Source organism: Gopherus flavomarginatus, chromosome 1 (genome assembly GCF_025201925.1).
Source record: "Gopherus flavomarginatus isolate rGopFla2 chromosome 1, rGopFla2.mat.asm, whole genome shotgun sequence".
NCBI classification, from domain to species: domain Eukaryota; kingdom Metazoa; phylum Chordata; order Testudines; family Testudinidae; genus Gopherus; species Gopherus flavomarginatus.
The window spans coordinates 211,035,403-211,295,857 of record NC_066617.1 but is presented as its reverse complement, the minus strand read 5'-3'; the positions used below and the strand labels follow the sequence as shown (position 1 = coordinate 211,295,857).

At 42.5% G+C, this 260,455-nt stretch overlaps 5 protein-coding genes across 16 annotated transcripts in view; 1 reads left to right on the top strand and 4 right to left on the bottom strand.

Annotated features, from left to right (window-relative positions):
* The first annotated feature begins 6,303 nt into the window (after positions 1-6,303).
* Positions 6,304-42,229, top strand: LOC127043040 (CD276 antigen homolog). 3 transcript variants are annotated; one of them, XR_007772115.1, is made up of 7 exons: positions 6,304-6,385; positions 26,408-26,549; positions 32,897-32,982; positions 33,381-33,433; positions 35,507-35,805; positions 36,678-36,719; positions 40,812-42,229. XR_007772115.1 is itself a non-coding variant. In XM_050936734.1 (7 exons), the coding sequence occupies exons 3-7, from the start codon at positions 32,975-32,977 to the stop codon at positions 40,913-40,915; spliced, it is 432 nt and encodes a 143-aa protein (XP_050792691.1). In that variant the 5' UTR covers positions 6,304-6,385; positions 26,408-26,549; positions 32,897-32,974; the 3' UTR covers positions 40,916-42,229. The 3 variants fall into 3 exon arrangements, 2 of the variants coding, with proteins under 2 accessions (XP_050792691.1, XP_050792690.1); XM_050936734.1 differs by having other exon boundaries at positions 35,507-35,731; XM_050936733.1 differs by having other exon boundaries at positions 35,507-35,851.
* A 7,792-nt stretch (positions 42,230-50,021) lies between these two features.
* Positions 50,022-61,978, bottom strand: GATD3 (glutamine amidotransferase class 1 domain containing 3). Its single transcript, XM_050936728.1, has 6 exons — positions 61,871-61,978; positions 59,871-59,923; positions 58,637-58,750; positions 58,135-58,254; positions 55,158-55,250; positions 50,022-53,610 (listed from the first exon to the last, which is right to left on the bottom strand). The coding sequence occupies exons 1-6, from the start codon at positions 61,961-61,963 to the stop codon at positions 53,427-53,429; spliced, it is 657 nt and encodes a 218-aa protein (XP_050792685.1). The 5' UTR covers positions 61,964-61,978; the 3' UTR covers positions 50,022-53,426.
* Positions 61,979-66,378: 4,400 nt separating this feature from the next.
* Positions 66,379-99,703, bottom strand: PWP2 (PWP2 small subunit processome component). Its single transcript, XM_050936513.1, has 21 exons — positions 99,584-99,703; positions 97,346-97,458; positions 91,742-91,836; positions 91,292-91,391; positions 90,383-90,526; positions 89,639-89,774; positions 88,958-89,184; positions 87,635-87,778; positions 85,878-85,948; positions 84,620-84,756; positions 83,097-83,245; positions 81,796-81,943; positions 80,120-80,270; positions 78,204-78,384; positions 76,581-76,728; positions 75,410-75,518; positions 74,516-74,581; positions 73,723-73,941; positions 69,966-70,116; positions 67,164-67,238; positions 66,379-67,002 (listed from the first exon to the last, which is right to left on the bottom strand). Exons 1-21 carry the CDS (start codon positions 99,599-99,601, stop codon positions 66,852-66,854), a joined length of 2,733 nt encoding a protein of 910 aa, XP_050792470.1. The 5' UTR covers positions 99,602-99,703; the 3' UTR covers positions 66,379-66,851.
* Positions 99,704-101,542: 1,839 nt separating this feature from the next.
* Positions 101,543-195,578, bottom strand: TRAPPC10 (trafficking protein particle complex subunit 10). Its single transcript, XM_050936469.1, has 23 exons — positions 195,422-195,578; positions 169,552-169,633; positions 168,714-168,849; positions 165,073-165,269; positions 162,669-162,864; positions 160,616-160,727; positions 159,136-159,383; positions 157,452-157,598; positions 155,331-155,445; positions 153,646-153,722; positions 149,884-149,975; positions 148,314-148,454; positions 147,050-147,162; positions 139,987-140,501; positions 134,761-134,902; positions 133,507-133,665; positions 131,401-131,630; positions 130,093-130,193; positions 129,488-129,614; positions 126,549-126,719; positions 119,632-119,809; positions 110,601-110,795; positions 101,543-104,924 (listed from the first exon to the last, which is right to left on the bottom strand). Exons 1-23 carry the CDS (start codon positions 195,513-195,515, stop codon positions 104,686-104,688), a joined length of 3,807 nt encoding a protein of 1,268 aa, XP_050792426.1. The 5' UTR covers positions 195,516-195,578; the 3' UTR covers positions 101,543-104,685.
* A 57,598-nt stretch (positions 195,579-253,176) lies between these two features.
* The window catches only part of AGPAT3 (1-acylglycerol-3-phosphate O-acyltransferase 3), a 154,645-nt gene continuing 147,366 nt past the window's right edge, over positions 253,177-260,455 (bottom strand). For all 10 annotated transcript variants that reach the window (XM_050936675.1, XM_050936672.1, XM_050936674.1 and 7 more), the window contains 3 exons: positions 258,665-258,740; positions 256,205-256,403; positions 253,177-255,513 (listed from right to left, as the gene is read on the bottom strand). In XM_050936675.1, the coding sequence (XP_050792632.1) occupies positions 255,425-255,513; positions 256,205-256,403; positions 258,665-258,740 (364 nt within the window). In that variant the 3' untranslated portion in view covers positions 253,177-255,424. The remainder of the gene's footprint in view (positions 255,514-256,204; positions 256,404-258,664; positions 258,741-260,455) is intronic.

The window sequence follows — 260,455 nt, the reverse complement described above, 5'->3', positions numbered from 1 at the left end:
GAAACAGACACTGAAGACACAAACAGGAAGAGAGGCACAATGATCTATTCAAGAGAAAAGAGAAGGAATAAATAAAAGCAAAGCCAGGAATGGTGAAAAGCTCTAACACAAGCAAGGGAAAAACAGCATTAGTAATACTTTAAAAAAAAAAAAGCATTGGCCATAAAGTTGCTTGCGTACTGTACTAAATTATAAAATATTGACAAATGATATGTAGCTGCTCCACTCCTTTCAATTGCAACAGTGTAGCTCGCAGAGGCCATGGCAGCACAGCCAGGTACAATTTCATTAAGCCCTGGCCTAGGATTTATCATCAGTCTATAGTGAAGCCTGTACACCAGCAGGGGGGTACGTGGCTGGGAACCACACACTATGTCTTTATAAAAGCAAGACTTTCCTCCCCTCCCTTCTCTGAGCATCCCTGGCAGCACTGCAATCTATACAGTCAGGACCATGTTTTCAAAAGTGGTCTCTGATTTTGCATATCCAATTTAAGACATTTGAGGTCCTCATTTATGGGTTACTGGGCACTTACAGGTCCCATCAACTTCCCAGTGCTCAGTATCTCTGAACACCAGGCCTCTAGGTGTCAAAAGCTGGGCAACTGAAAGCTGAAACGTCCCAAATTAGGTCCCTTTTGAAAGTTCGGGCCTTATGGAGCTAGAATGATCCCTGCTTGTTTTGCCAATTTCTTTCCCATGTATTAGCTGAAATACTGCTCGAGTTTTTGCTGCTATTTTCCCTTACATCTTTAGGTCATTAGACCTTAGCCATGTGGATGGGGGCTCCCTGCCAATCAACTCCCATTGCCAATTTTTAGCAGTAATTTTCTATTGAGGAAAATGTTGCTGTTGCCCATTGCCTCCCTGTTTGTGTTGTGTGAAGAAGCTTGCCCTGACTGCCTATGCATTGACCTGCATAACAATGGACTTTGTTAGTATACAGGTGTTTGTTGCTTACCATCTTCTTGTTGTTTTACATGCTCTGAACCTTTCCCCCTCCTTATTCTTCTTCTAGCTCAATGGAAAGTGCAAGATGTGCCATCACGGAACTGGAAGTGAAAGGGATGAATTGCAATTGGTCATAGTCCCAATATGCTAGAGCTACCTAAGGCTGTGATGAAAGCTGGGTTCTGATGCAGACAAGTTGGCAGCTATATTAAGGAGAGTAGCGCATATAGTGGTCAACATGCTGAGATAAATAACCTTTCTATCCTTATCCAGACTGAGGCGTAACTAGCTTTACCAAAAGCAAATCACTTCAGAGAAGTTAAATATGGCAAACCAAGTGGTAGACCTATAGATCTGGTAAGGCCATTCCTTCACGCAGCCTTATGAAGTAGGATTGTTTCTTTCCCCATATAAAGAACTTGATTGTTTGATTCACTTATCTATAAGTCTCAAAAGGGAGGGGGAGAAAGAGGTGCAATTATAATAATTCCTTTTAGCAATTTTCACCCTACTCAGCAGTCACAAAGGTACAGTCATATTTCTAGATCTTTATTGGTCATAGTGTGTAATCGAAATTCTAATGAGTCCAGCTGGAAAGCTCTGCCTACACATTTGATAGAGTGAGTTTCCCAACGTATATGAAAAGGAACACACTGATTCTGAGGTCACTCTGGTCTTTGGACTATATCGTTTAAGGACTGGGTCTTCTACAATCCCATCACCCCCATTAACTCCAAAGGAAGTGTGAGCTGGGAAGGGGGGGGGTCAGAATTCACCCCAGTGCAGAAGGTCCTCACAGATCTAAGCACCACTTCAACCTCACTTACATCCTCAGAATTTAATGAGCTTAAGCTTGTGCTGGGGAAGAATTCCCCCTCTGGCTGGGGAAGAATTTCACCTAGATTGCAGGATCTGGCCTCGCATGTGATTCACTTTGGTGCAGGATCCTGCTGGAATGTCAAAGGGACCCATTATGTCTAGCACAGAACAAATTTTGATGGATTAGAGAGGAGGAGGAGGAGAATACCAGCTGCAGCTAAAGTGCTCTTAAATTCTGTCTGCCTGATAGAAGAGATGTGTCCTTGGTCAGATATGTCTCGGCATCATTGGCGGGATTCCATGAATAGGGCACAGAGGGGAGGAGAAAGGGCACAATCTTGATGTGTTCTTCTTTCTAGTTAGAAAGTCAGACATACAACTATCGGGTATCACTGCTGAAAGCGGGGAATCATACTGGATTTCTATCCACCCTAAGAGTATATCTTTACACTGGAGCCGGCAGCTGGTAAATTCCAGCTCAAGGAGACATACCTATGCTAGCTCTGATAGCACTAGTGCACTAAAAATAGAAGCTTAGTCACAGTGACATGAGGGGCTGCACCAAATTCAACCCCATACGTATGTGCAGATATGTCTCCTCGAGCTAGAATTTATACCTTTCAGCTCCAGTGTAGACAAACTCTTTGAAGCAATATTCAGTCACATCCATTTTTTAAAAATACATTATTATACTAATAGGACAACTTGATTACCTAGATCATCGTCCCACCCTCCCCTGGCCAAACAGAGGCTTGTGTTATCTTTAGAAAATAGTACGCTTCCATTATTTGGAGTAGCTTTGTATGGGTCTCCAAGTGTTTTTTAATTTCTGGAATCAAGGCACTTAAGAAACATCTGGAGAGATTATAATTTATATTCTTATGACTTCAGTGTAAACTGGGAAAGAGGCCAATATGAACTTGTAAAGCACATTAAAAACATAGAAGAAGTCATAAGCAGAAGGATTTAAAAGATGTAAACAATTTTGGGGGACCAAGCCAAGCCTTTGGAGTTCTAACTAAAGAAAGCAGCAAAATTATAGCAGAGCCCCCTTTCTGAGCAGCCTTGCATGGCTTCTCCAAGAAAGAGTAATCAGTCCGCATGGCCATTTGCAGGATGATGGAGGCAAGCAGCTGAATGTCAGGACTCAGTTTCCTAAATACCTTCTACAATGATGTAAATATCATTTGGCAGGAAGCCAAGCGGAAGGGAGATGGGGGAGATTTTGAGGCAGAAGTCTACAGTGAAGCTCAGAGACAGAGAAAATTGTAGGGATAATTCTGTTTTATTTAGTCAAATAAGCTTTCTTGTGCAGATTTAGAAAAAATCTACTCTGATTCTTGACCCTTGTCATATGCCATTCCCCTCCAAAAGAAGGATCTCCATCCCCACAGGTTACATTGATATACAGATGAGCTGGCACTGGCCAGGCAAACTGACTATCAAAGAGGATAGAACACTAGTAGGAGACTAGGTGCCTGATGGGAAGAGAAGCATAGTTGCAGTCCTATGCTGCCGCTGTGATGGACACTAAATTTCTTTCCCTGTACTACAAGATCTACACCAAGGGTAGGCAACCTATGGCACATGTGCCGAAGGCGGCACACGAGCTGATTTTCAGTGGCACTCACACTGCCTGGGTCCTGGCCACCGGTCCAGGGGGCTCTGCATTTTAATTTAATTTTAAATGAAGCTTCTTAAACATTTTAAAAACCTTATTTACTTTACATGCAACAATAGTTTAGTTATAATTATAAACTTATAGAAAGAGACTTAAAGACGTTAAAATGTATTACTGGCACGCAAAACCTTAAATTAGAGTGAGTAAATGAAGACTTGGCACAGCACTTCTGAAAGGTTGCCGACCCCTGATCTACACAAATCTAGATTTGTGAAGCTGTTCAGAGTGGTGAGCAACCTGCTGAGTATGGGCTGCTTGCTCAGAAACCAAGGTGACAGTTTCTCACTGAACAGTCATTGAACAGGATGAGCTGCTTCAGGGGTTCCCAGCCTAAGTGTCACAAACAGATGTCAAGGAGTCACAACAGCACTGCCCTTTCCATATTAATAAGTGTGAGATGGCAGGGGGAGGGGCATTCTCTTGGCTAGATCTCAGGTAGAGGGGAGGGGAGCCCCAGCGGGGACCCAGTGTGGAAAAGGGGCTCATGATTGAAGCTGGTCAGAAAAAAAGCCATTATTCTCCACATGGAAAATTTCTACCTTTTGTAAAAACATGTGCATACACGCACACTCCCCTACCTACCCTGAAGTGGTCAGCCAAAAGCCAACTTTTTTTTTTCCCAACAAAAAGTCAATATTTTTCACTGACCTTCCCCTGCCCTATTTTCCAAGATGCTCTAATCCTGAACTCTGAAATGGTATTGGTTAGTGTGAGCCTGCATTTGCAATACTCATCTGTCAGCCCAAGAATTTGCTCATGGATAAGCTGGATATGAAGGAAGTGTTTCACAGTTTTATGGAGAAGTTGAAATGAATGAAAATTGATTGTCTTTAGTGCTGCTTGTTGTCTACAAGAGCCATGCTTTTTTTAATCGTGTTTTTATTGCATAAATGTGCTGAGGCTTACGCTATTTCTAAACAAATGATATACAAATACATAGAATAATAAATAGTGGATAAATTCACAGCTATAGTTTGTTGTGCAAGAAGAGGGGGGAATCAAAGAGAGCAAAGTTAATTTAGGTGAGCTGGGAACAGGTAGCCAGGAAATGAGAGTCTGGAGAAGATTATGGGCAGGGATTGGGACACAGCATCAACCAGGGTCATTCCATATATAGAGTGAGTGAAGGGCAAATTCTGATCTAATAGATTGAGACACTGAGTGTCCCAGTGTCAAGTAGATGTCAAGAATGCCTGCTACCACTTATGTAAGTGTGCTGGAGGGTATTGGTGGCTCACAGGAAGCATGCCATTGATCTGTGGGCAATCACAGATCTCACTGAAGCTGATAGGCATGCTAGTCACCTTTAAATCAGACTAAATGGAAGGAGCAATTAAAGTCCTTTTTAGTATAAGATAGCTGGAGACAATGGAAGCCACCCAAGGCACTGAGCCACATGGGAAGGCCTAAGAAAGCACAAACTCAGGGATAAAAAAAGGTTTTTCCCTGGGAATTACTGGGGCATTGATTGGTAGAGCTGCATGTGTTAGAAGCAGAAAGGAACCAGAAAGCAAGCACACAATATGAGAGAGAGGGAGAGTGTGTGTGTGTGTGAATGTGGCTTTGAGAGGAAGCCAAGAGAGCTTCTTTTGGGCAGAGTACTGGCCAGAAAGGCAGGCTTGGAAATTATGACAAGGAAATGGCCTCTTATATGTTTTTAAAGAAACAAGACATCACATGAGCTTTGTAAATAAATAGAACTGCCCCATAGAAATACCTTCAGCATCAATTTCTCCTTCAAACAGATACCACAGACAAGGTCCTGTATATTAGTTCAAGTAAAGTTATTCTTTCAGAAATGTTAAAAGTAGTTCATAAATGTTGTCATGCAGTGTTTTCATGGGGAAAAGTGCTTCCTCTTAGTCAGATGGTACATTTAACAAAATGAGGTCTGATTTTATTGTAAGAGAGCATGAGTACAACAGAATCTCAGAGTTATGAACACCAGAGCTACAAACTGACCGGTCAATCACACACCTCATTTGGAACCAGAAGTACACAATCAGGCAGTAGCAGAGAGCAAAAATAAAAGGCAAACACAGTGCAGAGTACTGTGTTAAACAAAATACTAAAATATAAAGGGAATGCTAAAAAAATAAAAATTAAAAAAAACCCAAAGATTTGACCAGGCAAAGAAACTGTTTCTGTGCTTGTTTCATTTAAATTAAGGTGGTTAAAAGCAGCATTTTCCTCTGCATAGTAAAGTTGCAAAGCTGTATGAAGTCAATGTTCAGTTGTAAACCGTTGAAAGAACAGCTATAACATTTTGTTCAGAGTTACAAACAACTTCCATTCCCGAGGTATTCGTAACTCTGAGGTTCTACTGTATTCTAATTCTGAAAAGGACTATAATACCTGAACATTACATGGCAATTGGCAGCTTAAGAAAAAGTCATTGGAACACATTATTAAATACCCCCAGTAATAGTTTGTCCCAGTCTTACCCATTCACTTTATTCCACTTTCTCACTCCAACTCCCATATTTAAAAGATAATATATGCTAAAAGATCAAGAAAGGCCAGTGCAATAACTAGCCTTTGCAGTTTATAGCTAACCCATGTTTTAAAAATCCCCTAAATACGTTCACGTAAATCACGGTAAGATTTTGGATCAATACATAATGCTCTGTGACATTTACAGCATAATGTGTGGCCAAACAGGGAGGTGAGAAAGATGGAAGATCAAATGTTGCTGAGCATTTATTATTAGATGGTACTTCACAATCACCACTAACTTCAGCAGAGCAAGCTGTAGTTAGTGTGGTTATTCCTTTCATTCCACTGGTAGTCAAGACCCACTATGCTACACATGTGAGTCAGTCCCTCAAACATCCTGCCTTGTATCAGCACTTCCTCATTTAATGCAGGGAGTTGGTTCCAGTACTGCATTCGATTTCCAGCCCTCTTAAGCAAAGTATCAAGAAAATCAAGACACGTAAGTTGGTTCTTTTCAATATTGGGGCGGGGAGGGAAAACTATCGGTGCTGCATCTGAGACATGAGCTTATATTGATCTTTTTACACCGGCTTCAGGTGCAGTGTGTGTCTAGAAAACAGGGAGTGAGAAGTGAAAGTTTCTGCTGTACGTGGGAATGTGCTGGGGGAGATTAAAAAGCAACATGTCAATCTCCAATTTCTCATAAATGCCATTTGCTTCAATTTTGATTTGGGATTGGGAGGGGAGAGTGTGAAAAGTGACTGCTTAAAAACTAATTGTAGAAGAGAAAAACAAATCAAGCCACTAAAAGCATGCCGGCGAGAACAAAGGGAGCTCTCACCTGAAGCTAAATGTTATCTACACTATTTGCTCAATTAAGGAAACGGCAGGCACTTTGTACTGGCTTTCCTTGGTCACTGTATTGAATGAAATTTTGGCATCAACTTTGCTGCAAATATGAAGCTTAGATTTAGCTTGCAGAAAGTGACTACTGAACTCAAACATAAATACCGTACTCACACTCAACACTTGATGCTGAAAGTTATTTACCCAGTCTGGGAAGAGAAACTATAACAAACCAACCTAGTAGTCACATCACTAAACACACTTTAAAGTTTCAGCTGCAGAGTGTTCCTAATTATCTGTTTGTGACCAAGTCACAGAGCAAGAGTCAACTGTTGAAATTATTCAGCAAATATTGAAAAACACATCAATTCAAGAGAATCTCAAGCTGCTGACAGACAACTGACTTACTGAGTTAGTATTTATTATTGCAATAGCATTTAAGGACCCCAGTGAGAGGTTAGGGACCCCTTATACTAAGCAAGGAACAAGGATGGCCTGTGCCTAAAATAGCTCAGGTGCAGTTGCATAAACTGTGTAAGTCACAGAGATCAAAGTAGTCACAGGTGTTTGTCATCTTAGCTAGTGGGAGTGATTTGTACTCATCAGGACAAAGGTAGGCCTTAGGAGGTATGTAAGATGATAAGTTGTTGGCATTGTGAATTTTCATGGGAGTTTGTACAGTAACTCCTCGCTTAATGCTGTAGTTATGTTCCTGAAAAATGCAACTTTAAGTGAAACGATGTTAAATGAATCCAATTCTCCCATAAGATTTAATGTAAATGCGGGGGGTTAGGTTCCAATGAAATTTGTGAGGGGCAGACAAAAGACATTATATACTGTACAGTACTGTTGTTAGGAAGTGCCTCTGGCTTATCCTACACAGGCATAGCCCGCTGCAGTCAAGGACGCTAGGAAGCACCTTCGCAGCAGCAGCGGCAGCTTCCTCAGAGAACAGGCACCGACTTTGCCGGGGATGCTCCAGGCCCACTTCTTCTCACCCCCACTCCACCTCCTCTCCAGAGCACGCTGCATCCCCTCTTCTTCTCCTCCCCACCCCACAAAGTCCTAAGTGCTGCCAAACAGCTGTGTGGCGGTGGGGGGAGCACTGGGAGGGAGGAGGAGGAGGCAGAGAAGAGGAACTTGTGCAATGCTCCCTTTTAAAGTCACTGCTCTTCCATAGAATCTTACAAGCAGTGGACAGAGCAGGCAGCCAGATTACATTATAAGGGAGCATTGCACAACTTTAAATGAGTATGTCCCCTAACTGAGTAGCGATATAACTTTGAAACAACATTAAATGGGAGGATGTTAAGTGAGGAGTTACTGTATTCAGTATGGCATTTGCTACAAATTACTCACTTAGTGCTACTCACAGAGGTAGTATATACCAATTATAGGTAATGGAGAAACCTGAAGCAAACATATAAGTGAACTGGCACGACATTAAGAGAGCAGAATGTTTTTAAAGGTGGGGAGGGATAGCTCAGTGGTTTGAGCATTGGCCTGCTAAACCCAGGGTTGTGAATTCAATCCTTGAAGGGGCCATTTAGGGAATTGGGGTAAAAATCTGTCTGCGGATTGGTCCTGCTTTGAGCAGGGGGTTGGACTAGATGACCTTCTGAGATCCCTTCCAACCCTAATCTTCTATGTTTCTAAAATGTAAATATAAATAGTTACCAATCATGTCCAAAACTGTAAACAATGAACTGTCTGATTTGAGCTGAACTGCCCCCACTATTCCTCAGAGGTGAGCTTAAACCATGATCATAATCAGACCAAAGCTAGAGGAAGCTTTTCCACCAAAAAGTTAATTATCCAAAAGCTGAGAGGTTCCTAAGTCCCATTTTCAAATGTGATTGAGGCTCCCAAGTCTCACTGAAAGTCTATAGGACTTCGGCTTCTAAGTCACTTATGAGCTTCTGAAAAATTGACTTGAGATAATTTAAATGATGGAGGACTTGAATTCTTCGATCATTTAAACAAAGTTGTCAATTCTGAAAGTACAGTGAAACCACATTTAGGTCTGGTCTACACTGGGGGTGGAGGGGAATCGATCTAAGTTATGCAACTTCACCTACATGAATACCGTAGCTGAAGTTGATGTATTTAAATCTACTTACTATGGTATCTTCACTGCAGTAAGTAGATGGCTGATGCTCCCTCATCGACTCCACCTGCGCCTCTCGCCCTGGTACTCAATCCAGCCGGTAATATAGAAAATATACATCACAATCAGTCTGAAACCCAAAGGTCTGCTGCAATTTGCAATCTGCCTCTTAGCCCCAGTCTACACTACAAATTTATGTTGGTATAACTATGTCGCTCTGGGGTACCGTAAAATCCACACCTCTCAGCGACAGAGTTAGACTGACTGAATTCCCTGGGTAGACAGTGCTATGTTGCTGGGAGGACTTCTCCCACTGACACACCTACTGCCTCTTGGGAAGGCAGAGTACCTACATCGATGGGAGAAGCTCTCCCGTTGGCATAGGTAGTGTCTTCACTATGTGCTACAGATGATGCAGCTGCACCACTGCAGCGCAGTAAGTATAGATAAGCTTTTACTAATACAGTGTATGCAACACAAAAATGCAGGGACAGTTACAGCTGATCCTCCTCAGGAAACCAAAGAATATTTTCAAAAAGTAACCTCACTGCATAACATTCTGCTCTGGTTCCCCTTCCCTCTTTCATTGCAAAAATCATACACAATGTAAGTCTGCCCTAATAACCTGCACAAACTCTCACCAGAGGTAACATTGCTTCTGTGCTTGTTTTTTTCCTCCTAAATATTTTCTTTCCTCTTTTGCTCCACCACCATCTGCCCCCTCCCTATTTGATTCCCAGCCCCATATCTGCTTTAGCAGGGCCGGTGCAAGGAAGTTTCGTGCCCTAGGCGAAACTTCCACCTTGCGCCCCTCTCCCAGCCATGTGGCAGCTCCCCATCCCCCCCTCTGTCCCGAGGCACCCCTCCATAGGAGTTCTCCCCTGCAGGGAGCCAAGCAGCACCTCCCCACCCCAGCTCTTCTCTGCTCCACATCCTCCCCGAGCACGCCGCTCCCACTCTAATTCTCCTCCCCTCCCAGGCTTGCAGTGCCAAACAGCTGATTGGTGCTGCAAGCCTGGGAGGAAGGAGAAGTGGAGCAGCGACCTTGCGCTCAGGGAGGAACCACTGTAAAAATAAATTGGAGGGCACCACTTTTTGGCACCCCCAAATCTTGGCACCCTAGGCAACCGCCTAGTTCGCCTTAATGGTAGCACAGGCCCTGTGCTTTAGTCACTAAGGGCTTGGCTACACTTGCAAGTTAGAGCGCATTAAATCAGCCCTGGGTGCCCTTATCCCTGAGGTGTCCACATTGGCAAGGCACTTAGGGTATGGCTACATCTGGAATTTCAAAGCGCTGCCCCGGCAGCGCTGCGGGAGCGCTGCCGCGGCAGCGCTTTGAAGTGTGAGTGTAGTCAGAGCAGCAGCGCTGGGAGAGAGGTCTCCCAGCGCTGCATGTAAACCACATCCCTTACGGGTGTAGCGTGCAGCGCTGGGAGCCGCGCTCCCAGCGCTGCTGCCCTGATTACACTGACGCTTTACAGCGCTGTATCTTGCAGCGCCCAGGGGGGTGTTTTTTCACACCCCAGTTGCAGCGCTGTAAAGTGTGAGTGTAGCCAAGGCCTTAGAGCTCCTGGACTCTGCAGCTGGAGTGCTCCTGGTAATTCACCTCCATGAGAAGCATAAAGCCTGCTGCATACCAGGTTACCCATACTCATAATCCCCTGAAGTCAAGTGGCCACTCTTGGCATTGTTTTGAACTCAACTGCAGGCATGCGGATATCCCCTTTCAAAGCTCTGTTTCAGCCAGCTAGTATGCTTATCTGCCCCGGGACAAAGCAACCATTACTGTGGAATGCTGCTGCTGATAGTGTGTGTGTGTGAGAGAGAGAGGCGGGGTGCGGGGGGGGGTGTCTGCTGCTGTCTGCATTTACAAGACAGCATGCTGACACACCCTCTGCCCCGCAAAACACACTGTCTCTCTCTCCACATACACACAACACACTCCCTGTCACACTCCAAACCCCCCCCATTTGAAAAGCACGTTGCAGCCACGTGCACACTGGGATAGCTACCACAATGCACTGCTCTTTGTGGTGTTGCAAGAGCTGCAAATATAGCCATGCCAGCGCACTTGCAACTGACAGCGTAAACACACGGCAGCGTTTTCCCTACTGCGATTTCCAAAGGCTGGTTTAACTCCCAGCACTCTACATCTGCAAGTATAGCCAAGCCCTAAGGATCAGAATCTAATACCCTGACTCATGCTAAGTATTAACTTATTGCACGTGTAGTCAGTTAGGTCTATGGGTCTATTTTTGCTTCTCAGGGTGAGTATGGGTATCAGAATCTGGGCCTCAGGGTTTCCATTTTAACACCACCCTGATCCCCTTCCCTTTAGCTGGAGAGAGGCTTTAGAACGAACCCTCCCCCATTTGTTTGTCAGTCTTTTAGATGGTACAAAAGATGGTAATAACTGTCCTCTTGGGAAAAACAGAAAAGGTTAGCCTGAGGCCAGTCCATCTAACTATCACTGTTCCTGTCCGATTCCATTGTTGCAAAATATGCAGTCTTAGGACTGGTCTACACTACGGGGGAAAATCGATCTCAGATACACAACTTCAGCTACGTTATGTAGCTGAAGTCGAAGTATCTAAGATAGAATTACTCACAGTCCTCATGGCGCAGGATCGATGTCCGCTGCTCCCCATGTCAACTCCGCAACTCTGTTCGGGTTGGTGGAGTTCCGGAATCGATATAAGTGCATTCGGGGATCGATATATCGCGTCTGAGACGCGATATATCGATCCACGAGCAATCGATTGCTACCCGCCGATATGGCGGGTAGTGAAGACGTAGCCTTAGGCAGCTAAGCTAGACTCGTATTAGAGAGCTATATTAGAAAGAGATATGGTGGGAAAGGATAGATGCAGGAAAGGATCACATGTCAAATGATGTTCAGTATTTAACTGAAGCTGGCGGTGGTGGTAATGTCATTAGGTCCCTCTCTCTAGCCTGGTCTGGTCAGGACATCTCTCAGGATCAGGGTCACAGAAGACAGTTGAGGTGGCAACCATGATAGTGAAGCTCACTCTAGTAGCCTATTTTTCATCCCAAAAATCTCTTTAATGACATAAAAAAGGAGCAATAGTGGAAAGTCCATCCCAACATCATTTTGTCCACCAATCAGACCAATTTCTGACACACCACTTTTGGTTCACTGATAGGGCCCTACCAAATTCATGGTCCATTTTAGTCAATTTCACGCTCATAGGATTTTAAAAATCACAAGTGTCATGATTTCAGCTATTTAAATGAGAAATTTCACCCTGTTGTAATGTAGGGGTCCTGACCCAAAAAGGAGTCATGTGTGTGTGTATATGCGCGCGTGCGTGTGTGTGGGGGGGTGTCACAAGGTTATTGTAGTAGGGTGGTTGTGGTACTACTACCCTTACTTCTGAACTAGTGGCAGCGCTGCCTTCAGAGCTGGGCAGCTGGAGAATAGCAGCTGCTGGCCAGGAGCCCAACTCTGAAGACAGAGCCACCACCACCAGCAGTGCAGAAGTAGGGATGGCACAGTATGGCATGGCATGGCATGGCATACTATATTGCCACCCTTACTTCTGCGCTGCTGGCTGCAGAGCTGGGCCCTCAGTCAGTAGCCGCCACTCTCCAGCCTTTCAGCTCTGAAGGCAGCACAGAAGTAAGGTTAGCGAGACAGTGACACCTCCACCACAAAAAAACAACAAAAAAAACAAACAAACAAACCTTGCAACCACCCCTGCAACTCCCTTTTGGGACAGGAAATTTGAGAAATGCTAGTCTCCCCCCTGAAATCTGTATAGTATAGAGCAAAAGCACATAAGACCAGATTTCATGGGGGAAGACCAGATTTCACAGTTCATGATATGTTTTTCATGGCTATGAATTTGGTAGGGCCCTATTCGTTGATTTCCACTCCCCTTGTTTACCAGTCATAATTTTAACAGTCCTTGAAGCATATCAATAGGCCTTTTTGTTTTAGCTAATTCAATCCATCTCCCTTTCGCAACTTTCCCATCAACATTTATTATGATAAGATATCACAATCTATGAACTGACACTCACTTTTTACACTTGAGCTCACAAGTAGAGTACTTTTGTAGACCCCGTTATCACAACACGCCTCTGCTCATTTTAAGAAAAAATGAATAGCTCACATAAAGAAGAGGGTTTCTGTGGAAAAGTCATTTACAAACCGCTTTGAGAATTTGTTGTGGCAGGATAAAGCAAGCCCAAAGGTCAGAGCCGGCAAACCAACCAAGGCATTTTGTCCATACCGCCGACATGAAACTAAAACACTGGGATCACTAACACTATATGATTATTTCTACTAATCCTAACAGAAGAAAATCCAGAACAAGAGGTAACATTTACATTCATTACAGAAGAGATTTTTTCATCCTCTCAGGAATTATCCACTGGGGTCCAAATTCAGCAAAACATTTAAGACCATCTCTATTCATCAAAGCTTTTAAACCCTTGTTTAATGTTAAACACATGCTTGAGTCACACTAACTTCAATGGGACAACATATGCTTAAAGCTAAGTGCAAGTTAAAGCGCTTTGCTGAACGGGCATGGACTGCTGCACCAGGGCTTGAATGAGGCCTCCATATTATAAAACAAAATAAAAGTAAAACAAAGGCGTGTTTTAATAAACACATCTATCAGAAAACTACTGCTAGCAAATTGCAGTTGCTTGAAAGCGGTGGATTTATATTCTCTTTAGTTCAGCCATTTGGCTACCATTTGTTTCATGTTACCCTGTGGTTAGTTTAAAATCTTTGTGGGTTTTGTGGTGATGACGGCTATGTAAGGGAAAGGAGGCTCTGTTATTCTGTCTTCTGCATCCTGCTCCTTTAAACAGGGCCTTTCTGACTCATGGAGGGCAGCTGCCGTTTTCTGTGTTTCATTTCAGATGTGGAATATTAGAGAGAGAGTCAGTGTTCTCTCGCTCACTCGCATACGCATGGAGGGCCAGACCCTCAGCCTATATAAATCAGTGTAGTTCTCTCCATTGGAAGAGGTCAGTGAAGTGTAACCAATGGACACCAGATGAGGACCTGACTTGGATACATTTGATCTTTCTTTGTCTTAATCTGAAATAGAAGTAATCTAGATTTGGAAAAAAAAGTTATTTGTTCCAATTATTTCTGCTTCATGACTTTGTGGTAACTCACAGCAGGAATAAAGCCAGTTTAACCTGCTACCCAGGAATTCCCACTGTGGAGGGGCAGTCCCTGACTGGTATAAAACCACTGTATCAGCTCCACCCCTCATTTTGTAGCCTGAGATAAAGGAAGCATGTTGGGGAGTGGCTAGCAGAACTACTACATCAGCTCCACACCTTACTCACATGTGTAGTCTGGGATATAGGAAGCATGCTGGGGAGTGGCTGGCTGAAAAAGGGGGCATGCCTGGAGTGTCGAGCCACACCAACTATTCTTGGCTTTTAGCAGCCAGGTGTAGGTTAGAGCATCCTGGGGGCTGCTCTAGTTTATACCAGTGATCAGTCCAATCCCTGGCTGGCTCCAGAATCTAGGAGGCCCCAGAGATGATACAGAAACATTTGCTCCCACCCCAAGCTATAGCTCAGAACTGTGGTCCGTATCTTTCAACTCAGGTTCCCACTTCAGCGCTGTCTTTAACGGCTCATTTTGTCTCATCCTTCATCTGCCTCCATCATTCTCCCTTGAACAGGTTTTATTTTATTTTATTTTTTATTTAAACACAGCTTGGAAGAGGTGAAAGAAAGATCAGTATGCAGTAGCATTAGGTCTGATCTTCTAAGTTTCATGCAAGACCCAAGGCCCCTTGTGAAGTTGCCTTATATCCCAGTATAACAACGTAATAGGAAAGGATCTAAGGACCTCAGCAGCAGCAACCATGCATGATACTGAGGAGAGGAATCCCAGTTTGAACTGTATATGTGAGAGCAACACAAGAGTTTTGCTTGTGGAGGAGACTTACACAATGAGGAGGGTAGCTGGTTATGTTAAGAGTCTGTACCAGTCAACTGTTTCCTTCAGATTCTATAGCTGTATTTTTCTGACTGTTTTCTATAAATCTTGTTATATTGCACTTCATATAGGTGACCTGTCAACCAGTACCCAGGACACTGCAGGAATCACAGCACAAGTAATTAGCGATCTGCAATGGGTGTGGGCAAAGTGTCTTCTGCATTATTGGGGAAACCTGCTAATTATGTTAAACCTCTGAATTTTGTTATCTTGGGGTGGAAACTGTTTTATTGTGATCCTCAGATCTATATATATTTCCCTGTGATGTCAGTTATGAAATACTTTAAAGGAGGTGGTTTTCACCTGGGTTATTACTACTCATGGTCACTTGGAATATCTATTGAAATCTTTGTTAGAAAGATGCTAAGTGCTCTAACAACTAGACAGACCACTCACTTTACCCAGAGGTGATGCAGCCTGCACCAAAATGAAAGGTGGCAGCCAGTTAATTCTCATGTAGACTTGTGCTCTGTCAAGGATGGAAAGTGAAGAATCTTATCGACTTAATATGAGTACCTTGAGATCCTTGGATTGGCAACATTTCATCAGAATAAAGTGCTTTTCAAACTTCCACCTCTGTCAAATACGTAGGCATATCCTCATTGTAGAGGTGGGGAAACCGAGGGACAGAAAAATTAAGTGACCTATTCATGACCACAAAGAAGATTTCCCCCATCTCTTCCGATTCCCCAAGTGAAACTACAAAGCAAGTTTTAAGTAGGCAGAATCTACTTACCCTATAAAATTTTGGTCAAGATCCTGGGGCTAGGCATTCTAGCTCTTGTGAAACACAACAGTGCTTTTAACTACTGGAGCAAGTCATAAACCAAAGAAACAATTTCCCAAAAATTGTCATGAAGTTTTTTCAGTCACAATTTTTCATTAAAGTTTCTAATTTTGGTAATTTTCAGTCAGCTCTATTAGGCCTTGATTCAGCCAAACTCTTGGCTTAGCCTTAATTACCACAATAGTCAAGACTTCGGATTTTCACCCTATCCAAAAGAGCTTAGTTTCAGCAGCAGCCTACTAGCATCCGGCTGTAGTTTTGAATCAGAGACAAATACGACTCCCAATGCCATCACCACCCTGGGTTCATGTAGGGGGAGATGGGGGGGGGGTTGTTTCACCACCTCATCTCTGCCCCCAACCCATGCCCTGTGGAGACCTCTCCAATTACCAACAAGACTTCACTGAGGAGATCTGCCAACTTTCTGGCCTGGGATGACATGGTCACATTGATCAGTCACCCCTTCTGGTTACAGTGATGCTTTTGTCCTGCCAGAAGCCCTCTATCCCTAAAAGCATAGGGCAAGACAAAAACAACTGCTTTCCTGGTACACTGCTGCTGCAGGCACGACTGGACATCACACCTTTTAGTGCTGTAAGAAGTTACACACAATATTTCAGCAGAGGATGCAGAAGTACTTCCAGATGTTGCAATAAACTAAACACCTGTCAATCCACCTCTCAAAGCATCCACAGGATCTAACCTGAGAGATACTGAGCACCCTCTGCAAGGTTCTTGCCACCTTCTACTCCCAGTGCTCAGCATCTTGCAGAAGGCAATCAGCACTTCACAGGATTTGGCCCTCTGTTCCCAACTGAAAGCAAGAGAGAGAGCAAGAAAGGAAGTTAGTCTTTACAGAAAACATTACAATGGACATAAAAGGTCAGCAGCAGCAGCAGCAGCAGGTACTCACTTATCAGCACTTCCTTCTACTAGTATTTTATGCATCTTGCAGTGGCTCTTAGCCAGCAGCTGCCCTTCAGTGGGAGTTCCATGAATGGCTCAAGGCACTCAGACATCATGGTGATGAGGGATGAGACAAGATTTTTAATTTTTTTTTAAATGACTAGTGAATTTAGATTTACAACTGAGACATCTGAAAAGGGGCCCTATTTGGTGCTCATCATTTTCTGGTCATCATGCCTCTTTCAGGTGTCTCAGGCTGGGCATCCAAAAGTCACTAGTTATTGGTTAAAATCTTAGCCCTAGTGTACATTGGCCTGTACAAGGGCCATATTTTCAAAGTCATCCTGTAAATCTGTGCACTCAGAACTGCATGCTCCCTTTTGTTGGACTCCTGGATGTGTTTGGCTGCTGCAGCCCCTAGGAAAATGCATGAGGCAGCCAGGATATCTACAAGATTGACTAAAGCACTGCAACAAGGATGTGATTGATAGCTCAGCTCCTCAGGCATAATGGAATTTCCCAGAATAAGGGTAAAATTCGTCTGTGCAGGAGATAGAATTTTCTTGGTGTCTGCCCCTTGACTGTGAAAGAAACGCCCTCAGGAACATAGGACCATCATACACCTCACCTCCTTCCACTACAAGTGCAAGGCACATTTCTTTGAGCTTGCCTTCCCCAAACACACACAGAGCAACAAGTGTACATAAACACATTATAAAAAAATTCCAAAATCAAACACCCTCACAGCTCACACTTCCCCCTTTAGGGAGAGCAGAAGAAAATAAACACCTCATGACAAATGTTAGTCACGTTGCTTAATGCAGTACTGGAAGTTGCTCAGATCTCTGGTGATGAGCACAATATAAGAACCTGTACAGAACAGAACACCAGAGGGGGGGCTGATGAAGCAAGTTTTCTCTTATGCTTTAGGCTATCCGAACGTTACAGTATGAGTTCAACCTTTTTTTTGTATTTCCAGGCCATTTGATGGGCCATGTGTTACCTTGCAGAGTTTGAGAACTCGGATGTGCAAGCCTCAGAATATAAAGTATTTCAGTACTACCCTGTAGTTTGCACAGTGTATTAGTTTAATCTTGCAAAGCAATTTGGGATACTTTCAGATGACAAATGCTATGTAAGTGTACATGCTAAAATCAAGCTGGATAACGGATAGTTGCAAATGGTCAGTTGGTATTGAGTCCATGAAAATTATCCCTGTTTGCTTGTTTTGTCACTCTTCTACTATAGTAGCATCTAACTTAATGACTTCACTCCATTGTGAACTAACAGGCAAATAAACTAAGAGATGGTATAGTGTAGATGCTCTGCTCTAATCGAGGAATCCACCATAATACTCTGGCTCTCAGACTCCCAAATGGTGGCTCGTGGAAAGATGGGCAGCTATGTAATGTGAGGGCCTCAGCTCCTTGTGCATGGTTTCAACCAAGATCCCTAAAAGCACCAAGCTGGAGTTGAAACTAGAGCATTTCTGCATTTAAAAAATAAAGAAAGAAAAAAGAAAAAAAAAAAAAGTCAGCCTACCCCTCCACCCTATCCTCACTGACTCAGGTGCTGCTACTGTCACCAGCGCCTCTTGACCTGCCACTACAGAGGGACACACTGGACCAGGCATCCAAGAAAGAAGCTGCTGCGAGAGCTGCCACCACTGAGCCAAGAGGTACTTCAGAGGGAGCCAGTCAAGGGGAGGAAGGAGTTGGGGAGATACAATCAGAATGGGGACCCCACATAAGGGCTGCTCAGAGTGGGAGGAATGGTGCTGGGGTTACCACCACAGTTAGTGTCCCATTGACTTCAATGGAACTCTGCTCATTCTTAAAGTTATAACTCTTACATAAGCACTTGCAGGTTTGAGGCCTTCATAACCAGTTCCTCACCTTGCAGCCCTATAAATCCCTGTAAAACTATGGAAGTTTTCCCTTTAGACCAATTCAGCTCTTTGAAGTTACCGTTCACCTAGTGCAGGGAGAAAGAGAGAGAGAAATCAAACCAGAACCCCAGCACAAGGCCACAAAGCTAGCACCAATTAATGATCTTTTCATGCAAGATTAGGGCCAGAGACCAAATACCTCCTCTTCAAAGTGATGCTACACACGGTGTCAGTTGCCAATCTTCTCTGGAATTATTGTTTAATTCTGGGATATTTCACTTGCCTAACCCTTAGAGTTTGTGCTGGTTGGAAATACAATGCAAAACTGGTATGAAAAGGAAAATTAAACTCGATTTAGATCTACTTTCAGGGGGGTTTCCTAGAACATATACGTAGGCCAAATTGACATTTCTGTGGTTTTTTTGTGGTTTCACTTATATTATACTATGAAACTGTATCAGGCACTTTTGTGCTTCTCCTATTTCTCTGTGACAGTCACTGCTCTTTTTCACATTAGATATGGTGGTTTTAAAATTCAATTTAATTTCTTTGCAATGCTATTTTTAATAATGAGGATAGATTTGTTGAATTCTAGTGAATATGAAACTGTCATCTCAATGTGGTCCAGGCATCCCCTGAATACTTCTACTAATGCAAGTTGAGCCTAGTAGTAGAATAGTGTGTGAGCTTCTCTCAGATAGAGGCTACTAACAGTGCTAAATACTGTAATGATTCTTTGAGATTAATCCTCGGTGAAATAGATTTGGTAAAGCCATTCTTGAAGTCCCTACTCCATACCACCTCTTAGTTTATTTGCCTGTTAGTTCACAATGGAGTGCAGTCATTAAGTTAGATGCTACTATAGTAGAAGAGTGACAAAACAAGCAAACAGGGATAATTTTCATGGACTCAATACCACCTGACCATTTGCAACCATCCGTTATCCAGCGTGATTTTAGCATGTACACTTACATAGCATTTGTCATCTGAAAGTATCCCAAATTGCTTTACAAGACTAAACTAATACACTGTGCAAACTACAGGGTAGTACTGAAATGCAGGTTACGAATGACATACGGGTACTTACTATGAAACTTCCATATAAAGGGCAGACAGGGTTTTGCCCAAAGAACTTCATAAAAACTGGTTACAGCAATTGCACCTGGACAGTTGTTTCTATGGGTTTTTATGGGTCTTTTGCCTGGATAGACACTTTCAGAGAAGCTAACTCTGGAGGACATTGGTTATGGTTGAATCTCTTAGACAGGGTGGATTTAAAAAAAAAAGTGACTTTTAACATAAAAATCAAATTTTAAAATTTTAAATTAGATTTTTTTATTTAAATATATTTAAAATTAAATTTGAAATTGACAACCTATGTTAAGGTCTAAACTTTATTATAATCTATTAAGATCATTACATTAGAAAAATAATTTGAAACATTACATGTTTGCTGCCAAAGTTTTAAACAAAGGCCATGGCTACACTGGCTCTTTACAGCGCTGCAACTTTCGCGCTCAGGGGTGTGAAAAAAACACCTCACTGAGCGCTGCAAGACACAGCGCTGTAAAGCTTCAGTGTAAACAGTACCGCAGCGCTGGGAGCACGGCTCCCAGCGCTGCAAGCTACACCAGTAGAGGATGTGGAGTACGTGCAGCAATGGGAGAGCTCTCTCCCAGTGCTGGCGCTGCGACCACACTCACACTTCAAAGCGCTGCCGCGGCAGCGCTTTGAAGTGCAAGTGTAGCCATACCCAAAGTCAAACCACTAAACTGGTGTAAGTCACTTGCTAAGCTCCTGGAACCAGAGTTGGTTAAAGTGCTAAATCAGCTTTTAACAGTAGTGCCCTCTTCTGCAGATAGAGAGAGATTATTTCCTTCATTTCAGTTCAGTGATTAGTTAATTCAAAGTTTAAAACTAAATTGGGAGTTGAAAAAGCAGGAGAGTTTGCTTTTGACTTCCAATCTCTGACTAAAAGGAATATATGTACAAAATGGGAAATGATTGCCTGGGAAGGAGCACTGCAGAGAGGGATCTGAGGGTCACAGCGGATCACAAGCTAAATATGAGTCAACAGTGTAACACTGTTGCAAAAAAAGCAAACATCTGTCTGGGATGCATTAGCAGGAGTGTTGTAAGCAAGACATGAGAAGTCATTCTTCCTCTCTACCCTTCATTAATTAGGCCTCAACTAGAGTATTGTGTCCAGTTCTGGGTGCCACATTTCAGGAAAGATGTGGACAAATTGGAGACAGTCCAGAGAAGAGCGACACAAATATTTAAAGGTCTAGAAAATATGACCTATAAGGGAAGATTGAAAAAATTAGGTTTGTTTAGTCTGGAAAAGAGAAGACTGAGAGGGGACATGATAACAGGTTTCAAGTACATAAAAAGGATGCTACAAGGAGGAGGGTGAAAAATTGTTCTCCTTAACCTCTGAGGATAGGACAAGAAGCAACGGCAGTTTAGATTGGACATTAGAAAAAACTTCCTAACTGTCAGGGTGGTTAAGCACTGAAATAAATTGCCTAGGGAGGTCGTGGAATCTCCATCATTGGAGATTCTTAAGAGCAGGTTGGACAAACACCTCTCAGGGATGGTCTAGATCAGTGGTTCTCAAAGCCGGTCCACTGCTTGTTCAGGGAAAGCCCCTGGCAGGCCAGGCTGGTTTGTTTACTTGCCGCTTCCCCAGGTTTGGCCGATCATGGCACACACTGGCTGCGGTTCACAGCTCCAGGCCAATGGGGGCTGCGGGAAGCGGCACGGGCCGAGGGATGTACTGGCTGCCCTTCCACTGGTGCTGCCCACCTGTAGGCAAAGCAATGGGTCAGAAAGGAAGTGGTTTTCTTGCTAGAGGGCTGAATATAGCAGGGTCTTACTAGAGTTTCTCCAAGTTGAATTGCATGTGTATAATTTGGCTATTATTCCTTTTCTGTGTCCAGGGTAACAGAACTTTGTGTACATTCTGTGACTAAAACTAGGCTAGGAGAGGACATGGGGAATTTGTGTGACTAATTGCTCCTCAAAAAGGAAGCTAGCCCACTGCAAAGCCCCCAAATTGGCTACCCACTTGGCAAAAGGAGCAACAATAATTTGTCACTGCTTTGTTTTTGTGGAAGGAAGCCCAGGACTGGAACTCGATTGCAGTTCAAGGGAGTGAAAATCTCCAGAGGAGCATGGCACACTTCCTCCCAGCCATTATCCATTCAGTTTCATATCAAAAAAGAGCTAACAAAATATTCCATTGCCTAGACTTTGGTCAGCTTGAAAGCAGTCTGTCATGAGTTTGATAAACAAAGTTTCCCTTCCACTTCCTGGGAAATTCCCAGAGAATTTCCCTTTGACCATTAAAAAAAAAAAAAAAAAAAAAAAAGTAAGATATGGATTTCAGAGTACAAGGGTGGGTTTTTTTTTTCCTCTTTTTGTGCCTCCACTGGTGACATTAGTTGAGGGGATTTTGTAGTCCAGCAGCTAATTTTAGCATAAAGCCTGACTGAAAACTTACATTTGAATGAATAAATTAAACGAACAGTATTTATTAATTAACAGAAAATCTAAAGAGCAAGTCTCCAATCATGGCACCTCAAGAAATCTGCAAACTAGTTACAGTAATTAGAAACTGACAATTTGACATTTTTAAAAAGCTGAAGTTGAGTAGAAATGCTTAAAATTGGGATTAATTGGTTATACAGGTATTGTGTCTAGAGGCAGCTGTTGCACTTGCTTGGGGGTTGATTCTGCTCTGTCACACTCACGTAACTCTGGAGTAATTAAATTGACTTCAGTGCAGCTACTCCAGACTTACACTGCTGTGACTGTAGAGATTTATTCCTAAGTGAATAAAAGGTTTAAAAGGAATACGATATGGGCACAAAATTTGACTACTCTACTTGATTTCTCGACAAGGTTTTGCAGTATCAGTGTAATTAATTCCCTTGGCAGGATGTGGTTACTTCACCAGAACGCCCCTACCCTCATCCACCAAAAATAGTTTATTTTTCTTCAGTTAATTTCTCTATGCAACACACACTAATATTAGTGTCAATATAGCTCAACTTTACAATAGCAAATGATTGCGCACACGAGCTAAAAATACAGGAGTGAGGAAAAAATAGTCTAATTCATAAAGTTTTAAGAAGCTGTCATCAAATGTGAGCAAAAGAGAATTTAAAAAAAAAATAAAGACACCTCAGCTGTGTGCTTGTCACCTTCAGATGTACAAAGTACAGCTCTTATTATGTAAGCACTTAAGCTGGTGTGTAACTGGACTCATGCGAGTAGTTCTAGTCACTTCAATGGAGATATACAGGTCAGTAAAGTATAAGATATGTGCTGAAATGTTTATAGAATCTGGGTCTTCAATAATGTAGTGGTACAGCACTTAACTAAACCCAAGAACAAAACACTCATGAGCTCTGAGATCCAGCTCTAAAACTGACAGCTGGCCTCTTGTTATAGGGAGCTGAGCCAACATATAAGCTTTTTGGAGACCCAACTCTTACTCTCATGCACCTCCTCCACCTTACATGTGCGACTGAATTAAATTATTGCACACAGGAGTAGCCAACCTAGGTGACTGAAATATCACTAGGACAAACGATAGTTACTGGAAAAAACTGAGTGTCCCAGGAGACAGTCAAGATTACAGCTAAGCATGTGAAAACAGACATGGATAGAGCTAAGAACCTCCAGTTCAGGCATCCTGAATCAGTTTTCATCTGTGCCAGCCTGAAGAGCCAGCTACTGTTAGTCATGTTACTTGTCACTCATTTTAGACAATTAAAAATAGGTCGAAACCAAGAGAGGCTTTTTTGAAATGCCTTTGGACGACCACTCTGTCTATGTCTTTAACACAGAAATGCTAGTGGTCAGGTACTTGCAAATGAAAAAGATATCAAATAGATTTGAAGCTGAGCTGGTAACTCCCTCCCTACTCCCATATGGCCTACTGTGGTTACCCATTCCTTACAGCAGGAAACTCATGACAGGGAAAAGAAATGCTGCATGCACACACACTTTAAAAGGGGAAGGCCACGCTTCTCAAATATGCCTAATTATAGGCATCCAAAAAGATGCCTGATTTTCAGAGGTGTTCGGCTCTCAGTTCCCATTGACATTGATCAGAATTGTGAGAGCCTAGCACCTCTTAGAAATCAACCCAATTATTAACTTTAGTCACCCATATTTGAAAATCTTGGCCGACGGGTCAAATCTCTAAGGCCTTGATCCCACAAATATACATGTTTGTGCTTACAAATATAAAATTAAGTATTCCTATTGAACTCCATGGGGCTCCTAACATCCATTAAGTTAAGTACATGGATAAGTCTATATTATGTAACTGATATTTTTTCAAAGAAATTCCATACTGATTTAGACAGAGGTGTCTTCCTAAAACAAAAACAACCTATCCAGAACATGAGATAGCCCTTAATTCCACACTAAAGCCCCCTACACTGGTTACTGCATCTTGCTGCTAACTCCTAGAGACTGACCAGCAGCTCTCTGCATTGTTTTAGAGAACTTGTTATAACCCAGTAAATAAATTTTAAGCTGCAGCTGCTTTTGAAACCAGTCAGTCACACCGATACCAGTAATCAGCATTTATCCCTGCTCACACTAATACAACTCGCAGTCTAGTCCTTGGAGATTTCTGGTTCAGTTTTTTGAGCCATAAGCTTTTGAGATTAAAAAAAATCAAAATCCTTTCAATGATCTTCCCTGCTACTCATTTCATTCTTCCAGCACACAAAGGAGTTTGAAAATGACAGGGCAGGGGTGGCAGAAACTTTCAGGGGAAGAAAAGGGAATCAGAAGAAAAACAAAGTTCCTTTCTGGCTGTCAGAGAGAGACCACAATGAGGAACAAAATCTTTTTCAGACTTCCTTTAAAGTTTCACAAAAGGGCAAGAGACCATCACATGTCACTAGCCTCTGGAAATAAGTCTAGTCCTACAAGCACTAAGCAATGTATGGATAGAACATGCTTTTTGGGATTCTGTTTGTAGGATGGGTTTTCAGGACTCTCCATGGGATATTGAGGACTCTGGGCTTTCAGAAATCCAGAATAATGGACATCAGGAGAAATACACCAGTCATGTTTAATGACACACTAACTTGTCACACAAAGGCAGTCATCAAGTCACAAGCAGTTTCGCCCTGCAGGTCTGAAGAGAAGGTGGCCCCTGCTTGTCTTCTTTCTGCAACAGATTGGAGAAGCAGGGAATTATTTACTGAAGTGTCACTGCTACCTCTGGTGCACATGTGCTATGAATAGATCCCATTTTTAAAATATGGGATGTAAACATTCTGTAGAATGGAGGGCTTGTGAGAGGCATGGGATTGATTGTCCTGGACTGGAGACTGAAGTCCAGAAGAGGTTCACCACAGGTAGCCGCAGTGCAAGCTTCTTCATGTACTCTCATACCAGCATGCCTCAAACCTTTCCTAGATGGACCTTCACAGGAGAAGAAAGTAGTTCAGTCTCCATTCCCATTCATGCATTTCTCTCTGACCTGAGATCAGCCACACTGGTGGCACTTGAAGTGGATTTCATGGCCCACTGAAAACTGGACTCAGACCAATCATATCATAAAGACTACTAACCAGCCATAAGATTGTAACAGTTTTTGGTCACTACAGACCAGGGCTGGCTTCTAACCATTTGCGTAGCAGTGAGAAGTAACATCCTTTTCAGTTCCCTGAGCCATCTAGACCCTCTCCATTTTTCATACCTGGCCAGAAACAATATGTTACATCTATTAATATGATGAAACCTTATTCAGAAATCAAAGAGCAAGGCCAGGAGAGTCCCTGTGAATTTGCTTCCTCCTCTCCTTTGTCAGACTGTGTTACTTTGAGGGCAAATTGCAAGGTTCATCTATTTTACCTAGCTTTTTAGGAGCTGTGTGTGGAGAGGTGGAATATAGGTTGTGGGGAAGGGGAAAATGTATACTGATTGGGAAGGCCTTTTTTTTTGTTGAGGGCGGCAAATGTGAGTTCTGCACAATCCTATCAGAGTCACTCATGTGTGTAGAACAAAGCAGCTAAGGGCTTTGGAACTTCTGCTAACTTGCAGCTAGAATTTGTGATTTCACCTCATTCCCGTATCCTTTTAAAGGGATCCCTTTGTCAGTCTCAAACAGCAGACTGATGTCTGAAATATTCTCCCTTACAGTGACCTTTCAGAGCTAGATTGCAGTCTGTGCAAAGAGGATTTAAAGCTGCCCTAAATGGGCAAGTGGGGATTCCTACAGCATGGAGAAACCTCAGCAAGCATAGGGCCAACACCATCAACTCCCTTCCTTCCCAGTATAGGGGCACACTAAGGGTGTGCTGAGGAAAGGAGCGAGCATGCAAAGCGTATGCTATATTCTGGGGATATTCAGCTGGCATGACAACCCTCTACAAGGCTATCATAAACCACAGCAATTCTGAACAGCCCCAAGATTGTTGTAGATTATGTCAAAGGCCAAACAGCCTCCAGGATTGAGGGGAGGGCAGAAAGGTGGCATATATCACCTTCACTCCTCCATCCCACAGATGGCTTGAGCTCTGCTACAGTGTATGTGAAGACTGAACCCACAGTCTGTGGCTGGCTTTTCACTTTGGGTGACCTAGTCATGTTTGACAGCATGTGGCATGAGAAATAGCCGTGCTTCACTTTCGAAGCATCAAAGAAAATACAGCAACTAATCCTACAAGGCTCTCATTTGCTGAGAAGCTGAACTATGTAATAGATAAAATGAATAAGCAGTAGCTGCCAAAGCCCTGTCCAAAGCCTGGAAATTCCCAGAAATTTACCTTCAGATTAGAGTTAACTTCATATGCTCCTGTAACTTGAAAAAACAAAAACCGACAAAGTGATTTAAGATCAGGAAGAGTTATATCTTTATAGATTTTGGCCAGTGTCTTTGTTGACTTGAGAGACACATCTGGGAAAAATCTCATTGAATGAGCTGCAGTGAATGACCTTTCATTCTATTTACAGGTTTCCCATGCTTAAGAGCAGGCTGGGGATAGTGCCAAGTTTCAGTATGGACTGCTGAATTATCAGAGCTATCTCAAAGAAGCCAGATCTGGAGTTCTATTTGCACATTCACCTGTGAGTGCCCTGAAAGCCAGATACTAAGGTAAGAAGATTGTGTTGGTTGAGACAGGTGTAACCCACCTTCTGGGTGTGGTGTTCTGCCCCATCTAGTGGCACTGAGACCACTTAGAGAGACAGATTAATGAGCCTACACTGCAGCCTTAGCTAACAGTCAGTTGGCCTTTAGCTCATGCAGTAGAGACTCATGCACTAAGCTCCAGAGATTGCAAGTTCAATACCACCTACCAAGGACCCAGGTCTGTCGGCATTACAGAGGCAAAGGGTGTTTGCCATGAAAAAACAATAATTTTTGCAGCTTCTTTTAATGGGATAGTAGAAGTCTGGCATGTCTCTCCTAACGTTAGTGTCATGGTTTACAGGAGTAGGTCACTAAGCAAAAGAGTTTTTTTAAGTTCGAGCAACAAGGACCAGACAACTCTACTTTCTCTTAAAAGCCAAATAACTCAAGAAAATCCTGAAGGGACTAATTAATAACCCACAAATAATTGCACTAAATGATGCCTGGCAATTCCCTTTTTGGTTCTCTTAGTCCAACTACCAGGGTTTCTGGTTAATCCTTTTGAAAGTGTCAGTGTCTTATAGAGTAAAAGTTTGTTCAGTTTCACCACCACACTGCGTTGAAGAATCTCACTGTAAACCAGCATTGCTCACATTGCTCGGCCGTGTGGTAGACTTGGGGAGCCAAGAGGAAGAGTTGGCAAAGATATCAGCCCTCTTCAGGGGGGGTGTGCCCACTGTACATTACTTGAGTTCAGTTTAGAGGTTCTATTAGATCCACAGCTGACTGTAGATCAGGACTTTGTAACCAGGGAGACAAAACACAAAGATGGCTCATGATAGGGCCACCCTTCCCAGGTCCACCCCACCCCAGCACCCTACCAGTATGCAACAAGCCCCACCAACCAAACCCACTCAGTACCCCCAAGCCAACTCTCATTTCTCACCCAGACTCTAACCCTACCTCCAGCCTTCTGCAGCCAAAGCATTTCAGTGTACTGCTGCAAAAAGCCACAGCTAGATTTTGGGTTCTGGGTGAAAACCCACTGTTTTAGATGATAAGGTCTCAAAGTATGACCAAAACTGATACATCACACTAGGAGCACACTATACTAGCTCTGCGTGATCTGCTGACCCACCATCCAATGGCTGCCTATTGATTTCTGGGTCAAACATGGCCTGGAACATATCTACCTAAAGAATTATTTTTCTTCCTGTTTTTCTGGTTAGAACTGTCAGAGTAAGTTCTCAGGTGGAGTTCCCCTGGGTTAGCTGAAGGGAAGGTTGCTGACAGGCTGTTCTTATATCTACATCAGATTAGGAAAATAGATTGTATGCTTTAAAAGATATTATTTTCCTATGGTCAACATGGGGTATGAAGAGCCCACAGCTTTGGAATTTAACTCCCCCTCCCCGACACACACACACACACACACACACACTGTGAAATAATCTGAATTTATGGATCTCCAGGCCAGGAGACAAGGCTCACATGTTTTTTCAGGCATTTGGGAAAGCTGTGGGTATTTGTTCGCATGTTTAATTGTCAAGTTGTCTGATTCAGTTTTATTGCAGGGTTGGGCTAATTTCATTAGCATCTAGAACTGCAATTTTTATATGGTGCAATATTTTAATTGCTGTGAAAGTTGCCTAGGGCTGCTAGAAAGTACTTTTCCATATTTTAAATCAAATAAACAGTTTTCCTTCCACAGTTTAAGGTGGTAACAAGACCTGACTGGCCTTTATAACTGATTTGGGAATTACTCTTCACTGAACATCTCACCACATTTTGGTTGTTTTTCAAATACAGGTTAAAAAAAACAAACCACTTTATAAGACTGAAATGAAGGAAGTGTTGCTCCATCTTGCACTGTTAAAAAACATCAAGAAGAAGGGGGGAGTAAGGGGCTTAATACCATAAGCTAGTTAGTGTCATGTGAAGTGGTATTTTAGAATCCCTAGATGTGATAGAGTAACTGGAAATCATTCATTGTAAATCCTGCTTTATTACATGTATCCATAGCGCCTGGGAACCCGGGTCATGGACCAGGGCCACATTGTGCTGGGCACTATACAAAGAGAGCAAAAAGCCAGTCCCTGCCCCTAGAGGTTTACACTCTAAGAAGTTCCCTATCGGAAATGCTCTCTTAGGCCTGATCTAAACAAGATCACATTGCTTTAACTAACGGTATTATTTTAAATCAAATTAGTGAAGAAGTTGCAAACCCCTGTGTGGACATTTACGTTGGTTTAAGAATGTTTAAACTGTTTTAACTAAATCGGCTTTAAAAAAAATCAATCCTACAGTTAAACCAGTGAAACTTTCTCATATAGACAAGGCGATCAAGACCTTGCTTGTCTTTTACCCAAAGTTTGAGTTTCAGAAGAAACTAACAGGAGCACAGTGAAATTAGGCTAGATATTCAAGTGATGGATGATTTACACATGCTTAAGATAGAGGTGGCTTGCATTACCAGGTTCCTTGTTTTCTAGCTTTTTATATTCGTATCTATGAGAAAGAAGTCCTATGAGGCTTTTAAGTGGAAACAAATCAACTAGAGCTGCAACAACTTAGAAGAATGAGCAGGCTTGGTTTAAGTAAAAGCCTCCCCATGTATTGGGTTCTTTAGTTGCACTTATGTTACTCAAGGAAATGACATTTGAAAGGCCACTAAGGGTCTGTTCCAAAACCCACTGAAGTCAGTGGGGAGTTTTCCATTGCAACTGGATCACTAATGGGAGAGGAGGCAGCCACAAAGACAACCTCATTATTAACATGTGGTGCATACTACTAAGAAGACTGAGTCTTTGAGACAAGCCGTGTGCCAAGTACATAGCTAAAACAACAGGAGAGAGGCAGGGAAGGAATTAATTCAGAAAACTCTCAGCCACACCCACAAGCCACTTACCCTCCTCATAAGGCAACAAAGAGAAAACACACCAACATCTTGAGAAGAAGAGTGACGAAACTGCCCCACCCTCTAGATGTTTTCTGAGATCTTCAGCATGAAGGAAGGGCCCTCAGATGAGTAATCAGGCCATCATCACCCAGCTTTAACCCTTAATATACTGGTTCCTCTTGAGATGTTCTGCAGCAAAGAATGGTCAGTCCCCTGCCATTCAGGATGGTCTGCAGGAGATTCTATACTAGGAAGTGGGTACAATCTAGGATGAGAATAGAAGCAGCTGAGTCAAGACTCCTGGATGGAGCAAGTTCAACCCTACGGCTTCCAGGCTGAAAATCGTTTCTTCCCCTGCTGCTGACTACTCCTGCCTTAGTCAGCTCACTCTGAGAAGCAACAGGAGGCTCTGGCTAGGAGCAAAGCGGAATTAGCACAAGACCAGGGCACCTCAATGCTTAAACTGTCTGCCAGCTGAAGAAAGGTGAGGAGAGACTAACAATCCCCTCTTTCAGCCTTTGACATACAACCCTGGTCCTCAACCGGGGTATGCATACCCCAGGGGTACATCAACTCATCTAGATCAGTGTTTCTCAAGCTGGGGGTTGTGACCCCGGGAGGGTCACAGGACAGGTCACAAGTGCAAGGCTGGCATTAGGGGTTGCAAGCAGAGTAATTTCCTGAGGCCCCATGCAGCTAAGCTACATACTTCAGCCCCACCAGCTCAGGCTCTGACTTCAGACAAGGCTCACAAGTGAAAAACAGGCACAAGTACTGCACTGAAATACAAGTACAATATTTATATTCCAATTGATGTATTTTATAATGATATGGTAAAAATAAGAAAGTAAGCAGTTTGTCAGTACTAGTGTACAGTGCCACTTCTGTATTTTTTAGGTCTGATTTTGTAAGCAAGTAGTTTTTAAATGAGGTAAATAAGACAAATCAGCCTCCTGAAAGGGGTACATTAGTCTGGAAAGGTTGAGAGCCACTGGTATGGAGGACAGGGGAAGAAGGAAGGGTAACGTTAAAGAAATGAACTGTAGGTGTGGGTGGGACAGAGGAGAAGAGAGATAAGTAAAATAAGTCTACCCCTACAGCTCACCATCAAGATGTAAGTATGAGACCACTAATCTCAACTCCCTCCCCGCTAGTTCTTGAGAGGTTTACTTTAAGGCTGTGTCTAAACTGGTGGGGGAGACAATTCACCAGGCATCAGAGGGTAGATAGTAAAAACTCCTGAGTCCTATCATATCACTGACATGGTGGTAAAAGTTTCAGAGCCCTGTCTACACTACCACTTCCATCCTTGCTACCACCAGTGGAGTTGCATTGGTGAAGAACCATGTGTCTCATTTTTGCCACCACAGATATTCATAAGGGCTTATGGAGGAAGAAAGAGTATTGTTTCCTTTGTTGGGGTTGTGATAATGTTAAGCAAAAGGAACATGTCTAATCTAACCCCTTCCACAAAGGCCCAGTAATAAAAGCCTCCTTTAAACCCTACTCTGGTTCAAGCCTTATTTGTCTGATTGGAACCGGATGGTTTCTGTGGCTGTGCAGCTAGCTTACTGCTTGGGAAGACCTGTGGAGCAGTTTTAAGAGTACATGAAATGTACAGCAGCAGCAAATACTCACAGGTGTCACCTTGATCTCTGACCCTAGGTGGGCATCTGCAAGTGGTTCCACTCACCACTGTAGCATCTCTTAGCATTAGGTCATGGTATTGCAGGGATCCATATGGCTAGCACCTCATAGTGACCACTTCTTAGGCCACACAGTGGCCTCTCCCTCTATGTCTTCAGGGGCCTAGCCCTTCAGCCAGGTCACATTTAAGTTCAGTCCTCTTCCCATGTAAGGAGAGGCCAACTAACAAACTTGAACAAACAGCAAAACAAATGACCCTCAGGCCATGCTGAAGTTCCCTGCTCTGCACTGCTGCTCCCAGGCACTGCAGCATTCCACCTTTGCTCTTTTGGCTGAGCTCTGCATCCCAGGGCTTTTCCCCAGAGGCCCTTCCTAGCAGCTTTCTGCATTATCTTCCCTCCATAGGCACTGATAGCTTCTGCCAAGGATCTCCCAGCTTCACACAGCTTTCACCTCAGGGTCACCCCCAGGAGCTTCACCTGCTCTCTGCGGTTCTCACCAGCCTAACTTCACCAGGCCCTATTTCCTCCCCCTGGAGTGCTCCTATCTGCTGAGTTGTCATCTCCTGAATGAGCTCTCCTCTCTCTGTAGTGCACTCTGGTTCTTTCACAGCTGAGGGCATGAATGTTAATTAAGCCACCCACTGCAGAATCAGCTAGGGACTAACTGCTAGCTCACAAGGAAGGCTGAGCCTGACTACTCTTAAAAGGCCAGCAAGCCGGTGATAGTGTCTATAATACTAGCCTCACTCGGGAACTAAAAGATCCAAATAGGGTTGCCAGGTGTCCAGTTTTCAATCGGAATGCCCTGTCAAAAAGGGACCCTGGCAGCTCCAGTCAGCACCGCTGACAGGGCTGTTAGAAGTCTGGTCGACGGCACAGCAGGGCTAAGGCAGGCTCCCTGCCTGCCCTGGCTCTGTGCAGCTCCCCAGAAGCGGCTGCCAGGTCCTTCCCCTAGGCGTAGGAATGATCAGGAAAATTCCACATGCTTCCCGGAGTACGAGCTCTGCAGCTCCATTTGCCGGGAACCCCGGCCAGTGGGTGCTGTGAGGGAGGTGCCTGCAGGTGGGGAGCTGCCTGGCCACCTCTGCACCTAGGAACCAGGCTGGACATGCCGGATGCTTCAGGGAGCCAGAGGGAGCCTGCCTTAGCTCCCTGCGCCACCACCCGAGGTAAACCTCGCCCAGCAAGAGCCCACACCCCAAGCCCCCTCCTGCACATCAACCACCTGCCCCAGGTCGGAACCCCCTTCCACACCCAAACTCCCTCCCAGAGCCCACACCCCCTCCTGCACTCCAACCACCTGCCCCAGCCCTGAGCCTCCTCCAACACCTGAAACCCCTCATCTCCAATCCCACCCCAGAGCCCGCAACCCCAACTGGAGCCCTCACCTCCTCCTGCACCCAACCCAATGCCCCAGTGCAGTGAAAGTGAGTGAGGGTGCAGGGGAATGAGTGATGAAGGGAGGGGAGCTGGAGTGAGTGGGGGGCAGGGCCTCAGAAGGGGCCGGGCAGTGGTGGGGCCTCAGAAGGGGTAGGGCAAGAATGCTCGGTTTTGTACAATTAGAAAGTTGGAAACCCTAGATCCAAGGCTGGTCCTGAAGGGAGTTTGTGGAATTTCATCCACTCCACACCCTGCTGAAAATGAAATCCTTCATTTTACATATGTTTAATATTGTGTACTAACGAACAGCTAGACTAGATTGAACCACAGCAATAGTGAGTGGATGGAATAGGAAACATATTCCTTTCATCCTCCTTTGGATAAACATCCTCCTGGACAACAGAAATCATTCCCCATTTCCTCTGTCTTTGTTCTCTGTACAGGGAGAACCACCCCAGCTAATGGAGTGCATGGTGGTATTAATGGAGTGAAAGATTCACAGTGATTGGGACACTGCAAAAATGAACAGGTAAACTTTACTGCAGTGCAGCTCATCAGGTGGTGCACGGACTGCTACAGGAGCAGAGAATAATGTCAAGACCAGACTATGTCTATGTACACATTGGCTAACTTCCTTCGATGAATTTACGCCAGATGGGCCTGAATAGGAACACCAGATCCAAAATCACCTTAGATCTGAAGCCAAAAGTCACGGCTGACACCCATCACTAAAAGATGAATCCAACTGAGAGTCTAACCTGGGTATCAATTTGAATCTGGATAAAAACATTATGGCATGGGATGATTTATGGGTCATAACAAAAATGTAATGTTTGCTATGTGAACTAAGCAACAATCCTAGAGTATCAAAGCCAAGATTGTTCCCATATAATAATTCTACTTTTCTCTGTTGTTCTTACTCTCTAGGGAATGTGTCTTCTGGATACTCTCCTACTCACTGCTGTGCTTTTTCCCTGGTGGTAAGTATACTACAGTCAGTGGAGAGACTTGTATGTGTTCATCAAACTGCAGATTAGTGTAACAATCTAATAACCAAAAGATGGAGACTTATAATGTATTCTTTATAATCATTCAGTCTACAGCTGTTTGCTTATTGAAATTGTTCTCCTTCATTGCACATGCCCTGCCATGTTAGTCTGGGTTGGGTGCTGAGGAGTGCTTGGTTCTTGGCATTAAGCTGTTCAGAAAGCCGGCATTACACATGCAAGGGGTATGACACCAAAGAGGTTACCCTAGGAAAACTATATATTATGATCAAGGTAAAATAATGACTCCTGGGAGTTTTCTGTTAAAGACCTTGAGTCCCAAATCTTTGCCCACTTCCGGTCAGACCTTCTAGAAGTTTGCTCCATTACTTTCAAAGGCTCTGTAACAGAAGAGCAGGATAGGACTACAGCTTATGGCTAAATCTTTGGCTCCATTGCTAAAAGCACCTTTCTCATATGTAGTGGAATTTACATATATGACTCTCCATGTAGCAAGAAGAAAATAAGATTCCTGCCATCCAAATGGGTATTAGTTCAATGGAAGAATGTGTTGTCAAACTTGTTAACCTTTAAGACACTTCCATGATTAATGAAATCTTTGGCTCACCTTTCTTTTTAAAATGGGGAAGTACACATTCAAGCCTTCTGAATGTGCCACTGGGACAGCTCTGCCAAATATCCTCTTTGGTATTTAAGATTAACACGTGTTGGTAGGGAAGTGAGGTTATTAAGCCACAGCATCACAGTTTTCAGCTTAATCTTTATAAGTGCCCAGATCGATAAGGGAAGAACTTCATTATTGCACTATTTCTAATAGAGGAGTGGATTTCTGCTTAGTCCTTTGCTGCAGGCATATTTGTTTAACAGTACCAAGGGTTAGTTATAGACATATACCATCTCAGAACCTATTGAACCAGAAAGGGATAGTCATTTGCTTCACTGTTCTGGAACCTTCTCCCCAGGTGCTTACTATAACATCTCTGCCTGTCTCCGACTAGATTTTTTCCAAAATGTTGATATAACCCATATTTTGAGCCTAAATTCCCTGACAGTCTCTCTTTGAAAGCATTGAGGTTTGTTTGTTAAGTCTTATTTCTAAAACTTCATTACTTTTTATAAGCTACATTGTAGTGTGTTTTCCACTATATTATGAAGTAGCTAAACAAATTAGTAGTAAGTTTGTCAAAATAAATAAAGTACATTTTGGGACAAGTTCTTTGATTATTTTTGAAATGTTTGTTTGCTTATTCACTAATTTGCAAAATTTGTTAATACAGCATGGGTCTCCTAGTTGTTAGAGAGTTAGCAAGGTTCTGCTCAAAGAGGAAATGATATGGGAAATATAGTTAGTCACAAGCATGTACAGTGAAACACAAACATCTTCTTTCATTTAAGAATATTCTTCACAGGATTCCAGCTAGTAACAAATTACTCCAGTTTACAATGCCGAAAGACATTTATGACAAGTTCTATATAAGTCGTAAACACAAAATGTACCCAGAGATAAACTTTTGCTGTGATTTAGGCACTAGTTTGGGACTTGGGATAGCTAGGTCCAACTTACTGTTTTGCCATATATTTCCTATCTGACCTTGAGAAGTGAGCTGGGCCCAGATCCACAACGGTATGTAGGCTCCTAAACTTCCATTGATTTAAATGGAAGTTAAGAGCCTAAATGTCTTTGTGGATCTGGGCCTTAGTCTCTTGATGCCTGACTTTCCAACTAGGAAATGGGTATAACGTTTTCCTAACTCACAGGGGTGTTGTGAGGATAAATGCATTAAAGATTGAAGCTTTCAGATACTGTTGGTAATGTGGACCATATAAGTGCCATAGATTAACAGATTTACAGGAGATCCACCAATGCTGGCGGCTATTAATAGCTGCTGTCTTCAAGATGTGTATAGGCGTTGGTACATTTGTCTCTCCATTACAGTTATTGACAAATTCTGAGCGGTGCTGACCAATGGGAGTTGCAGGTGCTCAGTACAATTCATTAACAATATAAATTTATCTTTTCACACTCAGCATTTTTTTATTTTACAGCTGTTCCCCACACAACTTTGTGCCACGCAGTCAGCGGAGACACCGTTATTTTGCCCTGTGCCATTAAGACTTCTGAAAAGCTGAACATTTCCAATTATTATATATACTGGCAGATACATACGTCAGTGGTAGTGCATTTGTTTTACAATGGGAAGGACTTGTTGACAGAGCAGTCCAGAAGATACCACAACAGAACCAGGCTCTTTTTGGATCAGCTGGAGCATGGTAACTTTTCTCTAATGCTCTCTGGAGTTGAGCCTGCTGATGAAGATGTGTATACCTGCATCTTTAGAAACAAAGTGAGCAAAACTATGGACACACGTGAAGTTAAACTCAACGTCTCATGTAAGACCTTTAGAAGTTGATTTCAAGGGGAAGGAGTTCAGGTGGGGGATCCTCCACTGAGCCTGGTGGAGACTCACTCACATTGCTAACACTAGGCACAATAAATTTAAAAAATGGTAAAGTTCCACTGATTTTCACCTCTCCACTTCCTCATTTAAGGAGAATAAGGAGATGAGTGAAGGGGAGGAATGAGAATCTTTAGGAAGCCTCAAGACTCAAATATCAGCAGAAGATCCAAGACCTGAGAAGTCAAACCCCTCTGATATTCCCCTCTTTAAATGAAACACATCTTAGGGCGAGTGCCTCACACATTTTTAAGCATTTGGTCATTTATGTTTACATATTCTGCTGGGTGCATCCTTTCCCTATACCTACACTAACAGAAAGCATGGGAGACTCCAGTCCATTACCCCATACATCAATAGCTTAACCCATACGAGTTCATTCCAAAGCCCAAGGAAGTCAAAGGAAAGACTTCCAGTAATTTTAATAGGCTCTGGAGCAGGCTCTATAATCTGTCAGAGCAAAGACACACAATTAACTACCTTTGCACCTGTGACTTGTCCTTGAGTGCTGGGATGCAAAGAGAAAATCTGTTGTACAAAGAGCTGAATGAGGTCCGACTTACCCTGTAACTCATTGGATGCAGAGACTAGGATATGCAATAAAAGTCTCTTTTTTCCCCCCTCCTATGTGATACCATAACAAATGACTGAATAATGGTGACTGCTTAGTCTGCACAAGATTTTTAACTATCCAATAGTACATTTTTTTCCTTTTTAAATATAAATGAATAATTTTTTATTTTGTTTTTTCTTTTTTCCAGCTCCAGATAATCAATTGATGGAAATAAATGTTTCCCCTACTGGTAAGCGAACAATCCTGAATGTGCCTTGAATTAGGCTAGATCATTAGCAGGGCTAGTTTGTTTTATTCTCTAATTGGTATGACTCAGTATAAGCACTGGGAAACTCTCACTGGCAACTCTCCTTACTGGTCCCTGCAAACTATAGAAGAAACGAGTATGTACACTCAGTGCCAGAAAGGACTCCCACTTAAATCCTTGATAGGACTGTTTTAGAGGTAGATTTGTTCTTATCTCACAGTTAAGAGCTACAATGCCAGCACTCTCTGGCCCTTAGCAGTGGTTAATGTTTTACGAATATTGGCACCCTGCAAAAAAAATCAATCAAGTAAGGCTAAGATTTTGTCATGGTTATTTTATTAAAAGTCAGGGACAGGTCATGGACAATAAACAAAAAATCACGGAAGCCTGTGACCTGTCCCTGACTTTTACTAAAAAGAACTTACAAAATGGGGAGTAAGGGAGTCCAGCACCCGCTGTTGTTGCAGCTCCTGGGTCCATCCCCCCAGTGGCTGGGAGCTACGGGGGTCCCCCACCACCTGTGGGGCTGGGAGATCAGGCCAGCAGCTGGGAGCTGTGGGAGGGGGCTGCCGCCTGCAGCAGCTGAGAGTTGCAGGGTCCCCCATGCCCAGGGTGGCTGGGAACTGCAGGGAGCCCTGCCACAGCTCGGAGCTCCAGGCCTGGGAGTGGCAGGGGATCCCACCACCTGTGGGAGCTGAGAGCTTTGTGGCCCCTGCTGGTTGACAGCTCCAGCCTTGCAGCCCTAAGGCCGAAGCAGAAAATGTCACGGAGCTCTCTGGAAGTCACAGATTCCATGACATAATCGTAGCATTAGCCATGATGCTTTTAGGATTAACAAGAGTTTCTTCTGTAAGTTCTCTTGGTATAGATGAATAGTCAGATCAAAAGATCTGAGAAGGCACTTAGATAACACAGTAATAGGTGACCTAGAAATACATAAGGTAGATGGATTTGCATAAATCCTTACAAAGAAGATTCAAATGGTTCCTTCCCCAGTGCAGTTCTGCAAGTAAAATGCAGCTGTTGAATTGTAAACATATTCACATCATATAATTAACCCCACCAAGGTCACTTATAGAGACTTCTGGGCTCAGTGAATTATGAGCAATGAATGTGAGCTATGCAGAGAAATTGTTGTTACAAGAGGATAACCCTTTGACCCCTTTGCGTCTCTCTCTCTCTCTCCCTCCAAGGACCACTTCCTAAAACCTCAAAGCTAAGGAAGGGTCTCAGGCTCTGGAGTTAGGGAGAGGTTGTGGGGTAAATAATATAGTATAATAAATTATTTGGATTCAGATGTGTGACTATTACCTAAATGTCATGCCAATCTGATTATTTGCCTCTCATTGGTTAATTCTCTATTTCCAGTCCTGATGATAGCCTAAATTAGCTTTCCAGAGCTCTAATTTGCATTATCAAAGCCCTTACACTTTGCGTATGCTGTAAAACATTCTTAATGACTCATTTTACATACTTTAGATCAAAGACTCGGTTGATTCCAGAATAATTAACCCTGAACAAATTAACTCCCCCACAACATGACGTTTCTGTAGGGTTTGAAAAAGAGGCAGCATTAAATGCTCTCAAATAACCACAAGGAAAGAAAAATATTTTGTGAATTTAAGTTATGGAGTTTGCAGTAGATGTTTTTTCTTTTTAGCAGTAGATGTTCTCAGCATTATACATTAGTTGTAGGAAAGAGCTTTAGAATTACAGGAAATCTCCCCCACCTACTTTAAAAAGTTCCAACTGGCGCAAAATGCAGCAGCCTGCCTCCTCAGCAACTCCAGCCCGACACACAGGCCTTTCAAAGAACACTGGATTAGGTTCAAAACAGTAGTTTTCATCTTTAAGGCCATTCATGAAAATGGACTAAGTCACTCCCCAAAAAGACCTAAGACAGACAAGACTTCTCTTGCCAGTTACATTCCAAAGGAATGATCAAATGATCCGGCATCAACCCTGTGAAAACTGGGGGGCAGAGTTTTCATGTCAACAGCAAGGCCTTGTCTACGCTACAGATTTTATCAATGCAAGTTATGCCAACATACAGCCCCACTTCAATTAAAACTGCAGTTGCATGTCCACACTAGATCCTTGGGTCGACAGAGTGCATCCATTCTAGCAGTTCTTGCATCAACGCAGAGAGCAGTGTACTGTGGGTAGCTATCCCACTGTTCAATTGGCCGCAGGGTGCTTTGGGCAGGGTTTGCAATGTCTTATGGGGCAGGTACAGCATCACATGAGGCAGGTTTCTCAATCGTACCATTCAGTGTAGACACTGTGTTCTCCCTGGATGCTTTGTCACTCTAACTTTCCCACAAAAAGCTTTATGACTCTTGTCTAGGTGGTTTTATTTTGTTGACAAAATAGGAGAGCTTTGCCACCAAAAGTAGCAATGCAGTGGGTACATCACTGTTTTGTCAACAAAAGCTGCTTTTTGCTGACAAAACTGTGTAGAATAAGTAGACAATGCCTAAGATTACAGAAAATAGGAGAGGGGAGGGAAGAGTTTGCGTTCACCCTCAGTCACCTACATTTGAAGTAATAATATATTACTCAAGTTTCTGACAACTTTTTAAAATTAAAATGGTTTTTCAACTGAACAAATTTTGATTAAAAAAATTCAAATGTAAAAATTGTGTAGGTTTTCATAAAATACTCACCTTTCGGTTGCAACAAACCTGAAATTTCAAAGAAAAAATAGACAAATGAAAAATATTTGCTTTTGTAAAAAATCTTTCGTGGGGAAACTATTTCTTCAATGACTCTGATAGTTATATCTCCAGCAACCAACCAAGGAAGAGGGAGGAACAGTCATTTTGTTGGACATTATCTTCTATTAGTTCTCTTTTTGGAATACACTCAGATAAGAGCTGAGAGAGCGAGCACAAGCTCAGTTAAATGTCTACCTTTTGGTTTAGCTATTAAACCATTTCAGCAGTTATTTTCTGTTTTGTATATAGACAAATACTTTTTTCACTTTTTCTTTTTTTAAAACTCAGAGATTCTCTTTATCCTAGGGGTGGTTGTACTAGCATATTGGGGCTCAAAGGGAGAACTCTTCAGGACCAACAGCAGTAAACCTCAAGCTGGTCCCGGGACAGAAAACCCTTATATCTTCTTCTACCTCAAAGATTTATTGAGGACCACCAGAGGTTAAACAGTTGTTTACGTGATAGAACACAATTCTCCTTCTGTGGAAGAGGATGAGAGAAAGAACAAACCACATGGGGACAGCTGTTAGTCATGTTGCTTAATACACTGCTGCAAAGCAGCCAGCTATTACAGTGATTAGGGCAGTAGAACCTACACCAAGAACTATAAAATAGAACCTGGTCTTCACAGAGGAGGACTCCGGCCCAAATAGTGGTTGGGGAAATGTCTCCACAGGCTGAACTGTTTAATAATTACTGAAGTTTAAGGAGTGTAAATAGAAGATCCTGGCCTGGGACCCTAGGAGGTCTCTGGTGTATATTCTTTTGTTATTGTGGTTTTGCCAAGGGTCTAAACAATATAATCACCATAGCAGTAGAGAGTATCTCATTATTTGTTGTTTGGTGTCCAGTGTGTGTCTTGTGAAGGGAAATACTTCAAATCTGTTACAATCTCCTACATTATCTCTTTACTGGGGTTAACTCAGAAACCTGCAAGAAATGTTTCAAATAATTCAAAATGCAGAAGATAAGAGTGTAAGTGATTTAAAAAGAAATCCTATAATACACTGATATCCAACATAGTTGTACAGCTCAATGGAAAGTTGAAGTTCATTCACTGCCACGGTTCAACAAAGGTGTTATTAACATTTGTTTACGTTTTAGGGGAGAAGCTACCCTTCATTTTCAAAAAAGACTTGCTCTGTCTAGAATGACCAAAGCCATAACTAGTAGACTGCCAGAAGCTGGGTAGGAATAGGAAAGTGTAGTTGACTTCAGTTCATTTCTGAGGTGATACAGAAATATGAGATGCAGAAAACGGAAGGGAAAAGATAGGAAATAGCTGTAATGGGCAACATTGGGAAGATGATGTAGGTAGGTGATTGCTAATTGTTTACAGATTTTTCTCCTCTTTCAGGGCAAAATCAGCATTTACCAAATTGTCCTGGGGATGCAAACGCTCTGGATATTCTTGTACTCTGGTCCCACTTCCTGATGGTATTGGTGGTTTGGATCTTGTAACTGTGAAATCAGGGCTTTTGTCTGCAAACTTGTCCTGACAAGTGACTCTTGCAGCACACCACCCATCTGTAAGGGTTGCACAACTACTGTTCCAGAAGCCACAAACAACAAGGCATCACCATGTGAAAACTGGCCTTATATTAAGCACCTATAACCATAGTTTGGTGCTCAAACAAGCAATGTTATTTTTCATAGGCACTGGCCATCTGCAGGTCCAAGTGACTTCAGTCACAGGTAATGAGCCTGATTTTTCATCCATCTGCAAGAGCCTAGCTTTAGGCTTCCATGTTTGAAAATTCTAGCCCTAAAATTTTTGTGTGCATTTTTTGACGACAATTTTGAATCCAACTGAGGTTCACAGTGTTATTATAATTGTCCTTCATGTGATCTTTCACATAAGATTGCATGAGCTTTACAAAAAGGGGAAGTAAAAGAAGGAGAAAGCGTAGTCGTCTTATACGTCAGAGAAAAACTGGAAGTTGTAGGGGTGGCTGCCTTTGCGAAAATCAAGGGTGAAAACATTGTGACAGGAAACTTGAGGCTGTGAACTATGGCTGTGCCTCCTTTTACTCTGATGCACCAACTACATCATCAGTACAAAGAAATCTTTTCATCAGCCAAAGGAGAAGTTGTTGGCAGAGAATGTTAAAAAAAAAGCGAACAATTCCAGAGGAAGAGTGCTGCATACTACAGATAAGCCAAAGACTTTGTTAGTTTTTCTTATACCCTTCTCCAAAGAAAGTTAGATGCAGCCAACTGAAAGGTACAGAACTGCTGTGAAGTAGGGGGAAGTGGCTTATAAGTGGCAGCACATTTTAAGTATACACAAGTATTTTTTGCTACAGCTGAAGTCACTCCACTCTCCTTCATAAATAAGGTTTCAGAGTAGCAGCTGTGTTAGTCTGTATCCACAAAAAGAGCAGGAGTACTTGTGGCATCTTAGAGACTAACAAATTTATCTGAGCATAAGCTTTTGTGGGCTACAGCCCACTTCGTCGGATGCATAGAATGGAACTTATAGTAAGGTAATATATATATATATACACACATACAGAACATGAAAAGGTGGGAGTTGCCCAACCCACTCTAAGAGGTTAATTAATTAAGATGAGCAATTATCAGCAGGAGAAAAAAAAACTTTTGTAGTGATAATCAAGATGGCCCATTTCAGATAGGTTGACAAGGTGTGAGGATACTTAACATGGGGAAATAGATTTAATGTGTGTAATGGCTCAGCCATTCCCAGTCTCTATTCAAGCCTAAATTGATGGTATCTAGTTTGCATATTAATTCAAGTTCAGCAGTTTCTTGGTGGAGTTTCAGTTGGCTGCATCTAACTTTCTTTGGAGAAGGGTATAAGAAAAACTAACAAAGTCTTTGGCTTATCTGTAGTATGCAGCACTCTTCCTCTGGAATTGCACATCCACCAATGTAATATACGCCATCATATGCCAGCAATGCCCCTCTGCTATGTACATCGGCCAAACTGGACAGTCTCTACGGAAAAGGATAAATGGACACAAATCAGACATTAGGAATGGCAATATACAAAAACCTGTAGGAGAGCACTTCAACCTCCCTGGCCACACTATAGCAGACCTTAAGGTGGCCATCCTGCAGCAAAAAAACTTCAGGACCAGACTTCAAAGAGAAACTGCTGAGCTTCAGTTCATCTGCAAATTTGACACCATCAGCTCAGGATTGAACAAAGACTGTGAATGGCTTGCCAATTACAGAACCAGTTTCTCCTCTCTCGGTTTTCACACCTCAACTGCTAGAACAGGGCCTCATCCTCCCTGATTGAACTGACCTTGTTATCTCTAGCTTGCTTGCTAGCACACATATATATATACCTGCCCCTGGATATTTCCATTACATGCATCTGAGGAAGTGGGTATTCACCCACGAAAGCTCATGCTCCAAAACGTCTGTTAGTCTATAAGGTGCCACAGGATTCTTTGCTGCTTTTGGTGGAGTTTGTTTCTGAAGCTTTTCTGTTGCAAGATTGCCACCTTTAAGTCTGTTACTGAGTGACCAGAGAGGCCTAAGAATTCTCCTACTGGTTTTTAAATGTTATGATTCCTGGTGTCAGATTTGTGTCCATTTATTCTTTTGCATAGAGACTGTCCGGTTTGGCCAATGTACACGTATGTAATGTTCTCTGTATGTGTATATATATCTCCTTACTATGTGTTCCATTCTATGCATATGATGAAGTGGACTGTAGCCCACAAAAGCTTATGCTCAAATAAATTTGTTAGTCTCTAAGGTGCCACAAGTACTCCTGTTCTTCATAAACAGGCACCCAACTGGTTGTATTTGCTGGGAAGGAAATGGAATAAAATAGGAAGCCTGGAGCTCAATCCTGCATCCACTGAAAGGAATGAAGCCACTGACTTCAGTAGGTGAAAGGTCAGACCTCTGCTGTAGGGAAAAGCAGATGAAACTCCAGGCATTCTGAGTCACTCCTAAGGTTGGGTTGAGCCAGTATTTATACCGGACTGATTGAAAAGCAGATAGCTATAGCTGATATATGTATTTATTTAACAACAAAAAGTATTCGTTATCTAAGTGTATGTATTTTGATTGCCTGCTTCTATTCCAGTCTTATGTTACTTGACATCTAAGATTGTAAACTCTTCAAAACAAAGCCTTGCACACTGTAGGAAAGGCTGAAATACAAAAACTATCACTCAATCACATGCCATACCAACACTTCTCTGCTGACTCCATCACCTTCTGCAGAAGTTAAGCTTTTTGAAAAGTTTCTGGCTGTGAACAAAAACTTCAAAAAATGGAACTAACACAGGAATATCTTCACAAGTCTGGTTAGCTACACTAGCCATCGCTCTGAGAGGAGAGCAGCCTTCTTTCATCATAACGGAGTGTTAATTCTTAAATCCCATGACAATTAAAAGGCCAATTTTTTTAAAAAGCAGTCTTTATATGCAAAAAAATATACATTTCCAAGTGCAAGTAGCGTAATTTTACATATACGTGAGTTATTTAAGCAAGCAAATGAGCAGGCCAAAATAGATGTTTACTTATAAAAACTCGCATGCAATCACAGTAGCTTCACAAGCAAAAGCAGGCATAAATTGCAAGAGCATTTTGGATGCTTAAATGGACCCTTTTCTTTATTCAGCTTTCCCCAAAATGTCAACACTGTTAATTGTGTATCTAATGGTAATATGCCATTAACAGACAGCTGTTTTGTTGGAGAAGTTAGGGAATATATATAGGTAGAAACTGAGTAGAGCACCATCCCTCATCATCTTGTCCCATGGTGAGCTACTTGTACTCTCAGAACATGTGTAATGACAGAGAACAGGCCATTCTGTGCCTCAAGCCTTCGGCAAGAAGAGAGAGAGTGCTTTCAAAACTCTAAAATGGACTGAAACAATTTATCCATTTAAAATCTCAATATCTTAATTTTGCTTACCTGAAGTTCACCAGTGGCACGTACCCTCATCTGATACTGAGAGACCATGCTCAGATAAATTAACCTGTCAGATTAAGTAAATCTGTGAATTTCTCTTATAAATAGTTGCATGGAGGCAGAAGTGCAGTTTTTATGCTTCCTGCTTATTAATTTTAGTTGTAGTAGGATACAAGTAAACAGAGCAGCAGTTTTATCGGAACAAATTGTTCATTTTTTCTACTTGTATATTATTAAAGTTTAAAGACTTCCCTCTTGTAATTATCCGATTACATGCTTTCAAAGAGTTCATATAGTCTTATCTTGATATGTGAAGAGTGACACTTGCCACCAGCACCAAAGAGATGTCATTATACAGCAATGTGTGGGAATTTCACCAGTATCAGAGATCCAGATCATAGACAGTGTTCCCCCTTTTTCAGTACCATGCAAACCAAGCAAGTGGACAACTACTAAAAATGGACAAACAAGATTTTTAAAACAAATTCAAGAAGCAATGTGCAGCAGGGCATATTCTTTAAATCTACCCTCATTCCATTTGCTTTTGTTTGTGGGGTGTCCTAAGGCTATCTCCATTTCTTCCTACTTCACACCTCCTCCACTCAGAGGTTCTTTTAACAGACCACACCCTTCTAGAAAAAGAGGACTACATGTAACTTCCTTAGTTCTTCAGAGAATTGACATAGACCTACAAAAGACAAGACCTTTTTCTCTGTTGCTACAAGTCTGGGAAGAGGGAAAGGGAGAGAGGTGAGGAATCAAATGAAAGACGCCTGTCCAACCTCATTAAAAACTAGAACAGTGATACTCAGACTGACACTCGAGAGCCGCAAGTGGTTCTTGAATGCATCTCCTGCCACTCTTTACAGCGCATGATATTTAAACAATGTGTGATTTAATTATTAACCAAGCTAAGTTATTAACCAATCAGGATGATTTCAGTATGTTATTAATCAATTGTAGTTGATAAAATACTTGGTCAGTCAAAAATTAAATATTTCCCATCATACTGTTTAAATATGAATATATAGTACTATAGTAAATGAAACAATGCATTCACACTACTGTGGCTCTTTTGGGTAATGTGGATTGCTAATTGGCTCCTGAACCACTGAGGGTCTGTGTATCACTGCCCTACAACTAGGCTGCAAATGCATTCTTTAAGAAGGAATTGGGCTTAATTTGTTGTTTTTTTTTAACTAAGCAACGTTTATTATTTTATCTTGTTGTTTCAGTGCCCCAAATGTCAATATACAAATAAAAGCATTACAAGGGAAAGCAACAGCTAGACTACAGCAGCTTTTCAGTTGAAGGAAACCTGTCCTGCAGGACTGTTCAGAAGGTGCCCCCTGCTGGCAGCTAACATGTTTGAAGATTGTTTTTATACTTCATAAAAACTAGCAGGAAAGCAATGAGACAAAGCTTCCAGCCTTATCCATAATTTCGTTCTCAGAAATAAGCACAGTTTCCAGCTGTTGGGAGTGAGACAGGCCAAAGCTTCAAACTGCAGAGAAATTGGTATCACAAGCTCAGACCACAGTGGATTTTTTTAAACGAGAGAACATAATACATGTTCCCATGGAACACTTTGCAACCCAGACCTTGCATGTACCGGCGTAACAGTGAATAATGTAGCACATTCTCCCCCAGCCCACTCTCCCAAAAAGTGTAACAGAAGCGTGTGGCAAGAGGATCAGTTAACCATATTCCATATCCACCAAACATATTTAGATATGTGAGCTGCTGGAAAAGCAATGCTAACACTGGACTAAACTGTTCAGTGATATAAATCAGCTCTCAAAACATTTTGGCTGCAGACTAAAAACAACCTTGTCTGCGGACAAATTATTTTGTGTGCAAATGTGTGCCTGCCGGGAGAGGAGGGGAAAGAAGGAGGAAGACTGAACATATGAACACACCTCTGAGTTCTGATAATAGTCACATGCTCAATTGTACCTACCATGCACCTTTGACCACCTCAGCTGCACTGTTGTTGTCCCCTCCCCCCCCAACAGAAATACGAAGCTTCTAGGCATCGTCAAACAGCCACCATTTCGCAGAGAGACGGAGAAAAAACCAATGCTGCCAGAGAGGTGTTTCCTTCTTCCTATTAATCCCCCACCCACAACACATGGACTTTCCCTCCAAAATTACACTTAGGTAAAAGCCAGGTTGGGTAATATTAAAGTCCTGCAATAGCAGCAGGTTTAAAACCTCACCTCACAACAAGAACCAGAAAGGATTTTGTACTGTACTCATCACTATGTGATCTGAGTGCCTCACAGATAAATGAAAGACTAAGGGTACGTCTACACTACGGGATTATTCCGATTTTACATAAACCGGTTTTGTAAAACAGATTGTATAAAGTTGAGTGCACGCGGCCACACTAAGCATATTAATTTGGCGGTGTGCGTCCATGGTCCGAGGCTAGCGTCGATTTCCGGAGCGTTGCATTGTGGGTAGCTATTCTGTAGCTATCCCATAGTTCCCGCAGTCTCCCCCACCCCTTGGAATTCTGGGTTGAGATCCCAGTGCCTGATGGGGCAAAAATCATTGTCGCGGGTGGTTCTGGGTAAATGTCATCACTCATTCCTTCCTCCGGGAAAACAACGACAGACAATCATTTCGCACCCTTTTTCCCTGGATTGCCCTGGCATACGCGATAGTACGGCAACCATGGAGCCCGTTCAGCTTTTTTTTTCACGGTCACCGTATGTGTACTGGATGCCGCTAACAAAGGTGTTACTGCAGCGCTACATAGCAGCATTCATTTGCTTTTGCATGATAGCAGAGACGGTTATCAGTCGTTCTGTACCATCTGCTGCCATTGTAAATTGGCAGTAAGATGACGGTTATCTGTCGTTCTGTACTGTTTGCTGCTATCATGGGTGCCCCTGGCTGAGGTCGGCCGGGGGCGCAAAGGCAAAACTGGGAATGATTCCAAGTCAATCCCTCCTTTATGGTTTCTAAAAATAGAGTCAGTCCTGCCTAGAATATGGGGCCAGTGTATTAGAGAACCAGTGTATCAGAGAGCACAGCTGCTCTGTGTCAAATCCCGCAGAAATGATGAGCTACATGCCATTCACGGGGGGGTGCCCCTGCAACAACCTCACCCGTTGCTTCCCTCCTCCCCCAACCTTCCTGGGCTACCGTGGCAGTGTCCCCTCATTTGTGTCATGAAGTTATAAAGAATGCAGGAATAAGAAACAGTAACTTGTTAAGTGAGATAAAATGAGGGGGAGGCAGCCTCCCGGTGCTATGACAGTCCAAGTAGGACATTAAGCGGTGCGGAGGAGAGGAGCCCAGCATCCCGCTGCTATGATAGTACAGGTTGTACAGAATCTTTTCTTTACACAGGAAAGGGAGCGGGCTGATAGAGCTCAGCCCCCAGTTGCTATGATGAGGACGATTACCAGCCGTTCTGTCCCATCTACTGGGAATGACCAGGAATCATTCCTATTTTTACCCAGGCGCCCCCGGCCAGCCTCACCTGAGGCCAGCCAGGAGCACTCATGGGCTGATGGTGACAACGGATAGCAGTCATATTGTACCGTCTGCCACCAGGAACGGGAGAGGAGTGGATACTGCTCTTCACTGCTGCAGCATCGCGTCTACCAGCAGCATTCAGTAGACATAAGGTGACATTGACAAAAGTCGAGAAACGATTTCTTTCCCTTTTCTTTCATGTGGTGGGGGGAGGGAGTAAATTGACGAGCTATACTCTGAACCACGCTGGACAATGTGCTTGAACCTACAGGCACAGGGAGCTCAGCCAAGAATGCAAATAGTTGTCGGAGACTGCTGTGGACTGTGGGATAGCTGGAGTCCTCAGTACCTCCTCCCTCCCTCCATGAGCGTCCATTTGATTCTTTGGCTTTCCATTACACTTGTCACGCAGCACTGTGTAGCCTGGAGATTTTTTTCAAACGCTTTGGCATTTCGTCTTCTGTAACGGAGCTCTGATAGAACAGATTTGTCTCCCCATACAGCGATCAGATCCAGTATTCCTGTATGGTCCATGCTGGAGCTCTTTTTGGATTTGGGACTGCATCGCCACCCGTGCTGATCAGAGCTCCACGCTGGGCAAACAGGAAATGTAATTCAAAAGTTCGCGGGGCTTTTCCTGTCTACCTGGCCACTGCATCCGAGTTCAGATTGCTGTCCAGAGCAGTCACAGTGGTGCACTGTGGGATACTGCCCGGAGGCCAATACCGTCAATTTGTGGCCACACTAGCCCTAATCCGATATGGTAATACCGATTTTAGCAGTACTCCTCTCGTTGGGGAGGAGTACAGAAACCGATATAAAGGGCCTTGTAGTGTGGACGGGTGTGGCATTAAATCGGTTTAACGCTGCTAAAATCGGTTTAAATGCGTAGTGTAGACCAGGCCTCATTCTTTTGTGTTTGGTTCTTTCTCCCTTACCTCTCCTTGGTGCTGAAGAGATGTTTTAAAATGCATGGCTTGCTGAGGGCAGGCACAGTGCCAAGTCTTGTCTATGTGAAAGCAGTGAAGCTCACGTTCCTCCTGATTTCCCCATTGAATGCACTTCCACAACTGTGTGCCAGTCCTGAAAAAAGCTGTCCCCAGCACTCGTGACTCCCTCTTTTTGTGGGTGGCTTCCTTATTCATAAGGGGCACAGCTGTCTTAAAAGGTCTTCTTGACTGACGGCTGGGTTCCCAAGTAAGAGTCCCAAGCTCATGAAAACTTGGGAAATTAAGACCGTGACCTTGATCCATTATTAAATGGGCTGCAGTACAGAAACCAGAACTCCAGGGTGATGTGTTCTCTTCCATCGCTGCTGCTTACTACATGCACTGTTGGAGTCTATGCTAGTTGGAGTCTTGTATGTTTATTCCCACGCACAGGGCATTGCAGCAATTCAACCTGGAGGTCACAAAGACATAGATAACCATGACCAGGATTGTAAATGTCCAAAGAGGGCACGGTTGAAAGAAAGTACTTCTGGAAGTCACTCTTATTTGGGTAGCTACATTCAGTGAATTAACCAGCATTGAAGAGCTGTGCATTGTCTTGATCTGTGGCCTAATTCTGCAATGACTGGTGGTGATACAGGACTAGCTATTTCTTCAAAATGTCTCCCTTTCTCAAAAAGATCACCTCTGTCTAGCCCAGAGAAAGAGAAGCTTTATTCCAGCAGAAAGGGAAGATTCCTGAATCTGCACTACAGCTACCTCTAATGGAGCTGCACTCACTGGGAATTGCAGGTATGAAAAATCTTAACATGCAACAGATTTATTGGGGTAAGATGAGAATCTAAAGAGAAACTTCCCCCTAGACCCTGGGAGGTGTAGTGCCTAGAAGAGGTACACACACAGCCCTGTAGAAGATAGAACAGCTATCACAGAGTGTAGGAGTTCTCACTAATCCTAGGAGTTCACTACCATCGACAGGCAAAGTACTGTACATTTTGCAGTGCTGTTTATATACTACTCTTTTTTAATTCCTGCACATTTAAGAATGGTGCTTACAAAATTCCTTTTATACAGCCCCTTCTTCTAGAGCTTTCCCACTGACTCAACTTTTAAAGAAAGTTAGAACATTTCATACCCTCAATAAGGTTCAAACCCTGCCTTCTCCCCACTAAGATAACCCTATATCTGAAAAAGAGAAGCTGATTCATAAATAAATTTATAAGAGAAACATATGGAAGCAGCCTTTATTTGTAGTCAGCTACATGAAAACAATGTCTTACACTTCTATTCTTGCTCCTTTGATAGCTTACAATTTCTGCACACACAAACCCAGCATTGTAACAAATCACGAGCAACATGAAGTTTACTAACCTCCACCCAAACACACTTAATATAATTTGTATACAGTTCTTGTTTTTAGCTTCCTGAGAACCTCTACAAGAGAGGATACCATTGAAGCTCACAGTTTTAACTATTAAGGTGATCAACGGAAATAGTGAATATGCTTGTGGTGCAATTACAAAACCTCAGCTCACGCTGGACTTGTACCAAACAAAAATGTTTTGTATTTTTAAAAAAATGCTCTAATAGAGAAAAAATCTCTTCCATAAGAGTATTTTTCTTTTTTACAGGAGCATTGATTAAACAAGGTTAAGAACACAGTTTTTCAAACAGAACCATCTTTTTTTACAAAGGAAAAGCATCTTCTTAAATACCCACCGCTTTCCAGTCAAGGGCATAGATAGTATTTATACCACAATGCGCTATCACACAATTGGACCACATCAGAATCTAAATGAAGCTCATTAGTTTAAATTTACAAGAACCACCTTTAACTGAAACACTCACTATAATATATTCATTCCCTGGAACATCTCATACATGACATTTTTGTTAACTTTATGTACAGTGTTTTACTGTAGTACTAAAACCACACACACAAAAATTCTGTAGCCACATCAAAACTAGTTTGGTTTTCTTAACAGGGACAGCAGGCCCGAAGTCTGGATAAGAAAAGCACCAATAAGCAGAACAATGTATATTGATATCATTACATCACAGAGTAAACAAATTAGCAGACTATGTGCTGGCAAAAACATCCTCAAAATCCATGTTTTAACCTTTTAAGATCATCGTCCTAATAGGAGCAAAAGAATTGAGACTCTTGAAAAACAACTGTGTACATGTCTTAAAATTCCTGTTGATTAAAAAACACAGGGCAAATGTATTTGGAACATGGTACTTCTATGTGAAAAGCTGGTGCCCATGGAGCACAAAAGTTCTGTTATGTTGACATTTTTCTGTGAATAGAGAGAAAGACAGACAACTTGGAGCTCAAAGAGAATACAAGAAACAGAATGCTATGCTGGCCTATAAAGAAAAAAGTTAATGAGGCAGGAAGAGAAATAAAAATAAGCAAATAAACAAAAATTAGGAAAGAGATGGAAATGCTGAAGATTGTTGGACTCTATGAATCACTAAAGGCTCCTTTAAATGCACATATTCTATGATTAAAAGAGATATGCGGGAAAATGGAAAAGAAAATAGCTGGACAACATTTAAGTGATTTATACCTTATTCTTCTTACATTTGATTGTATTTTTATGGAAGGAGCGCTGTTAGTCTGGAAAGGGGAAGGTGGTAATAGCACTGGAGTCAGTCTGCTGCCCATTGCTAGGCAAGTAACTACGTTCACGTGGAAGATATCTTTAAAATGTAGAAGGCACTGTCGCTGATACTTTTTCTTTGTGTCAAGCCCTCTTTTAGATATAAAAGGCCTATTGCGCAGTTAAATTAGGAGAGAGTCTTCAAAATGCTAGGGCATTTATAGTAAGGTGTGTCCTGCTGTTGACACACAGATTTATTCGTATTTGGAAAAGTACACCTTTTAAAACAGAAAAAAAAAACATGAAAAGAATATGGAAAGGAGGGCTGTGCAACACAATGTTTTAATTAATGTTGAGTTAACCATGAGGCATAGAAATGACTGTTTCCATTAGGCTACATCAAAGCTGATGCTGACTTTTACCTCATGGACATAAGAAATGACTGCATTCGCAGCAAACTACTGCTGCCTTGCTTGAAACACACGGGTAAGTGTGTCTCTATGGTTCAGTCCTCTTAAATTTCTCTGTCTCCAAATCCCAGCACTCTCTCAATGCCAAAAGTTCAGACTGACACACACAGAGAAACAAATACAATAGCTGTTTAAATGGAAGGCAGCTAGACTAGCCAGGGACACATTTTAACATAGCTTTCCTCAGAAAGAACAGCAGTCACTTCACTCCCCACCTCTGAATGGCAGTCAATCCTATAGCAGCTGTATCTACTCCTTGCAATAGCAATTTAAACTAGTGCATTTCAACCACACCATGCAGCCTCTGAAAACAGAACTGTGAAATCTACAAAGCAATCCAGCCCTATGCTCAGTTTCACTGCACCGAGTGCTGCTCCAAATAGTCTGACTCCACAGTATTCACGTCATTCAGTTTTTATGTGCGTCCCAGTATTTTTCGAAGGAATGGAGGTTTTTTTCTGTTGGAATAGTATGCTGGCTGGTCTCAGAAAATTCTCATACAACCCTCACCAATTGTCCAAGTCCAAAGAATTATTAAGGTTACAGGATGCATTACCTTTACTCAAAGAGCCAGTCAGCAGGCCCTTTTGTGAGGATGTGCTTGGAAATCAATGCATTTATATAGCAAACATTTTTGCAATATCTGAACAGAGCTGGGAATCAGACTGTCAGCTTTATGTCTGGGTTTATAAAAGTGCTAAAGGGGCAAGCAGGGGAAATACGTTTCCACTGATGCATGATATTTCTGGTATTATACTCTTAACTTCCTAAAACTTACTACTATTATTACAGATAGTCACTTCATTTGCCTGTTAATTTCAGTACACCCTTTACCATGGCCCCAATACCATCGAAGATGTGATGTAATTCCGTTTCACACATAAACGCTGGGGTAGTAACCATCTTGTTGTTCACGTCTACATGAGCTTCGTGGAAGAGAGTTAAGGAAACCACAGCCAACCTAGTATTAGAAGATGCTGTCTGTAGAATGAACCACCACCACCTACATCTTCAAAAAATATCTTCCCCAACCCCCAAGGAATGTAAAAGTGGTCATCGTTGTAGCCTCGGAATGGAGATGTTCTACTTATTTTGTCAGAAATACCAGTATTGCATCAATGGGGAAAAGAGCACTAAAGATTACATGAAAAGATAGGAAACTCCTTGCTTAGACGTTAATGCTTCAGGGTAAAGAGGTCTTGGTCACTGCTTTAGACTTTTGGAAAAAGGAAGAAATGAATTTCAAACAAAACTGACTAGTTATGAGGTCCTTTCCCATGGATAGATTGTACTTGTAGGCCATTATGTATAGCACTTCTGACTTAACTGCGGTACTGGCTGTGCCAGAGGAATTTTCAGGCAACAACTGAGCACCATGTGTAAGGATTCAGTCACACTATTAACCTGATAAATCAATGGGAATAATGTTGCCTAGTCCACATGTATCATACTACAGTACAGTGCTAACAGACTATCAACAGTTAAGCATCGACTCAGTATATTTTTGCAACTGTGCTGATTTATACATTAAGAATAGCAGTGTCCCTCAACACGTGGTCACTGATTATTAATTGGAAAGGATATAGTTACTTCTTTTACATAGTGTTTTCCTCCCAGTGCTTTAATGGCTCCTGCAGTTCCGGCATAAGGCCATTTCCCACCTTCCTCTTCTTCATGTCCCACAGTAACTTCAGCACCAGAGAGTACTTTTGCAGCCAACACTGGTGAAATGCAGCACAGGCTACAAGAAAAATAGAAAACGTTGCTCCAATGAGATTACTAATTAAAAGGATTAATTATAATTATGAAGATTCAAATGCATATGTATTTAAAGATCATAATGTAAAACATGAAAAGGTAATTTCTTTCAAACTGTAAGGAGGCGCCCTGGCTCCCCGCTGCGCCTGAGAAGAACGAGCCAGAGCAGGTGCCTCAGTGGGCAGAGGCAGCACTCCCTGTCCCCGCCCCCCGGAAGTCAAGGGGCGGGACAGGAAGTATAAAAGCCCGGCCCCAGCGCTCAGTTGGGAGCAGGCTGCCGGAGAGGACAGACGCTGGTGCCCGGGCTCCCGCCGGGCCCAGCCTGCCCCACGCCCACCACCCAGAGGAGCGCTGGCCTGACCTGCCCCGCGCCCACTACCCAGAGGAACGCTGGCCGGACCTGCCCTGCTCCCACTATCCAGAGGAGCGCTGGCCAGAACCTGCCCCGCGCCCACTACCCAGAGGAGCACTGGCTGGACTTGCCTCAGACCCGGTACCCGGAGGAACGTTGGTCTGACCTGCCGTGTGCCCGAAACCCCGAGGAGTGGCCTGAGCTTCCCCACGACCGGTACCCGGAGGAGCCCATGGTCTGGGACCCCCCAGACGACACCGGCAAGGACCAGGTACCCAGAGAGGGGGAGGTTGAAAGTGGCCCGGGGGTAGCCGACCCTGGTCTGGCTCCTGAAGAGCCCGAACCCATGTCAGTGTGTTGCGGCCAGGATCCCCACTGACTGTAGCGGGTCTTGACCGCTGCTAGGGCCCCGGGCTGGAACGCAGTGGAGTGGGAGGGCCTGCGTTCCCCTGCCACCCGTAACCGACTCCCCCTCTTCCCGCCTATTGCCACTGCTCTGTCCTGATCCAGAGGGCCAGAGCTAACTAGACTTGTGTTTGGTGCCCCGCCCGGACCAAGGGCTGGGCCCCTTTGGCTTTGCCACTGCTCTGCCCTGATCCAAAGGGCCAGGGCTAACTAGAACTTTTACTGCCCCGCCCTGCCAAGGGCCTGGGCTGATACTGTGTTTGCTCAGCCCCTGCTAGAGGCCTGGGCTTGAACTGCTACTGCCCCGCCCTGCCCAAGGGCTGGGGCTTATTTACTTTGAGAGGCCCGACCCCAGCTAGAGGGCCGGGGCTCTACCTTGTTTGCAGACCCTGTACCCCCCTCAACACCTGTGGAGGGGCTAAGCCTACCCGGACTGCGGCGTGCTAGGAGGCGCCCTGGCTCCCCGCCATGCCTGAGAGGGACGAGCCCCGACACGACCGGCTTACACAAACATTATCAGGCTTTTCCTGGCAAGGAAGGTAAACATTTTCTTAGCTGGACTTCTCTTTCTTGAAAGAAGAATTTTTTTTTTTTAAATTAACCAGTAATAAATGCAAGGCTGAATACATTTTTTCTAGCTCAAAAACTAACATCCTCCAACTTATCTAGAATTTGCTTTATCTCTGCTTTCATATAAATTATCAAACTACACAACAGTACTTTTAATTGCTCCTCTAAATGTACCATACCCAATGCACCTAGAATGTACATACCCAATGGGTTTTCCAGCTTTGTGGAACTCCTTCAGGACACGTTCAACCTCTCCATTCACTTTGCAATCCTTCCCATCCACAGCAAAGGTGGAACTGCCACAACAAGAGGCTTTCATTAACACCTCAGTATAATGCTATGACTTTATATGTACACACTCAGAGCAGCTCTCAATGGACGTCAAAAATGGAAAGTGGACATGAACTCTTCACTGCATCAAGTAACAAATTATAAACCACAAATCTTAATTTTAACTAAGTACTAAGTGTTACCAAATCAGCCTTCTAACATTTTGCAGAAACAGTACAGCAAAGCTAACAGATTTTCAGATCATTACCAGAACAGAACAATAATTTCTTATGACAACATATCAAGGAACATCCTAGAAGAAGCCATTTCATAGAATCACAGAACCACAGGGTTAGAACGGACCACAAGGGTCATCTAGTCTACCCCTCTGCCAAGATGCAGGATTTGTTGCGGCTAAACCATCCAGGACAGATGGTTAAAAAAAATACACTCAAATTTCTCAAAAGAATCAGAGGACAAGACGATTAATTGGTCACAAGACACATGGGGGTTTCACTAGGCTAATCCATGAACTTTTTGAAGGGAAATTATTTAGTGATTAGTTTAATATTATCCCAATACTTTCTATAGACTCAGGCAGAAAGAGAAAGATACTGGAGATGATCTAAAATTAAAAGTTTTATAATCTTCACGTCCCTCCATCATGCCCCAAAAACCACCACCACAGAGAAAGGAAAGTTGTTTTTTTTTGTTGTTTTTTTTTTTTTTTTTAATGTGGTGTTTAAGCACTAGAACTGCTGCCTAGTTTGGGTGGGAAATTTTTCAGTGTGGAATTTGCAGATTACAAAATGCCATTCTAACAATAAGAATAATCACGTAGGGAAACCCCCACCCACCCATCCATGTGCAGCACTGAAAATGTTATTCTATGGGAATCCCCAAACAATTTGAAAGAAGTCTTCCTTAGCTCCAATGGCTCTCAACCTTTTCCAACTACTGTACCTCTTTCAGGAGTCCAAATTTGTCTTGTGTACCCTCAAGTTTCTCCTCACTTAAAAACTACTTGCTTACAAAATCAGTCATAAAAATACAAAAATGTCACAACACACTACTACTTTATGAAAAATTGCTTACTTTCTCCTTTTTAACATATAATTATAACTGGGGCTGTCAAGTGATTAAAAAATTAATTGGGATTAATCGCACTGTTAACAATAGAATACTATTTTAATATTTTTGGACGTTTTCTACATTTTCAAATATATTGATTTCAATTACAACACAGAGTACAAAGTGTACAGTGCTCACTTTATATGAGTATTTTTAATTACAAATATTTGCACTGTACAAATAAAATATTAACAATTCAACTAATACCTGTACTGTAGTTCAAGCTCTTTATCATGAAAGTTGAACTTACAAATGTAGAATTATGTACAAAAGCCCTTGCATTCAAAAATAAAACAATGTAAAATTTTAGACCCTGCAAGTCCACTCAGTCCTACTTCCTGTTCAGCCAATCATTCAGACAAACAAGTTTGTTTAAATTTGCAGGAGATAATGCTGCCGGCTTCTTGTTTACGTCACCTGCAAGTGAGGACAGGCGTTCACATGGCACTGTTGTAGCTGCCGTCACAAGATATTTACATGCCAGATGTGCTAAAGATTCATAAATCCCTTCGTGCTTCAATCACCATTCCAGAGGATGTGTGTCCATGCTGATGATGATTTCTGCTCGATAACAATCCAAAGCAGTGCGGACCGATGCATGTTCATTTTCATTATCTGAGTCAGATGCCATCAGCAGAAGATTCATTTTCTTCTTTGGTGGTTTGGGTTCTGTAGTTTCCGCATCGGAGTGTTTCTCTTTTAAGACTTCTGAAAGCATGTTCCACACCTCGTCCCTCTCAGATCTTGGAAGGTACTTCAGATTCTTAAACCTTGGGTCAAGTGCTATAGTTATCTTTAGAAATCTCACATTGGTATCTTCTTTATGTTCTGTAAAATCTGCATTGAAAGTGTTCTTAACGTGAACAACATGTGCTGAGTCATCATCTGAGACTGCTATAACATGAAATATATGGCAGAATGTGGGTAAAACAGAGCAGGGGACATAATTTTCTCCCAAGGAGTTCAGTTACAAATGTAATTAATGCATTATTTTTTTAACAAGCTTCATTAGCATGGAAGAATGTCCTCTGGAAAGGTGGCCAAAGCATGAAGGAGTATAAGAATGTTTAGCATATCTGTCACATAAATACCTTGCAATGGCAGCTACAAAAGTGCCATGCAAATGCCTGTTCTCACTTTCTGGTGACATTGTAAATAAGGAGAGGGCAGAATTATCTCCTGTAAATATAAAGAAACTTATTTGTCTTAGCATCTGGCTGAACAAGTAGAAGGACTGAGTGGACTTGTAGGCTCTGAAGTTTTACAATGATGACACAGAATACAATATATATGAAAATGTAGATAAACATCCAAAATATTTAATACATTTCAATTGGTATTCTATTTAACAGTGTGATTAAAACCGCGATTAATCGCGATTAATTTTTTTTAACTGAGATTAATTTTTTTGAGTTAATCGCGTGAGTTATCTGCAATTAATCGACAGCACTAATTATAACATAAATCAACTGGAATATAAACATTGTACTTTCATTTCAGTGTACAGTATATAGTGCAGTATAAATAAGTCATTGTCTGTATGAAATTTTAGTTTGTACCAACTTCGCTAGTGCTTTTTATGTAGCCTGCCGTAAAACTAGGCAAATTTCTAGATTAGTTGATGTGCCCCTGGAAGACCTCTGCATGCCCCTGGTTGAGAAGCACTGAGGTAGACTATGTAAACTAACATATTTTGTAAAAAGACCACTGTTTCCTACTATTACTGTCTGAATTATGCATAAAGGATTTCTGTATCACTTTACTTAGCTTGGCACTCACAGGTTTTTAGCAGCTCCGAATCCACCAGGGAATATCACAGCATCATAGTCCTTTGTACTAAGTTTAGCCAGGTCTGTGATTTTACCACGAGCAATCCTTGATGATTCCACTAAAACATTTCTTGAAGAACAACAAATAAAGCAATAAGAGTAATGAAGCCAGTGCATGCACAAGTGTGGTGAAACTATGTAAGAGAAGGGTGTTATTTTTGAAGAGCCGAAAATAATGACCCTGAATAACTAGAGCTACAGCTGCTTCTGAAATAGAACTGGAATATACAGTACCCATGAGCAAGAAGTGGGATAAGGTTTTAGGTAGCAGCCAAAAGACAAAGAATCTAAGTTTTTCTCACATACAAAATATTAGTTGGCATAATGTTAAACACTTCGGGAAAATTGCTACTAGTAAATATTTAGCATAGGGCATAACTTCTGCAGCACATCCCTGTGGCACAAGCTCAAGAAGCAGGAGTCATCTTCTGCAAATTAACTGTAGCTCTTACCTTGATTCAGCCTCAGCTGGTTGCCCTTTGCTGTGGTCAATAACGTGCATCTGAGGAATATCTGGGGCATACATCTGAACTTCAGCTCCCCCACGACTCAGGTGAACCAAAATGCTATAAAATAGGTACAAATATGATGAAAGCCTTAGAAGAGAGGGAGTCTTAAGGAGCCAATTAGAGCAGGTTTTTATCTGGCTCTGAGTCCTACCAGAAATAGATTACGTTTTGGAAAACAGCACTGACAAAGTAGCATACAAAATGACCGCAAAGTGTCAGTTTTTAGAGAATGTATAGGATAGTGGTTCCCAAACTGTGGGGTGCACCCCCCTAAGGGGGTGCAGAGGAACATTCAGGGGGGTGCATGCAGCAGGGCCTGGGCCAATGCCCACGGGGAGTGGGAGGGAGCACCATCTAGCCCAGCTCCTCTACCATTCCCAGTTCTGCCCCCAGCTCTGCCTTCAGCACACGTGTTCCTCTGCTGAGCCAACTGTGCAGTAATGGGAGGGGGGTGCAGTGGGGAGGAGAGAGGTACAGACAGATTCCATTACTGGTAAGGGGAGGAGCAAGACAGGAAAAGCTTCGGCAGCACTCTATAGGGCATTTATTATAGCCTGTCAAGGGGGGAAGTGAAGTGGAAAACTAGATGAGCTGCAGATGGTACTTAAACCCCTTTGATTGCTGCGTTATTTACTCTTGTTAGAGAAACCAGTACAGTCTTCCTTCAGAACTGTAAGAAGAGTCCAAAAGTCTCACGAAAATACATTAAGATCAATGTCTCATTATCTGGTGTACAGTGTGATAGGTCAAATTCAGTCTGAACATTAACAATCCTGGCACTAGAACTTGGCCCAGAAAGGTGATTAGGAAATAAGTGAAGTCTGTGGTCATGCTTCCTGAGCTGGAAATGCTAGAGCAGCAGCTTGCTCTTGGGAGAGGATTGTCTACCAATAGCTCATTGCTCTGGCTTAGTATGTGGTGGTGATGGAGTCTGCCCACTTCTCATCGGGAAGCATGCAATATGAGAACTTAAGGAGAACCATAAAGCTGAGACAAAGTGGTAGATTTTCATGGTGTATGGAAAGAACGAACTCTGGAAGAAAACCACACACCATCAAGGCTCTTCCAGGGGAGTACCGACAGCCCTGGGAAACTGGAAATTAATTAATTAGAATAAAATGCTCTAATCATGTGAAGAATACATTTCTGGACTCTGCAATAAGGCAAAGCTGCTTACGCTGAGGCCTCATGGATTTCCGTACCATCATACACACCACATCCAGACAAGACCTGCAAAGAGAAAATCAGCACAATATTTCAGACAAAATATGTATTTTAGGGGTCTTGCACAAGCATTTGGGGATAAAGCAATTGCAGCTGCAACCTTATCAAACAAAACAGATAGTGGCCTCAGTACTGATGGGTTACACGAGAACTGGGATGTCCTATTTATAGTAGCTTGTTCTGATTCAGGCAAATGGCTCAGCATTTACTACTGAGTTGAAAAGCAAAAAGTATTTTGCATTTTTCTCAGACTTGAAAAACTGACACATAGTTTTAAAATGTGATGGTAGTCACAAAAGTGGCTAAAAATAATATTATGAGCTCTCATGCTCCTAAGATATGTAAGGAGGGTGATCTTACATATAATGGACTATATTCAGACTGATGCATACGTAAACTTTTCATTAAAACAGAAGGGAGTTAGAAGGCGCACCTCAAAAGTCAGAATTTATGACACTCTATTTTACCTGTTACATGACTCTTATTCTTAGGATCCATATCAGAGATTAATGGCTAAGTCATTTTTTAAAATCTAAGTACACTAAATAGCTCAACTGAATTTCCCTTATTAGCCATGGGATAGTGCTTTCAGATAACCCCAAACTGTTAGCCAAGTGTGTCCTCCCATGTCTGAATCTATCCTGGCTATTACTGAAGAACAATGGAACTGAAGGAGATTAGAGAAAATAATGTTCCCCAATTTCTGCAGTTTGCTTACTTTGTGCATTTGACACACTGGGTATATAGTCAGTTTTCCCTGTTTGTGTGGGTCTTTTAGACAGCAACAAAAAAAGAGAGAGAGATAGATTTTAAAAATAGGGAAATTGTGACTGTAAAGACACAAAAAATTCCAAGAGCCTTTGCAGTTCCTGAAACTATTTTAAATTCATGCTTTAAACAGTGACTAGGTTTCCAATTGGCAGTGTCCCTTTAAGAACTCAACTTTCTTAACCCAAGCGCTCCCCTCATTTTTAATCAGCTTAGTGGGTGCTTTATCAGTTATCCACTGCATGCATATTTTATATATATTTAAAACTTCTTGTTATTTAAGATGCTCTGTACAATTTACTTCTTTAGATTTTATTTTTACAACCTGTCCAGTTTCCTCTTTCCCAGTTTCTCTTGTAATTTTAATGCCCTCTGGTTCCCTTGTATGCGGTTCTGTATTTCCCCACACCAGCACACTGCTTTTGGTTGCTTGCTTAGCATTTAAGGTATTATTGGAATGCATTTTGCCCATAACCTTCCCAATTGTACCTTAAATACTTACCACTGTTGATTTTCCCATTTGGGACTGAATTCCAGCCTATTTTAATTCCCAGTTCCTTCGTACTCTGCTTTTCTGATTATTATTTCTGCTACAGACATCATTTCAACCCTGTTAATATTTAGGTAGCTAGCTCCTAGATGTTCTCCAATTTTAACCTTATTTATCATGGATTCCTTGCAACTATTAAGTACCAAATAGCTTTTGACATTATTCACTTCATTAGTCTTTACCACCTCCACTAATTTATCTTTCCTTAGGCCCTATGCAAATTAGACTGCAGAAGTGAACCCAATGTACAGTTTGGTCTGAAATGTGTGTACAAAAAGTCAAACTATGTCATAGACCAGATTAAATAAAATAAAGTTAAACATCAAATAATCTCTGCTAATCTCAAAGATTCCAGCTGGGTCACCAGCTGCAGAGCAAGATCAAAGGACGCAACTAAGCCCGCCACAGCCCAGGCCAGGCAGAGGACACAGGTACGGAAGCAGGCAGTGAGAGACTTTCATCTTGGGGCTGTAACCCGCCCAGGGCGCGCGGGGAGGGGGTCTGCGCAGCTCCCTGGAGCTCCCCACGTGGAAAACGCCTCCCCCAGCATGGGCTGCGCTCCCCAGCTCGCCCCCCGCCCGCAGCCCAGGGCTGTTTGCAACCGGCGCTGACCCCCCGGGCCGGCCCTTACTCACCACGGCCACCCGGGCCCCGCGCAGGCGGCGGGCGGAGCCGTGCAGGGAGGCGAGCCCGCTCGGGGCCGCCCGCAGCAGACGCGCCGCCAGCATGGCCGGGCTCCGGGGAGGCGCGGGCTGGCCTCGCGGCAGGGGCTCGGGCGCCTGACCAGTGCAGCAGCGAGCCCCAGGCCGGGCCTTGCAGCCCCACAGCGCCGGCTAGAGGCGGGAGGTCCCTGCCCGCTGCTGCGGTACCAGCTGCCGGGCTTCGGCCTTTGCCTGCTCCGTGGTGGGCGCCGCGCAGCGCCCTGGGCCAGCCGGGGCCCCCCACAGCCCCTCCTCCCTCGCCCGCCACCGTCCTCTCCTCAGCCGGCCCCGCGCTTGGTGTCCCAGCCGGCAGCCTTCCTACCAACTCCAGTACTGCCAGCTCACCCCGGGCGGGGAGCAGCACGTGCCACAGGCACTGAGTTTGCAGGATCAGACCCCAGAGACCATTCACTGTGCAGACCTGCCTTTGCAAAAAATGCTGTTATTAATTTAATGAGTTTTAATAATTATTCACACTGAAACTTGGTGCTAACCACTAGTCCCTAAAAAGTGCCCACAACCAAGGCAGTTTCATGGGTTTTACTATTAAGCTCAAGTTGGTGTTGCCAGGTTTCATAGTTGCTGTTTTCCTTGAAGCTCCGGCTCCTGAAATCGTGTACTTACAGAACCTCAGCTTTTTGTTTGGTTTTTTAAAACAGGTTTCTTGCCCTCTTGGTTGCAGAGAAAAGCTTGAAAACATTAGCTGAATGTTCCCACATTGTTCAAAGATTAGAAGACAAATAAAACCCCTAAGATAGCTTCTTTTTTAAATCTCACAATTTTTGTACACTCAGGGTTTGGTAAAATTGTTAGTTCATTATTACAGGTAAAATAAACCCAGGTATTGCAAGCTGGGTGGTAGGGTAAATGTGGTACATGATGTGCAGCAAGAGGCAAAGATCACACAGACCAGAGATGTTGGGCCAAATATGTTCAACAGCCTCCTCCTCTCAGCCCCTCATGCAGAGGCTCAGGACCTCTTGTATGAAACATTCTTTTTCACCTCTGAAACCACGAGAATGTCTGTACATTTTTGGGAAAGTCCCTTAAAAATATTTTGTTTCTTATGCAAAGAGAGGAAACTCCACTGAGATGCTGCCAAAACCTCTGCAGCTCTTTTTCTCAATTCCTGCTCCTTGAAGTCCAACCTACTGGCTTAAAAATACTACTTTTCCATAACACTTCTCATCAGGAGTTTCAAAGCACTTTAAATACCAGATCAGGAGAGGAAAATGGGAAGAAAAAACAAACTTGCACCAGTTTAAAGCTATTTTAGACACGTAAATTAGTTTAAACGTTTTATTTCAGTTTAAGCATAAATGGGTTTAGCTTAAATCTGTTTTTTACAGGATTAAGATAAAATATACACTCAAAATTAAAGAAGAACATCTACAAAGAAATGTGCATGGATCTAATTAAATGGGCTTAAAAACACACCTTTAAATTGGTGCAAGTGTGTGTAGATAAGGTCTGACCCTGCAAAATGTAGTCAAGTGGGCTGGGCTGGGCTGGTTTGTTTACCTGCTACATCTGCAGGTTCGGCGGATTGTGGCTCCCATTGGCCGTGGTTTACCGCTCCAGGTCAATGGGGGCTGCGGGAAGTGGCAGCCTGCATCCCCCGCCTGCGCTGCTTCCCACAGCCCCCATTGGCCTGGAGTAGCGAACCGCAGCCAGTGGGAGCCGTGATCGGCCAAACCTGTGGACACAGCAGGTAAACAAACCGGCCTGGCCTGCTAGGGCTTTCCCTGAACAAGCGGCGGCCCTAGTTTGAGAGCCACTGCTTTATAGTTGACTGCCCACATTCAAAATTACATAAACTGGGCTAAACCAGAAGAAATATTAGGCCTAATATTGGGCTTACCAGACTCATTCTGTTCAGGTTTCAGTATCACTCATCACCATGTTATATGAGCACGTCACAAAATGTTACTGGACAACTTGTGTGAGACAAAAGTTTATTTTGATAGCTCTGTCTTAGCTCAACTGAGGAATAAGGGAGTAGATGGCTACACCACCTTCTATGCAGGGAGTGGCTGGTGCAGGAGCTGGCTTTACGCCTGATGAAAGTTCTCCTGGCACTTCCACAGAGAAATCTGGTTTCATTGTGCTGTCTGCACTGTATAGTTGCACAAAAATACTGCATTTATAAATGTAAATGTTTCTGAGGTGGGTAATACAAAAGCATAGCTCTTCCTCCAGATGTAATCCTTTGTATTATCTTTATGGGCCAGACTTTCAAAACTAGCTTCCAAGAACTGCAGGCACACAAATTTAGGTGCAAGATCAAGGCTAGCTTAGTAACAATGTGGCTAATATTATATACAATTGTGGCTTATATTACATACACACATTTATTAGATACTATTGAGATAACTGAGGTGGCCTTCCAGTGCTAAGATCCATTTCTAGTAGGTGCTGTGCAAACCATAGTAAGACAGTTCCTGTCTTGAAGAGCGCACCATCTAGAGACAAGACACACACAAGAAACTGTAAGCAATGGGGCAGCAATTATGGGGTAATGTCAGCCTATGTAAACATATGCTGATACTGCTACCATGTAGAACAGGAGTGACCAACTTGAGCCTGAGAAAGAGCCAGAATTTACCTATGCACATTGCCAAAGAGCCACAGTAATACATCAGCAGCCCCCCATCCAATTCCACCCATCTCTGCTCCCAGTGGCTTCCACCCACCAGCAGCCCTGCTGACCAGCGCCTCCCTCTCCCTCCCCACACCTTCTGATCAGCTGTTTTGTGGCATGCAGGAGGATCAGGGGAGGGGGCAGAGCAAGGGCACAGTAGGTTCAGGGGAGGGGGCAGGAAGGGGTGGAGTGGGGGTAGGGCCTGTGGCAGAGCCAGGGGTTGAGTAATGAGCACCCCCCAGCACATTCGAAAGCTGGCGCCTGTAGCTCCAGCCCTGGAGTCAGCACCTATACAAGAAGCCACATATTAACTTCTGAAGAGCTGCATGTGGCTCCAGCCCCACAGGTTGGCCACCCCGATGTAGAACTTTATTCTCAATCATGTAAGATTTCATGATTTTAACAATCCCTATCCACCTATAATCCTTTTAGCTCTCTTAACATTTACTCTTTCCTCGTTTATTTGATTTCTCCCTTCTAAGCAGCCTTTTCTCAACACCAGGTAGGGTGACCAGATGTCCCGATTTTATAGGGACAGTCCCAATTTTTGGGTCTGTTTCTTATATAGGTTCCTATTACCCCCCACCTTCTGTCTCGATTTTTCACATTTGCTGTCTGGTCACCCTAACACCAGGGGAGAGGCCAGTAAAACCAGTGTTTGCACTTGAGAAAATAAGAGTTTTTTTAAAAAAAGGAGAAACAATTCAGCGTGCCATCACTGATGTGTGTCCCCAGCTTTTTCACTCTTTTAATACCTTTTATCTTTTTTTGACATCTTGCAACGCAGGCAAGACATGAAGACTACAAAAAAACAGCAACGGTAAAAGATTTTTTGATGATAAATAATGATAAGCAATCAGGTAGGAAGAATGTAAAATACTACCCACCATGGCCAGTGAAGTGAATAGAAATTATGTGTGTCCTGGATAATAGTGGAAGGAAGCAGTCATTCGCAAGAATAAGCATGGAAAAACAGTTTTACACTGGTATATTTATTTACTTCGATCACCAGAGTATACAATAATATTTATTTTATACAGCTGAGTCATGCAAACTGATTTTTTCTATATCTAAACATTTTTATGCACATTTTCTCTGTAACAGTTTTCAGTAACCTTTTTGCCAAGTGCTGAGAGAAAGAGAGAGAGAGAGGAAAGCAAACTCACCAAAACTCAATTCAATAGAAGATCACTTGTGATTGATCCTCATCCATAATCTGTGAGATATTCTTCACCAATAGAGATCTTTTAATATATTGCATAGGAGACGTGCATGTTTTTTCCATATCCAGAATCTCAAAACAGTAATTAACTGGTGCTCATTCTGACTTACATTTAAAGCAACCGAGAGACCCAAACCTGCACTGACATCCTAATGAACCCTGGTTGTATTGTTAAAAAAACCAGAAGAGCTGTCATGTTAAAACGAAAAAAAGAAAAGGGAAACAAACATTCAGATATTTACTGTTCTTCTGATTACATAGTGGTATAAGTTGCATTCAACAGGCTGGAAATTTCTGGACATAAATCTTTACTGCAATACCCTTGACCATTAACCAATTAAATTCCTTGCAGACGCTGTACTGCACAATCGTTGCTCAGATATTTGTTCACACTATGGTATGACATTTATCTCAAATATTTTTCCTTTTGGGGGGGGAATATTCAGCTTAAAATTTGGATAATTTTAGAATTTATAAAATTATTATTTTATTAAATGCAACTAGGATAACATTTCAAAATGAGTTGAGGTCAATATGCAACCACCCTCCAAATATTTAATGAAAAATGACACACACAAATGACTAAAAAAGAGTTTAATCCAGGGCACAGAAATATTGTGACAGCACAGACTTCAGAGAGTGACTTGCAATGCCTAAAATGCCTGTATATGTATATACATTTTATCAAAAATAAACGCACCAAACAATTTTACTTGTGCTTTTATCTTTATTGACAGATGAACACAAGTATCCTCTTGTCTGAGTTCAGATACAAATCTAGCTGATCAGGTTCGTCCTCGCTCCCTCAGTTACGGGAAGAGGGAGGCCGTAAGCCATGTTTTAGGGACTGTATGGACTACACTTTAGCTATCCTAAATCAAACCAGCTTCTGTATCTTTGCAGATTACTCCAAGCCTATATCACAACATATACAAAATAAGCCAGTATGAGGGCCACTTAATCTCAGGGAATACCACTGGCGCAAGTGATTGCTTCTGTAGGTCCCCAAAAAACAAAAAGAAATAGGAAAATTAAGGGAAAAATCAGTTGTCCTATGAAAGTGTGCTTGCCTCTTCCATAAGATAATCGCTGTTAGAATCCTCCAACTCCTCTTCACTCACTGATGTTTCTGCGGGACGTTTCATGCCCCGTTGTTGGGAAATGGCCAAAGCATATTTAATATTATAGCGATTCCATTCACAGCTGTAAAAACAAGTCACCAGAAGAAAAAAATATTAAATGGTAGGTTCTGCTTCATCTAAGTACATCACACAAATTTTCCCTCCTAACATTCAATAGCCTTAAGCTTTTGTACAAGACTATGGTTTAAGTTTTAAAAAGATTTAAAGGACAGCAATACGTACAGTTTAGAAACATCTTCAAAGTGACGTTGGATGCTCTTCTGAAGGAACTGAATCATGGGCAGCAGCTTCCCTGACCTTTAAAGGAGAAAGCAAGCAATTAACTGTGTAGCCTGTATTTACACATGGATTTCTAGAATCCCTTTTCAACATTATTCTTCAAAATTAAAAAAAGCCTGTTATATATTGTTAGCTCATTTTTACATATCTACGTTCTAAATCTAAAATATCACTGAATAAAAGCAAGTAAACTTGTAACTTTGTGCTGTGTCCACCAATAAACCGGTGTACAATTTTAGCTCAGTACAGGCAAGTCTTATCTTAGGCGGGGGTTCCGTTCCGTGGTTATCGCATAAAGCGAAAACCGCATCTAGTCAAAATTATATCCCCAAGCACTTTAAACCCTGCCCACAGCTCCAGCGGCCGGGCCGGGGGGGGGGGGGATTTAAAGGGCTCTACCGGGCTCCCTGCTGCCCTTTAAATGCTGGCCCCCACCCCGCTGCTGGAGCTGCAGGCGAGATTTAAAGGGCTCCGCTGGGCTTCCTGCCGCGGCGGGGAGCCCGCTGGAGCCCTTTAAATGCCCCCCTCCCCCGCCCGGAGCTGCGGGCAGGATTTAAAGGGCTCTGCCTGGTTTCCCGCCGCAATGGGGAGCCCGGCAGAGCCCTTTAAATCCTGCCCGCAGCTTTGGCAGCTGGGCTGGGACTGGCACTTAAAGGGCCCGGAGCTCCACGGTGGCTGGAGCCTCAGGCCCTGTAGTTCGCCACAGGGGCTACCAGCCACCTCTGCAGCTGGGAGCCCGCTGCGTGATTTAAAGGCCCTGGAACTCCCAGCCACAGCTAGTACCCCAGGACCTTTAAATCTTGAAGCCACGCCCCCCCCCCGCCTGAGGCCATGCCCCCCGACTCTGGCCGTACGCGTAAAGTTGAAATCGCGCATGTTAAATGCACGTAAGTTCCGAGAGACCTGTACAACATGTGTGTGCAATTTATCACTCGTGTTGCTTCGGCTGAACTAGTCAAATGCTTCTCCCTCCCCAACACCAATGTAAAAGTCAGCCCCAGAAACCATTCCATTTTGAGGTCAAATGACAACTTTTCCAAGTTAATTCTCTTTGCTATCATGATGATGACGCTGACTCAAGGTATAAATTCCAGAAAAGCAAGGCAGGAATTTGGATTTTACAAACTATTCACTGCTACTTTGTAACAAAACAAAAGAAAGAATCATTGCCATTTTGGATTCATTAAATGATGGCACGATGCGTGAATAACTACTCATTCTTCACCCCACAGCAGCAAGGAAAGGAATACAAAATTGTTTCTTCCTCAGGTCTATGGTGACTCCCAAACAGTAGTTAGGAAGAGCTGTCAGATTTTTAATTTGCTCAGTAGCCTCATTCCAATTGCCCAAACACTCTAAAAGAAAGTTGGGCTGAATGTAACACTCAAATCTTGTCTAATTGCCTGAAAGGAACTAGGCAGGAATGCAGAATACAGAAATTTATTACACTGCTTCCAAAAAACTAGGGCTGTCAAGTGATTAAAAATATTAATCTCTATTAAGCGCAAGATTAAAAAATATTAACTCCATTAGTTGCAGATTTAATTGCACAATTAAACAACAATAGACCACCATTTATTTAAATATTTTTGTAGGTTTTCTATATTTTCAAATATAGGCTATGGCAAGGGGTTGGGACCCCTCAGGGCAGGGGTAGACAACCTATGGCACGCGTGCTGAAGGCGGTAACTGAGCTGGTTTTCAGCCGCACTCACACTGCCCAGGTCCTGGCCACCGGTCCAGGGGGCTCCGCAATTTAAATTAATTTTAAATGAAGCTTCCTAAAAATTTTAAAAACCTTATTTACTTTACATACAACAATAGTTTAGTTATATATTATAGACTTATAGAAAGAGACCTTCTAAGAATGTTAACATGTATTACTGGCACGCGGAACCTTAATTAGAGTGAAAAATGAAGACTCGGCACACCACTTCTGAAAGGTTGCCGACCCCTGCCTCAGGGTTCTGAGGTTATTACATGGGGGCGGGGGTCGTGAGCTGTCAGTCTACACCCCAAACCCCGCTTTGCCTCCAGCATTTCTAATGGTGTTAAATATATAAAAAAGTGTTTTTAATTTATAAGGGTGGGGGGTCACACTCAGAGACTTGCCATGTGAAAGGGGTCACCAGTACAAAAGTTTGAGAACCACTGGGCTAGGGGCTTTGGGCTTCAGCCCCTCTCGGGATGCAGGGTTTCAGTTCAGCTCAGGGCTTCAGGCCTTCCCCGCCCCCCGATGCCTCCCTCCTCACCCAGAGGTATGCAATTAATGTGTTAATTTTGTTTTCAGTTAATCATAGGCGTTAACTGTGATTGACAGACTAAAAAAAACATAAGCAAAGTCTACAATGTCAGCATGCTTAGGTATGAAGCACTGCCCAACTGGATGTCAATTGCATCAAATGTAAATAATTGTTTAAGAACAGTGTTCCTACAAGTCTTCTTACAGCTCTTTATAGCTTTATGCATTTATTACCTAAAGCTAGAAGTTCAAATGAAGTTCTACCTACAATCTAGGAGAGCCTCTTCTGCAACTTTACTGCAGGAATCATGTTATGTCTCCCAAATACTCACATTTCAACCTATACTGGTCAATGGAAGTCATAATAATGAAGTATTTGGCTGTATGTTTCGATACAGAATCTGAAAGATAGTTGCTGGAAGCCTCTTAACTGTCTCACAAATATTTTAAACTTTAGCTTAAAATGTCCAGTTTTCTGTGTTTTGATTTTCAAGTCCACTCACCTTGTTTTTAACTTCTGTCCATGTAGCATCAGTAACCGCTGAGCCCAAGTAAGATAGAATTCCAAGTGATGAGATGTCTCAAAGGCAGAAGCTATAAACTCGAGCACCTTCTCCACATACAGCTCTGGGAGCGATGAGCAGACAACTTCAACTGTTTAAAAAACAAAAAAAACCCAACCCATCAAGCTTTCAACTGGAACAATGGGGTGGGAGGAAAGGGAAGGAAAATTGAGGAGATGCCCTTTCAGAGACTATCCCAGTTCTATTATTCCGCATCACCTGACAGGAGGTAACCTGCCAGTATTGTGAACATCACTTGCCAGCCCTTCAGAATATAAGTTACTCCTCTCTGAATTTTCCAACCTCCACAGCACTTAAAACCAAAATCTTCCTATCTGTCCCTAAAACAGGGTCTGCCATAATGTTTATTTTCTATTAAAACTTCCACTACCTTCACCTTTTCGCCATCATCCTTCACTCCACCCTTTCCCTCTCTCTGCACATCCAGGCTCTGGCAAAATCTTGCTGCTTCTCACTTTATAGGAACTGCCACAGCAGATCAGACCAGTGCTCCATCTCATTCAGTGTTTCTGTTCCCAACACTGGCCAGTATAGGATGCTTCAGAGGAAGGCATTAAAATAACCTGCCCACAAAAGAAGTTTCTTCCTAACCTCTGTTTGTTAGTAGATGACAATGCCCTGAAGCATGAGAATTTACAACTAAGGCTATGCTTCTTAGACCTATGGAGGTCTTGGCTTCCATGATTTTAAGAGATGCCAGAGTTCTTCGGCTTCAGGCCCGGGCAGCAAGGCTCAGGCTTTGTTACTGGATTACTGTGTGTCCATTTCCGTGATTCATTGTTTATTTCCGGCGTCCTGCCCATGGCTTTAATAAAAAGACCCATGCCAAAATCGTAGCCTTATTTATAACCCTTCCAAATAAAGGTCCAATCCAATGTAACTCTGAATTTTCTCATCATCCTTGTAAATGGATAATCCCCTTTTTGAATCCCCACAAGCCCTTGAACTCTCTGATACGTCACTGCAATGAGTTCCATGGCTTAAGTATAACGATTCTAAAATCCTCCCATTCCTCTCAGTCCCTATTGCAGGGGTGACCAACTTGTGGTTCTGGAGCCAAAAGCAGCTCCTCAGAAGTTAATATGCAGCTCCTTAGATAGGCACCGACTCCAGGGCTGGAGCTACAGGCACCAACTTTCTAATGTGCGGGGGGAGGGGGGGCTCACTGCTCAACACCTGGGTCTACCACAAGCCTTGCCCCCACTCCACCCCTTCCCACCCCCTCTCCTGAGCTTGCCATACCCTCGCTCCTCCCCTTCTCCCCTCCAGAGCCTCCTGCATACCACGAAACAGCTGGTCAGGAGCTACGGGAAGGGAGTGGGAGGTGCAGCTTGGTGGGGCTGCCGGTGGGCGGGAGGCGCTGGGAGCGGGGCTGTTGACGTATTTCTTTGGGTCTTTGGCAACATACATTGGTAAATTCTGGCTCCTTCTCAGGCTCAGGTTGGCCACCATTGCCCTACTGCTAAAACCTGGGTTCATGGCATGGCTCTCCCCAACCTACATTGGATTCTCTCCAGCCTTCCTGACTCTCCCCTCAACCCAACATAATACAGCTCAAATAGCCTTCCTCTTCTAGCACCACCACATTCCTCCCCTACTACACCTCTACCCCGATATAACGCGACCCAATATAAGGCGGGTTCAATACAAGGCGGTAAAGCTCTGACATGCTGCCCTGAGCAGCGTGTTAAGGGTGCCGGGCCAGGCCGGGGTGTTCGATAAGGGGCAGAGGGTCCCAGGGGCAATCAGGCCCCCCCTCCCTCCAGGGTCTGGGGGGCAGGAGCAGTGGGAGGGCACTTTTGGGGACCCCACAGTCCCAGAGTGGCCCGAGGGATTAGCAAGGGGCTGGGAGCAGCCCGCTCTGTTTCCCTCGCCCCAGCCGTGTTGCTTGGGGGAGGGGGCTTGGGGTAAGGGATCCCCCCGCACTCACCAGCAGCGGCGGAAGCGGAGCAGCCAGGCCACAGCCTGCTCCACTCCGCCAGCTCCCAGCCGCAGTGCTCCGCTTCCCACTGCAGGTGAGTACAGGAAGCGTCCTTTCCCCAACCTCTCCGCGCTCACCTGCAGCGGCAAGCAGAGCGACACGGCCCTAGCCCACTAGGCTTTCCTTGCCCCGGCCCCAGCCAGGTCGCTGGGGGGCAGCTGGGGAAAGGTCCTGCACTTACCTGCCCAGTAGGAAGTGGAGCGCCACAGCTGGGAACTGGCGGAGTGGAGCTGGCTGGGGCTGAGCTGCTCCGCTTTCTGCCAACGGTGAGTGTGGGGAGGTTGGGGAAAGGCCGTCCTCCGCACTCAGAGGCGGTGGGGAGTGGAGCAACGCGGCCGCAGCCAGCTCCACTCCGCCAGCTCCCAGCTGTGGCGCTCCACTTCCCGCTGGGCAGGTGAGAGCAGGACCTTTCCCCAGCCGCCCCACAGCGATACACCTGGGGCCAGAGCAAGGAAAGCGGAGTGGGCTGGGGCCGCGTCGCTCCGCTTCCTGCTGCTGCCGGAGAGTGCCTGTCAGGGGGAAGGGGGGATGGATAGGGGTCAGAGCAGTCAGGGGACAGGGGGGTTGAGTAGGGGGTGTGGTCCTGGGGGTGATTAGGGATGGGGGTCTCTGGAGGGGGCAGTCAGGGAACAAGGAACCAAGAAGGGCCGAAACAAGTTTGATATAACATGGTCTCACTTATAACGCAGTGAGGTTTTTTGTCTCCCGAGGACTGCGTTATATCGGAGTAGAGGTGTACCTGCTTCCTGAATTCCTTTCCTATCCCATGTATCTTTCTGTCTGAAATCCCGACTCCTCATCCTCAGTCCTAAGGCTTTGCCTCCTGCCTTCATTTCTGATCACTACCCATCCCAACCCCACACCCTGCTCACTCTTGTCGCTTCCTCCCCTTCTTGCCTTTATGACTTTTTCTATGCTGCTCCCCACACCCGGAACAGTATCACTTTCCTGGTGTGCCAAGCATCCACTATCCTACACCAACACAAAAAACCTGCATCTTCCGACCACTGACTTCTGCACTCTATATTCTTCCTTCCTTGCCACATAAAAATATCAGCGCATAAGATTTATTTGCTTTATGACATCTTTATTTGAACACGCTCAGTCTCCTGTTCCTATGTTTGTGAAGTTCTTTGGTTCAGGAAAATTATGTCCCCAAATAAGTGATTAATTTAGCAGCATGTATGCACTGTAATGTAGAATAGTAAAATATGCCTTTTTTATTATATACAATAAGAACAATGACTTCTAGAGCCATTTCTATTCAAACATCTGAAAGGACTCTGTGATTCAGGAATTAAGCCAGACATAAGAGCCCTGTGAGGTGAACATTATCCCCATTTTACAGATATAAACCTGAGGAACAGAGAGGAGGTTAAGTGACTTGTGCAAAGTCAAAAAGAAGAGTGGCAGAGAGGAAACAGAAATTAGATTTCTTGACTTTCAGTCTTACTTTCAGCTGCAAGACTCTCTCCCCCTTCCTCTTTAGACATATCAGTACTGAGGTAGAAAGGACTAGTGTCCTGAATTAACACAACATTCCATAAACATGCAGTAGGTTTGCTGTAATATAAAATGTTTGGTAATAAAAGGAAGTTTTAGGGCTACACTCTGCCCTCAGACTTCAGCTCAAAGTGGGGTTACACATCTGGATCTCAAATTAGCTTAATTAAACTTTAGGGAAGCCCTGCTTACCTTCATTACACGGTACAGTCTCTATGACCTCTTGAATTAATTTCTTCTCATTCAGTCGGAAGGCCATGACGATGGCCATGGTGTACTCCTTCTGATTCAGCACTTTGTGCACACTGCTAGGTGTGATGTCAATGTCCAATTCAAATGGATCAAAGATTAGTCCGGAGTCTAGTGAGTAGATGAGAAGGCCTTCTGTGGTGGTTGCTGCCCAGCTTCGTCCTAAAAGAGAAGTGGCAGTTGATATTTAAACACAACAAACTTGTTTTTTTCTGGGGAGCAGTGATGAACAATGAAGACTGTTTCCCATGCTTGCTTAAAGTGATTTGGGAAGAGGTGGTCTCTCAATACTATAGATGGTTTTATTGATCAAACACTGTCTGTGAAAGGTGCCAGCTTGACAGCACTATGAACTTAAATCTTCTGGTTATCCAGGACATAGGAACAACGCAGGCAACAATATGCCCAATACACAACACTGTAACATGTTCTGGAGGGATCACCGCTATGGACAAGAAATCAGCGCCTCTGCAGAGAATGCCAATAAGTGACAATATTAGCAACAGTGGTTTCTGCAAGTGTTTTCTGTGACTGGATGAGGCCACCAACTCATTTCACATAGCCTCTGGAGAGCCACCAGAGACATGACAATGTCTTTATATCACCCTAAACCTGGGGTGAATCTGAACTAATAACTCAGAAATTAGAGACTCACACCTATCAGTTCAGTGAGGGAGGCAGTGGGGGGCAGGAGACTCAACATGACTGATAAACTACATTTACTGTTAACACCCACCAGTAGGAGAGAAACGGAGGCATGTCACTCTTATCTCTGGTTTAAAGTGCCGAGCGCTCATGTCACCTGAAATAAGAAATGAGAAGCAAGTCTTCAACACATCCAACTAAATATTCACACTGTGGATACGAACTCTTACCCTGGAGTTACTGTTGCCGAATCAGCAGAAACACATCTGACAAAGGAATGCTGAACCATTGTGTGACAGGTTCAGAACTGCTGGTATGGCAAGCATGATAGATATTGGTAAGGTAACAGATACCAACAGATCACTTAAAAAAATCCTGAGGTATCATATTTCCTTTCGGCTCATTGGTTACTTTGCTATTTTCCTTATCATCCTGTTATTCTGATCTCAAACACGAGCAATACCAACGTGCCATGTACTACTTTGGACACAATGTTCATCACACACTCAAATGTAATCAGTCATCTTCTATTACATTAGCCTCCAGAGGCCTCAACTGAAAACGGGGCCCCGTTGTGCTAGACGCTCCACACACAGAGACAGTCGCTGCCTCGAAGAGCTTCCAGTCATAAGACGGAAAGCGTAGGAGAAACAGGGAAGAAAATGACTTGCCCGAAGTCTTAAAGCAGGTCACTGGCAGAGCCAGGCACTGAACTCCAGTCTGCGTGCCAGCCTGATACTCCACTCATTAGGTCACAGTGCATGTGTTTCCTATTACCTCTGTGAGAAAGTATTCAACAACAGGTCACCGATTATTACATCTGCACAATGTTTTCAAACTAGCTTTAACAATTTTGGCAGCGTGGTGGACATGTCTAATAGCATCCCTTGTCCATCCCACACTGACCCAGAGTTGTTTTTTTTATCCCATGGAGCCAAGGGCAAAAAGCAGTGTTACTAACATTGGGATTAAGAACTGAACTTACCTCTCTTTACACCTGGAAGAGCAATGGCAACACCATCCTCATCCCCAGCCCCATCATCAATCAGCGCCATGCTGCCAAATTCAGTCATTTTCCTACGATCCAAGTATTCCTGAAAAATATTCATATTCCATTTGCTACAATACTTCTCCTCTCCAACATAACACGTTTCCCTGTATCTCAAGAATACATGTATAGCAGAGGTCCCCAAACTGTGAGGCGTTCCCCCCTAGGGAGGGCGCAGAGGAATGTTCAGGGGACACAGGTAGGCCTTGGCTCGGGCGAGAGGAGGAACATAGGTAAGGAGGGGAAGCGCGATGTAAAAAGTTTGGAGACCTCTGATATATAGAGAGAGTTCTGAACAGGATTAACTGAGTAATTCACAAACATTTAATGGGCTAGCCCAGTCACCTAATGGTTATTGCTTTGTACTTTCATCCAAGAGTCTTCTCCAACTCCTGGAAGAAACTGAAGCTTGCAGTACTGTGGAGTCAATGCTCAGCCATTGGTGAGGGAGGGAGTGCCCCTCAGTTTACCTTACAACAACCTCTGCTTGATTTAGGAGTGTTCATTAATGAGTTTCAAAGAAAGCCCAGGTCAGCCCTCCTCAGAGAGTGGCCATGACAATTCAAGATAAGGAGAATGACAAGTGGAGATCTAAGAGCTCCTAGCAAGAAGGGAAGAGTGATGGAAGATATTGCAATACTGTAGTTACTTTTAAATTAACTAAAAACGTTTGCATTTGACAATACTGTCAGATTACGTTCATAATTCTAACTTTTGTGCCCTCCTCCCCCATCCATTCTTTGGCACAAATATGTTGTTCACAAAGAAAATTATTCAGTACAAGATTGTCATTAATTTTAAAATCTCACACTCTTGAAATGCAATGTAATTGCAAATTGACTTTACTGTCATTCATTTTCAAGAAAAGTGCACTTTCAAGACCAAGCACTTTGGCTGCTTTTGGGTTTCTTCTAGTCCAGTAGTTATGCAATTTTATTCTCTCTTTTGGTGTTTTCACCTGTGACTGTCTCCTACCCAGTACAAACAAAAAGAACTCCCACTTAAGTAATAAAATATTCCTAATGCAAACTTCATTTATCAGACACTATACCCAAAACAAACATAGTCTTAAAAAAAATAAACAAAACCAACTGAGATAGTCACTTACCTCCATGGCATCTAAGGAAAGATTACATGAGATCTCAAATTTCTTCATAAGAATCTGTTCCTTCACATGATAAATACAGACGAACTTTGATAATCCTCCTGCCAGAATAGACTGGCCATCAGCTGAATAACAAAGAGTAGTGAAAGATCTGAAAAAATATACAATGCATAATTTCACCCCTACTTCTGAGCTTTGAGCAAACATCCAACATCAATACAATGGAAAGACAATGAACCAAAATTGCTATTGTATAAAAGAAAACCTTTCCTAGTTTAATCTTCCACAGTCATTAATTTAATATGTTTAATGTAAAGAATTGTTTTGCCATGACTGAATACTTCTCAAATTCTTTATTGTGAATTATCACAATGCAGATTTCAACAGATTTGTTGGTGTACTTCCCTACCTCACAGGATGTTGTGAGGATTATTTAACGTTTGTACTACTCCACTTGCAATACAGCCATGTCACGTCGACAGCAAAACAATTCTTCCGGGCTTTTCCATCAACCACACTTTTCTTTCCTCTCAGTCATGCAATTCTGCAATCCCTCTGGGCTTGAACGTCCCTTAGAGGGAAGACAAACCAGCCTCTAACACCCCATCAGTACCATATACTCCTGCAATTAGGCTTACGGAATGGATGTGCATCAACATAAGTGAGCAGTAAGCCATGTATGAGACAAATATTCACTACAAAAGATTTACTTTCTTCCTCAAGGTCTTCATACCTGTCTTATCAGCAATTAAAATGATTCACAAGAGCCAGAAAAAAAATTACTATTAAATGATGAGCTCTATTTCAAAGACAGCAGCTGACTGGTGTTCACAACTGAAAGTTATATATTTTTCAAAGAGTTATTGCCTCATTTTTTGGGGGTGAAGGGATGAGAGGAAAGAGTTCTTATCACAGGCATTCAAATAATAGGCGTGCTCATTGTCTGTGAGATTTTGTTTTAAAGTTGATTGTTATTAATGCATTGAAAAAAATGTACACTGCCCGAATAATAAACCGCCAGGATATCTCAGATTACATCTTCTGAAATGAATCACCTACATACCAGCTAGTCACAAAACTATAACTGTGTATGCCTTTTACTGTCACTTCTAAATGATGCACAGCATGACAAGAAAGATTTAATATGATATAAATGAATCAAGTTTAGGAGAAAGAACACATGCTCAGGATTTAATGTATGAGTGACTCTGACCTATGATGAAGGTACCAGGAAAAAAAAAGGTCTAGAATGAATGGACAGCACACTGAGTCAGAAGATATTCAAGTTATTAAAACTGAATCACAGAATCAAGATATTCAGATGTCAGTGAAACTCTGAACCCCTCACATAAAGGTAAGAAGCAAACGTATTAAGCAGTGTCAATTTCTTGTCATTGCTATAGGGGGGAGCACTGGCCTGCTAAACCCAGAGTTGTGAGTTCAATCCTTAAGGAGGCCATTTAGGGAGATGGGGGGGGGGGGGGGGGGGGAGGAAGACTGTCAGGGACAGTACTTGGTCCTACTAGTGAGGGCAGGGGACTGGACTCAGTGACCTTTCAAGGTCCCTTCCAGTTCTATGAGATAGGCACATCTCCATATATTATTATTATATAATATTTTACATACTTTGCCTTAGCTGATTGTTTGGCTGTTATTTTGTCCAGCTCTTTTCTTCCCATCTGAAGGTCGTGTCTTCCTTCAATTGATCCAGTCTGCACTGCATTTTCATGATTCCAGAAAGTTATCTGTCCATCCAGGGCAGCAACTGCAAGTTCATTGCCATCAGGGCGGAAAGCAACAACAAGAACTGCAGAGAATTTGGTTGATGAATAAAAATGTACTTCCAACTTAACACATTTTTTCTGGACTCTACTAAGCAAGATTTAAAATAAGAGAGTGCACATTCACATTTTTACAACAAAACACAATGCTAAGCTGACTAAAAACCCAGGTAGCTAGCATCAAAGGTTTTTTGAGCTATTGACTGTTTCCAAATAATATGAAACAGCAGCAATGAAAACTACAGGCTGACACTGGCAAATAAAATGCTTACTCCTGAGGGAATTCTGCACCAACACTTTTTTTTTTAAAAATCTGCTCACAATATTTTAAAATGCTGAAAATTTTATTTGTCAATAAATAAATGTGGAGGCTCCAGCGTGGCAGTGGGGAGCGCAGGCCACTGGCTGCACAAAGGTGGGAGATCACCTTGCAGTCTCTCCCCTCCCAGGACACAGACTCCACGGTGAGGCTGCACCTGACCCTGACAGAGAGCAAGGGCCAGGCCTGCCCCAGAGATCTGCATCTGGTGGGGGAGGGGTTGGGCTGCAGGGTAATCGTCCACCTTTGCGTAGCCAGTGGCCTGTGCTCCCCACGGCCACACTGGAATCTTCACATTTATTTATTGACAAATAAATTTTAAAACGTTGTGAGCTGAATTTTTAATTTTTTGGTGCAGAATTTCCTCAGGAGTAGCAGGTGAAGCAACTCACCAGGGCGAGCAACTCCGCACCAGGCATGGGCAGGCAGGCTCAATCCAGCAGGATCCAAGTGTGGACGGGCTTGGTGTAGGGGGAAATCTGGGTGTGGGGGATCCAGATGCATAGGGACTCCTTGGGGGGTTCTGGGTACAGGGACAATAGGACTCTGCAGGAAGTTCCAGGTGAAATTAGCTGGGCCTCAGCAGGGGTGTCCAGTTGCTAGGGAAAAGGGACTTTCAGTACAGCTGACTGGGGCTTGTCAGCATGGGGGTTCGAGTGCATGGGGAAGTCTGGGTGCAGGGTGGTGGGGCTCGACTGGGGGCGGTCTGGATGCAGAGGTCAGGCTTGGCAGAGGGGTCTGGCTATGGGGGTACAGATGCACGTGGGTTGGCTGGACGTGGGAGTAGCTCCCCATAGTGACCCCTCCCCACACAGCTGAGGAGCAATGGGGGCATGAAGCGGGGGGCAGGGTGTGCAGAACCGGAGGTTTCTTGGGGTGTCTGACCCAGCCGCTCTGTGCAAGGGAACTGTGCCTCTCCTCCACCCTAGGCAGGACTAGGAGCTGAGCCTAGCTTAGGGTAGAAGCCATCAGCCGGGTGCCAGGGCTCAGCAGGGTGCTCTGGGTGCAGGGGACGAGGATCAGTTCGGCAGGGTCTGGGCCTGGAGGCATCCGGATGCAGGGGGATTGGATGGATGGGGGGTGGACTGACCTGGCACTCACCGAGGTGTCTCCAGCCCCCACCCCCTGCAGTGATTTACCTCTCTGCTGGCTGCTCCAGGTGCCCAAAACAACGCACTGGCTGCTGGGGAGGAGTGCGTGGCTGATCTTGCATCTTCCCTTTGCTTCCCCATCAGAAAGTCATTTTTCTGCAGGGAAGCAAAGAAATCTGCACGGGACACAAATTCTGCATGCGTGCAGTGGCACAGAATTTCCCCAGGAATAAATGTTGACCGACTGACCTCACCAACTACAGATATTCTCAATATATTTTTGATGGAATAACACAGACCACACATAACTGCCTCTATGTGACACATTAGATAGAATGAAATGAAATTTACCATCTGAGTTCAGTGTTAGTGTCTCCTTGGTTCTCCAGCTATCAAACATATCCCAGAGTCTGACCGTTTTATCCCAAGAGGCACTAGCTAAGATACTCTTCATTGGGTTAAAACACAGACTACTGATGGGACCTTCATGGCCTGATAAGACCTAATGGAGTAAGAAAAATATAATATGGAATAATTAAGTGAAACTGAGTTCAGCATATAATCATGTGGCAAAAACCGTGATTATGTACACAGGCTATGGACACACTTACTACATATGTTTAGGAGCATATTATTTTTTCAATACAAGAGATGTTATGCAGATACATTCCTGTGTACAGAGATGGGAAAAGACTTCCTTTCGATCTTAAAAGAACAGGAAATAGAAACTAAGTAACTTTGGTGAAAGATGATCAACTTAGAATTCAGGAATATAATGGATTTTTTTAAAATGTATAACTAACTAGCCAGAGGAATTGATAAGTAGATCATTTCTCCAGAGATTAAGGCTGGCCTACTGCGGAAACCATTTCACAATTTGCTGTTTTCTGAATCAAAGTCCCTGTTGCAATTCTGATTAAACAGTAAGCAATAAAAATATAAAAAAATACTCTACAAGCACATCTGTGGTTTCACATTTACGTACATTCCAATAAGGAAAGAAAATTCATGTAATTTTCTTTTTTCAAACCCCCAACTGCAGAAACAGGTATTTGAAAAAAGGCAATACTGGAATACAGGACTTCCACACATTTCTCCCTGCTATTCATCTGCTATCCTTACTGACTGCCTGCGCTCAGTAAGCTACTCCATGGTCAGTCAACTGGGGTTTTTCACCTAGTTTGCTTTCACATTAGTGCGGATGTCTAAGGCGTGGCCATACCCCTGTCCAGTATGCAAGTGGAAGCCATGGAGGTGGTGAACATGCCACTTCACAGTCATGTCTTTCCTTAAGTAACAAGCCTCTGAGAAGAATCCAGAATTTTTAAGCCATAGTGGGAAATTTAACCCCAAACTTCTTCATTAAAACCATAAACTCTTCAATTCTATTGCTCCCAGTCTGCCATGAGCAGAGTATGGTCCAGCTCCGCACTGTAGCAAGAACGTCCTCAGGCTGTATTCTAGTCTTGAGATTCTTCCTACAACTTCTAGGTCATAATGAAGTGGACAACACAGGCTCAGTTCCTGTCCCAAGAGGTGATGGTGGGCATGGAGAGGAGCGGGTTTCTCAACTGCTAGTGATGTGTTCAGTCTAACCCTCTGCAAGGGTTAGACTGAACACATCACTAGCAGTTGAGAAACCCGCTCCTCTCCATGCCCACCATCTCCTCCACAACACATAACCCTCAGACAGGGTTAACTAACCTAAAAGACACTTAACATAACCAGTGTTTTTTATTTTAATAGTGTCTTTTAGGTTAGTTAACCCTGTCTGAGGGTTATGTGTTGTGGAGGAGATGGTGGGCATGGAGAGGAGCGGGTTTCTCAACTGCTAGTGATGTGTTCAGTCTAACCCTCTGCAAGGGTTAGACTGAACACATCACTAGCAGTTGAGAAACCCGCTCCTCTCCATGCCCACCATCTCCTCCACAACACATAACCCTCAGACAGGGTTAACTAACCTAAAAGACACTTAACATAACCAGTGTTTTTTATTTTAATAGTGAACGTTCTAGAACAATCCTTACATCTAACAGTCTGCCACTCTGCATTGACCAGACAAATATGTCAAACGAGTCTTGGGAACCAGCTGAAATAATCTCACCACTGGAGTCCACTGCTAAGCAAGAGAACTGGGCTGGTCGTGGAGAAGTGAAGGTGCGGAAATTGCGATATCTGTTATAAACAATATGTAAACATGATTTAAAAATGTATATATTTGTATATGTCTAAACAATTAAAAAGTATTAAGCATATGTTACAAATATTAAAGTATTTCACATTTTAATATTTTATATATATTTAAAAATAATATTTTAAACAAAGAAGTGTAAGAATTTAAATATGGAGTACACTTTGCAAAGCTACTACATACAGAAATTAAAATAGACATCCAAAAAAAGACATTTTTGCTCAGCCAGTGGAATTACGTATGACTTGCTCAATATGAATGAGTTCAAGACTGACTCAGGGACTCCTGTCCAGCAGAAGCTGGACAATTTGTGAAGATGCTATTTTTTGATCTCCAAAAAATATTAATGTTCATCTTTGAAGATACTTATTCTTCTTTTAAATATACTTATGTCTATTATGTGAATGATGGAGTAGCTCGCATGTGCCCCTATACACATCCTCTGCTGAACGATCGGCAACAGCTATGCCCATATGTTTTATTAGTTTCCTTTACTGAGTGAGCTAGTGGAGATGCTCCTTTAGACTCATGCCTTTATCAGTTAACTGACTTTTGAAGCCAGAGTCACGGCTTCTCTAACTGAACTGTCAGCCTCTAGGTAACAATTGTGGTGACCAAATCACTGCACCTAGATCCAGTCTCGGACAGAGTCTCTTATGCACAGAAGGCAGCTTTGAGGCACAAGGATAGAGGAACAACAGCCCATAATTGTGTAGTGTTGACATAACCTATGGAAATAATTGTTTTCTTTGTATCCAAAGATGCTTGACAATGCAAAAAAATACAGACGAATCAAGCTTTAAAAAACACCAGAAATGATCCATTCCAGATGCAGAATGAGGATCTAAAACAATTCAATATTTCTTCTCTCCATCAACAACCAGGCAAGCGGGCTAGTCAATTCAGACTTCCTACCCTACTGCTTCACAATACCTGTTTTCAGTTATTAGCCAAAATCTGATAAACTCACTTTAAACCTATAAAACAGCACTAAGATTTGAAGAGTGAGAAGGTTTTGACTGCTGGGGACTGTGGTTGGCAGTATATTGTATTTAGAGACTAGGAATGAAAACACAAGATCCTGATAAAACTTCAGACAAAAACTGGGTGATGCACTGAGGCTTAAAGAGGATTTACCTGTGAAGATCAAAGGCTCGGACTGTTCCATCCAGGGAAGCACTAAGAATGACATAACCGGTGGAGGTAAAAGTTACAGCAGAGATGCTGCTGGTATGCTCTGTAAAAGTGACAAAGCAGAAGCTGCTACTGGTGTTCCAAACTTTCACCTGCAAAAGAAGTAAGAAAAGCCCTCTAAGAACTCTTGTATCATAAACTCAAATCCCAACACTCCAGCACAGCTTATTTCTTATAATTGAAAGCACAATTCTGCGTGCCTTACTCACTCAGACAGCACTCCTAATTCAGCCAGTGGGAGTTCAGTTTTGGAGTGTGGAATGCAGGATCAGGCCTTTTATTTGTAAAATCTCAGTGAAACACATGCAAGCTGGTTGAGAACTTTCCATTGGAATGATTTTTGGACACAGAATTCACTTTACACAAAAACTATTTTTTCCAGATTTCAATTTTGCAGGAAAATTTCAATTCTGTTGCAAAATTGTTCACAGCTCCATGGCTTCCCTGTTCTCCAACAGGGTGAGAGTTACCCTGGAGCTGGGGCTCCTAGGCCAGGGAAGCCCAGGCTGCAGGCAGCATAAGAAACTTCTTGAAAAGATCAAATCATATTGTCATTTTGACTTTTTCTAAACAAAATTTCACAACTCCCATTCTGTGGGAAATTTGATTTTTCGTTATGTTTCAGAATTAATTTTCTCATTTTTCAAGTTTCGCAATTTCCCATAGAACATGAATTCCCATTTCCAGTCAGCTCTAAATTTGATTGGCAGCAGTGGGGCTATTTTTCTTTCAAATTTCAGAGTGAGAGAAAATGTATCTATTTCAATATATAAATTGTCAAGTCTCCAGACCATAATTAGAAAAGACGAATGGCCCACTTCAAAATCCAAAGCCTGGCGCTCTCTCTAATCTACAGCTTCAATACAAATCTCAACTAAGAGACACTTCCATTTTTCTTTTAAACAGCAACTATCTGCAATGGTACGTTTGAGAAAATTTTGTTTAGGAATCACCTCTTTTTATAAAACTTATTTTTGATTTATTCTGAGACTGGTAAACCCCGACTGTTAGAATGGCTTGGTGGGTGTTTCAGAATTTTGGATAACTGAGAGTCATCTATACTGGTACACCATTAATCCACCATCTATGCTTGCGTGTTAATGTGGATAGGCATTAGGGACATTACTGTCAAGTCCACAATTTGGCCAGCCTTTTTCTTTATGCTACATTGTATCTGCAACTGTTTCAAATCAAATTCTTAACTGCTAGAAACTATAAGTAATGCAAACAGCAGAGCCCACAAGAACATCTCTACAATAACAAACCAGAATGTAGAGGCAGTGGGAAAGTAAATTGCTTCCTAGCTTCCAAAACACACTTACAGGCATTGCAGCCAAAAGCAAGATTTTTAAAATGATGAAAACATGATTTGTCAGTTACAGTAACAGTACTCTATAGTGTATTCAGACTTGTACCGCTCACTACACTTTAGCGAGCCAAGAGTTTTAAATAACTGACTGACTTACTTTCCCATCATCCCCTCCAGTAACTAAGTATTGCCCATCTGGAGAATATGCCAATGAGACCATACTGTTGAAATGGCCCTGCTGCTTCAGCACATAAGACTCACTTTGCCATTCCCACACCAGCAGCTGACCCAGACCTGTAAACATAATGGAGGAAAGGATACATATGTAATTCCGATTCAGTGACATATACAGGCTACATACAATACTTGCATACAACATCCTTCCCATTTATAAAAAAATCATGTGCATACAGATAACCTGTGTTATGTATACATCCACCATAACAGAATGCAAGGGGTCTGATTATTTCAAGGTCAAGGCGACAGACTTTGTGCAAACATCAGCAGTTGTTACTTGACTTAGCATTCTTATTGCTATGCTAAGCCAATACTACTGCTGCTGTCATTGGCAAAAGACATATGTGTCTTGATGAGCAGCCAAAAAAAGATGGAGGAAAACCATTAAAAAAAATCACTAGAAAGAGAAAAAAATAAAATAAAAATAAAATACACACAAGCTTGAAATTGGTCTTTTATGTGAAATTTTCTTTTAATCTTGCCTTTTTTAAATGAATCCAAACTATATCTCAACATTAATGAAACACAGGAGATCTAATGTCTACCAAAAGCAGCCAATCTAATGTTCCTATTGGTCTGGCCAAGGGGTTACTGCATGGAATATCAAATAGCTTTCACTCAATCCCATGGGCTCGAGAAGGGTTCTAAAAGAGATACATCTGTTTAGAGAGAGGAAGGGTTCAGCTTGCATGGCGGTTGGTTATGGACTAGTCTTGCAGCTCAGAGTTCGAGGAGATTAGCTGGTGCATCCATCCAGCCATAACTTATAGCAAAGGAAGACATTTATATTGGTGAAGAGAGATGCATGCAGGAAAAAAGGTAACCCAGAACGAAGGTAAACTATAATCTATGTTCAGGCTCGTGCCACAGTGTACTCCCTTCAGAAGGAGGATGGTCTTATCAGTCAGGAACTGGACTGGGAATCAAGAGATTTAGGTTCTATTCCAAGATTTACCACAGACTTCATGACTTCGGGCAAACCACTTAATCTACATACTTCAGTTTTCTCATCTGTGAAATATTATTTCAACTATATCAGAGAGATTTTATAAGGACAAAATCATGGGCCTATAAATAACAAATAAAACTTAAAAATGTGGGGGTCAGGCAGGACAAAGAACTCACACCTGCAGAACTGCAACATATTGCCTTAGAAAGGTACCCCTTGAACTACAAACCTGAACATCCAAAAGCAATCCAGTCACCAGTGGAGTTGATAGAAATAGTCGCAATCCTCTGGTCTGAAATACTAAGTGAAAAATGTCAAGAAATACATAAGTTGAGGATATAGAATAAAGGAACAATGTAATTTGAGAAACAGGGTTTTGATTTCCTCTATTCAAACAAATTCTTTGATTTTCACATTCCTACAAAATCAGAAATAATGAACAGATTATATCCTCTAATAAACGTAAAGAAAACCAGCAAAAATACACTGCCTAGACAGAACTGGTATAAGTTAGGCCAGCCCAGGGTTTTGGATCAAGGAAATATGGAGCCACTTTCACAGCAATGCAAAAAGCGCAATGAGAGTTTCATATTTAATTCTATGTTAAACTGAAAATGCTTCATGTATTTTGATCACGAGAGCCAACGTCCCCATTAGCACAAGAGGACAAATTCCACTGTAGTCACTGGAGTTGGGTCCGGTTATACTAGTGGCAAATTTGATCCTAAGCGTCAAGGAAGCAGTAGCTAAAAGTGTTCTCTGACCCCACTCAATATACAGGACACAGCCAACTATGTCCCAGTACATGCCCATTACTGTGGTAATTGAGTGGTATCAGAGAGCCATAGGTATCGTAGTCCTAGTAATACAAATCCAGGGACTGGGCTAGCAGGAACATACAGCATTTCTTCTTCCTTCCGAATATTTGTGCACATTACTCTCACTAGTCAACTCTTTCTCATTTAATGTCTGCACAACATTCTGAAGATGCAAAATGCTGTACAAGTGTTAAGCATTATTTCAAGCCTAGGAGTATAAATGTATTTTAATACAAAATGACCTGTAATTGAATCAATACACTCTCCCTAACCCCATCCAATTTTATTTTTTTAAACGAGTGTGGATTTGAAGTAATTTGTACAGAAATTTTGTATGTGGTTTTTAAAAGGTGTTAAATATATTTCACCACAGACAAAACACACTGCCACAGTGCTTAAGTGCTGATCAGTTCTACAAATTTCCACAATTTCAATTCAAGAAACTTCAATTAATCAAAGGATAGATAGTCCCGAGCTAGCTGTGGGAAGCTGTAATTTCTTCAGATACTTTTCAGACTTCTTATGGGATAGAAGGAAGTAAAATATAGTCCACGGTAAAGAGTATAAATATGTATTTTAAAAAAAGGACCTATGAACTCGAGCAAGGAGCTACTTAGCAGGACAAGATTAAAATCTGCCATATTCTAGAAAGATCTACTTTATTGTAAATGGAAATTGTGCATTCATTCTTTACGCATTCCCTGTTTAACACACCACCGTACATAGCAACCATCAAAATATAATAATAATATTCATCCAGTATAGCTCTTTTTTTTTGGTCTTGAAAGCACTTTACAAATGCTATTTATTAATACCCTTGTGGGGTAAGTATTTAAGTAGTATTCTCATTTTATACAAACAGAAATTGACACAGCACTTCAGTGACTTGCTCAAAGCCATAAAAAAGGTCTGCAAGGCTGGGATTAGAACTCAGGAGTTCCTGGTTCAAATCATGCCCCTCTTTAATAAAGCAATGAAGTGGAATTAAATGGTTTTATTTAATCTGTCAGAGATTAATGCTCCTATTCAAATCACTGTGGCTTCAGAATTCCAACTCATGACTGAAAAGCCAATACCTAGTGAACTGTTCAAGACTTTCACGCCATGACATTCATCCTTCAGTATTAGACACAATGACCCACTCTAGGGCTTGTACAATTAAACTAACCTTAAGGAATGGATGAGGTTGAACTCTGGAAGCTCATGTAGGTGAAAAATTCCAGAAGCAAAACCAGTGACTAGAAGGTGCGTTTTCCTGTGATAAGCTGCAGATGTCAGGTTATTAAAATCTCCTTCTTTGTTGAAAAAGTACCTATATGCCAAAGAAAATACACCAAAAAAGCAATGTGAAGATGAGTGACAGGTATGCTTTTGCAATGACCATTCAACATAAGGCAAGTATTTTGGAGGTGGTACCACAACAAACAAACTAAAACCCAGCAGTTCTCCAAGCTGCTTATGATTTACATTTTGCCTTATTCCTCTAGCTGAACCACTCCTCCTACCATGGACACTACTTTACAGCTGTTATACTAACATCATTTAACAGAAGTTGCATACGACTATACACAATGAAAGACACTTAAGGTTAACCTCAAAGGAAATAAACTGTGAATTTTCCTTTGGTCACATAACGCCAACATCTGTGGTTTCCATAAATTAAGTGGTTAGCCCTGTATTCTTTAAGGTGATTCTAAATGAGTAATTGAAGCACTGGAATTATAAATAGTGTACTCTTTATACTGAGGTTTATATTTTTGTAGCTTTAGCTATTATGGTATTGTATTTGATGGCATTCTCAGGGTCAAATAAATGTATGTTTGAATGTTATCTAAAAACTGCATATTCCATTTAAAGTTTCTTTATACTCTAGGACTATGTACTCCAGATTGTGTTTCACACTACAAAATAAGTCTCATTTGAAAATGTGGCACTCCTTCAGAAAGGTAACCCAAACTGCTGATGTCATCTTAAAGATACCTATTTTCTACAGAGACTAATGTCACTGAGCCAAAATTCAGTATTTTGACATCAAACCATCTTTCCTCACAGAAATATAGCTCCATAGTAGCAAAAACTAAACATCAGTGTCGCTGCAAGATGGCATACACCGGACCTCATTACATTTCCTATGTGTTTAACTTTAAACTATTAATTTTGAAGGTAATCTTTTGTGCTATCCTAAAACGAGAACACAAACATCATAAAACATCGATTTAATCCTTGGCAGATGAAGGAAAATCTTCTATTTACTCACCAATTGCATAAATCACTATTCACATGCTCAGGGTATGACAGACCTGGGTTTTATTGAAGGCAATTATAATAGGGTTTAATGACTGAAAGCTGTGTGGGAATGTCCACTAGTTTCAAGTAAAACAGAGTATATTAATGTAAAGTGAACAGAGCCCAGCTATGTCTGTTATATGAATCCCAGCTATGTCTGTTACATCTATCTATACGTTCCTGTTATCGTTGGAAGATCACCTACTTTGCAGCACGTGAATATTTCACTTTATCTCTCCTTTCTTTTTCATTTGTAGTTGCTTTTCCATGAATCTCCTCACCCTTGGGCTCTTCAATAAACTCTTCACCCAGGTTTTCTACTGATTCATTCTTATCTTCTCCTGTGTCTTTGGGAGGCCTGGGCTTCAGACCATCCAAGTCTGTATCACACTGCCATACACACAGGGCGCCATCCTGGCTAATTGTGTACAGCTGGAGTATAAACACACATACATCTATTATGAATATCAGACAGCCCTAGGGTTCCATAATCTGCCAAATTAAACAGCATATCAACCCACCAAAAAAAATGGATTAGGGAGTGGTAATATTTACTCGATAATTAAGATTGTAACCAGCTTCCACTATAAAGAATTATTTTAGTGACTCTATAAATTTGGCTTAGAAAATTCATTTATCATGAAAATGATAAGATTTACTCTGAAGACAGAGAAAAATGTTTCAGAAAAGTCTAAAGACAATTTGGCAAATCGTCTTTGAATTACAGGACATTAAATAACAACAGGTATTTTCCATTGGTGATTTCGATGAACGCTTCATTGGAATACCAGTGCAATAGAAATTCAGTATGGTTATCTACAGATGGAAAAATGCTGGGCAAATTTTAATATGAACATTCAAATAAGCAGCGTGCTTGTTTACATACATCAAGACTATTCTCTTCAAAAAAGCAGGCTACGATTGCATCTTTATGCCCTCCCAGAGAGTAATAGATCAGGTTAACCCATCGCTCAGCTCCGAACACCCATGTTGACATGTCCTTGCTACCGACTGCAAAACACCTACAAAAGAAAATAAAGGGAAAGTCAAATCAGAGCATGGGTTCACAAACTTTTCCACTGTGTGGACCTCATTTTAACAGAGAGGTACAGACATTCAACATGTGAGTCATACTGGACAGATGTTCACACAACTGGTAGTCTCAGCAGGGATGCCAAGGACTGAACAGGCAGAGGGAGCCAACTACACTCACTCCATAAGAGTCATTCCCTCCATGGGGAGATGGACACACATTTTAAGGAATGGTTGTATCCTATTGCTGCCCCAGATGCGCTATATTCTATGGATACACACACAGGCAGCTTTAAAAAAAAAGAAACATTAATTGTGCATAAATTTAAGAACATAGACTGAGAAATCAAAGGGAGCTTTCAAAGCCAACGGAAGACTTGAGAATTTGGAGACTGGACTACAGCATACATACACAAATGAAATTTTTATTGGAGCAAAATTTCAGGATCCAACAGATACACTATCCTTAATAGTAATAATGAACACCAAATGAACCATAACGTGGGATTTGCAAGAGCATCTTGCAATAAAGAGCAATAAAGTGGGATTTGCAAGGGAGCAAGGAGCACAAGTCCCATTGTCTTTTGTAACTACTTACTTGGAATCATCAGTCCAGTCAATGCATGTTGTTTCATCGTATGGACCATAGTAAGTTTTGTCCAGAACAAAGGCATTAAATTCTCGTTTCTTCCCAGGGGCATGGTACATAAGAGCAACATTGTCCTTTGTGATCACAAATTTCCTATCACCCAGAAAATGGAGAGCAAAATTATACACAAAACTGCAGGAGCAACCAGTCCTCCCATGCCAGAAACAAGAGTAATACAACAAAACAAAGTCCTGGCATGTAAAATACATCACCTGCGTATACAGTACCCTCCACTCCAGCAAATGTGTGTATATGTATAAATACACTTTGTGTGTTACTCACAGAAAGAAAAAAGTTTTCATTAAAATCAATTAAGATTTCTCAAGGAAAACAAACTCTTAAAAGTAAGGAAATGTCCATAGTCAAGATATCCTTTTTCAACAAACCTTAACCCCCACCTTTTGACCACTTTCATGGACATATTTATGGAGGGGCAGAGTAAGTCCCATATACCTCCAACATCACTCAAGATCCGACAATGCAAAACCTTGACTTCAATCTCCGCAGCATCAACATGTGCATCTCTTAGACACTTGTGCACCAATGAACTTGAGTTTTCCAATGGGGAAGTACATTATGAAGTCAGAGTAAAGTTTCTAAAATAGTCCCCTACCACAGGGAACGAATATCCTGGAAAAGGGGAAGGGTGGGAAGCTTGACTACCTCCCTCCTTCCCTCCTCCTCCACCCCATCGCCACACTCCAGTCTACAGAAATTGATCCTGTTCAAATATTCATTGATTACTTCCCCAACCCCTTCCAACTTCATGGATTAAGAAACTGTATTCCTTGACTGGCCTGTTTTTAATCAATTCATAACTTACTCTTAAAAGTTGTTATTTTTTAAGTTCCTGTTTACCTGCCATCTGGGGAAAAGCAGACACAGTGCACTGGCTTCTGAAAATGGAACTGATGTATCACAGATTTACCAATCAAACTGACAAGCAAGGCAGCTCCCTCTGTAAGGAAGGAAAAGGATCACTGAAACAGTTTGACACTCTGAAGAAACTACAGGTACATAGATTTTTTTTTTTAAGCCACACATCTTTTTGGGGGCAAGGGGTGGGGCTTTTCAATGTAACACCATTTTAAAATATTAACATAGTAAATCTGAACAAAATTAAAGAAGCCACATTCTGATTCAACAACAACTTTGAAAATTCTGAGGAAGAAATACATGTTTTCAGAATTTAGGTTTAGTCAAATGTGGCTAGTTATGGGTAAATATTATCATATTTAATAAAATGGATTGTGTTCTGCAAACTGCAGTTCTCTGACACACCTTTAGGAACAAAAAAACCCCAAATACCTTCATCAACTAATATGGCAAGACTTCCATCTGGAGAGAGTCCCACACATGTGATATTGTGCCGTGTTGCCAATGGTAATGTTTCTGACTTATTGCTGGAGGAAAAGAAAACCAATAAAACAACATTAACCACAGTGGTGTAAAAGTGGTCTAATGACTTTGTAAGGTATTGATGATGCTTTTCATTTTCACAAGACTAGGGCTTGATTTCTAGTGCAGGGTCAGCATAGACTGGGAGTGGTGTGGAAATAGGGTGCATAAACTCTGAGATTACTTCATGATGCTCAACCTCTGCCCTGTAGATGAATAAGAGGTGGTGCTAAATGGAACACTGCCTAGTACTCGGCAGCATGATGGCCACAATGCAGACCTTTAAAGATAGGAAGGTTAAAAGTAGATCAGGGACACCAAGACTCCCACTTCCTACAGAATAAAACAAACAAAAAAAACCAACAGAACTGCACGGGGTACCATACCATATCAAATGCATACTGATACTATTGATCTTTACTCTTTCTTTTAAAATACTTTCATTTGTACAACTACTCTTCTCATTGATCCATGCATATGAATAGAGCCCTGCAAATATCCGCATCTGCGGACCATGTTTGCAAACTGCAGATGGATGTGGATCCAAATTTTAAAATAGAGCCCTGCAAATCTGCAGATATCCGCTTTATATCCACAGATCATGTTTGTGGATTGGAGGCAGATACAAATTTTGTATCCCTGTGTAGAGCTTTACACATGAAATATGTATTCTCTGATATCTCCTGTCAACCTACTATATAGGCTTCACTTTTTTTTTTTTTTAAATTGAAACTACTGTAAGAGTGTGGTGGTGGTTGAGAATACTAGTCATTTTTTATTCCAGACACCTCTGTATCAGGCAGATTGTTTCCTTCCCTCTCACCTAGATACTCTTCTCAAATGAAAAGTACTATACACACTTATTTTGGATGCCTGCAGTGTCTGTACACTAAGCAAAATCTTTTGCCTCCTTGTCAGTGATTAACTTGCCACACACTAATTCTGTTCTATTCAGTTTTCATACTATCATCTATTGAGCTCTTTATACAGCCCTCATCTTGGGCCTCCCAACCTTTAATGGATTTTAAAACACCACAAGGAAATAGGGAAAACTCCTATTTTAAAGAGGCACAGGTTGATTTAGTGAAGCGGTCAGCAATCTTTCAGAAGTGCTGTGCCGAGTCTTCATTTATTCACTCTGATTTAAGGTTTTGCCTGCCAGTAATACATTTTAATGTTTTTAGAAGGTGTCTCTCTATAAGTCTATAAACTATTGCTGTATGTAAAGTAAACACGTTTTTTAAAATGTTTAAGCAGCTTCATTTAAAATTAAATTAAAATGCAGATCTTACCAGTTTAGTGCAGTGGTTCTGGGATGCAATGGGCTTAAACTGGTAAACTGGATGCACCCCCCAGGGCAGGACCAGTGCAAGGATATTTTGTACCCTAGGCAAAACTTCCACCTTGCACCCCTCCACTCCCCCCCCCGCCCCACACATCAGTTCATTGAGGGGCAAATCCCAACAAGCCTTTATAGACCCCAAGGGCCAACTGTGCCATGGGGCTGCTCCCTAGACCAGGTTCCCCCCTCCCCACCCCATGAACTCCCCTGGAGGGTGCACAGCTCCCCTGCAAGCCCTCCCAACCACACCCCACCGGACCCCGCTCCGAGTCCACTCACTGGCTTTGCCGGGATCGGGCCGCTGCAGCAGGTCAGCAGGGAGCAGCCGCCTTCCGGAGGCAATTGAGAGCCAGAGCGTCCCGCTTGCGGCAGCAGCGAGCCCCAGCCATGGAGGGGGGCAGCAGTCCTGCAAAGGTGGCGGTGGCACTAGCGGGAAGCAGCCGTGCCCCCCCCCCCCAGGCTGTGGCCTGGTGCCCCCCAGGGGGCTCCTGAAGACTGCAGTGGATTTATGCAGGCGCCAGTCCCCATGCACCCCCTCCCCATCTTCCCCCTCGCCTAGGGTTACTATATTTCAATAATCAAAAAGAGAGGAGAGCCCTGCTCTAACCCTGCTCCCATCCACTCCCTCCCATTTCCCACCCCGATTGCCCCTGTCAGAGCCCCCAACACCGCCTGCTCCTTGTTCCCTGACTACCCCTTCCTGGGACTCCTACCCCTAATTTCCACCAGAACACCACCCCCTACCTATGCTTCCCTGCTCCTTGTCCCCTGACTGCCCCCTCTTGAGACCCCCCCACCCTAACTGCCCCCCTGTCCCCTGACTGCCCCAAACCTTATCCACATCCTTGCCCCCAGACAGACCCCTGGGACTCCCACACCCCATCCAACCACTCCCCGCCCCCTGACAGGAACCCCAGAACTCCCGACCCCTCCAATCCTCCCTCTGCTCCCTGACTGCCTCCCGGGGCTCCCCTTACCATGCTCATGCCGGTCAGATGCTGACTCCACATGGAGTGTGGAGGCAGCGGGAGGGGCAGCGGCAGCTCACACATCTGGGAGCCGCAGAACCGAGTGCAGTGAGGGGGGAGCCAGGGGGCGCGCCTGCCCGGGCTGTGGCCCGGTGACCGCCCCCCCTGCGGCTCCTGCAGCGGATTCATAGATTCATAGACTCTAGGACTGGAAGGGACCTCGAGAGGTCATCGAGTCCAGTCCCCTGCCCTCATGGCAGGACCAAATACTGTCTAGACCATCCCTGATAGACATTTATCTAATCTACTCTTAAATATCTCCAGAGATGGAGATTCCACAACCTCCCTAGGCAATTTATTCCAGTGTTTAACTACCCTGACAGTTAGGAACTTTTTCCTAATGGCCAACCTAAATCTCCCTTGCTGCAGTTTAAGCCCATTGCTTCTTATTCTATCATTAGAGGCTAAGGTGAACAAGTTTTCTCCCTCCTCCTAATGACACCCTTTCAGATACCTGAAAACTGCTATCATGTCCCCTCTCAGTCTTCTCTTTTCCAAACTAAACAAACCCAATTCTTTCAGCCTTCCTTCATAGGTCATGTTCTCAAGACCTTTAATCATTCTTGTTGCTCTTCTCTGGACCCTCTCCAATTTCTCCACATCTTTCTTGAAATGCGGTGCCCAGAACTGGACACAATACTCCAGTTGAGGCCTAACCAGCGCAGAGTAGAGCGGAAGAATGACTTCTCGTGTCTTGTTTACAACACACCTGATCATGCAGCCCAGAATCACGTTTGCTTTTTTTGCAACAGTATCACACCGTTGACTCATATTTAGCTTGTGGTCCACTATGACCCCTAGATCTCTTTCTGCCATACTCCTTCCTAGACAGTCTCTTCCCATTCTGTATGTGTGAAACTGATTGTTCCTTCCTAAGTGGAGCACTTTGCATTTGTCTTTATTGAACTTCATCTGGTTTACCTCAGACCATTTCTCCAATTTGTCCAGATCATTTTGAATTTTGACCCTGTCCTCCAAAGCAGCTGCAATCCCTCCCAGTTTGGTATCGTCCGCAAACTTAATAAGCGTACTTTCTATGCCAACATCTAAGTCGTTGATGAAGATATTGAACAGAGCCGGTCCCAAAACAGACCCCTGCAGAACCCCACTTGTTATACCCTTCCAGCAGGATTGGGACCCATTAATAACTACTCTCTGAGTACGGTTATCCAGCCAGTTATGCACCCACCTTACAGTAGCCCCATCTAAATTGTATTTGCCTAGTTTATCGATAAGGATATCATGCGAGACCGTATCAAATGCCTTACTAAAGTCTAGGTATACCACATCCACCGCTTCTCCCTTATCCACAAGACTCGTTATCGTATCAAAGAAAGCTACCAGATTGGTTTGACACGATTTGTTCTTTACAAATCCATGCTGGCTATTCCCTATCACCTTACCACCTTCCAAGTGTTTGCAGATGATTTCTTTAATTACTTGCTCCATTATCTTCCCTGGCACAGAAGTTAAACTAACTGGTCTGTAGTTTCCTGGGTTGTTTTTATTTCCCTTTTTATAGATGGGCACTATATTTGCCCTTTTCCAGTCTTCTGGAATCTCTCCCGTCTCCCATGACTTTCCAAAGATAATAGCTAGAGGCTCAGATACCTCCTCTATTACCTCCTTGAGTATTCTAGGATGCATTTCATCAGGCCCTGATGACTTGCAGCACCTAACTTTTCTAAGTGATTTTTAACTTGCTCTTATTTTATTTTATCTTCTAAACCTACCCCCTTCCCATAAGCATTCACTATGTTAGACATTCCTTCAGACTTCTCAGTGAAGACAAAGAAGTGACTAAGCATCTCTGCCATTTCCAAGTTTCCTGTTACTGATTCTCCCTCCTCACTGAGCAGTGGGCCTACCCTGTCCTTGGTCTTTCTCTTGCTTCTAATGTATTGATAAAAAGTCTTCTTGTTTCCCTTTATTCCCATAGCTAGTTTGAGCTCATTTTGTGCCTCTGCTTTTCTAATCTTGCTCCTGCTTTCCTGTGTTGTTTGCCTATATTCATCCTTTGTAATCTGACCTAGTTTCCATTTTTTATATGACTGCTTTTTATTTTGTAGGTCATGCAAGATCTCATGGTTAAGCCAAGGTGGTCTTTGGCCACATTTTCTATCTTTCCTACCCATTGGAATAGCTTGCTTTCGGGCCCTTAATAGTGTCCCTTTGAAAAACTGCCAACTCTCCTCAGTTGTTTTTCCCCTGTCTTGATTCCCATGGGACCCTACCCATCAGCTCTCTGAGCTTACCAAAATCCGCCTTCCTGAAATCCATTGTCTCTATTTTGCTGTACAGCGATACCCGTGTGCTTCCCGGCTTCCCCCTCACTGTGCTCAGGCTCTGCGGCTCCCGGGAGTGTGAGCCACCGCCACCCCTCCCGCAGCTGGCTCAGGGCCCCGCACCCCGGCGGCTCACACTCCTGGGAGCTGCAGAACCCGAGCGCAGTGAGGGGGGATCCAAGGGAGTGCACCTGCTGCTAGTCTGGAGTCCCAGCCGCCAGCCCCGCTCAGCCTCCTGCCGGCTGAGTGAATGGAACGCCAGGCCGGCAGGATTCTGAGCGGGGCCGGCGGCCGGAATCCCAGCTGGCAGCTGTGTGCCACGCAAAATCGGCTTGCATACCACCTTTGGCACGCGTACTGTAGGTTGCTGACCCCTAGTCTATAACATATAACTGAACTATTGTTGTATGTAAAGTAAAAAAGGTTTTTAGAATGTTTTAAAAGAAGCTTCATTTAAAATTAAATTAAAATGCAGAGCTCCCCAGACCAGTGGCCAGGACCCCGGCAGCGAGAGTGCCACTGAAAATCAGCTCGCCCCATACGCGTGCCATAGGTTGCCTATCCCTGACTTAGTGACTTGCTCAAAGAAGGTCAGTGATTGAGCCAATAATGGAACCTAGGTCCCTCAAATCTTTGTACAGTACCCTACCCTGACCACTAGACTAGAACAGTTTTCCTACCATTTATCCCATAACCATCACTATAGTTGTATCCAAAGACTTCACTACCCAGCATCTCCAGTCCCAGTTAAGTGCTAGCCTTTCAGGAGCTAAAATGAAGATATGTAGTTTATACATAGCCCAACTGCACTATCGCACCAGCTGGCAGGAGAGGCACCATGCAAGCCCAGGTCACTTACTTTTTCAGGTCAAAGACAGTAACTCTGTTCCCGATGGGGCTGATGACGGAGTTACCATCTGGGGTGAAATGCAGGTTCCCACGCCGATAAACTGTGCCCAACAAGTTAGAGAACTTGGGAAAGAAAGGAGAGGGTGCTCTTACTGGGGCCTTAACAGAAAGGAGCATCCCAGGAAAGGGCTGCTGAAGGGTCAGGGTGGGGTGGTGACAATCCCCAAGGGGGGAGCTCAATGTGCTGGAGGGGCAAGCAGGGATTCAGAGAGGTAAAGAGGGAACGGTTATTAAGTGCTCAGAGCAGGGAGTGTGGGAAGCCTTGGGGCAGTCCAGGGGACACAGGGTAGAATGTGTGTGTGTGGGGCGGCACAGTGTAGAGAGATCCATGCAACAAGGGATGCGTTGTTTCCAGGAACTCCATGAGCGTGGTGTGGGGGGACTCTGTAGGGAACACAGGGTAGGTGGTGTGTCGGGGGCAATATGGGGAGAATTCACGGGGGGATACCATGGATTCAGGGTGTCTGAGGGGGCAGTCTTGTGGCTCTACAAGGAGCACAGGGTGGGATGTGTATGGGGGCCAGTGAATGGAGGATCCCAGGGACTCAGGATGTGTGTGTGTATGGGGGGGGGGTCTTTGGGTCTCTGCAGGGGGGGCAGTGAATGAGGGATCCCAGGGACTCACAATGTGTGTGTGTGTGGGGTCCTTGGGTCTCTGCAGGGGGTACAGCGTGAGATGAGTGGGGGGAAGTGAATAGGGGATCCCAGGGACTCAGGGTGTGTGTACGTATGTGGGGGGTCCTTGGGGCTCTGCAGGGGGCACAGGGTGAGATGTGTAGGGGGAAGCGAACGGGGGATCCCAGGGACTCAGGGTGTGTATGTGGGGTCCTTGGGGCTCTGCAGGGGGTACAGAGTGAGATGCGGGGGGGGGCACAGGGTGGGATGCGTGGAGGGGGGAGCAGGGCAGGGGATCCATAGGGAGTTCCCAGGGACTCAGGGCAGGATGTGAGGGGAGGACTCTGGGGCAGGGTCTCGGGGGGTGCTGCAGGGGGCACAGGGCGGGATGTGTAAGGGGGCAGTGAATGGGGGAATCCCAGGGACTCAGGGTGTGTGTGTGTGTGTGCGGGGGTGTCCTTGGGGCTCTGCAGGGGGCACAGGGTGAGATGTGTAGGGGGAAGTGAATGGGGAATCCCAGGGACTCAGGGTGTGTGTATGGGGGTCCTTGGGGCTCTACAGGGGGCACAGAGTGAGATGCGGGGGGGGGCACAGGGTGAGATGCATGGAGGGGGGAGCAGGGCAGGGGATCCATAGGGAGTTCCCAGGGACTCAGGGCAGGATGTGAAGGGAGGACTCTGGGGCAGGGTCCCGGGGGGTGCTGCAGGGGGCACAGGGCGGGATGTGTAAGGGGGCAGTGAATGGGGGGATCCCAGAGACTCAGGGTGTGTGTGTGGGGACGCTGGGGCTTAGCAGGAGGCACAGGGCGGGATGTGGGGGGTTCCCAGGGACTCAGGGTGTGTGTGTGTGGGGGGGGGTCCTTGGGGCTCTGCAGGGGGCACAGGGCGGGATGTGTAGGGGGCAGTGAATGGGGGGATCCCAGGGACTCAGGGTGTGCGTGTGGAGACCCTGGGGCTTAGCAGGAGGCACAGGGCGGGATGCGGGGGGGGGGGTTCCCAGGGACTCAGGGTGTGTGTGTGGGGGGGTCCTTGGGGCTCTGCAGGGGGCACAGAGCGGGATGTGTAGGGGGAAGCGAACGGGGGATCCCAGGAACTCAGGGTGTGTGTGTGTGTGGGGGGTCCTTGGGGCTCTGCAGGGGGCACAGGGCGGGATGTGTAGGGGGAAGCGAACGGGGGATCCCAGGAACTCAGGGTGTGTGTGTGTGTGTGTGTGTGTGTGTGTGTGTGTGGACCCTGGCGCTTAGCAGGAGGCACAGGGCGGGATGCGGGGGGGCGGGTCCCAGGGACTCAGGGTGTGTGTGTGTGTGGGGGGGTCCTTGGGGCTCAGCAGGGGGCACAGGGCGGGATGCGGGGGGGGGGGTTCCCAGGGACTCAGGGTGTGTGTGTGTGGGGGGGTCCTTGGGGCTCAGCAGGGGGCACAGGGCGGGATGCGGGGGGGGGGGTTCCCAGGGACTCAGGACAGGGCCCGGGGGGCGCTGCAGGGGCGGCTCAGGGGCAGGGTGCGGGGCACAGAGCAGAACGCCCAGGGCGGCGGGGCTCGGGCTGTGCCGGTGGTACGCGCGCCACTCCCTTACCCTGTAAGCGAACTTCATCGCCGCGGCGGGGCTCGCACTGGCGCCTGCTGGGCCGCGTCTCCCTGCACATGGAAACCGCGTGCGGCCCCCTCGCGTCCTCGCGCCGCGGGCTCCCTCACTTCCGGGTCACTCAAGGAGGCGGCCGGCCGCACAAGCGCCCCCTGGCGTCCGGGAGGGAAAAGGCACCACAGCTCCGGGGAGCAGCCCGACGCATGCGCTTCGCTGGTCTCTGCTCCCCTCAGGATTCAGCCTCCTAGGGACGGGGAGGCGCCTGCGCGTTTCTTGTTAAGGCGCGAACCCGGGGCGGGGCTTGCGCTTGCATGTGAACAGAGTGTTGCTCCGCAGGGACCCGGCGCTGCTCTGCACCCTTAGCATTATTTAGACGACCCCGAGGGGGACAGGGGAGGGCTCGGGGCTGGGGAAGGGCACACAACCTACTTTAAAAAAGGAATAAAGAGGATCTGGGCAACTTTAGACTAGGCAGTTTAACTCTGATAGCTGGAAAAATACTGCAACAAATCATCAGTTTAACACCTAGAAGTTAACAGGGCTATGAGTAGCAGCCAACTCTAATAGATCAAGAACATTTTACATCATGTCAACGCATCCTAATTTCTTTTAGCACGGTTACTGGGCTAGAAGATTTCTACGTGCAGTTATGCTCCATCAGTGGCACAGATTAGTCTTCAGTGGGGGACACGTCAATTCCCCTCTCTGTTCCCATGAGAGGGGTTTGCTCAACAAGCCGCAAGGCCAAATCTATACTAGGAAAATAGGTCAACTTTAAAAGTATGTTAACACATTTACCATATCTAGACTAGGAAATGACAAAACTAAGGCAGTGCTACCACCAGAGTTCAAACTATGCAACATAAAAGACAATGTATGTCAAAGCACCAAGGAAAAGAGTAAGAATTTCTCTGACAATCTACTCACTATATTCATGCTAAGGAAACCCAGTGTGGGGATTATCCCTTGACATGAATGGCCTTGGCATGGAGATGATCTTGTTCTCCAAAGCCCATCTGCCCAAATCAATGACAGAACACCAGCACCTTAGTAGAAATGAAGTCCACCTCAGCCAACACACTGGCTCTCAGTACTCTCGCATCCCAGCTGAGCTTCTCAGAACCTTGTGGCACTAATGGCAAGAGACTGCATTCTCCTCCCTCACCCCCCGGTTTAAAGTGATTTGAAGTAAAAAATTAGCACGTTCAAAATTATGGTAGAGACTTTCACCATACTAAAGGTGAGATCCCTTTCTGTTGACTGACCATAGGTCCATCTCTGTTTTGCCTGGAGGTATTATCTCACCATTTGAAAAAACTGCTGGCTCAGGAGATTTAAAAGTATTCCTAACACAGGGTTAAAGCAATATGGAGATTACCTGTTCCCTTCTACATCACTGTGCTCTCTCCTCTGAGTGTGTACTTTATCTGCCTCTCCCACAGAGGACAGGTTAGCTGGCCACTGGCTAGTTACGGAGTGAGGCTGTATCTTTTAGTCTTCTCCCTTTCCTTAGGTGATGGTGAAGGTCCCATGGGGCAGATGGCATCAGACCTGTTCTCCAGTGACTACACATTGCAGTAAAAGGGGCTCTAACTGAGCACCAAAGACTAGCAATTCAGTACTAGCAGTGGAGTTACCTGCAACAGTGAGGAGCAGCAGCCCAAATTCCAGACTTGGGTTGCCTCCTTGCAAAAGCAGTAATTGACTGGAGCCTCATCATGTATGGAGAAGCCTATTCTCCGGTGCTGTGTTTCTGTAACAGTTTTGCTTCAAATACCTCCCATTTAAATTTAACTAAGACCTCCTTAAAGGAAAAATATTAATCTACTTCAACCCAATCAGAGGAAAGAAAGTATACATTTTGAATAGAAATAGTAGTAAATTGATTTATATTTACTTTGCTATTTAAAGTGCAAAAAAAGTGTGAGAAATCACAATAGAGAATCTGGATTTCCTTTTAAAACATGTATATTTTTAGAATTATAATGCTTACATTTTCATTAAACAATCTTAATACAATTTGTGTTTAGTCTAACAATATATATATTACAGAACAATGTGAAAAATGATTTAATAGTAAACCAAGAAAATGGAATTAATCATAATACCCGCAGTGTCAAAGTCACTAACTTGTCACCTTTTCCAGTCAAAGAATCCCAGCAGCTATCCATACTAAATGATGCTTTGGGTTTTATCTGGATTAAAATCATCTAAGTATAAATTCCACAAAGAAAGGGCATTCCTTCACAGAAAGAAGATAGAATAAAGATAAGGCTTTGTACTAGCACATCTAATTATATTTTGGTCTTGGTTTAAGTAATATATTTAGATTAATACAAGATGTTTACTCATTCTCCAATTTCTTTTCCATTCCTTTTCAAAGAGGATGGTTTTATTTCTTTATTTACTTTCACATAACCTGAGTTTAAAAATAAAAGAAAAAATGAGGAATAGTTTATCAGGAGATCCTTTCCTCATAATTTCTGTTTTATATGTTTATTTTTATTGACAAAAATTCAGTATGGGATATTTTCCTGTGTACAGTGCCTTGACAATGGGACTTTATACAACTGCAGGTAGAAAGTCACAATCTCACGTTAAGTGCAACAATTTCCATATTAGCAGGAGAAAACAACAAGGAGAGTTATAATCTTTCCAGTCACACACAAAACTGTGACATTCACAAAAATTACACCTCTTTTTTTTTTTAATCCGACAGTATTTACAGTGTTTGACAGATAAGTATATATAGCTAAATTATTTATCTTCAGTTACACACACTTTAACTCTGCTTCACAATTATTCTACATCTGCAAATTTTCCTTAATAGAAAACCAATCTACTTCATCCATCCTATATGCAGAAGTCTTGCCTCTAAGTGGTAATAATTAGACTAAGCCTTTGTGGTAGTTTTTGTGATGAAAGTTGATTGTTTAGATGTCACATTTATACTGAAACATTTTCCTGTTTTAAAACTAGGGCAGAGAAAATACAAACCACTTAAATGCAAATAAAGTTTTTTTTTTATCTGGGAACTGAATTAGAAACCAAGTCGTTTACATTATCTGAATGCATTTTTGAACTCCAACAGTCACTCTTGCTTCAGTAAAGATCAGTGCAGGATGGCAACTCAGAACTTAGGTGATTTTGTAGTGTAGGGGAGATCCCGGTGTATACAGACTGTATAACTTATTGTCCCTCAGTGAGGAGCAAAAATTAGCACAGCTGACTGTTCATTCAGGTTGTTTTTGTCGGTCCCTCTTCCATGTGTTCTTGATTCTTAAATATGCACTAGACTGTAGCTACTCAGAAAACTATGAAAAGTTCATGATGCTACAGAAAGGAAAAATCAGCAGAGCAACTACCACTTCAAGGTTGTAGTTCAGGTAGCAAACTGAATGAGTTATTAATTTTAAATTCAGTACACTGTAGATCAAATTTTTGGCAGATTTATGGAAAACCTTTAGTTACTTACCTTTTCCTAGCTAAAAAACAAACAAAAAAAAAAACTGATAATTGCATCATTCAAGTCTGAGTGAATTTCAAAGCATAAGAAAAGGAGTCATGAACAAGTAAAAACCCTGAATACTGCAAGATAAAAAAAATCAGACTGAAGATAGTTTAAATATTTGGATTTTTCTGTGTTCCTTGTTCCGCTACAGGTTCTTAATACTTCTAAGTACTGAAACAACTGTGGAGGATTCTTATTCCTTGAAGATTCGCATTTTACAGGCTTTTCATTAAGAGGCCACATATCTGCTGGAATCATGTATCAGTTCACACTGATTTTTTTTCCCTCCCAAAGACTTTACCAGTGAATTTCAGTGAAATACATATATACAAAAATACAGAGCTTTTGAGAACTGGAAAAGGTTTAAAACACTACACTTATTTACAAGCTGTGACTTTCACACCAATAAAAACACACATTTATTTTCTCCTTGATTTTTGGTGCAACTTATACACAGATATATCAGTCAGTTTGGATTCTTTTTTTAAATAATCAATCATATATACAATAAAATTTACAACTGAAAAATAATCAGTTGGTATGGTATGACTGCTGTTTGCTGGACCAGAAGAGGTTCAATTATAGGACCTTAATCCTTCCCCTTAATGAGAATGGAAAGAGTAAAGTAATTTTTAAGTGACATTTACTTTTGGAAAACTAGGATTAAGGTGCAAAAATATATATATAGCTCCAGAGTCCATAACAGTAAACATTAATTAGGGCCAGGGAGTCAGAAGGAACAGACTTTGGTTTTTAAAAAATGAGCTAGTATTTAATAAAAAAGTTACCTATCTGATCTGATGCTACTTGCTTCTCGTTACTTAAATCTCTCTGGGGAAAAATGATGATCCCATGAACATTTATTCCTAACTTAACCACTTACATGCCATGCTATTGTTCATATCAAGGGCCATGCCTTTTAAAAGGTCTGACTTAAATGAATGTCTTGGTATGATTCAAAAGGGCTTATATGGGTAAATAATTCATATGTCCCAAGGCACAGAAGAGGTTAAGCAAGTCTTCAGGAAAAATATATATATATTTTTTAACCTCTTCTAGATGCTGTGGGATTCAGAATCACTCACCCTGTTCTTTAGAAATCTGGAAAGCTACCCTGGTCCAGGAAACCGGACAGTCGTGTGACTAGAAAGGCACACATTTGAGTCATTAACAGCCACATTGCAAGGCTTACTGTAGGTCAATCTGAAACATTTGTGTGAACAGAAATCTGACTATTTTAAAAGAAAACAGCAGATCTGGAGTGTGCTCCAGTAACACAAACAGACCAACTGCAGCAAGTATCTTGACTTTACCAGCAGGATGTGACTGAAGGGAAAAACAGAAAATCATTTTACACAAAACATACTAAAGTAGCAATATAAACTAGTTAACACAACCTTCACTGTACATTTAAATTGATAAAATTGACTGATGCTTCCATGGCCAGTCAGTGTTGAGTTGCCATAGGTCTGGTTTAAATCAGAATGTTACAATGGAGAATAATCAGGTTATGATCTATTAAAGTGCATTCATATCAAGTCTCTAATGGTTTTTGTTTTTCGTGTTTATTTATATTTAGTTATCATGTGATATTGACTTCCAGAACATGGTCATCCTTGCTGGGAATGACAAGGATTTGCATGCTCGTGCTCGAGTTGAAGACCTGACCAGGTGAAAAGGATTGTAGACGGGGCATTGGCAGACCTTTATGTTCCCCGCTGGCTGCCGAATGTAAACTGCCTCTACTCTTTATGCTACTGTTGTCAGCCTGATCATCCATATTCTTGTCCACAGATAGATTATCATTTTCAATCCAACTGTCTGTTAAAAAAAACACACACAATCATTCTATGAAATTAATTAATAAAATAGCTTTAAATTAAAATGTTGTAGTTTAACTGCACTGCAGCACTGGAGTTACTACTCACTGGTGAGGACAAAATAAAGACTTCACCATCCTAGCAACGATCATGATCATTTGTCACTCTCTCTGGCCATACAGGCTATATACATTTTATTTTAAGTTTTCCACTATTGCCATCATGGGTGCAGCTTCACTATTGTGAAAAAAATGGTGGAAGTGCTAGATTACAGAAGGCTTTAGAAGGCTCTGGTATTTTAACTAGAAAGTTCTAGTTCTATACCTGCTCAGAGCTGGTCTATGTGCCAGGGACTGCCAGTAACTTGTACACTCTAATACTTTGCCCACTGGGAGAATTTTTGTAAAAAGGCTAAATTAGATAAGACAGTGTGAATGTGTTTTCCATGTGCCTGTAGCCTGCTTGCAAGCCAACACAAAGATTTCAACATTCAAGTACTATTGTAGAATCATAGGACTAGAAGGGACTTTGATAAGTCATCTAGTCCAGTCCCCCGCACTCATGGCAGGACTAAGTATTATCTAGACAGATAATACCCTGACAGGTGTTGGTCTAACCTGCTTTTAAAAACTCCAATGATTGAGATCAAGCAACCTCGCTGGGCAATTTACTCCAGTGCGCCCTGACAGTTCAGAAGTTTTCCCTCATGTCCAACCTAAACCGCCCTTGCTGCAATTTAAGCCCATTGCTTCTTGTCATATCCTCAGAGGTTAAGGGGAACAATTTTTCACCTTCCTCCTTGTAACAACCTTTTATGAACTTGAAAACTATCATCATGTCCCCTCTCAGTCTTCTCTTCTCCAGACTAAACAAACCTAATTTTCTCAATCTTCCCTAATAGTTCATGTTTTCTAGACCTTTAATCATTTTTGTTGCTCTCCTCTGGACTTTCTCTAATCTGTCCACATTTTTCCTGAAATGTGGTGCCCAGAACTGGACACAATACTCCAGTTGAGACCTAATCAGCATGGAGTAGAGCAGAAGAATTACTTCTCATGTTTTGCTTACAACACTCCTGCTAATATATCCCAGAACGATGTTTGCTTGTTTTGCAATACACCTCTACCCCGATATAACGCGACCTGATATACAGCGTGTTCGCATACAAGGCGGTAAAGCTCTAACACGCTGCTCTGAGCAGCATGTTAAGGGTGCTGGGCCAGGCTGGGGCCAAGGGGTTTGATAAGGGGCAGACGGTCTTGGGGCTGGTCAGGGGCTCCCCACCCCCCAGGGTCTGGGGGGCAGGAGCTGTGGGAGGGCACTTTTGGGAGCCCCGCAGTCCCAGGGTGGCCCAGCGGATTAGCAGGGGGCCGGGAGCAGCCTGCTCTGCTTCCCTTGCCCCGGCCCCAGCCATGTCGCTTGAGGGAGTGGGCTTGGGGGAAGGAATCCCCCCCTGCACTCACCAGCAGCGGCGGAAGCAGAGCAGCCCAGCCCCAGCCTGCTCCACTCCACCAGCTCCCAGCCGTAGCGCTCCGCTTCCCGCCGCAGGTGAGTACGGGGGGCGTCTCTTCCTCAACCTCTCCGCACTTACTTGCATTGGGAAGCGGAGTGCTGCAGCTGGGAGGTGGCAGAGTGGAACGGGCTGGGGTCGCCTTGCTCCGCTTCCCACGCAGGGGAGTGCGGACAGTGGCCTTTCTCCAACCTCCTCGCACTCACCAGCGCCGGGAAGCGAAGCAGCCCAGCCCCAGCCTGCACCACTCTGCCAGCTCCCAGCCATGGTGCTCCACTTCCTGCCGCAGGTGAGTGCAGGACCTTTCCCCAGCCACCCCCCAGCGACATGGCTGGGGCTGGGCCCAGGAAAGTGGAGTGGGCTGGGGCCATGTTGCTCCGCTTCCCGACGCAGGTGAGTGTGTGTGTGTGGGGGGGCATCCTTTCCCCAACCTTCCCGCACTCACCAGCAGCGGGAAGTGGAGCAGGCAGGGGCTGGGCTGTTCCACTTCCTGCCACTGCCGGTGAGTGCCTGTCAGGGGGCAGGGGGTGTGGATAGGGGTCAGAGCAGTCAGGGAACAAGAAACGGGAGTGGGGGAGGCAAATCAAGTTTGATATAAACATGGTCTGACCTATAACGAGGTGAGATTTTTTGTCTCCAGAGGACCGCGTTATATCAGAGTAGAGGTGTAGTGTTACACTGTTGACTCATTTAGCCTGTGATCCACTATGACCCATAGATCCCTTTCTGCAGTACTACATCCTAGGGAGTCATTTACCATTTTGTATGTGTGCAACTGATTGTTCCTTCCTAAGTGGAGTACTTTGCATTTGTCCTTAGTGAATTTCATCCTATTTACTTCAGACTAGGACTGTTGATTATTCACAGTTAACTCACGATTAACTAAAAAAATGCATCGTGATTTAAAAATTAATCACAGTTTTAATCACACTGTTAAACAGAATACCAATTGAAATGTATTAAATATTTTGGATGTTTTTCTACATTATCAATTATATTGATTTCAATTACAACAGAATACAAAGTGTACTGTGCTCACTTATTTGTATTACAAATGTTTGCATTGTAAAAACAATAGTATTTTTCAGTTCACCTCATACAAGTACTGAAGTGCAACCTCTTTGTTGTGAAAGTGCGATTTACAAATGTAGATTTTTTTTGTTATATAACTGCACTCAAAAACAAAACTATGTAAAACTTTAGAGCCTATAATAACTTTTGAGACTACAAGTCCACTCAGTACTACTTCTTGTTCAGCCAATCACTAAGACAAACAAGTTTGTTCACATTTACCGGAGATAATGCTGCCTGCTTCTTATTTACAATATCAACTGAAAGTAAACACAGGTATTTGCATGGCACTTTTGTAGCTGCCACTGCAAGATAGTTACATGCCAGATATGCTAAACATTTGTATGCCCCTTCGGCCACCATTTCATGGGACATGCTTTCCTCCTGATGATGCTCATTAAAAAAAAAAAAAAGTGTTAATTAAATTTGTGACTGAACTCCTGCTGTGTGGTTTTGCCCGCATTCTGCCATATATTTCATGTTATAGCAGTGTCGGACAATGACCCGGCACATGTTGTTCATTTTAATAACACTTCCATAGAAGATCTGACAAAATGCAAAGAAGGTACCAATGTGAGATTTCTAAAGATAGCTACAGCACTCGACCCAAGGTTTAAGGATCGGAAGTGCCTTCCAAAATCTGAGAGTGATGAGGTGTGGAGCATGCTTTCAGAAGTCTTAAAAGAGCAGCACTCCCATGCGGAAGCTACAGAACCTGAACTACCAAAAAGGAAAATCAACATTCTGCTGGTGGCATCTGACTCAGATGATGAAAATGAACATGCATTGGTCCACACTGCTTTGGATTGTTATCAAGCATAACTTGTCATCAGCATGGATGCATGTACTCTGGAATGGTGGCTGAAGTATGAAGGGACACATGAATCTTTAGCGCATCTAGAACGTAAATATCTTGCGAAACCGGCTAGAAAAGTGCCATGAGAACACCTGTTCTCACTTTCAGGTGACGTAAACAACAAGCGGGCAGCATTCTCTCTGGTAAAATGTAAACAAACTTGTTTGTCCGAGTGATTGGCTGAACAAGAAGTAGGACTGAGTGGACTTGCAGACTCTAAAATTTTATATTGTTTTATTTTTGAATGCAGGGTTTTTTGTACATAATTCTATATTTGAAAGTTACACTTTCATGACAAAGAGATAAGTACTTGTATTAGGTGAACTGAAAAATACTATTTCTTTTGTTTTTAACAGTGCAAATATTTGTAATAAAAAACAAAGTGAGCACTGTACACCTTGTATTCTGTGTTGTAATTGAAATCATACTTGAAAAACCAGAAAACATCCAAAAATCTTTAAATGGTATTCTATTATTGTTTAAAAGCAGAATTAATTGTGATTATTTTCTTTCAATAGCTTGACAGCCCAACTTCTGGAGAAATGATGTGATCATTTTGAATTTAATCCTATCCTGCAAAGCACTTGTAACCCCTCCTAGCTTGGTACTGTCCACAAACTTTATAAGCGTACACTCTATTCCATTATCTAAATCACTGATGAAGATATTGAACAGAATCAGACCCAGAATTGATCCTTACTAACACCTTAGTAAAGACAAGATATGCCATGTCTACTGCTTCCCCTCCTTTCCACAAGGCTTGTTACCCTGTCAAAAAAAAGCTATTAGATTGGTTTGACACATTTTGTTCCTAACAAATCCATGCTGTTACTTATCACCTTATCTTCTAGGTATTTGCAAATTGATTGCTTAAAGTTCTTTTTTCCATTATTTTCCTGGGGATTGAAGTTAAGATGACTCGTCTGTAATTCCCAGGTTGTCGTTATTACCCCTTTTATAGATGGGCACTGTATTTGCCCTTTTCCAGTCCTCTGAAATCTCTCCGGTCTTCCATGACTTTTCAAAGATGATTGCTAATGGCTCAGATACCTCCTCAGTCAGCTCCTTGAGTATTCTAGAATGTATTTCATCAGGTCCTGGTGTCCTGAAGACATTTAACTAATCTAAATGATTCTTAAACTTATTCTTTCCCTATTTTAGGCTCTGATCATTTCAGTGGCATTCACTATGTTAGACATAAGAACAGCCATACTGGGTCAGACCAAATGTCCATTTAGCCCTGTGTCCGAAAGCAGCCAATATCAGGTGCTTCAGAGGGAATGAACAGAACAGGTAATCATCAAGAGATCCATCACATTGCCCATTCCCAGCTTCTGGGAAACAGAGGTTAGGGATGTCCAATCACTAACCAACCTTTTTGGTGAAAACCGAAACAAAAAAAAAAAGTCATTCAGCACTTCTGCCATTTCCACATTTTCTGTTATTCCCCCACCCTGCATTGAATAACAGGCCTAGCCTGTCTTTGGTCTTCCTCTTGCTTCTAATGTTTTTGAGGAATGTTTTCTTGTTATCCTTTATGTCTCTAGCTGGTTTAATCTCATTTTGTGCATTTTGGCCTTTCTAATTTTATCCATACATACTTGCGTTATTTGTTTATATTCATCCTTTGTAATTTGATCTAGTTTCCACTTTTTGTAGGACTCTTTCTTGAATTTCAGATTAAAGATCTCCTGGTTAAGCCAGTGATTTCTACCCATCTTTCCTACACAGTGGGATAGTTTGCTCTTGTGCCCTTAATAATGTGCCTGAGAAACTGCCAACTTTCTTGAACTGTTTTTCTCCTTAGACTTGCTTTCCATGGGATCTTACCTACTAACTCTGAGTTTGTTAATTTTTAACTCCATGATAGTTAACGCCTAAAATGTTGAACAATCTTAATAATATTTTAATTTTATGCAACCTTATTATTATTAATAATTAAAAAAGTGGTCTTTTCTGGTTAGTGTTCCTGTTACAGACTAAAGCTAGACTCAGAATTTCAAATTTAAAATTGAGAGATTTCATTCTCATGAAAGCAGTGCCCTGTTTTGAAAATTACAAACAGCTGTCAATGAAAAGTAACAAAAAACAAACAATGAATCTGGAACAGAATTACAACAAGAAGAATGGATTTAATTACTCTGAGCTTTGTTTTTCTTTAAAAACAGGAAAGCCAAAGACAGAGTGCCATTTCTATAAATCAGGTTTTCTGTGTGGTCACATATTTAAGACAACCTTACCAGCATCAAGTTGCATGGAGTGAGCAGAATGATGAGGGAGGTATTTAAATAGTTTGACATCAGGAAAGGGGAGATATCCAGCAAAAAGTGGCATCACTTCCATGTGCACTTTGTGAGTTGCTTGAGCTGCTACAGGCATAGATATTACCCCTGAGCTTTTTCCACAGACTGCCCAGTTACTACTGTTGTCAACAACTGAAAAAGAGTAGAGAAAATGCAATGAAATGAAAACATTTCTGAAAATAAAACAGCTATGCTTTTTTAAACATTTAAAGTACACTTCTACCTTGATATAATGCTGTCCTTGGGAGTCAAAAAAATCTTACTATGTTATAGGTGAAACCATGTTATATTGAATTTGCTTTGAGCCACTGGAGTGTGCAGTCCCACCCCACTGGAGCACTGTTTTACTGCATTATATTGGGTGGCGTTATATTGAGCTGGTGGTGTATTTTTTGTTTTGCAGCAGTGCCAAGAGACCCCATGGCCGTATTGTGCCAGTGACCATACTGAGTAAGATGGTCCTGTCCAAACAGCTTGCAATTTAAATAGACCAGACAGACACAGGGTAGGGGAAAGGGATATCTTATAAAAGCAGAGTGATTATTCACCAGAGTCATATTAGTTCTATGATTTTTGCTTTTGTTTCAGGTTCCTTTCCCCCGCCAAATTCCTCCCTAAACAGGGAGGAGATTTTGCTTGGTTTACTTAATTTTTATTTACATTAAATGTATTATAGGTATGGATAAGATTTTGTCATGGTGAAATCAGGCAAAATTCATGAAACAGTCATGGCAATTTTGTCATGGCAAAAATGAACAGAACCATGGTATGGTCATAACAAAAATGTGTAATATTTAATAATAAAGTATTACAGTGTAACATTTACATGAGACAAGCAACACTGATGAAATAGCTTTCACTTGCTTGACAAAAGTAAACTATTTTGAGATTATATATGTATATTGTGAAATCATTTTTCAAACAAAAATAACAAAAAACTATACAACAAAAATAACTGATTCTTTTTGAAGACCCTATTTCACACTGTTGCAATGTGAATATAAAAAATAACCATGTCTATGTATAACTTGTTATGCAGCGTCTATTGTCCTCAAGCACATTTTTACAAGATGAGACGGCATCTTGGGGATCTATGCTGTTGACTGGTATTGCTAAGCATCACAGGAAATCTAGCCATCGTGCTTCTCCAGGACTGGAAAACATCCTCATTCCTCAATTCTTGAACTGCTCCACAGTAAGCCCAGTATTCTATCTGTGCTGGAATGCTCTCATCAAACAAAGGTATATTTTCAAATATTGTGGTCTCACAAATTTCAACATGTTTTGTTTGATTTGGCTCAGATACATGGCATGTACTGAAGAAAGTGGCAGCAGACTGTCAAAAGTTGGAGGTTGAGTCAGTGTCCAATTATGACCTTTTGAGCCTTCCAAGAGTGCTGATTTTGCTGTCGGTTGTTAGCAGCTCTCTGCCCACATCACAAGATCACACAGGTCATTTGTGACTTGATGAGCATGAACTGTGGGCTCTTCACAGCTGTAAGGCAAAGATCCACAATCTCTAACACTTCAACTACTGCTACAACCATTCTCCTCAGTAAAAAATGAAACTTAATCCTCAGTGTGTTCCATGTGATAAACAGCTGCATTGAACCAGCTGTTCCATCTGTTTATTACCGAGGTTGGTGGGATGGAAAGACTTTTCCCCATTTCCATTAGACATATGGAACCAGGCTTTTCTGGCAGGGCAAGCAGAGAAACCATATTTTATAGCCACAACTAAATAATTTACTTTCAAAAGTACCTTCCTCCATAGATCACCCACAAAGTTAAGCAAACGTGCCATAAACACAAGGTGTATAGCATTTAAAAACAAAGGCTTCAAACCTGAAACCCAACCTTTCCCCATATATGTGGCATTATCAGTTACAAACACAGTGATGCGATCAAATGGTATTGCAAAATTTTCAGTTTCCCATATTGCATTGCTGACTTTTAAAACTGACTGCTTCCAAAACTTCACACCAAGAAAAATATATCCTGCATCTGAAGTGCCTGCATTTTCACTGCTTGTTGGGATGGGGACAGCAAGAATGTTAAATACATACCTGTCTTTAGCATCAGTAGTTTTATCTGCTCAATGACAATTCTTTTACAGGTGTGCAACTTTTTCTTTAATTTTTCAATGTGACAAACATTTTGGGTAGGTAAAACTTTCTAAATTAATCTGCACTTGGCATAACACCTACTTTGCTCTCTAAAAAAAGACGATTACTCACCTTTGTAACTGTTGTTCTTCGAGATGTGTTGCTCATATCCATTCCAGTTAGGTGTGTGCGCCGCGCGTGCACGTTCGTCGGAAAACTTTTACCTTAGCAACTCAGTGGGCCGGCAGGTCGCCCCCTAGAGTGGCGCCGTCATGGTGCTCGATATATACTCCTGCCGGCCCACCCGCTCCTCAGTTCCTTCTTGCCGGCTACTCCGACAGTGGGGAAGGAGGGCGGGTGTGGAATGGATATGAGCAACACATCTCGAAGAACAACAGTTACAAAGGTGAGTAACCGTCTTTTCTTCTTCGAGTGATTGCTCATATCCATTCCAGTTAGGTGAATCCCAAGTCTTACGTAGGCGGTGGGGTCGGAGTGAAATGTGGCAGAATGAAAACTGCTGAGCCAGAGGCTACAGCATCTCTTGACTGTTGAACCAGGGCATACTGCGAAGCAAAGGTATGGACCAAGGACCAATGGAGCTGCGCGACAGATCTCGTGGGTAGGAACACGAGCCAGCAAGGCGGCAGATGAAGCCTGAGCCCTGGTAGAATGCACGGTGATGTGGCTTGGGGAAATATGAGCCAAATCATAAGTGCGGATGTACGCCGTCACCCAAGATGAGATCCTCTGAGAGGAAAACAAGCAAGCCTTCCCTTTGGTCTGCTACCGTGACAGAGCTGGGGCACCGTACGAAATGGTTCTGTCAGCGCAATATAAATGCGAGCACTCTACAGATGTCCAGGGAGTGCAATTGTTGCGCCCATTGCGTTGAGCTGTGGGTAACATGAAAGGCCGAAACCACCTTAGGGAGGAAAGCCGGGTGCGGTCATAACTGCACCTTGTCTTTGTGAAACCTAGTGTACGGCGGAACCACCGTAAGAGCTCTGAGCTCGGAGACTCGTCTGGCTGATGTAACAGCTACGAGGAAAGTTGTCGTCCAAGACAGGTATAGCAGAGGGCCGGTCGCGAACGGCTCGAATGGAGGAGACATAAGTCTGGCTAAAACTAGGTTGAGGTCCCAGGTTGGGGCTGGGCGGCGCACCCAAGGGTGCAAGCGCTCCAAGCCCTTGAGGGACCTCGAACCCATAGAGTGTGAGAACACGGAACGTCCACCTTAGCCTGGCTGGAAAGTAGAGATGGCTGCCGAGTGTACCCTCAGCGATGATACCGCCAGGCCCTGCCGCTGAAGGCCAGAGGCAGGCCAAATAGAGGGGATCGAGACCTCGGTAGGAGCAAGATCGAGCGTATTGCACCTGTAGAAGAAACGCTTCCACTCGGCCCAGTACGTTGACCAGGTGGAAGGCTTCCTGTCACCCCGGTTCAGTTACGCAGCAGCCACACCGTGAGGCGAAGAGGCTGCAGGTCCGGGTGACGAAGCCTGTCGTGGCCCTGAGTGATGAGGTCTGGGTGGGGTGGCAGGGTAATTGGGTCGGTTATTGACAGGCCGAGCAACGTGGTATATCAGTGCTGCCTGGACCACGCTGGAGTGATCATGATGATGCGCGCGCTGCCCCTGCGGAGTTTGAGTAGGACCTAATGAACCAGTGGGAACAGTGGGAAGGCATAAAGGAGTTGGCCTTTCCACTGCATCAGGAATGCGTCCAAGATCGATCCCGAGGAGAGACCTTGGAAGGAGCAGAACATCTGGCATTTTCTGCTCTCGCAGTGAGCGAACAGGTCTATGTGAGGAAAAATCTCCACTTCTGGAAAGCAGAACGCCTCACATGGGGCAGAGTGACCACTCGTAAGACAGGAAAGACCTGCTGAGTCAAAGCGCCAAGGCGTTCCGAACGCCTGGGAGAAAGGACGTCACCAGCTCCATCGAGTGGGCCATGCAAAAGTCCCAGAAATGGATGGCCTCCTGACAAAAGGGGGGAGGACCATGTCCCTCCCTGGTTATTTATGACGCACATGGCCGTTGTGTTGGCTGTAAACACCGAGATACCACGGCCTCGCAGCTGCCGCTGGAACCCCTGGCACGCCAGGCGGACTACTCTCATTTTTGGGGCACTGATGTGGAATGCCAGCTCCCGAGAAGACCAAAGGCCTTAAGCTCGGAGGTGACCATGAGCACTCGAGCAGAGAGATGACGTGTCCGTCGTCAGAGGCAGTGAAGGCTGGGGCGGATGGAACCGCATCCCTGCCCGCACCAGGGAGGAAGTTAGCCACCACTCTAGGGAGCCTAAGGTGCTCGAGGGAACGGTGACTACCATGACCATTGGCTCCCTGTCCGGGTGGTACGCCGAGGTGAGCCGGACTTGGAGAGGACAGAGGCGGAGCTTGGCGTGTTTGGTTACAAACTTGCGGGCAGCCATGGACCCAGGAGACTGAGACAAGTGCGAGCCGAGGTCGTTGGGAAAGTCTGCGGACCTCGGATGATTGTTGCCATCGCCTAAAACCGCAGTTGTGATAAGCAGGCTCCGGCTAGGTTGGAGACCAGGATAGCCCCTAGGAAGTCCAACCTCTGCGTGGGAACCAGAGTGGATTGCTCTAGAGTAGTCATCAGGCCTAGACCTGTGAATAAGACCGTGACGATGCCCACGTGCTGAGTGGTTTGTGTCTCGGAGTCTCCTTGGATAAGCGGATCGTCCAGATACGGAAAAACGCATATCCGACATCACCGAAGGTAGGCGGCGACTATGGCCGTAAACCAGAAGTACTGACGGTTGGCTAGAAAGCGAGGTATCTCCTGTGCGGAGGGAAGATGGCGTTGCGAAAGTACGCGTCCTTCATATCGAGGGCGGCATAGTAGCCCCCAGGAGGCAAGGATGGAATAATCGTTCCCAGGGATACCATGCGGAACTTCAACCTTATCCTAAACTGGTTGAGTCCGCGCAGGACTAGGAAGGTCTGAGACCTCCGTTCGAGTGGGGGACTAGGGCATAACAGGAGTAGACCCCCTTGCCCCTTTTGTCAGTCGGCGTCTGCACCTCTTGTACGAGGAATTGCTCGTGAGAGGGGTCCCTGAAGGGGGACAGGGCTGGAACAAATTAGAGGTGGTACCTATGCTCCACCGTGCGCAGGACCCAGCGATCTGAAATTAACTGGGGCCACGCCAGGAGAAAGCGGGATTGGGATCCCGGCCTGTGACTGGTACACCGCCCTCAGGCGCACCTTGGAAGGTTCGTCTTTGGTCCCAGTGGTAATTGCGAGGGACCTTGACCTTGGCTCTTTAGGGGTCCTGACGTTCGTCTGTGACCACCTTGGCCTCGCCGTTTGCCAAAGTCCTGTCTCTGGCTAAGCACAGAGTATGGCGGCTGGGGACAGAAAGGCCTGCGTTTGGTCGCTGGCATATGCATGCTGAGAGAGCGCATTAGGACCCTATTGTCCATAGGCTTCGCAGCCTGGGGCTGTCTTTGCCGCGAAGAGGCCTTTACCAACAAAGGGTAAATCCTGAATGGCATACTGCAGCTCCGGCCGGAGGTTTGAAACCTGAAGCCATGAGATGCACCTCATGGCGACACCAAAGGCCAGAGTCCTGGCTGCTGAGTCTTCTGCGTCCAACGAGGCCTGGAGGGACGCTCTGGGTACCTTTCTCCCCCGTCCTCCAAGACGGCAGCGAACTCTTGGCGGGAGTTTTGAGGGAGAAACTCCATAAACTAAACTACCTTCACTCAGGTGCTATAATTATAGCAGCTAAGCAAGGCTTGTTGCTTTGCTACCCAGAGCTGCAGGGCCTCTGCAGAGTACACCTGGCGGTCAAGTAGGTTCATTCGCCAAGCCTCCTTTGGTTTCGGGGCTGGGGCCCGCTGGCCATGCCAATACCTCTCCTTAACCGACTGAAAGACTAGTGAGCAGAGAGGAGAGCGGACAGACGAGTAGTTGTACCCCTTAGAGGGCCCCATACCGGGTCCTCTACCTCTGGGACCTCCTCCACCTCAGGTTGTCGGGGGGCGTATCAGAATCGTGGTCCTGAGCATAAGATCTGCGCATGTGGGATGACACGGATGCGTGTCTGGATGGCCATGGAGGTACTAAAAAAGGCATGGGCAGAGTCTCTGACTATCGGACCTTGCCCAACTCGGCACCGGGGACCGGCACCGGGAGGCGTACCGGTACCTGGAACGAGATCCAGACCTGCAACCAGAACGGTGCCGGGAGGTCGACCGAGATCTCGAGGCTCGGGGAGAGGCTACGGGAGTCACGGTACCTGTCGCGGTGCCGGGAGTCGGAACGGTGCCGATAGTAGCGGGTCGGCGAACGGGATACCGACCGGTGCGGCGAGAGCGACCAGTACCGATGAGGAAAACAGCACCGGGACTGCAAGTGGTGTCGGGTGTGCCGATGGGACCTGGAGCGTCTGCGGGACCGTGATCATGAACGGTGCCGCTCTGCTGTGCTGGCAGAGGACGGTCATATGAAGAGACTGTATTACCCGCACCGGCGGTGCCGGGGTCAGGCAGCATCGACTCTGTCATGGCAATGAGATCCCTCGCCGTTGGTAATGTCTCCGGCGTGGAGGGAACAGCAGGCTCAACCACAGTGCATACTGGGGAGCTGTCAGGCACCGGATTCGACGGCCCTCATGGGACTGGGATCGACGGTACCGAGGTCGTCAGAGCTTCGGCAGGTGTCAGTGCTGGGCGATCCGACTTAGACGAGCTCTCTGGCTGCGGTGCAGTCGGCACGGAAGCAACAGGAGCAGTAAGCTCAACCACGGCGCGTGCCGGGGAGCCGTCAGGCACCGGATTCGACGGCCCTTGTGGGACCGGGATCGACGGTGCCGACGTCGTCGGTGCCTCAGCAGGTGTCGGTGCCGGGCAATCCGACTTAGACGAGCTCTCTGGCTGCGATGCAGGTGGCATGGAAGCAGCAGGAGCAGGGGGCTCAACCACGGCGCGTGCCGGGGAGCCGTCAGGCACCAGCAGGAATTGTAGGCTCTCTCGACCTCGGAGGAAGGGAGCGGTGCCGAGTCGACTTCGGTGCCGGCAATGGTCGGTGCCGAAAGGCCTTGGCAGTACCGGCGGGGTCCGGTGCCGAGGAGGCGCTTCTGCCAGCCGCTTGATCATCGCTCGGTGCCAAAGGTGGAGGGGTAAGTGAAAGTCCCGCTCCTTTTTGTTCTCGGCTTAAAAGCCTTGCAAATGGGGCACTTAGCTGTCAAGTGTGATTCCCTGAGGCACTTCAAACAGGAGTCGTGTGGATCTCCCTTCGGCATCGGCTTCTGGCAGGCCGAGCCCATTTTAAAACCTGGTGAGCTGTGCATGGGCTCCGGCACCGGGTGCAGGGAAGGGGCTACTTCCTGAACCCCGCTAACTATTACTAAACTAACTATGTTAGCAAAGAAAAAACGTATAACTATACAAATATATATATAAAAGGATTATAACTGCATAACTATATACGAGAACTACGAGTAGCTAGGGAAGTGGAGGTCAGCTAAGCCGCGCTCCACTGTTCCAACGACCGACACGGGCGGTAAGAAGGAACTGAGGAGCGGGTGGGCCAGCAGGAGTATATATCGAGCACCATGACGGCGCCACTCTAGGGGGCGACCTGCCGGCCCACTGAGTTGCTAGGGTAAAAGTTTTCCGATGAATGTGCACGCGCGGCGCACACACCTAACTGGAATGGATATGAGCAATCACTCGAAGAAGAACTATCAGTTTTTGATTGTCAAGTGCATGCAGAGGGATATTTGCAGCAAATAAGTCTTCTGTTAATTTGAACATTTAATTTCTCCCATAAAGACACTTCTCACTCTTGGTATTCAAGAGTAGTGTAACAGTTTTCTGCTTTTTAAAAATTTCTATCTTCATCCATTTTTAGTGCCTTATTTGTGCTGACAAGCTGTACTTTCACAATGCTTATCACAGCTACTCTCTCAAAATCAACAGGTACATCGCATGATGTACAAAACATCTTTCCTCCATTTTCATGGAAGGCTCTAGGGTTCTGCTTTGCTCAGTACTTACTCTTACTTCAAATAAAGTGGCAAAATTAAGAGAGCAGCAGCAAACAAAAAAATGAACAAAGTGCTGTAACCCCTTCCTTTAGGAGGTGAGAGACTTGTGTCAAATTCAATGTTACTCAGAGCCATGGTTAGACTCCCTGGGCCAAGCAGAAACTAAGGAGTGGCCCTGCAGAGAAGGCAGATGTGGCAGAGCCATCTCTACGCTGGAAGGCCTCGAGACTCATTGACCTACATGCTGGATAGAGAGCTGCAGGCCCCCCTGTGGTGGCTGAGAGCTGTGCCCAGCCCCCCTCAGCAGCTGAGAGCTGCAGGTCCCACTCCCAGCAGTGCCTGAGAACTGTGGGGAGGAGAGGGCTGCACTACCCCAGGGCTGAAGCTGAAAAGGATAATGTCCCAGAAGTCTCTAAAAGTCACAGAATCTGTGATCTCAGTGACAAAAATCTTCATTACAGGTCAGGGAAGGAAGGAAAAGCAGAAGTGCATGGAGACAGATGGAGTGAGACTGAAGTGAGGAGATCGCACTAGGGAGCTTTAAATATCTGTTCCCTAGGTTGTTGCCTACTGAAGGCTCAAGCAAATATCTGCCCATATTGAAACAATTTTTGAAAAAAATTCTAACCTTTTGAAAAATTATGTTCTAACCTGTTTTTATGTTAGTCTTTATTTTAAGATAGACAAATGACAATTTAATATCCAACCTTGTTTACAAGACTGCATTATGATCATTAGAAAGTTTGGCAGATATTAGTATCAAGACAGAAGCAAAACCAATAATGAGAATTGCATTAATTTCTCAAAAATTACAGGAGAAAAAAGTCATTATCCCTACCTTCATACATAAGTTTTGTTGTGCAGTACCCATTTGATTCTGTTAATGCTTCATCTTTATCCACATCTAAGAGGTCAGAGAGTCGGGTGATTGACACCTCCAAAGAGCAGAGTGACCCTGTTTTACAATACTCCATCCCCAGTGGTGGAAAAATCTGAGTTTTCACATTATACAATGTCTGGCAAGAGGAAAAAACAACGATCTGTAAGTACTGAATCAATTATACAACTTTTATTATATATATATATATATTTTCAAACTGACCACATACTATATAAGTTACAAGCTCATATTTAACTTCCATGCCATATTACAACCCATATTACAAGACTGAGGGGTTGTTTTCACATATAACCCTACAGCAGCTGCTGTAGTGCTTTCATGAATACATTACTACGGGAACAGGAGAGCTTCTGTTGTAGATGTGGTTAATCCACCTCCCCAGGAGGTGGTAGTTATGTCTGTATGAGAAGCTCTCCTGTTGACATAGCACTGTCTACCTGGGAATGGGAGGGTCTGGGGGAAGGAGGGGTTGATTGGTATAAACTGTCACTCAGGGGTGTTCAGCTTCAGGATTTTTCACACCCCTGAGCAACGTAGTTATACCGATATGGGCCCGTACTGTAAACCTGGCCTCAATTACAAGTAGTGATCATTTGTTATGCTACTAATTTTAGACACAATTTATGAAGAAAAAAGGAATTTCACCATTCTTGCTGTTAAGATCTTCTAATAGTCTAAACATATTCAAAGAGGCAAATAAGTTAACTACTACAAAACTAATTGTGCCAAAAAGTTTAATGGAAATATACTGTTATGGTCACTACTAATTTTTAGGGAACAAAATGTAACAGAAGAGGGCTGGCCTGATCCAAGAGACCAGTCAAGCACAGTTACATCTGAAAGTGGGTAGGCAACACACACTCCCCTAAAGTTTTGCTTAAAGCCAGTTTACAGAAGCAGGTAAAGATCTAACGTAACATTCAGACAGAGTCAGCAATGCCTACTTCACTGGTTAAAACTCAAGAAAGGTTCAAATGGAGGACTTTGTGTCAACTTTGCTCACTGGGCAAGGAGAGGCCAACACATGGACTGCTGCCAATACTATTTAATTTTGAGTTACAGCCAGTCAAGCTTTCTAATTGATGAAGAAGGCAATGAATTTGTACTGTGAAGAGAAAGACGAAGCATTTAAGATAAAGGCCAACAGAAACCCAAACAATTCCCTCAGAAGAGCTCACAAACTAAGTCACAAGAACAGGGTGAGATTTTTCCAACATCTTCCTTTAAACAGCAAGCCAAAAATAATTTTTAACAATGGCATTTTGATTGATGAAGGCCTCATCAAGCTAGCAGGAAGAAAGCAGCTCAGTACCGTCTTCTCAGTCTAATACCCTTGGTGACATGAAGCCACTGCGCAAGGCAGGAGGGAAGGAGAAACAAAAAAGTCAAATTCTTCAGAAAGGATGTTACTGATAGCTAAATGATCTCATTTTTCATCTTTGTGGCTCATCATCTCTAGTCTTCTTGAGCTGTGAAATGGATGCTGACATCATTTGTGTGTCTTTTAAAAAGAAGTAACAGGAAAAAAAATGGTTCCTTACCTGTTCTGTAACTGTTGTCCTTTGAGATACGTTGCAGACATCCTTCCATTTCAGGTGTGTGCAGAAATTCTTTCCCCCACAGTGCTACCCATTGGGGCAGCACACAACCCACTGCATGCCTGTGCTGACAGCCAATGGTATAAAGGGCAGAGCCACTCTGACCATCCCTCAAGTTCCTTCACACCAGAATCCAGAATGTTTAGACTCCAGTGTAGAGGGGAAGAAGGGTGAGTCGTGGAATGGAAATATGCAACACATCTCAAACAGTTACAGAACAAGTTAGTAATAGTTTTTTCTTCAAGTGATTGCATGTGTCCATTCCTTTTCAGGAGACAGAAGCAGTTCAGAATGGAGAAGGGTTTCGGAGTCTAACTGAACAAGGATTGCAGCATAAAACTTTCCCAACTCTATCATGATTTCTTGAGGCTTGGGAGACAGCATAAAGCTCAGTTAAAGTATGTACCAATGACCAGGTTGAATCCCTGCAAGTGTCACTGATGGGCATCTGACAAAGGAATGCAACTAAGCTAATGCTGCTTGTGCTCTTGGAGCTGAAACTCTCCCAGGTGGAGAAACCTTGGTAATGTCATAGCAGGATGCAAGATGAGATCCAGAAGATATTCTCTTCATAGAGAAAGGTTGCCCCTTCATTGTATCAGCAAAGGAAATGAACAGCTGAGGGGACATTACTGCTTTAGTCCTACCCAGGTAACAGGCGAACACGCTGTGGCAGTCCAAAGCATGGAGCTTTTTCTTCATCCTTATGAGACTGAGGCTTCAGAAAAAAAGCGGATAGGAGATGTAAAAAAAATGAACGAGCAGCCCTAGGTTCAAAAGGTGGACCCATTAATGCTGACAAAACTACATTTAAATCTTATGGGGGCATGGGGTCTCATAGGTAGAAAGTGTCTGTCCAAATTTTTTTTTTTTTTTAAATCAAAGTTATTGAGTTAAAAAACACAGATTTAATCCTCTATAGGAGGATGGAATGCCACCAAGAGAACTCTCAGGGAGCTGATGGAAGAGCCATTTTTCCTTTAGGTAAAGTAAGTAAGTATTTCAGAATAAGCTGAGAAGAGGACTTCGTAGGAGTATCACCCTGCTGCTGGGACCACAGAGAGAAAAATCTCCGTTTCATCATGTAAGTGTATCTGGAAGATGGCTTTCTGCTGTTTTTTAAAAAAAAAAAAAAAAAAAAAAAAAAAAAATTGGAGATATACCAATCTCCTAGAACTGGAAGGGACCTTGAAAGGTTGAGTCCAGCCCCCTGCCTTCACTAGCAGGACCAAGTACTGATTTTTGCCCCACATCCCTAAGTGGCCCCCTCAAGGATTGAACTCACAACCCTGAGTTTAGCAGGCCAATGCTCAAACCACTGAGCTATCCCTCCCCCTCTCTCTGTTTAGAGAGAACCTCTAGGGAACATGCAGTTTCCTCAAGTGTTAGCTACTGGCATTCAACCGGTCATATGAAGACTGAAGATTGGGAAGAAGCATCTGGCTGTGGTCCTGTAAAATATTCATGTCTTGAGGGAGAGTAATGGGATCCCAGCTGCAAAGACTCAGTAGGTTGAGAAACAATGCTGTCAAGGCCAGGCTGAAGCTATCAGGAATTGAGTAGTCTGATCTTGTCTGAGCTTGAATACCGCCTTTGGAATCAGAGGAATAGGGAAGACGTAAACAGCAGCATGTCCTTCCACAACAAAAAGAAAGCAGAGGGCTCCATCTACACAACGAGCTAGGGGTGAGAGTCCCCTGCTCAGGTACACATAGCAATGCTGGCTGTCATCAAGCTACCAGTTAAACAGCGATGTAGCCATGGTAGCACAGGTCGTGGCAATGGAGACAAGACTTAGCTGCATTTTCACTGCTATTTATAGTCAAACTAGCTCAATGAGTGCTAGCATGCCTGTGTACACAAACAGGGGAATCACACCCCTACTTTGTACTGTAGACATAGCTTGAGATAGAGCCTGGGCTGTGACGTGCTCTAGAACGTAACAGGTAAAACTTCCTCTTCAGTTACATAGTGAACAAATCTTTCTGACTTTTCCCCAAGCTTGAAAAATGGATTTTGCAGTGTGTGTTCTGAGAGATCATTTGTAATTCCTGGTTCTGAACACCTTGGAAGTGTGAGGCACTGAGTATGATAACATTTTTGATGCAAAGATCCCAGATAGCTACAGCTCTTGGCAAAGGCAATCTGACTTGGCACCTGTTGCCTAGTCAAGTAAAACATAGCAGCAGCATTTTCCATGAGCTTGCACAGTGCATCCTTTGATTTGTAGAAGGAAAACACACCAGGTGAATTGCCTGCATTTCTCACACGTTCATGTGTTGAGAGAATTCCTGATCTGACCAAATGCCCTGAGTCTGAAAGTTCCCCAAAGGAGGGATAAGGCATCCATGACCATAGCCCTGGAGAGTGGAGTCAGGGGAAAAGAGATACCTTTGCATACATTGGCAGGGTCCATCCATTTGTATCCGAGTCAATATGTCCAGCAAGGGATGAGACTGGTATACAGACTTCAAAACACCCCCACGTTTCTGAGCTAAGTATGGCATGCTGAGTCACGTACCTGCCTGCTGCCACATGCCCTACAAGTCCCATCAATTCTTTACTGTTGTACAAGGATGGATCTTGAGGTCCTTGCACAGGTCCAGTATTGCCTGAACTCTGGCTTGGTGACTTGGAGTCAAGACTTGCTCCTATAAACTTGATCCTCTACACTAGGGGACTACGGCCCACAGGCCTGATCTGGCCCCTCAGGGCTTTGGATCTGGTACGCAGGATTGCCACCCCTGTGGCACCGTGGGCCCCACTCCGCTCCATGAAGTGGCTGGTACCACGTCCCTGCAGCGACTGGAGGAGGGAAGGCAGAGGGCTCCATGCACTGTTCTTGCCTGTGGGAACTCTCCTGAAGCTCCTGTTGGCCAGGAACAGGGAACCGCAGCCAATGGGAGCTTTGGGGGAGGTACCCACAGCCAAGGGCAGCGCACTCAGCCCTCTCACTCCCTTCTCCCAGGGGCCACAGGAACACGGTGCCGGCCGCTTCCTGGAGCGGCACAGGGCCGGGGACAGGGCAGGCAGGCAGGCAGCCTGCCCTGGCCCTGGCATGCGCCACTGCCATCCCAGAGCCGCTCCAGGTAAGCAGCACTGGGCCGGAGCTCTCTCCCTCACTCTGCACCCCTCCCACACCGTGCACCCCCTTCTGCACCCCAATCCCCCTTCCCTGAGCCCCCTCGTACACCCTGCACCCCCTCTGCCCCAACCCCTTGCCCTGAGCCCCTTTCTGCACACCGCATCCCCTCCCACACCCCACACTCCTTCCCACAATCCAACGCCTGCCCCAGCCCTACATTCATGGCCCTGCATGCAATTTCCCCACTCAGATGTGGCCATCGGGCCAAAAAGTTTGCCCATCTCTGTTCTACTCAGAGAACAACACTGACTTGCCTTTGTTGATCAACAGGCCTAAGCAATTAAAGGACTGGATCTTCTTGATGCTAACCTCTACCTGTTTGCCTGGATCTTTCCTGAACCAACCAAGCCTCTAGGTATGGAAACACTTGGCCACCTGCCCTCCTGAAATGTGTCACCACAACTTCCCTATATGTCATGAAGACTTGAGAGGGTGAAGACAGACCAAAGGGGACGACAGAATTGATAATGAACTTTTACCACCACAAACCCCTAAAAACCTCGTGGCTTTGGTGAATGGCCACATGAAAGTAAGTGTCCTTTAAGGGCTTGTCTACACAAAGGATGAATTTGCGGTAAGCTGGGATGTGGGCATTAGCCTGCTGCAGACTAATTATGTGGATTCTGCTGACATGCAAACATTAGTATAAACAAGCCCTAAATCATGGGAAACCCATCAATCGTTGGGATCTAGGTACGGGATAAAACAGGCTAGTAACCATGCAAAACTTTCATTATTATGTATTTGTTTAGGTTCTGCAAAACTAGATTAGGTCTGTGGCCTCCCTTGGATTTTGGGATAACAAAGTATTGGGAATAGAATCTCTTCCCCTGATGTTGAGGAAAGTGGTACTTCTAGGGCCGCTGGCTGTAAAACTTATTACATTTTTTGAATGAGAACAGTCTTGTGCGATCCCTGTGTGGTCCCTGAAGAGAGATGAGGGAGGAGGACCAGGAGGACAGAGAGAAACTGCAGACATATCCCAGTTCTATGGTGCTTAGCAACCAGTTATCAGTTACCAGCTAGCAAACAAGCAGCTAGGAAGTCAGATAGTCTGCTGTGAAAGGGAGGACAGGCGATATTAGACACTGACAAGGTGGTACTTTGCCTTGACTTTAGAGTCAAATAAGACTGTTTAGATATCTCAGGTTGTCTCAACGAAGTTAAAGCAAAAGGAGATCATCTTTTTCTTTGGAACTTATGGCGTGTTCATTTGCTCAGGCTGCCTTGTTGGATAGAAAAAAAGGTCTGTGCTAAGTCAAACAGCTTCCTCTTAGGATCTGGGATAAAAGTCATCAGAAACTTAAGGGTACAGCCCTAATGTCTTTTAGGGAACACAGCATTTTATACATCTTTCCAGAAAACAATTTACAACCCTCAAAAGGAAGATCCTCAGTCGTCTACTGGACTTCTGTTGATATCCCAGATGACTGCAGCTAGGAAAAGTGATGCACTGTCATTGTGAATGCCATCTATCTTGTCACAGAATCTGCACCAGCCAAGGCCACCTGAAGTGAGGTTCTCGCTACCAGATTCAGTAATCATTGCCTGATCCTGACTAGGCAAAGTGAAAATAAGTCTGTAAACAAAAATTTAGCCATACCGCCCCATACCAGTCAGATTTATTACAGCCAAAGCAGTGCTTAAATCCCAAGGACTTTTGCTTTGCCTCAGGACCAGGGCATGCCTAAGTCCTAAACAGCAATAAAAAAGCAAGAAAACAAGTACCATTAACTAACTATACAAACTATTTACAAAAAGTTTAGAAAAGTTTTTTGCGAGAAAAGGAAAAGTTGCATGATGAGACTCATACTGGCTAACGACTATGGGTAATGAAAAGGAACTGAGGGAATGGTAGGAGCATCTCTGCCCTTTATGCCATCAGCTAGTAGTATGTGGAGGTTTACCCACACTGGCACCTACCAGTGTGGGTAAAATTCTCCAGCTTTAGTGCACTGGGCACACACACCCCTGAAGTGGAATGGACATGTGCAATCACACAAAGAAATTATAGTTAACAGAGACCTATCCCTGGACTTCCCATCACCCAAACAGATACTTCCTTCCCCCTTTAAGTCTAAGATACACTATATGTAGATAAAAATACTTACAAAATAATTTTCCACTTGGAATTCATAAGTATACGGCTTCAAGGAGGATGACAGCTCTTCAGAGGTATCTGGACAAAAACTAACCGAAAACTGGCACTGCAGAGATGGAGGAAGTTCTTTTGTCCACTTCAATTCCCATACAAAGAATACTGACTGCTTACTGTATATGTGCTGAAAGAAAATTATTCATTCATAGTATGAACTCATGTCTTAATATCAGGAGCTTTCTATACTGCTAGTTTAATGAAGGGGAAATCTTACCATAGTCTTGTTCTATACACAACCTCCAGAACTTTTATTATATTATATTATTTATACATGCATCAAACCATGAAACTATAACCATTTAACAGTTCTCAATCTAAAATCCCCAGACATGTACTGGCTCAGATTGTTACAATGAAGAGGGAAAAGTTTCACTGCCAGAATCAGTATTTCAGGCTTGATATATTTACTCTTCAGAAAAAAAAAAAGTTTAAAAAGTTTGCTGCTCAGGAAAATACACAAAACGTGACTGTCTTAAAACCAGGCTCAAAGCAAACTGATGCCTATTACAGAGGACTGTTTTGTCATTGCATCTCAACCCTAGTTTTCAGCTCCTGAGCTACTCTACTTTTTGGCCATTCTTGATCACAGAATGGCAAAAGCCACCAAACTATGTGGTAGCTTTTTCACAAGAACAAGAACAGATTAGGAGACCAACGAGAAGGTTGTTCATCCTGTGCAGTAACTGTGGTTCTTCGAGAACTGGGGTTCTTTAGGTGCTTCACAGTAGGTGCGGCAGCACCCCATGCGCCTGGGATCGGAGATCTTCATTAGCAGTGCCCATTGGACTGCACACGTGCACCTCCCTGTCTCACACCATGAGCAGCATGTATATGTAGTGCTGTGCTATTCAGTCGCCACTCAGTTCCTTCTCTACCGCAGAACTTATCTTTCAGCTCTAAAGCAGAGGGGAGGGTGGGTAGTAGAGCACCCAAAGTGACACTTATCTCGAAGAACTTCAGTTACTGCACAGGGCGATTAACCATCTCGTCTTCTTCAAGTGATGTCCCTATGGATGTCTCCACTGTAGGGATTATAAAGTAGTGCCCCTAGGTGGAAGGCTGGGGCTTTGGAGTGGCATTTAGTGCAGATGATAGGACAGCGTGTCTTACTACAGTCTCAGATGCTGAGTCATGAATAATAGAGGACGCCCATGTGGCCGCTTTGCAAATGTCAGCAATTGAGACACTGTTGAGAAAGGTAACTGAGGTGGAGAGAAGGAGGGTGGAATGTGCTTGACTTCCAGGAGGAAGTCAATAATTGTAGAGTTAGTAGGACAGGTGTATACACTGCAAGATCGAGTTGGAAAAGTGTTGCTTAGACATGTCCATGCCTTTCCATCTTTTGGCCATAGATAGGAATAAGTGTGGCGACTGTCTGTAAGGTTTAGTTCTGTCCAGGTCAAAGGCTAATGCTTATCTGACATCCAAGGGTGTGCAATGCCGCATCCTGCTGGTTGCTGTGTTTAACATATCGGTGCTGAGGAAGAGGTTCACCCTCTTGAGCAACCAGCAGAGTTCTTGCTTGGTGCCAACGGTTTGCTCAAAGCTGAAGGTGTAGTTGGTACCAAGAGCTTGGCTGGTGCCAAAATGGACATCACCAATGCAGATGGTTTAATTGATGTTGTGGTGCCCAAAGTTGATCTGGTCGGGGCAGTTGGCACCATTTTTGATGTTCTCATATTGCAGTCTCCAGTGCCGAGACAGTGCCCAACATCTGAAGGTCTGCCCATTTAGGGTCTTTAGATCTCTGTTTAGCTGTGGTACTGGAGGTACTCTGATGGCCCTAAAGCTATGTCTCATCCCCAAAGATGTCAAGGCTACTGACCTAGCAGGGGATGGAGGCGGCGGTGTCTCAAAGGGTGATAGAGGAGCCCGTTTCTTCCCATCAGCATAAGAAATGGAAGATTTTCTCTTAGGACATGGAGAATGAGGGTCGGTGAACGATCTAGCGGAGCATGAGACCCGCGCGGGGGAAGAGTCCAGGCCAGGGTCTGATGCTGGACGTAATAACCTCACCGTGAGAAGTTGCAGCCAAACATCCCCGTCTTTTCTGGCCCTGGCAGTCAGGTTATGGCAATGGATATACTTATGCGGGACATATCCCTCTCCCAGGCAGCGGCAGCACTGTGGATAACCATGGTTACTGGAAAGTTGTCCCACAGGAAACTCATCTTTTAAACCAGAGAGATCCAGGCATAAGGGTGAGGGAGAACGCTTCCCAGTTGAGAAGAACAGGGAGCAGGAAAACTATGTCCTAAGCTATGAACTAACAGGGAGGATAAAAGGAAGGAATTTATCTTTTTAAGGGAGAGGACAAGAAAGGGAAGAACTAACAGGCAAGGCACTAATTTAATAGTTCAAAGGACAGGCAGGCGCCTCTGCAGATTCCATCCCAGACCAAAGGTGGCAAAGAAAGAACTCAGGGGTGGTTGGACCGCAAAGTGCTATATATACACATGCTGCTCATGGCATGAGATGGGGAGGTGTGCGTGTGCAGTTCAAGAGGCACTGCTAATGAAGATCTCCGATCCCAGGTGCCTGGGGTGTTGCTGCACCTACAGTGGAGCACCCATAGAGGCATCATTCAAAGAAAAAACTAATAATTTGTGATCCAGGTTAAGTCTATTGCAGTGTGACCTAGATCCCAAAATACCCGTGAGTGGAAGGTCATCCTGATCTGCTTTTCAGAGATTGCAAAGATCTGAATATTTGCATTTGGGTGTGTCAGTCATGTTATATTATCTCTTACGAAAGCCATTCACTCAGATAATAAGCATTTCAGCAATAAAAGTGTCAATTTTTTCAATTTTAAGATAAGTGTACCAAGGCACAAGTGCACTCATCTTATTCCGCATACCTAAAAGGTAATGAACCACCAAGGAGAATCTTTACCTGTTGAGATTCTGGCTTCAGAGGTACCAGCTGTAGATCTATGCAGTTACCAAAATTTTTTAGGTTATTGTCTGACAACTGGAAACAGAGTTTTGACAAATTCTGTACACAAACCTGTACATATTTCCTGAAAATTAAGCATATTGAACATACAATAATATACATTGTATATAATAACGTTTCATCCTCGCTACAGAGTTTCTCTAATTGTGACACTCAGGCAAGAACATTAAAATGACAGGCATATTATTTCTTTTCCTCTGCTTAATTACTAATCAGAGAGTCTGCAGAAGTAGGTCTATGGTACAATTATTTTTGATATGTAGTTTTGCTTTTACTGAGTTACTAATATGGAGACCAAAAGACGGAGGAAATGAGCCTATGACTATGTGATTAAAATATACCACCAATGTATTTGTTACTCTGCTGGGGGAATGTGAAAAGGAGAATGGGCGAATCCAAGAATGAGCATTTCATAAGTGGCAAAACTCACCACCCACTCACAAAAAATAAAAGCTTATGTTGAAAGATTACATACAGAACATCAACTTCTACAAACATTTTCTAATACGAAAGAGACTATAAATATTTAAAGACTACATTACCGTTTGCCAGCTGTTAGCAAGGAATGCTTGGCATTAAAAGGTACACTGAACGTTAATGCAATAATGGTGGAGTAAATTGACCATGGACAATCAATGGTTACCTGGAGAAAAGAAATAGAATTCTTATTCATGGTATACATTTACATAATGGCTTTATTTTCCAATTCCAAATACTCAAACATTTCCCAGAAAATTTCTCTTGACCAGTCAAACCTAATGCACCCAAAAGGGAGGGGGGGAAATTGATTTTAATCAAACAAACAACTAAGCTTGGTAAGGTGGAAAGAGGATTGTGTGTGCGCGCGCGCTTACAGCTTGGTGTCTCCCTGACCTCAATCCCTTAGCTGACTTATCCATGGGATCTGCCTCTTCAGAGTACTTTCTTCAAAGGCTGACAAATATCGAGCGAGAACAATGCTGTCATTTTGGCATCTTACTGCAATAACCACATAGTAATTTATTTTGAGACTGACAAAATCTAGGGGAACAAACCTATTAACTTCATAACATAACGTAAGGGATGATGGATCTGCATTCTGAACTTCAGCACAGAGCTTCAAAAAAAAAAAAAGTTCCTCCTGAACTGAATGCAGATTATCCCTTAATGTGTAGACACACTAAGTGAAATAACTTTTCATATATGCATATATGTTCACACTCTTTATGAACCCCACCACCACTAGTTTCCAAAACCAACCAATCTGCAGTTTCTTTTAACAATAGTTACACATGTAAGTAGTAAGAGTTCCAGTACATTGTGCAGACAATTTCAGTTATAAATACAGGGCAATAAAATCAGTAACATGGGACCTCTCAAATTAAGTCCCACCTGTATAAGGAAGTAGTGTTACTGGTTTAATCGGAACATTCTTTCCTCTTAATACTGAAGCAGTCTACCAGAATGGTGCAGGGATATTATACAGATAGAAATTACATCTTTCTGATGGATCAGAAGAGAGGCTTTGATCACTGGAGTCATTAAAGATCCCATGGTACTTAAAACTAAAGTAGGGATGATAACTATGTCCTGTTGGCCAAATTACAACCTGGGTTGTTGGCACAGAATCTCAAACCTCAGAGAAGGCTACTATTTGGTGAAGGGAGACTCATCCACCTATAAAGCAAAAAAGTGTATTTTTGTACTACTTTAAATATTCTGTACATGTACATTTACATCTATTTCATACATTCTGAAGTGCTTTCATATCCTTTAAGCTAAAAGGTGTTCTGTGCAAGTAGGTTATTCTCACCCATATTTTGGTCAATTTAAGCACTTGTGGTCAAAACTAACTTTTTTTGTCGTCTTACTTTTTGGTCAACTGTAGCCATGCAGTTGTCCATTTTCTGCTTCTCTTTGCTTTTCCTGTGCAGTTCTTTATTTACCAGATTTTCACTTTCCACTGAAGCTGTTGGGGTTGATGGCAAATAGATAACTTCTAGGTCAAATTCAATCACGTGATATGCAGGAGCCACTGGCAGGGTGATGCTTGTGATCTTTTCAGAAGACTGGATCAGTAATGATGATTCAGAGACTTTTTCTACAATTGTGTAGAATATGAAGTAATTTTAGAAATATTCCTCCCTTCCACAACCTCCATTTTTCATCTCTAGTTATCAGGTCATGAGATCATTTACTGAAAGACTAGAAATGCCTTCTTCCATCAAGAAGGAGCCCTAGAGGCTTGGTACCTATAATGTCTATAACCCACACCTCCCTGTCAGCGAGGACTGCAGCCATAGGACTCATTGCAGAACTCCAAGAACTCCACACTGGCTTCTTTGATGAAGTCTCTGGCTACAAATAAATTATGAAGCTTAGCCTGGCAGAGCCCGCCTACTGTAGAGACAGTCTTCACTGACAGAATTAGCTTTTCTGTCCATGTACGAACACCGTTTAGCTACATCAATAGAAACATTCTTCCATCAAGATGGCTGTGTCTATACCTGGCATTTGTCAGCATAGCCATGTTGGTCAGGCATGTGGGTTTTTTCATATCCCTGACCAATGCAGCTAAGCCAACGTAACTTTCAATGTAGATCAAAGTCAAAGACCCTACATCATGAATAACCTTATCCTTCATTATTTCCACTAGTGTTTCCCTAATTCTTCTTGAAGGGCTACTAGCTACCTTTCTTGGTAGTCCATTCCAATATTCAAGAAAATTCTTGACAGAGCAATTTAATGACTAATCTGAATCTTATCAATGTTCCTTCAGTCCTCAGCTGCCCCATTACCTACTCCTTTTGACTCCTCATATCCTATTACTTCATTGCTTTCATCTTACACAAGCTGCATTACTGATAACACAGGACTATGTACTGATAATGAGGATTTAACCAGCATTAGTGACATATCTTAAAAAATTCCATACAGGATGCCTACATTTATCCTATTTTTAATCTCTCTTTATCCAGCTATTGAGTCTTTGCTTCTTGCTTTTACATACAACCTGAAGGAGAGGGGTGAGATGCACTAGCAGAGCTTTGGAAGAAGCTGGGATATGACCTGCTTAAATGAAACATTGGCTAGAGAAAGGCACAAAATTCTTCAATTTCCTGAGCTTTATAAAAACATCCTAGCTGCTTAATAATTATTACATAATTTTGCTATGATACAAAGCCTCTGTACAGGTAATGTCTCACAATGGCAACACAAAATAGTCTAATTCACTCAAATCTTCTAATAATCCTCATCTATTCCTTCCTCCCTACACTGATCTATGTCCATAAAAAGCAGTATTGCCAGGACTAATCTAGTTGACTGAAAGTTCATACTTCTTTGCCTCAAGAATTAGACTAAATGCAATGAGAACTTGACCATGGATACATGTGTGCAGGAGGCTTAAGTAGTCAACTCTCTCTCTTTTATACAAAATACGCAAATTCAAAGCTAGACAGGGTGGTACAGAGAACCCTGTAACTGGATTTCATTCCAGGTCCTATAAGGTGTTCCCATGATCTCCTTCCCTGCAACAGGTGAAAGTGTTGCTAAGGTTTCCTCTGTTGTGTGGTGCCACTTGCAAATATACTAAGTTGATTTAGAAGTTGCTTATGAGGCAAATTAAATTTCCTAGTGAAGGGCCCACAGACAGTAAATTAATCTTATCCAGAATATATCTATTCTCTGTTATTGAGATAAGACTTATACTTGAAATAGCTAAGACTAACTGGTCACATGTACACAGTTTCCAAAACAGTTGTAGAAAAAAAGCCAGAACTTCCCGAAGCTTTTATGCTCTGAAATGTTGAGTTGCCAGTTTCTAATTGATGGTTACTGACAACAACAACGGTGTCAAATGCTCTAACATCTTATAGACCACTTTGCTGCTACGCAATAATATTTACATCATGCTTATAGGATTTCTGCATTTTCACAGACTGGTAGGAGATAATTGATTTGGCTATGCTGCTTACCCTTGGTATTGGAATAGATCAATGCTTTGCTCTCTGGATGGTACAGGAAAGGCATGTCATTGGCATTACTGAGCTGCAGAGTATCTCCATTCTTCATGGTATAATGGCCAGTAGTCACTGTGAACTTCACCCTCTGAGGGATACCAGCCAAAAGGCTGTCTGAAGAAAAAGAAAGCAAACAGTGCCAGTGTATTCCAGCACTCTAGTTATTAAATGGTTAAAATTAGCTGCTAATGTTTGCTAGGAGTTTACAAATAAACATTCACAGCTCATTTTTTAAGTACATCTTAACATCAACTGGAAAATTTTACTTTTTGGTGCTCAATTATGGAGTGGTTTTCTAAGAAATTGTCCAAGAAATAAGGAGAGTTTCAGCCACTTAATTCTGGGCAATTTTCACTGTTTCCCTTCACCTGAAGTCAAAGCATTCTCAACCAATAAGGTGCAGCCGTGGAACAAGCTTCCAGAGGCAGGCAGACTAATTAAAAGTCTGAGCACCTTTATAATTCTTTGAGACAGCTTTCCCAGGTTAAACCAGAATGATACGGAATACAGGAAGGTGTAGGAAGAAGGGGGAAAATGTGTGTTATAGAGATACAGCCTAAGCAGAGCCTCTTCTACTAAGGAAGGGGGGAAAGTAGAAGACTTCATGAAGCCTAGGGGACCTCACTGGTAAAATCTAATTTACCAGAAACGTTCTTAAACATGGTGACTGATTCCACTGAATTCAATCTAATAACTTTCTATAGAAAGAGAATAGCTAAAGACTCCTATTGATTTTAAAGGGAGTTAGATCAGAGCCTGTTTGGTAGGTGAGAGTGCAAGGTAAAGGGATTTCGCTGAACTACCAAAGCCAATATAGTGTCACAGAACGACTAGTAAGAAATTCACAATGGTGCCATCAAATCACTATCTATTCTTCCCATCAACATGTCCAGTGATGCAAGATCAAACCCCACTTGATCCTTCAAAAGGATACAGCCATATATATGCACTCCAGCTAAGCCAGATTCTGAAATTCGCAACCAAATACTAGTTGTCATGTCACTTGACAAGTGGGACTGATAGTGTTCAGACTCACTAAAGCCTAAAGACTCTCATATGTTCTCAACAGAAGTAGTTTTAAAAGGAAGCTGCAAAAGACAACAGAGCAAAGTAACTTGTTTTAGATGAAATGAGAAGTAAGAAACATGTCATGCAGTGAGAAAGTAACATGGACAATCAACACATTCTTAGTGTTACAAGTTCACCTACCAGTCAATGGCTCCACTTTTAGTTGGGGCTCCTGAGAGTACACATCATACTGCACAACTGGATAAATGTGAGGAAGGACAAAGTGCACTTTACCCACTAACGTATACAGCTGCCTGAGAGTATATGTCCCAGGTTCTTTGGCCTTTGAAAAACAAAAAATGAAACTGAAGAGTGGATTTTCAACCTAGAAATTATTTTTTACATTTCTCAAGAAAAACCTTTTGTTTTCTCCACTGAACTTCTGACAAATGAAGGACAAATACACGTCTCAGCTCATTTCTAACTGGTATGCTTTTATCTGTACAACTAGGTGAATAAAAATAACTAAGAGGGGAAAAAAGAAATTCATGAAATTGCTCAAGTGCTCCAAATGCAATTTTCATAACTGTCTAGCAAAAATGTTTACTCCAAAGGACCCCACCTAATAAGCAGCGGGGGGGCCGGGGGGAAGAGACGGGACGACAGGAATGTTGTCCATTTGATTCAAGAACAAAGTGCTGTCAATTCAAATACTGTTACCCAAAGTACCAAGCATAGCAACCCACTCTATTTATATTTCATACATACATATATTTGAAGTGACGGCTACATACATTAAAATATAATGAATATGTGATCATCTATGATATTATGGACTTCACCAGGTAGTCACAAGCAGCAGAGTGCTTATTTGGCTAGCATTCATAAAACCCTACACTGTGCAAGGCACATTCTTCAATCAGTATAAGACTATGATGTTTTCACACTTTCTTCCACATTGTGTGGACACCTATTAATGAATATATTTTAATCTCAAACTCTCCACCAACATAAGAAGGCTAGTTATGATAGGATAGCACCATTATAAAAAATAAAATGGTACACTTGTAGGTGTGCTTCCAGAAGATGCATCAGTTCTATCCCTGGTGAAGGATAATGTGTTAGTCACTGCTCATAAACAAGATTTGAGGTTTGGAAGTGGTTCCCCCACCCCGTTTTGTCACTTACTGCACAGCACTGAAAGTACTACAAATCTTTATTAATGTCATAGGCTGCTCTCACAGCAGAATTAGAATTTTTTGGGCGCTGGAAATCAACTTTAGTTTTAATCAAACTAGCAGTTATAGTCAACTGAACAAAAAACTGAAATGATACAGCTATTTATCTTGTTAAAAGCACTGAGGACATAAGAACACTCAAACAGCATCATGCTAACAAGGAAAACGCTGGCCACTCAGATCTACAGTATTTTGAATTTTTCACCTAGGTAGAGCAGGTTTTCTAAAAAATCCTCCTAATTTTCTTGAGCATAATGTATAGATTTGTGTTGTGTGTGCCATATCACATCTGATGTGGAATTAACCCATAATACACAAACCTTACGCAGCCTGAAGCATTTAGTTTCTGTCTGACAGCGAATACTCAAATTCAAAATGTTTCAGTTGTAAGGTAGTGGTACTGCACCTGTCCCCAAATTATAACCCTAAAGCCTCACCATCGGAGTGTTTTCTCACCACTTTTTCCATCTTGTAAATAGACAAAAGTATTAGTGCACATTATGCGCTGATGTCATGGGAGATTTCATGTAAGGTACACTTAAGCAATTTTTAGGAGTCATAAGAGAGGGGAATACAGATCCAAAGAACCCAGAAAATATTTTCTGACCTGCTATAAAAAACTTTAGAATGAATACATTTAAAGGAGGTCAGTTTGGAATATTGCTGAGAGAGAGACTGCTTCACATTTAGTATGAAGCAAGTTTATGCTCGATCTAAAAACCTACAAACAAAGCAAAGTGCACGTAAGTCCCATATGGCGGGGCAGGGGGGGGTTCTTTTCCGTTTATTGTTCCCTCAGTGAAATTGTTAAGATGGCCTACACTTAAAATTTTGATCGGCATAGCTATGTTGCTTCCCAACTGACACAACTGGGCTGACCTAAGCCTGAGTGTAGATGCAGCTCAGTAGATAGAAGAATGCTTCCATCAACCTAGCTACCACAGCTCAGAGAGATGGATTACTTACAAGGATGGAAGGCTCCATAGGAAGTGCCTACACTATGGTACTACAGCAGTACAGCTATGCTTAGTGTAGACATGGCCGTCATCCTACACAAGTAGGAGAGGTTTCTATAATCCCTTTTTTTAATCCCATGTCCTGTTAAATAATGTAACAAATGTGAAGCCATCATCCTACAGTAGTGCACTCAATTTTTTTTAAACAAACACATCAACGCCAATTAATATATTTTTAAGGAAAATATCACCAAGTGATATCTAAGTTACTTGATACTGTCAAAGTTCTAGAAATTAGAACTCTGTTCTTAGCAGAAAAGGATAAGTGCTCGATGCAACACTCAGCATGAAGGAATCTAACAGCACAATTTCCTCTTGTTCCTTCATTACAGGAAGAGATTTGAGAAAAGGAGAATTAGGAAGTAAATTCTCTCTCCTTCAATATTGGCCACCAGAAATGTACATAGTATGAGATATAAAAAATAGTTCAAGTAGTGAATTGTATCTTCATTTATATTCCATCTTTCTGCTTCCAGAGTTTAGCAGAGTGCTTCCTCACTCATGAAGCCAAAAACACTGTACACACCAATCCCCTACAGCCTTCTCCCAGTCAGGTTCTTCAGACTTCGATCCAATTTTATATGAAACTACATCTGCAGCCACATGGCCCTCTGAAATCTCCAAATCGCATTGCACTGCCTCTATTACTAGATATGGGTTGTCTGAGTGGTATGCAACAGCCATTGACTCACAGGAAGTATTAAAAACCTACAAATTAGATCAGTAGGTAATGCACAGATCCCATGGTTGCCAGCTCTCAGTTCAAGCACCTGCTGCACCAATGTGAACTTACATCTCCAGCAGATAAGTGCTACTCATACAGGCTCACAGTGCCAGCCTGCCCCTGTCTGAGCACATCTCTCTCTAGTGCTTGCTGTCTTAATGCTGCAGACTGAAAAACGAAAGCACAGACTGCTCTTAGCCTGTAGGCTAAATAGAAAAAGTTACATGTTGAGATGGTGACAGACAATGAAAGAATGGGATGGAAAAGTGAAAAATTAATTTGAATCTCAGGAGAAGTGGAATAATACATACAGGTCATTATGAGAACACTGCAAAAAATTCAATGACCAGCACTGTTAAATCTCCAATTTTTAAAATAATCTATAGTTCTGCTTTTGTTCAGTTCTGTATGAGGTTGCAAGGTTAAGTACTAAAACATTAGGAAATGCCAGAATTAATTCAATGCATTATGAGGCAGTGTATAATCACATATACTGTTTTATTCACAGGACCATTGCCTCATTCAGTATACAGGACAGGCAGAGCTCAGGAAATGAGGCAAAAATTCAATATTTGTTTTTATATTCAATGCATTGCTTTATTTACTGCACACCATCCAGACACTGTATTGAATACAGAATTATTCATTTCCTTGTGGTTTATCTACAGTGTGCTCATCACTGTAGTATCAAAGTTTAAAGAACACCCCTCTCTGGAGGTCTGAAGCCTTTCTTTTTTTTATATATATATATATATAAACATACAGACAGGGAACTGAAGCATAAGACAATTAAGGCAAATAATTTTTGCAAGAGGCTGCATTCCGAAATACCTGTTTTTCAGAATATTTTAAATGCTATGTAGACATAACAAATTATTCCTCATAATACCCCGTCAGGCTGGTCAATAACTATTATCCTCATTTACAGGTGGGGACACTAAAAATGTCAAAGTGATTTGCCTAAAGCCACACAGCAAATCAGTGGAAGAGGCAGGATTAGAACTCAGGATCTCCTAACTCCCAACTCCATTCACTCATTCCTTCAGTCCATACTGCCTTACTGCTAGAGGTACGAAGTATCACAGCTCTCAGGTTATGTCTACATTGCAATTAAAAAATGGTGGCTATCCCATGCTGACTCAGGCTCAGGCTAAGGCGCTGTTTAATTGCAGTGTACTTGCAAATAACAGCCCTGCAAGCCCGAGTCAGCTGGCACGGGCCAGCTGGCGTTTTTTAATGGCAGTGTATATACCCTCAGTGATTTCAGTTGCAACTGAATACTTAGCACTTCTGAAAATCAGGCCCCAGAGATCTCAGGGTGGGCACCCAGAAAATAAGGCACACACAAGTAGTGACCCTCTTTTAAGAATTTTGGTTTAAAGTGACTTGCCCAGCATCCTATATAAAAAAAAAAAATCTGTGGCAGAGGCAGGAATACAACCAGTTTTCCTGGCAGCATTCAATTGGCTTAACTACAGCCATCCCTTGGGTAGGGCAAATTAGGGCAACTACTCTGGGCCCTGCGAGCCGGTGTGATTGGCCAGTGTGGTCAGTCCAGGAAGAGACGAATCAGTCACTTCTGCCCTGGGCCCCGCACCTCCCTAGGGACAGCCCTGGGCTTAACTGTATATACATTTCTCTCTTCGCTCTCTCCTTCAATCACTACACACCTGCTATCTTCTGCAATGAAAGAGACTTGAGGTCCTTTGGGGAAATGAGTATTGGTAACATAGCTAAAGACTGTCATACTCACAGGGAAGAATTAAAATTACACAAGCAACCTTAATTCTGACATTTCCTAAGAGCAAGTGGTTGACTTTGCAATCTTAACATTTTTTGTTTTGTATGCAATGATTACTATAGCTGCTATCACACCACACTCTGGAAGTGAGCAACCACCAACATGATTATGCATTCCTACAGCTAAATCTGGCTGATACTGACTCTGGAAAAAAAGATTATCTGTAATAGAACACAGTAAGAAAAACACCTTCCCACCTGGAACCTTTTATGCATTACTCTGAGCAAGTCTGACTATGAAACAAGAGAATCTTACCTTTTCTAGAACATGGACAATGAACATTGCAGTTTGGGACAGATGCAATACTCATCTAACAATTAGAATTCAGATAACTGTTTTATTTTTATGAAAGTGATAACTGGATAAATAAAAATGACTTAAAATGAGTTTGGTGGGATCATTCTAGTCTCCCATTTCTGCATATCAGAGAACCAACCACACACTTTAGCAGAGTTAGCAGCCTCTCTTCACAATAGGCCAAGGTCTGCAATAACAGGGGCGAGCCAGGAAGAGGTTAAACTGCACTGGCAAAGCTGTGGCAAGGGAGCAGCACTGGATACCACTTTCCAGCACTACGCCCTTCTCTAGTCAGTGCTTTTAGAACTTCTCTTTCATGAGTGCTATGCTCATTCAATTGTAAAAACATACCTGAGTTCTGAATGTTACTGTATTGACCCCTGGTTCCAGAATAAAGTTGCTACATTTTAACATGTGAGCCCCATCCTCTAGAGTCACCCCTGAGAGCATTTCCAGAGAAGAGCTGCTCTCCTGCCTTCGCAGTAGCATGTGCACATTTTTGCAGATTATTCCTGTCGTGTTCAAAGAGTTATCTGAAGGGCTCCTTTCGTACATTTCATATAACTCCAGCGCTGGCAAGTTATTTCTTGACAAAGGGAAGCCTGCAACTTCATTTGAGAAGCTGATAATACCGTTGGAAGTTTTGTGTTTAGTGAGCCATTCAGCTGTTTTCCGGTAATTATTTTTCTCAATGCTGAAGTGGACATTGATGGCAATCTGATCCACTTTGACTGGGATGGGCATTTGGCTCAGCAAAGTCAGCTCAATAGACAACGTTCCACCCACATGGATAACAGCATTTGGAGGGTCAAAATGTAGAGTTTTCAGCTGTGCAAAGGAATGTATAGACAGTACAACCTTTTGACCTGGAAGTACAGACAAGAACAAGGTATATTATTCCACTCTGCTTTTGGTAATGCAAGATTAGCCTTTACAGCAATCCATTGTTTTTGAAAAGTTTAGAAATTTTAAAAACTATGTTCCTCCCCAGTCCCAAAGTGAAAAAACAATACCATCATCTTCTTAAGCTACACAGAATAAAAAAATTAAATTCTTGATGTCTAAAATCAAATATATTTTAAAGTTACAACTTTACTTCTGCCTCAAATACAATTGTTGTAGTGAGAAAATCTGACAAAAGAACTGTTTGCGTCAATAGTTTTTAAGCTATATAGTACACCTACACTGCAAAACAAACCCCAAAACAAAAAAAATTTCACACCCATGGCAATGAGTACGAGTCTCAACTGATTCGGGATTGCTATACAGGACTAAAAATAGCAGTATAGACATTCCCACTTGGGCTGGAGCCCAGGCTCTGGAACCCAGTGAGTAGAGTGGATCTCAGAGTGCCTTTTTTTTTTTTTTTGGGGGGGGGAGGGGGGAAAGAGAGACAGTGTAGATGTACCCATAGCAAGATCTGTTATTCATTCAACCTGTTCAGAATCACTTACTAGTGTAGCAAAAAAGTTTTACAATCTAAGCAGCATAGTATCATAAGATTAATGCTGAGCTATTATTCTTTAACTGTTCAGGTATACAGGAGCATAATTTAACATGACAGAACAAATATTCCAGAGGACATACCACCGGAGCAAATGTAAACTCATGATAGTTGTGATCACAGTGGTGCCTGGAGCCAGTATCTGCACCAGGTCAGGTTCCCCTCACTCTTACATAATTGCTAGATGCCAGAAAACAACAGTGACAGACACTTAAAAATTTTCAACTAGGAAGCAGGCCGAGCATGACACATCAATGGTATTTCCAAGGTGTCTTCACTGTTGTAATCTAAGCAGAACATCAAGAAATATGCACATAAAGATGAGCAGTATATCTTCAGAAAAAATTGCAGCAAAGTGTGCTCAGAGTTTAAAACATAGTAAATGCTTCTGAGGACAAAGTACAGGGTGGACTAGAGAGGAGAAAATCAAATATTTATCAAGGCAGCCAAAAGAAAAAGCCATTAGCTAGAGGGGAGCACAAGGTTGACATTAGAGAAGGCAGGACAACAGTCCTCAGAGCATGATTTCAGAGCTCCAGGGGGTAGGATCCAGAGGCAGAAAGGTAAATCAGGGAGTGTAAGATGGTCAGAGATGAACTGTGAGCTACCCTGGTAGAGGCAACAAGGAAGTAGAAAGGTGAGGAAAAACAGAAAAACTAAAGAACCTTTCCGGTATTCAAACTGAACACGTTAATTAGTGCATCACGCATTATTGCTAATAATGCATGAACTAAGAAGGGCTTCCAAAAGTGTGTCTCAGCCTAATACCATAACAAAAAGTGGACAGACCAGAATTTAGATAGAGTTATTATGGGTTATAAAACTAAACAGAAACATACATTATAGTGAAGAATTCTCTGCATGACAGTACAACAAACCTGCAAAAAAGCCAGGAAATTCAGAGTTACAGATCCTGTCAGGCCCTATTCTCTATTCATAGAGCTGCACCTAATTCCATTGAGCAGAAACTGAGGGCTCAAAACTTGACATTCTTAAAACACTTATAAAATCCCAAAGAATTGAGAACCATCTTGTATACAAAAATGTAATAATAAACAAGTAACATCTCCAGTGACTCCAGAGCACCCAACCTTTGGGTTTGTCTATACTACAGTTACAACATGGTTCTAATTTGTGGTATAGACAGAACCTCTCTGATGGACCGCAACCTTTTTGTGGTGCAGAGGCTTGTGTGGGCTAAAGACCCTCAGAGCTATGTCATCCGGAGCTTTTATACTCCTGGTAGGTCCCCCTTGGTGAGCAGGTCTGAGGTGAGGCTCCTGACTAACCGTGGTCCAAACTTCAAAAGACTCCCCACAGTGGATCATGTGAATATAGAGGACCTTCTAGTACTCTGCAGCTGTGAAGGCGGATGAGCGCTGCAGGAGGAGAGAGGCTCCTAGTTGTCTTGGATCTCCTTGCCACGGGGTCAGGGTTTTCCTCCTGTCAAGTTTCATGTGGTTACTGCCTGTGCACTGGTTTCCCCAGGTTAAAAGATTTCACACGTAGGCCACTGCCAAAGGGTTCACACCTGCACAAAGTCCTGCGGCGACATACGAGTGGCAGGGAAGACAGGAGCAGTGATCTCTTGGAGTCTTTAGTCACAAATCTGCATGCAGGCAGCAGCCATGTGATGGTCGTTTTGTGCTTGGTTGAGACAGAAGTGCATTTCGGCAGCAGTGGCTGTTACTGACCAGACCTTTTCAGGATCCCCTCTGATCACACTAACGGGGAGGGGGCTAGAAAAGGTGCCGCAAGCATAGGCTGTCTCACACTGTTCCAACTGGATGGCCATATCCAGTGGGATCACTCAACTCTGTGGCTGAAACAAGAGATACAAACAATGAATTTTGCCACCTGGAATGTCTGCACCATTATGGACTCTCAGCGCAGTGAATGCGCCGAAAGAAGAACCGCCATAATTGCCAGAGAACTGGCAAGACTCAACACTGACATTGCAGCTCTGTGAGACTGGCCAGGCCAATGAGGACCAATTAAAAGCGGGTGGAGGTGGCTACACTTTCTTTTGGAAAGGAAAGCCACTTGAAAAGAGAAACATTCACAGGATTGGCTTTGCCATCAAAAATGAGATCGCCAATCAGCTTTTGGAGCTTCCCGTGGGGATCAATGAGTGTCTCATGACTCTTTGGCTCAAGCCTAGTAACAACCAGTATGCCACGGTCATCAGCACATAAGCCCCAACACTCTATGATGAGGAAGACAATAAGGAATTGTTTTATTGAACTCCTGATGCAGTCCTCACAACCACACCTAATGCCCAAACTCATCCTCCTGGGAGATTTTGATGCCAGAGTTGGACATCTCTAGAAAGGCTCACTAGGCAAAGAAGGGGTGGGAAATGTAAACCCCAATGACATTCTCTTTCTCAGCAAATGTGTGGAGCATGACCTCCTCATCACAAATACCATCCTTAGGCAGAGTAACAAATTTAAGATCACGTGGAAACATCCTCAGTCCAAACACTGGCACCTCCTTGACTATGTTATAGTCAGATCCTGAGACTATACCAATGTCCGTATAACACGAGCTATGAGAGATGCCGATCACTGTTGGACAGACCATCGATTAATGAGATCAGTCATGTACCTGCCGCTTGCTCCACCACATCACAAAACACTCAAAGACTAAACAAATGTGGTACAACATCAAAGCACTTCAAGACCAAGCCAGCCACGAGACGTTCCAGCAACATCTGTCTGAGAAACTCTCTAACCTGTCTGACAACATCATTGACATTCAAGAGCACTGGGATCAACTTAAAAACACCATTAACAATGCATGTGCTGAAACCATAGAACATTCCACTCATCAGCACCAAGACTGGTTTGACGAAAACGAGGAAATCCAAGCATTAATTCAACAGAAAAGAAGTGCATTTTGTAACTGGAAAAATGATTCCTCTAACAAACAAAAACATGAGGATCATCACCTGCTAAAAGCCAAAGTAGTCTGCGTGACATCAAAACAAGTGGTGGCAAGAGAAGGCCTCTGAGATCCAGGATTTTGTAGACCACAATGACATGAGAAGTTTCTTTCAAAGCAACAAACGCTATATAAGGGCCAAGCTCCAAAGGCCCAACCCCCTTACGTTTTCAGGGTGGCTCCACCCTCCATAAGCACAATGCAGCTATTAAACAACACTGGAAGGAGCACTTTGAGAGCCTACTAATCCACAGGCCAACAGTTTCCGAAAACACCTAGTTTATTCCACAATGCCCAGCAATGGAACACCTTGTTGATCCCCCATCTTCTGAGAAAGTCTGACATGACATCATTCAGACAAAAAAAAAAAAATCACAAGTCTCCAGGTCCAGATGGCATCCCAGCTGAGGTTTTTAAAGCTGGTGGAACAACGCTCCAGCACAAACTTTGCCAACTCAACAAAATCTAGACCTGCGAAGACATTCCACCTGACTTTAACAATGCTAATTTGTTACAATATTCAAGAAAGAGGACAGAACTTTGTGTGGGAACTACAGAGGTATTGCTTTCCTGTCCATCACAGGGAAGATTCTTGCCCGGATCCTACTAAGCTTCCTCCTCCCCCCTTGCCGAGGAACTCCTCTCTGAATCACAGTGGGGCTTCAGGCCAGTCCAAGGCACAATTGACATGACCTTCATGGCACAACAGATTCAGGAGAAGTGCAGAGAGAAACACCAGTTCATGCCGAGAGCAACACCAGCAATGTTCATGGCATTCATCGACCTAACCAAGGCCTTTGACTCTATCAATAGTGATGCCCCACAGAAGGTGCTAAGTTTGGCTGTCCACAGAAATTCATTTCTATCATCAGACTACTCCATGATGGGATGACTGCCACCATTCTGTGCAACGGCTCAGAGACCGAACCATTCACCATTTGCATCGGTGTCAAGCAGGGCTGTGTCACTGCTCCAACACTCTACTCCATTTACCTTGCCGTGATCCTGATTCTCATTCATGACTGCCATCCTGATGGAAGCAGGATTGAGTATTGTATGGATGGCCAACTCCTCAATCTTCAGTATCTCCAAACAAAATCTAAGATCACGAGAATTGGCATCACTGACCTACTGTATGCAGATGATTGCATCATTCTTGCACACGCAGAGGCTGACCTGCAAAGCACCCTAAATCTTTTTGCAGATGCCTATCACAGCCTGGGTCTCTCTCTCTCTCAACAACAGAACACCAAGGTTCTTTACCAGCCCTTACCAGCACAAACTACTCTTCATACTCCACAAATTACCATCAGTGGAGAACCCCTGGAAAATGTGGATAATTTTCTGTACCTTGGCAGTCACCTCTCCCAAACAGCCAGCACTGACACAGAAATTGAATACAGCATCCGTTGTGCCAGCACAACTTTTGGAAGACTACTCAAACAAGTCTTCAATGATAGGGATCTACAAACAGATACCAAGACCTTGGTTGACAAGACAGTTGTCATCCCCACTCTTCTCTATGGATGTGAGACCTGTGTAACCTACAGATGTTGTCTCAAGCGAATGGAGTGGTTCCAGTAGCGCTGCCTCAGGAGGATTCTCAGGATCAGCTGGGAAGACAGAGGTACTAACATCAGCATTCTCTCTGCAGCCAACATCAGTAGTATAGAAGCACAGGTCATGAAACACCAAATCCACTGGGCTGGCCGCTGTGTATGTATGCCTCACACTTGCCTCCCGAAACAAGAACTCTTCTCTCAGTTAAGTCAGGGAAGAAGGGCTCACGGAGGGTAGCAGAAGTGTTTCAAATACATACTGAAAGTACATCTTAAAAAGGGAGGCATCAACCCAACAAACTGGGAGGACTTAGTGTGGAACAGAACATAGTGACGCCACACCATACACCAAGTCACAGCTCACTTTGAGAACGGATGTGCTCATGAGACAGAGAAGCGACAAAGGAGGAAAGAAAGGGAACACTCCAGCCAACAACTGTGTCTTCTCCAAGATTACATCTGTCACTTCTGTGGGAAAACCTGCAGGGTAAGAATTGGGCTCCTCAGCTACTTAAACTCACCAATGAACCCCCTTGGTAGACATCATCCTCGTATTGAGGGATAGCCGAAGAAGACAACAGACAGAACCTAACTATGTTGCAACCAAACAAAAAGCCATTGGGCATTAGCAGAGTCAAAGAATGCTTAGATCACATCTACATGCAACTACTGATTAAAGCAACTGGGACCATGTTACCACCAGACAGTTTCATATTGGTTTCTGCCCTTCTGGGGGCAAAGTTGTGCAGGAGCATGTGTGACTACTGAAACAAGCTGAAACTAAGAGGATGAGAAGGTGAACAAGAAATAACAATATGCAGAAAAAGTAAGGGATATATATCAATAGACCACAAAAGACAGGAAATATTTGAAAAAACAAAGACCTTACCACATGAGCAAACTTCATAGCTATAATTCAGTACCGGTGGAACTTCAGTAGCTGAAGCAGTGCTGGGAGTTGTAGCGAAGGTGGAGGGCAAACAACACTGTGGTAAAAATGCCTGGGCTCTGTCTGCACTACATCTTACACCACTAACACCAATGCTCCAGCAGCAAATTATAGATACAAGATATGCTAGTGTAGATGCAGCCATAGAAAAAAACAGGACTATTATAGTAGAACTGGAGGAAAAAAATCACTCAAAAGTACCCCCATAACACACACAAACATATCCATAAAAACTTTTGAGGGGCTTGAGGTGAGAGAGGCGGAAAAAGATCCTGATTTGTCAGATAAAAGTGAAATTAAATCCAATTAAATAATTGAATACATGTGGGATTGTGGTCCAGAAATTACACACAGAGCAGTGAGCTCTAATCAGAAAGACTTGCTATCTCCTTTTCAAAAGAAAGGTTAAAGATCTGATCAGTTGAAATACTATGGTCAAATATTTAAATCTAGTCTCACCTTTGCCCTCTGTTTGCTGGTTGGCAAAATTTAAAATTTCTTGGCAGAAGTGCTGGCGCTCATCTTTTGTTAAGTGATCATCACTGGCTAAAAGACTGCTTGTTTGAAGATAGCTGACACACCACGTTAAGGAACTGAGGGGAAAGGACTACAATCCATTTCAGAAACACTTTGGTGGGGAAAAAAATGTGATTAATTTTTCTGTTACTGCTTTTCTACCCTCCAGATACTAGATAAGCTGCTTTAGCATCAATAGAAATTCCCACTAGAAAATAAAGCAATGGAAGGGTTCACTATCACTAAAGCCCATTACAGAAGCATCTTTTTATTTTACTGCAGATTATCTAATAAAAAGTTATCTACCCTACTTACTAGATTTTGCTATATAAACGTATTACTGACGGGAGGAAAATTCACTTGCTCTTTACTAACCACAGACAAATGAACTGCACGGCCAAAACACTGATGCATTACATTACACTGTGATAAAAATTAAATTTTAAATAAGCTCTAGCATTTGATTAAATTCTAATTTATTGGTGTGTACCATACATTTAGTGCACAGAACTCCGCTCTGGGAATCCGCCAAATGTGATAGCAGCACTTACCATAACTAATCATAAGAAAGGAATTTATGTTCTCTTGGAGTACTGGGGGTACGAGGACTTGCTGCAGTACAGTATTCACTAAGACTACATCATTAGCTCAACAGCATTTTTTGTAAGAGCACATTTTGAAACATACAGAATAAAAATTTCAAAAGTGCCCAAGTGACTTGGGAGCCTAGGGCCCATTACTAGAGGAGACATAGGCAGTTAGGACCCTAAATCTAACTGAAAATCAGTTGGATTCAGCCTCCAGTATGTTAACGTGTAGGCAGAAACTGTGTATAGTGTGATGTTTATTGGACCAAAAATAAGTATCATCATACAAACTTTAGGGCCAACATATCCTTGTCTACAAGTGCCAACAGAAAATGTTTACACTAGATTTGTTAGTCTAATATAATGTGTCACATGATCTATGCTTTGTTAACTCTGTCACAAGGACTCAGATGTTGAAATACAAAACAGGCAAACATAAGAACAACCTGTATAAAGAGATCAAAGACATTGAATGGACTGTAGAAAAGTCAACAGCTTAATCTCATTGGTTGCTGACTGGACTCTCTCTAGCCTCACATCCAACATATTTAGGTCAGAAAATATGCATGTCAACAGTACTCCAATCTGAATTTTCCAGGTTTCTTTATTTTAGAAGATACTTTTCAATTTGCCCAAGGTGTTTCTGACATTCTGCTAACTGCTTTCTTGTATGTGTGATAAGCAATGCCCAGCCCTCAGCAAGGTAAGTTTTTAGCGCCTCTTGAAGATAGACCTCTGCCTTCTGTGGACCCTTCTTCCTCCTGGAAAATAAACAAATAGTTTGCAACTGATCTAGGTATAACAGAATGCCATGGACACAAAACTTCTCTACATATACCCCAAACTTCTAGCAAGTTAACAAAACTGAAAAAGCAGCCACTTTTGAGATATACCCATTGAATATGCACTTGACAAAGTATTGTAATGGAAGATCATGCTATTAATTTTGCCAAAACCATATATCGGGGGATTGCTTATGCATATCAACCAAAGCCAAAAGTTGACTTTTAATCAGAAATACTACACAGTGACCACACAAAGCATTCAAACACAAATCTGTCTTGGAAAACATAGGAACCAAAGTCAAGGTTCTCCCCCTGCCAGCCCATTGGGGTTCATTAGTGTGATGCAGCTGTCTCATTTTTATAATTAAAAACACACTTATTCAACAAGTTCTAAGTATACTAAAACTGAAAGAAAAAAAAAAAGAGGAGATAGATCATTTAATTACAAAATAGCTCTACACAATCCCTATCTCGTGTCCTTCAGGCCAAAACCTGAGTGAATTCATGACCCTCATACGATGGCTGGAAGGTCTGATTAACTATGATGGATCAACAAGAGAAACAAGTTCCAGTGGAACAGGGCCCAAACCAAAACACACCGCCTTACTCTGAAACTACTTGAAATGTACAATGGGAAGTATCAATGAAATCTCTTCAGCAGAGCTTAACTGCACATTAGTTTGCCTTCCAGTGTAACTTAATGTTGCGCATATTGCAAATAATAATTAAAACTCATTACACATATAGTATGTGTTGGAAATCACATTAGAAACCAAGCCTGAAAGCTTTTTAGCCTAGAGTAGGTGCAAGAGATATGGTTATCAGCCAGTTAATAAAAACAAAAAGGAATGAGGGCTCAGAGCCAAAAATTCACTACTAACTGTTTACTCAGCACATCTGGATAGTTATCTTTATTATTTTCCCACTCCACCCCACCCCCCCAAAAAAGGGAGGGAATCAACTAACCACTATTTTAGAGGCCTCTGATATTAAATCCAGCAGCATAAATTTATTCTATAGTTTGTTATTTGGGCTGTAAATTGTTGCATCCATTTTCTGTGCAGTTCTTAACTATGGAACTCATTGTCCTCCTGGGCACAGCAGAGCCTAGGGTGATTTTTCCCAGTTGAAGAACGTAGAATGGCTAGCGGTTGGATTGCCTGATTATTATTTTGGGTATCGTGGTTTGGCATGACAGATTATTAGTGTCTCTTGTTTTTTGTATTATGTATTTTATTGATGAAAGAAAACCTATTTAGAATACTTGTATTAATCATACCTGGACTATTAAAAATATTCTATTGTTAAATGCACCTTTCAGAATACAGTTAATTTCCCTTATGGACTGTGTCCAAGCTTTTCAACACTATGGTATTTTTAGAAGACTTTTTAAAAATTCATTTACATATAAAATTCTGCCAAGTCCTTTCCAACAAGTTTAGCCGAGCGAATTCTTCCAATATTTGTGTACATTTCAATGGTGGCATGGGACAGATCCTGTTTAAAGGTAAAGAAACAAGAATTTAACAAGTGCAAAACATGGAACAGAAAATAATTCATTCTTGAACCAAACACCCCAATGAACAGTTCAAAGTGAACATAATTATATGCTGATTTTCATATAGGATTTTGTTTAGCAGTTGCACACAGATACTTCACAAGGGAAATGCCACACAATTATGCTAGTTTATTTGAAGGGACAATCATCATCTTAAAATAAAAGTCTTGAAAAAAGTTATCAAGTACTACTACAACTGAAAGAAATTGGAAAAGGATTGGGGGGGGGGGGGGCGATTTTCTACACCTGGTAACACTTTGCATCTAAGTAACCATCATTGTTTCCCCTGTATAATCAGTAACCCTCTATGTCAGTATTACACACAGCAAAAGAGGAAAGAAAAACATCTTTTGAAATAGGACAATGAGATTTTAATACCACAAAAACTGACAGGGATTAAGGGCAGATGTAGTACTTGAAACTACTTCTAACTTATTTTTAAAGTGAATACATTTCTATATTCTGTTATCCTCTAGGCTAGATTTTTGTGCATCCTGTTCACATTTATCAGCTCATTACAAGTTTGTATAAGAGCCTTGTCATTTGGGTTTTTAATCAAACATTATGCAGCACTACTTGGAAATGTGTGCATGTACTGCTGGAGTGAAAGAGATCGTGTAACTAGTCCTATTCTGAAATAAATTTAATCTGAATGAGAGAGCAGGGGTGGGTCTAGGCATTTCGCCGCCCCAAGGACGGCAGGCAGGCTGCGTTCGGCGGCTTGCCTGAGGGAGGTCTGCTGGTCCCGCAGCTTCGGCGGACCTCCTGCAGCTGTGCCTGCAGGAGGTCCAGAAGCCATGGGACCAGCGGACCTCCCGCAGGCAAGCCACTGAAGGCACCCCGCCTGTCACCCCTGCAGCGCCGGCAGAGCACCCCCCCGCGGCTTGCTGCCTCAAGCACGCGCTTGGCATCCTGGGGCCTGGAGACACCCCTGTGAGAGAGGAACCTCAATCAACAGGTGCAATTCCCAAACAAAGAACTAAGAATTAAAGTTGTACATAGATATATTTTGAAACATTTATCTAGTTAAATAGTTTGAGGCACTCTGCTGGAAGACAACCAACCCTTGAGCCCCATTCCCTGTACAGCCACAACTTGCTGGTCAGTTTTCTTAGCCCTCCGTCCCTTCCCACAGCTAAATTTCTAATATGGCTACAGACCCCTCTCCTTCACAAACACATTAACCAGAAAACCACCACATATATCACATGTTGGCAACACCAGCTCCTTCAGTCTCCTCATCCACTCTGGACCACGGATACCAACATTTTGTATCATTCTATCCCTATACAGGCTAGAAACACAACCCTCCCTTCCTGCTATGTTCAGCAACATTTCACCTCCCACATAGTCTAAAGACAGTATTTCCCATTCAACATTTCACAATTAAGATCTTCCCTGTCGAGTCTCGATATACAGACTAAAACCCCATCTTTCTCTCATTAAGAACTCATGATGGTTTTACCCCACCCTCAAACTTCATTCCACGACCCCCTTCTGACAACAAAAATTACTACACAATCTCAGCAGAGGGGTACAATGCCTGAACCCAACTAAGCCCCGCTGCCCTGGGTAGGAGGGGGAGGGTGGGTAAGAGGATCTGAAGCCCAGCCTGTAACTCCCCACAGTGGGGCTTGGCCTTTAGCCCCGGGACCCAGCAAGTCTAAAGCCAGCTGTGGTGACCCCATTAAAACAGTCTGAGAACCACTGAGATAGATCAAACATCCCTACATTGTCAATTGTAGACATACTGGCTATAAACACCTCAGTTACATACACACAAAAAGACAGGAGCCAACGTGTGTAGTACATTTTACACTTGATATGAAAAAGTTTCTAAAGTTGTTGAGACTTATAATCTCTTAATTAGGACACTACAGAATCAGAAAAAGTAGTTCATGGAATTGTAGCTCAGCATTTTGTGACTTTCGAAATTTAAAAACCCTACAACATTACTTAAAGTGTATATGAATATTTCAAAATGTTTCAACATCCATAATTCCTAGTTTTAGTTGGAAATTTCCTTACTCTTCTAATTTTAATTAATTAAATAGATATCTTGAGATTGTGTTGTCAGTAAATAGAAATGTCTCATTATAAAAATATGAATGTGCTTCAATTTCCAATTATATTTATTGATGCAACTGAGGTTGGAAATATATACACTTTTACAGTGTGCACTAATTACTTATTTGAATTTCTAATGCATTCAAGTTCTGTGCAGCCAGAAGCACAAAGGAATTTCACTAATGTAACTTCCAAGCTCTGCAGGCATTTATTTAGCTTACAATTTCTTAAATGCTGCAAGATCTCAGAGATTAGAGACCTTTACAAAGTTCTCAGAAGTTCAATTCAAATTTTTGCATTGTCATTCCAAAAATTTACTAGCGTACTAATATGCATTAGTTCTTACTGAGAAATTTGAAGTGTTTAGACCAAACCCTTTCTGAGATACTTTTACAAAATTGAAAAAGGGCACAATTTTCAAAGTCCCATATTTTAAGAGGGATTCATTCAATTTCCCTCAACTTCTTCCATACCAAATGTCACTGGCCTAACAGTATGTACAAGTTTCAGGCACAAGGGAGTTTTTTCATAAAGAAAAAAAATTGGGTGACGTGAAAAGTCTGACTTAATACGAAGTAGCTTACAAATATAACTACAGAATTATTACTGTGGCTCCATACTAGAGAAAAGGAGATACCACATTACAAACACACAAGCTATGATTCTTTAACATACAACTAAGGTTTTGATCATTCAACAAGACACGCTATCTCCAACCCTTACACCTATGCTGAGTATCATCAGCTTCAATAGGATTAACATTATACTCAGGAAAAAAATCCCATTTAAGATCAAAGCTTAAGAAAATTTCCTGAAAAGCTGGATGCAAACATCAGACTGTTTCCTGAACAGATCTAAATTATCCATCATATAATCTAAGATCAGAATAATATATAGTTTCTGAAAGTATGGACAATTTTTTTTTTAGAACATATGAAGTTACAAATCCATTTACATCCCCATTGTAATAGGTATTCAGGTTAAACCAAAAATTTCAAAACCTTGTGACTAATGTTAAGCTCCCAACTCCATATTGTGATACTAACTAAACAATAGTGTGCACATTTGAATGTCAGGGTATGTCTTCACTACCGGCCGGATCAGCGGGCAGTGACCGATCCAGCAGGGATCGATTTATTGCATCTAGTCTAGACAATAAAATCAACCCCCAAGTGCTCTCCCGTTGACTCCTGTACTCCAGCTCGGTGAGAGGCACAAGTAGAGTCGACGGGGGAGCGGTAGCAGTCAACTCACCACAGTGAAGACACCACAATAAGTCAATCTAAGTACTTCAACTTCAGCTATGTTATTCACTGAGATGAAGTTGCGTAACTTAGATCAATTCCCACCCCCCCACCCCGCTCCCCTGTGCAGACCAGGCCTCAGACTGCATAAGTGCCAGAATACAGATTTGAGACCTTAACATTAGGTACCCAAGGTTTGAAAATGATGGCCTTAACCATTCCATGAATATACATAACAGGTTCACCATTTTCTGTATGTATATTTACTACAGTGTAAATACTTCTACACCATACTTACTAAGTAGTGTTTTTCAAAAGCTTCTACGGATGATAAGGCCTCCTTGAGTTTCTTATAAGGGCTTTGTGCGGTGTTGGCTTCAAAATAAAATGAAGAAAATACTGATTACAGATTTTTGTTTTAACGTGCAATAATGAAATGTAGAGTGAGAACAACATTATTTTTATATTACGTGCTACAGTTAAAGATGGTCCAGACTATTTAGGTAACGTAATCTTGTTTTTTCAAATTCTAAATTAAAATGTCTAGTTAACAGGATTTATTTTACTGACCACTACATGTGTTGCTCCAGTCAAAATTCAAATTACATTACAGCAGCTACGAAAACTTCCCTACACTGTTTTAAAAATACTGTTCTATATCACATTCACCAAAATCTGTCAGAACATAAAATTATATTTAGATACTCCTCTGTATCTTAACAAGGTTAAGACTTCTCATACTTACCCATTTTAGGATTTATAAAAAACAGTATGAGAAGTTTCTGCACTTTACAGCAGGTCATGGCTACACTGGCGTTTTACAGCGCTGCAACTTTCTTGCTCAGGGGTGTGAAAAAAACAGCCCCCTGAGCGCTGCAGGATACAGCGCTGTAAAGCGCCAATGTAAACAGTGCCACAGCGCTGGGAGCGCGGCTCCCAGCGCTGCAAGCTAATCCCCATGAGGAGGTGGAGTACATGCAGCGCTGGGAGAGCTCTCTCCCAGCGCTGGCGCTGTGACTACCTTTAGAGAGACAAAATAGGTGATGTAATGTCTTCTATTTGACCAACTTCTGTTGGTGAAAGAGCTAAGTTTTTGATCTTACAGAGAGCTCTTCTTCAGGTCTGTACTTTATATGGTATTTTAGTCTCTCAAATGACTTTAAAGTGTTGCATTCTACTAGAAAAGTCTGCAATATTGGAACTTAAAAAAAGTTGTTTGGTTTAACATCTTTATGTCACTCCAAACACTTGGTGAGGAAAAAAAACTACCAACTGCAGCAAGTCAAAAATTATAAAAGGGAAAACTCGCTTTTAATGGAATTGAAGTAGACTGCATATTGCTGGATTCCCTTTCACTCATTATCCCACCTGCAAAAGTAGAATTACATCTCAGCATTTGGCAAACAGTACAAATAAATATCTACTGGTACAATTAGTGTAACATATGGAATTTTTTCTAGTAATTGTTTAGAGATTCAGACTGATACAGAAACAAGGCCAACTAAATCTACGTGGTTCGAATACAGTACAATGATGTCACTTTATAACTCTAGTTACATACAGGGTATACAATATCAGATAAGGATTCTTCTGTTTCATTTTCAAACTGAGAATTTTAATTTTACGGCTTGTTGTAGGAGCAGTAATAAAAGTATAATTCGGAACCAAGAGCGATCAGAGATGTCTGCTGTGGCACCTCATAATGTTGATAAATTTAATATACACTGGGAAAGTCACACTCCACATTAAAGGGTTATAATTAATTTTTTTTAAAAAAAATATCGAAATACACACACTATACCACTCATAAAGAACATATGCTCCCCCTTTTCCCTTCACCCCCACAGTATCACGTGTACTTTTATCCACTTACAGAACAGGATTTAATTCTCCCCATCTAAAGAGCTAATTTAAGAGGGAAGCCACCACATACTTAAACAGATAGCAAGGTATTACATAAAGTATATATGTTTCTGGTAGTACCTGTTTCGGGGCGCTCTGCTCCCAAGCCTGCTAACAGATCAACTGTTCTGTTAAGATCTTCTGAATTAGGTCCCTTTTCTGACACAAGTCCACACAGGTAACCAAGGGACTTTAGCTATGGAAATAAATACATGCCATAAATATGTTTCAAAAAGTTACAAATATTCATACAAAAAGCCTTGCTAACAAAGGTCTTCTACATCATGACTCCCAACAGATCATGTTTTGATAATAAATACTATTGTCATATTACTACACTTATAAAACCTTTATTAAAATTATCTCCTCAAGGGACAGATAGGAGCGCCTTATAAAAGTGGCTGAGCATTTTACTGAAATAAGATTCCTTTCAGCTTTTCAAGACTAAATTACATTTACAAGTCAATAACTTTTGGTATTAAAGACGTTAAAATGTAAACACTCGGCACTTATTTTTATAACACATTTGAAATATCGATACTTATTAAATCCAGGGGGTTGGGGTTTTTTGTTGTTTTTTTTTTAAATGTAGAGAGAACAACTTTGATCTATCTGACAGTTACTAAGAGACAGGTGCATTTAAAATACCAGGTTTATAATATTTAATTAGTGTCTTGTGTTTCAGTAAAAAAAAAACTAAACTACACAACTGTATGAAGTCCAGAGCCTCCAATGTACAGACTGGGTGGCTATACAGACTGAAAACTCATTACAAATCTAATTAGTTATATAATGCTGCATGTGAAGTGAAACATTTCTTCTTGAACAGAGATGATCAGCAGGCTGCCTTTAACTAACACAGTTCCATTAAAGATGTAGGTGAATAGTTACTGATCATTATGGGACTGAACTGGGGATAGTTTGCTAAATTCTGTGTCAAAGGATGCTATCTGACTGAAGGTCAACCCTGGAGATTATTTTCTGATGTGAAGAATTAGACTGTCATTTTAGCTTAACAGATGTTACTGATCAACAAGTTATCCAATCTATTTTATAATAGGTCTCATTACTTGTTTTGCCCCTCGAAGTAGTAAATTTCACACTGTGTGGAATAATATTTTCTTTTAATGGTTCTAAATGGACTTTTTGTAATCCCACCTCTTTTGCGGCTTTGCCATTGGTTCTGGTGTTCTTCACTCCATGCCTCTAACATTGCAATCCTTCTACAGACTAACCTTTCCCTGCCCATTATGTTTCTCAACATTCTCCCTCCCCATTTATCCACTCCACCTGTACTCCAACAATTAACTCCTCAACCCTATTTCAAAGCCAAGGGCATCTCCCAAAAGTTTTAATATAAAAACAGTTATACATTGTAATAATGGCTTGTAAATAGCCTGATGTACCCATCACCTCCTTGACTATTTTGCTTGTATGTTTTTCCATTTTATTCTTTAGTCTTGCCTTTTCAGGATATAAGCTCTTCTGTCTTCCTACGTTTATACAGCACCTAGAGCAATGGAGTCCTAACCCTGATGGGGGATTTTAGGAGGTACTACTTTATAAATAAAGTAAAAATAGTAATTAAGAAAATGTGAGACTTCCCAGCAACTTGGGAGAGTAGCAGATAAGTGGGCTATTGAAGCCAACATTGTCAACAACGGTGAAGGTCAATTATTTCTACTGTAATTATATAACAGCCATGATTTCTATATTGTAACTAGATTTCTACAAAATCCATAATATGCCAGAAGTTTGGGAAAAAAATCAAAATATAAATAAAAAGTTTGGAGGAGCAGAGGCTCTTATACAGCTCAGGGTTTGTCCTCTTGCAACACATTCACAGCACCCTCCTCCTCTCAGCTGACAGACCTCCTAAATTCATTTCAAAGCTAATCAGCACCACTACTGATTAGCTAGAGCAGTCACTGCTTAGCAACATGAAGCACTTCTCTTTCCTCCCCTACATCAAAGAGCTAAGCATGTGCTTCAGTATTCTCAGCCCTTGCCTCCCAATGAAGAATTAGAAAAAAATGTAAACCTGATTGTATCAGGTAGCACAACAAAGTACTACCAGGCTAGTCTATGGATCAGTATATTAAAGAACTTCTAGATTCACAATAAAACATGTCCCAGTTTGTCACAGAGCCATGGCACATTTCAAGTGATGTCTCTGTAACTGAAACATATCAGCTTGCTTACCTTTTCAGTGGCATAGCTCCACAGGCCAACTGTGTGGGAAACATTGGCATCTACTTGTGCTCGGTCACAGCAGCCTTCTATTCTTTGTAGGACCTCTAAACAGCTCAAAAATACCCAGCAATCCAAAGCTCCAGGAGGAACAGAGACCTGAAGAGGAACAGTAAAGGTCATTGAGAAATGAATAATTGCTTGATCATATTAGGACACAGCTTGAGAGACTGGGGAAGAGGTGCACTGGACAGGAAGTAGCTTCCATTTAAGGAGATTTAGAAGACTGAGGGCTAGTGTACACTACCGCTACACCAACGCTGCTGTAGCATATCTGAAGACACGCTATGCCAATGGAACAGTGCTCTCCTGTCAGCATAAATTACTCCACCTCAACTAGAGGTGAAAGCTATATCAGCAAGATAGCATCTCCAGCCGATATAGCACTATGCAGACAGTGCTTTAAGTTGATGAAACTTACATTGCTCCAGGGGGTAAGGGGGTTCACACCTGAGTGACAAAAGTTACATCAACTTAAATGGTAGTGTTAAGCAAACCTAGGGTGTGTCTAATCTGGAAAGGAGTAAGAGAAAATCTGATAAAAGCATATTAAACAACAAAAGGTATAAATACATTGGGAACTCCTACTTACTCTGTGTTGGGATACATGAGTAACGTGACAATCCAATTCTAAGGCACCGAATTTAAGGTAGAGAAGAGGAAGTGTTTTTTAGTGCAACTAATAATGATCTCATGGAGTTTTCACTACCATGGTATCTTAGAAACAATCAGAAGGATTAACTTTGACTAAGAATAGTATCTGCAGCTACAATAGCAAGGATAAGACTAATAAGGAATTAATCACAAGCTTGATTAATCAGGAAGACATTTTCCCATAATGACGTAGTACTGTTCCTGAAAACTGATATATGACCAGCTTACTAATACTTAACTTTGGTCACCTGATATACATTGGGGATGGTCAAAATTTATCCCACCAGCATATCTGATAAAGCCACGGTATAACACTAAGATACAGTAGCAGACACACACAGAGTTCTGAAGTGAGCTGCTGGCCCACATATCAAGAAGATAGCCTTCCTGCCCTATTCCCCACACAACTATACATTTGTTACCACATATAAGTTAATTACTGGCAATAGATCATGACATTGATAATGAATTCAGGAAAGAAGCATATGAATGACTATCAGCTTCACAGTAAATTTATATTAGTTTTTCAGATAAGGCTCAGAACATTTTAACAATACAAGACAATCATAATGCTACCTCCAAAAAACAAACCTTTATGCAGTCTCCATCCATATGGCTACACATCAAAGAAAAACCCATGGCTGCCCCATATCAGCCGACTTGGGCTCATGGGGGGCTCAGACTCCAGGACTGTTTCACTGCTGTGAAAATGTTTGGACTCTGGCTCGAGTCCCTGCTTTGAGACCCTCCCACCACGCAGGTCATGATCCTCACAGGTAGATATTTATTTTAAAACATATAGTAATATACACGTAATAAATATTGTAGCAATATTACAATTAGAAACATTTGTACACCATTATATTGATAGTACACTAGCAGTGCTAAATGTGTTCGCAGTGAGTGACAACTGGACAGAAACCTCTATTATTATTGAATAAGAGATGTTATTTATATAATGAATTCTATTACACTAACTCACTTCTAGTAGCTTAAGCTCCTGTACACAGTTGTGAAGAAGCTCTAGAGCTCGCTGGGACACCTCCCACGGTCTTTGTAGGAAGATCAGCAACGTGCACTGGCGAGAAAACAGGTAACTGCGCAAGTCTAGTAGAGTGGCTTCTTGATTCTGAATTAGCTCTCGTTTCTCCATATCAATTGGTTTACGGAGAATCAACCCATTCCAGCTCCGCACTGGTTGGCAGAAAAATGTCAACCAATTTGCTCCATCTAAGTAAACAAATATACAGTTAACCTCCAAAACCATTATTTTAAAGTAAGGCTTTTTTTTTTTCCCCCCCAAACCCCACAACAATGTTAGGGCCAACCTTTAACTCAAATACCTACATAAGCAGCCTGATTTTCAAGAGTGGCACCCACATCTCCCATTACTTACTCTAGATATTTAAAATTAGGCACCTAATTTTTAAAATGTTGACCTAAATACCTGACAGCTATAAGCTGTAAGACAATTAGTTTACAACGTTATTTCTGGATGATTAAAGTAAATCTCAAGTGAAATTACAGCTAGAAAGCTGAGCAACTTTATCTGACTGAACATCCATTATTTACACCTCATCATGATAGGTGTGTCCCTTATTTTAGTTATATCTGCCTTTACCCCCCTAACTCACTATAAGTTATTTGTTAAGTGTTCCATACATCTTTGTATTTTACATCTACACTTAGAGGTATCTGAACACCTCATGTTGTATTATGAAATATCATAACATCTTATACAAAATGATTGATTTCACATTACTTGACACTTCTCGAAAGGTATGTATCCCATGTTATTGCCAAACTGAAATGAACTCAAGTCTCATGCTGCTTGTAGAAAACAATTTATATTAAATATACAAGGAAAGAATTGTATACATATGCATTAACTGGGCATGGCATACCGCTACAGTGTCTAGAATTCCTTACTGTATCTAATCTGAAAACTACATTTTAGCTAGCGTCTAAGGTAGCCTGTAATCATGCATGTGATTTAAAAATCATATTAGATTCAATGGGAAGCCTTCAAAATAGCATGCTGGGAGATTTGATTTTTAATGACTCAATAGCAAGCTTTGGGAACAAGCAGCAGCACAAGGGCCAGATCAAGACATAGGTACTTTAGACCCATGGCTAGGGACCCCAGTTCTTGGAGTCACATGAGACCAGAATCTCAGCTTTCATTATGTTTCCAGACCTCATGGATGCAAAGAAAAGCTTGAACATATGACCAGAGTATGACTGTTGTCTGTCTGAATCTGGAGCGAGCATGAAACAATAGCTCCAAGTATCATGTCTCATTCATCTTAATTGAAATCTGCTGCCACCATAGGAAAGGGTATGGCAGAACCGCAGATGTTGTGCCTAGGGCCCTATCTTACTTTAACTTGGTCCTGAGCAGAACAGAGAGTAGAACTAACTAATCTGCTGCACACGTTCACTTGTTGATTTAAAGCACTTACCACCAGCACCAAAGTTAACAACATATTGAGAGAACAAGGCATCAAGTTCATCATATTGCACCAAGGCATCTTCAAACTGCTGCAGCATTTCAAAGACAAAGGCCAGCTCTTCCTTTTAAACATACGGAAAAAGAAAGGTATACGTTTTCAAAATGTATTGCGGTCAATATCGTGGATTTTAAAAATTAACTATGAAAAGGACTCACTAACCCAAAAGGAATTCTCCAAACTTGTCTGAGGGTTTGAATACCCAGGACAATGTAATGTTACGATTAATTATACTGCTATAACTCCCCTGATGGATACCCTAATTCCAGAATAAGAGTGCCTTTTTCCAAGTTAACCTATACTGCTTCCAAAGCTAAATGGGAAAAAACTAAACTACAGTAAGCCTGTCCACATGGAAAGTTATAGTGGTATAATTATACTGGTAAATTCTTCCTGTACAGACAAGCCCTTACTCGCTATACTAAAATATTTAGAACAAGCCTCAGCTCTCAGGAAGCTCATAAAACTCACCTCTTCCAGAAAACACTGTTAATGTTCTTATAATTTATTCATTCTATTTATATTATGGAGACACTAGTTGCAGCTCCACAATTAAAGTTCGGTTTTACACTTAAAGCAGGGATTCAACATATGTTATGTATGAAAAATTCCATCTATTTTCCCCCAAACAACAGTGCTCACTCCATAGAATAAACTTTCTCGGAATTTACAAGTAAATCTGTTAATGAGTTTAGGAGTTAAAATTAGTTAAACAGGTCCTTTAACAAACTTAGCACTTGGTGTCACCTCTCCTTCCATCCTGAATAGGGTTAACAGAATAATGCAAAAGCTTTGAACTTCAGCCTACATGACTACGAATAAGGTACAGTCAAACCTCGCAATAACGTACCCCGCCATAACGCGACATCACATATAACGCGATCATAACTTGGCTCCCCTTTAAGGCCAAATACCAGTGGTCCCCAACGCCATGGTACCTGCAGGGACATTGATGTGCCCCCGCCTAGTGCCCAGCAGAGGAGAGAAGCCATGGCCCCACACCTGTCAGGGACAGAGAACTCCGAGGCTGTGGGCACCAGTGCTCTGTCCCCGGCAGGCGCGGGGCCGTAGCTTCTCTCCGGCTTCAAGAGGAGTCATGGCTCCACGCCTGCTGGGGACAGAGAACTCCAGGGCTGCGGGCGCACACTTAGGTTTGGGATAATTGCAACAACATCACCGTAATGTTATTTTACCCTAAATTACTGATATGTATTTTCACCCTCAATTCCACCTTAAGGAGACTTCTCCTGTCCAACCACCTGGTTTTGTGTTACATAATGAGCCCGGGAGGAGGGGAGGGGAGAGAAGAGGAAGGTAAGTGGGGAGGTAAGAAGTCTCAAGTGGTGGTGGGACCAATCTTACATAATGCAAAAACTCAAAACTATATGGCATCACACATCAAATCAATCCCTAATGTTATAATTTGAATGTGTCGTTTTTTCTGTAAGTGTTTAAATGTTTATTAGAACAAATCAAATACATTTAAGAGTCACGCAGATCTGGAAATTCAAAACATCTGAAAACAGAATTCTCTTCAGAGAATTACATGATTCCATTTTTAAAAAATAACTTTAAGATCATTTATACTCTGATAACATTCTAAGCAAAAGAAAGTTTAGTAATATGTAGAGCACATTGGAATAATATTTTAACTAGAAGGGTTCATTTGCACAACCATAATATATTTTAATTTTTCAAGACTTTTACACAAAGGCAATGGAACAACTAATAAAATGCTTATTAAAAAAAAAAATCTGTGCTCACAACTAATCCATAGCCTTTCTGCTGTTCAAGGTCCTAAGACACACAGAAGCCTGAACAGAACAGGGGAACACAGCATCACAAAAAACATTGCAGGCAAGAATAGTGACAATTTTTGCCATAATACTAGCCTCTGTACCTTTTAAAAAGGAGACTGATCTAAAAAAATACAGCCAAAAAGAATGCTTTCAACAAAACAAAAGGACTAATTTTTTTTTTTTTAATTTCTTCTTTAAGTCTGTACCTGGACCATGAAATACTCGCAAAAACTCCATCCTGGCTCAGTCCTCTTTTCCCTCAAAGTTCTCATGTCATCTTCAAACTTGCCTAGATTTTTGGTAAAAGACATGAGAAGCAGCGTCCTGAGTTTTGTCAGGAAGGCGTTCCAGGATTCCTGAGAACGGGAAGAGTCTTTCAAGGGGTCAGACAGTACTACACATCTGTAAAGATATTGATGGAAATTATTTTGTGGGAATAAAAAGTAACATCCAGACACAAAATATTATAGCCCTTGCAATTAACTACTGTAAACAATGTCAAATCAAAAGAGCAAGGAAACTCAGATTTCTATTCAACATCAATTAAAGACTTATTAGTAAATGGTATGGAGCTAAGGACAGAGAGTCAATGGAGGTAAAAAGTAATAGCATTAAAATGATAATGTATATTGAACAGCCCTGAGCATACTGTAGATAGAAAGGAAGCATTTGTTTGGTAGGCGAGAGGGTCCTGACACCTGTCAGGAATGATCTAGTTATTGCTTAGTCCTGCCTTGGCAGGGGAGTGCAACAGACCATGTATCATGGTCTCTTACAGTCCTACACTTTATGATAGGTTTAGAAAGAAATTTAAATCTGTGTTCCACAAGACAAGATTACAAAATAAGTACTTTCTATATTTTCAAAATCAATAAAAATGTATTAGAAATCTAAAAAACACAAAAAAGCTCTGCTGTACAGGTTCCTGACGTAAGGCTTTATAAGCCATGAGAACAGGGAGTAGGTGGGGTTGCCAAGGATCATTATGGGCATTTGCACTTTCCCTGGTGGAATATTTTGGTTTGGAAAGAAAATCCCAGTACGCAGCTTTCTATACAGTCTAGTGTTTTGAAAGATGCGTGCATCATGCACCTTCCCTGATCACCCTGCACTGATGTCAGACAAAATGGCCTCAGTAATTCACCAGCGCCTGCAAGACCATGGAGAAGTAGCCCTTTTGGGTTGATATACTCTGTCATGATATAGTCTGTGGACAAAATTGGGATATGAGTTTCCCTCCCTGCAATTAGGGAATCCCATTGCCTCAAAGTCATCAATTATTTGTCCTGGACATCACTGAGAGTCACGGCCCTTCAGGTGATTAATGGCCCTGCACTCTTGCGTCACCGCAGCCGCCACAGTGAACTTTAGAACTGCAAACTGGTTTGCAACTGACTGATAGCAGTCTGGAGTTGCCAGCTTCCACACAGCGATTGCCACTCACTTTTCCACAGTGAGGGCAGCTCTCATTCTGGTGTCTTTGCATCGCAGTGTTGGGATACGTTCCAGGAAGGTGGCTCAGTGCATACAGAAGTTCTGCAGCCACTGCTCGTCATCTCATACATTCGTCATGATGCGCTCCCATCACTGAGTGCTTGTTTCTTAAGCCCAGCACCGATAGTCCACACTGGCAAACTGGCCCATGAACGCCTGCAGCAATTTTCAATTATTTGTTTCCATGACAATCAGTAGGGCAGGCATCACCAATTCACTCTATGTCACAGCTCATGAAATACTGCAAGACCAGCCATACTGTGTTCATAATGCTCATCACCAGACTGATCAGCAGCTCAGGAATTATGCTGCCAGATAGAGGTGGCAGGCGTACAGTTTATATGGACTGTTGAAAAACAGCACACAACGAAGTAGCAAGCCCAGGGAATGATGGGACAAAACAATGAATCATGCGACAGCGAGCATGCCTCCATGGTGCACCGGGATCTGTTCCCACAGCTCCCGGTGGCAGAGGGTGGAAGTTGCACAGTGAGATAGCTACCCTGATACAGCAAAGCTGTCAATGAAAAAGCAGTGACTGTGGATACGCTCAGCTTACACAAAGAATGTTGTGTGGATGCTCCACTGATGTTATTAAAGTGACTTATGATCATTGACAAAACTTAAGTTAAATAGTGTAGACATGGCCTAAGACTTTACTCTTGTATTTTTCCTCTGGCTCACTGGTGATGGGTTTACATAAACCTTGAAAAACCAAGGATTTGAAGTTCTGAAAATTTATTTGGTTACTTCATTTATTCTGAATCAGTGTCTACAAAAATATAGCTTCAGCATATTTAAAGCCTTTTATCTTTTCTGGAAGAGGTGAACATCCAGAATTTAACTGTAGCCCTACAGAACTACTATTTCCACACACACCCTTTCTTAAAATTTTTATTCCAAACCACTACTAATTCAGGAAAAGATGCAGCAAAACTTTTTCCTCCGTTGGTTCATATTTTGGGACAGATGGACATATATCTCATCAATGCCATTTGCTTAATGTTAGGCATCAGGGAAATTATTATTCTTTTAAGTGAAAAACTGGATCTATTAAATGATTATCCAGAAAACTAGTTTTACAATTATAAACAATATTTTTGAAAAAGTCCTTACCTGTCACTTTGTTTGTTACAGAAGTCATTTCTTATTTTATCTACTATAGATGTTCGGGGAAGGATGTTGGTTTTGTTCTTTTTTTTTGCATCACTCTCAACTACCACAATTAACCAATCCACAGAGCTGTGCACTTTCAGAACATTCTGCCACTTGGTGATGTCATCCTTTACTGTAGCTTTGTACACTTCTGTATCCTGGGATTATAAATAATGAATCAGCAAATCAAATTGACAATCTGGACAAATTTGAAAGATTTTGTTAAAATAGGAAAAAAACATTTCAAATGATACCAAATGGAATTAGCGACACAGATTATTGAGAAGTTAAATGAGGACAACGTCAAGGTAAGGTTTTATTCTTTCGATTGCCTCCTTTATTACTATTACTTTAGACTCTTGCAAACGAAAGATTTTTAAAAATCAAATTTACCCTGAACAACTCATTGAAATTTGGAACTTGATTCAATTAAGACAATGAAACTAGACTGATTAATTTCATTTTCTGGTTCTAATACACCAACAACGCAGTGGCATTTGGGTTTTCCAACACCACTGGAAAGCTTTAAGTTGTTTGTATCTTCAATGACTTAAATTTAAACAAATGAAGTAACTCATTTTCTGTAACTTTTTTCTTTTTTACAGATCAACTATGAACATATTGCTATGAATATTCACGATGCAAAGTTGGGTTGGTTAGTTGTGACTGGTCAAGTCCCATGGTTAGTGTCTGTTTTAATTGTATGGGAATTTTTCCTATAATGACGATAACTCCCGGTGAATGAAACATTGCAGATAAGCAATATTAGGAAGTTTTAAATTTTTCCATTTTTGGATCACAAACATGATCTAAAGCATGATTCTTGTAACAGATTAAATTCTGATTTACTGGCTGTGTGAATTATCTCCCATTTTCATAATGGGACAGTGCATGTATGCATTGTGTTGCTGCCAAGGATGTGGTCAGATCCTTGTATAGTTCAGTTTCCACTATGCCAGGGATCTAGTAAAGGGTTTTGGAAATCCTGTACTCTTGCTGCGTCAAGCAGTGTCACTATAAAAAAAATGGTCACTCACCTTCTTTTAACTGTTGTTCTTCGAGATGTGGTGTTCACGTCCATTCCAATCAGGCGTGCACGCATGCACGTGCACGATGGCCGGAAGATTTTTCCCTTAGCAGCATCCATCGGGTCGGCCTGGGTGCCCCCTGGGGTCGCGCCCTCATGGCACCTAATATATAGCCCTGCCGACCCACCATCTCTTTAGTTCCTTCTTGCCGGCTACTCCAACAGAGGGATAGGAGGGTGGGTATTGGAATGGACAAGAACATCTCCTCAAAGAACAACAGTTACGAGAAAGTTTTTTCTTCAAGTGCTTGATCATGTCGATGCCATTCAGGTGACTCCCAAACAAATTTAGGAGGAGGGGTCGGAGCTGTCCACTGACTTGAGTACTGCTCTGCTGTCCACTGACTGGAGTACTGCTCTTCCAAAGGCTGCATCATCTCTGGCCTGTCTGGTAATTGCACAGTGTGCAGCGAAAGTGTGCATCAATGACCACATTGCTGCCCTGCAAATTTCCTGGGCAAGGACTTGAGCCAGAAAAGCTGTTGATGAAGCTTGTGCTCCTGTAGAGTGCACCATTATAGGGGCGCTGGGATCCTTACTAGATTGTAGCACTTGGTAACGCAGGCCACAATCCATGATGAAAAGTGTTGTGTCGAAATAGGCTGGTCCTTCATCCTGTCCGCTATTGCAACTAAGAACTGTACCGACTTCCTGAACTGTTTCGTCCTTTTGATGTAAAAGGCCAGCGCTCTGTGGATGTCGAGAGTGTGGAGCCTCTGCTCCCTGTTAGTCACATGAGACTTGGGGTAGAAAACCAGGAGTAAAATGTCCTGGTTGATATGCAACTGCAATACCATCTTTGGGAGGAAGGCCTGATGGGGCCTGAGTGAACCTCGTCCTTAAAAAACATGGTGCAGGGCGCCTCCCCCTCAACTACTATACTAAACTTTAACTGGAGTACTACCAACAATTAACTAACTATATACACAGAATAATGAAGAAACTTGCTGAGCAAAAGCCAAGGGAAGTTCCAGCCACCATCACTGGTGGTAAGAAGGAACTGAAGGGGTGGTGGGTTGCCAGGGGTATATATTAGGCACCATGAAGGCGTGACTTCTGAAGCGCCCAGACCGACCCGACAGATGCTGCTAAGGGAAAAATCTTCTGGCCATCGTGCACACAGACACCTGATTGGAATGGACATGAACAAGCACTCAAAGAAGAATATAAGTTACAGTTCAAATGCTCAAGTGGGCAAGTTTAAAATTTACTTTTTATGAAAACTTATGCAAGAAAGACTTGATTACCTTCCACGATCATTTGAACAAACAAAATGTTGTGTACCGGGACAGCAGAAAAGTCAAAAAGTTCATTTTTATATTATAGTGAATACTTGCAGGGTTTTTTGGTGTTATTAACCCACCTCTAGTGTTTAATAAACAAACATGACTAAGTGTCATCAAGTCATTGGCTACTATCTCCTTCAAACCAATATACTAAAACAATTGTTCCCAAAACAGACTTCCACTGTGCCCCACATTAAACTATGCAGTCATACATGTTGCCATGCACTATGACTGTTACCTGTTAGTTTTTAATCCATAACATATTGACCACGTTTTATTAGTTTTCTTTACATTCTTGTGGTTACCTTTATTATTTTGTTAACTTTTCAAATAACTCTAGATGCTCAGAGCAGGATTTTTCCTTTAATTTAATTCACCATCAATACTTTAAAAAGCATTCATTATACCATCCTCACATTCCATCTGTTTTCCCACTATGAGGCATAAATCCCATATCTCCTGTAATGTCTTAATTTATGAAACACAGATCTGCACATTAAATTAGGAAATCACTAATGGGCAGCAGGTTTAAAACAAACAAAAGGAAGCTGTTCTTCACACAGCGCACAGTCAACCTGTGGAACTTCTTGCCTGAGGAGGTTGTGAACGCTAGGACTGTAACAAGGTTTAAAAGAGAACTAGATAAACTAAAGCAGGTTAAATCCATTAATGGCAATTAGCTAGGATGGGTAAGGAATGGTGTCCCTAGCTTCTGTTTGTCAAAGGGTGTTAATGGATGGCAAGAGAGATCACTTGATCATTACTCATTAGGTTCACTCCCTCTGGGACACCTGGCATTGGCCATTGTCGGTAGATAGAATACTGGGCTGGATGGACCTTTGGTCTGACCCAGTATGGACATTTTTATGTTCTAATCTGCTAATTTTAGTATATTGCATACCATTTCACACCTCACCTTCCATCAGAAACCACAACAGATTAACTTGGTGATTTTATGCACTTGAGAAACTCAAGTTCCCCAAGGCTTCATCCTTCTCAAGTGCCATCTGATAACATCAAACTTGTCTCATATTAGGACAATGCAACTCCCCCACCCATTGGTGACCCTGGTAGTAACAAATGTAACCAATACGAATAAGGGGACAGAGTGTAGAACCAGCACATCCCATTCACCAAACTGAGACAGGGCAGAGCTTATTTTATCTTCAGTCCCACTCTCATATCTTATTACGTGCATGGTTCATGCTTAATATTTTCCTAATACTTACACAACATTCTGTCCAATAAATATGAAGGAAGGGAAAAGTCAGGAGAGCCTTGTTTCCTTCTTTGGGTAACAGCTCCTCTTTGAATTGAACAAAATTAGATTCAAGATGAATCATCTTAGGAGCACGTCCGTAAGACCTATGCAGAATTTTAAAAGAATTACCATTAGTAATTGAGAAATAAGCAGCAAAACTAGAAGTAGAACAGAAATGATAGAGCAAACATTACAAATGTAGCTTTTTAAAAAAAAAAAAAAAAAACTCACAAAACTTAACTGTGTTCTTTATGGTTTGATTCATGTAGCATCAATTCAAAAATTCATCTGTTTTCTCCGAAAATAAGACACATTCTCTTTGCAAGGAAGAGGGCTGGAAACTTCCAGCTTTCATTTTTAAAAGATTCTCCTTTACATGTTCTTGTGTTCCTCCAAAATTAGAGGTGGCCTTTGGCTGTGGATGTCACAGGTTCCACAGCCCAATTCTGTTTTTAAGTCTTTCCCATATGCCCATTAAAGCAGGAACCAGGCTTATCTTCAAAGCATGGTTGCCCAAAGTGCAACCTGGAGATACCAGTAAAACTAATCTTTAGTGCTGCTAATCCCTTTATGATTTTAAATTCAGCCTGAGCTAAATGTGGGAACCAACATACCAAATGGCCCAACATCCAGAGTTCAAGGAAAATTGACTCTGAAAACCAGAAATGTTTCCTTTTGTTGAGCTTCCAAACCAACACAATTCACTGCACAGTGTCACATTATTAGTCACATTTTCCTAAATCCAACAATGTGCATCAAAATAGAGCAAAGGGTGAGGGAGAGAAAGAGAGGTGGAAATACTCTACCTTCTCCATTCCATGGGTTCTTTTGGAAGCTGCTGAGAAAGCATAGGATATACAGAAGTGAATAAATTCTGATCTCCAGCACCTAAAATTAAAGAGACCCATATTTATAAAAAGTTCCCTTTTAAAATATATATGGACAAGATTTAAGAGTAAACTATACCATAGTTACATTTTTAAGAGACTCATTTTCATACTGGATGCATGGATAACACTGCTGTATAGAAAAATGCTTTAAAATAACTTCTTGTTATTGACTATCTCTACGAAACACCATTCATATAGCTGTCCCGAAATTCCATAGAAGTTGTGAGAAAAAAAAAAAAAAAACTCAGCTACAGCTAGCAGTCCAATGTTGTACAACATCACAAAAACCAAACAGCCTCCAAAAACTTCAATCAGTTTACACAAGACAGGCTAGGTACTAATGTCACTGTACTACGAAGAAAGATAAATAGAACAAAATGTATAATCCAGCACAGAAAAAAGTAACTGATTTTCAGCAATATAATAGTATCCAGCTGACATTTACATCCTTGGCAACAAGACATAATAGGATGTTGCCCAAACCATCTAATCCCCCCGTGCCGCGCCCCCCCCCCCCACAAAAAAGATCAAGTAGGTCAGAAAAAAAAATTTAGTTTTAGAACTTTTATTATGTATTATACAAAATTACAAAACAGTAAAGGCTACATCCCTCATTTCAATACTCTAAGTTACATTTTAAAAAAAAGTTACTTTTCATAATATAAACTTAGAACCTCAAGAACTTTTTACTTTCCCACGGGATTTTATTGTCTAATTACTACTCATCAATTTTGCTCGATTTTAAACTAGAGCATGAGTCAGCCATTGATTTTTTTTCCCATTCAGTATATTGTTCTTCCCATCATTTAAACACCACCTCTCCATTAAAATGAGATCAGTAACTAGTGTTGCAGCTCAGAGTAGAATCGAATTGTATATTTGATATAGGAAACTAAATTTAATCAGCAATAAACCATTTGGAGAATAGTGCTCACCAGATCAAAATTTTAAGTGCGTCAAATTTTAGACCTATAAAAACCAAAACAAGATTATCCAAAACCTAGAACACAATGAATTCACACAATTAAAAAAAATCCCGATGTAGTTAAGATTGGGGGTAATGTCATCCCAAGGCATTTAAGGTAAATTAACAAAGGAATGGACTCGGAAGAAGTGTGGGAGGTTTTCTGCCTTTAAACTTGAACTATGACAACCGAGTGCACAGAACAACCTCATCCTGTGATAGTGTAAACCGAGAAGAAAAAACTCCAAGACTTACAGATCCAGCCTTTCCTTAGCTTGCCTTATAACACCTTGGAAGGGGAGAATAATTCAGCTTTTAAATTTGGTTCATAATCAAATTTTGGATTGGTAGCATAGCTCAGTATGCCTATTGCGTAGTTTCGTTTTTAGTAAAAAGGAAAGAATCACCACCAACACCTAAAGTACTAAAAGGAAAAGTAATTCCTGCATTCTGCATCTAAGGAGGTGATTTGGATATTTTGGCTCCTTCAAAAAAATATGTAACTACAAGTGTGATCTCAAAAGAACACTGAACAAAAATCCAAGGCACTAGATTATTTCATATATTTCTATTTTTTTAAACAATTGTTGCTTAGCATGAAGATCTCTCAACTAGCGTTAACTCACTTTTATAAATGCACAGATATATTGGATATTTAGCCATATTTAGTTTAAATCACATAAAATCTGAAACAGTTGAACATCAAAAGTTTGGTTCCAAGATCCCAGCTATCTTTTATACAAGAATGACAGGACAGAGTTTATATCCTGCTTCTGAGCCCCCTGTTGGCAGCATCACAGAACAGTGATTTTCAACCTCTTCATTTGCAGACCCCTAAAAGTTTCAAATTGAGGTGTGGATCCCTTTGGAAATCTTAGGCAGTATAAGTGTATTAATAAAATCTGCTGATGACACAAAGTTGGGAGGTATTGCCAATAAGGAGGAAGACCAGAATATCTTACCAAGATGATCTGGGACGACTTTGTAAGTTGGAGTAATAGAAATGGGATGAAATTTAATAGCACAAAATACAAGGTCATGCATCTAGGGACTAACAAGAATTTCTCCTGTAAGCTGGGGACGTATCAGTTGTAAGTGAGAGAGGAGGAGAAAGACCTGGGTTTATTGGTTGACCACAGGATGACTATGAGCCATCAACGTGATGCAGATGTGAAAAACGCTAATGCAGACCTAGGATGCATCAAGCAAGCTATTTCCAGTAGAGATAGGGAAGTTAGTACCATTATATAATGCACTGGTGAGACCTCATCTGGAATACAGGCGCAGTTCTGGTCTCCCATATTTTATAAAGATGTATTCAAACAGGAACAGGTGTAGACAAGGGCTACTAGGATGATCTGATGAATGGAAAACCTACCTTACCAGAGGAGACTCAAATAGCTTGGCTTGTTTAGCCTAAGCTAAAGAAGGCTATGGGGAGATATGATCTCTCTCTATAAATACATCAGAGGGATAAATACCAGGGAGGGGGAGGAGTCATTTTAGTTAAGCACCAATGTTGACACAAGAACAAATGGATATAAACTGGCCATCAACGAATTTAGTCTTGAAATTGGATGAAGGTTTCTAACGATCAAAGGAGTGATCTTCTGGAACAGCTTTCCAAGGGGAGCAGTGGGGACAAAATCCTAACTGGCTTCAAAACTGAGCTTGAAAAGTTTATGAAGGGGGTGGTATGATGAGACTGCCTACAACGGCATGCAGCTGATATGCGATTGCTAGCAACAAATATCTCTAGTGGCTAGTCATGGGACACTAGATGGGGAGGGCTCTGAATTACTACTGAGAATTCTTTCCCAGATCTCTGGCTGGTGGATCTTGCCCAGTTGCTCAGAGTCTAACAGATCACCATATCTGAGGTCAGGAAGGAATTTTTCCCCAGGTCAGACTGGCAGAAACCCTGGGGGGGGGGGGTTCACCTTCCTCTGCAGCATGGGGCACAGGTCACTTGCAGGTTTAAACTAGTGTAAATAGTGGGTTCTCTGTAACAAAGTCTTTTAACCACGATTTGAGGACTTCAGTAACTCAGCCAGAGGTTAGGGGTCTATTACAGGAATGGGTGGGTGAGGTTCTATGACCTGCAATATGCAGGCGGTCAGACTAGATCACGATGGTCCCTTCTAACATTAAACTCTTCGAGTCCGTGAACCACAGGCTGAAAACTGTTGTCAGAATGATTTCCAGTCATCAGAAAATCTTCCACTGTGTGGCCTTGCAAGTGATATGTACTGAAAGAGCAAAGAATGTTTTCCTTCCAACAATCTTTGCAACAAATAAAAATGGTATTGACAACAGTAATACCTTGTATTTGGAGGGAACAGATGGTAATTTCTGATCCTTTCGTATTTCATTTAAGCCATAGCTCCCCATCAAACTGAGGGTGACATTCAAAACAGGTTATGCAATCAGGTAAATATATATATATGTATATGTATGTATGTTTTTTAATCAAGCAACAAGGATCTCACTTTTTCCCCAGATGGGATTTTCTGGCAAGAGCAGCAAGCTTTTCAGCTGATCGCAACGTGTGATTTTTGCAGCTGATGACAATGGCCAACATGTCTTTGGTAAAGTTTTAAACAACTCTCGATGCAAGGTGTCTAGTAGCCTCCAGCTGTTACAGCAGAGGTCCCCAAACTATGGGGCATGTGCCCCTAAGGGGCATGGAGGAATGTTTGGGGAGTGCAGGGGGGGTCCAGGTAGGGTTGGCACCTTCCTAATTGTTGGTAACTGGACCACTGAGGCCCTGACCCACTACTTCCCCCAAGGTCCCAGCCCGTTCTGCCTCCCCTATCACATGCTCCTCTCCCCCATATCTCCCCATCAGTCGCTCTAACATGTCCACTCTCTCCCTCCCCCCCGCCCCCCAGTTAGGCTCCCTCTGCTCTGGGGCTGAGAGAGCCTGAAAAGGAGCCTGCCTGCAGGTAGGACGCAGCTTAGGCTGAGCAGGGTCTGGCATGGGTTAATGACCAGGCGCCTCCCCGTGCCATGCGGTAACTGGACTTTTGGTGTCCGGTCAGTACATCTGACTGGGCGCTGACAGGTCCCCTTTTTGACCTAACTTCCCAGTTGAAAACCGGGCACCTGGCAACCGTAGGCCTCAGCCAGCCCCCATCAAGGGCGGGGACGAAGCGCCACCCAGCCCCACTCCTAGCTCTCCACTGGAGTAAGGCTGGGGCGGGGTGGCACAAACCTCTAAAGTTTGGAGACCACTGTGCTAAAGCATCACATATGCATTTGGGAAGACTTCAGGTTCTCCTCCTCAAAGGGTGAAGAAAAAAATGGAGAAAAAGAAAAAAAACCTCTCAAATCTGGCTAAGACAAGACCCTGCTTAAAATCAACCACAAACCTCATTAGAGAGCCATTCCCAGTGCTACTGGAAAACATGGGAGAGGATGCAAGCACGCTGATCAGATCAGGAATGGGGGCAAAAGCACTGAGCCTCACTTCAACTGCTAACTGTGCTGAGGAACTGGCAACAGGAATTCCCCTGTTCCTCTAAAACAGTGGTTCTCAACCAAGAGTACACATACTCCTAGGGGTATGCAGAGGTCTTTCAGGGGAGTACATCAACTCATCTAGATATTTGCCTAGTTTTACAACATGCTACATAAAAAAACACTAGTGAGTTTAGTACAAACAAATTTCATAGATAATGAATTGTTTATACTGTGCTATATACTGAATTGTAAGCACAATATTTATATTCAAAATTTATTTTATAATTATATGGTTAAAATGAGAAAGTAAGCGATTTTTCAATAATAGTGTGCTGTGACACGTCTGTATTTTTATGTCTGATTTTGTAAGCAAGCAGGTTTTAAGTGACATGAAACTTAAGTATGCTAGATAAATCAGACTCCTGAAAGGGGTACAAGTAGTCTGGAAAGATTGAGCGCAACTGCTCTAAAACACTAGCAAAAGGCCCTTGACCTATCAAAACTCCTGTTAGCTGGAACAGGAAGGAAAGACAGGAACAATTCTGGCTGAAAAGAAAGGTCCAAAGAAAGCCTCAAAGAACGGCCCCCTGTCCTCTTCCCCCACACACTTCTTCCTTCCAGGGAGACATAAGCATGGTCCCCCAATGTGACTATTGTACCTCTGGTGTGCCAGTAAGCGGAACTGGCTTTCAGCTTGGGTGATCACATGAGGGACCTTGCATCAAACCTAAGCAAGGAAAAGGCAGAAAACGTAATCTGTGTGCATACTCATTGTCTCTACAAGAGAAAAATGTGACCAGAACCACAAAACTTCTGTATTTCTAGCACTTGTCAGCAATATCACAATGAAGGAAGAGTATTGTATGCATGTACAAGTCAGTATTAAGTGCTTGCATGGGAATCTGAACATGAAATATGTAAGGGGTTGTCAAACTGGGGTCAGGACCCCTCAGGTCCCAAACCCCGCTATGCATCCAGCATTTATAATGGTGTTAGATATATAAAAAAGTGTTTATAATTTATAAGGGGGGGGTGGGTCCCACTCAGAGGCTTGCTATTTGAAAGGGGGCACCAGTACACAAGTATGAGAACCACTGAATTACGTTATCCCATAATCATACTGCTCTGTACTCATCTCAGAGCTGCTTATGACCTTGCAGTTAACTTTGCTAGGGATTGAAAATTAACATGTTGCAGAATAGCAACATTTGATGTTAAGATATTGCCACTTCTAGAATTGTAAATTCAGAATTTAAAGAAAATTATTGGATTGTTAATTTCTGATTATTAGGTTTCAGTGTATTTTTTAAACAGTATTTCCCTTCCCTCTAATATTCAGCTTTCAGTGATTGCATTAGATTATTAGAAATAGAAAATACTTTTTAAAAATTTTAAAACTAAAGGTAATGACTATGTAATACAGACAAACACAAGTATATGAAAACTTCATGAAATTTTAGATACCAGTATTTTCTCATAAGACTTATGCCTCAGTGACAAATTTTAACAAATCTGAACAATACAGCAAAGAGGATAATGTTGCTAGAAATCACGCTGCACAAAGTGTAATAAGTAGTTTAGCATAATATATGCAAGTGCATCACACTTCCCTGTAAACATTTTGCATAATATGTATAAAATGTACAGCAAATACAAAATAGTAATACAGAATTAATTAGGGTGGATACAATTGTCATTGCTCTTTGTGCAACACTGTTCATGAATAATTAGAGTATTCACAATGGACTATTATCTTCTGTTCATCAAAAATGAACTCCCATATCATCTTACAATAAATGAAAAATTAGTTTTCAGTTCCTCATATGCAATCTCTCACACAGCAAAAGCCATAAGTAACTGCCCAACTTAGAATTTAAAATCCCTTTACAGACTTCATTTTTAAAGCTCACTCATTGTGCAAGTTAAAGATTGTTTACAATTAGGTGTGCGGCAATTCTCCATTTTTGGAGTGTTGTGTTCCCACCCTATACACATGATCACATATAATTTGAAAGCTTATTTTATGTACATGTAGATGAGGTATGATGTGGAGCTGTCAAGTGGTGCATAAGCCTGTAGGTGAGGTAAAGCAATGGTACCTAAAATGAGAACACATCACTTCTTGCAGTTCCAAAAACACTGCAACATGATTATGACTAATTTTTACTGTAAAAGCAGCAAAGAATCCTGTGGCACCTTATAGACTAACAGATGCGTTGGAGCATAAGCACGAAAGCTCACGCTCCAATACGTCTGTTAGTCTATAAGGTGCCACAGGACTCTCTGCTGCTTTTACAGGTCCAGACTAACATGGCTATCCCTCTGATAATTTTTACTGTTTATGCTAATTTCAATATCTTAATGTGGTGCTTATTGGTTACAGCTACCAAATAATTTATTAAAAGACTTATTGGTTTTGCATGGGCACTTTTTTAGCATGTGGCAAAAATGGCAAATATCAACATTCTGCAATGTACAAACATGAAATGTTTTCACATTGCATATTCTTAGTTGTCAAAGTATCTCACAAGTGATAATAATAGTTTTCTATATTTTCAATTGAAATTTTCTGACCAGATAAGTTTTATACTGAAGATTGTCCACCAGTAGCAGCGGATTGAATGTCCATAGTTTGTACTGCATAGTGAGTTGATAAATGTATGTGAATTCCTAATGTAATGCTTCTGCATTTGTAAGCTACTGTACTTAAGAGCAAAGCATCATGTCTGCCTGCTAGAAGGTTTTAATTTGTAACTGCGTATGCATTCCCTACCAGCCTTTGAAATATTCTAGAAACTAGCTTAATTCAGTGACACTTATACACAGTATTAGTGTTAAGGATGACAATATACAGCTTCACGTTGGGCTTCAATCAAAGTAAGTGCTCATTAAACAAAAGGGACAATTACTAATATACATCTAATTTAGCACAAGTCTGTATATTTGTGAAAAACTGGTAGTGGTGATGCTAATGCTAACAATACATTTTGGGAATTTTACTTCTACAGGCAAGTTACAGTATATAAAGACACGGAGGATACAAGCTCCTTAAATCTTACATCAAAGAGAGAAACTCTCCACAAACTTTGAAAAATGTGCTTTGTCAATAAAATCAAAAGACTGCATAAATCTGTCAAAAGCTACCAGTGCTGGGCAGAAATCTGTGATGCTGGCAGCAGAAGCCAAAAGAGATGAATTGGTGGCTACTGGATGAGTTTTATAGTTTCTAGCTGAGGAGCCACCAATATGCTATCACAGGAATTGCTTACAGAAACACACAAGCAAGTCGACTTTGGCACGAGTCTGTATTGAACCCAGGAAAGAAAACAGACTCTGAATCTGTTCACAGAGCATCATGTTCACCTGCTTCTGTAGCCACCAGAGCTAGCACATCTTCCAGCAATCAGACCTGTTGCACTGTTCACTTGACTTGATTGCTAAGGATGTAGTTTATCCCTCAACACGTCTTTCTTCCTAACTGAGTAAAATGAACGAAAGCAAAATCTTCTAGTTATACTGCAACAACACAATCACCTTTTCACACCACATTTTATCAGTTGATTGAAGAGAGAGAGAGAGAATGATTTTATGTACAAGCTCCTCTCCACATCCAGGCTGTTACAAAGATATAATGTCCTACTTCCCTCAGATGGAGAAACTGCAAGCTATTCCAGTAGAAAGTTATAGGAAAAAATTAGAAAAACAGTATGGTTCTGCAATTTAATTCTATGCGCAACACACATAAGGCAAGTCTACCACTGTTCTATGCAGTGTAACAGTAGCTGATGCTATCCAAGCTACTAGTAATCTGAAGCAAGAACTTAAGTCATTCAAATATTTTGTGGGTGTTCTTCTGGTGAGTGAGCCTGATGAACAGCTTTCAAATGAACAAGTGGTTGTACTACATCTCTTTAGTCAGTCAGTCTCAAACAGCCAAAATGAAAGCCTCATAATATAATCCAAAGCCATGCGATTCTAGTTAAGAGGTCAGCTACTTTTGTGCCCCAACTGGTGCAGGAGTTTGTCCTTTGGTTGATAAAGAGGCATATAGTTCAGCCAGCAAAGAGTTTAATCCTTTAGAAGACCTTCAAACAAGGCACCTCTCAATTGCAGAGTTCCAAAATTATCACACTACAGCACGGAAGTCTTGCAGCACAACTACCCTATGAATTCTGCATCAATTATAGGGAGCTGAGGGTTCATCAATAGGGCTGTAAAAATTGAAGCAGAAAGATTCCAAGGAGGTGTGTTCATTCCAAATGGAATTCTACCACTTTCCGGAGGGTGGAAACTCTTCATGAAGGAGACAACATAGACACCAACATACAGACCATTGCTGGAAAGAATACGTCCCATTTAATAACTAGAGTGGGTTTCAAGAACAGTGTGCAGGTAGTGCTGCATCACAGGAAATACCACGTAGTCTCCCTGGGTAATCAGAGTATCTTATATAGCAGGGGTCGGCAAACTTTCAGAAGCGGTGTGCCAAGTCTTCATTTATTTTCACTCTAATTTAAGGTTTTGCATGCCAGTAATACATTTTAATGTTTTTAGAAGCTCTCTTTCTATAAGTCTATAATATATAACTAAACTATTGTTGTATGTAAAGTAAATAAGATTTTTAAAATGTTTAAGAAACTTCATTTAAAATTACATTAAAATGCAGCATTCCTGGACCGGTGGCCAGGACCCAGGCAGTGTGAGTGCCACTGAAAATCAGCTTGTGTGCCGCCTTCAGCACACTTGCCATAGGTTGCCTACCCCTGTTATACAGTATGCAGTGTTTGAAAAAACCTAGAACAGACCCAGAACTAACTTGCCATGAAAACGTATGCAAGAAAAATCAATTATGTGTACAGTCAGCACACTCTTCCCTGAACAGAATGGTGTACATGCCAAGGCAATAATGACTGGTAAACCAAGCACTCAGAGATCATAATGATGAACATGATGATGATAAAAAGGCTGACTGGAAATGTCATTAGTGCTATTACATTTCAATGATACCTGTAAAAAATTTATTAGATTTTGTTTTACCCTTTAGTTTGTTGTTGTGATGCTTTGAGATCAAATAAATCCAATTTTATGTCTTGAAATAATAGTCATTAAACTAATCAAAATGAATGCAAATATATTAAAGTGGTCATTTTAATGCATTGATGATGTCATTGTTTATCCCTGTTTCTATGGTAATGGCCCCACTTAACAGTTCCATATCATGCCTCATCTTAAGTAGACATAAGTAGCTTTCTAATGACATATGATGCGTGCATGTATAGAGGGTACATTAAATTGACCAAATCAGTGGCCTTTCCTGCTCACCTAAACATGAAAGTTCTAACCAATTTGTATGACAACTGGCAAGCTAAGTTCCCTGTAAGCTGCGCAGCCATGCAGCAGCCTATTAAGCACCACACAGGTGTTCAGGGAATCCACCCTCGGTGGACCTGCAACAGCAGGCTGACAGGCACCCGAGCCCCAACCCACCCCAGCTCTGATGCGGCCCAGGGGACAGGCACCTATGCCACAGCCCCAGAGCTGCCGCCATGGGGAGAGGCGCCTCTTCCCCCCCCTCCCCCAGCCCAGGTGCTGCTGCAGGGAGAGAGGGGAATCTTCACTCCCCACCATAGCCACGAGGCAGCCTGTACCCCAAATCCCTCATCTCAGGCACCTGCCAGAGCCCATACCCCCAGCTGGAGCCCTCACCACCCCACCCCAACCCTCTGCTCCAGTCCTGAGCCCCTCATCTCTGGCCCCATCCCAGAGCCCACACCCTCACCACCCTGCACCTCAACCCTTTGCCCCAGCCCTGAGCCCTCTCCCACACTCCGAACCCTTCAGCTCCACCTCCACCACATGAATTTTGTTTTGTGCACCAATATGGAGGTGATGTGTCACACATCACCTCCATAATGGTACACATAAAATTAATTCCGCATATGTGTGGGAAAAATTAGAGGGAACATTGCTGGCAAGTATATCATAATTAGGCAAATATTTAAGGGGGATTTCCGGCTTCAGCAGGCTCTGAAATTTAAGAAATTAAGGAAATCCTTAATTACATGAAGATGACTGGTAACATCCCTTTTTCTGAAGATTATGAAATATATCTATTTTTGAACCTGGTGGTGGTGACTTAACTAGGAAAAGTTTTCAGTTTTCCTGTCATATCTTAGTGCAGTGGTGTAGTTCATCCAAGATTCCATGTGTAACTCAGGCCAACTGTTACTGCGACCAGATCACGTTTTGAATACTACACTGAAGCGGAAAGCAGAATAAAAAGTGCCCCAGATTTAAGCAGCCACACTACTCACTGTAGAACATAGGAGACGGTGATAAAGAGGTGGTAGGGCAAAATGTAGCCATCTTTTATTCTCAGCAAGTTATCAGATGTTAGTAAGAAAGACACTTTTGTATATGATCCTCCTAGGGCAGTGCTTCACAGATTATTTGAAACTGTGGTCAGTTTTATGCATCATTTTCAAGGCCTCTCAAATCTCTCTGTACTTGGCCAAGGTAGAGAGAAAATTTCAGCTATGCATTTAAACCAAATTTGGTACCACAAAATGGAGTGTTACTCCATATACATAATGCCACAAAGCAATAGCTATAAACCTTCTTCAGTCAGGCCAAAGGGCTTCCTTCAATTAATTCTTATTTGACCTAGACCATATCTCTTCGCAAAACAACATCTAATTTTGACTTTATTTGTTTCAATGGTTAATTACCCTCACTTAAAAAATTTGATCCTTATTTCTAGCCTGATGGTGATTAACAGTTAAAATCAGATAAATCTCAAATGAATTTCATAAGAAAAGGCTAGCCAGAGGACTGCCCCATGTCAACTTTCAAAGCCCTGCTACAAACAATGTAGATGTTTGAGCTTCACAAAAAAAGTGGCTCATAGAATATTTTAGAATGGAAAGTGTTAACCAGCCTAAAGACAGGAGGTAACAGACAATATCAGTGATCTAAACATGATCAGAAGAATCTTGCTGAAGAATATAAATGTAGAATTGGAGCCAAAGTATTTATATAAAAACTGTGAAACATAAAACATACCAATATTCATTTTCCATAAGTTCGTCAACCTTCAGTTTAATGTTGCAATATATTAGTCTGTCAAAACACTCTAGTCCATTGACTTTCTATTATTTCAGGCATATTCTTAAGTTCAAACTAGCAGAAAGAGGTCAGGTACTTGAGCTGGTCTACAGTACCTATCTCCTACGGAGTAGAGATATCAGTTCCTCCTACCACCCTAACTTTCCTAAAGAAAAGACAGATATTCTTTGAAAACACAAAGATGATTTATTAAGGAAGCAATAAACTCAATTGTGGTTGCCCCAGAAAGATAGGTATGAAGCCTGGTCCTTCACAATCCCTTTAGCAATAAATTCCAACAGAATAAATCCTAAACAAAAACACCCCAAAACTATGCTGTGGCACAACAGATGACCTTGGTCTGAATTAGGTAGCTGATGGTGATATCTGTCCTTGCAGCTCAGGTTCGTTGGATCTTGGACCTACGACAGACCGTGCAACCCGGTTATGGCAGGATGAACACTGGACCATCCACGTACAGGAACCAGGAAACAGCAATGCTGGAACCAGGATGGTGTAAGCAGGAAACAGCAATGCTGGAACCAGGATGGTGTAAGATGACGTTGATTCCAGTGTAAGATGCCATCCAGATCAATGGGATAGATCTTGATCCATAGAGGTGATCCTTGAAGCCCGTGCAAACAAGACTGATACTGGGTGCCTCTCAGATGAACAGTCTGGTTAGGGTGCACAATCCTTTTATATATTCTATGGTGCAAATATTCCAGGTTTGAACTGGCCTGAACTGGACCCCCTAGTGGCTGTTGCTCCTTTCCACAAGTGACAAGAAGAAGGGCGACAAATATGGAGTCAGAGATGTTAATTGTCCAGACTCCATTTTGAACCACAGGGTCCCTTAGCCACATTACCTTAATTAACAGTTCCTTATAACTATATGTTAAAACACTTTAAATTCAGTACAGACACCAACATGAACATAACTGAGCATTTATATAGGGAAACTTCCCTACAACATGATTCTTGAAACCCCATGAAGCCTGTTAAAATGAGAGCATTCTTACCCATTACATAGCAAACTGGAGAAAAGATTTAATGTGGTGCCACAGGAGCACAACACTGTTGTCAGCAAAATATTCATTTCTTGTGACACATATTTAATAGATATTATTCGCTTAGTACAGTTTCTTACAGGGTGAATTGATTTAAATCAAGGCTATTTAAATCCATGTTAATCAACTTTTCCATTTGTACTTCAGTTACTTTCTAGAGAAAGGTGCATTTGCATTGGTTAATATAACCATTAAGATCTGTGATTTACAACTAATAGAGCATATACACTAGATTTGGAACATCTTTATGCTACCTCGGTGGGTACACTAAAATGATATATATTTATTTAAGCAATCATATTAATATTTTCAGATTTTAATTAACTGTACACTTTCAGTATGCCAGAAAATGGTGAAAATAATCTATTATTTATTCGATGATTGTGTCAAGTGATATTAGGATGGTAATTGACATTTAAACTCAACAGCATACACTATTAAACAAAACGAGCCCTTACACAGTACCACTCATTAGTGCTATGTATATAATAAACCTTGACCTCAAAAGTTAGATCATTTTTCCTCTCATTCTTTCTTTAGATAGAAAAGCAGCCTTTAACTTTTGATAGAAGCTCATGGATTCGGCATATTTTTAAATGTTTTAAGAGATAATGTGTAGGGCTTCATATATTTTGTATTGAATTTAGATTTCATTTTAAACAGTTTATTTTTAAAAAGAAAAACATTAAATAAAATCAAAATAATCCAATTAATTTTTTTTTAATCATCCATTTTCATCCACCCTGGTTTCTCAAGATAGTCTGAAATAAAACTGTACAGTCAATGATCTCCAGATGCCTGTACTGTACCGCAGAAATTTTGCTACTCAGTCTTCACCATAGTACTCTTCCCGCATTGAAATCCAGGAGCATTACACCAGACCTCACAACTGATTTAAGGTTACAGTTTGTGAAATTTACTATAAGCTTAACACTGAAGCAAATTTAATCCCCATTATTGCTGATTTTGTGCTAACAGCAAGTTATGGTAGCTGGAGAAGCTAAGCCACAGAGGACAGCTACTGATTTTCAAGTCACAACAGTTCATACAAAATGAACTACACCTTAATGGCCTAGTAACGGCTTGGTGGCACATAGATGGTAAAATGATAGTTCTGATCCAAGGGCTATCAAAGGCTAAAAAGAAAAAATCCCAACATTTATTGTTGGAGAGTGAATGTAATGAAATGGAACACTCCACGTTGCTCCCCAGAGACCCAGCTAGCAGACACTCCCGAAGACTTCAGCATTTAGACTCTTGAGCCAAAAGGATCAACACTGTAACAGAATCCCTCAGGGCAAGGGCAGGGTGAAAAGAGCTACAGAGAAGAAAGCCTAGATGACCCCTAGCCAAAAAAGTAATAACGTTAACAGACTGATCATAATTTCCACATCCAAGGAAGACTAGACAGGAAATCTATCGCTGCAAACTGATAATGCACTCTACTATATAGTATAAACACAGAGACTATTATTTTAAGTGATAAAAGAAGCTATTTGGAAAACAACCTAAGATGACTCTTAAATGAACAAGCTTGTTACACCAATACTTTTCCAAATAGCAAGAGTTCCAGGATTTTTAGTTATATGTATGTAGCATTTCACATGACCTACGGTTTATACCAGATTAAATAGCACCCTGTGAGCAAAAAACCAGAGGTACTGAGTAAGGCGTAGTCATGTATTTGTACACCCATTCCATTCATTAAGACTAAAAAAAGCAATGCTAGATGGATTAGAGTCTGTTTTGTTGGCTCTATACATATTCCTCCACCTCTTAAAACAAAGTAATTTTATTTTTGTTAGACATATATTTACAATATTTTGGACTTTTAATGCGGAAAACCTAGAATACAACTAGGGCCCTACCAAATTCACTGCCATGAAAAATGAATCATGGACTGTGAAATCTGATCTCCCCCATGAAATCTGGCTAGTGTAGGGCTGGGGGTTCTTATTGTGTGCGGGTCTCCAGATGTTAGTCCCATCTGGGATGAGAAGTGACTGGACTTCCTCTTCCCCTGCAGGTGTCACTCCTGAGGCCAGGTGAGACCCACCTCCAGGAACCTCCCCCAGCTGCAGAGAGCTCTAACACTGCTGGCTGGGAGCCTAGCTCTGAAGGCAGTACTGCCATTAGCAGCAGCTCAGAAGGGGGGCAATACTTAAAACACACACACACCCCAACAACAGCCTTGGGATCCCCTCTATTGCCCCCTTTCAGGTTGGGACCCCCATGGATTCGAAACTGAAATTTCAGAATACCTGAACAATTTTTTAAATCCTATGACTGAAATTGACCAAACTGGACCATGAATTTGGTAGGGCCCTAAATATAACTAAAGCTACCACACCAAGTTTAAAAAGTCTGGTTCATCTTAACTCAAACGGAGACGCATACTTTTGATTAGTAAAAATGTCTGCCTCATCTCTTAAAGTGATGGAGAGATCTTTACAAGTGAATGATAGCATATATATTGTTCCTTAGGGGAGCATGCAGGAAAACATCTAGAGTAGAGCAGCAAAATCGAAGAGTCATAAACCACCTTCTATTTGCAAATGGTTTTTGTGTCAGCATGCTGTCTTGCAAGTTGAGACCCACCTCCTTCCCCCACCTCTCTCTCACTCACTGAAAGCAAACAGCAGCTGTTTCTTTTTTTCCTCATAGACCAGATAAGCAGCCGCCGCTCCCCGAAACCCAAACCTCCCTTCCCCTACCTCTCTCTTCAAGCAAATGTTTGCTGTCGGCACTCCAAATGGAGCCCCCCTGCCTGCCTCTCACTCATTCAAAGCAAATAGTAACTGTGTTTGGTTTTTTGATAAGTAGCTCCGAAATGGAGCTTTGAAAGGGCACTTCCTCCTCTGGAGTTCACAACAAAACAAGAGGATGCTTCAGTTAAAAGGATTATGGGGAGTTTCCAGAAGTCAATCAGTGTGTAATAACATTACTCCCTGTTTACATGGGAGCAGCACCATCTCAGCCAATACACAACAGTTGTTTTTCTTCTCGAGGAGGTGGAGTACCAGCAGTGCTATAGCCACAGAGACACAGCGCTGTACGTGCCTTGCCAGTGTGGACGGGGAGTGAGGTACAGCAGTCTGGGAGGTTTTATCGCGCTGTAACTCGCAAGTGTAGCCAAGGCCTAACACTGAACTGGAGGTGTCTTTTCAAAAGGAATCCGGCCAGTATGACTGCTGAAGCATGTGGTGAGAGACCTTTTCTTTGAATTCATTTAAGCTTAAGTTAGATATTAGCTGCATTTTACCTTTTTTCTTGTAACCAATTATTACTTTTATGCATCATTACTTGTAATCGCTTAAAATCTTTCTGTCATTAATAAACTTGTTTTATTGGACTGAAGTGTTTGAGAAACTCCATTTGAGATAACAGGATTTGTGCATATCATTTTCTATTAATATGAGCTTTTATTGTCCAGGAGAGGGCTTGGCAGTACAAGATGTACTTTTCTGGAGGAAAGTCTGGGACTGGAAGTTGGCTGGTGCTGCTCTGCAGTGTACTTCAAGAGCAGCTGGCCATAGCACTCACACAGTATAGGTGGGAGTAGGGTGACCAGATGTCCTGATTTTATAGGGACAGTCCCAATATTTGGGGCTGTGCCTTATATAGGTGCCTATTACCATCCACACCATGTCCCAATATTTCACACTTGCTAGCTGGACACCTAGGTGGGAGTAATTTACATGCTGGAGGCTGTGTGAGAGCAGACCAGGAGCGGCTGCTCTCACAGCAACACAGGGTAAAAGGCACCCCAGATTGGAGAATTGAGGGGGGACAGCTGTTCAACAGTTTAAATTGTAAAATTGTACCCTGGGTAATGTCACAGTAGCTTATAATTCTGGGTGCCTAACTTTCTACATCTTTGAGGGGGAAATGGTTTTCTGGTTAAGGCACTGTACACTGAGATTCAGGAGACTAGTGTTCAACTCTTAGTGCTGCCAGAGATTTATATCAGAATTATAGCACTTTACCCCCACCTTGCATTGGTATTTAACATTCAGACAAGGCGTTAGTCCATAGTGCCTTTAATCTGCTAGTCTCAGATTCAATCCAATGTGCACCGGTATGCAATTCAAAGCCATTCCTATTTTATGGCTGTTTCATGACCTACCAATGTAGGCTAGATTTTAACTGGAGGTCAAGATATAGAATGTATTATATGTCCCACAACCAAGCCCCCAAGCTACCTAATCTCCTCAGAAGAGTTCATTCTTATGCTTTTTTTTTTTAAAAAAAAACATTGGTAATAAAAATGTACTCTATTTAGTGGTATACTCAGTTTAAATATAGTATTTAAATAGCTTAAATCAGATGGCACCATTTCAAGTTCTGTAATAAATATGAAAGACCTTTAGATTTAGGTACTATTGAAACAAAACATGAAATCGATAATTCTAGAGAATATCTAATGAAACTGAAGGACTTTGGTCCTTTCCTTGTCTGGAAAGAAACCAATGCCCTAAAATCAACTTTACAAAAGACAAATAATGTGAATAGTGCTACTTATAATAATTTTTTAAAGCAAATACAAAAAATTGTCAGCAGGTTTTATGATCTGGGCAGAAGGAGTCTGAGGATGAATGGGGAGAAAAAAAGCACCTTTTTTCCTAGAAATATCAACTGTCTCAAAAATGGAACAAATGCAACTACCAAATACTACAGTGGGGGGCACAGGAAATCAGCAAATTTGGCTTAACTTATTAGTAGCACTAAAGGTTATTCTATGCAAACATCACCTACAATACCCTGGCATACGGGGTCAGAGACATTGTAGGTAAATAAGACAAGTACCTAGACTATTTATAACAGACTCTAATATTAAAAGATGATGCTCAGTATATGACAAAGGCCAGACACTTAATTAAGTAGTTACTGTCCTTTCTGCTGCTAAAGCAAGAAGACTCATGAGATTATTTAGACAAACATAGAAGTGCAAGTCCAAAACAGCAGAAGAAAATATTCCTTAACTAATTCTGCTCCTTTGAAGGCTATGTCATGCAAGATTCCCAATCTAGGGTCTCAACTTTCTAGCACAAGCTAGGTTGGAAGTCTCCTCTATAGCTCTGTGATTTTTGGCGGTCAGGAATCAGTAGCTGGAGCATGAGTTTATTCCCTCATGCTCTATTCAAATGCCACTACCTCAAGCCCCCTCTAGAACCTACTTAGTGTGAGTTCTTAAAAGTCACAGAGGAGCTCCCACACAAACTTCAGTTGCACACAAATGCAAACAGTCTCACAAAAAGGAACATGTTTCAAGGATGTCAATAAACCAACTCTTGAAATATAAAAGTGAAGGAGAATCCCAAAGTGACAGAAATCCTGTGTGGTGATAACTTCAAAGCAGCAGAATTGCAGGTAATTTCTGTCTACATAAAGATAACAAATGGAGACAGGTTGTATAGGTCCCATCCTTCAACTGGCAGGCAAACAGTAAATTCCCTTTTCATTGGATGGGATACAGCCATCTGCCTTCACTGTAGGAATACTCAGAGGGCACAAATCAGCTGTGGAGAAGGAAAGGACCTCCAACCCATACCGTAGCAAAGACTGTGCATAAATGGGAAACAAACAATTTTGGAACCTTCCACAGGATTGAAGCCAGGCTGCTTCCTGGGAAGAGAAAATATTTGTTCTTTTGGAATTGGCCGAGGTAAATCTTGAATTTCCTTGTAGACAAAAAAATTATGAAGATGCACTACTAGAAGAAAGCATCCTTTGTTGCTGTATCCCTTATATTTGGCTAATGTAAACCAGCCCTCATCTGGGAGGGGGGCAGGGGGAGAATTCTTCCTCAACTAAGTACAGAAAGGCCAAGTGTTGGCTGGAGAGTAATAATGGGCTACAGAGATTTAATTATGTTTGGGGGCAAGAGACATTCACAGCTTAAAGACACCTGTAACACAACCCTAGGTAACATGAATCATTTTAACTACCAAAAAAAATCTAACAATTACCACTATCAACAAAATTTAGACTAGACTACTCACTCCCACACATTTCTCTGATTTGGGTTGCACATTGCACTTGTTTCTGTAGATCTTTCTATTCCCTCCCAGCCAGGGAGGCACTTCCTTGTTTGTTTGTTTGTTTTGGGGAGGGGGGCACAGGTAAGGATTATCTCCTCCCATCCCTCAGTGACCTCTTATAAACTTCTCTCCTTCAAAGGCTCTGCAATGACAGCATACATTTCTCTAGCAACAAGCTGGACTCATCTCCCTCTACAGACCACAATGCTGCTTCTTCAAGGAGACAGTTGCTTAGAAGAACAATGAAAGGCACTCTGCATAGCACTTCTACACCCTGTTGGGCCAAAAAATGGGCACTTAGTATCTGAGCACTTTAGAAATATTAATTAATTTATCCTCACAACCTCTCTGTGAGAAAGTATTTAGTCCTGTTTTACACAAAGGGAACTGTCCAAGTGACTTGTCCAAGGTCACAAAGGTTGTGGTACAGGAGCTGGGATATGAACAAGAACTCTCCAGCCCAAGTCCAGGATCCTATCTACAAGACCATTATTCCTCTCAAATCGCAACAGTTCTCTCTCTATTTTTTTCTTGTCTCCTCTTTCTCCATTTGTGTGCATCTCTTCCCTTGATCATCCCTCCCGTTGTTTCTCTTAACCTGTATTGCTGACTTCTCCCCTAGCTTCTGCATATACAGGTTTCATCCCCAGAACTGCACCAGCAGCGGTTTTGCTGCTAGTCCTGCATTACAGTGCTTCCACAGCAGCAATGACAGGGATAAAAATGCAACTAATGAAACCCTACTTGGATTTTTTTTTTCCCTTCTGCTGAGAAAGTGTTATGTGCAATGGACCAATACTCATTTAGTGAGAATATAACAAAGTAATGGGCTTAAGCTACAGAAGAGAAAATTAAAGACCTGTATAACTACAAGAACAACTACAAAGGAAGCAGCCACTGAGGAGATTGCAAAAACACAAGCATCTGAGGTATTTCTTTATTAAGGATAGTTCAGCGAAAATGTAGTCCATCTGCAATGATGCAGGAGATGGACTAGAGAAAACTCACTGACAGATCCCTGCCAAATGGTATCATTCTATGATAAAAAATGGAGAACATGGATAGTAACAATAATTTAATAGCAAGTCAGTTAAAGGAAACCTGTCTATAACATCAGAACACTGGTCTATATATATTTGTAAGAACATTCTGACATGCTAGTACATGAAAATCCTGGGAATTACTGTTCAGACAGAGCATCTAAAATTCTTTAGAAGCTGTTTATTCTTCAAAATGTATTGATGATAGTATTAAGCATTTTAGAACAAATGTGAAATTTCAAACCTCACATTTCAAATATTTCAAAAAGTAACTTAAGATACCAAGGAATGAAGTCTGTACTGTTTTAAAGTGTTAGTGAGATCAGTTAATTCAAAGGTAAACAAAGACCTGAGTTCAAGACTTGTTGGTTTTCCCCTTCAGTTACTTGACTTTCAAATACTGCCCGTTCACATTAAAAGTACATTCGTTAATTAACAAATCTGCAGCACAGTAATACTTCTGCAGCAGCATTGGCTCCAAAAGCTTGACACTTACTTGAAGCACTTAATATGACTAGTTATCTTCCAGACTCCAGCTGTTGCATGAAGATTCTACGGTGAAAAGCTAAAGCATGTTCCTGTTTAGTAATTATCTTCCTATGCTTCCAGAACAAACATGAATGAGAAAGAGAAACCAGAAATCAGGGCTATGCTGGCAATGTACCCGTAGTGCAACACAGCCATGCACAAAGTGTGTTGGATTCCGGCTTAACCCCCTGGTTTGCAACCTAGCAGAGACTAGCCGTGATGAAATAACTACTCGTACCACTATGCAGAGCCCCAGTGGCTATTTCAGAAGAAGTAGCCAGACCTCCAAGGCAATGATGATTTCTTCACTTTGCACGTCCTATGTTTCTAATGTGTTTTTTTTTATTTTTTAATTAACTACCTCATTCATGTTGGGATTTTTATTGATTAAATTACTGTTGGTCCTAAATTATATGTATTCTCAACCTTAAGGGATTTTTCCGCTGAGGATATAAATAATAACCATATAAGTCCGTCAAGTTTAAAATTATTTTTGTTTTGCCAGCCTACATGCCAGATGCCAAAAATGGCCAGTTGCATTCTCTTACCTAAATTCATCTTGCAATGTCAATTTCAAAAAGCAGTCTTGAGTTCCTGTCCTAAACCGCTTTGCAGCGATGCTATTGGAAAAGATGTTGCCTTTCAACCCCTTCCTAACAGTCACAATTCTGTTGGGGGTGCATAATTTTACAGATATGAAATAGAAGGTGTTCGGACACCAAGACAATTTGTATAGTATAAGAACCTAAATAGAACAGACACTACAGTACTTACAGGGTTCTGAATAGCGATCATTAAACTGACTTGTCTATCAGTTTCACTCTGCTACCACCAAAAGGTGTAGAAGCTTTCATTTCAGAAATCCAAGCTTGAATTCTGAAAAAATAGTGACCATATGAGGACTATTCACCACTGGCGAGTAAAGAAGATTTTAAGCCAGGTATGTTTCCATGTTAAGTAAAGACTACTTTTCAAGGTACATTTATGACAGCCACTGATACAACTCATCTTGTGAAGTCCTATCAAACTACTACTTTTTTATACTCTATTTAAACATTATAATCTCACTATAAAGCAGCAAACACAGATAAAGCTGGAATTCTTGATCTTGCCACGAATTATTTTGACAGAGCAGAACTACCCACAGGCATGATGTTACATTTTGCTTTAGAAAAAAAGTAGCACTTTTTCCAAAGCAATTTCCAGGCTTCCTATGATTTCCTATGGCAGCAACTATTTTTTTATTTTAAAATACAGCTTGTTGAAGAGGATTGTGTTCAAAATGAGTTTCAGCTCAGAAAGGACTGGCTCCCTCCAACTTTTTTTTTTTTTTTTTTAAATCATTCAGAACAGCTATACAGGTTTCTCAGACTGGCAGAAGTATTTCTAAAAGGAGGACTATTTCACAGTATAAGCATTTACCAGATGCTGAGGAGTGAAGAAGGATCCAACCATGGTTGTAACAGAAAAGATATTTTTAGGGTACAAAAAACAATTTATTCAATGTTCACCCTTAATTCATATAACCAGAAACTGGTTGGCATTATTTCTTTGTATTTCAGTTCCTCAACATCAAATTTTTACACATTTAATCAGACAAAGAGCCTACTGATAACCGTGGGCAAATATTACTCCCAGTCATAGTTACCTGAAGATTGTACATCACAAAACCTTTCTAAATACAAGAGAATATTCACATTATTTAAAAAAGAGAACAGCAGCATACAAAGTAAGCAGTATTATTATTTGTTGAATTACTTCTAACATCATAACCCGGCTTCCAATAAAGTACTTTTGTTAAATTATTTTCTGTACTAGTCACATGGACATTTTGTACTTTGTAAGATTTAAAGCATTTTCTCTCATGTGATATCAAGTACAGAAAAGATTGCAGGAAACTGACAAGGTATAGAAAACAACTCAGAATTCTGATGAGGTCACAAACCATTCAAGCTTTACTGTCATGGTTACCACGAACTCGCCAGATCACCTAGATTTAGGTATGTAGTCTTTAAGCCCCTTTGTTTTCAGTTTTAAACAATTTTTACCAAAAAATTCCCAGGTTTTACATAAAGTACATTATTTTTTTCGATTTCCACCCTACTTTTGTATCACTCAAATATATAAATAACTTGTTTTATTAGGATATACAATACATTGCATGAGATATATGTATTTTCATAATACATTAATATGTGTATATGCTAAGTTGCCAGCTGAAGTAAGACTATGCATTAGTCTAGAAGATGCACACAATAAAGAGGCACACAAGCTCTGAAGTGTGTGAGCATCTGAACACACTGATGAATCTCAGGTAAACATTTCAAGCTGTTAGCAGGTAACAGTTTAAAGACCTGACACACTAAAATGGGAAGAAAATGAAAATCTGTATCAGAGTACTTTTCAGAACCAAGGAAGTATTCAAAAGTTTTTAAAAAACAAAAACAAAAGAAAAAAGGATGAAGTTGAGTGTATGCACTGCAAATGGTGTGGCCCAATTACTATATGTAAATATTTATAGGCTAACAGCTCTAAGTCTACAACAGAAAACTGTTTATTCAAACAAAAATTTTATTTGGGGATTAGAGATGTATTGTTTTCTTAAACTCGGAGGAGCGTGTTTTGAGTTCTGTTTTAGTTTCTGCAGCAAACCACACTGATGAACGGAATTCAAAGCACTAATCTACTGAATACTCTTCCCCCCCCCCCACGCACACCTTTCCATCCACCAAAATAAACCTTGAGATTTACCCACAAAAATTATTAATCGTTTTTTGCACTAATTTTCTCCTGTTTTTGTTGTTGCGGTAATAAACACTGAAATTCCTGGGAAAAATTAAACAAGATAAAAACTGAAAAAGGGCCTTAGTAGTCTTACAGCTTATACATCTAGATTCACATATAGTATCTGTAAAAGTACTTCCACAAAGCCCTGAAAAATCCTCAACTATGCACATCCACAACGTATACCTCCCATTCCACAAGTTGGGTCTACCACATCTATGCTGTGTACAGGTGATTTCAATCTTTGGGACTATCATCCCAACACTTTTCACAAGCACTAAATTCAATTACAGTTTGTAAAAACACTGATGTATTTTAAATTCCAAAGTGATTGGTGCTAAATGAGAATGGAATTCTAAGTGTGGCATTTTGAAAAGTTAAGGGGTATCAGAATTGAGAGATGAAAAACAGACCCTATATGAAGCGCAAAATATTTAAGTCTGAAGTCACATTTGGCAAGGGTGGGTAACAGTTAAAAATAGTGAGTCTATGAACGTCCTCCTCCTTAGCCCTACAGTATTAACGCAATACTGTAACAAGGAAAGCATGTGTATTTTTCTTAATGTAAGTTTGGAGTGAAACTGATTTGAAAGGTTCTTGGAGTAGGTGGAAATAGAAGGAAGGTTCTACATATCATTAAATTTGGCTTACAAGCAGTATCAATGAACAAACAAACAGGCACAGGTACTGGTATTAAAAAAAGACCACATATTTTTAAGTATTTTGCAAGATGTGAAAACATCATTCCAGGCTGCATAAGTAAATCCTATTGAGTTTATAGTAAGGAGTCTTTTCCATGTACCAAACCAGTCTAGAAAGTCAGACAGATTTTACAGAACTCATCAGATAAAACAAATGTAACATTGTTAAAGTAAGAAAGTGCACTGTACACACAGCGGGTTTGGGTTTATTTTATAGATAGCTTGGAAGTGAGCACAGCACATAGCACTAAAGTATTGAGTGTGCTCAACTGATAGAACTTTTTGAATAGGCTATTTCTCATGTTGGTGATATAGGCGGGTTTTTTTCCCCCCACTTTCATAAGTCTGGCCCAACAGACACTATGAACAAGAAGTTAACAATTCCATTTTGTTAAACGGGGAAGAAGTTGCTAATTTCAATTAAGCTTAACTGTTTCTCTGGACTTTTCATACAGCAGTTAAGAGCCTCTGATGTTCTTACAGTGACCACCACTCACAATTATAACTGGAAGTGCCTGTAAGTCTATAAAAACTTAGATAAATAACTGAAGATTTTTTCCTGATATAATTCCAAGTTAACTGCTGCTTTTGGTGTGTACCAAGTCAGTCCAAACCAGCATGAAGCTGATATGATTATGTATTCCGAGACAGCACAACAGTATTAAAACTGTTAGACTGTTCTTCACCTAAACTCTAATCTGCTAATTGTGTTTGATCTGATCCCATCCCTCCATAGACTTTATCTTTCTCCAAGCCTCAGGTTTGCTCCTTCCCAATCACCAATCCCTCTAAAATTAACTTCTGTCCTGCCTCTCCCTCAGCTTCTTCCAAAAGCATTTCATCACAACATAAGTATACATTTGATCAGGTATTTTTTTGAAGTGTTAACATGCATTCCAAAAATAATTCTTATAAGAACTGTACAACTGCCAGTAGATACCCCATAAAACTGGACAGATGGATTGAGTAGGACTTGCAGAGAAGCACCAATATTTTAAGTGACACATGGGACAGAGAAGCACTCTCATGACTTTCCCTCTTCCCACAATCATACCTGAATGGAATTGACTGTGGCAATTTGAAAGATGAAAACATTTGCTAGGATTGGGCCATACTTGAATGAATTCCTTGTTGCTAGCAACTGATATGCCTACAAATGAATCTCAAATTCTGGTGCCAAGAGTTAAAACATAGCAAGCTTTGAAAACTATGTTGCATGTCCACTATGTCAGTCATGAAGACATGTCCCTATATCCGTAAGGGATTTTTTTTTTTTCTGAATGAGAACTTTTGGTTCTGTAAAAACATAGACATAGTCATAATGGCTCATCCCCAAAATCCATCTAGTCCTGTATTCTGTCTCTGACAGTAGCCAGCACCACACAGTTTAAAAAAGAAACAACATAAGTAAGCAGGCACAGGGGAGGAAGCCTGCAACAAACATTAGCTCTCATCCTAATCTTCAACACTGACTGGTTTACAATATGAAGCATGAACATATCTTCTAAAATCTGTTAGAATTAACTACTCTTGCTGTAGATAAGACTATCCAGAGTAACGTCAAAGCCAAGCTTTTTACAAAACCTAAAAATCAATAAATGTTTACTACTTTTTTTTTTAAATCTACATAAACGTTTAGTGTTAGAGAAACGTAGATACCCCTGCACTGGCTGTGAACCCAACCGTGCAGTGTTGTAAGCCTGAAAAAAAAATCACATTGGCTATTAATCACCAGCACCACCACCACCACCGGCTCTCCAAAAAAGCTAGGGAAGAAAAGAAAAGGAATCAGCGTAGGGAGCGGCGCCCCGGCTTCCCGGAGCTGCCGCTTTCTCTGTCCTGAGGCGTTAGGACCAGGGAGATTTGAAGTGTCCCGGACGTGCCGCTGCCCAGAGCGCCCGGTACCCGGCCCAACCCCCGGCTCTAAGAGCCCGAGCTCCCCGTCCTGAGCCCCGCTAGCCTCGGGGGTGCCCGTAGGCCGGGCCCGGTCACCTCCGCCAGGCGGACTCGCCGCCACCCGCCCTCCAGGAAGCCCGCTGGACCCGGGAGCCCCCCGGCCCAAGCAGCGGCAGGCGGCGCCTGGGTCACTCACAGGTCACGATGGGCTTGTTCTCCATGGTGTAGATCACCGGAGGCTGCGGCGGCTTCTCCTCCTCCTCGGCGGCCGGCGCCGCGGCAGGGTCCATGGGCGGGCGGGGTCCTCAGCCCCGGCTCCGGCTCTGGCTCCAGCTCCGCGCCATGGAACCAGCGCTGCCCCGCGCCGGGGGCCGGGACAGGCTGCTCCGTTCTGGTCTGCCCCCTCCCCCCTGGCCGCGCGCGCTGCCCCCGCGGCCCTGCCCCAGAGTGCAGCGAGTCTCGCGCTCCCCACTTCCCGTGGGGCGGGCGGAGCATTACCACTTCCGGGGGGAGGGGCGGGGTTAAAGGGAAGCGGGCGGCGGGCCGCTGACACAAAACAAGTTGGGGGCGGGGGGACGGGTGCGAGCTAAAGAGAAGAGCCCGGGCGGGCAGGGCGGGCAGATGGACAAGCGGCGGGTGGGGGAAGGGACAGACAGACTAGCGGGGGCGCTGCGGGAGCCTCTGGGGAGCCGCGCGCGGGCCGGGGCGGGGCCTCGGCTGAGCCCCGCCCCCTGCCCCCCTTCCGCGAGCCGCCCCGGACACGGGCGCTGTCAGGGCCGCCTGGCGTGGGGCAGGGCCCGGCAGGTGACAGGCTAAGGTCGCGTCTTGGCTCTCCCGGCCCCGGCTGCTCCTCGCGGGGGCATCCAGGCAGCCCCCTCCGGTCCCCAGTGCCACCTCCCTGAGTTGTTAGCTACCGGGCACCCTCCCTCTGGTTCCTCACGCCCCCAGGAGCAAACCCGCCCCTCCCATCAGTTCTTTTCGGGGCGCGCTCCAGGCAGGTCGCCCCCCAGAGCTGGGGCAGGGAGAATAAACACAAAGTTAATAGCAAAGTCTCGTGGTGAGCTAATGAAGAGCAGCAAACGGGTGCAAGTTACACAGACACAAACATAAAGATGCAACCTCAGGTATTACACTTAGGAAGTTAAAATCTCTTTTGCAACCTACATATCCTAATACAGCTATTACTGAGTTCCTTGGCATAGCCTCTGGCCTACCACCGGGCTCCAGTGTTGCACACCCAGCAGACCACCTAGATACTGGCCCTCAGTTTCTGGCTACCTTTCACTTCAATCCCCTTTTCTTTTAACAGGGATTGCAAATTGCAGGCAACTTTTCCTTTTTGCCAACCTATTCATGATAGGGATAATTCCATCCTTGTTTAGTTTTGCAAGACTGACAGTTTTCTTTTCAATATCAAGTTGTTTCCATGTTTTCCCATTAATTTTAATGGGTCACCTCACCTCATCTTTTTCTGGGTTGTAGGATGCTAGGTGATTGGAGCTAGGCTCATGTGGGTAGGGAGGCAGACTGTCCCTGCCTTGCTGACCACCGGTGGTGAGATGGAGCTGAGTGTTGCAGCACAAATACATAAATTCATAACTGCAGTCTGTATATGTAGCTGATAATGACTATCAAGTTCAGAACGTTACAAGCTTTCATAAAAGACCTTACTCAACATGTTTTTACACAGTAACTGGTAAACAAGCAGTTGATTCAATTGCTTTTTCTTTGGGGTTCAGACCCTCTGTCCTCCCATTGGATGTCTGGACCCTGATTGTCACAGACCCCAGAGCCACTGGCTACAGTGAGGGGCAGGGAGTGGGGTTTTGGTTTTTGCCTCAGTTTGGGAGGGGCTAGCTGGAGCAAGCTGGTGGCGCTCAGGCCAGTTTCCAGCATAGCATGCCACTCAAAGCTGCTGGGCCAGGGCATGGGTGGCCAGTCCCTTCCCTTGACGTGAGAGATAACTGGGCCTAGGTATCTCAGAGTTTCTGCTGCTCACACAGCAGCAGGGATGCTGGCCCAGGCTGTGCCTGGATTTTTGCGGGCGCTGGTGGACACAGCCCACAGTCAGGTATCTGACAAAGTTGTAAATAGATAAAGTCGGTAAGGTCATAACTTTTACTGGACCAACTTTACCTCACTTAACCCTACGTTATCTCTCTCATCTCCTGGGACCAACACAGCTACAACTAGGGTGACAGATGTCCTGTTTTTAAAGGGACAGTCCCATTTTTTGGGACTTTTTCTTATATAGGCATCTATTACACTCCACCCTCTATCTCGTTTTTTCACAGTTCCTATCTGGTCACCCTGGCTACAACAATACTGCAAATAAAAGTTGTAAATAGTTCAGCGGCATTCGTTTATGCCCAAGTTTAGGGACGGATAGAGGCAATGCATTACAGCGGAGCACAGCTTCACTTGAGGGAGAAACTTTGCAAACAGACCATTAGTTCAATTAGTCCCTTGACTCTTCTATAGGTGTGAGGGTAATCATTAATGTAGAGGCAATTCTATGACTTGTGATACTGTGCCTCTTCCCCCTTACACTGGAGGCCCCCACCAGGAGCCAGTGATGACTTGTGACATTACTTTTCTCTTGCTCTGCAAAGAACCATGACATTGCCTCTAGCCAGTGCAAACCAATATAAAAGATTCCCAAACTTCAGGCTGCAGAGAACTGGATAGAAACATAGCACAGCCTCTCATTTCTAGCAGCTACATTCAAATAAAATAGCTAAAAATAAACTAATTTTTTCTACTATTACCTGTATGAAAACAGTTACTGTAGCTGCGTGAAAATGTTTAGAAGAGGATATGGGTCCAGGCAGTCATGTGTGAGAGAAAAGGTGTTCAGGAGAAAATCACTCTATTATGATAGAATCATAGAAATGTAGAACTGGAAGGGACCTTGACAGGTCATCTAGTCCAGTCCCCTGCACTCAGGTACATCCTGCCTGTGCTGCTTCCTGCAGCCCCCATTGTTCTGGAGTGGCGAACTGCGGCCAGTGGGAGCCGCGATTGGCCAAACCTGTGGATGCGGCTGGTAAACAAACCAGCCCGGCCCACCCGGGGCTTTCCCTGAACAAACAGCGGCCCTAGTTTGAGAACCACTGCCTTAAACGACATACTTTTTGTACAATATTTATTGCAATTTTGCAACAGTGGTGACTGTATTAGTGTAAATAGTTATCATTCTTTTTTTATACAGCTTCACAAAAAGCTTTACTGAAGTCAAGATACATTACATCTACTGCTGCCTCCATCCACAAGGCTTGTTACACTGTGAAAGAAGAATATTAGATTGGTTTGACATGATTTATTCTTAACAAATCCATATTGATTGTTACTTGTCACCTTATTTTTTTCTAGGTGCTTACAAATTGTTCGTTTGTTATTTGCTCCATGATCTTTCTGGGCACCAAAGTTAAGCTGACAGGTCAGTAATTCCCTGGGTTGTCCTTATTCCCTTTTTTATAGACAGATACAATATTTGCCCTTTTCAAGTCCTCTAGGATCTCTCCCATCCTTAGGGTAACCAGATAGCAAGTGTAAAAAATTGGGAGGGGAGTGGGGGGTAATAGGAGCCTATATAAGAAAAAGCCCCCAAAATCAGGACTGTCCCTATAAAATCAGGACATCTGATCCCCCTACCCATCCTCCACAAATTCTCAAAGATAACTGCTAATGGCTCAGAGATCTCTTCAGCCAGCTCTTTAAGTATTCTAGGATGTATTTCATCAGGCCCTGGAGACTTTAAGACATCTAACTTGTCTAAGTAATTTTTAACTTGTTCTTTTTGATGTTCACTATGTTAGTCATCTGATTATTGTTAACTTTTTTTGGTGAAAACTAGAGTTACCATCTGGCCAGTATTTGACAAGCGTGGCTGTTTGTTTGTTTTTTGATTTTTGGTTTTTTATGGATTTGCCAGTCCACCTTCTGTAATAAGAAGTTGTCTCCAATACATTCCAAGAACGTGTTGCATAATCTGCGTGCTGCAGTATTATTTTCCCAACAGATATCGGGGTCGTTGAAATCCCCCATCCCCTCCAAATCCTGATGTGACCACTCATAAAATGTCTGAGAAATCTGACTGACAAAACTCCTCAAAAATCATCCATTATAGCTTTAAATTGAGAACAGAGTACATTTTTTTTTGTCAAAAGCCTCACGTATTCAAGACTCACTGCTTATGTGAGTAAAGTAATTAAAATGGTAGTAACTGGTAGTAAATAAGCCTGACAAAAGTGAACTAGTAAGATCTAGTCAGAGTGATATTGTCCAACACATATTAGAGAATGAAGGTATGGCAGGTGGTAGTCTTTTGTTTGTTTTTTAGTTATTTTGTGCTACTAAAAGTTGTTAGGTTGAGAGGGTGACATATGAGGGTACAATCCAGGCCAATGAGTAGCTGTCTCACCCCTGCTTTTTACAATGCCTTGCTGCTGTAGCCTCCAACCTGAACTGTTCACAAACAGCCTCCAGCATGTAAGTCACTCTCAACTACGTCTCTGTGTGTGCTGCAGCCAGCCAGCCAGCCACACCTTGGCTCTTACCAGACTTAAAAATTACCATAGGGTGACTCCAACACACTCCCAGTCTCACATTTTTCCCCCAGAAACATTTGTCCTGTACTGCCTAGCCCTCTCCTAGACAGTGCCAATATATTAATATCATTATTCCTTTAAGGCAATAATATGCACATAACTTGTTACTCCAAATGGAGCTACCCAGACACTTCAACTTGAACACATTAGATAAAACAAATTTATTAACTACAAAGAGACAGATTTTACATGAGTACAAGTAATGAGGCATAAAAGTCAGAAATGGTTACAAGAACAGGGTTTCTCAAACAGGGGTCACCGCTTCTGTAGGGAAAGTCCCTGGCGGGCCGGGCCGGGCCGGTGTGTTTACCTGCCCTGTCCACAGGTCTGGCTGATCACAGCTCCCACTGGCCGCGGATCGCTGCTCTGGGCCACTGGGAGCTGCTGGAAGTGGCGCGGGCTGAGGGACTTACTGGCCGCCGCTTCCAACAGCTCCCATTGGCCCGGAGCAGCGATCCGCAGCCAGTGGGAGCTGTGATCAGCCAGACCTGTGGACGGGGAAGGTAAACACACCAGCCTGGCCCGCCAGAGGCTTTCCCTACAGAAGCGGCGACCTCTGTTTGAGAAACCTTGTACAAGAAGAATAAAAGATAAAATGCTTACTGGTGCCTAACTTAACAAACCGCATTAGATTCAAAGCAAAGTTCTTTCACCATATGCTTTCAGCAGTCTTACTGACATACTCTTTAAGTCAAGACCCCATCCCACAGAGTGCAGCAGCTGCTTCCTTTGTCTCTTCAGGTACAGTGAATGCAATGGGCAGGGAGAGCATCTGCCCCTTCCTTTTATAGTCCTGCCTCTGCTTTGAGAAGCATTTCCAGATGGAAGCAAGGCAACAGACAGTCTGCGTGGAAAGAAACTCCATACTGTTTCTTTGCTAAGATGTCAATTTTTTTGGCCCTGCCCCATACTTTCCAGCCAAAGGCTGGCCACTTAGCAAGTAATAGTCCATCAGCCTTGTTTACACTTGGCTTATACATGTTTTGTTATTGTTTGAATGTACTAAATTGTTTATTTAGGCTGTTTAGGTAAATTTAGAGCAATTGTATGGATACCATTTGGCCTTTGGATTGAATAAAGGAATTAATGGTTCAATTACTATTGTGATAATATCCTGCATACATAATAATAATTCCTAGAGTAAAGAATCATTAAACAAGACAAATACAAACTCGAAGTTAAGCAAAATTATGTTTTGAAAAGTGAGGTAAGACATCGCTAGTATCCTTCAGGAGGAAAGTGGGAGACAAAAAGGTCAAAGTAATTATGGACAGGGAAGAGTAGGGTAAAGTGAAAAACAAGATATTCTTAATTCTTTGAATGGTTTGTAATTCATTTACTTTCTTTATCCCTTTGTTTTCTCTGATGGTGCCTAAAGAGCTATCTTGTCTTAAAATCATATATTTGTAAGTGGCCATTAATTTTGTATTTCAGAACACACTAATACTAATCATTTTATGGTTGCTTGGCCATTGTGGCCATTGTCTTCAATTTATCTCTTTGTAGTCAGCAGATAAAATCACAGTTTCATACACAAACCACCACACACTACTGTGGTCTTGAGCCCAGTGAGCAAAGCAGCAATCTTTGCTATTTATCATTTCAATCTCTGTTGTGTCACACACCTGAAAGTTTTCTCTAGTCACGTTTGAAGACATCCATCTCAGCGGAACAGGGCTGCAACTGCAGTGTAGATGATGAGGCGATTAGAAAGGAATATATGATCGTGGGGTGGTTTATAGCCAGTTTGAAAGTCTCTGAACAAATATTTTCTCCTAAATCTCATCATCATCATTAGCACCTAGAGATAAAAAGTAGTACAGGGGCCCTGTTGTTCTAGGTCAGGGGTGGGGAACCTTTTTTCTATCATGGGCTATTGACCCACAGAAAAAATCAATTGTGAGCCATACACAGCCTCGTGGCGGGGGCAGGGCACGAGGGATGGGGCGCCGAAGCTCAGGTCTTGCCGCCGGCTGGATGAAATTAATCAACAAATTGGATCCGGCCTGCAGGCTGTAGGTTCCTCACCCCTGTTCTAGGTGCTGTCTACACACAGAAACAGGAGACACAGTCCTTGCTCCAAAGAGTTTACAATCTAGCTATTCAAGTATGTCACTGAATAATCTATTTTATTGTTCTTCTTAACTCAGAGCTATGTAATTCTCTTCCCTGTGCTTCTGGGAGAAGCCATGTCCCATAAGAAGTAGTTGCAAGAATAAAAAATTTTAGAAAATGACTAATAATTTTGAGTGTCCAACTTGAGATGCCTTAAAGAGGGCTAATTTTCAGAAAGTGCTGAACATCGACTCTCTGAAAAATGAGGCCTCTTAAGATGCCTTGAAATGGGTACTCCAAAACTGAGGCAGCCAAAAGCACTAGTCACTTTTGAAAATGTAGGCCATGGTCTTCATGTCAGCATTAGTTCAGCTGCAGCTCATTAACTATATTTCTGCTTGCAGCTGGCATTTAGGCTTTCCAAACTTGTAAACACACCCTGATCTATTAGGCTATATCATTGTCCCCACTCTCCACTGCTTTCCCCTCTCTTTCCTCTTGAAGTAGTAATATCTGGCCATCTTTGGGAGACAATTGACTCTCTGCATCCCCCTATCTACTCCATGTGCTAGTTTTCTGCAACTGTATTTGTTCTGACTGAACCTGCACACACCATAATTTCTGCATCAACATACAGTTAATTATATATTAGTATAATTTACACTATATAATGTGCTCGTTTCAGATTTCATAAAACCAATATTTTATGGTTAATACATTTCTGTGCAGTTTGGGAACTTTTGTAATTAGAAGATTAGTTAATCATAGCATATTATAAAGGAGACGGGAAACGTGTAAAAAAACAGCTAGCTAATATGGACCAAGCATATGTATTCTGATTAAAACAAGAGCACATAGTAAGAGAGAGGCTACTCTCATTATTCACTTCCATCATATACGCGTAAAATATATATTTTTAAAAATTAACATGATACGTGCTATATCAACTCAGCAAACCTACTCAATGTATTCCTTCCTCCTTCTATGCCCCTTGCTTTCTATTTCCTTCCCCCCCACCACTTCCTTGTCTGCTGATGGTTTATTTAGATCAGTGGTTCTCAACGAGGGGTAAGTGTACCCCTAGAGATACACAGAGGTCTTCCAGGGGGTACATCTAGTTATTTGTCTAGTTTTACAACAGGCTGCATAAAAAAAATAGAGTCAGTACAAATTAAAATTTCATACAGAAAATGACTTTTTTATACTGTTCTATATACTATACACTCAAATGTAAGTATAATATTTATGTTCCAATTGATTCATTTTATAATTATATGGTAAAAAGGCGAAAGTCAGCAATTTGTCAGTACTAGTGTGCTGTGACACTTTTGTATTTTTATGTCTGATTTTGTAAACAAGTAGTTTTTAAGTGAGGTAAAAGTTGGGGGTACATAAGACAAATCAGACTCCTGAAAGGGATACAGTAGTCTGAAAAGGTTGAGAGCCACTGAGTTAGACCATAATGTGTTCAGGGCAGGGAACTCTCTCATTGTGTCTGTAAAGCCCATTTTGATGACCAAGTAGTACAATCATTGTCCCTGGTTCAGAACGTGTAAAGACTGATGAGCATAGTAACTACTAGAGAAGGCAATATCATTTTAATAGGAAATTGGAACCTGTTGTGTCGAGAAGGGAGTATCTCAGGCCCAAGAACAAAAATGTTAACAAAACCCTTGTTCGCTGTTACAACATTAAACTGTTAAGTATGGTTCAGGGTTTCATATAAAGTTTTCACTGGCTTAACTCCCATTAAAAATATTTTTAACTTTTTATTAAAGACACACAAGAAAAGAAGAAAAAAATAGTTGAAGCATTTGGAACGTAAAGTATAAATTAGGACATTCATCTTAACAATATCCCTTATTTTCTCTCTTTTTTTGCACAGAGAACCCCCTGTTTGACAGCCTTTTAGATGGTATTAAAGGTGGTATTAACAGTCCTTTCTGGGGAGAGAGGAAAAGTTAGTTTGCAATAGTTCAAGACAATATAATCTGATCCTCCTTCCTTTCAGACAAAACAAATAAAATACACACAAAAGGGGAGATAAAAAATAGTAAAGAGAAACTCCATTTTCTGTCTCTGCTGCTGACTTTCACTGGCCGCCTCACTGTGGGAGAAACACAGACCCAGCACACAGTCTGCTAAGCCATTGGCAAGTTTTTACTATTAGTGAGCTGTTTAAGGTGTGGCTTATAGCTGGCCTTTGTGGTCACACACTCTCAGCAGTGTGTGACCACAAGACAGATGCTTGTTAGACAGAAGAGAAAAAGAGAAATAAGATGAGAAAGAAAAAGAATTATTAAAACAAGACCCTCGACCGTACACACTTCTTTCCCTGGGGACAGTATGAGAGAACAAATGGGTGATGACTCAAATCACTACTGCAAAGTTCTCAGATACCTATATATTCTAGTACAGCAAGAACCCACGGTTCACATTTCTAAGAGTTGTTCAGAATTTATTCAAAAACCAGTGGAGATGTGTTGTGATTTGTTTCCTTTCTCTGGCCTGGTCCAGATGCCTTTCAGGATCATGAAAATGATGAAGACCCAGTGGTGTCATAGGGATTCCAGGGACCAGGAGAAGGAAGAGATGGCAGCCATGATGATAGAACTTCTTTCTCCGCCAGTCCACACATCCCGCTGCTCCCATTTCGTGAGTGTCAGATATACAATGTCCAAGAATGCATTAAAGTTAACCAAGCTATAAACATTTCCTCCCTGATATAGAATCTTTCAGCTCATTGTTATGCCTGTCTGTGACTTTACCAAGAGTCTGGATGATCCTTTTTAAACAATCCAGTTTTTATCAGTCTATTTATCTCCAACTTCTACTTGCTTTTACAAACAATTTTATGTAACAAGCTAAGTTGGAATTTTGTTACCTTGGACAGCTAAGGGTACAGGCCTCTGTACAATAATCCCTTCTTTTTTAGTACCTGTCACTATTTAAAGAGAGTCAATAAATACGTGCAAAGTAAAGGTGTCTGTCATCTAATGGTATTTGACATCTTATGTCTGATGTGTTTCCAGGAACTGAGATCCTGTCTGGCTTTAACATGGTTACATTATTATTAGACAGAATTCAAGATGGACTGGATTTTGGAATGGACAATGAGAACATTCAGAGTTACGATAGTCATGTTTTAATAGAAAACTGTGGAATAGATATGAACTTTCCTGTTTCAGGGTATAAGCCAAGCTCTAACTGGAGAAAAGATTTGGAAGAAACTTTCCCAGTGACCAATTTATACCATCAGGGTTTCTTTTGTCTTCTTCTGAATCATCTGGTACTGGCAACTGTAGAGAAAGGATATTGGACTAGATGGACCCCTGGTCAGATATAGTATGGCAATCCTTCTGTTCAGTTGGAGTAGTGTTTGGGATTTAGCTACCTTGCTATTTACTTCAATTATACCCCATACAGTATATTTTAAAAAGAAATGTATCACAAAGTATACATTATCCAAGGTTTCTGGCAATGTAGATTGATTTAAATCAAAGTGATTTTAATCACCAAACAGGAAACCTTGATTTAAATATTTTATTTTAACCTCATTTTGCATTTGTACTATTTAGTTCTTTTCCTTAAGAAAAATTAATTCTCATTGGTTGGTATAACCATTAAAACATGTTGCTTTGCACCTAAATTAGGTACTTTTTTTTGCAAATGAGGAGGATACAGTATATCTATACACATTTAATTAAGCAATTATATAGCTTACCATACATTTATTCAGATTCTTAATTTTTACATTTTCTCCATTATGTTAGAACATAAGAACATAAGAATGGCCGTACTGGGTCAGACCAAAGGTCCATCTAGCCCAGTATCCTGTCTACCAACAGTGACCAATGCCAGGTGTCCCAGAGGGAGTGAACCCAACAGGCAATGATCAAGTGATCTCTCTCCTGCCACCCATCTCCACCCTCTGACAAACAGAGGCTAGGGACACCCTTCCTTACCCATCCTGGCTAATATCCATTAATGGACTTAACCTCCATGACTTTATACAGTTCTCTTTTAAACGCTGTTATAGTCCAGAAAATGGTTAATGATACATTTCTTGTAGGTAATATCTTTTTTATTCAGGATTCATGTCAAGCTACATTTGGATGGAACCTGGAATTCAGTTACAAATATATAAAACCAGCATTTTAAAATTGTTTTTTATTAGTTAAATAAAACTACCTTAAATGTGCTGGATATGTAAGAAAAAAGTAAGTTTATCTAAACATATTTTGTATATAAAACCAACTGATCTATTAAAGAAAGGAAGTATTAACTGTAGTGAATTGATGAATTGTTTCTTGTCACCCCGAGCCAGATTTTCAAGGATATTTAGGCACCTAAACATGCAAATCAGTGCCTAGAAAGGTGCTGTTGAATGACCAATTAAGCACCTATTTGCATCTGTAGGTGCCTAAATACCTTTGAAAAACTAGCTTTGTGTCAAATTTTTAGAACTAGTAGATCTCGTCCTCTCTCCTGGTTTTTATTCAAAGTTTGGAAGAGGAAAACTAGCTTTCCTGCTTTCTCAGGTCCCAATCTGTTTCTCAGCTTTGAATGAACTACTCCAAATTAAGAATATATTCTCTCTGCCTCTGGTAGCTAAAATCAAGTTTTACCTTAATTACTTTTGTTTTTTCTCCACATTAGAAACTGAAAGTAGTTAAATTTGAAAAAATATAAATCCCAGTATTTGCTCCACTGTAAAGACTGAAAATAATATGCTTACTGAGTGCAATACATGACACTGTGATGTTTATAGAACTCGAGTTGAGCTCAAAAGTTGAAGATATTTTCATTGTGATTCTGTATGTGATTTAAAAAGCAGCACCCTTTATCTCATTAATATTTAAGGAGAACTCATTGATGCAGTATTTTTTTTCATTTGTTTAAAACGATTTTAATAGATTCTATTAAAGTTAGTGCTTAATATAGGATGCTATAAGGTCAAATTTAATTTTAAACAGGTTTATTTTTTAAAATAAGTGTATTTAATTTAATCAAAATAATCTGATTTAAATAAAAACAATTGCATTTTTTTAAACAAACTTTTTTTATCCATTCTGGTTTCAGATAAAGCAACAGATTTATATTTCTATATCAACTTGTAAAAATGCTATCATACAAATATATAGGTTAGTGTCACCACCTAGTGGCCCTTGGGTGAATCTCTCTCTAATCTGTATAATGGATAACCCCTGGAATCGATCACACGCCTCGTATATATTTTCAGGTAATTTCTGTGCATTGTGACATCTTGCATAATTAAATACAATGCATGTGCCAATATTATAGAAAACAGAATAGTTGAATTTCATTGTTATTGATACTACATGAGAATCCACAGATCTCACGGAACTTAGTTGCTGTTTCCAGCTCCCCAGGCCCCTTTACTCAGACTTTCTGTATTTGGGCTTTTATGGTAACAATAACTGTAGATTTGTCTCCTGTATATACATGCCACTTAATTTTAGCAGTGATTTTCCACACTACCTTAGTACTAGATGACAAAAGATTTTTCTATGTGCTCCATGAAAAGCATTTTAAGAGTTAACACTGTAGCTCTCACCACAGTGAAGGCAGTGTTAACTTTGTCTCACTTCTGGGTCATTACAAATACAGCACTTATGAGTTCCTCTGCTGTAACCTCATCTGATCAATTCCAGGGGTTATGTAACAGCTTCAGTATGAGGCGAGATTAATAAGACTGGGACGTTTCAGCTTGGAAAAGAGGTGACGGTATGATAGAGGTCTATAAAATCATGAATGGTATAGAGAAAGTAAATAAGGAAGTGTTACTTACTCCTTCTCATAATACAAGAACAAGGGGCTACCAAATTAAATTAATAGGTAGCAGGATTAAAACAAACACAAGAAAGTATTTTTTCATGCAACGCACTGTTAACCTCTGGAACTCCTTCCCAAAGGGTGTTGTGAAAGCCAATACTATAACGGGGTTCAAAAGGGAGCTAGATAGATTCATGGAAGATAGGTCCATCAATGGCTATTAGCCAGGATGGGCAGGAATGGTGTCCCTAGCCTCTGTTTGCCAGAAGCTGGGATTGGGTGACAGGGCATGGATCACTTGATGATAACCTGTTCTGTGCATTCCCTTTGGGGCACCTGCCATTGGCCACTGTCAGACACAGGCTACTGGGCTTGAGGAAGCTTTTGTCTGATCCAGTATGGCCATTCTTATGTTCTTAACCACACATGAGTGTCTATGCTGCCATTCCACAAAATATTGTGAGAACTGGCTGGATTTACCATTAGAGAGAAGAGAATATTTTGGGAAAGAAAGCATGAGTGATTGAAACTCTTTTCTGGAAAGGGGAGGGTTTGTTGTCCTGTCCCCAGTGCTTAATTTGTGCCAGGGCTTGCCAGAGCTGAGCCCTGGCACCTCTGGGTTTGGCGGTTCATAGCCCTGGCACCTCTGGGCTTGCCATGTCAGTTATGAAAGTAAAAAAAAAATTGCGAGAGCCCTGGTACCTCTTTCATTACAAATTAAACACTGCCTGCCCGCAAGCACTGGAGTGGTTCCCAAAACAAGATATGGTGCCAGGGCTGAACTAAGAGCAGCTATGTGCTCTGAGAAGGGCTGCTAGGGCAGGAAAAGCTGTAGCCCAAAGAGGCACACAGAAAAGCAGGAAGGGCAGTGAAAACCAAACTCCTTTAAGAGGGTTCTCTGCAGAGAAATAGCTTGTAAGTCAAGAACAGAACAGCTGAAGTAAGGAGGCTCAGCTCCTATAGAAAATGACAGAGAGGGACAAATGCCAGTTTCACCACTAAAAAAATCAGACCTTTCAAAGTGAGCCTTGAAAAACCAGTATGCCAAATGATAGCCTATGGAGATACTACAAGTAGATTTACTCATCCTGCTGAAGAACAGATAATTCAAACAGAACTTGCCAAGGAGGAAGTTCCCAGAACAATGGGGTTAGGTGTCCTGTTCTGCAAATGGCTCAGAACACTTCTATGTGCTTTTCCTGTACCACTCACAGGTTACATGATACAAAAGGATAAGAGAACAAGTAGAAGTAAACATGGTCATTCTGAGGTGTCCCAGAAGATCACACTACTCAGACCCGATCAAGTCTGCAGTTAAACTACCACTATACTTACCTCCCAGACAGGATCTTCTCAGCTAGGAACTTATTCTGCATCCCTTATCTGAGTAACGCAACTATTATCCTAAAAACCAAAAAAGAAATAATGAAAGGATTCTCAGAGAGTCATTAAAAACATGCTGGAATCAAAACAACCTTCCACTCAACCTCTGAAACAAACCTGCTTACTACTGTACAGACAAGCCCCTCAATCCCGGGAATCTCAGTAATTCTGAAATATCTACAAGATGGAATTGATCTTGACCTCAAACAAGCCATCATAAACACACCTACCTTAGTGGCCAGCAACCACCAGATTGCAGGATGCACGTCAGGCCTAATTGACCAGCCTCAGATGTCCAGACTTCTGAAAGCACCCAAGCTAACTAAACCTATTGTTAGATCGTTATTTCTAAAATGGGGCCTCATGATTTCAAAGGCCCTTACATAGGATGCACTCAAAGCCTACACAGCTGCCGTCCACTCCTGCTTATCAATGATAGATTCTTGGTGGCTAACACCTCAGTGGGATGTACATCAGTTGCTCATATTATCAGGGCTGGAACCATAGGGCATTGTTCAAGAATACTGTAACCAACCATGCTATGGGGTGTTGCTGTCCAAGCTATGGTACACCAGTCAATGTTGGATAGCATGCTCTGTGTGCTGTAAGCTCAGAGGTCAGTTCTGTCCACACTCAAAGCTCTGGACTCTTCAAGTTTCAGCCCTTAGTCTCCATAAACACACACACATTTCCAGGAAGCAGAGAATTCCGTTACTAGGGCTGCCAAAAAATAAAAGGGGCAAACACTCAAGGCACACAATTCCTTTAACAGTTACAACAAAAGAGCAAAACTGCGATTCATAATCCATCCCCCCGGGCAGTCCACTAGAGAAGAGTAAAAGTCCAGTTGGGTCCCCCAACACCATTCTCCTGGCTGCAGGCTACTGCTGTGCCCTGCCAAGCAACAGGTGTCTCTCTTGTTTGCAGGCTGCCTGGCCTTTCCTCCACAGCAGTTCCTAGGCTGCTGCCTGCAGCCTTCTGCTGCTGCACACTACAGCCTCTGGCTCTCATGATCCCTTCCGATCGCAAGTTATATTTCTGTTTCCTATACACTGGGGCTTATAGAGCCCTCTTCTAGTTGGATGTTGAACTTGGGGGGGTGGGAGAGGTGGAGTGGAAACGGAACGGGGGTGGAGCCACAGGGGAAGGGGCAGAATGGGGTGGGGCCATGGGCGAGGCTGCAAGCCAAACAAGTGGAATGGGGGAGAGGATCTGGGCTCAGAGCTCCAGCCAGGTCTGAGAGCTCTGCAGCAGTCCCAGCTGAGGCTGAGAGATCAACCCAGCTGAGGCTTTGCGAACAGGGGCTGCTAACAGGGAGTTTTGCAAGAGAGTTTGGAAGGGAAGCAGGAAGGGAGCAGGGGTCCCTTGTCAGTTCTATCCATGCCCCTTTAGTCCCCATAAAACCTATAAACCAAACTAAAGCAAGAAGTTTTGAATGTAAACAACCCTTTCATTAACTAGGAGACAATGCAGGCAGAAGCCCAGCAGCAGAGTGGGGGCTATCCAGTTTATTGCATTGAGTGTAGCATGTATGATTACCTGCCCTGTGGGCAGGTGGCATATGTGTGCAGTCGGTGCAAGGAGCTCCTGACCCTCAGAGATGTACGGACTTTGGAGGCCAGGGTGGCAGAACTGGAGGAACTAAGAGATGCAGAGAGCTTGTTGATGAAGCTTTCTGGGACACAGTAGAATTGTCCCACCTCCGGTCAGACAGCCCCTGCGCTGTTGAGGAGGATGAAAGGCCCAGGGAAGCAGAGCAGTCAAAGGGAGCAGAGGGAAACCTTTCCATAGTTGGGACCCTCCTTCCAGATCGTGCTGGGGTTGCCTCTCCGGGAGAGGGAACTCCAGTTGCTAGGAAAGGGCAGGTGTTAGTAATGGGAGATTCAATCATAGAAACATAGATAGCTGGGTTTGTGATGACCGGGAGAACCATATGGTGACTTGCCTGCCTGGTGCTAAGGTTGCGGATCTCTCGAGGCATCTAGACAGACTTATGTGTAGTGCTGGGGAGGAGCTGGTGGTCGTGGTATATGTAGGTACCAATGACATAGGGAAGGGTAGGAGAGATGTCCTGGAAGCCAAATTTAGGCTGCTAGGGAAGAGACTGAAATCCAGGACCTCTATGGTGGCATTCTCAGAAATGCTCCCAGTTCCACGCGCAGGGCCAGGTAGGCAAGCAGAACTTCAGAGTCTCAATGCGTGGATGAGACAATGGTGTAGAGAGGAGGGGTTTACGTTCATTAGGAACTGGGGAAACTTTTGGGATGGGAGGAGCCTATGCAGGAGAGATGCGTTCCACCTAAACCAAAGTGGAACCAGACTGCTGACACTAAACATTAAAAAGGTTGTAGAGCAGTTTTTAAACTAGGAGATGGGGGAAAGCCGACTGCTGCGGAGGAGCTTGTGGATCGGACACAGACTTCTCTTAGGGGAGAGTCTGATGATAGAGAATCTCCAGGTTACAGTCAAGAGCAGAGGATGGAAGAGGATAATGTAAGGGCCAGATCAGATGATAAACAGTCACATAAAAAATAATCTGACACATCAGAAAAGGGCAGACAAATAAACAGGGACAAGTTTTTAAAGTGCTTGTACACAAATGCTAGAAGTCTAAATAATAAGATGGGTGAACTAGGGTGCCTTGTGATAAAGGAGGATATTGATATAATAGGCATCACAGAAACCTGGTGGACTGAGAGCAATCAATGGGACACAATCATTCCGGGTACAAAATATATCGGAAGGACAGAACAGGTCGTGCAGGGGGAGGAGTGGCACTATATGTGAAAGAAAATGTAGATTCAAATGAAGTAAAAATCTTAAGCGAATCCATACGTTCCATAGAATCTCTATGGATAGAAATTTTATGCTCTAATAAAAATATAACATTAGGGATCTATTATCGACCACCTGACCAGGACAGTAATAATGATGACGAAATGCTAAGGGAAATTAGAGAGGCTATCAAAATTAAGAACCCAATAATAGTGGGGGATTTCAATTATCCCCATATTGACTGGGAACATTTCACTTCAGGACGAAATGCAGAGATAAAATTTCTCGATACTTTAAATGACTGCTCCATGGAGCACCTGGTACGGGAACCCACAAGGGGAGAGGCAACTCTAGATTTAATCCTGAGTGGAGCGCAGGAGCTGGTCCAAGAGGTAACTATAACAGGACCACTTGGAAATAGTGACCATAATACAATAGCATTCAACATCCCTGTGGTGGGAAGAACATCTCAACAGCCCAACACTGTGGCATTTAACTTCAAAAGGAGGAACTATGCAAAAATTAGTTAAACAGAAGTTAAAAGGTACAGTGACTAAAGTGAAATCCCTGCAAGCTGCATGGACGCTTTTAAAAGACACCATAAAAGAGGCCCAACTTCAATGTATATCCCAAATTAAGAAACACAGTAAAAGAACTAAAAAAGAGCCACTGTGGCTTAACAACCATGCAAAAGAAGCAGTGAGAGATAAAAAGACTTCCTTTAAAAAGTGGAAGTCATATCCTAGTGAGGCAAATAGAAAGGAGCATAAACACTGCCAAATTAAGTGCAAGAGTGTAATAAGAAAAGCCAAAGAGGAGTTTGAAGAACGGCTAGCCAAAAACTGCAAAGGTGATAACAAAATGTTTTTTAAGTACATCAGAAGCAGGAAGCCTTCTAAACAACCAGTGGGGCCCCTTGATGATCGAGATACAAAAGGAGCGCTTAAAGATGATAAAGTCATTGCAGAGAAACTAAATGGATTCTTTGCTTCAGTCTTCACAGCTGAGGATGTTAGGGAGATTCCCAAACCTGAGCTGGCTTTTGTAGGTGACAAATCTGAGGAACTGTCACAGATTGAAGTGTCACTAGAGGAGGTTTTGGAATTAATTGATAAACTCAACATTAACAAGTCACCAGGACCAGATGACATTCACTCAAGAGTTCTGAAAGAACTCAAATGTGAAGTTGTGGAACTATTAACTAAGATTTGTAACCTGTCCTTTAAATCAGCTTCGGTACCCAATGACTGGAAGATAACTAATGTAATGCCAATATTTAAAAAGCGCCCTACAGGTGATCCCAGCAATTACAGACCGGTAAGTCTAACGTCGGTACTGGGCAAATTAGTCGAAACAATAGTTAAGAATAAAATTATCAGACACGTGAAAAAACATAAACTGTTGAGCAATAGTCAACACGGTTTCTGTAAAGGGAAATCGTGTCTTACTAATCTATTAGAGTTCTTCGAAGGCGTCAACAAACATGTGGACAAGGGGGATCCAGTGGACATAGTGTACTTAGATTTCCAGAAAGCCTTTGATAAGGTCCCTCACCAAAGGCTCTTATATAAATTAAGCTGTCATGGGATAAAATGGAAGGTCCTTTCATGGATTGAGAACTGGTTAAAAGACAGGGAACAAAGGGTAGGAATTAATGGTAAATTCTCCGAATGAAGAGGGGTAACTAGTGGTGTTCCCCAAGGGTCAGTCCTAGGACCAATCCTATTCAATTTATTCATAAATGATCTGGAGAAAGGGGTAAACAGTGAGGTGGCAAAGTTTGCAGATGATACTAAACTGCTCAAGATAGTTAAGACCAAAGCAGACTGTGAAGAACTTCAAAAAGATCTCACAAAACTAAGTGATTGGGCAACAAAATGAAATTTCATGTGGATAAATGTAAAGTAATGCACATTGGAAAAAATAACCCCAACTATACATACAATATGATGGGGGCTAATTTAGCTACAACGAGTCAGGAAAAAGATCTTGGAGTCATCATGGACAGTTCTCTGAAGATGTCCACGCAGTGTGCAGAGACGTCAAAAAAGCAAACAGGATGTTAGGAATCATTAAAAAGGGGATAGAGAATAAGACTGAGAATATATTATTGCCCTTCTATAAATCCATGGTACGCCCACATCTCAAATACTATGTACAGATGTGGTCTCCTCACCTCAAAAAAGATATACTGGCACTAGAAAAGGTTCAGAAAAGGGCAACTAAAATGATTAGTGGTTTGGAGAGGGTCCCATATGAGGAAAGATTAAAGAGGCTAGGACTCTTCAGCTTGGAAAAGAGGAGACTAAGGGGGATATGATAGAGGTATATAAAATCATGAGTGGTGTGGAGAAAGCGGATAAGGAAAAGTTATTTACTTATTCCCATAATACAAGAACTAGGGGTCACTAAATGAAATTAATAGGCAGCAGGTTTAAAACAAATAAAAGGAAGTTCTTCACTCAGGGCACAGTCAACTTGTGGAACTCCTTACCTGAGGAGGTTGTGAAGGCTAGGACTATAACAGCATTTAAAAGAAAACTGGATAATTTCATGGTGGTTAAGTCCATAAATGGCTATTAGCCAGGATGGGTAAGGAATGGTGTCCCTAGCCTCTGTTTGTCAGAGGATGGAGACAGATGGCAGGAGAGAGATCACTTGATCATTGCCTGTTACGTTCACTCCCTCTGGGGCACCTGGCATTGGCCACTGTCGGTAGACAGATACTGGGCTAGATGGACTTTGGTCTGACCCGGTACAGCCGTTCTTATGTTCTTAACCCCGACCAGGGCCCAGCTCTCACCTCCCCTGCATGGCCCTGACTGAGCTCTCATCCCTCCCTAATCCCAGGCCATGGGAGGAGGGGCTGAGAGCAGTGACCAGGGGTGTGGCCTTGGCCAGAAGAGACAGGATCTCAGCCAGAAGAGGTGGGGCAGGGGGCTAGCCTCCACAAGAGAAAACTTCATCCGCCACCCATGGCTGGAGGGCTAAACTACTCTATGTGAAAAACTCAAGACTGAGAGCTGCAAGGGAGGGGTAGGAATCAGTCCCAGAGGGTTAAAAGGCCCTCCTCCTTATCAACTGAGAGGCAACCACAGGTCAATCAGGTTCAGCTGTGAAAGGGTTACCAAGGTAGCAAATTAGAATCAGCTGAGGGGGAGCTACCTGAGGTTAATTAGGAGCAGCTGATTCCAACTTGGGGTTGCCTGAGACCTTTTTAAACCCTTTCCTGGGAAGAAGGAAGCGGGGGAGAGCGGAAAGAGAAGGAGCCCTGCTCCCAGAGCAGCAAAACAGCAAGGCTCACCAGGAGAGGAGGCAGTACTCTCTCCCACAAGGAGTAAGAATACGCTAAACAGGACTGGTGGAGACACGAGGAGCAGACTTCCCCTGTGTCCCAAGGGGGACCGCATTACCCAAGCCTGTCTCACCAGGGCTAAAAGCAGCAGAGGCTGGGGAGACTGAGAAGGTGCCTTGCCACATGTGGTGTCAGGAGTGGGATTTGAGTGAGACTTCGTGGCAAGCCGTCTCGGGGCAGGGTAAAGCACCTCATAGAAAAAAAACAACAACCAACCAAAAAAAACCAAACAAAATGGAGGATGTAGTGAAGGCATTGGTGCAGGCCACTGCAGCCCAAGAAGAAGCTACCCGGGTGCAGATAGCTGCTCAGCAGGAGGCAGTGCGAATACAGCAGGAGACAAATCAACTACTGATGAGCCAGACGGCTCAGGATTGAGCCACCCTGCATGAGGTTGTGAACCAGCTAAAGGCCCTGACCACCCTAACGCATGGCCCCCCCTTGGGACTCAACCCCTTGGGGAAAGCCACTACTTACAGAAGATGACGATGGATGATGACGTGGAGGCATATCTCCTCACGTTTGAGAGAATGGCCCAGCAGGAGGCCTGGCCCCAAGACCAGTGGGCCAGTATCCTGGCTCCTTTTCTGTGTGAGGAGGCACAGAAAGTGTATTTTGACTTGACAACGGAAGCAGCTTCAGATTACCCCCAGCTAAAGGCGGAGATCCTGGCGAGGTCTGGCGTGACGACAGCCATAAGGGCACAGCGGTTCCATGAGTGGAAATACCGATGTTATGCATGTGAAGAGATAGGGCATATAGCTGCCCAATGCCCCAACCTAGAGAAGCCCATGCAATGCAATCTGGGAAATCTGGAAGAACCATGTGACCTGATAAATCTAGTAGGGGTAGCGATGGTCCCTCATAGATATACTAGGCCAGTTAAAATGAATGGCATAAAGACCACTGCATTAGTAGACTCAGGAAGTGCAGTCACGCCGGTCTCGGGAAAGCTGGTCGAGTATGATCAACTATCCCGGGCCAAGTGCACAGGGATATCCTGTGTCCATGGGGATGTCAATTACTACCCGACCATCCCAGTAAAAATAGAGGTCCTGGGAAACCCCACTAAGGTGACGGTGGGGGTGGTCCCAAAACTCCCCTACCCAGTCCTCATAGGATGAGACTTCCAAGGGTTCGGCAGCCTACTTCCTGGAGGGGAGTCAGAAGGAGGTAATGACCCAGAGAGCAATGGGATGGCCTCGATAGTTAGCAACCCCCCGGCCTACCATGAATTTGCCTAGGATTTATTCTCGCCCCCTGGGAAGACCACTCGGCGAGAAAGGAGGGCAGATAAAAGGAGAGGAATGAGAATCTTGACCCAGAAGCAGAAGCCTATACTCGTAGGGGAAAGAGTTGGCCCTACTGACAAGGGAATTAGGCAGGATATTGGGAGGCCAGCAGCTGGACCCAGTTCCCCAGGGACCTCCCTCGAGGGGGAGGGGGAAATAGAACCCCCTGAGTTTGGGCAAATTGGACCTTCGCTAGAGAATTTTGGACAGGATCAGGCCAATGATCCAGTATATAATAATATTCGCAAAGAAGTAGTTGAGGTGAATGGAGTCCCTGTGGAAGGAAGAGCCAAGGGCCCAGGGCCATATTACATGATCAAGAGAGATCTGCTATACAGGGTAGTCCGCATCCAAGAGCAAGTCGTAGAACAGCTCCTAGTACCACAGAAACATCAGAGGGGAGTGATGGAGCTAGCCCACAGCTATTTTTGGGGGGGCCATCTAGGGGTAGATAAAACCCTGGATTGAATTCTGCAGAGGTTTTTTTGGCCTGGAATATATGCGGCGGTCCGACGATATTGTGCCTCCTGTCTGGAATGCCAATTACATGGGCCCTGACCACTCTTAAGGGCACCTTTGGTATCTCTGCCGATTATTGAAGTCCCCTTTGAGCGAATAGCTATGGACCTAGTAGGGCTGCTAGAAAAATTGGCCCGAGGCCATCAGCACATACTGGTGGTGATAGATTATGCCACCCGGTACCCCGAGGCCGTTCCCCTACAGAACACTACGTCCAAGACCATAGCTAAAGAATTAATCCAAATTTTTGCTAGAGTGGGAATACCCAAAGAGATCCTGACGGATCAAGGGACTCCCTTTATGTCTAAATTAATGAAGGACCTATGTGCAATGCTCCACATACGGACCCTAAGGACATCAGTCTATCATCCGCAGACAGATGGCCTCGTCGAGCGTTTTAATAGAACATTGAAGAACATGATACGAAAGGTGGTGAGCCGGGATGGGAAGAACTGGGACACCCTGCTACCGTACCTAATGTTTGCAATAAGGGAGGTACCTCAGACTTCAACGGGGTTCTCCCCATTTGAACTGTTATATGGTCACCACCCCCGCAGCATACTGAACATTGCCAAGGAAAGTTGGGAAGAACAGCCAAACCCAGGGAAAAATCTCATTGAGCATGTGTTGCAAATGAAAGACAGGACAGCCCGAGTCACCCCCATAGTGCGGGAACACATGGAGAGGGCACAAGGGGCCCAACAAACATACTACAATCGCCAAGCGGCAATCTGAAAATTCCAGGTGGGAGACCGGGTAATGGTGCTTGTACCCACAGCAGAGAGCAAGCTCCTGGCCAGAGGGCAAGGTCCATATGAGATAATAGAAGCCATTGGAGAAGTCGATTACAAAGTCCGACAGCCTGGACGCCGGAAGCTGGAGCAAATCTATCATATAAACCTGTTGAAACCTTGGCAAGACAGAGAAGCTCATGTGGTCACTCTAGGGTCACCTCCCGAAAGCAACCCACCTGGCCAAGTGAGAATATCCCCAGAATTGACCCCTGACCAACGATCTGAGGTGATCAACATGATCAAGTGCAACGTGTTCTCAGAAAAGCCAGGCAAGACTACTGAGGTTCACCATCACATCCTCACAGAGCCTGGAGTGAAGGTGAATGTCAAGCCATACTGGATCCCGGAGGTGAAAAGAGAAGAGATCAAAACAGAAGTCAGGAAAATGTTGGAGTTAGGAGTCATTGAAGAGTCTCATAGCCAATGGTCAAGCCCAGTGGTCCTAGTACCTAAACCGGATGGCAGCATGAGGTTTTGCAATGACTTCCAGAAACTGAACGAGGTGTCCCAATTTGATGCATACCCTATACCCCGGGTAGATGAGTTAATTGACCGACTGGGGAAAGCACGATTTTTGTCCACCCTTGACCTGACTAAGGGTTATTGGCAAATCCCCTTGGCCAAGGCCGACAAAGAGAAAACGGCCTTCTCAACACCAGAGGGACTGTATCAATACACTGTCCTCCCTTTTGGTTTACATGGGGCTCCTGCAACCTTCCAGCGGCTCATGGACAAACTGTTGCATCCACATGGCAAGTATGCAGCCGCCTATCTTGATGACGTCATTATACATAGTTCAGATTGGGAGACACACTTGGGGAAGGTGGAAGCAGTCCTGGACACCTTGAGGAAGACGGGGCTGACTGCAAATCCCTCCAAATGCACAATTGGGCTAGCAGAAGCCAAATACCTTGGGTACATAGTGGGGAGATGCGTGGTGAAGCCCCAACTCAACAGGTTAAAGGCAATTCAGAATTGGCCCCGACCAGTCCGGAAGAAACAAGTCAGAGCATTCCTGGGGTTGGTTGGGTACTACAGGTGGCTCATCCCCCACTTCGCCACCAGGGCGTGCCCGCCAACAGACCTAACGAAAGCCTGTGGCCCGGACATAGTAAGATGGTCTAGCGCGGCTGAGGAGGCTTTTGCAGATCTGCAGACCGCCCTCTACACCGATCCCGTGTTGGTATCTCCAGACTGTGAGAAAGAGTTTATCCTGCAAACGGATGCCTCTCAGGTTGGGTTGGGAGCGGTTCTTTCCCAAATGGTCGGAGTGGAAGAACACCTCGTCCTGTTCCTCAGTAGGAAACTCCTGCCCAGGGAACGTAAATATGCCGTAGTAGAGAAGGAATGCCTGGCCGTGAAGTAGGCTGTAGAAAGCCTTCGCTACTACCTACTCGAACGGAGGTTTACCCTTGTCACGGACCATGCCCCTCTGAAGTAGATGCACCAAAACAAAGAGAAAAATGCAAGAGTGACAAGGTGGTTCCTGTCGCTACAGCCCTTCCACTTCAGAGTACAGCATAGGTCCGGAATCAAGCATGGCAACGCGGACGGCCTTTCAAGGGTACACTGTTTGCCGACCCAAGTAGCCCAACCCTGTAGTGTTGAGTGGGGGGTTGGGGATATGTGATAAACTCAAGACAGATAGCTGCAAGAGAGGGTAGGAATCAGTCCCAGAGGGTTAAAAGGCCCTCCTCCTTATCAACTGAGAGGCAACCACAGGTCAATCAGGTTCAGCTGTGAAAGGGTTACCAAGGTAGCAAATTAGAATCAGCTGAGGGGGACCTACCTGAGGTTAATTAGGAGCAGCTGATTCCAACTTGGGGCTGCCTGAGACGTTTTTAAACCCTTCCCTGGGAAGAAGGAAGGGGGGGAGAGTGGAGAGAGAAGGAGCCCTGCTCTCAGAGCAGCAAAACAGCGAGACTCACCAGGAAGGGAGGCAGTACTCTGTCCCACAAGGGAGTAAGAATACGCTAAACAGGACTGGTGGAGACACGGGGAGCAGACTTCCCCTGTGTCCCAAGGCGGATCGCATTACTCAAGCCTGTCTCACCAGGGCTAAAAGCAGCAGAGGCTGGGGAGACTGAGAAGGTGCCTTGCCACACCTACTTAATAGAGAAGCAGCTGAGGTGCAGCTAGAGAGTAACTAAAGCAATGGCTATACCTGACACTAGAGCAGGTAAGCTACTGCTAGATGGCAATTCCCTTCCAAATGCTTATGTACCGCACTTTCAACATCACCACTAGCAAAGGTGGCTGAAATGCTATATAAAAGAAGCTTGCAATTACTTCAAAATAGCAAAGGCCTAAAGGGATTGCAGCTCATTCAATATCAGCATCCTGGCCAGAGCATTCCCACAGTCCATCACAAGAGATGTTTAGAGTTATTGCTATTGTTTATTTGTGATAGCACATGCAAACCCCGGTCATAGATTAAGGTCCCATTGTGCTAGGCCAGTGGTTCTCAAATTTTTTTTTCCGCAGACCACTTGAAAATTCCTGAGAGTCTCAGTGAACCACTTAATGATCTTTCCAAATGTTGTTTGTACCATTACCTAACTACTGTAAAGCGCATTGGATAAAAGTGCTATATAAGAAAACCCTTTAATAATAATTAAAGTTTTTTGTTCTACAAACAAAAGCACACAACTCATATTTTAATATCAGTAGTCTTACCTTTCTAATGCGATGGATGTACTCTCTGTCCCCCACTGCAGCAGCCCCTGAGCTGGGGTCTTTCCCTGGCAGCCACAGCCCTGAAGCTGGGGAAAGTTGCCTTTCTCTGGCCGCCACAGCCCTGTACATCCCAAATTCCCTCCACCCCTCTTCTCACCCCACTGTCCCTCCTACTTGCCCCCATTTCCCCTCAAGGCCACCTCCTCATCTTACATGTGTGTCTTCTCCAGGGTCCAGGCACCTAATTAGTGCAGCCACGCTTCCACAGCTCCACTAATTAGGTGAGTGGCCCTTCAGTCTCTCATGTGCAGCCATGCAGGTGCACACCTTAGCACTTCTCAAACGGGGGTCTGGACCCCTCAGAGAGTCATGAGGTTATTACATGGGGGGTTGTGAGCTGTCAGCCTCCACCCAGGGCCACCCAGGAGGGGTAAGTGGGGCAATTTGCCACCAGCCCTGGGTCCCACAGGGGCCCCGCAAGCCCTGGCTGAGGATCCCTTCCCTGGCTATAGATGCCTTTTTAATTTTTACTCATTCGATGGCAGTCCAGGTCTTCGGCAGCACTTCAACGGCAGGTCCTTCACTCGCTCTGGGTTTTCGACGGCACTTTGGTGGCGGGCCCTTCACTTGCTCCAGGTCTTCGGCGGCACTTCGGCGGCGGGGCCTTCAGTGCCGCCGAAGACCCGGACCGAGTGAAAGGCCCACCACCAAAGTGCCGCCAAAGACCCAGAGCGAGTGAAGGGCCCACCATCAAAGCGCTGCTGAAGACCTGGACTGTCGCCGAGTGAGTAGAGCCCTTTAGGTCGACGGAACAGGGTTGGTTGTGTGGACACATTCATTTTTAAATTGACCTAATGTGGCTAAATTCAACCTAACCCCATAGTGTAGACCAGGCCTGAGTGTCTGTGTATGGGCGCAGCTCTAATCTCAGTAGTGTCTTGGCAAACACCAGCCACACTCGACTCCCACCAGCCTGGGTTATTACTTGCAGGGTGACCCCAATACACTCCCAGTCCTGAAATCCCCCCCCGCCTCCGCAAATCTGTGTTCTGTACTGTCCAGCCCTTTCCCCAGTATTTAATTCAGGTAGGGCCTTGTTTGGTTGCCAATAATAGGTGGCTTAACCTCATAAAACAACTACAGTATTTTCCCCTCCTTTTTGTGCATATACTAAAAAGAGAGAGATGTGTGTGAGAGAGAGATGGAACTAATCCATTGTTGTAGACAACTGCTTCTCATCTAAAGTATGAAATAGGCCACATTACATATAATCACAGTATGGACTTCGTCACATTGTGTGGCCAAAAAATATTCGTACACTGCTTCTAAGGAATTTTTAAATGGTAATTGGGAAGCCCAGCTATTTTTTTAAAATGAACCATTAATGCTAAACCCTCCAGACTGAGAGTGGCGGGGGGGTTCCCCACACTAATTGCTGCACTGTACTCCTTTAATTATTCTTCTTCAGGACCCAAAGAGCAGCTGACTGTAAGAGAAAGTAATTCATATATCCCTTCCCACCCATATATACTTGGCGGGAAGGCATTAGTCCTTTAATGCTAGTGACAAATGCTCAGTACTGTAAGACAGGAGAATATGGTGGCTCTTAGATTTAAAGTATATTATATAAAAATCACTTTAATGTCATTGCTCCTTTTGCATCATCCCCCAGGCCGCCAACGCTGGGGGGACAAAAGAAGCAGCTGCCCCGGGCCCTTTAAATCACTGGTGGAGCCTGGGTGGTGTGGGCCAGGCAGTGTGGATGGGCGGGCTGGAGGATGCAGACCCCCAGCCCTGCCCCTTCCACCTGAAGCCCTGCCCCTTCCTACCTTTCACTCCTGGATCCTACATAAAGTTGCAGGGCTATTCTCCTGCCTCACACTGGCAGGCAGACTGGATGAGTCCCCTTAGTTCCAACCCAGGAATATAAAAGGTTTAGTCTTTCCAAGCCAAGAGGTTTCTAGGGGCAGAGACAGAGGGGTCCCACATGAAGAAACCCTAAAAACAGCCAAGTTCAGACAGAGATTCATGTTTGTTCTTATTTAACAATGAAGGAAAAACCCCAGAAAAGAGGAAGCTTGGATGATATTCAGCATATGTGTACTTTGCTGGGATCAGTAGCGCGCACACACTCTCCCTGGCCCACCAGTGTAAACAGCCATACTCTGCAGGAAGCACCTCAAGTGACTAGACAAATGCTTGACACAGCTGCTGATGGCAATATTCCCCACCACCACCAGGCAGACACTTGTCCAGTAGGAACTAGATCAAGACCACCAACTAATTTCACCAGCCGTCAGATGGGAATGACTGTTGGTCTTTCTACTGATTTGTACTGGAATTAAAGTGGTGATGTGGCAATGAAAAGAAAAGTGATTTGCTGCATTTGATAAATAAAAGTATATAGGATATAAAATTATCTGAGTTAAAATTTGTATCAAATAGTTAGTGTGTGTGTGTGCATTTAAATATATATGTATATAATTGAGCTAGATCTTCAGAGGTTGTAAATTGAAATAGCTTTATAGTCAGTGGAGGTACACTAGTTTATAGCAGCTGAAGATCTGGACCACAGAATTTAAATTTAAAATTAAAAATGTAATGTTAAGTTAACAGAATGATTTGGTAAAAAACTTATTTTTGGTATTGTGCAGCCTCCTAATATAATGTCACTGAAAGGATTTAAATAACAAAAGGAAGAATAGCTGCGGAACTAACATGGCATTTGCTGCTATCACATTGTTTACTCTGCTTGTATGTTATATCCCTTTCCCCTGAACTTTGCCTGTTGTCCATCTAGACGGTAACTTCTCCAGGGCAGAGGCTGTCTCTTGTTCTGTGTTTGTACCATGACTAGCACAATGGGTCCCTGGTCTCGGTTAGCCTTTAGGAACTATCATAATAAATAATAAAATGTAGTATGGGTGGGGCAAAGGTTTGAAGTAAAGTATCACTAGTGATTGTTGACATTTTAATTGTGCTAATTAATTAAAAATAATAGCCAGCTCAGAAAGTAGTTTGTGTAATTTCATAAAAAGCTCAGGATTCATTTTTTCTTCAAAACAAGAACAAGCATTTACATTTAATTATACCTTTTTTCTTAAAATCCATATTGTTCCATTCTTTCTTGGATTGGATTTCCAAGAGGCTTTTCCTTTCCAGATACTGTTAATCCAGAACATGAGAAGCACAGAGCACAGTTTTAGATAGTTAGCAAGTTATAAGGCTGTAAGTGGATTTGCAGGGGTTTATTGCCAGTGTTCCAATTCTGTCCATCACAATAATTTTAACTGAACATTGTGGTAGATTCTAAGAGCTAGGCCCCATTATTCTGCTTTTACAGTAGATTGCTTTCTGTAATTGGTTGCCACAGTGTTATTTTAATCACTATAGTCCATTGACTGTAATTACACACACACACACAGAGTACAAGCATATACATAAACATATAGGACCTGATTTTCAGAAGGCCTCAATGCCCATAACTGTAACTGAAGTCAGATACTCAGCATCTCTAAAAATCAGACCCATATAATTAAGGCTTCCATACAAATAAGACTGAGTTTGGACTCAGTTAATCTCCCCAAAAGGAAATAACCCAATCTTGGACTTCATATGAAGGAGACAGGATCTCAGTTAAGTTTATTTACAGTAGATACTGATACTTTATAAAATAAATAAATCAGATCAGGCACAGCACATTTTGCAAGATGCCAGACAAAAACTCTGTCTCAATTTCCATCCAAACTATTAGACTGTTTGTTTGCTGTGCACCCCACACAGACTAATTAAATACTTATGACCAGGTGTTTGAGCTGCTGCTCAAAACCACACGAAGTCCCCAGTCACTTGCTTTGATCAATCAAAGTTATCTCTGGGTGGCTTTATATTAGTGTTCACTATAACAAAGTACTTTCTGCTTCTCAGGGTGTGCTGAGTTACAGTGGGTGGAGCTGAAAATGATTTATGTTTATACACTGATGGCCTGAGATTCCATGCCAGTAACAAATAAAAACAAAACCAAAAAAATTACCCCAGACAACAACATTCATGACTTTTCCAGGAGACTGTGCCATGTACAACTACAGAACAGAATTTAAAATCACTTGGAGCTAAATCAGGCAGCAAGAAGGCTAGCACAATGGGGTCCTGCTCCATGATTAGGGCTCCTTGGTGCTATAGTAACACAAAACAAAATTAATAATAAAATAAATAATAAGAATAAGAATAAATACACCTCTACCCGGATATAACCTGACCTGATATAAGGTGGGTTCGCATAGAAGGTGGTAAAGCTCTGACATGCTGCTCTGAGCAGCGTGCTAAGGGTGCTGGGCCAGGCTGGGGCCAAGGGGTTTGATAAAGGGCAGAGGATCTTAGGGGCGGTCAGAGGCTCCCCCTCCAGGGTCTGGGGGGCAGGAGCTGTGGGAGGGCACTTTTGGGGGCCCCACAGTCCCAGAGTGGCCCAGGGGTTTAGTGGGGGGCCGGAAGCAGCCTGCTCTGCTTCCCTTGCCCCAGCCCCAGCCGTGTTGCTGGGGGGAGTGGGCCTGGGGTAAGGGATCCCCCCTGCACCCACTAGCAGTGGCGGAAGTGGAGCAGCCCGACCCCAGCCTGCTCCACTCCGCCAGTTCCCAGCCGCAGTGCTCCGCTTCCTGCCATAGGTGAGTAGGGGGGCATCCTTTCCCCAACCTCCCTGCACTCACCTGCAGCGGGAAGTGGAGCGCTGCGTCTGGGAGCTGGCTGGGGCTGGGCTGCTCTGCTTCCCGCCACCGGTGAGTGTGGAGGGCATCCTTTCTCCAACTTCCCCGCACTCACCGGGGGCAGGAAGCGAAGCGCTGTGGCTGGGAGCTGGCGGAGTGGAGTGGGCTGGGCTGCTTCGCTTCCTGCCGCTGCCCATGAGTGCCTGTCAGGGGGTGGATAGGGGCTGGAGCAGTCAGGGGACAGAGGGCTGGGTAGGGGGTGAGGTCCTGGGGGTGATTAGGGAAGGGGGTCTCTGGAGGGAGCAGTCAGGGAACAAGGAAGGGGAGGGGCAAAGCAAGTTTGATATAACACGGTCTCACCTATAAGGCGGTAAGATTTTTTTTGTCTCCCGAGGACTGCGTTATCTCGGGGTAGAGATGTAATAAAAAGGCCAGATGTAAATAAAACTAGCTCGTGTAGCTCCACATCACCAGTATCCAGCTGCACCAAAACTATGAGTGGCAGAAGCTACAAGCAATTCATACCACACCTGCTATACATAATAAAGTAATACAACTAATCATCTGGTCTGCAGAGTTGTTTGCTGCAGCTGTTTCAAGTGAAATTGCCAGGTTTAGTGTGATTTCCCCGGCTTTTCTCTCCTCACACATTTATGTATGCAACAGGATTGAGAATTCCACATACTTATGTAACAATGATTTCAGTTTTTATCACTCATTTAGTACAAGACAGATTCCCCCTTTGAGTATCCGCAGAAAAATATATCCCTTGAAGTAAATTTATAATTCTCTACAAGATTGTACATGACCCATAATCCCATCAAAAAGACATTTAAATGTAAAGCATCTGAACTGGAACAAAAATACACACATGGTGTCCAACTGATTAAGAAACTTCGTAGACAGCTACAGTTACATTTTGCATATATTAAAACTGTAATTATACACAGACACACCACTCTCATTTACAGGTCATCATTATTTTGCTAAAGTCCTAATTAAGACAGGGATCATTTTCTCAAACCCAAACTTAAAAAACTAGTGTTTTGCTGTAATTTTAATATAGGTGAGCATATTTTCTGATTATCCATGAGAATCCTTCACTTAGTGAGAAGTTTAATTAAAAATTGATTTCACAAATATTAAAACAAGTACATTATATACTTTCGTGAAGTGATATTTCTACTCAAATCTTTCTCTTACATAGACTAATGGCTGAGTGTTGGCCTGAGAGTTAAGAACTCCAATGCACTAATCTTACACCTGACACAAATCTCATTCCATCCATTTTATGGCTTTGGGAAAGTCTCCTAGCCCCCTGGCTTCTGCTTCCCTATCTGTAAATAAGGCTCTGATTACTAACCTCACAGCATTGTGAGGATTAATGTTAGCATCAGTAAATCTCTTTACAGCTCTTAAACACTAAGTATAAAACCTGAAAAAGAGATGAGAAATAACATGCAATTATCTTTGCAGATGAACTACTAGTCATCATGTCTTAACCTTTATTTTCTGAAGCATTATCACCAGCAGAGAGAGTGTGCATGTGTTTAAATATGACTTGCAATCATTGCTTCACTCATAGATTAAGGCTGGAGGGGGGTCTCCTGGCTCACCTATTCTGTATTAAGAGTGTCATAAACAGATAAGTAAGAGTTAATAGAACAAAGTACTTCATATCTCTTTGCCTGGAAAGGGTTAACAAGAACAGTGAGCCTGGCTGTCACCTGACCAGAGGACCAATCAGAGGACAGGATACTTTCAAATCTTGAGGGAGGGAAGTTTTTGTGTGTGCTGTTAGTTTTGGTTGTTGTTCACTCTGGGGGCTCAGAGGGATCAGATGTGCAACCAGGTTTCTCTCCAATCTCCCTGATACAGGTTCTTATAAGTTCAGAATAGTGAGTGCTAGATAGATAAAGTGAGTTAGGCTTATGGTTGTTTTCTTTATTTGCAAATGTGTATTTGGTTGGAAGGAGTTCAAATGTGTATTTGGCTGAAAGGAGTTCAGATTGGTATTTTGCTAAAAAGATTTTAATTTGTATTTGTATACTTAGGCTGGGAGGGTGTTCCCAGTGTCTACAGCTGAAAGACCCTGTACCTATTCCATTTTAAATTTACAAAGATAATTTTTACTGTTTTTTCTTTCTTTAATTAAAAGCTTTTCTTGTTTAAGAACCTGATTGTTTTTTCATTCTGGTGAGACCCCAGGAGACAGGGTCTGGATTCACCAGGGAATTGGTGGGGAGAAAGGAGGGAAGAGGGAGAGAGAGGCTGATTTCTCTCTGTGCCAGGATTACTTTCCCTCAGGAAGAGTCTGGGAGGAGGAAAGAGAAGGAGGGAGGAAGGTGAATTGTCCTCTCTGTTTTGTGATTCAAGGAGTTTGAATCACACAGTGATCTTCCAGGGTAACCCAGGGAGGGGAAGCCTGGGAGAGGCAACGGTGAGGGGAAGGGTTTACTTTCCTTGTGTTAAGATCCAGAGGGTCTGGGTCTTGGGGGTCCCTGGGCAAGGTTTTTGTGGGGACCAGAGTGTATCAGGCACTGGAATTCCTAGTTGGTGGCAGCGCTACAGGTTCTAAGCTGGTAATTGAGCTTAGAGGAATTCATGCTGGTACCCCATCTTTTGGAGCTAAGGTTCAGAGTGGGGAATTGTACCATGACAAAGAGAGACACCAGAACCTCTGTAGTGCAGTTTTCACCAGTGCTCTGTATTGAAAGGAATTTCCTGTGAATGTTCAGAAAGAAAGAGAAAAGAGCAAGTATGCATTCTATGTACTGGCTTAGGATGGGTAGGAGAAGATACTAAAGGCCTTGTCTACACTACACAGTTTTGTCAATAAAAGTCAGGTTTCATGGACAAAACAGTGGAGAGGTACACCCAACAATGTTCATCCTGGCGATTTAATTCTCCTGCTACACCGACGTGATAAAACCACTTCGGCGGGACTGGAGGCAGTGGCCAGTGGAGTCAATCCTAAGGATGAAGTGGTGGATGAGGAGGCTGAGTTAGAGGAAAATGTGGGACAGGTGATGTGGTGAGCCAGAACCTCTTTTTGACTCTAGAGGGGTCTAGCCAGTCCCAGCATTCCAACTCTGGCATGCCTGAAGCAGAAGAGGGGAACTCCAGGAAGTACTTATTTTGCTTTGATACTGCACAGTTACATGAGGTAAAAGTGTCCTTCATTTTGTTACAATGTGAACATGAGAGAAGGGATTGAAATTAACTACACTAGGTATTGTTTGCATCTGCTTCTTATTCCTCCATTCAGCTACGCAGTGGAGAAAAGTTTTTTAATGCACACAGATCTCCCAGGAACACTCCATAGAGATCTCTAGGAAACTTTCCTACAGATACTCTGCAATTCTCTCCCAAAGGTTCCTTGGCAGAGCTGCTTTGTTTCATCCCCCATTGTAGGAAGCTTTGCTGCACTGATCAGCAATTACTTCTGCAGGAACCAGAGCAGCACACAGGTGAGCAGTAGATGGACCCAGTCTGAAGCCGCACACATGCAGGAGATGCATCCTTGCATTTTTGGTTATCCGCAGTAGTGTGATTTCAGTTTCAATTCCCCACCACCACCACCTGAGGAAAATGGTGCCAGTATTCAGAATAGCATCCCCAGGCACTTGTACTGATCCCCTTCTGAAACCACCCAGACCTTTTGTTCCATCTTGCCCCTGCACCTTCACCCCCAGGCCAAACTCACCATGTTTAGTGCTCTGGCTGTGCTGCATGCTTGCAAAGGGAAAGTGAGAAGGAGGTGTATGTAACTTTTATGATTCAAGACACTGTGTATTGTTTCTTTGTATTTTTTTTCTTCTGCAGATGTTCTCTTGAGGACCAGCTCCTACACGCTGGCGCAGCACCTTCATCACATAAGGAGGCAAAAGAGGAGCGTAAGGAGGACATGATTTGCAAATTGTTGCAATTGTCAGATCAGGCTGATAGCGAGCACAGAGTGTGAAGAGAGACAATAAATGGGAAACTAGAAATGGATAGCCAGGAGAGGAGATGGGCTCAGGAGTGGATGATAAAGCTAATGGAGGACCAAACGGACTTCCTGAGGTCCCTGACTGCAGGTGGAACACATTCATGCTGGACTCCCCCTGAAGCCCATACAGAATTGAATTCCTTGCCTTCCCCAAACTCCCCCCACACACTCCTCTCATGTACCCCTTGCATTCCAGCGCAGGGACATTTTCAATAACAGCTGGACTAACACAGCTGTGAGTTCCTCACTTCAGAGAGTGCTGCTCACTGTTATGTCCCTTGTAAGAAATGTTAATCTGTGTAATAAAAATGTAGTCTTACAAAGACAGTGATTCTTATTTGTGACCTACATGAGGTGGTTGCAACAAAAATTTATACACAGTGGTAACTGGCACATCTGCAGGGTTCAGAAAAAGAACTAGATAAATTCATGGAGGATAGGCCCATCAATGGCTATTAGATGGGATGGGCAGGGATGGTGTCCCTAGCCTCTGTTTGCCAGAAGCTGGGAATGGGTGGATGGATCACTTGATGATTACCTGTTCTGTTTATTCCCTATGGGTCACCTGGCATTGGCCACTGTTGGAAGACAGGATACTGGGCTAAATGGACCTTTGCTCTGACCTAGTATGGCTGTTTTTATGTTCTTAATTAGCGCTCAGGCAGGAATCATTACAGGGGTCATTCAAGGTAGCAAGTAAACAATGCTTGGCTGAATTCATTACAGAAAGAACCTTACTGGGGCTCATTGTCAAAATGCTGCTTCAAAGCCTCCCTGACTCAAATAGCCCCCTGTTGAGCCCCTCTAATAGCCTTGGTGTCTAGCTTCTCAAAATAATCCACCAGGCAATTCACCACAATGTTCCAACCCAGGGAAACTTTTCCCCCTTGGCTTCACAAATGTTATGCAGAGCACAGCAGGCTGCTATGATCATGGGAATATTTTCCTCACTGAGTTCTAACCTACCAAAAAGGCCGCACCAGCGAGCCTTTAATCTGCCAAACGCACGTTCTATTGTCATTCTGCACCTGCTGAACCTGTTGTTGAAGCGCTCTCTGCTGCTGTCAAGGTTTCCCGTGTATGGTTTCATGAGCCATGAGAGTAAGGGGTCGGCTGGGTCTCCCAGGATCACTATGGGCATTTCACATCCCCTACTGGAATCTTCTTGTCTGGAAAGAAGGTCCCTGAAGGCAGCTTTTTATACAGACCAGTGTTCCTGAAGATGCACGCATCATGCACCTTCCCTGACCACCCCACAGTGATGTCAGTGAAATGACCCTGGTGATCCACGAGTGCTTTCAAGACCATGGAGAAGTAGTCCTTTCTATTGATGTACTACATCTCAAGATGTTCTGGGGCCAAAAATGGGATATGTATGCCATTTACTGCCCCGCTACGATTAGGGAATCCCATTGCCACAAAGCCATCCATTATTTCTCGCATGTTGCCCAGAGGCACAGTCCTTTGTAGCAGGAGGTGATTAATGGCCCTGCACACTTGCATCACCACAATCCCCACAGTAGGCTTCCCAACTCCAAACTGATTCACGACTGACCAGTAGCTGTCTTCAGTTGCCAGCTTCTACACAGCAATCGCCACTCGCTTCTCCACCGTTAGGGCAGGTGTCTCATTTTGGTGTCCTTGCGCTGCAGGGTGGGGACAATTCAACAGTTCCAGGAAGGTGGCTTTGCACATAAAAAAGTTTTGCAGCCACTACTGGTCATCCCATACCTACATCACAATCTGATCCTACCACTTGCTCCACCATGTGCAGCTGCTTCGTGAATGTCAACATCAATCTTGAATTGTTTCTTTCCATGGCACACAGCAGGGCAGGCACCACCGATTCCTGTTCAGATTCGCAGCTCACGAAACACTGCAGGATCAGCTGCATTGTTTTCATAATGCTTATCACAGGACTGGTAAGCAGTGCAGGATCCATGCTGACAGGCAGAGTGGTGAATGCAAAGTTTAGAGGGGCATTTGAAAAACGGTACAAAATGCAGTTGGAAGCCCTTGGCATTATGTGACAGAGAAAATTGCATCATGGGGTGGTGATCTCACCCCCATGATGGACTACGATCCATTCCCAGATCTCCTAATGGGAGAAGGTGGTGATTTGCACAGTGGGATAGCTACCAACAGTGCACTGCTCTCTCTGTCGGTACTAGAGCACCAAGTGTAGACATGCTCCGCAGATATAAGGATTGTTGTGTGAACATGCACAAGCAATTTAATTACAGAGGTTTATGATCATTGACATAACTTAAACTGATTTACTACACTATGTAGTATAGACATGGCCTTAATAATGAAAGTTCAATGTCTTGGCCAAGAGAGCATCATGGGCAGTACCTGAGCAGATTGAGACACTTGTTTTCACACATGTCCTGGTGCCAGATGATTTTAGAAGCGCATTACAGCAGCTTGTTTACCCTCCTGGTCAAAGTGTGTGAAGTATATGGAGTGGGTGTAGGAGAAGCCGGCTGACATGGGAAATAAATTGTAACCACAGATAAGATTTGTTAATCTCCCTAAAACTCTGTTTTTGGACCAATGCAAATTCCATGACTCAGCTATGGGTACATTTGGAGACTTCTTTTTATACTACCTGGTGAGGATTATGCGGAACATGGAGAATAGACTATGCTCAAATTTGAGGAAGAGGAGAAGTTACAGGGATTATATGGGAATAATAATTCTTATCTACCTTTGTAAAGTGCTTTGAGCTTGTGGATGAAAAACGCTATACAAATGCTCTGTATTATAGGTTTATATTCCCAGTTGTCAAGTACAAAGCCTATAAAATCCCACTGTAGTATTAATCCTTTCACCTGGGCCATCTGCTTAAACAGGGCATGAGAAAAAATAGAGCAGATCAAAGCTCAAATCTAGTGTAAACATTTATTAAACTAGAAGGCAAAGTGTTGCTGAAACTCAACTCTAAATAGTTTGTTGAATATACTCTGTATGATAACCTGCTGGCAAGTGCATCAGTGAAAGCTCCAGCACAACTGGCACTGCTGTAGCATCATCTAAGTGTGAGTAACTTCAAATCCACCAAGTATTTTGGCAATGACATTAAGTGAAGTTCAGTAAAATCATGGGCTCAGACCATGAAAATAATCTGAAACAAGAGCAGGACAATCCTTCTGCAGCTCTAAATGGCATATTATTCAGTCACAACTGAGTTATTGTACTTTCTAGGTGGTGGTGGTTGGGGGGAAGGTGTCACTTAATTGTTTTTTAAACCCAAACCTTTGGAAAGACCAAAGCATAGGCAAGAAGCAGACACTGAGGTTGTTCTTCTTTCCCCATGTCAATGGGGTGGGCGGTGTCACTAGACTTTGTCTTGAAACTACTTGGGAGTGGGCACTTTGGGTGTCCCTTGGTGCAAGCTATCACGGTGGGTGCTTAATCTGTGAAGGCTCTAGCACCTGGTGGATCCCAAGCTGCCCACAAACCACCACGCTCCTGCTGTGATAGCCCAGACATGTTGCCCCTGTGGCACACACCGCCTTACCAGTCTTCCAGTTGCCATGGATCCTTCCCCCTCCTAGCAACCTAATAACCTTTTCAGCAGGAGGCAGGGAGCAGCAGGCAAATTCACCATACTGTTCCTCAATGATCCAATACTGTCAAACAGATTCAAATGCACAGCATTAACAGCGTCCTTTATAAGAGGCTTTTCTGTCCAGGAAGGTTCATTGTGTAATGTCTGTGTGGTCACAAGGTATTTCACTTAAGTACATGGACAGAATCCTAGTACTAACTAAAGAGCTGTTTCATAGATATCAGCCCTTTATGGCTGGATCCCAATTTTTAAAACAGGCAATAGAAATAGAAACACATCAAAAATTCCCTCCTGCACTTACCTCCACCATTACAGTAGTTTGCTTTGAAGTCACAGCATGGATAATTGTACATCTGGGATGAGAATTTAACTTTTAGCAGTGTGTATCTGTTGTTGCCAATATTGCACTGGGATTCCAAACTATTGAGCTGTTTGATTGTCCCTGACAAAGGCAAAAGTAGCATTTATTGTCCTGGAGGAAAATGGTAAGAAAAGTGATCTTCATGCCTTTGGTAAGGCTTCAGGAGCCATGGAGGATGGCAGAGTAGTTTGAACTGAAAATCAGTTATTCAACAAGTGTAATTATGAGCTTTTGTGCTCAGAACAAGATGGAAAATACTATTTATGGAAGCAAACAAATGTGCTGTCCTTTCAATGTGAGGTGGGATGAGACTGGCATTATTTCATTCACATCATGTGACAAAGTTCCAAACACATTCCATAGGGACAACATTCCTAGAAGGGATCATTGCAGCTCGTATAAAGCTTTATTTTGTTTTGAAAAGGATTTAGGTGGTTTTGGGAGCTTTATTTATTTTTTTGGAAAAACACATGGTAGTTTGGCAATATAGAAGGCAACCATCAAGGCTAGCACAAGACCAAGAAACTCATTTTCACCTTTTCCAAGGCTCCTGAAGAGAGGAGCATTTGAGTTTTTCAGAGATGATACTTAGCTGAAGGGAGAGGATTCAAGAGGCTGTGTGCTAAAGATGATCATTTTTTAAAAATAAAACACCATATTTTAATAAACTTTCAACTAAAAGTAGAATTTTTGGTTGTTGGTTATCAACAAAAATACATATTTTGAAGAAAATTAAATTAATTTCAATGGAAAAATTTGACAAAAATGAATATATTTCCTATGGAAAATTTATTTCCCAACCAGCTGTCTACATTTTGCATTTCCCAGGGTTTCTTGCTACTACTTCTGACATGCAGCTTTGATACCAGATAGAGAGACAGGGCTGGATTTTCAAAAGTAACTAATGAGTTTGGGTGGCCAACTTGAGACACATTGAAAGCGCCTAGTTTTCTGAATGTGCTGAGCACCCACCTTCTTGAAGGTGTCTCAGATTGGACAGCCAAAAGTCTTAGCCACAGTTATTAGTGTGGGGGACTCAAGGTAAACTTCTGGTTGAACATAGAAGGATCCATCCCACTTTCACAAGTGCAATACACACAATATTACACAATAAGGCAGGAACAGCTTTTGGTTTTTTATTTGCATTTTCACAGCAGCTGCAAAATAGACAGAAGCAGTCAGGCAAAAATACCTTTGAAATCCTTTTCTCTCCAGTGCTCCATCTTGCACTAAGCTGCTTCTGCTCTCTCCCTAACCCCAAATGTGTTTTGACTCTGCTACCATTTTGCTGCGTGTCTCCAAGAAAGTCCTTTATTTCTACACAGAAATAAAAAAGATTTTGCTAAATGAAAGAACATCAGAAACAACATGCTTAAAAAAAAAGATACCTCTCATCTCCCATTAATGGATATTTTACTACAACCAAGGCTTGAGAAAATACAGAGCAATCAGTGTGTTCCATCACCTGGTCTATGTCACATTCTTTGAGAGACACCAGACACTGGAATACCCTAATGGGGCTCAGGTGACCTGTAGAGAAGATGGTTACCTGACTCCATGTCTCCCCCACATCAGTTAAAGGCTCCCCGGTATCTGAACCATAACCTTGCCAGAAATTTACTAGCTGGATGACAGGGATCCTTTTTGTTGTATTATTATGGATGCTGCAGGGAAAAACAGAAATGCCAAATGACTAAAGCCTGAGGGTACATCTACACTACAGGATTATTCCGATTTTACATAAACTGGTTTTGTAAAACAGATTGTATAAAGTCGAGTGCACGTGGCCACACAAAGCACAATAATTCGGCGGTGTGCGTCCATGTACTGAGGCTAGCGTTGATTTCTGGAGTGTTGCACTGTGGGTAGCTATCCCATAGCTATCCAATAGTTCCCGCAGTCTCCCCCGCCCATTGGAATTCTGGGTTGAGATCCCAATGCAAGATGGTGCAAAAACAGTGTTGCGGGTGATTCTGGGTAAATGTCATCACTCATTCCTTCCTCCGTGAAAGCAACGGCAGACAATCATTTCGCACCCTTTTTCCCTGGATTGCCCTGGCAGACGCCATAGCATGGCAACCATGGAGCCCATTTTGCCTTTTGTCACTGTCACCATATGTGTACTGGATGCTGCTGACAGAGGTGGTACTGCAGCGCTACACAGCAGCATTCATTTTCCTTTGCATGGTAGCAGAGACAGTTACCATCCCTATTGTACTGTCTGCCATGCCATTGTAAATTGGCAATGAAATGACGGTTATCGGTCGTTCTGTACCGTCTGCCGGGAATGACCGGGAGTCATTCCTATTTTTACCCAGGCGCTCCCGGCTGACCTCACAGAGGCCAGCCAGGAGCACTAACAGGATGATGAAGATGGCTATCAGTCATTTTGTACTGTACCGTCTGTCACCGGGGAGGGGAGGGGATGCTGCTGTTCAGTGCCGCAGCACCACGTCTACCAGCAGCATGCAGTAGACATACGGTGACATTGAAAAAAGTCAAGAAATTATTTTTTTTCCTTTTCTTTCACGGGGGAGAAGGGGGGGTAAATTGAAGAGATATATCCTGAACCACCCCAGACAATGTATTTGACCCTACAGGCATTGGGAGCTCAGCCAAGAATGCAAATGCTTTTCGGAGACTGCAGGGACTGTGGGATAGCTGGAGTCCTCAGTACCCCCTCCCTCCCTCCATGAGCATCCATTTGATTCTTTGGCTTTCCGTTACACTTGTCACACAGCACTGTGCTGTGGCCTCTGTCTATCATAGCCTGGAGATTTTTTCAAATGCTTTGGCATTTCTTCTTCTGTAACGGAGCTCTGATAGAACAGATTTGTCTCCCTATACAGCGATCAGATCCAGTATCTCCCGTACGGTCCATGCTGGAGCTCTTTTTGGATTTGGGACTGCATCGCCACCCGTGCTGATCAGAGCTCCCCGCTGGGCAACAGGAAATGAAATTCAAAAGTTCGTGGGGCTTTTCCTGTTTACCTGGCCAGTGTATCCGAGTTCAGATTGCTGTCTAGAGCAGTCACAATGGTGCACTGTGGGATACTGCCCAGAGGCCAATACTGTCAATTTGTGGCCACACTAAACCTAATCCAACATGGCAATACTGATTTCAGTGCTACTCCTCTTGTCGGGGAGGAGCACAGAAACAGGTTTAAAGAGCCCTTTATATCGATATAAAGGGCCTTGTTGTGTGGACGGGTGCAGGGTTAAATCGGTTTAACGCTGCTAAATTCCGTTTAAACGCGTACTGTAGACCAGGCCTGAGTCTCCAAAAAAAGGCCAGGGTGAGGAAACCCAGCAGTCTCTCATTCAGGACTTTGCTGCTATGCAGAACTTTCTAACTACCAAATTTGATCTTTTATCTCAAAATATACATGAGCTTTCTAAAGATGTGGGAAAAGACAAAGCTTATTTGACTTAGAGAACAAACTACAAAAAGCTGCCATAGAACTGACAGAGGTTAAAAGGGAGAATGCTTCCTTAAGGCAAAGACTAACCCATCTTGAGGAGAAACAAGAAACTCTTGAAAATCGATCAAGCAGGAATAATTTGGGTTACTGGGGGTCCCTGAAGAGCTTGAAGGAAAAAACATGATGAGTTTTCTCCAGAACACACACTCTGAGAGGTACTGGGATTGGATCCCAGTTTGTCTCTTATGGCAGAGGCAATATGTGTGGAGGTGGGCCACACGGGGTCATGAGCCCCCCTAGATTTCTGTGCATGCTAAGCTGCCCTTCCAGGGCTTTCTCTGCTTGGCCTGCCAGGGAAGGGGGGCTCTGTCCTTCCCCTGCTGCACTTCACTCCGGCATGTTTCTGGCTCACTTGGCCCCAGTCCCTGGCAGCTGGGCCCCAGTCCCTTTTAACTGGGGAGTGGAAATGGCAGGCCTCTGCTACCTCCCCAGCCGGATTCTCTCACAGACAGCTGCCCTGCTGCACAGAAGCCACAACCTGGAGCGTCCACCCACATCTGGCCTGAGAAACAGCTCTGACCTACCCCTCTGTTACCTCCCAGGCCCAGCTGCTGGGGACAGGGACCCAAGTGAGCTGGAAATGTGCCAGGAGGGTGGGGAGAGAAGGCATAGCAGGAGAAGGACAGAGCCCCCCCTTCACACCCCAGGAAATTTGGCGGCGAGAATGTAGTGTCCCTGGGCCCAGTGAAGGGCAAGGGTGTTGCTGGGAAAGGCGCCCGGACCAAGTTCCCTCTGCTCAGCCCAAGTGAGGGGCATTGCCTGCACTCCTCCCCTTGGTGAGGTGTCCATGAGAACATGGGAGCTCCAGTGTCCAGGGAGAAACTTTATTGTTGTGAGCCTCTTCCACCTCGCCCTGCCCCCTGCCACGCTGCACTCCAGCCATCAGGATTGGCTGCCCTGGCCTAGGGAGGTGGGGCTGGAAAATTCATCCCAGAGGTGACATGTTGGAGTGACCACATGTCCCCCCCTTTACTTTGTGTCTCCCCACCAAGTATCAGCGGGTACAAGTCATCTCTGTCCTCTGGAGATTGAAAGGAGATCAAGTGGCAGGGACCAGAAGGAGAGAGAACAATAAGAACTCCACACCCATCCTCTGTAAATTGATAAAATTTAATGACAAAGTTAAGTTGTTGTCTGCTGCTAGGCAAACAGTCAGTCTTAAGTACAAGGATTTAAAATTTTCATTATCTCCAGACTTCTATGTAAATTTAAGCAAGACAAGAGCAGCATTTAATGACATCATATTAATATTCAGGGGATCAAATATTAAATACAGCATTAAATATCCTGCAACCTTCATAATGAAGTTGACAGACTCTGGGAAATACTACAGTATCCATTGGATGCTTTGCAAGCACTTTACAGGAACTGATCTCACACAGGATAACAGCATGATCCTCTAATAAAGGAAAAGACAATGGAGCGTATATGCTCTGAAGAAAAGGAACTGTGATTGGAAAACCAGGCAACTCAGGTACAGATATTTGACATATTATATGTTTAATAGTATTATAGGGTATAATTAGTATTGAGACAAGATATTCAGTATAGCCTAATAATCAATATTTTCAGTATATTTATAAGTCAACATAAATATATCTGTATGTTCATAAGTATATTACTCATCTCATTTCTAGTTATATTTATAATCTATATTTGTCTTTGTTAATATATACACGATGCTAATATAGTCATAACTATTTATTTGCATGTTATTTGTGACTACCCATACCACTAGATATAGGCACTTGTATATTTTTACATTTCTACCTATGCTTAAAGTTTATATACTTATTATATGTATATGGTTCATATATTTATGTTTATTTGCATACACTGTCATTTGTCACTTCGTGTTTACCTTTTTTCATTAGTCTATTGGTATAAATATTTATACACCATGTACATATTAGCATTTATACTATAAGCTATTACTTATGTGTTCATATCTATGAAGCAATAGGTTTCATTCATTTACATGCCTTGGCGCATGTAGGCATTTTGGTAAATATAAGTATACTTCTGGCAGATTCCTAATTAATTTATATTGGGGTGGGGGGAGAAAGGGTGGGTGCAGGCATACGCCATCGGTGATCTGATTTTGCTCGTATTAGAAGTCTGGGATGTTAAAGGTAAGATGGACTGTGTACGTTTGTTTGTTTTTTAATGGAGAGGCACTTGGAGGCTGTCAATCTATTGGGGGCCAATTAGCAGCCAAACAATCACTATTAATTTCTGTTCCTGGAATGTATGGGGGCTTAATTAACCCTCCAAAAGAATTACAGCTTTGAGGCACTTAAAATCAGATACATGTCATATAGCTTTCCTTCAGGATACCCATTTAAGGAATGAAGATGCAGACAGAATTAAAAAAAACCCAACTATGGGCGGGACATGAATATCACTCCTCTTTCAATTCCAGAAGCAGCGGGAGTAGCGATATTAATCCACAAGAGCCTTAACTTTTCAATTTATTCAGTCATGGTCGGATCCTAGGGCAAATACATAATAATTGAAGGCATTTTCAATACTAACATTAATTTTGGGGAGTGCATATAATCCTAGTGGTGGGAACACATCCTTTATCACTGAAATAACTGACATTATTTCTGTAGCAGGGTGCTGGTGCAAAAGCGCCTATTAGCCCCTGCCTGGCCAGCTCCAATCAAGGGAAGCAGATTGGGGCTGATGGAAGAGGCCTGATGCCAGCCTGAGGATTGGCAACACCTGCTGGCCTCACAAGCCAAGGGCTATAAAGGCTGGGAGGGAGCCAGATGGCAGGGGGCAGCAAGAGAGAAGTCAGTCAGTCAGGGAACGGGAGGCCTCCCAGTGGCAGGATGACTTTGCCTGTAAAGCTTGTATATAGATGGACACTGGGGGTGAGACAACCTTAAGTAATAAAGACACGGGTGTAGCACAACCCTGAAGCCTCTCTGAGCCTTACTGGGGAGAGCAAGCAGGCCCCAGGAAAAGGGGTGGGTCGTAAACCGTTACACATTGGGGTTCATCTGGGATGCTTTGCCAGAGACAGAGTTTGGTGACCTGCAGATGGAGGGCACTCTGCAGTGGCTCATGGAGAAACATGAGGAGATGCAGAAGACAATGCAGGCCTTTCAGAGTCCCACAAGCTGGAGAGGAAAGTTTTACTGGCTTGGTAGGCAAAGCAACAATAGGCTTTGCAGGACTTTATTAAAGAACAGGCAGCATTGCAGCAGCAGCTTCTGCAGAAACTGGTGAGTCCTGCAGGGGCAGATGGCACCTGCCCCCTGGGCCTCAGCCTCTGTATGATGGCCCCATTGGACGACTCCGCCTTTTTGGGTACTCTTGAACAGGTGGCCCCGGGCGCGGAATGGGACAGGACAACCTGGGCCCTGGACTAGCCCCACATCTTGCTGGGGAGGTGCAAGTGGCATCTATGGCCCTGACAGATGCTCAGGCTAGAGACTATGCTGCTGTGAAGCAGCCATCTTGGACCACCTGAGGCTTTTGTCAGAAAAATACTGACAAAAGTTTTGGGCAGCCCGGTGGGCAGGGGGTGTGCGTCCCTGGGCCTACACCCAGAAATTGATGGACTGGGTGATGCGCTGGTTGAGGCCTGATGTCCAAACAGTGGGGCAGATTATGGATCAGGTGATCCTCAAACAGTTTGTGCAGTGCCTCCCCAATAGTATGTGGGTCTGGATGTGGTGACATCAGCCTGGCACTGTAGAAGCCGCCATCAAAAGGACAGAGGAATATGCAGAGGCAGATTTCCCCCCGAGGAGCATTGGACCCTGAGAGAGACAGAGGGAGGCAAGAAGCCCTGGGAGCACCCCACTGGGAAGCCGGTAGACAAGCAACGGGAGGAGCACAACGGTACCCCTAACTGCCAGGGACAGCTTGTATGCTGGCACTGTGGACAACCGGGGCATAAGAGCCTTGGCTGCCCAGTGATGGACTGTGGGGATGCTGAATTCTGTAGTTGGACTAAGGTTGGGGGTAGAACAAGAGATATGGAATAGCTGCTATCCCCGTGTGGGTGGGGAGAAAGCCTGAGATGAGTCTAGTGGATTTGGCCTCAGCCCGGTCCCCCATACAGCGATACTTGGTAAAGCCGCATTGGCTTATCCCTGGATAAAGGATGCTGGTGGAATGCATCAGTGGGGATGGGGAGTATTGTCCCATGGCCCAGGTACCCCTGGAGGTGCAGGGAAGGCTTGCTGGAAGCAGATGGGGGTAATAGAAGGGTTGCCCTACCCTGTGGTCCTGGGATTGGATTGGAACTCTGCCCCAAAAGGGAAAGAGGGCACAGGGAGGAGACCAACAGAGAAATCGAGGGGGAAGACCCTGGAGGGAGGGTCAAGGCCCCTATGGGGGTGGACCTTGAGAAAGGGGAGACCCTGCAACCTCAAGGGGAGAAAGATATGAACCCTAGACACCATGGGACCCTAGAGGAGTGACTGATGAGGAATGGAGGTCCCAGGATGGGACCACCCAGGGGGATGGAATCCCCGTGACAGAGGAAGAGAAGCTGAAGAAAGTTCAGAGGGTAGGAACCCAAAAGGGGGAGGCTCGAACTCCAACAGGCAGAGGCCCCAAACAGGACACATGGGGCAGCCTCGGGGCAGTTGGCGCCAATCCGTCTCCCCCACCAGGGAAGGAAAGAGAACATCCGGGGTGACCTGCCCAAGGTTGTGACTGGTATGACGACCTCTTGGCGGAGGTGGGATTGTGGGGTGGCCCACCCCTGACCCAATGCACCTTTTGTGGGTGGAGCATGCCAAAACCCCACAGGGTTGAGTGTGAGGACCACCCAGATGGGCAGGGAGGCCATCCTCAGAGTAAAACCACAAGCTGAGAAAAGCAGGGCCGAGCAAGATCAGGCTTGGCAGCAGTTTATGGGGGGAGGTATGTAGCAGGGTGCTGGTGTAAAAGCACCTAATTAGCCCCTGCCCATTTCAACTCCAATCAAGGGAAAAAGATTGAGGGTGATGGAAAAGGCCTGATGCTGGCCTGAGGATTGGCAACACCTGCTGGCCTGATAAGCCAAGGGCTATAAAGGCTGAGAGGGAGCCAGAAGGCAGGGAGCAGCAAGGGAGAAGTCAGTCACAGAGGGAGCTAGAGGCCTCCTAGCTGAAAGCTGACTGCCTGTAAAGCTTGTATATAGATGGACACTGGGGGTGGGACAACCTTAAGTAAATAAAGACATGGGTGCTGCAGAACCCTGAAGCCTCTCTGAGCCTTACTGGGGATAGCAAGCAGACCCCAGGAAGAGGAGTGGGTCATAAACCCTGTACAACTTCCAACAGAGTTGATGGGCCAATGGTACTAGGAAATCTCAGTGTTCTATGTGAAAACCTCAGGTCTTTGCAAACCAGCCATTATCCCCACTGAAAGCTATTGAACAAGTGGATATGTGGAGATGGAAGCATACTACGCAACATGACTACATGTTTCTCCCCAGTTCATTCCTCCTAGTCCAGATTAGATTTTTTTTTAAAAATGGGATAGATGCCAGCTCCTGCATATCTGTAGGTGAAAGCTGATAATATTATGGCACACAAGCATAGCAATAATTACCTTAATTCTAAAAAAGGGCAAGGACAGTCTTCATTGTGACAATTACCACCCCAATCTGTCAAACATAAATTATAAAATTCTGACACAGATTCTTGCTTCACGCTTAAACTATTTTGCTACATCAAATATATGAACCAGGTGGGTTTTATTCATGGCAGATTAGCGGCAGAAATATTCGAAAGATTAAACTATTTAAACCGCCAGGCACAAACAACGGATGTTCAAGCAGCTATCCTGTCGTTAGACGCTGAAAAGTTCTTTGATCAAGTGGAACTGCCAGACCTACAAGCAATCCTGAGAAAATTAGGATTTGGCCCTAAATTTTTGACCCAAATTGTAGTATTTATAAATCACCGCTTGCCTCTGTTCTGACAAATGGTGTTATCACTTCCATTTCTTACTTAAATAGAGGAATCAATCAGGAATACTCATTATCACTTCTATGTTTTGATATGAACAGGGAACTGCTAGCAGCATATCAGAAAAACACCTTCCACTGAAGGAATTACTATCTGGGATGAAGAGTAGAGAATTAGTATTCTGCTCACTCTCAAAATCCATACGCTTCGATTCTCACTGCTACTGCCTGCAGTAAACTATTTCAATGAGTTATCGGGAATTTGGATAATCTGGAACAAATCTCAAGTGATGGATACTTCTTGTAGACCAAATCCATCTCAAATAGAATCATTCTCCTTTCATTTATGCAAAGAGAGACCCTATTTAGGCATCAGGATGGGCTCTAATTTATCAAAGATAGTATCTGAAAATGTGGATGGCATACTCAAAAAAGTGACAGAAGACAGGGAAAAAATAGTGTTTACTACTACTGTCTATTGGGAAGGGTAAAAGCTATTAAAATGAATATAGGACCAAGATTAATTTACATATTTAGCTTAATTTGACTTGAATTTTCTGCTTCAACGTGCATACAAATAAACACAGTTGTACAATATTCTTATGGAATACAAAGACACCACAGATATCCCATAAGCTACTTAAGAAATCATGGCCAAAAAAGTGGTGGGGTAGGATTACCTGACTTGTATTTCTATCATCTTGCTTTTCAGTTAAGATTTTTAATAAGATAGGAAGAGGTGGTGGGATAGACCCAAGGCCCAGTGTGCCTTGAAATTGAAGAAAAAATAGTTAACTCCTTTCTCTCTCTCTCTCTACACTTCCATTTTGAAAATGGTTGCCTGCATGTGTAAGGCAAAACACTATTTACCATTACCATTTCTAATTGCATCAACTCTCCTTCCATGCCAATCTGGAATAATCCACCATTTAAATTTGCCACAAGCTAGAAATTCATATCCACATGGCTAACAAAGGGCATGTTAACCATAAAAAATATTATTGGACAAATTTAGCTTCCTTCACATATCTTCATGATAAATATCAGTTACCAATACAGCAAGGTCCAAAAAGCTGCCACTCAAATTTATAAAGGAGCTGGAGAATTGTATGGTAGCCAAAAACATTTTGTGGCTAATACATAAGAATGGCTGAACTTGATTTCTCCTACTGACTACACCATAAAAGAAAAATGGGAAGAGCTAAACATCTCAATTTTCCTCTGACTGCTGGATTAGTATCTAGCATAATATATGCAGAAAATGCAGTTCTGTTTTCACATTTCTTTCAGAATATAATTCTAAATAGATATTGGACTTCTGAGTGACTGCATGAAGATGGACTGACACGCATAATAGACGTTGGAGATGTGACAGCTCCAAAGCAATTCTGTCTCATAATAGTCTTCATATATCAAAAGCACATCCATGTTTTGGAAGGAAATGTGACACTATTTTAGGTGACCGGGGTAAGACGTTTCCTGTACGTTAAGCCTCTGTGTTCTGGGTATTCTAGAGGATCTTCCCTGTTCAAGCAATGCCAGGAAATGGATTGCCAATAGTCAGTTGACAGCAATGGAAATCTGCTGTTCCCTCCACATTCTTTGATTTGGCTAGCAGAACTAGCCAAACCACCCTCATGGAAAAGCCGACAATCCATAGAAGCACAGGACCCAACTATGAAGACACTTGGTCTTTCTTGAGACCGTTACTAACTCCAGATAGAGAAGCATGAGAAGCCCAATCTTTTTTTAGGCAAGGGGAGCGTAAAGGTTGTTAGGGAATTATTTCTTAATGTCCAGGAGTTATTTATCCATGAATATTTCATATTTGTTATGGTTAAATCTATGCTCCTGCTGTGTTTTCTTTGGCATTGTATTTAAAATACATCTGTATGGGCAGGGGCGGCGCTAGGCATTTTGCTGCCCCAAGCACGGCAGGGAGGCTGCCTTCAGTGGCGTACTTGCGGAGGGTCCGCTGGTCCCGTGGCGACTGGCAGAGCGCCTCCAGTGGCTTGCCGCCCCAAGCACGCGCTTGGCGTGCTGGTGCCTGGAGCTGCCCCTGTGTATGGGTACATGAACTTCTGAAAAATAAAATTAAAAAAATCCTTCTTTTTATTTTTGCTTAGCTCCAGTTGTGGTACTTCATTGAGGTACAAGTACATGAAGCAAGCCTGGAGTGATCAACACTATGTGATTTAGAAATATTCCTCAATGAGCCTGAATTAGGCAGAGATTTGATCTCAATTTATAGACAGAAAACTGATTCATCTCTGGAGATAAGGCCATGACAGAATCAGACACAACGGACGGTGACTAAAAGTAAGACACTGCTGGGTTCCCATACCCAGTATAAAAACAGCTAATGGGCTAGACATTTACCATATTATTTATACACACCTCTTCTCCTCCCCCCACTGATGTGTGAGGACCGATATCCATGTGCTAAATGGCATTTATTTATTTCAGCTAGAGCTAGCAGGAAATTTTTTGATGAAAATCTCCTTGGGGGGGAGGGTTCAGATAATGCCAATGCATCAAAACTGCTCACAAGAAAGGGTTTGTTTTGACCAATTTCTCATTTACAAATATCTTTAACTGAAGTTTCCACATTCTAAAAAATGAAAAATCTCAGTTTTGATTTGAAATGTTTCATTTAGAAATATAAGCTAATAACAGTTAAACCCCAAATAGAAAATATTCAAGATTGACTTTTTATCCTAATTCAGCACAGGAAATATTCTGGAAATCTCATTCCGCCCCCTGATGTTTCCTGCCCGGCTCTAGTTTTGACCCTGTCTGTGCTCAGTGATCCATCTGCATGGGGACTTACCCTACATTCTACATTTCTTCAGTAGCTTGGTGCACTGCACATTAAAACAAAAACACAGTCTACCGGAGAAATGATCCCTATATCCCCCATCTTCCCAAATTAGTTTGAAGTGTTATACAGGAATATTCAGTTCTGGACCAATGGCAGATTTAAGTGCAGTGTTTGTCAACCACGGCTTGAAACAGAGCCTTTTTTTAGCATCTGAAAGTGGAGAATCCTGGCTTTCAAATCGATACAGCACTTGCTTTTTCTAATCCCTAGAAGGTCCCAACATGCTGGAATTGAATTGTCACATTATAATTATTTATGGAAAAAGCTATTTGGGGTATTTTTTAGAAGTTTTTAATCTATCATTCCCCCCTCCTCCCCCAAGCCTTGTACAGCAGGAGTCAAACTAATTAAGGCTCCAGTTCAGAAAAGTATCCCTATTCGGGACAGCACTTAAGCATGTATTTACACATGACTTCAAGTGGACTTAAACAGATGATTACTTTTAAGCATGCATCAATGCTTTTCAAATTGAAGCCTAAGGCAAGTGGACTCCATAAGCAGAAGATATTAAAAATACTACCTCTCAAAAACAAATTCTTCAACCTGTACCAAAACAATTTTTGTAACTCGTGCGGCATATAGAGAATACACAGTGCTGTGGTGGGGTCAGGAAGGTTTTCCTTTGCTTGTCCTCAAGATAAGCTGCAAAACTTGCACACTGCTTCACCACTCATGCAGCCATCCCAAATTAACACCAAGAAACAAAATTAACCATCAATATGTTTTTTTTCCTGAGCTGTTCATTAACTTCAGTTGCACTTCTTCCCCCATGCTTATTTGAAATACAAAGAATGAATTGCCACTGGGGTTGGTGCTGTTTTTCAGAGAAGAACATTTCAGAATTATTCATATGTGTAAAGTATAAGTCTCCATGTCACTCTGAAGTTATTGGGTTAATTTAGTGTAGCTTCTAACTGAAGTCCTTTGTAAAACAGTGTAGTACCTAGGTCTTAGATAGGTCTTATCTGTGACAAGTAAATAGTATGGAGTCACCCGGTAAGGACTCCACAGTCATAGTGGGCCATAAGGGACCTCCAGATCATCTGTGTCTGATCTGCATATCACAGGATACCAACATCCACAGAGTAAACCCAACAGCCAATTGTTTCATTCTAAGAAGGGGCATGAACTCCTGCGATTTCTCTAAAAGCAGGTGGCCAAGTTGTGTAAAATTTCAGTTAAGTTTTATGTTCTTTGAATTTTGTATGTAGTTTTTGTTTTTCTCCTCAGAAGTTTTTAGTAAGAAGTCTTTAAACTGAAACATCCCCTTGGCAGTCATAAATTTCATTGATAGCTCTTAAAAAAAATTCTACACAAAACTTGGCAGAAGGGTGAATGCTGAGTTACCTAGTGCACCACAAAGATTTTAAAAAAACTGGATATAGGATCACTTTCAGATGTCATGTACCTAAATCTGATTGGATAGAGGCCAGGAGCACATAAGATCTTTAGCTGAAGCTTCTCTATCAGGAATAGAGTCTTGTGATGGATTTTATCTTTTAATGGAGAATATACTTAACGGTTCATGCACTGCTGGTAGCACATAACTGCATAATCGTCTGTTAGTAGTTGCACATCTACCTCCAAACCCCAGAGACATCCACTCTCCTCTCAACTTCCCATCCCCACATACTTCAAAAATTAATCTAGAAAATTACTGTACAAAAATGTCATTGTGAAGCACTTAGTGTTTTTGCAAACAACATTCCTGACACAAATCCACAAGAGCCAGGAAATGCAAAGTTAAGCCATCTACCAATACATATCTTCTATTCTTCCCTTGCTGGAACACATCTTATCATCATCACAACTACTGTACGGCACACACCATTCACTGCAACTGTAACTCTGCCCCCTCAACACACCCTACTGCATACACCTGTTTACCAGACTGCTCCCCCAATGCCACTTGTAGGTGTGGCTGTTTGGTACAATAGCTGGTTGTGTTGGGAGAGGGTAATCTGGCAAAGCAATTTTTGTAAAAGGGCAGTTAAAGGGGATGAGGCATCCCTAGGAAGGGCAGAATTAAAGGTGTGGTGCACAATCTATGTGCACATGGTGCACAGTAGCTGTGGGAATAGCAAGATGTATGCTTGTGGGTGGAGGAGTAGAGGATGTTTACTGTCGGATGGCTTAACTTTTTCATTTCCTGGCTGTTGTGTATTTGTGTTGGGTATGCTGTGTGAGTAGCAACCCTAATTATGTCACAACTTTTTAAATATTTTAATATTTTATTGTGGTGGGCTACTGAAAACAACCACTTTTTTTCATCTTAAGGATAAAAACAATTCCTTCCTGAGATAATACATTTTATTCTAAGTGTCAGATCAAAATCAGCCTTTAAAGCTGAATTGTGAAACAGAGAGGTTTTAATGGAAATGTTAAAACAAGAAAAGTTATAGCAATGCAACCTACAACGAACAAACAAGCAGGGTTTTGCTGGTATGCTGTTAACAGCAGAATCCACCTTTTCTGTGTAAAAGCATTGCCTGAATAATCAAAAACAATTTTACTTTTGCATTATTTTAAGATTTCAGTGAAAAATGGAAATCTGAAAGAGGTCAGATTTTAAAAATTGATTTAATCTAAAATGTCTATCCATACAGTCAGTTCATAAGCTTCCATCTACAGAATCACAGCCTTCTACATTATACAGCTCTGCATTTAGTTTTGAAGATCCTTAATGAAATGTTTTTCTCACTTTTTTTTTATTTTCTTATTTTTTGAGGGAATGGGGAAGGATAATAAATATTACACCATGTTCCTATAAATGCTACAATATATGGAATCCCCATAGTTCTTAGTTACACACTTACTATGGTGAATGAAAATGGTTTTAGATATATTGATTACACCTAAGGTCCCAATCCTGTAAAGTGATCTGCAGGTGGGTATCCCCAGTGCAGACAATGGGGCTCTGCAAAAGAGCAAGAGTTCACTTGCATGGATCAATTTGCAGGACTGGAGTCTAAGAGTGTAAACAGAAAACGGACATATGAAGAACAAAAACTAATAGCTCTTTATGGATGCTTAGTTGGGCAAATCAGAATGGCTAATATGAAAATAATGTAGCTCTTTCATTTACATATTGACTACCTAAGCAGTAACATAGCTGAAAATAAATGTTAGGGAGGTGTCCCTTTTCAATAAGTGCAATTCAAAAAATTCTATTCTAACAAATGTTACACACACACACTCACAACAATCAAAGTAAGCGACTAAAAGTGTAAATGAGATTCTAATACAGTATATACTGATACTTACACAGAGCCAAAGCTATTTTATTTTAAAACAAGATGTTTCTTTTGCATTAACCATTCTTTGAAAGCTCAGTAAAAACAGCCATCAACTATTTATGCAAATGTAATTGAAAACTTACAAGTAATATTTGCATAGCTCTCTACATCTGTGTACTAGTTTGGGACACAGTTTTTCAGAAACTACGATAGGTGAGATTATTTTGCTACTTGCTTTTAACAGATTTCAATGCATCTTTTCTGAACTGCATATAATTTTGTGTAGGAAATAACTGTAAAAATGTACAAAAATATATATACACATGCACAGTAAATTTGTACCCTGTATACAGTTTTATTATTTGGTTGATTTGGCTAATATCTGGTAGTTAACAAAAACAACAAAATCACAAGTTTGTAACAATCATTTAGGTTAATGATGTTTAGTTTTCTCAAAGAGAAAATTATTAATTAAAGCTACAGTACTTGCTGGTGATCTTTATGGTTCAGTAACATGCCAGTTTATGGTAGCTTCCTGGCTTTCAGGCAAGTAGCATTTGATTGTCACAACTCACAGTTTTGAGACAGCAGAAGCAATGAATGTATTGGGTACATTTTGCATGTGTAACAAATGATAGCTCTGTAACACAATCTAGTGGTCTTAAAAACATTTCATTCACAATAAATATTAGACACCCAAATTAACCATTAGTTTCAAAAGAAAGTTGAAAGTTAAAAATATCCTTCCTTAACAAAAGTATTATGCCTTGACAAAAAATAATAGATGAAACAAGAGTTTTATAAGATTCAAAATACATAGAGATCTCCTCCTAAAGGGATACTGTTAACCTGGATTTTTCTGAAATTTTTTTTTAAAGAATTCCAGTTTCTGACAGAGCCCCTTTTAAATGGTATGTCATTATTTTTGAAAATATTTCCTTTAAAAATGTTAAAAGGCTTTTTCCACTACCTTACTGGTGTTTATAAAGATCTCTTCAAGCAAGGGGGAGCTGACTATATACAAAGTGCTCTCCAACAGTACAAGTACACAAAGTAAATTTTTTTTGCCAGCTTCTTTCAGATTTTTCATAAAACTGAAGTGTTACTTGTAACTATTGTAGGTACAAAATTTTCAAATGTGTAATTTTTAAGTTATGTTCCTTAAATTTGAAAGCATAGGGGTTAATACAAGAGAATTGTGAAATGTTTAGTTTATGGATGCTAATCCAGTATCTTGCCAGAGTTCTTTAAAATAGAGAATATTTTCATTACATCTTTCAAGCAGCTGGCAAAAATTGCACATGATCTGTCACATTCAGACATTCTGAAAATGTCCCCAAAATATAGTAGCAATCCTGTGAAGATACTGGTGCACAAGATTGTTGAGAAACTCAGGTAGATACTGTCCTGCCACTTCTTCCCTCTCCAGGTGGAACCTAGTTTTACGGGGAAGCTCCTGACTACCCAAGGAGGGTAGATTCTTCTCTGGGACAAATTCTGATCCCAGTCCTAGTGTATCCAGAGTAATTCCATTGATTGCAATGAAATTATTTCACTTTTGTACTAGCATAATGGTTGCTCTTTGTGTGCATGCTTAGCTGTTTGGTTTCCAAACTCTCAGGCAATTATTTAGTTTCGCGGATCAAGAAGTCAGCTGTACCAGCCAGTGCCCTTCATCCTTTCCGCTATGTTTACTCTAACCTGCAGTGTGGCCTTTATTAGCTTCAGAACCCAGCTTTATACAATATTTGGTGTGGAGCAGCCCAAGCTCCATCATGGGTTAGAGAACATACAGATGAAAGGGAAGTGAGCAGTTGTGGCACACTGTGTTTGAGTACAGATTCAGCAATAAAGATCAAGAGGGTGAGCCTATATTAATACTCACAAATCAGAAGAGGTAAACAGATCAGCTGTTTCAGGACCAGCGGCTTAACTCTTAGCAGCGTTAATGCGTGCACATCTCAGGGAGTCTATATCCCCTAAATGATAAGCACTGTTTTCAAGGAAAGTCCATGAACATACCTCCACGTTCAAGTTGACCTACTATATATGAATGATACTTAGCTGGGCTCTACCTGTTTATTTTGGCCATGGATATGTTTGATGAATGCCGCTGGCTAATTGGCACCAAAGGACGTGGACATTTTATTATGCCTCTTGCAATACTCTGAAGCATTCTGCCTAGTTTGAGTTTGGGATGAAAATCAACATTCCTTTAATCAAAGATGCATACAGCCACAGCTTTTTTGACTACATGCATTCAACGAAGTGGGTATTCACCTACGAAAGCTCATGCTCCAAAATGTCTGTTAGTCTAAAAGGTGCCACAGGACTCTTTGCAGCTTTTTTGAGTATTCCCAGGCAGAAAGTGCACCTCCATCAACTAAAAACATAATCACATTAACTAACTGTTGGTTAACTACACACACCCCCAATGTTAATGACATCATTGTGCTAACTCCCTCATGTTAGTCTGGTCCATTTCAGAGGGCTCAAGTACTAGGTAATGATGTACTTACGCAAACAGTCTTCTACCATATGAGACATGCCTTCTGTAGAAAGTCTCCACTTTGTACCAGTGAAGGCATGTTATCAACAGACTTAGACTTGATAATATGCCAGTTCATACTTATTGAACATACCAAAACAACACTGACTGACAGGAAGACAAAATCCATGGACATTTGTAGTAACTTCTATTAGAAGATATGCTGTACTGCAAAAGATGTTTTGGAAAGCCCCTGAGCTCCACCTGCGGCGTCAGAAGAGAACAGTCTGCAGACACTACATTGCAAGTAGATGGTGGTAGATGAAGACAAGATGAACAACACAGATGTGAATACAACAAAGCTCCAGAGAAAAGATGTGTGCTTTTCCCATGAATGCCAGGCAACCAGGAAAAGGAACATAATCCTCAGTATTGGTCAGCAATGAAGTGTACAGAGCCCTTCAAAGTGGTTAAAGCAGAACAAAGGACATTGCCCATGTTCTTTGTGCCCAAGAGAAACATTTCACTTGGTGGGACACAAAGTCAATAGCAAGAACACATTCTGACAGTCAGCTCATGGTTGGCAAGAGACCTCTGTGAGCCAAAGCCTGTAAATGCCAATTAGTATACCACAGGAAGTCCTTCTGCAACAAATTTTTATGCTTTTATGACTGATGGGATGCAATGGTGCCAGCAGCTGGCAAGAGTTCTCCCATCATATTCTTCACAAGGCTCCTGCATTGAGTCGCATGATGCTATTATGGTACTGCACATGGGAATTTGAGGGCGTATGACTTCTTCTTCCATGCCAGTGCTAGGGAGCTGCATAGTCAGTCTGGGAAGCCATTTGTCTCCTGAATCAGGGTTGAGCTCCCCAGCAGTTGGCCTGTGAAAGCTCCGCTGAGACCTCATGTTCACAACTGGAGAACTTGAATTTTAATCCAAAAGGTCAAACAATTAAAGCCTTGAAAGATGGGAGGAGTGAAAGGGGAAATGCTTCCAGATTCTTAAAAGACTTATTAAAATTGTGGAGATCATGGGTGAAAATGAAAGACAAAAAAATTTGATATATTTTTGTTTATTATTGCTCTCCGAGGGCTTGGTAGTCAATTATACAAGCTATTTTCTATTAAATCAGAAGAAAATAGTGTAAAATATAAAATCTATGCTCACTGTTCCAATCCAAGCCACTTGCTCATCTTCGTCAGAGACATTTACTGCAGCTATTTCCAATCATGTTAATTAATACATACTCTGTATATATATATAATTATAAATTAAAAAACCCTATCTGAAGAGACAAAAGTTCAAAATGAAAATATTCTTGCACTATTTGTGCAGTGTACTGTGCACTGTTGTACAATACAGTTTTCCAAATTGTTACCAATATTTCTGCTTAGAATAGTAAAAATTATGCAAATGATAGTATATTTACTACACTTTCAAAACAAAGCACGACCAGTATGTTATGATAAGAAAAGAAAATACATTAAACATGTGCTTATTCCCCCCTTGACGTACATGCACTAATCCCATTAACTCTAATTAGGAGTTGCATGCACTAAGAGGAGACAAGACCTCTATAAAAAGAAGGGATTTTTAATTTTTACCCCTGTCCAGTGCCCAATCCCTCCCTCCCGCCACTAAGAAAGGGGAAATATTTGTTAAATTCTGGTAGTGTCTACCAGTACCAAGGCCCCTGCTCACAGGTAACTGTAAAGTATAACTAGTGGTCTTCCTGCTTTGCTCTCGTTACCAAAGCAAGTGCAATTTAAATATGTTGAACATCATCTTCAAAAAGCAAGTATACAGCATCTGTTAAGTCTTTCTAACAAGCAAGAGTTATAGCCATTACCCAAATAAATAATAATAATAAAAAACAATAGCAAGCCCACCTGTTTTGGTCCTCTGATTAGAAAATATCAAAGAAAAGCAGGGACTTTGCTTTATCAGCATTCAGAATTCTAACTGTTTAAAAAGAGTGCAAGAAAATGCCTGGTAAGAAAACACACAATCATGGCCGTACTCTGCCCCTCAGAAGCCGGTGTTCAACTTGCACTGAAGCATGGCATACTAACACAGGGTCTGAGAGCACAATTCTTAGCTGGAGATGGATCTAACAAAAGACATGGATGCCATGAGACAATCTTGAAAATTCTCTCTTTAAAAAAGACCCCAAATTAACAGTCAGGTGCATGAGAAAGTAATGATGAACAACCTCAAATGCGGCATTTCAGTAAGCTATTAAATGAGTCTAAAACTTGAAGTTCAAAAGAAAATCCTTATGGGCAAATATCTGTGGGGGAGGAAGTTAGAGTGAATATGAAAAGAAGGTAAAATATTACACTTTTACCTTTGGCTACCACAGCAACGAAAAAATAAATCAGTGTTTTAACGAGACTCAGCCTTCACAGAACTGAAATCAATATTCAGAGTTTGGGTTAAGATGAAAGGATGAGAGGTAACAACATCATTTTAACCGTTAGGGTCAAATTCTGCCCTCAGTTATACTTGAGCAACACATTCCACTGCCTACTCTGGAGTGTAGCCAAGTGCAGAATTTGGCCTTTAAACTTGAAGATATAAGCAGTTTCCACATATTTATGAATACCCATCTAAACACACATACAACAGCACTCTGCACAACCTTACAATGTGCGTTTGGAAAGAGACTGGCACAGCAAAAGTTCCAGTCTCCAGTTTTCAACAATAAGCCCAAAGGCCAAGTGATCAAAATGGTAGATATTAAAACCCCGAAGATACCTCAACACCCATCTAGTGTTTCCATTTCTAACAACATGTCTCATCTAGCGATGTATCTCATATCAGTGTCTTACCATAGCCAGCTAAGAAAAGCAGCACAGACCACTGTACAGTCAGAACACATAGAGTGGAATCCTGGCCCCACTGAAGTCAACGGCAAAACTTCTATTGACTTCAGTGAGGCCAGGATTTGACCCCTAAACACTAGAGCAGTGATATCAGACTGTCTTCTGTGGCTCTTTGCAGCACATGCTATTAAAACACTGCGTGATTTAATTATTAACCAATCTGGGTGCTTTTACTATGTTATTAACCAACTGTAGCTGAGAAAATAATATTTGGTCAATCATTTTGCTGTGAGAATAATACATATACACACACACACAAAATATTTCGCCAGTCATACTGTTTCAATATGAATATATAGTACTATAGTAAATGAAGCAATGAATTTGCACTACTGTGGCTCTTTTGGGTAATGTTGATTGCTAATTTGACTCCTGAACCACTGAGTATCACAGCATTAGAGACACTAATTGCACTCTTTCTTTTTAGTGTTGCTGCAGGTAAAGAAAAATCCTTTCCAGGACGGCTGTGCTGGTTTATGCTGATTTTCTCAGTAGGCTGCTGCAAGGGACAACCAGTGGAGTGGGACTTTGGTGATGAGAAACAGGAACAGAAATAAAGAAGAATGTCAGTATAACTGAGTAAATAGCCTTCTTTACACTGGACCAAATCTCAGGGCTTACTATTCACTTAAAAAAAGCAAAGCAAAGCAAAACAGATCCAAGGCATGTAAAGTATAAAACAGGGCAGTGCTCAAATCAGCAAAGTGGTGTGTTGAGCTTTAACTGAGCATTGACCAACAGGTAGGGGGGAAGCCTTTAAACTGTATTAAAACTAGTGAATCTGATGTACAGTATGTGCTTATCAATAAGGTACCACTCCCATCAAAATTCCATTATCCATTTTCTTGTGGTACAAAAGTTATAGGATGTTGCCTGAAAATAAAAAGTGCCTTCAATAAAATGTACACAAATGGGATTTCGTCAGTAGTCATGATAAAATGGCCTTTCCAAATGGCTTTCACCTAAGGAACTGCTGTCAGTGAATTTAAAATGTATTGTTTCCTGGAGCACACTCAGCACTGATGCTGGGAAAAACAAATATTAAATTGGTTTTAGCAAGAGGAAACATTCAATGGCTCCTATTGCAAAGCGAATTTCAGATTCTTGAAGGATAAACCAGTGTGACTGGTCATCTGAAGAAGTAGGTAGCTGTGTCCAATATTTCTCAACCACTGAGCAAACAAAGCAAAAAGTTACCATTTTTTAGCCCAGATTTTCACTCTACGTTTGAATAAAATGGTCCTTAGACAGAAAGTTGATGTTTTCTCTCCTCTTGATTCTTCCAATTTCTTTATTCTTGGCTCAAGTATTATTCATTAATATTAGTCATCAGTTAATAAGAAAAAGATAGTTTCTAAGTGTTTTTAAATTAAGTTAATTTGATACCATAGTCTGGTTTTATGTGCTCTGCTGCAGCTGTGAGTTATTCCTTTTTCTTGAATTCTTGGTTGCCATAGCTGGAGCCTTTTTCTATTTCGGTTACTCCTATCAGTCTACGAACTCCAAAGGAAGCTTTAAAATATAATGCAGAAATTGGAGGTGCATTACAACTGATATAATGGTAAAAATCTGTCTCTCTCTCTCAGACACACACATACACACCTTGATGCAAGATGGGCCATGGGGATTGGATACAAAGGTCACAGACTGAGCAATCAGTAGTGACTCCAGGGCATACACTGCCTCCAATCTGTGTATGCAGCTTCCATTGACTGACACTTTGGATCAAGTACATGTGCTAAATCATTAAACCATAGGGCAGTCCAGATTTAAAGACTCAATAAAAGTGTAAATAGTGCACGTGTTAAAAGAAGCTGTACTGACAGCTCTGAAAGCTGAAGTCTTCCGTTAACCACAGAACATAGTCAGTCAGTATAGGGAACATCAGTGCAAACTTCTTCACATTGGCCAGCCAATATGCTTCACCCCTCATGAAGGGGCTACTGTGTGAATATTAATTAGCATATTAAATGCAACTTAAGAAATAAGAGACTAACCTGTCTGAAATTAAGGCTTTTGAAATAATTGTTTTTCTATGCAAAAATGGAACCCTATGTAACTTGTCCTGAATTTTTATCCAAAATAACAACTTTCTGCAATATCAGTAATAGTAATCATACACAGAATTTACCACAGCTAATGGCCACAATTGTATCATATTGTGCTTTGTTATCATCTCCCTCTTTTCAATAACTTTCATTACCTGCTCCAACAAACCCCAGGAATGCAAGGATAAGAAGGGGTGATCCACTTGCAAAAATTCCAAAACCAAAGGTGAAGAGAGGAGAGAGCAGGACAGTAGCCCAGAAGAGGAAGTTTAGCAGAGTCCATGGTCTTCTAGGAGGTTTAAACTGACGGCCGGGAAATATGCCTTCCTGATTATACATCTCTTGTAAAGCATCCTGGGAGAGAGAGGGAGGGGGGAAAAGAATGTTCCTAATTCAGAAACATTAGTTTTTGCATGAATAGTTCCAAGACTATAGAATTCCATGATGCCATAAAAGGCCCACATCTGTGACAAGCATTATTAGAGTCTGTGAGAGGAATTTGTATTTTCTGTAGCCTGTCTGGCATTCTGTTATGCTGCGATAACCATCAGTTAATACTATAAACAAACATTTTGAACACTATTTAAAAATAAACAAACGTAAACAAACAGAAATAAAATATTGTCAGTCTCCTTCCACCACTGTACACCTCCTGGCAGTGTGTTCAGACTTCAGAGGAGCTTTAGCCCAGAGAAGTACTCAGACACTTTCCAGTCCTGTGCTGGTTGCTTTTCTATTGCTCTTTCTTCCTCTTCTTTTTTATTACCAGAGAGTCAGGAACCATCTATAGGAGGTGCAGCAGAAAAGTGCTCCTTGTGGAGCTAACAGAGTGAGGCAAAGTACAAGCTGACCAGCAGGGACAGCATTTCCTTGCAATCTGAAGATACTGGGCCTTGATTCTTCACAGGAAGGCTCAATCCAGTAGCCATAACCATAGAACTTCAGAAAGTAATACGCCCTGAACTAAGTCTTTAGAAAAGTGTGGTACTGAGAAAAATCAGACAAATGTCCACATTATTTTTCTCAGTTTAAGACAATGATTTATAAGCTGTATACAGAATGAAAAGTCATTTATTTAACCTAAGGCTATTTTAGCCTCCATTGACTTTACCAAAAAAGATGAGCTCAAGGCATTTCCTCTTAATAATAAATCCTTTAGTATAAAGACAGCACTTTAGGAATTCCACACTTACAGTGGCTTTTCTAAACCCACAGAGATGAATTTATGTATAAAAAATCCTCTAACAAAATTTGACCCCAGTGTTGAATGGAGGTACAGCCAATAACAAGAGATATCAAACCCTCGATCGTAGCTAGTGCAGAATATTCTGTCCAAGTGAAGTGAAATAGTGTGCTATCTGCCTTTCCTGCTTAACTCTATACTTACTCTACAGCAAAGAGGGCAACACAAATGGAAAAGCAAAAAATAAAAATGTGCATCAGTGCTCATCTACCAAAGTGGGAAATTTCATGGAGCATTTCTGTAATTTTCAAATGACTCTTAAGTCTGTTTGACACATCGACATCCAGAATGCAAGAGGGGCAGACAACAACTAATGTTTTTTGTAAACAATTCTCAGTCTCCTTGCCCCAATTGTTTTGAGTATTTTTAGGATCTACAATAAATACGGTTACAATTAACACAAGTGAAACTTGGGAGAAGAACGCCAAGAACCTTATGAACAATTTGTTGCCTGCCTACAGGTTAAGTGAAGGTTTGGAAATATTGCAGCACAGGTCACCAAGGCAGAAAAATGCTCACAGGTGTCAGGGTTTCTGTGCTCTTCTACTTTCCATGCCAGAAACAGCACACAAAAAATCATCAAGATACGCATTTCAAAACAGATGTAGTGATGTACACAAGTCCAGTCTATAGAAGCGTGGGGCAAACTTTATGTACAGTTCTCTCCCTGTCCCTGCAGCTCTATTAAATCTGTGGTCAAGAAATTTACAATCTAGGAAAGAGCTGAAAGAAAACTTTTGAGCACGTGGACAGTGCACTACCTATGTGCTCTGACAGCAAACTAACAGACCTGCCTGTATCACATCAGAAATGGCAGCAGAGATCCGGCAGCCAAGTGGACAGAGACAGAGGAATAGGCAGGAGAGAACGAAGACTAGCTCTGCAAAAGTTGCAGTCCAGAGCCTCACTCTGCTGTGCGTGTCCAAAATGAATGACCACGTCTGATTTAGAATTATCATGTGTCTATAGCTCCTAGAAACATCCATAGGTGGAATAAAAGCATTTAAAAATATATGAAAAATACCCCAAAACTTGAAGGACATTGCAAAAGAGAGAGGTTACATATGGTCTCCCCCAAGGGTGGCGGAGTGTGTGTGTGTGTGTGGTGTCTTTTATGTCTGTGCAGTAACCCACAGTGTTTCCCTTCAAACCACAGCCACCATTCTGTGGTCAAGGAGGAATGGCTGGGGCTCCCTCCAAAGCCTGCCAAGACTGCTTCTTAAATCAATCTAAGGAATAGCTGCCAAGTTACATATAGTGCTCCCATTTCCTCTCTCCCTCCAGGAGTTCAGTGTGCATTGCTCAGCTCTTGACATGCTGCTCCTTAGAACGTTACTTGATGACAGATCTGAAAGAGAAAAAAGCCATTTACCTTCTCCTGGTACAGTTTATGAAGCCAGTTTGCAGCTTCCTTTTCATCTACAGGGATATCTTCAAGAGGAAATCTCCTGGTTTATTAAAGAGATTTAAAAAAAAAAGAGAGTCTTAAAAGAAAATCCAGATATTTATTTTATTTTAGATCTTTTCAAATGAAGAGCTGCAATTCAATATATAGCAAAAACGGACAGAAGTTTTGGAATTACCAAAGTCATGAAGTGCAAATAAGAATCAGACAGTTTTTAATAGAAACCACACTTAGAAATCTGCATTCATGAAACAGCAGAATATACAGCTGTTTCCTACCAATTTCTGTCTCTCTCAGAAAGACATGTATTTTCTATTCAAGTATTACTGCAGCTGCAATGGAGTTATCAATGGTTGAATTCAAATAAGGTCTAGTTCACATTTTGATGACTAGAGCTGGTCAACAAACGGGAAAATTATTCACAAATATTTTCACAGTGAAAAAAACTTTTTTTTGCTTGAAAAAATCAAAATTTGGAAACTTGTGACCAGCTTCATATCTTCTCTTCATATCCCACTTCTACTGACAATTTACTAATTTCCCTCCTAGTCTACTGTCCTCTCAATCACTCTGCCCTTCCAGCGATCAGTCTCCAGCTTTCAAATTATTTCCCACTCTAGCGCCAGCCTGCTTGCTTTGCAATGTATAGAGACTCTTTGCAAGGTTCAATTTGCAAAGTTGAAACCTGCAAGGTTCACTCATCCCTAGTTATGTAGCATCTTTTGGAGGGATGATATTAATCTGACTCTGTGATCCTCTGGGCAAAGAGAAAAGACACTGGTAGGAAAAAAATATCAGTGAGATGGCCAATGACCAAGTCAGCAGTTCATACATGTAGTACAATAATTTGTAAAATATACATGACCAAAAAAAATAAGTGTTTCCCAGTGCTCTGAAAGAAACATTCTACACCATTAAATCACTAACATAATATTTAGTTTTTGAGAATAGCTTTATAAAGGATTGCACAATTAATAAAAAGCATCATTTGCTGAAAGTTCTCTTCTAAGTCATCACTGCACTGAAATCACCACTAGAGGGTACTCACAGCAAGACCATTTTGATGATTTAGGAGGATTATTTCAATTCTCTGGAATCCATTATGAATGAAGACCTGCAAAGTGTGCAAACAGGCTTGGCCGCTCATCTCTGTGCAGAGGTGTGTCATGTGACCCCTCTATGAACTCCTCCCACCACCCTCTACCAATCAGAATGGTAAAGGGAGAAAAAAGCAGCTACTGGTGAAATGGTTAGGGTGTCCCGATAAGTTTAACCGCTGGGTGGAAGCTTCTCAACTCTGTGACATTTAGACATCAACAACAACAACAACAACAAATATTCCTCCTGCAAAGACAGGGAGAAAAAATGTGTGATGGCGGATTTTACATTGCTTTGCCCAGCATTGCCAGCTTTGCAGTTTTTCCCCAAAACACCATCTCAAACTTTACAATATGGCTAATTAAGCCATTGGATCTCCCGGGTGCCTGGGAGGTGGGGTTAGTGGAAATACAATACCCGCACAGCTGGAATACTATCAACGAAGACACCCCAACCATTTCATCAGTAGCTGCTTTTTTCTCCCTTTTCCTTTCTCCGCTAGAACTTTTTCAATCTTGTAAATCCTGTCTCGTTTGGGGTTTACTTTTTGTAATTCTTCAGGGTAAAAAGATCCAATAACTCCATCACCCTTGTAATCTTTTAAACGGTATACAGGTATCTGGCACCTGGTTAAGGCTTCATCCACTATGAATATCTCAT

Coding starts and splice junctions, on each gene's coding strand:
- LOC127043040 (XM_050936733.1), top strand. Junction 33,434..35,506: donor GCTGTGCTTTTTCCCTGGTG/GTAAGTATACTA, acceptor TTTATTTTACAG/CTGTTCCCCACACAACTTTG. Junction 35,852..36,677: donor AGTTAAACTCAACGTCTCAT/GTAAGACCTTTA, acceptor TCTTTTTTCCAG/CTCCAGATAATCAATTGATG.
- GATD3 (XM_050936728.1), bottom strand. CDS start 61,963: ATGCTGGCGGCGCGTCTGCTGCGGGCGGCCCCGAGCGGGCTCGCCTCC. Junction 55,251..58,134: donor TTCGGAGCTGCTAAAAACCT/GTGAGTGCCAAG, acceptor TTGTTGTGGCAG/TTCCACCTTTGCTGTGGATG. Junction 53,611..55,157: donor AAAGCTGGAAAACCCATTGG/GTATGTACATTC, acceptor TTTTTCTTGTAG/CCTGTGCTGCATTTCACCAG.
- PWP2 (XM_050936513.1), bottom strand. Junction 89,775..90,382: donor GACTGGACTGATGATTCCAA/GTAAGTAGTTAC, acceptor TTTCTTTTGTAG/GTGTTTTGCAGTCGGTAGCA. Junction 67,239..69,965: donor GGACAGAAGTTAAAAACAAG/GTGAGTGGACTT, acceptor TCTCCTTTAAAG/GTCAGGGAAGCTGCTGCCCA.
- TRAPPC10 (XM_050936469.1), bottom strand. CDS start 195,515: ATGGACCCTGCCGCGGCGCCGGCCGCCGAGGAGGAGGAGAAGCCGCCG. Junction 160,728..162,668: donor GCGAGTATTTCATGGTCCAG/GTACAGACTTAA, acceptor TATGTTTAAAAG/GAAGAGCTGGCCTTTGTCTT. Junction 130,194..131,400: donor TGGCTACAGTTGACCAAAAA/GTAAGACGACAA, acceptor TCTTTTCTCCAG/GTAACCATTGATTGTCCATG.